The sequence below is a fragment of the Harmonia axyridis genome, chromosome 7 (assembly GCF_914767665.1).
Source record: "Harmonia axyridis chromosome 7, icHarAxyr1.1, whole genome shotgun sequence".
Taxonomy (NCBI): domain Eukaryota; kingdom Metazoa; phylum Arthropoda; class Insecta; order Coleoptera; family Coccinellidae; genus Harmonia; species Harmonia axyridis.
In genome coordinates, this window is record NC_059507.1 from 9304536 (window position 1) to 9592893 (window position 288358).

Below are 288358 nucleotides of genomic sequence, written 5' to 3' on the forward strand. Positions count from 1 at the left end.
GGCTGCATTTTCCATTACATTCGAAAAATATCGAATATAAACACGTATCATATGTATGACTAATCAATTAGGCGTGGAAGAAATTATACCTGGTGAATAAAAGTATCAGTGTTTATGGTTAACTTGAACTTTGTAAGAACGTTATTAATAGTGTTTATTCAAGCGAATAAGAAAGAATTCTTTCTTCTTCAATTGTACATTATTATTCTAATGTTCAGTTTCTCAACTTGGAAAACAGGAAACACAAATAAATGGTGTTAAGGATGTTCGGTAGTACTGTGCGTGTTAAAATGACACTGTATAAATTTCTCTCATGACAAAGAATTATCGTTATGACTAAATAGTTCTAGGTTCTGTTCTAGTGTCGGTGAGTTGAATCAAAAACGACTTAAAATGTTAGAAGTTCATGAAAATCTTATATTCATTGCAATTGGAAAAAATTGTTCGAATTGACGAATCGAAAAAATTAAAGGTTTCTGTCCTGATCACCTATTGGAGTCTCCGAATTAGACTTGAAATTTATGATATACAGGGTGTCCCAGGAAGAATGCGATAAACGAATACCATAAATTAGGGTCAACATGGAGGACCCGTATCAAGATGTTTCAATCGCCTGAGTGCCATCGTTGGGGATATACAGGGTGATGTTCATCTTATGAGTGAAATTTTACAGTTCAATAACGCTTTAACTAATCGACCGAATAATTTCAAATTTTGAAGTTTTGTCACCCTTTCCTATCGCCTTCCTTCAATATTTCTGAATTCGAGTAGATCAGATCCGGACTAGGAAAATTTCAGACTTTTCCTATTTTCGTGAATATTGGATCACCCTGTACGTGAACATTATGACTTTTTCCCATTTTCGGAACCACAAAGAATCAATTCATTATAAAAATTCTAAATCTCTGCTGGGCACGGTGATACAGAGTGATCAATAAACATTCCCTTATGAGTGAAACTTTGTTAGTTCAATAACTCTTCAACAAATCCACCGAATAATTTCAATTTTTGAAGTTTTGTCCCTTTACTATCGCCTTCTTTCAATATTTCTGAAATCGAATAAATCAGATCCGGACTAACAAAATTTTAGACTTTTTCTATTTTCTTGAATATCGGATCACTCTGTACGTCAACATCATAATTTTTTTCGTTTTCGTAACCACAACGAATCAATTCATAATCAACATTCTAAAACTCAGCTTGCCACCGTCATACAGGTTGAACAATAAACATTCCCTCATGAAAGAAGTACAACCGATTCAACCGAATAAGATAGCGAAATCTGTGAAACAACTATATCATATCAACGTGCTCAAAAATGCATTAAAATGGAGGAATATCATTTTGAAGAATATCTGCTGAACTGAAAATATTTTATTTTTGATTAATTGTTTTCAAGATCAAATATTTCAATTTATTTGCTGTTTTTGATCTATTCTTTATCCAGCTTGTTGATTGAAAGTTTTCCTAAATAATTTGAGGAAAATTTAGGTGAGACATTCGTGAAGGGTGAAACAACTTCAATTGTCGAGATAATTCTACCGATAAATTCAAGATATCTTGAACTATGAAATTTCTTTCATGAAGAAATTATTGATCACCCTGAATAATGATGTCAAGCAGGGATTTGAAATTTTTATTATGAATTATTTCTTTGTGATTACGAAAACGAAAAAAAAAACATGATATCAGCATACAGGGTGATTCAATATTCAAGAAAATAGAAAAGGTCTTGAATTTTCCTAGTCCGGATCTTTTACTCGATTTCAGAAATATTGAAGGAAGGCGATAGTAAAGGGCGACAAAACTTCAAAAATTGAAATTATTCGGTGGATTTCTTGAAGAGTTATTGAACTTAAAAAATTTCACTCATAAGGGAATGTTTATTGATCACCCTGTATGACCGTGCCAAGCCGAGATTTAGAATTTTCATGATGAATCAATTCTTTGTGGTTACGAAAACGGAAAAAAATCATAATGTTCACGTACAGGCTGATCCAATATTCATGAAAAAAAGGAAAAGTCTGAAATTTTCCTAGTCCGGATCTGATTTATTCGAATTCAGAAATATTGCAGAATGGCAATAGGAAAGGTTGACAAAATTTCAAAATTTGAAATTATTCGGTCGATTAGTTAAAGAGTTATTCAACAGTGAAATTTCACTCATAAGATGAACATCACCCTGTATATCCCAAACGAAGGCACTCAGGCGATTGAAACATCTTGATACGGGTCCTCCTTGATGACTTTAATTCATGGTATCCGTTTGTCGCATTCTTCCCGGGACACCCTGTATACGAAATATTGATTCATCAATATTGTTAATTCATTCCAGTGTAATAATTAAAAATGATTAATAAATTGATAAATCACGTAAGCACCGAATGCATTAAATTTCTAGAAAACTGGATCACAGGGTATTATAAATATATATTTCTATGCATTTTCGAAAATATTTCTTCATTCTATGTATATAACCAGTATTTTTCGGAATTTTCCTTCGTAGTATTATGGACTATTTATGTACTCCAAATATATCTACTGAAAAAACAGATGATAATATTACCAGGTACATTCAGACGAGTTATTCAATTGAATAATATCAATTCCAAAATAAAAAACTGCATGAATGAGTTCAATTCAATTGACCTCAATCTCTGTTGAGAATTAAAAAAAAATCATATTGGTAATCCTTGAATCATCTCCATACTTGTCTTTCGGTCAGATAATTTAATGGACATCATACAGAATCTTTCAAGCTGAAGAAGTAAAATACTTTATATTCGCACATAAGAAAATAGTTTTCTTAGGATGTTATGAACCGTTGTTTATAATCGCATCAGCTAGTCAACTTATACTGGCAGGAAGTGAATGTTCCAAAATCACTACAATCTGTATGATGGAGTCAAATGCAACTGCATAAATAATTACATGTTCTATAGCTTATCTGCCTTTCTCGATATGAAAATAGAAATCACGTTTTCTCTTCAACATTATATGGCTCTGTTCTTCCTAAAGATCAGGGAGAGGCCAATATCTGCAGTACCCACATTTGTCACACAAAAATCTATGAAATTTATCTTGTATTTCATAATCCATTAGGTAGAGAATATGTTTTACACAAATAATAACTGTACCTCAAAATTTCAACCACGTTATATATTGACTTTTTGTGCCCTCGTCATCCAAACCGATCGCTCTTTTATTTCGTAGAGCTGATCTGACGAGGGGTTCCGTAAAAATAGTCAATTTCAAAACTGCGTATTCGATTGAGATGGAAATTTGCATTTGGATTCATAATTATATTTCATATTGATTGTTCAATAGGAACCAAAGAAAAATCAAGTGTTTTCAGAAAATTCAAAAAGAATATAAAAAACATTCAGTCCGGATGCTATTGGAAAAGAAATACAAAAAATTGATATCGTTTTCCTTTACCTTGAACTCATGTGTCCTTCAAAACAAAAATAACGATATTGTAATAGTTTGCCTGTAAGGGTGGTTTGAATGAAGCCAAGTTAAAAATTTTCTAATAATAATTGCGTTTCTGCTAAGTGAAAGTCGAAGTTTTCTACGTTCAAGTAACCTTTTCACATTTTTTCGTCTAGTAGAAGTATTTTGCATTTCTAGAATAACTAGTTTGCACCTAATTACTCATTCTAATGGCAAGCGAAGAACGTTAATTGAAAATGGTAGATAAGTGGTCAATTTATAGCAATTCTTTTCATTTCTTTTTGACTGCAGATGTTTATTATAAGGCCAGTTTTCATTCATTTTCAAATAATGTATTCATCAAATAAATTCACCAAAACAACAAGAATATTTACAGCTTTTTATGTTGCATACAATCCGGTCTCTAGTGATGATATACAGAAAATACCTGTTAGTAGTCAGCATTTGCTGAAGCTGAATCATAAAATTCCATCAGAAAATGCATTGGTTTCGAGGTATTTCGACGTATTTCAATTGCAGATTTGTCATTGAATTTCAAATTTTTACATTCGGAAAATCAATAAGATGTTGTTGATCATGAAAATGAAAGTAGGTATGATTATCTCATAAAACCTACTGAACCAAATGAATTTTAAACACTGCTCCACATAAATATATTTATGGGTGAATTCTACTCTTGTGGAACTGAGCGAAAACCACAGTTGAACGTGTGAAGAGCATTTCTACACAAACCTACAGAATGTTTGGTGCAATACTTTTCAGGCCATTCAATGAATAAAGTAGTACAATCTCCAAATATACACATAGGAAGAATTATTATATTCATTTCAATATTTGGGGAATAAGTTGCAGAAATAACGATAAGCAAACAATATTCGAGTGAGAAAATGAAAATCTCAAAAACCATACAATACAATTTAGGGTGTTCCTAAATTGGAGGTACGAACAAAAACGACAGATCCATTTTAAGAACAAAAGACTCATAATCATGGGCCAGCAAACACTTCGTTTACAAGATACAGAGGTTGTTAAAGTTGGAATATTCTTCAAGTTTTTTCTCAAAGCATAGATATTCCATTTTGGTGATTTCATCATGTGATATGCTTATTTTGAAAGCAAATTCACAGGGTGATTCTGTTTTCTGGAAAAGTGCCCACTTATTTCCTCCAGAACTTTTTTTTAAGGGACCATTGGTAGTTTGAAAAAATGCAAAAAGAAACTTGGGTCCAATACTACACTTTTCAGTTCCTTGAAGTTTTGTCTTATCTGCTACAGATTTCGAGAAAAAAATCTCCAACAATTCTCTAGTAATCTTCAGTAAAATCCAAGATTAATTAAGATTCAATAAACTGGTATAATAATCACAAAAAATAAGAATTAAGAACACCCCGTATCTCAAAAATAAAGCGTTTGCGAGCCTATGTTTATAGGAGTTTCTCTCTTTAAAATCATCCAAGGAATTTCTTTATGTTAACTCTATGTTCCCAACACGCATGTTTTTACGCTTGGTACCAACAGAAAAAAAAGTGGATCTGGAGATGCCATGTCTGCGCCAGGTCAGAACTTATTAAGTAAAGTTATATTCTCAAGAAAAAATATGTGTGATAATCATTTCATAGCTTCAATATCGTTCATTCAATAAAAGTTTTCAAATTCATCAGCAAGTACGGAACAGTTTCAGGAAAATATTCAGTTTTAATTACTCGACCAAGTTATTCTCTAAGATTTTAACTGGCATCCCTATTTGAACGCCACTCAACTTGTTGAACTGTGTGCCCACCTGAATATATTTGCGAAGAGTTGGAACTGCTGAATAGAATGCAAATTAGGTCTTCTAGTCAGTTTTAACAGAAAAATTCAGATTCCAGATTTCATTTTCTTAGAAAATACCTACAGTTTTGCTGCAGTTAATCAAATTATAATATTGGAATGTGAAATCCCATTCATTTCTAGGTAAGTAGGAAATTGATTATTGTAGTTATTAATTTCTACAGATATGAAGCTCACGTACAGAATGTACTTCTATCAATTTCAAGGTAATACAAAAACTGTATATTGCTGAAAAAAAATTGAATTGAAAAACATCTAGCACCGACTGAAGTAAAAGTGAAATGAGTACATAATTTGAATGTGCAATCATAATAATGACAATTTTGAAACCAAAGTATGTATTGGTTCTTTAGAAATAGCACTTCTGAAAGACTCAGAACGTGTGATCTAATAAGCTGTCTTAAAAATAATAAATAGAAGTTTGTTATAACGAAATATCCAATTATACCAACCTAATGAAAATATATACCTACTTCGACAAATCGAGTTCTTATTAAAGCCAATATTTTACGATTAAACTCACATTGCACTTATGTAATGGATGCAAGAGCAATAAAGTCAATATAACGATGACAATTTCACAACGGATCAAATGTTAGCCGAAGAGAATAAATCAAAACCAATAAAAAATATATTATGGCTTCTCCGTCTTGGGCGTGTAAGGCACTAAAGATGACTTGTTTTGCAATTGCCGAAATCATGATGGGTGGTGCAACTATTTTCGGTTTTATTATTCATGACAGAAAGAATCGGGCAATATCAAAAGTTCAGAAAAACAATTGTCTCACTTTCCAATAATATGAATATTACCTAACGGACAAACGCGATATCAAAAGCAGATCACGCGCGTTTTCTCAAGAATTACACAATGAGTTTCTGTAATCAACCAACGTTGCTTTCCAGCTGAATATAAAACAATCGGATGAGTGAGAATTTTTGAGGCGGAAGAATCCATTGAACCGTTTCACTCGTATTGGTCAATTGCTGTCTACAATTATCACTGAATACAAGAGATTCGATTGAGGTAAGTTGAGCGTTACTCGTCTTTGAAATTATTGAAAAAGCTCGATCTCAAATATAACAGGCCAATTGAAAAGTCCCCGGTCTACCATAGTGAAAGAAATTTTTCTGGCAAAATTCGATTTTATTATTCAACATAGTTGCCTACGAGGACGATACAGCGATTATAGCGATCTTTCCACTTTTCGATACCATTTTTGTAGTAGGTTTTGTCTTTCGCTTCAAAATAAGCCTCAGTTTCGGCGATTACTTTTTCAAATAATTTGACAACTTTGTGTCTAATCCTTCACAATAATATATCTGTATGATATATTTAGTTTATTTTTGTATTTCAAAAGAATAACAAGAAAGAAATCTATGACTACCTTCAGTAATGGCTTGCTCTGTGAATCCTCACTAGAGTAACCGGTTTGTTTAGTTAGTTTGTAGTTTCTTGCTTGCAGTTTTGGTGAAGTGGATATACACGTGGTGAGTTTGTAAATTCAATAATTTCGTTGAACTATAAGGCACTGATGAGGAAAAATTGTATTATTAAATACAAAAATTCCGAAACGTACGTCTGTCTTTATGTTAATTTAGTTGTTCAATTTGTTAACCGTTTACTCAATTGGTACAGTTTTAGTCATTTTGAATTTTCTTTTGGTTGATTATTTAATTTGTCATTTTTAGAATTGTAATATATTCCAAGACAAAAATAAACTAAATATATCATTCAGATATATTATTGTGAAGGATTAGACAGAAAGTTGTCAAATTATTTGATTTATATTAAATATCCTTTATCAAGAAGACTCATTAAACTTTTATGATTACTTTTTCATTGGCGCTAAATTTCTTTCCAGCAAGCATTCTTTTGAGGTTCCGTCTGAGAACATGAATAAGTCGCTGGGGACCAGATCTGGCGAATACGGTGGATGCAGAAGCAATTCGAAGACCAACTCATGCAATTTTGCCATTGTTTTCATTGATTTGTGACACGGCGCACTGTCTTGATTAATCAGCTCCTTTTTTTTCAAATTGGGCCGTTTTCAACGATTTCATCCTCTAAACGATCCAATAACGCAATATAATAATCGCTGTTGATGATCTGGCCCTCTTGGAGGTAATCAATGAATATTATACCTTGCGCATCCCAGAATACTGATACCATAACCTTACCGTTGTGTTTTTCCTCGCTTTGGAATCGGTTCATAGTGAGCAGTCCACTCAGCTGAGTGTCGAATGGACTCCGGAGTGAAATGATGGAGCCATGTTCCATAAATTTTCACATATCGACACAAAAATTCAGGTTCATTGCACTTAAACAGCTTCAATCCCTGCTCAGAATCATTAACACGTTGTTGATTCTGATCGATTGTGCGCTCGCGCGGTACCCATTTCGCACACAGCTTTCTCATGTACAAATATTCGTGAATAATATGATGTACACGTTCAGCTGATATCTTCATAATGTCAGCTATCTCGATCAACTTCACTTTACGGTCATTCAAAATTATTTTGTAAACTTTTTGATTTTTTCGTCGGTGACAGCCTCTTTTGGGCGTCCACTGCGTTCGCCGTCTTCGGTGCTCATTTCACCACGTTCAAACTTAGCATACCAATCAATGATGGTTGATTTTCCTGGTGCAGACCCCGGAAACTCTTCATCAAGCGAAGATTTCGCTTCAACCGTATATTTTCCCTTCAAAAAGCAATATTTTATCAGCACACGAAATTCTTTTTTTCCATCTTTTTCAAATAACAAAAGTAGCTACACTCACAACGCAATATCTCACAAACCTATGGTCCTACTGCTGTCAAATTTTGACACGTATCGTTTGAAGGTTGGTACTACCTAAAAATCATATGGATTTAATACTAGCACCGCCATCTGTGCATCAGACCGGGTACTTTTCAATTGGCCTAATATATCAAAATGTCTGGAAACGAAAGCCAAACATTAATATCAAATGGGAGTATTGTTCAGGAGCATTGTTATTTATATCAAAACTTTCAAGACTTCCAGTTTATCTCCTAATTTTCATAAATTATAAATAAATGGCCTCTATTATCGAGATATAATCGCATAACCCTCATCCTGTAAAATCCGATCAGTTAAAATGGATCCCTTCAGTAGTGAACAACGACTTCTTATTGAATTAAAATATAATTTGATTCTTAATGGAGAATTCGGCAGAGAAAATTTCGTTTAAATTAGGTACGCTAGCAAAAGATTTTCGAGAAGCGGATTATTCTGGTGTTTCAGCACTGACGTGAAGTTAAGAAGTTTTGCGAATTTTTAAAACACTTAGTCATGTTATTTTTCAAGGAAATTTTGCGTCAACCTTCGAACCATTATTTCAGAACCAAATCCAGCCTTCTGAATATAAATCTTCTACCAAGCAGTAAATTTCAGCTTGAGTACGTCTCTAATTTTGGAGAAACCTACAGGAAAATGTAGTTGTTGAAACTCCCTGATCTCTTTTAGTTTTTAAAATATTCGCCACAAATATCTAGTCTTCCATAATAACGGGTGATTTTTTCGAGGTTTATAACTTCAAGATGGCGACGGATTTAACAGCTGTCAAGTGATTTATTCTCAGTTTGGTTTGGCAATTCATCATAAATAGACTCGCGCCTGAACAACGCTTGCAAATAGTGCAATTTCATTTCGAAAATAATGATTCTGTAAGGAATACGTATCGCGCACTACGTCCATTTTATTTTGTTTAGCGATGAAGCGCACTTCTGGTTGAATGGGTACGCCAATAAACAAAACTGCCGCATTAGGAGTGAAGCTAATCCTCAAGTGTATGTCGAAACACCGTTACATCCAGAAAAACTGACTGTTTGGTGAGCTTTATGGGCTGGTGGAATCATTGTTCCGCACTTCTTCAAAAACGATGATGGCCAGAACGTTACAGTCAATGGTGATCGGGATAGAGCCATGATTACTAACTTTTTCATTCCTGAATTGGACAACCATGATGTCCAGGAGCTGTGGTTCCAATAAGACGGCGCAACATGTCACACAGCTCGTGCCACAATCGATTTATTGAAAGACAGGTCTGGTGACCGCCTAATTTCACGTTTTGGACCTGTGAATTGGCCTCCAAGATATTGTGATTTAACACCGCTAGACTACTTTCTGTGGGACTATGTAAAGTCATTGGTCTATCTAGATAAGCCACAAACCCTTGACCATTCGGAAGACAACATTCGCCGTGTTATTGCCGATATACGGCCACAAATGTTGGAAAAAGTCATCGAAAATTAGACGTCCAGATTGGACTACATCCGAGTCAGCCGTGGCGGTCATATGCCAGAAATCATATTTAAAATGTAATGCCACAAGATTATCTTGCGGATAAATAAAATTCATGTCCATCGAATAATCCAACGTTGTTTTATTGCAATTTAAAATTCTATAGCTCTAAAAAAACACCCTTTAAATTGCGAAAAATTATTATTAACATAGAATGATACGAAATGTCATTTTAACGTTTTTGAGGAAACGAAAAAGCCTTTTAAAATTATAAATGCAAGCTTGGTCTTTTTATTGAAATTTTTAATAATACTGCGTATTATTGTCATGAACTCGACAGCCAACAAATATTCCATCTTTTTTGTTCGTTTCAATGTTCTTTCATGAACGCAAAATACTATTCCTTGAAACAAAATCATAATCCCAAAAATTTCCATATAATGACACTCTGCTTCCTGAACATTCACCAAAACTTCATAACCGACCTTGTAATCTGACCTAATCCTGCATGGTGTCCATTTCAAATTCGCTATTTTTTATTCACTTCTCCTCATAAGTTATAATCATCCTATCAAATTAGAAAAGAATATGATCTTAAAAAAAATCAAATCGGCGCTGCTAAAAAATATAGGTGTCAGCTAATTGAATTAAATTACACCGGAATGAAAACCCAGTTGCGATAATAAAGCTCTTAGGAACCAATAAAGACCAATATTCAGAAATAATAAGGCGATAATCACCGGGCTTATTCTTCGATGGTGTGAAAGTACCAGATTAATTATCGGGATAAGAATTTCGGAATTTATAGGAGTATTTCATTAGTTTATTTCGAAACGATTTAGTTTCATAATTGAAAATATAGTCCACGAAATCTGAATTGATTCATTGTTTTATCGTCTCAGTTTCAACACAAAATAAGAGCTCCAGTTTGGTTCTATTGCTATCGATTTTTACGAATTAGGTTAAGTGACGATTCTATCTATTTTTAATTACATAGGACGTAACTTCGATTTTCTTGTCACTTCAGATTTCAAATTATAATTTATTTCGTTTTCGATTGAATGATTTGGTGCGAATTATTTTGTATTTATGATCTCATTTGAGCTGGAAGGTGGATATGACATCGAGGACTCATTGAGTGGCCATCCTATTTCCCAGACTTGATCCCCTAATGCTTTGTTTTATGGAGTTATTTAAAAGGTATAACCACCACGTGGTTTTCCGTGCTCTTTTCTGGCACTCCTGCGATGACCAAACTTTGTACGGTGTACGAAGTTGTACATTTACTTTATCTCCCTTCACTTTACGAAGCAAATTTTAGGCCAATTGAAAAGTCCCCGGTCTGATGCACAGATGGCGGTGCAGGTATTAAATCCATATGATTTTTTTCATTAGTACCAACCTTCAAACGATACGTGTCAAAATTTGACAGCAGTCTGACCATTAGTTGGTGAGATATTACGTTGTGAGTGTGGCTACTTTTGTTATTTGAAAAAAGATGGAAAAAAAAAATTTCGTGAGCCGATACAATATTGCTTTTCAAAGGAAAAAAATACAGTTGAAGCAAAATCTTGGCTTGATGAAGAGTTTCCGGGGTCTGCACCAGGACAATCAGTCATCATTGATTGGTATATTAAGTTGAAACGTGGTGAAATGAGCACCTAAGACGGCGAACGCAGTGGACGCCCAAAAGAGGCTGTCACTGAAGAAAAAATAAAAAAAGTTCACAAAATAATTTTGAATGACCGTAAAGTAAAGTTGATCGAGATAGCAGACATTGTGAAGATATCTTCTGAACGTGTACATCATATCATTCACGAATATTTGTACATGAGAAAGCTGTGTGCGAAATGTGTGCCGCGCGAGCTTACAATTGATCGAAAGCAACAACGTGTTAATGATTCTGAGCAGTGTTTGAAGCTATTTAAGTGCAATAAACCTGAATTTTTGCGTCGATATGTGACAATGGATGAAACATGGCTCCATCATTTCACTCCGGAGTCCAATCGACAGTCAGCTGAGTGGACTTCACACGATGAACCCAATCTGAAGCGAGGAAAAACACAACAGTCAGCTGGCAAGGTTTTGGCATCAGTATTCTGGGATGCGCAAGGTATAATATTCATTGATTAACTCCAAAAGGGCCAGACCATCAACAGCGATTATTATATAGCCTTCTTGGATCGTTTAAAGGATTGAATCGTTAAAAAAAAACCTCATTTGAAGAAAACAAAGGTGCTGTTTCATCAAGACAATGCGCCGTCTCACAAATCAGTGAAAACAATGGCAATATTGCAAGAATTGGGCTTCGAATTGCTTCTGCATCCACCGTATTCCCAGAACTAGCCCCCAGCGACTTTTTCCTGTTCTCAGACCTCAAAAGAATGCTCGCTGGAAAGAAATTCAGCGCCTATTTTGAAGCGAAAGACAAATCGTACTAGACAAATGGTATGGAAGATCGCTATAATCGCTGTATCTCCTTCGAAGGCAACTATGTTGAATAATAAAATCGAATTTTGCCAAAAAAATGTGTTTTCCTATGGTAGACCGGGCACTTTTCAATTGGCCTGTTATCATTAATTTCTTCGCGAAAAACGAAAAATTACCAGCATTTTTTTTCATTCGCAAATTGAAAATATTGTCATTCTACAATATAGATTATTGTGTGAAAACCTCATAAGAATCGGTTATATGTATAAGGTGAGTTGTATGGATTTGGCTCGAAATCAGAGATCTTGGAATAGGAGGATATACCGAATAGCCCAAAATGAACTCACCCACGCCACACTGTATTTCACTGTCAATTTACCTAAAGACAGGCTATATATTATGTATATTTGAATATCATGCCGGAAGTTTTTTCAAATGGCATTCATTCGCTTTTAAATATTGTTAAAAAAAGTTCGTTCATTCTCTTCTGGAGCCGCTAATGAATCTCCCAAACAACTGAACCTTCCTCTGAGGCAAAATATATCTCGTCAACATAATAATGAGAACTTAATTGGCGCAATATGTACAAATATCAATCATAATGTGTATCAACATATATTTCGTTCACTATTCGAAAAAATTGATGGCAATTTAAGCTAGACCCCCGATACAAAGATAGACCTTGAAAAAAGTCGTGATTAGTAAGGAACAATAAAAAATTAAATTCGAGGTTTCAATTGTACCGATATTTCAAATCTTATTGTAGAGTTATGAGTCTGGATCAATCCCAAATGAAGTTCATTAGCAATAACTATAAATTAATTTTGATGTATGAGTGCTTTACAGGCTCAAATCTTTTGTTATGTTGATTTCTTCCGAGTAGAATGGATTTTTTTATTCGTAATCGGCTTATATCTTTCTTACATAATGGGTTTCGCTTATACCTTTATTCTCCCGGTTTTAACGTGATATTGCTTCTCAAGTATGACTTGAAGTCTTCAACAAGGCAATATACAACCCTCATTTTTACTCCCACGTAGTTCCGTTCTGTTGTTTATCTTCAGAACATGACTAAATTTGATTTGAATGAGGTCGAAGGTTATATTATAATTGAAATATTAATTATAATTACCTAATTGGCAGGGAATTAGTTATCAGTAGTAAAATCCTTAGGACATTGATAATTGACGAGATCATTTTATGACAATCGAAAGTTCGTTACTTGGTAACAGCCCGAAGCCAAAGGCTGAGGGCTTATGACTTCATAAAATTCTTCTGAACATTAGATTCGTTGCTGTTATCTACTAAAGGGTGTTTTTTTAGAGCTATAGAACTTTAAATTGCAATAAAACAACGATGGATTACTCGATTGACATGAATTTTATTTATCCGCAAGATAATCTTGTGGCATTACATTTCAAATATGATTTATGGCATATGACCGCCACGGCTGGCTCGGATGTAGTCCAATCTGGACGTCCAATTTTCGATGACTTTTTACCACATTTGTGGCCGTATATCGGCAATAACACGGCGAATGTTGTCTTCCAAATGGTCAAGGGTTTGTGGCTTATCTGCATAGACCAATGACTTTACATAGCCTCACAGAGAGTAGTCTAGCGGTGTTAAATCACAAGATCTTGGAGGCCAATTCACAGGTCCAAAACGTGAAATTAGGCGGTCACCGAACGTGTCTTTCAATAAATCGATTGTGGCACGAGCTGTGTGACATGTTGCGCCGTCTTGTTGGAACCACAGCTCCTGGACATCATGGTTGTTCAATTCAGGAATGAAAAAGTTAGTAATCATGGCTCTATACCGATCACCATTGACTGTAACGTTCTGGCCATCATCGTTTTCGAAGAAGTACGGACCAATGATTCCACCAGCCCATAAAGCGCACCAAATAGTCAATTTTTCTGGATATAACGGAGTTTCGACATACACTTGAGGATTAGCTTCACTCCAAATGCGGCAGTTTGTTTGTTGACGTAGCCATTCAACCAGAAGTGCGCTTCATCGCTAAACAAAATAAAATGGACGTAGTGCGTGATACGTATTCCGCACAGAACCATTATTTTCGAAATAAAATTGCACTATTAACAAGCGTTGTTCAGGCGTGAGTCTATTCACGATGAATTGCCAAACCAAACCGAGAATAAATCACTTGACAGCTGTTAAATCGGTTGCCATCTTGAACAGTAATACCAACTCAAAGTTATATACCTCGAAAAAAAACACCCTATATAAATGATCTATGCCCATTGCATCGCGGGCTGATTTAAATACTATATTATTAAACGGGTCAATCATAGTCATTATTCGTCTTTTTTGCGAGAGTTTGCACAGAACGTTCCACATTGTCTTCACCGTTGCTTTTGTATATTCAGTCCCGTTTTTCTTTTTCTCATATTGACCGCCCAATCTGTTAGTATCAATGTAAATTCTTCTTATATCATATATTCAATTCATATTCTCGTTCACAGCAAAAATCCATAAATATTCCCCAAATATATTTGTGACTATTTTGTATTTCTGGGAATTTTTCTTTTTTTTAATGTAAACGTCCAGTAAGCGGGTCGGGCCGTCCACTACAGGGCCACCCTGTAGTGTAGTTAACCACATAATGGCATAAAATTTTCCCTCATGACGTAGTTCATTTTTACATAGTTGCGACATTTTTCACATTTCTCCCCCCCTGGAAAAAATTCAAGTTCGGCTACTGAGTTCACACATCCAATTTGCAAAAACGGGCTTGTGCAAGTTATTTTGCGTAAATGGCTTGAACGTGTAGACCGGCCTTAACACTTGTGTTCTAATGTAACTGAGTTTATCATCTTTCTACCGCAAGATAATATTGCAATCTATAATTAAAATGTGAATCATTGAAAAATAATGAGGATACGTCTAGATTCAGAATTATACCCACAGTTGTAATTCGTAGGTCGTTAGTTTTATTACAGCGTTACCTTGTGAAGCTATTAGACTGCCTTAACTCAGTTATATCCTTATAATATCCACAACTCATTTTGCATAGTGAATAAACGATTTCGAGACCAATAAAAGTGCATATTGGTATAATATAAGTCGACTTTGATAAATAATTCAGATTAGGGCTCTTCAACATATTGCACTCCATACAGGAATAAAATTCAGAAAATTTATTTTGTAATCATGTCATCGTCTAGCGTTCATATCTGAATGGAAATCTCAATGTAATGACCAGCCATATATTTTGAGCTCTCGTTTCTGGAGCTTAGAGCTCACGATATACATACTCGAAAGTCGGTAGCTCAAGATGTAATATTTGGACACACATTGATGAATGTAGGTATTGGTTTCTTAGGAAATAATGTTGTAGAACCTTTTGTGACAACTTATGTATATGGAACTAAAATTTACAGATGCTACAAGATGTCTTTATACCAACAGTACAGAACATTTTTATACTCAGGGTATAATATTTTTGCACGCATATATTTCACCTATTATTACTATTATTATTTGAACTGGGGTCGTTTTGGTTCGGTAAGCCTTCCGGGAACTGCGACCATGCAGATCTTTTGTTCTCTACCCTACTCATTCATAGAAACCCAGAGAGGTCGTCAATGACGTTAATAAAACTTTAATAAAATAAAATATATTTCACCTAAAAATAAGGTATAATTTTGGTCAAAAGATTTTTATTGCTTGTCTCAAATTGATTCTGAAATTTCATTATCACTTGCAGCTTCCTCAAGACATGGCGGCTATATGGCACCCGTATGAGATCTAATCTTAATATGACCTTAACATACCTTCTAGGAGTCATAAATTTCAAAGAAACCTTGAACATATCGATACAGATACGGTAATATAGCGGGTGTAGAAATACCATCCGAACAATATTGATAGTGTTAGACTGTATATTCTTGTTATCTTTAATCAGTAAAACAATTTCCAATATTATTAGCAGCCACTGGACTATCCCTATTCTAATTTGCATATTATTGGATAATTAAACTTCGTTACATATCTGGGCCAACGGTTTTCAGTCTCGAATATGTCAGAGCTATCCTGTAAATTACATGCTGGATAAACAATAATCTAACTACTGGACGAAAATTATTTGGATAATTCTAAATTTTTTTTACTGTTCAATAAAAAAAAAATCGAAAAAAGCTGATTTGATGTCAGAAGCTTTTGAGCATCGATTCATTAATGCGCCAATTACGCCTTTGGAGACCACAGACGGGGAACAATTGGCGTATGAATGAAGGGGCGCTCATAAGCTGCTTCATGTCAGTGCTTTCTTCATTTTTTTTCGATATTCTGTTTGTTTTTTTTTATGATTCAAGATACTAACAGGATGTTTATAATAATTCGCATTTTCTTTAAATTTAAAATAACTAGAAAATGTATAGTATGTAGTAGATACAAAACTACAAGAAATCAAAAATTATTGTACTTGAACAAAGTTTCTTTAAGCATTTTACTGAACGATCAGTGGTCTACCAAAAAAAATGCTTGAGGAAAGAAGAATTCAAAATTAGCATATCACTTGATGAAAACTTCAAATTGGAATATCTGTAGGCTTGGTTAATCGATCGTCTAGAGGTATGATTCGATTACCTGGCCTTTCGTCTTTTCTCCGTGACTTTGTTGGATTTATAATAATTAAACTCTTTTCAATTATTTACATCTATTTACAAAGCCACAATTATACAGTACAAACTCGGTATTGGGAAGATCTTAATTACGTCTTAATTACAAGTTTCCCACTACGGTACTGAATTTCGTCTTTAACACGTTTAATTGTTTACTCGAAACGTCTTCGTCGTACTTCAAGATTTCGGTCGTCTCGTCTTTAACTTGTTCGCGACTCGTCTTAATCTAGTCCGCGAACCGTCTTTACGTCTTACGTCTTAAGTTGACCGACCGAACTTGTCTCGTCTTCGACTTAAGTTAAACTGTTCCCGTCTTCGGCTTAACTTGAACTGTCCCCGTTTTCGGCTTAATCTTCTGACTGTCCTCTCTGTCGATTCGAACTACCCTGTCTCGGTTTGACCACACCCTTGGGGGAAGGTACCATCCCCATAGTCCAATAAGATTTCCGCCGTACCGCCCCCAAAGATCTTCCGGTTCCTGGAATCGAACATTCTAGAAGAACCAGGGCCTGAGAAAAAGCATGAAACACATGTGGCATAATCGTCTTGTTCCGAAACCTTTCCCAACCCCATAAATCCCTTAAGTTTTACCATCGACATGTGACATTCCTCGACATCCCGAAGAATAGCACATCCTTTTTACATTATGTACAATACGTTCCCTGTAAATCTATTGAAACTGTCATGCCCTCGACATTAAAAGAAACTAATAGGTCTCCAACGCATCCGGTTGACCATCTCAATTATTTACAGGGAACAATAAACTGGATCCTACATATCTATGCCAATATTAAGTTGAATATGTTGTGAATGGAAGGTTCTATGAGAAAAAAAACTTAAAGAAATGAAACTTTAACACCCTTTATCTCGAAAACAAATCGTCTGCAAGCCCATATTCATAGGACTTTTTTCTCAAAATTATCCGAGGAATCTGTCATTTTTGTTTGTACCTTCAATTTAGGAGCACCCTGTGTACGGAACCTTTAATTGTATTTGATCCATTAACGAACGAACAGAATCGAATTTGATGACGGTTTTATCATCAGTGAGTTGAACCTCTTGTTTGTTTGACACCATTCTCTGCTCAAAATCCGAAAATTATAGATTCTGTAACGAATGGATAGAGCGATCAGTTTAGAGAACGAGCGCACAAAAAGTTTTAGATGGAAACTAGTCCAATAATTATGTTTGAAATACAAATTCGAAAACTGTGCTCAATGCTGAAAACTGAACATCGAATATCACGCATAACTCAGATAATGTATGAAAACGCTCAATCGATCGAACAAAATATCTGGCATACTCACGTAATAATTCAATCACAATATTACGATAATAGAGAAGTCATATTAATTCAATTATCTGAGCGTAGGCAAGCTCATTTATTTAGGGTGTGATTCAAAGTAAAAAAAAGATGAATTCCATTGAGCGAGGTTAGGTTATGTTTACATCTAACGGTTGTTTCGTGGCTCCGTTATTTTATGAATTATTGTGTTGAATTCTAGCGATTGATTCGAAATTCGGTATTGGCGTGTAGACTGAACGATGGCGAATTGATTGATGTACAAATTGACTATTCGTATCTTGAATTTGTTGTAATTAAATGAACAGACTAAAACCATATCGAGAACGCTGCAGCATGTGGATCTGAATTGTGTTATCGACAGGTGCATGGTCTGTAAACATTGTGAATCATGGAATGTGTCAAATGTAAAAAAGTGGGATCCTCCAGACAGCCGGTATTTCCTTGCGATGGATGCAAAATGTGTTATTGTAAAACATGTTCGAATTTAACGACTACAGAAGTCGCGGTCATTGAACTGAAGGGAGGCCGTACATTGAGATTTTATTGTAAGAATTGTCTGAGTGGAGAGTCTAATATGCTTTTTAACAAAATCATAGACGGTAAAGATAAACTGATCGAGAGTAAAGAAAAAATGATTGAACTTCTGGAAGATCAATTAATGAAAATGAAAAGCGAAATAGAAGGCGCTAAGAATACACAGAGATCTTACGCTGAGGTGCTCTCTTCTAAGGAGATTGAGTACAGTGTTGAGAAAAAAAAGCCTAACGTACCATATCTGATCTGTAAACCTAAGAAACCCCAAGATTGTTCCAAGACAAGAAAAGATATACAGACAAAGATCAAGGTCAGTAAATTAACAATAGGTATAAATTCTACTAAAGAAAAGAAAAATGGATGTCTATTGATTCGTTGTGACTCGAAGAAATCTTGTGATGAGATGAGGGAACAGCTGCAGACACATTTGGTCGACGGGTATGATATCACTGAGTCTAAACTCCGTTCTCCTAGTTTATTCATAGGAAATATTGATTTAGAATTCACGGAGCAGGATATAGTAGACGGAATAGGAAATCAAAATTATATGATCGACGAGGATGATCAGTTTAAGGTATCAATGTTGAGGAAGGCTAAAAATGGAAGATCTCAGTTCGCTATCATCGAGTGCAACGGTTCTTGTTTTGCCAAATTGATGGCTTCTGGATCAGTGTTTCTGGGAATGAGAAGATGTATTGTTCGTGAAAACCTAAGGGTAATAAGATGTTTCAGATGCTTTGGATTTAACCACAAATCGGGTGACTGTAGGTACGATGGCCCAGAAAAATGCTCAAGGTGTACACTCGAACACAACTACAGAGATTGTAGGTCTGCAGAGAGGGTATGTGTCAATTGTTCTGAGAGTAACCGATCATTCAGGACCAGGTACGATACTCACCATGAGACTATGGATGATGAATGTCCGCTGTACAGACTGCAAGTGGACAAGATGAAAGATCGCACGGACTACAGTATTACGAAACTCAATTAATGGTGGAAAGGTATGTACGTGAATACGAGAACAACTGCGTAAATGTAAGTACCATCTGTACATCTGATACTGAACGACTTAGTAATGTCCTTGATGCTTCTGGAATTAAGTTGCTCCATCATAACATTAGAAGCCTAAATAAGAATTTGGACAGTTTGCTTATATTGTTGAAACAATTGCGGTCTACTTTTGATTTTGTTGTCTTGTCTGAAACATGGAAACTGTATGATCCACTTTTATTTCGAATAGATCAATATGATATTTTGTACAATGAGGGCAGTATAAATCAAAATGATGGTGTTGTAGTTTATGTAAGATCAAATTCGAGTTACAATCATAGAATTCATAGTGTGAATGGACTTAACTTTCTGATTGTTGACAGTATTTCTAGGGGGGAAACTATAAAGTTGATTGCAGTTTATAGACCCCATACTATATCAAAAGATGTTTTCAATAAAAGTTTGACACTGCTGTTCAATGATGTTAAAATGACAAGCGATGTGAATTTGTTCGTGGGCGATATCAATATTGACTTGTTTTCTGATGAGAGTGGCACCCAGGAATATCAGAATATACTGAGCGAGCAGGGACTTCTTTCAGCGGTGAACGGGATAACTCGACCACAAAGTGGCACCTGTGTTGATCACATATTTTTTAAAACTGGAATAACAGTAGAAAACGTTATTTCGTTGACTTTGCAGGTTGACATCACTGACCATTACCCTGTGGCCCTTGTGCTGGCGAGGGATCAGTCTGTGAGCAAACGACAAATCCTGAAAACTAAAAAAATAATTAAATACGCGGATTTGAATGAGTCATTGAGGGAGGAATTGTGGACAGAAGCTTATGAAAGTCAGAACATAGATGTGGCTGCGGAGGCATTCATTGATAGATTGAAACTACTAATAGACAGAAGCACTTCTTCTATAAAACTCATTAGGAAGAGAAAAGATTGGATAACACCAGGAATTATGAAATCAATCGAAAAAAAAAAACCACATGTATAAGCAAATGAAACATGGAAGAAGTTCAGACCCAGACATGATTGGGAGATACAGGCAGTACAAAAACCACATAGAAAAACTAATAAGAATAACGAAAATGGATTATTACAAGAAACAAATATTGAAAAATTCTGCGAATCCAAGAAAATTGTGGCAGGTGATATCGAATAAAAAGGCTGAAAACCCAAAGATCATTATCAATGTGAATGACAGACATCAGTCTGTGAGCAAACGACAAATCCTGAAAACTAAAAAAATAATTAAATACGCGGATTTGAATGAGTCATTGAGGGAGGAATTGTGGACAGAAGCTTATGAAAGTCAGAACATAGATGTGGCTGCGGAGGCATTCATTGATAGATTGAAACTACTAATAGACAGAAGCACTTCTTCTATAAAACTCATTAGGAAGAGAAAAGATTGGATAACACCAGGAATTATGAAATCAATCGAAAAAAAAAACCACATGTATAAGCAAATGAAACATGGAAGAAGTTCAGACCCAGACATGATTGGGAGATACAGGCAGTACAAAAACCACATAGAAAAACTAATAAGAATAACGAAAATGGATTATTACAAGAAACAAATATTGAAAAATTCTGCGAATCCAAGAAAATTGTGGCAGGTGATATCGAATAAAAAGGCTGAAAACCCAAAGATCATTATCAATGTGAATGACTCGGAGCAGATAATTGAGGCGGCGCAGGTGGCGGAAGCTTTCAACAGTCATTTTGCTTCTATCGGACCTAAGCTGGTGGATGAAATAAGAAGAAGATCAACAAACACTGAAAAATTACCCAACCGAAAGAATAACTCAAAAATGGTATTGGAGTTGACTAATGAAGCAGAGATTTTGGAGATGATAGGTCAATTGAAATCACACAAAGCACCCGGATTGGATCAAATATCTTCAATAACCTTAAAGCATATTGGTCCAAATATAGTAAAGCCATTAGTACACCTTGTAAATCTCTCAATAAAAAGTGGACAATTTCCGATGGTATTTAAATCGGCCTTGATAAGACCTCTATTTAAGTCTGGAAGTAAACAGCTTATGAATAATTACCGACCTATATCTCTAACCTCGAACTTATCAAAAGTTTTCGAAAAAGTTGTTCACAAGAGAACAATGAAGTTTCTGGATGCCTGTAATGTCCTGAGTGATCGGCAGTATGGATTTCGGAGAGTAATTTCAACACAGGACGCGATAGCGCATTTGACATCTATGATATATGACTGTTTGGATAGATCTAAACCATGTTTATGTATATTTCTCGATATAGCGAAGGCATTCGATTCGGTCGATCATGAGGAGATGCTCAGAACTCTGGAGGACTATGGTTTTGTCGGGAATACACTGGATTGGTTCAGAAGTTTTTTGACCGGGAGAAGTCAATGCGTTCAGATTGAGGATTCGTTGAGCTCATTCACTGCCGTCACTGTTGGAGTACCCCAAGGTACCATTCTCGGCCCAATTCTGTTTCTATTGTACACGAACTCCTTATTTGGACTTGAGACAAGGTCAAGAATAATTTCTTTTGCGGACGATACCGCAATGTTTCTGGAGGCGGAGACATGGCAAGAATTGAAAATGTTTGCGGAAAGTGACTTCAACTTAATATCAAAATACCTGCGGTCTAAAATTTTGACTCTGAATATAGAAAAAACTGTTTTCGTTCCTTTCAGCAACTCTGTCGCATTTTGCCCCACTTTTACATCATTGGTGGTTGACGATCACTGCATGATACACTCAGCGGACACGGTAAAATACCTGGGTGTTGTGTTGGACAAACATCTTAGATGGAAACAACAAATTAACAAAATAGTCCATAAATTGAGAACTCTGATACAAAAATTTAAAAATCTCAGAAGGTTTTGCGATGTCCAATTGTTGAGAACATTATATCTGGTGTTGGTGCAGCCTCATTTGACTTATGGTTTGCTGGGCTGGGGAGGAATTGTTAAAACTCATTTAAACAAGCTCGAAATAACACAGAAGTGGATTTTGAAAATCATATTGAACAAGCCCTATCGATTCCCAACTGACGAGCTCTTCAGGATTGCCGCTGTAATGGATATGAGGCAGTTGTTTTTCCTGGCGCTTGCGGTTCACCAGAGGAAGAACATGATGTCTGCAAGTTTCAATGAGCATGGTCATGACACCAGAAATAGAGGACAGCTCATATTATTGCCTACCTCATGTGGGACGAAGGGTCAGAGATCACACCTGTTCCTTGCGCCTCGAGTTTATAATGGTATCCCTCAAGTTTCGAAGATTCCTAGTATAATGACTGCATTTAAGAAGAAAATAAAAAGTTGGATCCTGAGTCAGTCAAGACACTTCATAGCCAGTATAATCGACATAAAGAACACCTATAACATATCGAATCAATAGTCCTGGAGTCGTCAGTCTACTCGTGTAGCACCTTTAATCTGCCGTCTGTTGAGAATTCGTGGAAATTACGTCAAGACTTTTAAACTTGTACTTTTTCTTTTTTTGATTCTCACACAAGGTTTAATCCTCCGGGAGCTCACCTTCGAGAAAATTTGATTTCTGTTTGTTTCATGTCACGATTTTCTTTTTTTTCTTTCAATATTTTCTTACATTGTAAAATGACTGTATTTTGTTTTGAATGTAGACTAATCATGAAATAAACATTATTATTATTATTATTAGTTGGGTTTGGTGATTTATGATATCAATCAAAATGATATTCACTTCTGATGTTCTAATTGTCTTTTTATATCTTCTCCGAGAAAAAAATTCGTGGTAACCTTGAGTCTACACGAATAGATTAAAATCAGATAAAATAGCGGGTGTAGTATACAGATCCGTTATGATAATACTGTTAGAGGTAGCTAACAATCACTTCATCGATTGTTCGTGATAGAATTTGTGTTACATAAAACGAAAAACGGCCACATTGAAACCATGAAATTATATCAGATTGAAACCGTGTTTTATACTAAGGATTTGTATGGAATAAAAATGAATATTCATTGGTTTTGTTCACAGTTTGTTCACATTTCGTGTTTTCTTCATAGTGTTCTTATTATTTTAGATATGCCAATAATCCGGCTATAATTCGCACAAGAAACATTGTTATATGCACTCTATTTGATTGGGGACTGAGGTTTTTTTCAGACATTCAAACTACGATAACTAATTTTTTCCTACAATTGTAATTCAGTACTATATTTGATATACGTATTCAAATAATATGGAGATAAACTTCATTTGGTTTATCGTTTTCAAAAATGAACCTTAGAAATACGAATCTCTAAGGAGACAAGACTCTCGAAAAATCTTGTGGTTCAGTACCTTGCTCTTGTTCTCAATACATAATACTCTTCTCAAGATCCTACTCAGGACCTTTATGATTAAATAAGATGAATAAGGTAGCAGCAACATCCAATTCCTCAAAATTCTCCTTATTGACAAACTACGCGAAGGTAAGTCAATGACACTGAAATTTTCAAATTTCGAACGCATCTGTAGTATTATATTCTTCATATTTTACATTTCAATGTTCTTCATTTTTCATACTTCAATTATGGAAGATGATAATTAATATTGAATGGATATTTTTTAGGTTGTCACTCTCGATCTTTTGATCTAATACAATCGTTACATTATGAAGTAATATAACATAGGTACAGTTGTTCAAAACAAAGTGGCTTCATTGAATTCAGTTCGAAAAAGGCTTTTAGATATTTTGAATTTTATATTTTTCATCATGCATATTAAAGGCCAGCAATGAGCAGAGTGCAAGGCCCAATCAATTTCCTGTTTGTTGGTGATTCCTGTGCAATCTATAATTATCTGTATCAGAGGTTTTTTCCAAGAATTATTAATGTTTTATTCTCAGGTAGTTTCAAGCTGAGAAAACATCATTGTTGGACAAACACAGTTGTAACGATGAAACGATGCTTCTAAAGACGATAAAATAATAATGACTATCATGCCTTTTCGTGAGGTTCGGATATTTAATGTTTTAAATTATAAAATGATCGAGATTCTAAGATTTTGGGAATTATACTCTCATGGAAATAAATTTTGTTGAATATAAGTTGTTATTGCTATTAATATTGTCAACTGATCCCTGAAAAAATTTTAATATACAGTATTAGAATTATTTATAGGGCACTACAGGGATATCAAAACTATTAGAGATACAGGGTGCCATAATTTGCAAAAAATTTGCGTGATTTAGGGATTATTGTGTTGTGTTAACAGATCCAAAATATATTCAATGGTTCCCGAAAAATCCCCCCCTAAAAATTGAAATTTTCTTTTTTTCTGAATAACTCATTTGCTTCTGGAGGTAACTTCTCTGAATAGTTCTAACCCTGTTTATTGAATGACGAATTTCTCAGCTAAAAATAATTGGACTGATGAAATAGCCATAAATATCTTCATCCAAATGAGATCATTAATTATAGAACTGTAAATATTAATTTTATTGAGGCTCACTTAATAATTAGTTAATGGTAACCAGCGAAGAAGAAACAGAATGTTCATTATGAATTTCACGTTCAATAAAATATATTTCTTCTCTATTCATTCCTGCAAAGGGGTATTGAAGGTCGAGATACAGAAAAGGTGCAACTCCCTGTGTACATTCCTGCTCTAAAAATCTCCTTCCTTTCGCAGTTTAAATGATAAGTGATAACAATAAAACGCTGATTGAACGGCCAATTAATCGTAATCATTGGCCATTTCGAGCATGAAATTGGACTACAATTAAATCATAATACTGAAGGCTCCCAGAAAAGATCGAAAATAGGTATGCCATTAAAGTGAGAATTACATGGATATTGCGCCAATAGCAGGTAACACCTTGATTGATTGCTAAAGAAATAAAAGAAGGGTTGAATGATCACTAGTTCCATATGGAATACTGAACTAATTTATTGAAATTACTGGAATTGCTATTCGTGTGAACCCGCATTCAATTCAGATTCAGGAATTTCGGACCTCAACCGACGGTTCATTTATCAACATTGAGTTTTGAATACTAAAGGGTATTTTTTAGAGCTATAGAACTTTAAATTGCAATGAAACAACGATGGATTATTCGATTGACATGAATTTTATTTATCCGCAAGATAATCTTGTGGCATTACATTTTAAATATGATTTCTGGCATATGACCGCAACGGCTGGCTCGGATGTAGTCCAATCTGGACGTCCAATTTTCGATGACTTTTTCCAACATTTGTGGCCGTATATCGGCAATAACACGGCGAATGTTGTCTTCCAAATGGTCAAGGGTTTGTGGCTTATCCGCATAGACCAATGACTTTACATAATCCCACAGAAAGTAGTTTAGCGGTGTTAAATCACAAGATCTTGGAGGCCAGTTCACAGGTCCAAAACGTGAAATTAGGCGGTCACCGAACGTGTCTTTCAATAAATCGATTGTGGCACGAGCTGTGTGACATGTTGCGCCGTCTTGTTGGAACCACAGCTCCTGGACATCATAGTTGTTCAATTCAGGAATGAAAAAGTTAGTAATCATGGCTCTATACCGATCACCATTGACTGTAACGTTCTGGCCATCATCGTTTTTGAAGAAGTAGGGACCAATGATTCCACCAGCCCATAAAGCGCACCAAACAGTCAGTTTTTCTGGATGTAACGGTGGTTCGACATAGGATAAGGAGGATAAGCGTCACTCCAAATGCGGCAGTTTTGTTTGTTGACGTAGCCATTCAACCAGAAGTGCGCTTCATCGCTAAACAAAATGAAATGGACGTAGTGCGCGATACGTATTCCGCACAGAACCATTATTTTCGAAATAAAATTGCACTATTTGCAAGCGTTGTTCAGGCGTGAGTCTATTCATGATGAATTGGCAAACCAAACTGAGAATAAATCAGTTGATAGCTGTTAAATCGGTCGCCATCTTGAACAGTAATGCCAACTAAAAGTTATATACCTCGAAAAAAAACACCATATACATAGGCGTACAACTATGCTTCCGCCGTTTCGAAAAAACTGGTCATCTTTTGAAGCGATCCACAAATCGCCTTGTAACAGTGAATATTCGGTTTGCCGTTGACGTGGAAGCATAGACGGGATATCCCCATGATTTTCTGCGCTTGGGATTATCGTAATGAATCCATTTTTTGTCTCCAGTCACAATGCGATGCAGAAATTCCTTCCGTCTTTGCCTTGCAAGCAGATATTCAAAAGCAAAAAAACACCGTTCAACATCTCTCGGCTTCAACTCGTACGGCAACCAATTTTCTTGTTTCTGAATCATTCCCATGACTTTCAGGGATTTTGAAATGGCTTGTTGCGTGACTCCCGATGATCCTGCCAATTCTTGCTGCGTTTGACACGAGTCTTGATTAAGTAATGCATCCAATTCTGCGTCTTCGGAAACCTTCTCTCTTCCACCGCCATGCTAGACTTCGACGTCAAAATCATCGTTTTTGAAGCGCTTACACCACTCTTGGCACGTTTTTTCACTAATAGCGGCCTCACCATCGCTATTTGAGAGCATTCGATGAGCCTCAGTCGCAGATTGATTCAAATTAAAGCATAAAATTAAAAACCTCCTGCAAATGACGAGAATTTGGCTCGTAAGCTGACATGTTTAATACAACTTACCGCTGTATTGCAAAACGGTGAAAGCAAAGTTGTACATCTAATATAACCTATAAAAATTCGAGGAAATCACTGATTTTTGTTCAGGAACTTCTAAACACTTGTTTATTCAATATTTTATTACACTCCTGAGGAAGTGTATATAGGTAACTATGTGATTCATTATTATGTATTTGTTTACATTTTGTTAAATTGAATTTCCACAAAGTCTTTTGTTACTGAAATATTGTGTCATCTTTTTCGAAAATTTGCCGGAATTTTTTATGAGTCTGGTGCCACAATCAACAAGAAATTTCACAACGAGCTTCAAATTGCTCATACATATTTACTTTTCTCGTATTCTTCTTCTATTTTCTCTAATTCTGTGGCAAATTCGTTCATTCTTCAAAAACTTGTAGAAAGAAATCGCGCGAGAATATTTCAGATTCACACAAATTACATGCCACGGATTTATCTGTTATCTGTCACATTTTTTAAACAAAAAACACACATTTTACAATGCAAAAATCAATAAACGATATTGATGAAAATATTTCATGAATTTCTATAAAAATTCAGTGAATTAGAGAAGATAATGTATAATACTCATACAGAAGGCTAAATTTTTGACTATTAGTCAAAAATGTAGCCTGATGAAGCCACAGTGTGGCGAAACAAGTATTTCTAACAATCAGATAGTTCAGTAAAAATTACTTCATTTTATTTTACAAGTAAGGAATGAATCCATCAAATGCACAACAGAGAACGTGAAGAAAAAAAATGTTACTGAAAAATTTAGAGAAAATTGGAGTTACCTAGATAAGTGAATCACCATGTACTTCCAAGAAGTCAATGATCATTCCTGCAGAAAATTTTCAGCATCACGGTCAAGTTCAACTTCCTTGAGCATTGACAACAGAATTCCAAATCTCCACCATTTGATCAATCTTTGATATCGGCATCTCGATAAAACCTTCAAAGAATTCATGAATGGAAATTTCTCGTATCATTTACAGATAAAACAATAAGTCAATCCCATGCTCCATATTCAATGTGAACTTGAACATTTCACTGATTAAACGAAGTCTAGGCAACGTAGTTCAAGGTTGAATCGCACCTTCTACACTTTCTTGTTTTTTCGCGCGTTGGAAACACACCCAAGCGGTCAAGGAAATATCTAATGCTTGTATTGAGCAGCAAAGTATTCCACGATTGTTAATACCACACATTCCATTAATGCAGTCATCTATTGTTCGTCTCACCACGGTGTTCGTACACCTTCATCTCAATTGAAGTATGTCTAATCCAGCTTGAAAAGACCACTTGTTGAAATTGAATATTCACTCTGTTCTCTGATGATGGATTATATCGATCCGACCCGAAGCCTTGAACTTCACCATTCAATATAGACACAATTAACGTGAAGTAGAAGTTTCATGAGAAAACATTACAATCACCTGTAGGTCTTCAAAATAATGTATCATGAGATTCCAGTGATTATCCATAGGGATTTGAGATAATTTTAAACTGAAAATTTTATAACTGCATATCGATATAATGTCAAATTACTTCACAACTATTAGGAATAGAAATCTATTCCAAAAGCACGAACTGAGATTTATTCCTGAAATGAGATTTTATCAATTGGTAGTTCACAAATTATCGATATGGAACGAACCATGCAGGTACATTTTGTCATAAATTATCCTGAAAATTTCAAATATATATTAGGCCAATTGATACACAGATGGCGTGGCTAGTATTAAATCTATATGATTTTTCGTTAGTACCAACCTTCAAACGATACGTGTCAAAATTTGACAGCAGTCCGACCATTAGTTTGTGAGATATTGCGTTGTGAGTGTAGCTACTTTTGTTATTTGAAAAAAGGTGGAAAAAATAATTGAAACAGTTCACAAAAAAATTTTGAATTACCATAAAGTGAAGTTGATCGAGATAGCAGACATCATCGGAACGTGTACATCATATCATTCACGAATATTTGTACATGAGAAATGAGCTGTGTGCAAAATGGGTGCTGCGCGAGCTCACAATCGATCAAAAGTAACAACGTGTTAATGATTCTGTGCAGTGTTTGAAGCTGTTTAAGTGCAATAAACCTGAATTTTTGCGTCGATATGTGACAATAGATGAAACATGGCTCCATCATTTCACTCCGGAGTCCAATCGACAGTCAGCTGAATGGACTACACACGATGCATCTAATCCAAAGCGAGGAAAAACACAACAGTCAGCTGGCAATCGACAGCGATTATTATATAGCATTATTGGATGGTTTAAAGGTTGAAATCGTTAAAAGGTAAAAAGGTACTGTTTCATCAAAAAAATGCGCCGTGTACCAATTCAAAGAAAACAGTGACAAAATTGCAGAAATTGGGCTTAGAATTGCATCTGCATCCACCGTATTCGCCAGATCTGGCCCCCAGCGACTTTTTCCTGTTCTCAGACCTCAAGAGAATGCTCGCTGGAAAGAAATTTAGCTCCAATGAAGGCCTATTTTGAAGCGAAAGACAGATACAAAAATGGTATCGAAAAGTTGGAAGATCGCTATAATCGCTGTATAGCCCTCAAAGGCAACTACGATGAATAATAAAATCGAATTTGGACAAAAAAATGTGTTTTACCATGGTAGACCGGGGACTTTTCAATTGGCCTGTTAGATCTTACTTTTCATGTTTACGACCTATAGTAAGACCAAAATTGAATTTCTGATCAGAAAAATTACTATCAATTAAAAAAACATGTATTAACTCCTCTCCAAGTACAGGACAAAAACTTAGGAACGTAGAAATAGATAAAAGGTTGAATTTCACTTGATTCAAGATTTCCAAAATATTTCTTTGCTTCCGAAATGGACCTATCAAAATACAAATTTGTTCTTCTGACAATATTCGATTTGAACCATGTCTACTCATTGTACCATCAACTAGCATGACTAAATTACTGAGCGAATGAGAAATTCCCTAAGGCTGAATGTCAAGTTTTTTCATCGTCAGAAACTAAACTGAAATTGAAATAATATAATCGCCCACTATTCAACTGACTTTCATTATTCACTTCATACATTTTCCTTATTCCTTAGAGTGAAAGTATTTGTATGTCAAGTCAAAGGAAAAAGTTTGACATTGAACTACCTCACCTCTTGAATGCAATGTTATGGGTGCGTTGTCATTGTAATAAACGGCAAATATCACGAAAGTGTAGGTTCTGATCTATAAAGAGACATGCGAAAAGGGGACAAGGATATAGTTTTATCTTCAATAGTCCCATAGATCTTTAGGCTGAAAGCTGAACATGGCAGCAACTACTTTTTTCAGCTTGTCATGTGAAAAATATCCACGCGAAAGATTATAACCTATGATTCATAGCAATCAATTGTTTGAAATCCTTGTTTTCTTTATCTATTTCCGATTAAATGAATATAACATAATCTATAAATATACATGCATTTATACAGGGTGTCCCAACGGAAATTTAACCCTCCAGAATTCAGAAACGAAGACTTTTCGAAGATTTTGAAAAACATTTCTTCTCTTCTCTGTTTTGAGGGGAACGAATTTCCAACATGCATTTGAAAAATCACCCCCATGAAGGTGGCATCAACCCCTAGCATTTTTTGAACAGGGAAGAGTTGTCAAGTGTTAGTTGAAAGTAAGAAATTTCAAAATTAGTTCATCATTCAGGATTCTTTGAAAGTATGACCACAAAATATTTCTCGTGGAACGACAGGATATATTTTCTAAGGGAGGGTCGAAAAAATTCCAAAATGCAAAACCTGATAATTTGAAAATATTGATATCCGATAAAATTGTTGGTTCTTCATAATTTTAGTTAGAGCTTCCAAGTATTAAATTAAGATTCATATAAAATGTAATAATTATAGTTACCCTATATTTTTTATCGTGGAATAAAAAGTTTACATTTGACCTCTAAGTCTGGGATACCTTGTTTATTTTTATTATGTTGAAGGTTTTCAACATACAACATTTCAAATAAACTTTCGTGTATTTTAGAATAAAAAGGTCAAGAAGTGGTAATTTAAATTTGGAAAAATGAGCACTTTGATCAAATTAAATAATTATGCTTAAAATCTCATGTGTATGCAAAACAGTTATGCTTACTTAGCATCAAAAACAATTTTAACAATCCGTCCAAACGGGCATGTGCACCGATATCAGTTGATAATTGAATAACCCTGAATGTTTGGGTAAAAGATAAAAGAGATAACCTCGATTGTACTTGAAAAAGTTGATTGCCAATCAATTTGAAACGAGCAGTTTTTTATGCACCTCTGGAAAAGATAACCGAACAACGCGCTGACTCTCAAAAGTTAACGTATACAGTAAGTTTTTACAGCCCCCATCAAAAATCCCTTTCAGCATTCAACTATTCATTCTATTGGGCTAGAGCATTGATTCTCATATAAAACGTTTCAACTCAATTTCCCAGCTGAAAATTCAGCATCAATGAAAACCACTGATTAAACAGGAACTTGTAGTTCATACGCTATACTGTGAGTTTATTTTCGTTATTTTTGAGCGGTAGTCGCTGCACCGATCGATCGACAATTTCGTCTGAAAATTCGAATTTTCAGTGATAAATGACATTGTGTAATGGAGTATTTGTATTCCATAATGATTGAACTTTGGAGGCACATATTCTAAACATTAAAAAGTTGGTGAAATGAGCACCGAAGACAGCGAACACAATGGACGCCAATAGAGGCTGTCACCGACGAAAAAATCAAAAATGTTCACAAAATAATTTTGAATGGCCGTAAAGTAAAGTTGATCGAGATAGCAGACATTGTGAAGATATTCATCTGAACGTGTACATCATATCATTCACGAATATTTGTACATGATAAAGCTGTGTGCAAAATGGGTGCCGAGCGAGCTCACAATCGATCAAAAGCAACAACGTGTAAATGATTCTGAGCAGTGTTTGAAGCTGTTTAAGTGCAATAAACCTGAATTTTTGCGTCGATATGTGACAATGGATGAAACATGACTCCATCATTTCACTCCGGAGTTCAATCGACAGTCAGCTGAGTGGACTGCACACGATGACTCGAATCCAAAGCAGGAAAAACACAAGAGTCAGCTGCCAAGGTTATGACATCAGTATTCTGGGATGCGCAAGGTATAATATTCATTGATTATCTCCAAAAGTGCCAGACCATCAACACTGATTATTATATAGCGTTATTGGATCGTTTAAAGGATGAAATAGTTAAAAAAAGGAGCTGTTTCATCAAGACAATGCGCCGTGTCACAAATCAATGAAAACAATGACAAAATTGCATGAATTGGGCTTCGAATAGCTTCTGCATCCACCGCATTCGCCAGAACTAGCCCCCAGCGACTTTTTCCTGTTCTCAGACCTCAAAAGAATTCTCGCTGGAAAGAAATTTAGTGCCAATGAGAAAGTAATAGTCGAAACTGAGGCCTATTTTGAAGGGAAAGACAAATCGTACTACAAAAATCGAATCGAAATGTTGGAAGATCGCTATAATCGCTGTATCGCCCTAAAGGCAACTATGTTGAATAATAAAATCGAATTTTGCCAAAAAAATTTGTTTTACTATGGTAGACCGGGGACTTTCCAATTGGCCTGTTAATAGGATATTCTACTACAATAAAAATGTTGTAAACTCTAAAATAATGATGAAAAATTATGAACACAACCTGCAACATATCTTCAAGAACTGCAGCTCTATAATTAAACTTGAAACAATCGTTGAAAAATCGTTGCCATATATTTGTAAGAAATAAACTTATACTTGGTTTGGTCTATTTCTCAGCATGATAGTTCAAGTTTCCGACCTATCAACGCTTGAATTAAGCATGAAATTCAACCAAACATTTCCTCCAGAAATGGCAAACCCCATCCCAGATACCTGTCAAAAATCAGCCCAGAAATAGAACTGAAAATAGGCATGAAAATAGATACAAAAAGGGACTAGTGTGATACGAGGTTAAGAATATCACAGCTAAAGACAATAATTTATTAATTTCGTATTATATGCTTGCCAAAATTTCCAGACTATCTGTAGACTCATGGAATCAGGCCAAATGTTCCAAGGTACTTAAAAACAAAAATCTCTATCTCTTTACCCACAGAAACATAAACCTATTTCTTACGTCAGCCCATACGTAGAAAGTCAAAAATAAATATGGAAATTATGTCATCCACAATACAGAATAAAATTCTCGGGAAGCATTAAATCAAAACTTTTTTGCTTATGCCTGAGACTGGAACTCGCTGAGACTCATAAAAATAATTCCATCTCCACTTAATTGGAAATCAGAATTTTATCCCGGATTTCCTCTGATGGAACATCCCAAATATAGTATTATATAAATGAATTTAATGGCATTGAACTTCGGATATTTGGGCCCTTAATTTATTTCGACAATATTTTCTTTGAATATTCTGGCCGAACATTATGCAAATCATCAAAGTGACATTGATTAAGGGTTGAGATCCCCGTAATTATTTTTTGTAGCGAAAACATTTGTTATCAACAGGAGAGAGGTCGGCTGAAATTTGTCTCAGTGCACTAAAAACAGCTCTGTTGTTCAAGTGGGTTATTAAGGTTATAGTAGGACAAAAGGGGGAGGGTAATTTCTATGACAAACTGTGATGTCCTAATTACCAACAAAGGAAAATCATTAAAAATTTCGTTATTTATATGGAAATGGTCAAAGTCGTAAAACGTAAGATGAAAGGATTAATCAATATTTCAGTTCTTTCAGGATAAATCTTAAAAATATCTGTAAAAATACGATGAATTCTGTTTTCTTTTAAGGAATAATCAAGGAATTTTCTCTCAGATCTTCAATGAGTGAGTCTACCGAAGTTGGAGAAAGCTTTGTAATCACTTTTGGGACAAGCAAAATGAAAAGGCAGACCGTTAAAAAATTTTGTTTTCCGTTTAATTTCCAAACTGAAGATTCGATTGACTTAAATACGCTTCTGGGTGTAAAATGAAAGTTTTATTTATAATTTATTCAGATGCTATCTATTAATAATTATAACCCATCTAGTATTATATGGGGTTTCATAATTAATAGATGTGTAAACATATAAAGATGAATATGGACAATTGGTGATTTAAACAATATAGACAAACATTGTAAGTTGACAAATTTCCATTTCCAGAATTCTTCCATGCTGAAGTAAGCTTTTTGGACCAGAAAACTTTTGAGTTTCTTCTTCAGTTCCTTTTTCTGATATGCAGTTGAAAATCAGAAAAGCCTCGTGGTTGACACTTATTCAAAATGACAATACCCTATGATAAGGCATCATCAGATTGCTGGTGTTTCTAGTCTTTGAGTGGTATTTTTCGTTTTTCGTCATCTCATCAATCAGCTCATGGAAGTACACCACGCAGAAGACTAAATTGAGGTAAGTGTCAGAGGTTATTTTCCGCTGGGAAGTGATCTCTACAGATTTCCGTTCCCTTTAGGTTACAGATAATACGTAAAGCATTCCTCATAATTAATCAATTCCCTAATTAATGAGGCTGTGGAAAGAAGCAAAGTAGCCTTGGCTGCTCTTTTTCCTGCAAGCTGTTTAGTCTTCCTGATCGTTTATATTGCAATCAATAATCTTTTGATTAGGTGTTCAATATGTGGATGAAACTTTAGACTCGGCTGTAGTATGACACCCAGAAACACCAAAGTGGTTGGACTCTTGGACGATAAATGTGATGTATTTGCTTATGTCTTTGTTCAATTTGAAGTTATTCGCCCTAAACCAGTTCTCCTCTTGTTGACTTATCAAGGATTTCATCTCAAATTCCTTCTGTATGTATAATAAAAGTAGTATCGGTCCCAAAATAGATCCCTGAGGCACTCCGAACACTATCCCTTTCCATTCAGAAATCTATTCATTTCACATGTAAGGGTCTTTAACCTTTTTACAATGCTTGACAATTGTCAAGCATTGTTTCAAATAAAAAGTTGATCGATATTCTAAATGAAACCATATTTTAATTACTTTTACTCTCGGAACCACAACCTACCTTCACAACTTCGATTTCGAAGATTTAAGTGGAGTTAGAAGATTTCTTTCTGGAATATGTAATTCCAAAGGTTTCTGAATTGAAAATGATTGATTCAAATTTGTTTGTCAATCAAAACGATCATTTGTATATTGGATGTTTTCCTCGAACCACTCAAATATTGACTATTGTAAATAATAAACCAGTACAAATGGGGTTGAAAAGGTCATATCAATATTGGTGATCCATATCCGACTGAAAACTATATGATTTCAGGGCATATAATCAGTCGAATTATGGTCGTTTGTGAAATAACAGCTTGTTCTTGTTGCCTACAGAAACCATTGGTAATGATGAGTTGTCGGTCAACTCGCGATTGACATGATTGATTGCTACATGATTGATTCAAATGCAGCCATTCCAGAATAATTTATTTGTATTCGTAAATAAATGGAACGTTCGTGAAAATATCCGTTATTCCACTAAAGAGCGGAAGAGGGATTTTTTTTATTTTTCAGGATATTACCTCTTGGCTTGTTATGGCGATTAGTCAAGATTTAAGTATTCGAAACTTATCGTTTTCAAAATGAAATTAACTTGTAATTTGAGCTGGAAATTAATTGCGTTTCTAACTTCCTTTTCTCAACTCCATTGGATTTAGTAGACAGTGGCTCGCCATAAAGTTTTTAGGCTCAAAGACGTCCACAACTTGACATATCTTTGAAGTAAGATTGAGTAGTACCACAGATTACAGATACCTGTAATCTGTGAGTAGTACAATGCATCATTCCCTGAAGATTATCGAAAAATTCTATTTGGAGTATAAGCTATGGGCGCTTGTATCTGGTGGGAGATTCATTGTGGTCGAGGGATTCTCTGACTAATCGGTAAGGTTGTTTTTCTGCTTCCTCAAGAATTTTCAGAGCAATTTCGTGAAGAAATTTCATCAATTGTGGTAGGTTCGCCTCACGATGGAGCTGTGAAGGTTATGCTTTGTATTTAGTGGGACCAGGTAGGTGTTATTTATTATGAGCTGTTGAAACCAAGTGGAACCACTACTAGGAAATTCAATTGATGTGATTGAACCGAGCACAGCGCAAAAAACGTCTACAATACGAGCAGAGGAATGATAAAGTGGTTTTACACCATGTTAAATCATTTATTTGAAACCACCACAAAATTATGATTAACTTTCCATAAACGTCTAATAGGCCATCGCGCTGTATATTCACACACATAGATAAGAAGCCAACACACTTGCCAGAAAAGAAGCACAAACTCCTTTCACCGGCCTGGAACCTTTCTGTGGTGTAGACAAATGTACCTACAAGAAAGAGTTTCAGGAAAAGGAGGTAACCGAAAGAGAAAAACTCGGGCGGAATCTTCCTGGTTTGGATCACTCCAAAAAGTTTCTTCGAAACTTTGACTCTACAATATCCAAGAAATATCTGGATTTTAGTAAGAATATCCTCCACCTCCTCACTGGACTGCTCACAGGGCATTGCCGCCTTAGGAAACACCTTATGAGAATGGGTCTAACAGAAAAAGACGAGTGCAGATTCTGTGGAGAGGAGGAAGAAACTCCGAATCACCTGGTGACGGAATGCCTCGCCATCGCTAACCAACGCAAAACCTGCCTTGGACACGAAGCTTATAGTAGTGAGGAATTAGCCTCCTTGAAGCCATCTCAGATATTGGAGTTCTTCAGAACTCTGGAACTAGAAGGCGAGCTGTAGATCAAGTTATGGAGAGAATAGCTCTGATGGGGGGCACAATAGACCATTAGGTGGCAGTGAAACGAAACATCCTTAATCAAATCTATTTATCACACACATAGATATTATTGCAGAAAAATGACTCTTATAGATTTTCTCAACAAATACTCTTCTGGGTAATCCAGTTTCCTTTCCACGGCACTACTTGGGCTTCTCTCTTAATCCAGACGTTCTTGGAAACCCATTATTCTGATCATTCGCAAACTCGCTACAAAATGTCCCCGTATATAAAGCAAAGAAGACGTACGGCCTTCCTATCCAGCGGGGCCCCGGATGAAAATTAGCAAGCCCAAAACGCGATATACTGCGGAAGGAAAGCGAAGGCATTTACATTACAACAAGGAAATCTTGAAATACGACGATAACCCAAAATGCCAATCAATTTGAAACGTGGGCGCATTAAATTGGTTAGTTATTGTTTCCACTCCGTCCGCCTTATCTCAATAGCCCTTAAGGGAATTCGGAGCTAATATCGAATCTTGTTATTTGGGTACCGCACTTACCACTGAATTAGGCTATTTATCACTCCGAGAACGGGAATGGCTGAGGGTGAAAGTTACTGCATTATTCTTTTTTCCATTATTTTCCACAATGGTGATAAGTAGTTCCGACTGAGTGTTTCTTCGCCAAATGAGAATTGCATATTTCCTTCTTGCGGGCGCCGTATCCGAACCTAAATTGAATTTCCAGAGCTCGAATGGGATTCTTGTTCCAGTCAACATTAGGAAAATGCAAGATTCGTTCCGTTTCTCTTGGTCTGGCTTTGAATTGCTGGGAAGAATATTTGCCTTTGTGGAAATTATGAAATATGGTACATTATTTTGTTGCATGTCTGAGAAATCAACTATAAGGTGCGCAACTAAGTTCCTGCTATTTTTTTTTAAGAAAATAAAACTTTACTGTGACAAAATGATAACCAATGAGTAATTCAGCAATCTGTCCGCTAAATAACAAACCATTATAAACAAATTCCCTTCCTCTCCTATCTCAGAGTAATAATCATATATAGAGGGAGCATATGTCGTTTTCAGTGAGCAAATTTTCTCCCCAACATGAACTATCAAAGTTGATATGAAGCGCGCGGAAATAAAAACATATTAGTGATACCATATTTCACTCAAGTCGCGTGTTTCTCCACAAAAGATGCACTTCTCATATTCCATAGTGAATCAACGTTTCGTATTAACTCAAAATATATTGAAATAAATACCTAAATATATCAGAAATTCAATAAACTTCAAGCGCGCCAAACGACGTGAAACAGTCGATGACACTAGGAGAGCAAAAGTTGCCAAACCTTGGATATCAACAGGTAGATACAGAAAATAATAAATATTCTGCTTATTATAAATTCGACAATTAGGAAAAATATCGGATTCCAAATATTAAAATTTGAATATTTGATCGGGAATCACTCAAATAAGTACATTTCATTCAATTTAATATACATTCATAAAGATATAGTAAAATAGTGGATTTGAAAATATATCACAATCCGACAACGTAATCTAGCCATGTTGGGGACATGCAAAAATTGCGTATACTTACTCTATCTTTGTTTATTACTCTATGTTTCTTATGAATAGAATAGTATATTGTGCAACAAGTGGGGAAAGTCCAACTGTGGAACTTTCTCCACATGTTGCACACTACACTATACTTTTCCAAGAACTGCACAAATTTCCAAAATTCAAGTAATGGACTTGATTCAAATCAAAATGGCTTTCATTAACAGTATGTGCTAATTTATTACGTTTCCATAGAAACGACTCGAAAGCCCAATTTCATTGGTCTACCAAGCGAGGGTTTGGCAAAGTGCCGTGAGAAAAATATTTCCCACAGTATGAGCAATACATAGTTTTGAAATTGAGTAAGCTATGAAGAATACGCTTCTTTTCATGTCAGTTGTAGGAAATAGTATATTGTGCAACAAGTGGGAAAAGTCCAACTTTTCTCGCGAGTGTGGAAGTTTGTGACACGAGCCTGAAAGGCGACTGCCGCAAACACACGAGCGAGAAAAGGACTTTCTCCACATGTTGCACATTATACTTTTCCTACAACCGCACAAATTTCAATAATTCAAGTAATGTACTTGATTCAAATCAAAATGTCCTTCGTTGACAGTATGTGCTAATTAATTGCGTTTCCATAGAAACAACTCAAAAGACCAATTTCATTGGTCTACCAAGCGGATGTGAGCACAGTGCCGTGAGGAATAATATTTCTCACAGTGTGAGAAATACACAGTTTTGAAGTTGAGTATGCTATGAAGAATACGCTACTTTCCATAGCAGTTGTAGGAAAAATGATTCTATTGTACCTATTAAACGCACACGATTCTATTTCCCGATAAAACACAGCGTACTATTCCGAAATCGATAATATCATGGTGTCGGAATGAAAACATCAAACTCACAAATACCGCGTTTGTCTTCCCCAACGAGGCGTGACGCACCCTGGTTCTAATTGTTGGAAAGAACTGAATGTCTGGAAGTTATTCTGCTTTTGTCACGATTTCCGACGAAATGTTAACCATCCCATAACGCAACGAACACCGTGTTCCTTCTCGTTGAAGGAGCGTCTTTTATTCAGCTTTTTTGAAAGAAGGATTGGACTATCACGACCTCAACCTGGTTGGATTTTCTTGCCTACGGTATGAATAACAGAGTATAATTAAATGGCATAAAAATGATCGTAGGTGTGTTCGGTCGTGATTTCTTTGAACGATATAAAGACTTCTATAGGATTATTGTTCTAGGAATACAAAATGTTCTATCGTAAGTACAGTTTTATTAATCGAAGGAATTATTAACAGGCGACACTACAAGGAAGTTGTTATAGACGTCGAATTACATATGCTAATTCAAATCGTTTGAATTAGGAGTATAATCTCAATGTCATTCAATGAATATTGCTTATTTTCTGGAGATGCTCTCTCGTATACATTTAGTCAGGAAAGTACAGAGAATTAACAAAATATGTATCCCACTCAAAGAGATTGTAGAAATTCTTTCTGTCGAGATTTGAAGAGTTTTTCTTACAACTGCTATGAAAAGTAGCGTATTCTTCATAGTTTACTCAATTTCAAAATTATGTATTGCTCATACTGTGGGAAATATTATTTCTCACGGCACTTTGCCCACACCTCGCTTGCTAGACCAATGAAATTGGGTTTTTGAGTCGGTTCTATGGATATGCAATAAATAAGTCAACGAAGGTCATTTTGATTTGAATCAAGTCCATTACTTGAATCATTGAAATTTGTGCAGTTGTAGGAAATAGTATATTGTGCAACAAGTGGGGAAAGTCCAACTTTTCTCGCGAGTGTGGAAGTTTGTGACACGAGCCTGAAAGGCGAGTGCTGCAAACACACGAGCGAGAAAAGGACTTTCTCCACATGTTGTACACTATACTTTTCCTACAACTGCACAAATTTCAATGATTCAAGTAATGTACTTGATTCAAATCAAAATGACCTTCGTTGACAGTTTGTGCTAATTTATTGTGTTTCCATAGAAACGACTCAAAAGCCCAATTTCATTGGTCTACCAAGCGAGGTGGGGGTAAAGTGCCGTGAGAAATAATATTTCCCACAGTATGAGCAATACATAGTTTTGAAATTGAGAAAGCTATGAAGAATACGCTACTTTTCATAGCAGTTGTAAGAAAAAACAATTATACTTCAAGAGAAGCCCATGGCTGTTCATTTTATATTGAAAAGAAAGGTATTCCATCATTGATATCTGAAGAATGGTCGCTATGGCTACTGTTGTTTCACCATATCCTTGAAATTTTCCATGACCAATTCGTACATTTTCGTCTATATGTGCTCGTTAACTTCACAAATACCATCTTTAAGGTCTTGAATCGATTGCGGAGCAAGACCTCATCTTTAACTTTACCCCAAAGAACAAATTCTAAAAGTGTTAAATCGCAAGATTTCGAAAACCAATTGTGATCATCACAGAGTGTCCAACATTCATTCTTGGATTTTTCGAGTCCCAAATACGACAATTCTGCTTATTAAAGTAGCTGCCGATGTAAGAATGGACCTCATCACTAAAGATGATTTTCTGCAAATAATTCACCATTTTTAACAATTTCAATCCGTTATTGAAGCATGTATCGTTCCATTTTTAGTGATGGCCTAGTTTTTCACTTGTCAATAGTCGAAAGATGACAGCTTCAAAAGTAACAGATAGAGGGATATTCAAAATGAAACCCCTTTTTGAAAAACCTTTCATAAACAAACAATGAAGATTTCAGAAGATTGGATGAGGAATAGGAAATGGAGGAAACTGTAAACACCAACTAAAACAGTATACCTGTAAAAATATTTTTCATTAAATTTGGAAGAGAATTTGTTCATATTTTCAACAATCATTTTAATTTCTGTTGGGGTACGTAGATACCTCCTAGATTTCATTTTAATGATTGTTTTTCTATTTTAGATCTGACTTACTACCGACAGAAATTGGATTGACCTTTCAAATCGTTGCTGATGGTGATGTGGTAGACCCTAAATGCAAAAATTTAAAATGGAGCAAAATACGGGGTCTTCAAAAATGACTTACTAAGAGTATTGAGAAATAAAGATAAGTTGAGTTGCAAAATGGCGGAATACAATGATAATTCATAATGCAAAATCCAGAGTTCAGAACAATATCAAAAAGATTTCTTTGTTTGAACAGAGAAGTTTTAATTAGTTTTTCAATTCAATCCTGCAGGTATTTATTATTCATTTTGTCTGGCCACGTATTTCATTGTTCCTGATCTAGATGATTCTTCTCATTCCATGTGCTCAAATTCAAATAAGTAATTCCTTTGAATGTGTTTAATTCCTTTTTCCATTCTGCCTGGTCTGTGTCTTAAGAAACAGGTGATGTTTTAATCTTGTACAGATTGTACAGATTGAAAATCTATCTCTCAGAGATAGGCAAAACTGACTGCAACCCATTATACACCACATTCGTATCATCAGTTACGTTAGTAGTTTTGATTGGAGAAAATTCTGGATATTGATTTTGACTATTTGTTTACATACATTACATTTGTTTAGCATTTAATTGGGCATTTTAGAAAGAAAATTTAGTGTATTTCAGAAATGTTCAATTAAATGCCATCTGAAAGTGTTCTAGTACACTATGTCAATTTTTGTACTTTCATTAACCACTAATGGCAAAATTTGAAAAATTGATTTTTGCTTTTTACTCGATTACCTCGAAAATGGTACATTCGATAAAAATAATTGATGAGAGCTTTTTTAATGAAGCCCTATTGATTTCAGAAATGGAATTTTCTCGAGAAAAATACAGTGGCGTAGATTTTCAATAGAAAAAGGATCATCGCACCCATATATCTACTTCAAAGGATAATTTTGGCAGGAGATACATACCTCATTCGAAACATTACATTATCAAGACTTCAATACCTAAAAATTAAAACAACTAATGTAATAATACTAGAGTTATAAGTGAAAAACTGATTTTTTCAAACTTCAACATCCTATATTTCGAAAACGAAGCTTGTTAGGATATATGTTTATAATAGGAATTTTTTTCATGGAAAGAGTTGTTCTTTCCAATGCAAAAGTTATTGCTCTAAAATCTGAACCATCCTGTGTATACGATTCATAAAATTTGAATAAGTGTTTTTATGGAAAATAGCCCAAAATAACGAATCTTACAGCCTCTCACAGTCTGGAGCTTATTATCTACTTGAGAGTAACTGAATGTATTCCACGTTGAGTGGACCAAAGCAACGAAGACTAATGGGTAACCCACTCAAAAACTTCATTGTGAATCAAGGCTAATTTTTCATATATCTTGACGGAAGAAATTCCAGAGAATGGTTTATAATGTTGTCGAAACAGAATGTTTCATTAAGCCCATAATAAATGTAGCAAAACAGTTTTCATTAAAACGCCATTTCAGTGTATACTTGAACTGGGTAGTTTTAATGGTAATTGCATCGTTCCTAGTTAAGCATCGTATATTTTCAGGATTCGAGGATTTTCAGACTGCCTGATGCATTATTTTGTTTTCGTTCGCAAATTATAGCGCAGCCCATTTCAGGCAACGGATGGCTTTTCATTTTATTTTTTACTATACCACTCTTATATTACAGAGCAATGTACCTCATTTTATTCTCACCAAAGCTGGAGGCCCAATTAATTGAGTTCCCAAAATTGGTATTCCGTTGTAAATTTAGCAGTTATGTTCATTCACTAGCCTCTACCCGCAACTACGCAGCTACACTCGCGTTTTTCTCACTGAAATTCTTTTATTTATCCAATTAAAGGTTCCATTTTGAAAAGACCGCCATCTGGACAGCTGTCACTTTTGAAGCTGTCATCTTTTGACCCTTAACAATTAAAATCTACGCCAATACTAAAAATGGATCGATACACATTCCAACAATGCATTTAAGTTGTTAAAAGTTATTACAAAATGGTGAAAAGAGTCACATCTCGCAGAACTAAAGCAATTTTGAGCCGTCGTGAAGCACCTTCTTGGCCAGCAGTTGTGAAGGTGGTGAAAAAGTATGAGATGTTGAGGCAAGTTAGTGATGTGAAGGATCGAAACCGTGTGCGTCGCTCAAAATCAAGTCAGATAATTGCTGCTGTAGCCCGTAGTTCCCTGATTTGTCGACTCCTTGTCGATCTTGAGAATTATGTCATGAAAAATTCAAGTAGACAATGTTTATTTTCAACAAGACGGTGCTAAGTGCCACACAAGTAAAGAAACAATCTTAATTTTGCAAGAAAAGTCACCTAGCCGTGTTATTTCTCGGAGAGGTGACCACCGAGATCTTTTGATATAACTATTAGTCTTTTTTCTTGAGGCCACGTGAAAGATGAGGTCCTTGCCAATGCTACAAAATAGTTTTAAGACCCTGAAAATGCAATTCATGCAGTTTTCGCGAACATAAATCATGTAACGGGTATTTTTTTCGAGGTATATAACTTTAAGTTCAAGATGGCGACCGATTTAACAGCTGCCAAGTGATTTATTCTCAGTTAGGTTCGGCAATTCATTATGAATAGACTCACGCCTGAACAATGCTTGCAAATAGTGCAATTTTATTTCGAAAATAATCGTTCTGTGCGGAATACGTATCGCGCACTACGTCCATTTTATTTTGTTTAGCGATGAAGCGCACTTCTGGTTGAATGGCTACGTCAACAAACAAAACTGCCGCATTTGGAGTGAAGCTAATCCTCAAGTGTATGTCGAAACACCGTTACATCCAGAAAAACTGACTGTTTGGTGCGCTTTATGGGCGGGTGGAATCATTGGTCCGTACTTCTTCAAAAACGATGATGGCCAGAACGTTACAGTCAATGGTGATCGGTATAGAGCCATGATTACTAACTTTTTCATTCCTGAATTAAACAAATATGATGTCCAGGAGCTGTGGTTCCAACAAGACGGCGCAATATGTCACACAGCTCGTGCCACAATCGATTTGTTGAAAGACACGTTTGGTGACCGCCTAATTTCACGTTTTGGACCTGTGAATTGGCCTCCAAGATCTTGTGATTTAACACCGCTAGACTACTTTCTGTGGGGCTATGTAAAGTCATTGGTCTATGCGGATAAGCCACAAACCCTTGATCATTTGGAAGACAACATTCGCCGTGTTATTACCGATATACGGCCACAAATGTTGGAAAAAGTCATCGAAAATTGGACTTCCAGATTGGACTACATCCGAGCCAGCCGTGGCGGTCATATGCTAGAAATCATATTTAAAATGTAATGCCACAAGATTATCTTGCGGATAAATGAAATTCATGTCAATCGAATAATCCATCGTTGTTTTATTGCAATTTAAAGTGCTATAGCTCTAAAAAAAACACCCTTTAGAAGTGATAATGATATCGCTCTAGTGTGGTAAAGTGATACTTCACCGGACTTCCCTTAAGTTACACCAAATCTCAAATTTTTAATAACCTTTTTGAATCTGAATTTAGCGGGCGCTATAATTTTCATGGCCTTGTTTATTTCTGGTTCTACATCAAAATCATTAATTTTATGTTATATGTTATGTTAATATGTTAACAATTTCTTCTCAATTCAAAGGAAATCGTCAAAGTTGACACTTCACAGGATCAGTGATATTCGAAATGATATAAATCGAAATTGAAGAACTATTGAATAATTCTAAAACCTTATTATTATTTTTGGTAATAAAGCTGAAATATTGTACTAACTATTATTCGTATCGTAAATTCATATAACGATATCTTTAGTTTTCATGGGCGCCCGCAGGGGGGGGCCAGGGGGGGCCATGGCCCCCCCTGAGATTTTGATTGTCTCATTTTTCAGCCCAACACCCTCAATATATTTTTCTCAATCCAAGGGGCAAGGAAAAAAGGAAAGTTATGGATTCACAACAATTTTCGTGTTTTCAATGAAAATCATGGACGCCTTATCGTTTTTCAATAATTTTCATTTTGCCCCTCCTGAGAAAAATTTCTGCGGGCGCCCATGTTAGTTTTGTTTCAGTTGAAAACTGTAAATTTGTTAGTTTAACCTATTCACAATGTAATAATTATAATGAAATGTTATTCAAATTTCTACTGAGATTGCTTCAACGATAATATTCAACACAGTAATATAAATTAAATGAATAAAGATATCATTTAAGCATTTGAACATTCGTCAAATTACGGAATAATATAAAAACTTCGAAAATGCACTATTAATTTATCATTATCCTCAGAGTAATTTCGTTGAAAAAAAAACTCCCATTCCTAGAAATTTTGCCGCTCTGAACTTCTCGAACTGCTATCAGATGCAATAACGTTACTCATTTTTCACATTTTAATAACGACTGCTCTCAAGAAAATGCAAACTTTATAATAAGAATAAATCGAAAATACTTTCTTTCTGAGAGAAAAGTTTGCCGTTCGAGGTCCATTAAATAAAATGAGCAAGCATTCTGCAGATGTGTCGGGGTTTATTGCTGATATTAAAGTAAAAATTATTTTGGTGAGCAGTGAAAGTTCTTAATTTATAGCGCCGAATGTTGCTGCATTGGGAGTATCTATCATCCAGTCTGAATTGCTTACCAAGCTGTTCACGCGCGGGCTGCTCAGAACGGCCCCAGCAAATGTTTACGTGTAAACGAATCAATTATGCGACATGTTTTCGTTCTCGGTTAAGTTTCATCGAAAACGAACCTATTACGAGGAAAAAGTATGAGGAAAAAAAAAATTAGACTCTATCCAATATCTCAGGAAATGAGCGTTTCAGAACAGTAGTTTTATGAAGTGTAGTAAAAAGAAATTCATTATTTATTATATAGATTGCATGAGTAAATTTTTATCTCCCGTTGTGTAGTTTCAATCGGGTTCCACTAGATGGCTTTCGAAGATGATATTTCGTACTAAAGGGTGTTTTTTTTCGAGGTATATAACTTTAAGTTGGCATTACTGTTCAAGATGGCGACCGATTTAACAGCTGTCAAGTTATTTATTCTCAGTTTGGTTTGGCAATTCATCATGAATAGACTCACGCCTGAACATCGCTTGCAAATAGTGCAATGCAATTTCGAAAATAATGGTTCTGTGCGGAATACGTATCGCGCACTACGTCCATTTTATTTTGTTTAGCGATGATGCGCACTTCTGGTTAAATGGCTACGTAAACAAACAAAACTGCCGCATTTGGAGTGAAGCTAATCCTCAAGTGTATGTCGAAACACCGTTACATCCAGAAAAACTGACTGTTTGATGCGCTTTATGGGCTGGTGGAATCATTGGTCCGTACTTCTTCAAAAACAATGATGGCCAGAACGTTACAGTCAATGGTGATCGGTATACAGCCATGATTACTAACTTTTTCATTCCTGAATTGAACAACCATGATGTCCAGGAGCTGTGGTTCCAACAAGACGGCGCAACATGTCGCACAGCTCGTGCCACAATCGATTTATTGAAAGACACGTTTGGTGACCGTCTGTGAATTGGCCTCCAGGATCTTGTGATTTAACACCGCTGGACTACTTTCTGTGGGGCTATGTCAAGTCATCGGTCTATGCGGATAAGCCACAAACCCTTGACCATTTGGAAAACAACATTCGCGGTGTTATTGCCGATATACGGCCACAAATGTTGGAAAAAGTCATCGAAAATTGGACGTCCAGATTGGACTACATCCGAGGCAGCCGTGGCGGTCATATGCCAGAAATCATATTCAAAATGTAATGCCACAAGATTATCTTGCGGATAAATGAAATTCATGTCAATCGAATAATCCATCGTTGTTTTATTGCAATTTAAAATTCTATAGCTCTAAAAAAAACACCCTTTATAAACACATTTCTGACAGTTTTGTGATAAGTTGGTTCAGTCAAGTTTGAGCAATTGTCAAAGTTGGACACTAGCAACTAGCTATTTTCCACAGTTTTTTCTCGATAAATGCGAAAATACAAGCCAGACGGCTGAAGATGTAAATAGTGTTTATAGTTCTGATACTGTAACAGCCAATCACGCGCAATTTTGATTTTGTCGATTCCGTTACAGTAATTTCGATGTCAAAATGCTCCACGCACTGAAAGGCCAATTGTCGAAAATGTCGATGAAATCATTGGCACTGTTTCGATTACCCAAAAGCTAAATATTGCACAAAGAACCATTTGGAAGCATTTGCATAAGGCTGGTCTCAAGAAGAAGCTCGATGTATGGTTATACCACATGAGTTAACGCAAAAAACCTCATTGGCTGAATTTCCATCTGCGAATCGCTGCAAATCGCAACAAAATCGACTCATTTTTGAAGCGGTTGGTGACTGATAATGAAAAGTGAATCACTTACGACAACGTCAAGCGAAAACGGTAGTGGTCGAAACGAAGTGAGCAGGTGAAAACCTTGTTAAAATCGACTGTACCAATGTATGTTCAATTAAAGAAGGAGAAGCATTGGTGAAAGATAGGAAATTAGAAATTTTCATGCAAAAATCTCTATGTTCAACATTGGAATGAACCCCTATTTAAAAAAATTCTGAGATTTTTTTTATATTTCAGACAAAGCAATGTAGAATTTAGGTATCATTTCCTGTGAAACCAGAAGCCGAACGAATCTGAAGTTTTTCCCAATAATTCATCTCTCCCAACAAAACTCAACTATAAAATTTTCTAGTATTTATCTGAAGTTTTTCTTTGAAATATTCTAACCAACGCTCTTTGTGAATCACCCTGTATTCAGTACTGTGGCCTGCAAGGGCAAAATTCATTTCCTATATAGCTTTTATTGGAGTTCATTTTATGATTTCTCTTATAAGTAATACAATATTCAACTACAATAAAGAAAAAGAAAATAGAAATGCACTGGCGTGAAAACAGGAACTTTTTGGACGATTGTTTATTCATGCGCCTTTGGAGACCACATTATATTTTATATATACCTAGATATTGAAGTCTCCAATGGCGAAATTTAGCATCGTCATTGCTTTCCTAATTTTTTTAGTACCTAACTGTTTTATTGTGAAAGGAGATCAAACAATAACATCATTCAATAACTCGAATACTCATATTCCATTAACAAGACTGACAAGTAAATGAAACATTTCATTCGCATCGCTCATGTTACAAATGGGATGCATCTGTTTCCACCGCTGTAGATTAAAATTCAAACAACGATTTTCCAAACAATGCATCTCTTTCATCTGAAAAACTGTTAATTGAGTTTTTTTCTTCGGGCTGTCTGCATCATTCGAGTCGAGTCGAATAAGCTAAACAATAAGCTATTGCAAACGCATGATTGATAGGTACGTTTCATCTTCTAAACGCAAAAAGAGGACTTTGTTGTTTGAATAAAGTATGAAAATTTGAATAGCGATTTTGCAGTTTTGATGTGTTGCACATTTGTCAACGGTGAACGTCAATTTCATGCACGTTTGATAAATCAGCAAAAATGGAATGAGCCTAGAGGGAAATAATCGCAATAACCAATAACGATTGTTTTTGAATGAATAGTAGGTATTACGTTACTTACTCACTAAATATGTATCGGATCTGGCGTACAGATGGCACTGGCAGTGACTCCTTTTTTTCTCACTAATACCACTACCAAGCTCAGAGTAATAAACATAGATGTATATACAGTATGGTGCAAATTTATGGAATGAATTAATTTTCTCCCAAAAAAACAAATTTTGTGAAAAATGCTGAAACATGTCGATTCATATTTCTGATTATTCAATTTTTGACATTCATGCGAGAGAGATGACGTCATTGTTTTTTTTTAATGGGAAAGTATGTCATGTGACACCTCAATTTGAAGGTCCTTCAATTACCTACTCAATGGTATAGATCTTTGTAAGATCCATTCCTACAGGGTCGATAAAAACATGTTTATGTTGTAGTCTCATGGTTTCTTATTGCAGTAGCTACTTTCTTCCATTATTATTGAAATTGAAATGAATACTTGAACGCAGGATTTTCAACGACAATAAAATAAAAATAAAAAATTGGTCACATGCACAACAGCAACACAAATTTTTTGTTAATTTTCATTTGCAACATGCAGCGGTCAGAATAACAAACAGTCAAGATTCAAATAAAAATAAATTTAAAATAAGCAGCTCCTTCTCGGTGTTGCAGTTCCTTTGTCAGTTAGTTTATATTGTGAATTCTTGTTTCATAATTTATTAATTAATAATTTCATCAAATGTACATACAATTGTATGAAAACTTTCTGGAGAAGGGCCAAACAAAACTAAAGTAGGAGGTATATTTCAAGAGCAATATATTCAACATTTCATAAAATTATTCAAATATCTTTCTAATCTCATCTTCTTTTTTAGCCTCGATTGTGTCAGGAGATTAATGGCAGCCTCTGTACCCTCGTGATTGTGCTTAAAGGAGCAATTTCGTATTTTCTGAAAAAAATACAGTTATTTATTGCCCAACGTTATACATTATTTGAAGAAAATACCAGGAATTTTAACTTTTTGCACTGTGTACGTTAAAAAATTCCTTCAGTACGAAATTTTCGAATATATTACTAACTGACAAAGAAACTGCTACACCCAGAAGGAGGTGTTCAAATTTTTATTTTTTTTTTAGTAAAACATAGATAGTACAGCAAGGAGTAAATGATTGAAATGTTCTTTGTCAGTTAGTATATTTAGACATATGTTACTTCAGTATAACAAACCTGAAACTTCTGTAACTCCTTCGGCTTGTATATTTCGCATGTCTTCCTTTCCTCCCACCAACAAGGCATGCACAAAAATATGTTATAGTCCCTATGCCAATAATCACCCACGCATATTTTCTTACATTTAGTGCATTCATGCCTCGGGCGAGAAACGCATATCATCTCTATGATGTCTTCCTTCGTTGGTTTCCCGAAGTTATCCTGAGTCAGAGCTTTTCTACATTGCCATTTGTTCATGTCATACGACCCAGGACTGGAAGAAATATATGACAAATTAAAAAAGTATTCTCCTCTGTCTGTCGTTGTTTTCTGTAGAATATGTTTGATAAATGATGTGTGTTTATTTACGACTTATCTTCATTTGTGGGTTCGAAATAGGAGAAAAAAACACATTTATAAATTTCGAAAAATCCATTTCAATCAGGGAATGGTTAAATCTTAATATTGAATTGAAAAGTGTTTCATCGTATTTTTTCTGAAATTTCTTGTCGCAAACCTGGATAGTTACCTTCTGTATATCAAATAAGCTGAATTTCGATATAAACAGAGCCGTTAAACTTTGTATAGAAAGGTTGATTCAGTTATAATTTCAGGTTTATATTGGGCTGATTAGATTCTAATTTCGAGTAGGAAATTTATATTTGGACAGTTAAAGATAAATTTATTAGGTGTACAATTTTGCTTCCGCCGTTTTGCAATAGATGGCTGTAACGGTAAGTGGTAGTCGAAATAAATAGATCGTAGATGTCATACAATAAGTTTAGTTATTTGTAAACATAATGCCATCGAAATATTAGTCGATTTGTGTCTGCATCTCAGCTCACGAGCCAAATTCTCGTCTTTTGCAGAAGGCTTTAATTTTCTGCTTTAATTTGAATGAATTTGCGGCTGAGGCTCATCGGATGCTCTCAACGTGTCAAGTGTGGTGTTAGAGCTTCAAAAACGGTGATTTTGACGTCGAAGAGAGAAGGTTTTCGAAGATGCAGAATTGGAGGCATTACTTGATCAAGACACGTGTCAAACGCAACATGCAGGATCATTGGGAGTGACGCTACAAACCATTTCAAAACGCCTGAAAGTCATGGGAATGATTCATAAACAAGGAAATTGGGTGCCGTACGAGTTGAAGCCGAGAGATGTTGAACGGCGTTTTTTTGCTTGTGAGCAGATGCTTACAAGGCAAAGACGGAAGGGATTTCTGCATAGCATTGTGACTGGAGACGAAAAAAGGGTTCATTATGATAATCCCAAGGGCAGAAAATCATGGGGATATCCTGGACATGCTTCCACGTCGACGGCCAAACCGAATATTCACGGTTCCAAGATCATGCTCAGTATTTGGTGGGACCAGCTCGGCGTAGTGCATTATGAGTTGTTAAAACCGACTGAAACAATCACAGGCGATCGTATTCGAACGCAATTAATGCGTTTCAGCTGAGCATTGAAAGAAAAACGGCCGCAATACAACGATAGACATGATAAAGAGATTTTACAACATGACAATGTTGAATGTTGCGAAAGTGGTCAAGACAAATTGGATTGAATGGATTGCTTCAAAAGATGACCAGTTTTTTCAACGCGGGATTCGTACGCTGCCCGAAAGATGGAAGAAAGTAGTGGCCAGCGATGGGCAATACTTTGAATCATAAATGTATAACCAGTTTTTCACAATAAAGCCCCAAATTTCTGAAAAAAAAACGGCGGAAACAAAGTTGTACGCCTATGTACTATTCACCCTGGTGTTGTTGTCAATCTGTAAGTTCTTCTATCATCTTCTTTACTGTTGTTGAATGGATATTTGCATTCTTTCTCACAGTCCCACTTGAGTGTTACTTCATATCTAGTTGGCGATGGTGTCCTTATGATTGTATCGGTGAACCTTTCTGATCTACCTCCAGTTCTGAATTTTATTCTTTCTCCATTTTCTAAAGTTAACATCTGAAAGCAGAAGTTCATTTGAAAAATAATGTATGACTATTGAATTAACACCCTAAGAAAAGAATATGAATAAGATTTCTCTTATAGCTAATACGATACGATAATTGGTTGAAGAAAATAAAGTTTATTATTATATTATTATTATTATTATTATATTCTACTTCAATAAACATAAAGGCCAATTGAAAAGTCCCCGGTCTACCATAGTAAACACTTTTTTTGGCAAAATTCCATTTTATTATTCAACATAGTTGCCTTCGAGGGCGATACAGGGATTATAGCGATCTTCCAACTTTTCGATACCATTTCTGTAGTACGATTTGTCTTTCGCTCCGAAATAGGCCTCAGTTTCGGCGATTACTTCTTCATTGGCGCTAAGTTTCTTTCCAGCGAGCATTCCTTTCAGGTCTGAGAACAGGAAAAAGTTCAATTCATGCAATTTTGCCATTGTTTTCATCGATTTCTTGATGAAACAGCTTCTTTTTTTTCTTAAAATGGGGCCATTTTTTAACGATTTAATTCTTTGAACGATCCAATAACGCTATATAATAATCGCTGTTGATGGTCTGGCCCTTTTGGAGGTAATCAATGAAAATTATACCTTGCGCATCCCAGAATACTGATGCCATAATCTTGCCAGCTGACTGTTATGATTTATTCGCTTTGGATTCGGTTCATTGTGTGTAGTCCACTCAGCTGACTGCCGATTGGACTCCAGAGTGAAATGAGGGAGCTATGTTTCATCCATTGTCACATATCGACGCAAAAATTCAGGTTTATTGCACTTGAACAGCTTCAAACACTGCTCAGAATCATTAACACGTTGTTGTTTTTGATCGATTGTGAGCTCGCGTGGCATCCATTTTGCACACAGCTTTCTCATTCTCATTTTGAAGGTTGGTTCTAACTAAATATCATATTGATTCAATACTAGCACCGCCATCTGTGCATCAGACCGGGGACTTTTCAATAGGCCTAATAATAATGAACCAAATAAAATTAGGTCAACTCTGACGTGATTAGGAACCTTTGGGCTCTTGTTGATTCATGCGCCAATTGCACTCTCGGAGACCTCATAATATTAGTATCTCCAATTGACCATATTCACCGTCGCCATATTGTTGTGCGACAATACCAACTACCCAGTGTTCCCAACGGAGAAATATTGAGTTTACTAGAAAAATACCGCTAATATCAAAAATACTATCAGCCATAGAGATTATTCTTCCACTGACTATTTCCAAAAATGGAGCGAAGCCTTCATTTATACAATCGGCCACAGTTAATTTGTTCATAAACCAGCTTTCACTAATGTATTTATTTCCAAAAGGTAAAATTTTTGCGAAATATTGTCCCACACAAGCCTATCTGGCGTAGGAGCCAGAAAAGGTACACATAAACTTCACTTATAAACTTTATATTGTGGAATTTTTCTAGTAATAAAAAATTTTTTCTTCGTTGGGAACACTGGGTAGTTGGTATTATCGCACAACAATATAGCGACGGTGAATATGGTCAATTGGCGAATAATCAATGAGCGATCAAAAGATCATGACTTCACGCCAGTGGCTTCCTCTCGTTCAGTAACTATGAACTATGTAGGAACTATTGAATTCAGATTTATAGTTTCAATACCGAAGATTTCGAATAATTCTAATCGGATTATTCTATGAAGCTTACCGGTAAGGGGGCATTATTCATATTGGATGTGGCCCCATATTTTTCGGTTTCGTAGGAGAAAGGCGACAGACGGTTAGCCTCCATGGTGAACAATTTCTGAAATCCAGTTAAGTTTTTACCAATGGGACTGGTATCCCTTTCGAGGGCTGATCCGAAACAAACTCTGGCCGGGGCTGCTTTATAAACCACATACTGAAATTCTGAAAAGGAAACATTGATATATGAAACCGCATAACATTTTCCTCATTCATTTTTTCGTTTGATATCTCTTATTTTCAGATCAATAAATACTACATAGGGAATAACATTGCTTTCGCCGTTTTTTGCCAAAATTCGAGGCTTTATTGTAAAAACTGGTTATACACACATCGGAAAAGTCTAAGGATATTTCATTATATCTCGCATGGTAAATCGCATATTGCTTTTATCTCAAGTTTTTTGCAGACTATCAATTGAAATCATCATGCGGAATGAATTTTGGTTGTATACATATGCTAGCCAAGAAAATATGGGAGATATGATTAAAAAAAAAAATGAATGTCGCAGTTAAAATTTCTGTATTTGATTTTAATCATTTCATGCATTCGTTAGATCGATTTTGGGTTATAACATCGACAATATTTTTCTATCAACTTCTTTTTATTATGGAACGACATCATTTAACTTTGGAAGAGATGAATCGAGTGGTTGGTTTACTTGAAGGGGGCATGAGACAAGTCGATGCAGCTGAGCGAATGGGTGTTTCACAAAGTGTTATAAGTCGTTTGTGGAGGCGTTTCAGAACAACTGGAGATCCTGCCGAAAATCATCCAGGACGTGGACGTTGTACAACTGCTATTCAAGACAGATTTTTGGTTTTGACCGCCCGAAGGCAACCCACTATAACGGCTCCTGAGTTGGTTATGGAATTTCAACGGGCTTATAATTTGACCATTGGGCGAGATACTGTGAGGAATCGTCTTCATGAAGCCGATCTTCATTCCCGACGGCCCATTAGGTGTCCACCACTTTCCAGAGGAAATCGCGCTGCAAGATTGAATTAGTGTCGTGAGTTTCAAAATTGGGGTGTCAATGAGTGGTCCACAGTTTTATTCACAGATGAATCAAGATTCGGATATCATCCAGATTCTCGTCGAATAAGACTATGGAGACGATCTGGTAATTTAGAACGCTTGAGACACGTCCAGGAAGTACACCGTTATAGAGGTGGTACAATTATGGTGTGGGGAGGAATTTCCATTGGACGTAGAACAGAGCTCGTTTTTCCTGATGGTTTTCTAAGTGCTCAGCAATATTTGGAAAATATTCTGCAACCAATTGTACAACCTTATGCAGAAGCTGTTGGTGAAAACTTCCATTTGATGCATTACAATGCTCGTCCCCATACCGCTCGTATTGTGACACAATGGTTGGATAATGAGGGAATTGATGTTTTGCCATGGCCAGCACAATCTCCGGACCTGAATCCGATAGAACATGTATGGGACATGCTTCAAAGAAGGATTACGCCAAATATGGGAAACGTCCAAAATGTTTTAGAATTCAGGGAGCTTCTGACAGCTGAATGGACAAATTTAAATCAGGAAGACCTAAATAATCTGATTTTGTCTATGAATCGTAGGTGTAGAGCCGTAATTAATCAACGAGGAGGCCACACATTGTATTAAATGCCAAACTTGAATTGATTTTCGATAAAAAATTACTAAGAATAATTACTATGTTTTTCGCAATTTAGAGACTTCGATTTTTTTCAGTTTTTCACTTTTTCATTATAAAAATTTCGGTTTATTTGAAGTATATAAACAATTATTGAATACATCTATACATAATTTCCTCGAATTTTCTTTCATTTAACTCAAAACCAATCATTTCGAAGAATATCCTTAGACTTTTCCGATGTGTGTACATTTATGACTCAAAGTATTTTCCATCGCTGGCCACCACTTTTTCCCATCTTTAGGGCAGCGATGAAAAAACTGGTCATCTTTTGAAGTGATCCACAAATCGATTCAATTTTTTACTTCTTCATAAGACCGGAAGTGCTGGTCAACTAGGCCGTGTGCCATTGATGGAAACAAGTGATAGTCCGGGGGAGCAACGTCTGAAGAATACGGCGGGTGGGGTGGGACTTCCCATTTCAAAGTAAGTTTGTCTTGACCAATTTCGCAACATGGGGTCGATCATTGTCATGCTATAAAATCCTTTTATCATGTTGTATCACGCTGTATTGCGGCCGTTTGTCTTTCAATGCTCGGATCGCTAGTCCCACCATATACTGAGCATGACCTTGGAACCGTAAAAATTCAGTTTGGCCGTCGACGTGGAAGCATGGCCGGGATATCCCCATGATTTCCTGCGCTTGGGATTATCGTAATAAACCCATTTTTCGTCTCCAGTCACAATGCGATGCAGAAATCCCTTCCGTTTTTGTCTTGCAAGCAGATGTTCACAAGAAAACAAACGCCGTTCAACATCCCTCGGCTTCAACTCGTATGGCACCCAAATTTCTTGTTTCTGAATCATTCCCATGATTTTCAGGCGTTTTAGAATAGCTGTTGCGTCACTCCCAATGATCCTGCTAATTCTTGTTGCTTTCGACACGAGTCTTGATCAAGTAATGCCTTCAATTCTGCGTCTTCAATAACCTTCTCTCTTCTGGTCTTCCTCGTCAAAATCACCGTTTTTAAAGCGTTGAAAACACTCTCAGCAAGTTCTTTCGATAATAGTGGACTCACCATATGTATTTAAGAGCAATCGATGAGCCCAGTCGCAGATTTCTTCATAATAAAGGAGATAATTGAAACCTTCCGCAAATAACGAGAATTTGGCTCGTAAGCTGACATGTTTAATCGAGAATAACTTTATGATTCAGACACAAATCGACTAATATTTCGATGTCGTTATGTTTACAAAAACCTAAGCTTATTGTTTGAAATCTACGATCTATTCATTTCGACTAGCTCTTAACGCTACAGCCATCTATTGCAAAACGGCGAAAGCAACGTTGTACACTCATGACCAAATGTTCACGCAAAATGGCGCCCATCCCGGTACTTATTGAGTGATATGTTAATTTATACAACTTTATGTAGCAATTAGTTTAGAGAATTGAAGGAAACTCGGTTGAAATTCACAATGTATCGTTTTCATTGGAACTCCAATACAAAAGCTAATCGTTGCAAATTGGCGGATGCGTTGGGTTCAGATTTTGTGGTATTCTGATCGTCTAAGAATCCGAGGACGCAATATCCCCAAAAGGATTATTTAAATCATCGTGGCTTTGACAAGTAACAAGTGACCCAATCACGTCATAAATATAAAACTACAAAAATAGGCTTATGCCCATCAACATTTATAGATGTGGTAAAATTTAACACAATAAATTCGAGAGAAGACTTAAGCATACCAAACGCATGTCCTATATTCAAAATGAATTAAATTCCTTTGATAACTTCAGTGTCCAACCAGAATACTCAAAGCAAATTTAATCAAAATTGCACTAGTAGAACATGAAATATTGAGATTTCAGTTATTCCACGTTTTTGGTTGACCTTATCATACCGTATATCCGACCTAGAATTTTCATGGAGCCGCTTTCCACATAAATTGCTACGACAATACTAACGCAAAGTCCTTGAATTTATAGTACTGGAGATATGAATTTTTTGAATTTCAATTCGGATTTCGAAACTATTGAATCCGGGATCGAATCCCGACACTTACTATTCATTATTTTTTTTTTCACATATATAAATAATAATATCTTATTTTTCCGTCACGAGTCGAGATATTCTGCATTTAAAAAAAATTTAAGATTTGTTTTTTTTTTTCATCCCGGAAGTTATCATACCTTCCGTATACTCGAAAGCAATATAAAAATACATATTCCCATCGTACGAAGAGCAATTATCGAGTTCGTTAAAACCTGCACAATCGATCCTATACTGGAGTCGCAGTCAAAAAAAGAGTATTATATTGAAACGTTCTCGGAAATAAATAATGAGTTCTTGACACCATTCATCAATACCCTTCCTCGAAAATCGTTCGAGTTAGAAGTTTGGATCGTTTGAATGAGGCACTTTCCCTCAGCTCCGAACATAAATGACAATAACATTAAATAAGTTTCTGAAAACGCAGTGTCGATTTTGTACGATTTTCAATGAAATTCAATCAATTTTGATAACATTGCAAATTGGTTATTACGAAACTCTAAAAAAGCTCTCTCTTGGCGTCAGGATATCTTCAGCTCTCTTCATTAATGCCTACTGTACAGTGCATCCCATTTTGGGTGAGACTGCCAGGTTTCTCGCTTGTTATTTAAGATAGAGCCTTGCGGTTTTCACGTTCCTGTCCTACTTTTTCGTGAAACTCAAGTTGGTCTAATCAGAATTTGCATAACTGTTTCCGTTCAAGAGATACAGGGTGATTTTGGAAATTGATACTTTTCGGACCCCTCCTTTTTCTCCGAAGTTATTAGAAATAATGCTGAGGTAAAAACTACATCTGACTCAGAATTTTGCGTAGAATCCAGTGGCGTACTCAATTTTTTTTTTTGGGGTATGGTTTTGAAGATTCAACACAAACCTATATTTTTTTCAATGGAACACCCTATATATCATTACCTCGTTGAATTCGTTATTTTTTTCCCTTCAAAATGATATATGATACTATATAGGTAGAATGGTCAGAAATGTTAAAAAAACACTAAAATATCAAATAATGATGATTTTTTGTTAATGAGCAATGGATTTTCCATATGAAAAAAAGGATTAATTGGATAATTTTCATTTGTGATTTTTATTTATAGTAGAGTAAGCAAACAAATATAATACACTCATCACTAATATGAAAAACAAAACGTAGGTACCTATCTAATAGCAACAAATGAATAATAAAAAAATTCATAAACATTGCATAATATCTTACAGATTAAACTGTTCAAATTGCTGTCCATTTTCCCTAATACATATAATATACTACAGTAAAAGACATAACAGTCTCGAAGAACTTCGTGCATCAAGAGAGGCAGTTCTCCAGGATTTACAAAACCGCCCTTTTATAATATTAAATGCACTCAGGCGTATTGAAAAGTTTTGTCAATTATGTATTAGAGGAAAATGGACAGTAATTTGAACAGTTTAAGCTGTAAGATATCCTGCAATGTTTATGAATTTTTGTATTATTTATTTGTTGCTATTAGGTAGGTACCTACGTTTTGTTTTTCATGTTAGTGATGAGTGTATTATCTTTGTTTGCTTACTCTACTATAAATAAAAATCACAAATGAAAATTATCCAATTAATCCTTTTTTTCATATGGAAAATCCATTGCTCATTAACAAAAAATCCTCATTATTTGATGTTTTAGTGTTTTTTTAACATTTCTGACCATTCTACCTATATAGTATCATACATCATTTCGAAGGGAAAAAAATAACGAATTCAACGAAGTAATGATATATAGGGTGTTCCATTAAAAAAAATATAGGTTTGTGTTGAATCTTCAAAACCGTACCCCGAAAAAAAAAATTGAGTACGCCACTGGATTCTACGCAGAATTCTGATTCAGACGTAGTTTTTACCTCAGCATTATTTCTAATAACTTCGAAGATAAAGGAGGGGTCCGAAAAGTATCAATTTCCAAAATCGCCCCGTATCTCTTGAACGGAAACAGTTATGCAAAATCTGATTAGACCAACTTGAGTTTCACGAAAAAGTAGGACAGGAACGTGAAAACCGCAAGGCTCTATCTTAAATAACAAGCGAGAAACCTGGCAGTCTCACCCAAAATGGGATGCACTGTACATTTATACAGGTTTGGAAATACATTCGGGAAGATACTTGTTCTCTTCCAATGGCGAAGTGGGGAGGGTCACAATTGCGGCCTAATAGGCCAATATTAGTCCAATCTTGAGAATTCTCGAAATTTTTTTTGCGCGAATTTGGGAGGCCTTCGGTTTTTTGCAAGATAAACAGTTAATTTTGTCAGTTCATCTCAAGTAGATTTTGAGATTCTTGAAATGAATAGAAATATCTTAAATTGGTCCAGCGAGAGCAATTTAAATAATCATGATATTATACCTCATAATTCCAGCTAGAAGTATTGGTATTCAACATCATTTGAAGGAACTAATTCAAAGAAATAGACAAATTAATAGATTGTGCATCATGTTAAGCAGTAGATAGTGCTAGAGAGTTTATATAAAAATAATTTTAAACAGTATTTTATAAACATAATCTTTATTTCCATAATCAATAAAATGAAAATTAAAAAAAAAACCGTCAAAAATGTAACAAATTCATCAAGACCTGAAAGAATATTCCATAAATTCCTCAATAAAATATGGTTTAATACCCACAATAAGTTTTGACCGAAGTACATAAATATAAAGAGTTTCCTTCAACTGGATATGAAATAAAAATAATTTCCTCCAACTAGATATATAGGTCTCCATTTCTGACCACGTTCAATGGCCTCCACCACGCCTCCCTGATCGAAATTAGTTGGAAATAAATTCATATATTATTCACATGAAATATCAATCGATTTCATTTTATTTCTCTACCCTACTTGATATTTTATGATGCCTCAGAAGGAACTGACCCCTATGATATATGCCTTCATGTGAAATATTGATTATGTTTGTTGGGACCCTCATAAAATAAGAGACAACACCACGAGCTTTTGAGCGCTCGTGCATTCACATGCTTAATGCACCCATGGAGATGACATTTAGAACTGTATATAAGTATTTATGAGATGTGATTCAGTAAGATGTCATTGTTGTCGGTTAGTTTAGCTGGATAATGAGGTTTTGACGATGCGTTCCTCCTAAATTTCGGCATGAATATATTAAATAAATTAAATTTCAACTTAGTCGGATCCTGCTAATTGATTCTGCTTGAATTTTCTATGCTTCTGGTGAAATGATTAAGAAAGTTCTTGAATAGAAGTTGATTAATTACTTGATTATCTATAAAGTTCTACACAATTTCCAAGCCTCCTTTCTAGACTTAATGAATTCACAACGTTTGCGCAAAAAATTTCATTTTAACCGATACATTTTTACTGCTATTGATTTCACAATCCACTATGTGTTAAAGTTGATTTAAATCTTCATTAAAAGCGTAACAAAACAAATTCGCGGATCGATAGTCTCGGCCTACCTGATGTGAATTTCATAATCAGAAGAATTGCTATACTGTTTCTCTGAATATTAAAAGTTATTACTCATTATGAAGATTAGAAAAAAGTTAATGTAAATACGTTTTACTGCATATTGAAACGAAATAATTACTCAGATGTTCATAAGTTAATTAATGAATTTCTATAGAGTCTGTCCGTCTGTGTGATTTCACTTCCTTGTAAGCTTGTCTCAGCTTCAATAATTTCGATTAACTTGCTGTGAGTATTCAGTTTGCAACTCAGAGTAATAAACATAGATAGATGGAGCATATGTCATTTTCAGTGAGCTAATTTTGTCCCCAACAGTAACTATCAAATTTGACATGAAGCGCGCGGAAATGAAAACATATCAATGATGCGATATTTCACTCAATTCGCGAGTTTCTCCACAAAGAACGCACTTCGTATTTCACATAGTGAATCAACGTTTCATATTAACTCGAAATATATTGAAATAAATACCTAAATATATCAGAAATTCAGAAAACAAACTTCAAGCGCGCCAAACAACGTGAAACCACCAATGACACTAGGAGAGCAAAAGTTGCCAAACCTTGGATTTCAGCAGGTAGATATAGAAAATAATAAATATTCTGCTTTTTATAAGTTCTAAAATATCGGATACCAAGTTTTCAAATCTGCATATTTAATATATATTTCAATAAATACATTCATAACGATATAGTAAAATTGTGGATTTGAAAATAAATCACAATCCGACAACGTAATCTAACCATGTTGGGGAGATGTAAAAATTTCGTATACTCCCTCTATCGATGTTTATTACTCTTTGGCTTGCAATGATAGATGCACTCATTAGCGATATCATTACATTCAAATAAAATTACCAAAATGAAATGTGGCACAATCCATAGAAGCAGTGTGATGACTATGTGCACTTTATGGTTAGATTAGGTTAGGTTAGGCGCATTCGCCATTTGGCAACTTACATGTTATAATATGTTAAGTGCTATTCTATCATACTGATACCTTGTCTAGGGCATTTCCCGAATGCCATTAGGTATATTTTCACAACCACTGGCAGCTCCACTAGGATATCACATCCAACCGACAGCAGACACGTCGATAATGTGTTAGTTGCAATTTTGAGAACATTCCGATGAACGATATCCGGATTTCGTTTCAAACTTTGCGTGTTCGAAAAATCGCGATAGAGAGTTCGTGACTGTTTATGTTCAACGGATAGTGGATATATAGGTATTGATGGATCAACCCCAAATTTTCGTTCGAAGAAACGAAAATGGGTTAGATATTTGTCATTCTATAACATTCATTTCTAGAATCCATTCGGAATGAAATTGCAATCAAAACCGCAATCCCATATCTCGTTTTGGAAACCAAAAACACAGAAGTTTATTTCTTCCTATATCAAAACATATTCCAAATAATTGATTTATAAATTAAAAAAAAAAATCTGTGATGAATAAATCAATTATAAGTTTTGGTATTTATTTCCTAATCTATAGCGAAGATTTGTAAAGATTCGTTAAACTGCATCATACAGGATGATGACTACAATACACACCGTTCATCTCGAAATCAGAGTTTCCGGTACATGTTTATATCCCTAAGATATATTTTTTTATATTCTGCTTGATTTTTTCTATGGTTCTGACGATCGTAATTTTACATTAAGATTGAAATTGTTATTATAGGGCGCTGAATTATAGACAGTACTTAAGCCTCTTCTTTTATACATTATTAACGTGAAAAATATAACGTGTAGATTGTTATGAAATAAGAGATGAAGTGTACGTCAACCGATTACATTAACCTAAAGGGTGTTTTTTTTAGAGCTATAGAACTTTAAATTGCAATTAAACAACGATGGATTATTCGATTGAAATGAATTTCATTTATCCGCAAGATAATATTGTGGCATTACATTTTAAATATGATTTCTGGCATATGACCGCCACGGCTGGCTCGGATGTAGTCCAATCTGGACGTCCAATTTTCGATGACTTTTTCCAACATTTGTGGCCGTATATCGGCAATAACACGGCGAATGTTGTCTTCCAAATGGTCAAGGGTTTGTGGCTTATCCGCATAGACCAATGACTTTACATAGCCCCACAGAAAGTAGTCTAGCGGTGTTAAATCACAAGATCTTGGAGGCCAATTCACAGGTCCAAAACGTGAAATTAGGCGGTCACCAAACTTGTCTTTCAATAAATCGATTGTGGCACGAGCTGTGTGACATGTTGCGCCGTCTTGTTGGAACCACAGCTCCTAGACATCATGGTTGTTCAACTCAGGAATGAAAAAGTTAGTTATCATGGCTCTATACCGATCACCATTGACTGTAACGTTCTGGCCATCATCGTTTTTGAAGAAGTACGGACCAATGATTCCACCAGCCCATAAAGCGCACCAAACCAAGTCAGTTTTTCTGGATGTAACGGTGTTTCGACATACACTTGAGGATTAGCTTCACTCCAAATGCGGCAGTTTTGTTTGTTGACGTGGCCATTCAACCAGAAGTGCGCTTCATCGCTAAACAAAATAAAATGGACGTAGTGTGCGATACGTATTCCGTACAGAACCATTATTTTAGAAATAAAATTGCACTATTTGCAAGCGTTGTTCAGGCGTGGGTCTATTCATGATGAATTGCCAAACCAAACTGAGAATAAATCACTTAACAGCTGTTAAATCGGTCGCCATCTTGAGCAGAAATGCCAACTCAAAGTTATATACCTCGAAAAAAAACACCCGTTATATTCATCTCCTCATATATCAAATTTGTCTGCAATTGTATATTGTTTTCTTTGAATGAAACAGAATAATACCTCTATTGATTTCTTTGGAATACTACAGAAGGATTCTGCGATTAATATTAAATTTTGCATGAAGCTTGAAATTTTTATTTTATATCCCAATGCAAATTTTCATCTCGATCGAGCCTGAAGTTCGATACGTGTTTTTCATTGTTTCAAACTCATCTCAAACTCATGAAATATCTATCGCACTTTAGCCCACACAATTGCATTCACCAGAAATATTGAGTAGAGATAAATTTTACATACAGACAGCTCAATTCTCAGATTACATATAATCGTTTTTATGTTCATGGGTATTTCTGACGAATTTTCATAATGATTGAAATTTTCTACATACCTAACTAAGTTGACATATTATTTTGACGATGGGGTTAATGTTGGTAAATTATTCAGAAAGTTTCCATCTTCCTACTGAAATATGTGCAATGAAACACCACGGTTATATCACGAAGTCTTAAAAATGATTTTACCTCCCAATGGATTGTCGTTCGAAGACTGCATTTCCAAACAAAATATCACTCCGACACTGACATAAAATCGGTGTCATAAAAACTTGATAGGAATATTTTCGTTATAACGATATCATAGAATTTTTTCAATATTTCATCAAGATATAATATTTCTTAAAACTAAAGATGACCTTTAATATTATTTTCTGTTCAGAACTAATTTCCATTTCAGTTGAAAGCTTTTCAAATTAAGAAAATAAATTATTTTTAATCATTGTCTTCATTATGTAAGAACTCAAAGGAACATAACATTCATGGACTCCATCTATTGTGAAGCTTCAAGCTCGTATGATTTAGAAGAATCTGTGTTCTGTGTAGGCATTATTCCTAGCTCATTATGGTCATCAGAATGATGTTCAGACAAAAAGAGGAAAAAACAAATAATAATTAGTAATGGTAGCAATATCAAAAATTTACTATATAAAATATAATTAACAAAACACAACAATACTTAATTCGAAATTTTCAGCCTTGGTAACATTTAAACAACCTCGAACAATCCATATCCTTTTAATCATACCTTAGATGGCCAACCTCCTTCATCAGTATTCAACTTTTGTCCTGTTCTTCATCTTCCTGAAATTTTTTTTTCATGATCATTAATATTATATGGAGATAATCCTTTCATATTGAATGATTTTCACTTAATATTATAGAATAAGCATACTACTACCAGTTATCTGTGAATTATTACACAATTCTTCTAATCTGTCTTGTTTGTAATATTGTCGCATGAACATTATTGAATAATTATTTACTATTTTGACTATATAAGTGGGATAAAGGCCTTATTACTACAAGAGTAGGCAAGTTGCAAGCAAGTGCTTAGCACAAGTTATGTAAGCACACAAATTTAATGATGCTTTATTACACATGAATAGTTCAACATTTCATAATGAACAAAAGAATGAAACACAACATTGTTATTGAATTTTGTGAAACTAAACTGAAAATATCCTAGTTGATATCAAGATCATTGAAATATTTTTAGTTGGTTTGTAAACAATGTCTTTCAAGTGGAATTTTCAGCTGGTATTTGATGTGTTTGGTCGAAATTGAAGAAGTACCGGTTATTGGTTAAGTATAAGTTCTTGTAGTATAAGAATTCCACACCGAAAAAATGCGTTACATCATGAAATTTTTGGAATGAGTTTCCTTACGTAACACAAATGGACCAAATTCAATAGTCAAATAGCTTCAAAATGGAGCAGTCTTAGATACCTTGTTTTATACATTGAAAACTTTTGAGATTCATTTTCCTCCATATGATATTGATATATGAAAAATTCACACTCTTACAATAACTCACCTTTTTCACGTTAAATTCAGCAAACTTTTTAAACATATTCTGATATCGTTTCTTCTCTGTATCAGCGCTTTTCTGCATATTTGCCATACATTTAGATATTTGACTTTTAGCTTCAGAATTTTTTGGATCAATTGTCAAACATATTTCGAAATGTTCTTTTGCCTCTTCATATTCTGAAAGGGCAAGTAGCGCTTGTGCATATCTATAATGTGCTTTATCGTTGGTGGAAGATAAAGATATTGCTTTGAAAGCTGAATCTCTGGCTTGTTCATATTCCTCTATCCTCAGGAAGCACAACGATAAATTCAAATATGTGCTGAGTATTAGTTTGATACAATCTTCATCATTTTTTTTTATTGGATCACCATCTACAAATTTAATTCATTCAATGTTTACTTATTGTTTTTGAGAGATGTTCCCAGTAAATTATATTGGCAAATTTTCAACATTTTTATATTTTATAGTGCTATAATTGGAGACCTACCTTTTTCCAGTATATCCTTCAAAATTTTCTGATACAACTTTATAGCATTGTTATACTCGTTTCCCTTAAAATACTGATTTCCTTTTTCTTTGAACATTTCCGAAACCCGAATTTTATCATCCTCATCCATAGACCAAGACTTTTCTAATCTTTCAAAGCATTTCAATTGGATATCATACTCTACTATTCCTCCTTGAATAGGAAAATCTATATTACATACATGCCTTGGCGAGAGGAACAATGTGGATTTTTCTCCCATTTTGAATTTTTGTATAGCCCCTTTGACTCCTAGAGCGATTTTGTCGTGAAGTTCTAAATTTAAGCGAAATATTACATCTCTATCCTCAAAAACTTCCGAATTGTGTTTTCCAATGATGTGCACTAGAAATATATCAACAGACAAATTAATGAATCAATTAGGATTATGTAGTGATATTCAATACTTTGAACGTATGCTCCAATTGCAGGACTCAAGTATCCACTGCCTTTTTCTGATGTATGTCTCTTCTGTATAGTACCATCTTTATTTGGAGATAAATCCTCATATGCCCAATCCAAAATTTTCACCTACAAAGAGCTAAATTATTTTCATATCCAAACAATATTCTTTCAGACAAAGATGATAGATTTGAATCAATACATCATTACAGGGATGTGTGAATTTGAATGTAGATACATATACCCTAAAATTTTTGCTAATAAAATAAATAGATGCGAAAATCAAACGATAAAAAAAATCCTAAATTTAAATGTTGACATTTATTAAAAAATAGTTTTGGGTGTCTATAATATTGTTTGAACAAATTTAATTGAACAGATAATTGAAACCGATTTTTTTTATTTTAGTCAGAATTCATGAGGTTTGCTAAAAAATGCCTTTGAAAAAGTTGTCTCCATGATAAAAGCGATCAAATTAAAAAATAATCATAACGAATGATCATTATTATCAAGATAATAAATAAAAACAACATTCAATTTCGACTATTTTTTATTTCACTTCAATTACCATCACTGTTTCGGGTGTTAATGGATATAATACCTGAAGGCAAGACAACAATTGTTGTGAAATGACACTGTGGACGTAATATAATTGTTTTCATTCTTATTTCGCGGAAAATTTACGTCAAATAGAGTCCAAAAACGACACTTTCGGAATTTATAATATCATTTGATTACATATTATCATTGAATTCCAAAAAAAAAAATCGCATGACCCCGACGTGATTTGAACACGCAACCTTCTGATCTGGAGTCAGACGCGCTACCGTTGCGCCACGGAGTCTGTTGGAAATATACGAGCAGCACGGCTTGATCAAAGAAATTTTTGAAATAATTGGAAAATAAATACCTTTGAATTTAATCATCGTATTTCTTCAAATTGAATGTTTAGTAAATTTTTATACAAAATTTCATACAAACAGCTCGTATAGCTTCCGAAAAAAAACCGATGAACGGCGTACTAACGATTTTTGAATTCTATACCTTGCAAATAGTTAACCTGAAAATTTTAGGAGTGGAGTTTTGGTTTTTCCTCTAACGATTCCAAAGTTTTATTATTATAAATAATGAATAAATAATATTCAGTGTAGTACAGTAATAAATTCATAGATGTCACCGCGTCGTTTTGATAATATTACAAAAAATTTTAACTGACACTTAAAAATACTTGACAATTCTATTTTATATTTATATGACGGAATTATAAAAAAAAAATTATGAATTACTATTATTATTGGAATTTGAAATCTTAATAACTAGAAGATTTGAAGGTTTTAGATATAATTCACCAACAATAGCACTTGCACGAACCAATACCTATAGTAGGTAGTTATGAAATTTAAAATCAATAATAGAAATGGAGAAGTTCAGGATAGAAAGAAAGAAAATGTGAATTCCCATTGATTTGAATCAAATAAGAGCGCATCCGCCAAATTTATTATAACTTCTCAATGTAAAAAACTACATTCAACAAGCAAAGAGATACCTCTGAACATTTATAAAACAAACTAAAATAAATAACTAATCTGAAGTCTTATGTTCAGTTGGCTTTGATTCCATAACTACATTTTTGTTTTCACCATCGGCTCTTCACTTTATCTATTATTCACATTCAACTACAAAGCTTTTTAATTTTTCCATATCAATATACATTTTATCATTATTATATTCTTCAAATACTGCTGTAAGTTCTACTTATTTCAGTATAAAATTTGATGCTAGATGCTCTACAAGTTGAACGATGGAAGTGGTAGTAAGGTGGAAGGAACTATAAAGGCATTTTATATTTGCTATATGCAATCATATCTTGAGGCTATACTAATCTTTCTGAACTCAATGCTCCAGATTATGCAAATTACAACAAATATTCGTCTTTAATGATTGACTATTCCACTTACATTGAACTTTAATACTGCATTAGGTCTGATTGCGGGTGGATTTCCTTCAGCACCATAGGCATATTTAGAGTCGATAGTTAATATAGCATGCTCTCCTTTTCTCATTGAGCAAATACCAATATCCCATCCAGCAATAACTTCCCCTACGTAAAAATAAACAAATTAGTTATCAAATATGAAAACATCGAACCATTTACAGAATATTGTACGAGTATATAAATTACTGAATGAAAATTAACAGTATAGAAATACTGTCACTAAAATGAATTGGACTTACCTACACCTACATTACACTGAAAGGGTACATGTCTATCTTCACTTGAATCAAATTTCGTTCCATCCAGCAAATATCCGGTGTAATGTACTTTCACAGAGGCTCCAATTGCTATTAATTCCCCATCTCCAGTTTCAAGAATCTCTTTGAAAATTTTTCCACTATCTTCTTTATAAATGTCTATTTTTTCAGGCATTTTTGTTTAAAGAATGAACGCAGTGTTTAGCTTTTGAATGATAATATGGTTAATAAAATATGTTTGTGATTGACCATACCAATTCAAGTCATATTGAAATCACAGATAAGATATGAAATTGTTTATATTTTTTAGGTTCAGTGATATAACCAAAAAATTTGTAAAGAAAATTTTTCGCAGGCTGTATCTTCATTGCAGCATATTTTTTCTCAACTCAAAAAAGCCAAAACACAAGCATGAGATAAAAGATTTGTTATATATTCAAGTTTTTGAAGTTGAATGCACCTGCATAGTATTTTGTCTGAACTCCTGCTGCTTGAAATCCTGATTCCTGTTGAAATCTGATGCAGAATCGGCAGTGACCTTGAGCCCAAGAAATTGCTAAATGTCCGCATGTGCAAGCAGTGTCATTTAGGGGATTTTGTTGCTAGTGTTGCCAGATTGTTAGAATCACAGATTACTAAGCAAATTTCGTTTAAATTTTTAGCGAATTCGACTAAATTAGTTCGAATAAATTCGAACTAATTATGTCATTTAGCACTACAAAAATTCGAATTAATTCGCATTGGCGCAGCCAGTCGAATACGCTATTAGACTTCAACATGATTTTTCCATTCTATTCTTTTACCCATTAACAGTAGATAGAAATTAAATAACCATTATTTTCATTAAATATATACCAACTCAATTTTAAGTTCATCACTTAGATCATCATTATTATTCTTTATTTGCATCTGTTATAGAGTTTAACTTACGATTTTAATATTTACAAAGTTTAAGGCCCATCTGAAACTGCAAAGCACTTAAGTGGCCTTTTTCCATCTCTCAAAGAGTTTTTATACATATCTATAATTCGTGAACGCAGACAATAAACTAAAATGAAATTTGGGATAAAAATTTGCAGTCGAATCGTTGACAATATAACACTACAAATTTTACACAATGGTTTATTGTTTTCGTAGACTTTTTCTTTCTATCTCAGGAGTATCATTGTGGTATAACAACTGATTTTTGTAGCAAATTTCATGCGAAACTCATATTTTCTTTGGAAAGTGGACGGATGGAGTTTCTTATGAAATCAAAGGTTCTGATATAATTGGAACAAATTCAAATTATAATTTGAGGCATATAAAATTCAATCCAACAATAGTAATAATAATTTTATTTCAATTTTTTCAGAATATAATAAAGTTTGTACAAAAACTGTGATCACATATCTTTGAATTCCCCAGTTTTGTTTAGAAGTATGATATCAGGATTTTCTTTTTCAAATTCACTTGGTTCTCTTTCTCTATCTTCAGCGCCCCATTCACCAACAGATGACATAACATTTGTGATTTTCTTCAGTTCACTTTTTTCCCTCTGAAAATGAAAATAATAAAATATTGCATTATTAATTTAAATGCAATATGGATATGTTGAACAAGCTATCATAAAGCCTGTTCAAAGAGATAATGATATACATTAAAATGATATTTTGTACAAGTGGAACTGTTATGATGAAAGACTCGAACTAGTTGAATAAGGAGTTCAGAAAAACTGACTTATCAATTACCTGTGTATCTTCTTCTGCAAACCTATCAAACATTTGCCCATAAATTTTTCTCTCTTGTTTTGTATGTTCTTTAAGGGCATTTGAAGACAGTGTGATTTCAGTCTTAGCTGCGTTGTTATTTGGGTTTATTCTTAAACATTCCTTGAATTCATTAAGAGCTGAGAAGTATTCCCCTAGGGCAAAATAAACTTTACCTGCTCTAAAATGAGCTTTTTCATCATCAGGACGTAACTTCAATGCAACATTTGCAGAATGTTTGGCTTCGGAATACTTTTCACTTTTAAGATAACATAAACATAAGTTCATATGAGCACTGAAGAATGTAGATTCAGATTCAGGATCTCCTTCCATTATATATCTTCCATCCTCTGAAAAACATAAGTACTATAATCTACCCTAGAAACAAATTCATATCAAAATTGTTAATTTTACATAATCAATGAACTCACCAAATAACTTCAACATTTGTACCACCCTATTGTACATCTTAATAGCTACTGGTATCTTCCCTAACTGGAAATAAACATTGCCTCTTATCTTCAGTAATTTAGCTTCCTTAATTTTTTCATCATCATTCATCAACCAAATATCTTTGACTCTATTGAAACGTAGTAATGTAATTTCATATTGTATTTCAGAATCAGGTGGAATTTGGTGTTTCTCAGATCCTTCTTTACCAAATGCATATTGAGGTTTTATAAAGAGTTTTGATGTTTCTCCTTTCTTAAATTTTAATAATGCCAAATCAATTCCCTTTATAATATCATATTCCATTCCTTCTCCTATGCAGTAGGATACATTACTTCTTTGATCAAATACTTTATCTTGGAATTTACCAATTAAGCTTACTGAAAAAAAAATTTATTCACCAGCTGTATTGTGTTATGCTGAATATATAACCTATAGGAAATTTCTTTTCCTGTTAGATAGATGACCAATCTATTTGCATTGTATACAGGTAATATAATTGAAAAAATTATCTTTATTAAATGAGAATATACCGTCTTTATACATGGATTGTCACATTGTAGTTGCCTTTGCAATGTTCTTTACCATTATTTACTAATTATTCTTCACCTTTATTTACTATTTATAAAATGAAATATATAAATATAAAATTTTAGAACAGTAAATTCTGTATTGTCAATTCTAACTCAAATTTTGTGAGCTATCTGTTACCAAACCCGCGCCAAGTATATTAAAAATATTTCAAGGACCGCATATTCAAATTAATAGTTCATCAGCGCCATCTAGGAAGGAGTATCAATATTATCCGGAAATTCATCCATACAAAGTAATCTCTTTTGGAAATTTAATGAACTACGATTTTTAGTGAGGTACAATATTCGAAGTTGGATTATGAAATTAAATATTCCATAATGAGTGTGTATTATATTATCCAGGTTGAGAATCATTTTTGTGAACTCAGGTTGTCCTACTATACTTTCTATATACAATGCGGTGATGATGTACTGGTTACTTCGAGTGTTAGTTAAGATTGAATTCTTTGGTGATTTGTAGAGATTCAATTAAATTGTCTAATTTTTAATATTGTTCAAGTTACCACTAATATACTAAAAAACTCATGATTGAAAGTTTTCATTATAGAGACCATTTATGCTGATCATTTGAAAAGCTTTTCAAATACTTTTTATAGATCAAAGTTTAATATTTAAATAGTCTTACTTTCAACTTCTGCTCCATCGTTAGGTGTTTCACTACCTTCTCCTGGTGATAATATATTTCTTCTAATGCCACCATCTTTTTTGGGACTAATATCTTCATGCTGCCAATTGATCAGCTCCACCTGAAAGAGAAAATGAGATACACTTTATATATTTTGATAATCTTTATTTTCAAAATATCTTACCTGGAATTCTGATGATGTGGTTGTAGCTGAAGAATTATCATTTGTAGGTTGGTCTTCACATATCAATATAGCTTTTTCACCCTTCTTCATTGTTGAGATTCCAATTTCACATGCTTTAATTATTTTACCTTAAAAAATTATTCAGGTCTATAATTTGATGTGATATATTACATGTTCACTATATTCAAAAAAATATTTTCATGGAATTATACATGTAGTATAGCTTAAATTATTTGCATTTACTACACTATAGGGTGAATTGGAATTTGAAGTTTCTCTATCAAAACAACGCTAGTTGTGAACCACCTTGAATATTTTAAATGATGAAATTCAAAATAATTTCAAAATCTGGGTGGCAAAGCATAATTTGAATGAACAGAGCAGCTTCAAAACATAAGTAGTTTCAAAAAGTAAAGTTAATAACCTTTTCCTAAATTAAACTTAGTAACTTTTCCATCCTCATCAGAAGAGGTAGATGATACATTCCTAATGAATATTTCAACTTCACATCCCCATGTGGGTCTTCCATTTCCTTCGCCTTCTTTTATTATTTTCTTACAAATTTTTCCGTTTCGTTCAGGGCTGATATCGATTAAGTCTGGAAACAGCCTACTTTTTGGAAATTGATTGGTCTCCATTGAATGTCACCTATGCAAAAACATTCAATAATAGCACCAACCCAGATTGAAATTGATTGATTTTTTTAGTGAATCGTTTTGTTTACTTCATTTTACTTTTTATGGTTATGATTAGAGATAACCATTGACAATTATATATATATATCTATGAAATGGGATGAACTTGTTAGGAAGCATCATCTACCGGGTGCAAGTACAGGTTTCCGAATTGCAGTCGTTGTAGAATACTGTAATTTTCTAAAGGATCCTATATTTACAGGATTCTATAAAGGATTCTATATTTACAGGATTCTATAAAAGATGCTATATTTACAGAATTCTATAAAGGATCCTATATTTACAGAATTCTATAAAGGATCCTATTTTTACAGAATTCTATAAAGGATCCTATATATGAAGAATTCTATAAAGGATCTGATTTATAAAGGATTCTATAAAAGATCCTTTATATATACAGGATTCTAAATTCTTCTAAAGGTGCCATCTCCTTACGGAGGTTGGCTACCTATCATCATGGCATCAATTTCTTTCAAGGATTCTAAAAACGATCCACAGATAACAGAGTAGAAAAAGGATCCAATACTACAAACTACCCAGTACTACATCGTGAACCATAATATAGACGTTTCAACATTGTATAAAGATCTCTTTATGCAGTGGTGACAATATCGGCCCATCATTTTCAAAAAATCTAAACTTCTGTGGAGAATGGACGAAAAGGACTATATTCTCATATAATTATATCCTCTAAATTTGACTTGAAATTACCTTAAGGCGAGTCAGGATTGCTGTAAGTTTTTTCCTATGACACCTCACCTGCCTTCAAATGGTATTCCCATAATTCAATTAATTTTTTAAGTGATTGTATTGGAAAATAAGGTCAATTTTTGAGAAAAAATGAGTTTTTACTGGTTATTCCTGGGAAATATTGAGTGAAGTATTACAAATGGTTGAAGACACGCAGAGCGTCGTATAGACACGAAACCAAAGTTTTTCAGGATTTCTCGAGTGGAAATTTTGAGATCGGAGACCAACAATTTTTTTATTCCAAACCAAAGGTTAGAGCTTCCTCTAACACAGTAGATTCTGCACGAATATATCCTTGTTGTACAAGTTTGAAATAACTCACGTCTCTTGAAGACAAATAATCAATTCCTCAAATAAAAGACCCATGTAAACAATTTACATTCGAAAGGTAAAACGTGCTGAAAACAGATAAATGTGTAAGCTCATTTAGGTGTATGTTCTGAATTGTTTGTGTTTCACAAACAATTAGAGAAGTGCTGAATGGAGAATTTTATCAAGTCAGGGGTGCGTGATACATTGTTCACATAATTCTGAAAATAGAAGCAGATGTGAAGGAAAATGCTGTTTTTGTTTCGAACCACCCAATATCTGATATATTTCAGATTGATGAAGGAAATTCTCATAAATAGAACATTTAGATTTTCCTCGATTTTCCAAAACTTTTTTATGGTCATTTAAATAAAAAATTATCATTTTCCTTATTGAACGAATATTGCACAAAAAATTTTCACTTATATATTTCTTTTTGTTCTTTACAGAGGTTTCAATTTCATCGTTATTCTCATAATTACTTCCACAAATCTATGAAAAACAGATATTTTTTGGTTTTTGGTTAGAATGACCTCAGATGTTTCCTGAGACGCCAATGTCCTGTAAGGAATCCAGTGAGGAGATGTAGCATATTCTTGCTAAGATCCAGATAGGCAATTCTCTGATCTAGGTACCTACTAGTATCGAAGTTTCGAAAAAACTTTTTGGAACGATCTAATCCAGGAAGATTCTGCTAGATTGTTTCTTTTTTGGTTTTTCCCTATACTGAATTTTGAGGAAAAAGAATCCTATATTTTCGGGATATAAGGTGTTGAAGTTTGATTTTTCTTTTAAAGCATCTGCAGCACCTCACAAGATATTCAACTGAAATTTGGCATTTATATTATAATTTAGGTCTTACATAACGTGCTGTGCCAGTTTCAATTACAAATCTATAGGATGATATTTTTTTTGGAACAGTACCTACTTATTTCCTCCAGAATTTTTTTGTTGGATCACTGTTAATTAAGAAAAAGCAAAAAGAGACTTTGATCCAGTTCTAATCTTTTGGTTTCTTGTAGTTTTGTCGTATGTGCTACCTATTTCGAGAAAAAAAAATTCAAAGGATTCTTTCGAAATCCTCAGGAACACACAATTATTATAAAAATCCAGTAGGCAAGCTGTGATGAATAGATTAATCATTAGTTTTGGTCCTTATTTATCCGATCTGTAGCAATGATTCGTGATGAACTCATACTCAAAAAAGTAGGACTACAAGACACACCCTGTATCTCGAATGCAGAGGGTTTATAGGCCCATATTTAAAGGAGTTTTTTCTCTAATAATTATCCGAGGAATCTCTCGTTTTCATTTGTACTTCCTGTATATCAAAAACAATCGAGTAAATACAATTCTCAAATTAACCTGAAAGAAATTCAACTACAAACGAAAAGCATTCTGTCCTTGACATACATATCGGAAATCATTAAACTTGCGATAAACTGATTAAACATTACGATACTATTTCGGAATTCGGAACAAAGTTGCCATGCCAGAGTAAGCAGGCATCGTTAAGAAAGACGATAATTTGCAGTTTGTAGTAAGTGTCAGAATGGTGGTTTCATCAATCACTTTACATTGAGAGTTTCCCTATGTCATTCTCAAGTCCCTGCCGTCTAATAAGCGAGCTTGCGGAGATACTCAAACACATTTACACCATGAAGTTCCAATTGCTACTCGATAAGTCAATTTGTTGACAGCAGGGGATCTGCTTTTCGTTAACAGTAAATTGGAAGCAATTAAGCTGATAGTATGCCTGAAGATGAATTTTGTGATAGTATAAATTCATTCTAGCAGCAATTGGTGGATGTTTTGATTATCTGTACTCTAATTTAAAGGAAATAAATTGAATTGAATTGAATCTAATAAAAAGTCCACTTTATATTTGATGATTATAACATTTCATAGAATATTCTTTAATTTTCGCTACATATTGGGTGAATAAGTACCAAAAGTTAAATTAAATAATTTCTTTATCACTGGTTACTAACTGGATCTTCAAAATATTAGGTGTACAACTTTGCTTTCGCCGTTTTGCAATAAATGGCTGTAGCGGATATGGTTGTCAAAATAAATAGATCGTAGATGTCATACAATAAGCTTAGGTATTTGTTAACATAACGCCATCGAAATATTAGTCGATTTGTGTCTGCATTATAAAGTTAAGTTATTCTCGATTAAATATGTCAGCTTACGAGCCAAATTCTCGTCATTTGAGAAAGGCTTTAATTTTCTGCTTCAATATGAAGAAATCTGGGACTGAGGCTCATCGAATGCTCTCAAATACCTATGGTTAGAGCGCTATTCGTAAAAAATGTGTCGAGAGTCGTTTCAACGCTTCAAAAACGGTGATTTTGACGTCGAAGACTAGCATGACGGTGAAACAGAGAAGGTTTTTGAATATGCAGAATAAAGGGTGTTTTTTTAGAGCTATAGAACTTTAAATTGCAATAAAACAACGATGGATTATTCGATGTTCATGAATTTTATTTATCCGCAAGATAATCTTGTGGCATTACATTTTAAATATGATTTCTGGCATATGACCGCCACGATGGCTCGGATGTAGTCCAATCTGGACGTCCAATTTTCGATGACTTTTTCCAACATTTGTGGCCGTATATCGGCAATAACACGGCGAATGTTGTTTTCCAAATGGCCAAGGGTTTATGGCTTATCCGCATAGAGCAATGACTTTACATAGCCCCACAGAAAGTAGTCTAGCGGTTTTAAATCACAAGATCTTGGAGGCTAATTCACAGGTCCAAAACGTGTAATTAGGCGGTCACCAAACGTATCTTTCAATAAATCGATTGTGGCACGAGCTGTGTGACATGTTGCGCCGTCTTGTTGGAACCACAGCTCCTGGACATCATGGTTGTTCAATTCAGGAATGAAAAAGTTATTAATCATGGCTCTATACTGATCACCATTGACTGTAACGTTCTGGCCATTAACGTTTTTGAAGAAGTACGGACCAATGATTCCACCAGGCCATAAAGCGCACCAAACAGTCAGTTTTTCTGGATGTAACGGTGTTTCGACATACACTTGAGGATTAGCTCCACTCCAAACTGTTTGTTGACGTAGCTATTCAACCAGAAGTGCGCTTCATCGCTAAACAAAAAGAAAATCGGGAACAACGACAATCTTGCATTGCACTATTTGCAACCATTGTTTAAACGTGTTGAATTGCCAAACCAAACTGAGAATAAATCACTTGACAGCTGTTAAATCGATTGCCATCTTGAACAGAAATGCCAACTTAAAGTTATATACCTCGAAAAAAAACACCCGATACAACGAGAGACATGTTAAAGTGATTTTATAGCATGACAATGCTTGTCCCCATGTTGCGGAAGTGGTCAAGACATACTTGGAAACGTTCTCCAGACGTTGCTCCTTCGGACAATCACTTGTTTGAATCAATGGCACAACGCCTGGCTGACCAGCAATGAAGAAGTGAAAAAGTAGATCGATTCGTGGATCGCTTCAAAATATGTTTTTTCAACGCGGGATTTGTACGCTGCCCGAAAGATGGGAGGAAGTAGTGGCCAGCGATGGACAATATTTTGAATCATAAAAGTATAACCGGTTTTTTACACTAAAGCCTCGAATTTCTGAAAAAAATGATGGAAGCAGATGAAAGGCCACCTCTGCTCAAGAGATAGATATTGGATACAATAACCCAGCATCCCGCACCTTGCCTAAACGCCATCTCCGTTGATTGTACGTTATTAAACACACGCTGGCCCCAACAACACCTCACTTCCTCTTGGCGCCAACTTTGATCTAAGATTCGCCTTATGGAAAATCTGATGTCCGTTCTCATTTGCAGGAGCGTAACGCAACAACACTTAATTAGGAAATAAATTACTGCGGCCTGAACTTTGCCGCCTATCCTCTTATAGCGGTTTCAGCCGATTCAACGAGACAGCGGCTTCTCTACGTCGCATATTGATGTTGATTAGTTGCGAAGGGGGCGTAGGACTTGCCGAAACCTTTGTGTCATGTTGCCGAGTCCGGGCATACGAGCACTTTATTGGTTATTCAGGTCTCGGTTTGGAACCTCCTAAAGTCCTAATGAACTAACGGACACCGCGCAGCCACGGCCGGAAGAGCTAATCTTATGCTAACGCCAACTACCTAGCTTGCATTCGGAAACAGCGGTAGCTCAGTGCCTCTGCGAGGATATCTAATTTGCTCGACTTTTATTCATTATTGGGGATGATCATCGGGCCATTGACAGGAATATTGAAAAACTCATTTCTTGTCGGATGAACCGTCATTGTTGGGGAGCTTACAGATGCAGACGCGAGGGTCTGTTGAAAGGTAGCTGCGCCATGCGGATTGATATGCTGCTCATCGTTAGTTATGCAATATAGACGTAACTTTGGATGGAAGTTGGGAATCTTGCCAAAATGAGGCAGAAAAGAAGCTTTGAAATTCAGGCTATTTATTGATTACAGTTATTTTGAAGTGCGTGTGTTACTGTATATAGTTCACTTTCAGTCTATTTTAATGGCTTGTTAATTTCTGATTCTATAAATAAAATTGTTGAATCGTTTGGGTAATCTTCAATCATTGTTGACTTTCTGAGATTTTTCAGCAAATCTATAAAAAATTGTCATGCTCCATCATAATATCGCCGCCGAATATTCAGCTGGCTCTCTGCCTCCTAAATCTGTTTTTATACCTGGGTTACAAACATAAAATCATATTGTACACCGTGAATTTCTTCTTCCTATTCTTATTCTCTAAGTTGTATGCCTGCGCAATGGTATCATAGTACCTGCACACTAATTAGGGTAGGGGAAAGATATTCTCTATTGTATCTTTCTGAGAACCTTATGAATGAGAAATTTGTACGTAGAAGTACCAAGAAAAGCCATTGTTATACACTAATGCAGGTACATTTATATTAAGTATTGTGACACCAAATTTGACACAGACATTAGGTCCAATTGCTTTTTTCGCCACAATCATATGAACATGGGCCCTCAAACGTTTTGTTTACGAGATAAAGGACGTTGAAGTTTGTCTTATTCTCATAGCATCTGCCCTCCACAAGATATTCGACTGAAATTTGGCATATATATTCCAATATAGAGTTTACATAACCAATTTCAATAAAAAAATCTTCAAAGTGATATTATTTCTGAAAAAATACTTGCTTTTTCCTCCATATTTTTTTCTAATGGACCCATGATAGTTTGAAAAAATGTAAAAAGAAACTTTGATCCAGTACTAAACTTTTAGGTTTCCTGTAATTTTGGCCTATGCATAATTCTCTCGAAATTCTAAGAAAAGTCCAAATTATCATAAAATTCAGTGAGTAGGATTTATATCAAATTTGCTCGACTTTTATTCATTATTAGGCAATAATCATCATTGACAGGAATATTGAAAAACTCATTTCTTGTCGGATGAACCGTCATTCTTGGGAAGCTTACAGATGCAGGCTTGGGTCTTTTGAAAGGTAGCTGCGCCATGTGGATTGATATGCTGCTCATCGTTAGTTATGCAATATAGACGTAACTTTGGATGGAAGTTGGGAAACTTGCCAAACTTGCTCAACTTCGAAATTGACGCTAATTATTAAGTACAGTTAATTTGAAGTTTGAGTGCTACTTCACCTTCAGTCTTTTTTAACGACTTGTTAATTTCTGATTCTTCAAATAAAACTGATGAATCGTTTGGGCAATATTCATTCTTTGTTGACTTCCTGAGATTTTTCAGAAAATCCATAACAAATTTACATTCTCCATCATAATATCGCCGCCGAATATTCTGCTGATGTTTTAAAATAAAAATTGCCGTTTGAAGTATCGCGTTTTCCTAGGGATTATTAAAACACTGAAAGACGACAGCCGAGAACTTTATTGTGGTACATCCTTGAACCTCTACTAACTCAATTTGTCATAACCTCGTAACTTCCTCCAATCAATTCTCCTTTTCCCAGTTTTAAACCTGGGTAAAATCATATTGAATACCATGAATTTCTTCTTCCTTTTCTTATTCTCCAAGTTGTATGCCTGCGCAATGGTATCTTGGTACCTGCACACTAATTAGGGTAGGGGAAAGATATTCTCAGCTGTATCTTTCTGAGAACCTTATGAATGAGAAAGTTGTATGTACAAGTACCACGAAAGAACATTGTTATACTAATGCAGGTACATTTATAGTAAGTATTGTGATGAAAAATTCGGCTAGACACAGACATTATGTCTAATTGCTTTTTGTCGCTACAGTCATTTTTACATGGGCCCTCAAACGTTTTGTTTTCGAGATAAAGGGCGTTGAAGTTTGACTTATTCTCATAGCATCTGTCCTTCACAAGATATTCAACTGAAATTTGGCATGTTGTATATTCCAATTTAGAGTTTACATAACCAATTTCAATCACAAATCTACAAAGTGATATTATTTCTGGAAAAGTACTCGCTTTTTCCTCCAGAAGTTTTTTGGCGGACCCATAATAGTTTGAAAAAATGTACAAAGATACTTTGATCCCCACTAAATTTTTTAGTGTCTTGTAGTTTTGGCCTATGCGTAACCCTCTCGAAATCCTCATGAAACTCCAAATTATCATTGAAATTCAGTGAGTAAGAGTGATATATAATTTACTCGACTTTTATTCATTATTGGGGGATGATCATCGGGCCATTGACAGGAATATTGAAAAACTCATTTCTTGTCGGATGAGCCGTCATTGTTAGAGAGCTTACAGATGCAGACGCGAGGGTCTGTTGAAAGGTAGCTGCGCCATGCGGATTGATATGCTGCTCATCGTTAGTTATGCAATATAGACGTAACTTTGGATGGAAGTTGGGAAACTTGCCAAACTTGCTCAACTTCGAAATTGACGCTATTTATTAAGTACAGTTAATTTGAAGTGTTAGTGTTACTCTTTATAGTTCACTTTCAGTCTATTTTAACGGCTTGTTAATTTCTGATTCTTCAAATAAAACTGATGGATCGTTTGGGCGATATTCATTCATTGTTGAATTTCTCATATTTTTCAGAAAATCCATGAAAAATTTACATTCTCCATCATAATATCGCCGCCGAATATTCTGCTGGCTCTCTGCCTCCTAAATTCGTCCTTGGAGAGAGTAAAAATGTTAAAAAAAATGAAACAGTTATACATGGTCTTCCCGAATTGGAGGTACAAACAAAAATGATGTTTTTAAATAAAAATAGCCATTTGGAGTATCGCGTTTTCGTGGGGATTATTAAAACACTGAAAGACGACAGACGAGAACTTTATTGTGGTACATCCTTGAACCTCTACTAACTCAACTGGTCATCACCTCGTAACTTACTCCACTCAATTCTCCTTTTCCCAGTTTTTATACCTGGGTAAAATCATATTGTCTACCGTGAATTTCTTCTTCCTTTTCTTATTCTCTAAGTTGTATGCCTGCGCAATGGTATCTTGGTACCTGCACACTAATTAGGGTAGGGGAAAGATATTCTCTGTTGTATCTTTCTGAGAACCTTATGAATGAGAAAGTTGTATGTACAAGCATAGTATAAGGAAAGGATAGTAAGCCAGTGTAGTGCTTTTTTCGCTTTTGTTGATGTTGAGCGCCATCTAGTTGTACTCACGTTTAACTCGAAATTTACTGTCAAAAATTGGTCCGTAAAGTGGAGCCCTCTGAAAAAATTGGTGTTATTTTGAAGAAATAAAATATTTGAAATAGAGTGGTCAGAAGATTTCTATATTTGGATATTTTTTCTGCTCTGTAATAAACATTTACGCCAGTGGCGTGTATTTGTGATAAGTTAATAATAACATAAAAATTGTTGGCAATGTCATGCGACCCCTTTTCAACCACTACACTGAATGAATTATCGTATTATTTCTGCGCCATCTATAGCTCATGATTCAGTGCCATCTATTATCGAGTTACTTCTCCAAATCCAAATCCAACTACAGTAGCAACCCCTGGTGACTATTTCCTTGCCATCAAACGGCGGTTGGCTTACTATCCTTTCCTTATACCATGGTACAAGTACCACGAAAAATTCGGCTAGACACAGACATTATGTCTAATTGCTTTTTGTCGCAACAGTCATATTTACACGGGCCCTCAAACGTTTTGTTTTCGAGATAAAGGGCGTTGAAGTTTGACTTATTCTCATAGCATCTGTCCTTCACAAGATATTCAACTGAAATTTGGCATGTTGTATATTCCAATTTAGAGTTTACATAACCAATTTCAATCACAAATCTACAAAGTGATATTATTTCTGGAAAAGTACTCGCTTTTTCCTCCAGAATTTTTTTGGTTGACCCATGATAGTTTGAAAAAATGAAGAAACTTTGATCCAGTACTAAACTTTTTAGTGTCTTGTAGTTTTGGCCAATGCGTAACCCTCTCGAAATCCTCAGGAAAGTCCAAACCATGATAAAAATTTAGTGAGTAAAATTCAGTGAGTCTAATTTGCCAAACTTTTATTCATTATTGGGGGATGATTATCGGGCCATTGGCAGGAATATTGAAAATCTCATTTCTTGTCGGATGAACCGTCATTCTTGGGAAGCTTACAGATGCAGGCTTGGGTCTTTTGAAAGGTAGCTGCGCCATGTGGATTGATATGCTGCTCATCGTTAGTTATGCAATATAGACGTAACTTTGGATGGAAGTTGGGAAACTTGCCAAACTTGCTCAACTTCGAAATTGACGCTATTTATTAAGTACAGTTAATTTGAAGTGTGAGTTTTACTCTATATAGTTCACTTTCAGTCTATGTTAACGGCTTGTTAATTTCTGATTCTATGAATAAAATTGATGAATCGTATGGGTGATCTTCATTCATTGTTGACTTTCTGCAGTTTTTAGTGAATCTACAGGAATTGTTATTGTCTATCATAATGTCATCTCCCAATATTCTGCCGGCTGTCTGGCTCATAATAACGCCCTTGCAGTGTGTCTGAAAAAAAAATATGAAACAAATATACAGGGAGTTCTTAAATTGGAGAAAGGTACAAACAAAAATGAGAGATTTCACGGATCATTTTAGGAAAAAATAGTCATGGAAACATGGCCCCACAAACACTGTCAAACGATGGCAGTACGCCACTGGATTTCACGTTAGAATTGCTCTGAACACCAATTTCGTATATTTCAATATATTTATTTTACAATATCCCAGATATAGCTAATATCTGAAAATGGTAACCTTTTTGACAATGACCCTGTAGTACTGACCAATAACAATTAGAGCAAATTTGTTTGTAGTACTTGAAATAACTAATAAAAATCACCAAAATGTATCAGTTTATCTTTGCTCATTACTGAGAAACCCCAAAGACCTACGGGTTTGGTATGTTGTATGTATCTGGCGCATTCGCCATTTTGCAACCACACTAGGAGCAATACTTGCATGTTTCAGCTTAACAAAAGTTCATTTTCATCAATGATTTCAGATGAAAAAATCAGTTGTTCAATAGTATGTATAGATAATAATGATCGGCTTTTTTAAAACGATCGAATTTGCCAATGAGAAGAAAAATCTCAAATTAGTTCGAAAGTTGATTCAGGCTTAGATCAAACCACACCCTGTATCAATCATATCATATCATGATAATCAATTTTTTCCATGATTTTTTTTCGAATATGCTTCATTCTGCCTCATAATACTGAGTTCATAGAAGCGCTGAGTGTTGATTGTGTTTTATCTCTATCAGGAATTTTAAACAACAAGTTGATTTATTTTTATTGAAATGAAGCGAATGTAAAATATCTATTTTTGTTCATTTATTCCCAAAAATATGTATCACCTTCGGGCATATTGAAATTTCATCAATCATGAATTCAATTGATAAAATAATCCTCGTAACTCCCTTTCATAATGCCTCCGGAAAAATATGTTATTGAGAATTTTTCAATGAAAAATATAAAATTTGTTTTGTATTTATGAGGAAGGGATGAATAATACTTTATTAAATACGTTCTGTTATTAGGTTATTATCTGGTTACATATTCCAAAATCGACAAAGATATAAGAAATTATACCTCAAAATGATCAATTTCAACGGTTCATTCCACATCTATAAATTCGTCATAAAAATTTATGGCATCTTAGTCTGACTGTTATTTTATGGCTGAATAAAGAATAAAATATTTTATTGCCATTTTGTCGAATAATATTTCCAGGGAAATATCGTGTTTCTCTATGACAATAATCATTTTATGTGTAATAAAAGTAGTGAGATAAGTATTTCACTGAAAAATGTTTTTTCCTGTTATAGAGATACGTTGTTGCGAGGCTTATAAACAGAATTTTTGTATTAGATGAATTTCATCAGGTTTTTAGATGTCCTTACGGCTTGGTTTCTCCGTTACATAAATTTAAGATGAAGTAGTTGTTGAAATAATTCATTTTGAATTATTTGATTCAAGAATAATATTCCTATCTAGCCCAATTTAGAAACAACTAACAGAGTTTAATACAACTTCATTATTTTTCCAAAAGATGGCTTCAAGTTATCTGTATCTCACCTTGTATAAGTCTGATCGGGTTCCACTAGAAGCCGTTAGAAAGATTAGATTTCGTACTACAAAAACTTCTCCGACAGTTTTGTGATTAGTTGACTCAGTTAAGTTTGAGCGCGCGTCAAAGATGAAGACTAGCGAAGAGTAAATAAGCTATATTTTACAGTTTTTCTTCTATAAAGGCGAAAACGCAAGCCAGGTGGCTGAAAATGTAAATAATGTTTATGAACTTGATACTGTAAGGGCCAATCATGCACAATTTTGGTTTCGTCGATTCCATCATCCAGAAATAGGTACATGACATTTCAAAAATTATTGCAATGGACAAAGAAAGCAATTTATACGTAAATACACACAAATTTAAAATTTAATTTCAAATTTAGAATTTATATATGAACACTGAATTGTAAAAAACCAATCAACTATAAAATATACTACTATAGTCTATTATTGTATAAATAAAATTCTTCAATATCATAAACCGAATTTTCTTCACTTCTTCCTCAAATCTGGCTGCATTATATACCTTAGTTGCTTAGGGTAGCCTATTGTAGAGTTTCAAACACGTGAGGTTCAGTCCTTGTTGCCCTCAAGCTAATCGAACATGAGGGAGAATCCTTGTTGGCCAGTATCATAGGATTGAAAGTATTGCTTTAAAATTTATCTGTATCGTAAGGGCTGTACTTTAAGCATTTAAGTATAAACACTGATGTTTTAGTGATCATCCCTCTACAACAAATAGTCGATTTCATTTTAAACATAGTTCTCAACTCCTCTTTTTTGCTTTTATTTATTCAGTGATTAGCTTATTGAATAAATCCTTAAGACTTCGATATAAGGCTTCTCTCTCTTCATCCCTCCTCTCACATTATTGTTTTCGCAGCTTCCACCCTGTTCTGTGAAGTTAGATCTAAGTTGTCTGTATGTACTTATTTCCTCTCTCCTGCTGAACTGATTTACAGCGTTGTTCTAGTAAATCATTCTCTTTTGAGCAGCTAATTAACATCTTAGTTGTTTTTTGATTCATGCTTCTCTGAGTCAGGTGAATCGAAACTTTTCCATTACAAGCTACGTGTTAAACAACGTTTTAGAAAGTGTGTTCAAACATTCAACTTAATATGTTGACAAATTGAGTCGAATTTTGAAGAAATTGGTTAGGCTTCAGGACTTATTGAGCTTCTTCTGTTCTCAGGAATGTCACAGCTAAGAAATAACTCATAATGATCAAATTGAAGGAAAAATGTCCAAATTCGAAAATTTAAACAATTGAAGAAGGAAATTTAATAGAAAATGCCTGAATTTCACGTCCGACGAATGATGATCCGAATTTACGTAATGGACCCTAGACACGCGTAGGATGAACAAAAATGCGTTAGACGATGTAAGCCAGGATATCACAGCGTACATTTATCCCTTTATAGAGTTCGGTGTTGGGACACGTACGGAAGCTTGGTTTTGTTGGAAGAAACAGAAAAAAATATGGAACAAGTTGATATCGAGATTATTCTAATTACCCTTATATTCATTATGAATGCATTCGTTCATCTCAAATTTGTGAGGGGTTACTGATAGTCATGCAAAAAAGATCGTCAGGTTGAAAGGTATTTGAATTTATTTTTGAAAATAAAATTTGGGTTTAGGTATTTTCGAACAACAGCAATTGGGATTTTGAATTTATCGGTTTATTGAAATGACTATTTGATCTTTTCAATTCTAAGAAACTAGTATTTCAGCCGGATAAGAAAAGGAATATTTGTGGCAAAATAAAAGTATTCAATTGAGTTGAAAGTAACAAAATGGCGAAGGTGCCAGGGGCTTATTTGCATACTCTTGAAACACGTTGTTCTTATTATTATATATCTGAATAGAATTTTGGTGGTTGTATATCACTATCTTTTGCAGTATTCGAGTCTTTTATTTCGACAATTCGATTATCGATTATATAATTGTATCAAACTCGATCAATAGAATATCAATTCAGGTTGCAACGAAAATTGTAAGTTTGTGCTGAACGCTCGTTCTAAAAACAGAGCGCTCTATAATTTCATCACAATCTCTGTATTTTTCGAATTTCAAACCAGGAATTGTCTCAATCAAATTAACTATTAATGAACATAAAATCTTACATATCGTCATCCGGATCGTCAAAAGGTTGAAAGGAATTTGGATTTATTTATGAAAATAAAATTTTGGTTCAGATATTTTCTAACACTAATTGGGATTTTGAATTTGTCTGATTATTCGACTATCTGACTATTTGATCTATCCAATTCCGAAAAGCTGGTTTGTCAGCTAGTTAAGATAATGGAATATTTATGACGAAAAAGTATTCAATCGAGTTAGCATTAACAGAATGGCGAAGGTGCCAGGATCTTATTTGAATGCTCTCGAAACATGTTGTTTCTATATCTGAATAGAATTTTGCTGGATGTATATTTATCTTTTGTCTCCAGTATTTGAGCCTCACATTACGATAATTCTATTATCGATTATGTTATTGTATCAAACTTGATCAACAGAATTTCCCTACAATTCAAAGACAAGTTTGTGCTGAGCACTCTTTCCAAAAACAGAGCGCTCTATCATTTCATCATAATCTCCAGATTTTTCAAATTTTAAAACAGGAATTAACTCAAACAGAAAGATTGGACTTGGATGGGATGAAATTTCGAGTGTATACAACGATTTCAAGCTTGAAATTTCGGGTTGATAGCTTTATTAGAACCATATAAATTCCTAGCACAATTTCGAAGAAATTCTAATATATTTGAACGAGTTTAAAATTTGTGTGTCGATAAAAATAAAATTTCGAACTTTCTTGAAAATATTTTTGTTTGAAAGCTTCGTCAAAACCATAGAAAATAGCATAATATTCAAAAACAAAGAGGAAAGTCTGTTGAAGTATGGAACTTTGCACTATATAAGAGACCACATAAATACAGTATCCAAAAAATGCGATTAATGCCTGAATGAACAAGCGCTCAAAATCTCCTGACGTCAAATCAATGCTTTTCAAGGATTTTCAGTGAAAGAGTAAGTTTCGATTGAAGTGAATAGAGGATTGTGAGAATAAAATACTTGAAGTGAACTAAAGGGTGTTTTTTTAGAGCTATAGAACTTTAAATTGCAATAAAACACTGATGGATTATTCGATTGACATGAATTTTATTTATCCGCAAGATAATCTTGTGGCATTACATTTTAAATATGATTTCTGGCATATGACCGCCACGGCTGGCTCGGATGTAGTCCAATCTGGACGTCCAATTTTCGATGACTTTTTCCAACATTTGTGGCCGTATATCGGCAATAACACGGTGAATGTTGTCTTCTAAATGGTCAAAGGTTTGTGGCTTATCCGCATAGACCAATGACATTACATAGCACCACAGAAAGTAGTCTAGCGGTGTTAAATCACAAGATCTTGGAGGCCAATTCACAGGTCCAAAACGTGAAATTAGGCGTGTCTTTCAATAAATCGATTGTGGCACGAGCTGTATGACATGTTGCGCCGCCATGTTGTAACCACAGCTCCTGGACATCATGGTTGTTCAATTCAGGAATGAAAAAGTTAGTAATCATGGCTCTATACCGATCACCATTGACTGTAACGTTCTGCCTGTTCGGTGCGCTTTATGGGCTGGTGGAATACCAGCCCATAAAGCGCACCGAACAGGCAGTTTTTCTGGATGTAACGGTGTTTCGACATACACTTGAGGATTAGCTTCACTCCAAATGCGGCAGTTTTGTTTGTTGACGTAGTCATTCAACCAGAAGTGCGCTTCATCGCTAAAAAAAATAAAATGGACGTAGTGCGCGATACGTATTCCGCACAGAACCATTATTTTCGAAATAAAATTGCACTATTTGCAAGCGTTTTTCAGGCGTGAGTCTATTTATGATGAATTGCCAAACGAAACTGAGAATAAATCACTTGACAGCTGTTAAATCGGTCGCCATCTTGAACAGTATTGCCATCTTAAAGTTATATACCTCGAAAAAAAACACCCGTTATATAAAGTAACAATTCCACTTCGAAATAACTTTACTTAATAAATAGCGTGAATTTCAAAGTTGAGATTCTACTTTATTTTGGAGAAGTGTCACATCTTCTCCATTGGAAATGACAACTCAAATGCATAATAGCGATTCACATAGCGCAGCTAACTTTCACAGACTCGAGCCTGCAGCAGAATGTCAAAGAAAAAAATTAGAAAAGCACTGACAAGAAGTCTTGAGCGCTCGTTCATCCATATTCAATTTGCATCCTTGGAGACCACATCCTCTTGACTTTACATCAGTGTTGTCTTCATTTATATAAATAAAAAGTGTTTAGATTCGAAAGTTGAGACGCCCTTCTTGAAAGCGTCTGATTATTCCAAAAATATTCCGAATGCGCCACAGCACGAGCACATTTCTTACATCAATTCATGTTTACCAAAATCGAAAGAGTTATATGCAATAACAGCTAGGCCGATTGCCGTAAGAAACTTTGTGCTTTCACAACAGGGTTCGTCCTGGCGGGGTGTATGAATTTTATAAGTCGTTGGAGGTCGAAAAAAACACCCCAAGCAGCATAAATTTATTTGGCATTTCTTCCTTCAGGCTCTCCTTCGCCTGTCTGAGGCGAAACAAAACGCGGTTTCAATTTCATAATCATTCGAAAAATATCTGCAAGTTGCAAAACAGCATTTGTACGCGCAAGCGCCACCTAGCTTGGCAGAGAAGGCGGCTGATAAGCATTCAAGACTATCCAGTGGAAACCGGGCTTTCCAAAGGGGTGGTTGCTTGCGAGCGTGAAGAAAACTGTACATGGAAAAATACGTGAAGCGGTAAACAGATTTTCGAACAGTAAGTAATTATCATCAACACGAATCGATATTTTGTATTAAATGGAACTACAGCACATTTTTGACCTAGAAAATGCGTAGTTATACCTTTGTTTAGAATCTGTTGATGTTGATTATATTGACTTTCCTATTTCGTTCGTAAAATAGGTTTTGTTTCGACTTTTTATTTCGTTTTATGACGAAGGTACTCGAATTCTGATGAACCTATGCATTTGGAAATATTTGTTTGGAAACCAAACATTAATAAACATGTATTACAACAAATCACGTTCAGTATAAGAACTATATTTGTAGGTAATTAACGAATACGGAAGCGGTTGCTGTCGAAACTACAATGCCCCAATTTATTTCATTTATTCCCTCACAAATTCAACAAAATTATAGACCAACAATCTCGTATAATTAAATGCAGATTCTGCGTTGCAACGAATTATTATCTTATCGGATTTATTATCAAGATGGAGCAATTAGTATCATTCTCGGGAATTTCGTCCTCAATTAGGCATCCTTAAATTTTTATTACTTTTATAAACCAATCTCAGTTACTGGAACAATAGATTTATAGGAGGGGAATTGCGTATAATTATACTTTTTGTTCAGTTGCTCTTTATTCTTGCGAATGATTTTCATTAAATGTGATTGAGTATTCTTGTGTACAGGGTGTTCCAAATTCGATGCTCACTGAAAGGATCACGAATATATTATTTCGATATAATAAGATAATAGAGAACAGATTATGGCTATCTTCATGAGGTTCCTTGGTATTTTACGTTTTCGCAAGAGGAAGGCGTACAGAGTGTCCCATATTCGATGCTCACTATGAAAGCATTTCGAAAACTTTAAGACTTAGAGAAAAAATCTTCAAGGACCCCCAATCACTTTTTTCGCAATAATATAATAACAGAAAGCAGATCATAGATATCTTGATTCGTTCTCGAATTACAGGGCTTTTCTAAAAAATGACTCTTTCAAATATTCCGCTTTATCTTGATTTCTGTTCGGGATATTCAAAAAAATTCTATCAGTAATTTTTATGATTTATGTTACTCATGAGAGATCATAAAAATTAATCATCTGTTATGACATATAGAGGAGAGTTGGTGTCTCATAAATGGGACACTCTATATTTTTCAATGCAGTTTTTTTAGCCGCAGATTTGTCGGAAAACATCGCTTGATCGATGTTTCAAACATTTTCGGCTTCATAATTTTGATGGGACGCCTTATACATAAATATTCTTCATTTATTTAGAGATTTCATTCATTTCGTGTCCATTGTTATTGTAATCAAGCCATATATAGCGTGTCCCATTCAATTACAAATTAATTATCGTTTTAGATAGAGGGACACCCCATATATGACTTGATTACAGTTATACAATGTACAGTGCATCCCATTTTGGGTGAGACTGCCAGGTTTCTCGTTTGTTATTTAAGATAGAGCCTTGCGGTTTTCACGTTCCTGTCCTACTTTTTCGTGAAACTCAAGTTGGTCTAATCAGATTTTTCATAAATGTTTCCGTTCAAGAGATACAGGGTGATTTTGGAAATTGAGACTTTTCGGACACCTCATTTATCTCCGAAGTTATTAGAAACAATGCTGAGGTAAAAACTACTGAAAATTATCTGATTGATTCTTTTTTTATATTGCAAATCCATTGCCCATTAACAAAAAAAATCATCCTTATTTGATGTTTTAGTGTTTTTTTAACATTTCTGAACATCCTACCTATATAATATCATACATCATTTTGAAGGGAAAAAATAATGAATTCAAAGAAGTAATGATATATAGGGTGTTCCATTAAAAAAAATATAGGTTTGTGTTGAATCTTCAAAACCATACCCCGAAAAAAAATTTGAGTACGCTACTGGATTCTACGCAGAATTCTGATTCAGAGGTAGTTTTTACCTCAGCATTATTTTTAATAACTTCGGAGATAAATGAGGTGTCCGAAAAGTCTCAATTTCCAAAATCACCCTGTATCTCTTGAACGGAAACAGTTATGAAAAATCTGATTAGACCAACTTGAGTTTCACGAAAAAGTAGGACAGGAACGTGAAAACCGCAAGGTTCTATCTTAAATAACAAACGAGAAACCTGGCTGTCTCACCCAAAATGGGATGCACTGTACACAAAATGAATTATATCTCGAAATAAATGAAAAATATTTAGATATGAGGAGTTCTAATAAAAACCTTGGGACACCCTGTACTTCTGAGAGTTACGTCTACATATTTTATCACAACTCACATTTGCTAATCAGGAATTATTTCTAATTTGTTCATTCTCGAACCCTCCTTTTTTAGAGTGTCCATTAATTAGGAGTTTTATGAATAGAGCCATCTCAATTAGTTTTAATTAGCTATTTATTTGAGTGAGAAACACGTACTCGACGAGTGTGAAAAACTTTCGTAATTTATTATGGAGTTCGTTCCAAATAAAATTTCATATGGGTCTATGTATGTTCTTTTATACTCGTTTTTTAGGGGTAAAATACCTGTGATGTGTATGATGAATTTCTACATTTTTAACTGCCATTGAAGAAAAAGAATATCCATTATTTATGATCAGTCATGTAAAGTGTTTATTCGACAACAAGGCAATTTTGTGTTCTCAAAGTGACGGTAGTGAGAATTTTCAATACTACTGGCTTTATCAGACAGAATAATACATACACTATATACAGCATGCCAAAAAAGTAACGCAACAAGCCTATTTTTGTTGTACAAAGTATAATCAAGGAGATACCTTATCGATTGTTATTTTCAAAAGCAAGTTACGCTATGGATTTTTTTAATATAATAATTCTTACCCTTCCTAATTTCATTTTTTCTCATATGGGTATATATGGGTTGTTGTTATATCAAATGAAAGACCATTCAATTGCCCATTCAGTGATGCAACTAGAAAAAATTGATACGGACTTTTTTTATTGAAATAGTAAAAAAATAACAATTTATGATTGAGGATTACTGCAATCATATCATAATTCTTTAACGAATAATTATTGAACAAATCCTCTCACTTGTCGATTTCTACTTCCAAAATTAAGAAAATCTATAGTTTTTCATAATTGGAGGTTTACAACCCTAACTCCAACAAATTATGTTTCATTAAAAGAAATATTGATTTTGATATATCTCCTAAAAACCAACAATGAAGTGCAGCTACCAATTTATAGTAAACCCACCGAGTCTGATCACTTCATCCCATACAATTTGAATCACCCCTAGCGACATAGAATGTCTGTCTTCATTCCTTTCACTCACGGGCTTCTCAGCTTCCCGTTGAGCCCTGCTGAATTTAGTAGAGAGATGAACATAATTGAACAGGTTACGGTCATCAATGGCAACCAACCTTCAATTATCAATAAATTAGTTCACAGGTTCAAGCCCCATAGAGACGGATGACGTTCCTTTTGTTCTTCTTCATACGATTCTCCAATATACAAATACTTTGCATTGCAATTTGTAAATTTCGAAGGAAAGAGGTCCTTACTTGGGGGAAGTTCATTATAAATAAAATGAAACAAAATATTTTCCACTGGATTATTTAATTGTTAGCAACAATTGTTTCGCCACACTGTGGCTTCATCAGGCTACATTTCTGACTGATGAGAGTACAGAGTTTTTCGGAAACTTATATAGGAACAAAAATTGGACATTGGCAGAAAAATATGCGATGTAGGATATCATAAACTTCAACGTTATATTGGACAATTTGCGGCATGGGATTTCCAAACAATCGGAAGAAATTCAATAAAGGGGATGAGTTTACATCTGTTTGTTCGTTCAACAGAATATTTTGTGTAGTATACCTGTTTATTTCTATAAATTCTAAGAGTGTTAATTTTATGCTCTTACTTTCTGAATGGAGAATTTCAAAGTTGACAAATTTGATAGTTCATGCCTACTGAGAATGATATCGGGTGTTTTTTCGAGGTATATAACTTTAAGTTGGCATTACTGTTCAAGATGGCGACCAATTTAACAGCTGTCAAGTGATTTATTCTCAGTTTGGTTTGGCAATTCATCATGAATAGACTCACGCCTGAAAAACGCTTGTAAATAGTGCAATTTCATTTCGAAAATAATGGTTCTGTAAGGAATACATATCACGCACTACGTCCATTTTATTTTGATTAGCGATGAAGCGCACTTCTGGTTGAATGGCTACGTCAACAAATAAAACTGCCGCATTTGGAGTGAAGATAATCCTCAAGTGTATGTCGAAACACCGTTACATCCAGAAAAACTGACTGTTTGGTGCGCTTTATGGGCTGGTGGAATCATTGGTCCGTACTTCTTCAAAAACGATGATGGCCAGAACGTTACAGTCAATGGTGATCGGTATAGAGCCATGATTACTAACTTTTTCATTCCTGAATTGAACAACCATGATGTCCAGGAGCTGTGGTTCCAACAAGACGGCGCAACATGTCACACAGAGCGTGCCACAATCGATTTATTGAAATACACGTTTGGTGACCGCCTAATTTCACGTTTTGGACCTGTGAATTGGCCTCCAAGATCTTGTGATTTAACATCGCTAGACTACTTTCTGTGGGGCTATGTAAAGTCATTGTTCTCTGCGGATAAGCCACAAACCCTTGACCATTTGGACGACAACATTCGCCGTGTTATTGCCGATATACGGCCACAAATGTTGGAAAAAGTCATCGAAAATTGGACGTCCAGATTGGACTACATCCGAGCCAGCCGTGGCGATCATATGCCAGAAATCATATTTAAAATGTAATACCACAAGATTATCTTGCGGATAAATAAAATTCATGTCAATCGAATAATCCATCGTTGTTTTATTGCAATTTAAAGTTCTATAGCTCTAAAAAAAACACCCTTCATATGCTCCCTTCATTTATGTTTATTACTCTGAGGTAGTACATAACAATATTCCTCAAAACCTTTATTCTATTATACCTCTATCAAACTCGGTATCAATGAATAATTCATTCGTCATTTCGAACAAGTTTTACCTATTATATTTATTATATCGATTATTTAATTTGCCACTTGAAATATGTATATACTAAATCACAGCTTACTTCGTCTATCAGATTTATCCATCCGATTCGTCGAACGGGTTATTAAGTTTAAAATTGAATAAATTAATGCAGAAGAATGTTTCATTTCCATTCGTCAATAAGAGATATTCAACACCATTGTATTCGACCCCTTCGTTGGTCTGCTTTTCAGCGAGGCATGAACATAAAGAGGCCTAAAACCGACCCTCCTGCCTAAAGGCAGTTCATTTACATTTGTAAGTATTGAGAGTATCTCTGGTTGTTCAGCTGTTTACGTATCATCCTGCTGTATACTGTCAAATGATATAGGGATACCGAAATTTTGTTTTGATGTGCGTGGTGACTGGTAACGTGGAGCGAATTTATCAGAATTTCAGCGAGAATATCACGAAAAGTTCGTTGTTTAGTTCTGACTTCGAAATGTCGCTTACAGGTTTTGGGTGATCTGGCTGTCGATGTTTCGGACTATGCATATTCTAATGGATGTCTTTCAAGAACTTGAGATCTTTGAATAATACATAGGCGTACAACTTTGATTCCGCCGTTTTTTTCCAGAATTCCAGGCTTTATTAAAGTGTTGTCCATCGCTGACCACTACTTTCTCCCATTTTTCGGGCATCGTACGAATCCCACGTTGAAAAAACTGGTCATCTTTTGATGCGATCCACGAATTGATCCAATTTTTTACTTCTTCATAAGACTGGAAGTGCTGGTCAGCCAGGCCATGTGCCATTGATCGAAGCAAGTGATTGTCTGAGGGAGCAACGTCTGGAGAATACGGCAGGTAGGATAGGACTTCCCATTTCAACGTTTCCAAGTATGTCTTGACCATTTTTTCACCATAGGGTCGAGCATTGTCATGCTGTAAAATTAGTTGATCATGTCTCACGTTGTATTGTGGCCACTTGTCTTTCAATGCTGGGTTCAAACGTATTGATTGCCTTCGATAACGGTCACTTCTGATTGTTTCAATTAGTTATAACAATTCATAATACACTACACTGAGCTCGTCGCACAAAATATTGAGTATGACCTTAGGACCGAGAATATTCGGTTTGCCTTTGACGTGGAAGCATGGCCGGGATATCCCCATGATTTTCTGCGCTTGGGATTATCGTAATAAACCCATTTTTCGTCTCCAGTCACAATGCGATACAGAAATCTCTTCCGTCTTTGTTTTGCAAGCAGCTGTTCGCAAGCAAACAAACGCCGTTCAACATCTCTCGGCTTCAACTCGTACGGCACTCAATATCCTTGTTTTTGAATCAATCCCATGACTTTCAGGCGTTTTGAAATGGCTTGTTGTGTCACTCTCAATGATCCAGTTACTTCTTGTTGCGTTTGATACGAGTCTCGATCAAGTTATGCCTTCAACTCTGCATCTTCAAAAACCTTTTCTCTTCCACCGCCATGCTGATCTTCAACGTCAAAATCACCGCTCTTAAAGCGTTGAAACCACTCTCGGCTCGGTCTACCACTAATAGCGGCCTCACCATAGCTATTTTAGAGCATATGAGGTCATTCTATGTCACATGTCACAAACCAAAAAGTTCCTAACTAACTTTCTTTTGAAAAAAGTTGTTCTGTCCGACCATAAAGTTATTGAAATAAAACCCTTTATAATTTCATCATGGCGTCATTATTTTTCTTATTTTGTGCCCAGGATATCGACAAGGATTAACCTAGAAACATACAATCAAGACTTTGTTCATTCATTCATTCATTCAATTCAAAGTACCATACTTTGGGCAGTGTAAACCCCCACTGTGGACCAAAATATGAGTTGGGCTCAGCAGTTATGCTATGTACCCAAAATCAAGTAATGTAATATAAAATAATTCAATCGATAATAGTAATGTGGAATGATTCCTGGGGTCACGGAGTCTAGGATTAACCTATATCATCCCACAGTGGCAAACACAGTTTATAACAACCATCTTCCACATTTATGACGATTTGCTATGTTATAACATCGATTCAGCACTCAATCTCACAAACTACAACAATATTTTTAACAGTTACACAAAAATTTTTGAGCTCCAAAATGGGACGGAAGGAAAAGTAGTCATCTCCCTGTAACAACCATTTTGGAACTTAATCAAAGACTTTGTTAATGGTCGAAGTCCATCTAGTGGTTCAAAAAATATGGTCATTTGAAAATTTTTTTCTGATAATTTCAAAAGTACAGATTAGTTATCATTATATCTATATGTTTTCTCTAACTGGATAATTTTGAAACCCATTAGTTTTTCATCCAAACAAAAATAGATGAATAAATATCATTCGTCAAATGGTATATTTTGAAACAAAAACGTAAATCATATATTTTCGTGATGGTGGAATTATATTTCCAGGTTTGTGGAGGAGGTAATTAATATTGGACATATCAATAAATATATTCAATACTTGATCATGAACATTCATTATAATTATTTTGAACTGTACATCAATATTGAAAGTCACCTGTCTAGTGGGTTGGAATTTTTTAATTGAATAGTTATTATTCAATTGCGTTTTAAATTTCATTTCAATTTGATTCATAGGGAATTTGAAGATGTAATCAATAACCAGAAATCCATGCATTCATTCGTTATTCCATCGAAATCAGGATGAAATTTTTCAATCTCAATTTTAGGTGTTAATAGTTTTAATACGAGTATATTTCAGTACCATTTTGCGCGTTTTTTTCGGGAGTTATAGGTGTAGTAAAAAGAAATCGATTATTTTTTCATGTGAAACAAGGCTTCAATTACCATAGTTGAAATGATTCGATTCAGGTAAAATATACGCCATTTTGTTTGATAACTTGTTGCCCCTCTCATAGAAGCCCTTATCTCTTTTTGTAAAAAAATGAGACACTCGATTTTCACATGCCATTGTTGAAGCGAATTTTTCACAAAACTGTCAACAAATTTTTTGTAGTACGAAATCTAATCTTCCTAATGTAATCAAGGGGAACCCCATAGGATTTATACAATGCGAGATACAGATAACTAAAGCCATCTATTGGAAAAATAATGGATTTCTTTTTACTCCACCTAATAATTTTGGGGAATGTTGCAAATATGCTTGAGATTTGAAGTTTCCAGACCTGAATCGGAATAAAAGTTCGTTTAAGGGGAGGAATTTAAATTCGTGGAAGAATATCGTTGCCATCTGCAATTGTATTATGAAAAACTATAATTGTCAATAAAAAAGTTATAAGAACTCAAATTTATTATATTAATTTAGTTCATAGGACAAATTGACAGTTGGAAAAATTGCACACAAATCTCTAGCAATTCGGTTCGTGCATCTTCTACGAGTAAATGGACTGATAACATCGAAATCGCTATAAATTCCAATGAGAACCTAATAAGTCATATCTGAATATAACAATCCACAAACGTGAGGAACTAATGAAACTGCACAGTTGGATTAGCATTGTAAACACTTCAATCAATATTCAGCTTTCCCAACCCATTTCGATTGAATGCTCAAGAACGAATTCATGCAACAAACACTTCTCAATCAATATCAATAGAAGGGGTTCTCGTTTGGAATAAATTTAATTTTTCAGACGTATTGGTGGTCTACCTCATCAGACTGCAATATCATAAAATTATATAAAAATAAGTAAACATTTCGTGATAAAAAGTATAGGCATGGTCTTAATCTATAAGGGGCGTTTCACATCTATATGCACTCCAATTTAATGTGCAGAAATTACAAACAACAATGAATACATACCACCACGAATGAATTAACACAATTTGGTCATGTCTAAATCTCGCAATTGAGACTCAAAATTGAATGTTTTCTTAGGCCTGGACATTCTCTGTTGCCGAAACATTGAAGGAATAATAATAACAACCATTACAAAGCATTATGTATACAGCTTCATACCCTTCAGATGGATTATGAATAGAATTTAACTAAGCTAGGTCGTTTCATTACAGATTGAATAGATGTCCTTATGTTCGGTAGAGGGATACTTGTGAAGAGGAATTTGAAGCCGTAAAAAGAACTAAACTATTTAATTCTGACAAAATTTTCCATAAATATTCGTTCATTTAGATTGCAACACATCTCTTAATAACGGGTGTTTTTTTTCGAGGTATATAACTTTAAGTTGGCATTACTATTCAAGATGACGACCAATTTAACAGCTGTCAAGTGATTTATTCTCAGTTTGGTTTGGCAATTTATCATGAAAAGACTTACGTCTGAACAACGCTTGCAAATAGTGCAATTATATTTCGAAAATAATGTGCGGAATACGTATCGCGCATTACGTCTATTTTATTTTGTTTAACGATGAAGCGCACTTCTGGTTGAATGGCTACGTCAACAAAAAAACTGCCACATTTAGGGTGAAGCTAATCCTCAAGTGTATTTCGAAACACCGTTACATCCAGAAAAACTGACTGTTTGGTGGGTGTTATAGGCTGGTGGAATTATTGGTCCGTACTTCTTCAAAGAGATGATGGCCAGAACGTTACAGTCAATGGTGATCGGTATAGAGCCATGATTACTAAGTTTTTCATTCCTGAATTGAACAACCATGATGTCCAGGAGCTGTGGTTCCAACAAGAGGGCGCAAAATGCACACAGCTCGTGCCACAATCGGTTTATTGGAAGACACGTTTGGTGACCGCCTAATTTCACGCTTTGGACCTGTGAATTGGCCTCTAAGATCTTGTGATTTAACACCGCTAGACTACTTGCTGTGGGGCTATGTGAAGTCATTGGTCTATGCGGATAAGCCACAAACCCTCGACCAGTTGGAAGACAACATTCGTCGTGTTATTGCCGCTATACGGCCACAAATGTTGGAAAAAGTCATCGAAAATTGGACGTCCAGATTGGACTACATCCGAGCCAGCCGTGGTGGTCATAGGCCAGAAATCATATTTAAAATGTAATGCCACAAGATTATCTTGCGGATAAATAAAATTCATGTCAATTGAATAATTCATAGTTGTTTTATTGCAATTTAAAGTTCTATAACTCTAAAAAAACACCCTTTATATGTCACATGATATTATCCAAATGATAGATTCCAGGTACTATCTTAAGTTATTACTAATGAAATCGATATTGTTTCAAAAACTTTTTCCCCTTTTTCTTCCAATATTTCATGCATTCACGTGCTCACGTAAATCCAGTCCACTCATTGTTCAACTCTCGGTAATGCAGTTGTGCTAATCTTATTTTGTATCATGCGAAGTTGAATTCAAATTCAATTTTGTGATCTCGTTTTCTGCTCCCACAGTTTCACGCTACTAGTACAATTGAAATTGATATAAACTTGCAGCGAGGGACATCGTAAATTGGCAGTTGAGAAATGTGATTTCATTTTCCGCATTTTTATAGATTCTCCCTACCATTAAATATTCCGCTACATACAATCCGTGTGCATGTAATCTGTTTGAACGACCGTTTCTGCTTCGTGAAATTTGCAAAATTCAAACCATTCTTGTTACAGGGTGTTGAGTTTCGATATGTTTTGAGTTTTCGTCCAAATTACTAGCTACAGCAGCATTATTTTCGGTTGTTCTTTTGCGACGCACACGGTTTCGATTTTCCACATCATAAATGTAGGCTTGGTTAATCGATCGTCTAGAGGTATGATTCGATTACCTGCCTTTCGTCTTTTTCTCCGTGACTTTGTTCGGGTTTGTAATATTTGAACTCTTTTTAATTATATACATATATTTACAAAGCCACACTTCAGTACAATTTAATTATTGAGAAGATCCTAATTACGTCTCAATTACAATGACTTGACCTGTCCACCGGCTGGAACTTACTCTGTACTGACTGCAACTTACTGACCTCTCCTGAAAATCGACTTCCCTTCTTTCGGCTTGATCACACCGTTATAACACTCCAGAACAGGGGGAAAGTACCAAAAGTACCACCCCTAGTCCAATAATAGATACGGTACTGAATTTCGTCTTTAACTCGAGTGTTAATTACTCGAAACGTCTTCGAATATCACGTCTTCGTCTTTGATTCCAGTTTCGGTCGTCTTGTCTTTAACTCGTTCGCGACTCGTCTTAATCTAGTCCGCGAACCGTCTTTACGTCGTACGCCTTAAGTTGACCGACCGACTTAATCTTTACTCGTCTTAGACTTGACTTGAACTGTCCACCGGCTGGAACTTACTCTGTCTACTGACCGCAACTTACTGACCTCCCCTGAATATAGACTTCCCTTCTTCCGGCTGAACCACCCCCTTAGCATCACCCCGATATGTACCACCCCTAGTCCAATAAGAGTTTTGCCGTACCGCCCACAAAGCTCTTCGCGGATTCCTGGAAATCGAATATTCTTGAAGGACCAGCACTCGATACGCAGATGTGACATCCGGTACCAACCCACAGTAAATCTCGACACCCCGAAGAATTAACACTTCCTTTCTATGTTATATAAAGGGTGTTTTTTTTAGAGCTATAGAACTTTAAATTGCAATAAAACAACGATGGATTATTCGATTGACATGAATTTTATTTATCCGCAAGATATTTTTGTGGCATTACATTTTAAATATGATTTCTGGCATATGACCGCCACGGCTGGCTCGGATGTAGTCCAATCTGTACGTCCAATTTTCGATGACTTTTTCCAACATTTGTGGCCGTATATCGGCAATAACACGGCGAATGTTATCTTCCAAATGGTTAAGGGTTTGTGGATTATCCGCATAGACCAATGACTTTACATAGCCCCACAGAAAGTAGTCTAGCGGTGTTAAATCACAAGATCTTGGAGGCCAATTCACAGGTCCAAAACGTGAAATTAGGCGGTCACCAAACGTGTCTTTCAATAAATCGATTGTGGCACGAGCTGTGTGACATGTTGCGCCGTCTTGTTGGAACCACAGCTCCTGGACATCGTGGTTGTTCAATCCAGGAATGAAAAAGTTAGTAATTATGGCTCTATACCGATCACCATTGACTGTAACGTTCTGGCCATCATCGTTTTTGAAGAAGTATGGACCAATGATTCCACCAGCCCATAAAGCGCACCAAACAGTCAGTTTTTCTTGATGTAACGGTGTTTCAACATACACTTGAGGATTAATTCCACTCCAAATGCGGCAGTTTTGTTTGTTGACGTAGCCATTCAACCAGAAGTGCAAAGAGAAGAACAAAATAAAATGGACGTAGTGCGCGATACGTATTCCGCACAGACCCATTATTTTCGAAATGAAATTGCACTATTTGCAAGCGTCGTTCAAGCGTGAGTCTATTCATGATGATTGCCAAACCAAACTGACAATAAATTACTTGACAGCTGTTAAATCGGTCGCCATCTTGAACAGTTATGCCAACTTGAAGTTATATACCTCGAAAAAAAACACCCGTTATAATAGCCATTCGTTCCCTGTAAATTCATTGAAACCGTCATGCCCTCGACACTTGAAGAAACTAATAGGTCTACAAGCATCCTGTTGACCATGTCAATTATTCACTGGGAACAATGACTGGATCCTACATAAACTTGTTTCAACAGCTCAAATTTTTCAAACAATATCACTATTGTCAACTTAGAAAGTGTATTTTAACAATTCAAATGCGTTGTTGAAATGTAAATGTGGTAAAAGCGTAGTTTTACTTCTCATATGTCAAAATATAACGACTTCATAAGTGACAGCTGCCCAGATACCTCTAATTGCAGGTCCCGTTACATACGGAAGATAATATTTCAAAGAAAACATATTGAACCGGCGACTTCACCATTTTGTAACGTCATCCTCAAATGAAATACTCCTCACAAGTTCAAATTGATTCGTCTATGTTTTCTAACAGTCTAAGAGCCAATAGGAGCTAGGACGAAAGCTTAAAGTATCTGTATGCAATGTCTCCAAAAAAGGGTCAAGTAGAAATGGCCACTAAAAAATTTAGATCATCGTGGCTTTGGCAGGTATCAGGTGATAAAAGAGCATAAAATTGGGACTCAAATTACGTATAAAAGCTGAAATTTCTATGGATATTACTTGGACAACTATAAAAAGATGTTACCTACGTCTAATATCATGGAGATAGTCAATAGACAAAACATTAATCCTAAAGTTCTGGAATTATTGAATTATGAATATGTAACACAGAATTTGAGACAAATAACTAGTCAATAGATTATAAACTGATAATATTCTATACAGAATGTTTCCAAATTAGACGTGAAACTTGAAGGGGATGTTAGTATCGCTCATATGCTATCGGTTGAGCCATATTTATTGATAACCGAAAATAAACAAACAGATATTTGAGTTCTTGTGTTTTTAAGAACAATTCTCATCTTACGTCGTTTTTCGTCAATTTTTTCTACGTTAATCAAGTTGGATTTGAATTTTGGATTATTTTCAACAGAAAAGGATATGATATATGTAAAAAGCAAAATTATGGGGTTTAGATGTTGAATAAGAATTATTATGATTTGATAGTTGGTGTATGAAGAAAGGATTAGTTAATTTCTAATATAAATTTGCCTGCAACTTTCGAATCCCACAATTTATGTATGACGAAATTATTTTGAAAACTAGCCAAATTCCCTCTCTGTTTCCTAAAAAACTTTTCGTTAGTTTTGCTTCATCAGATTTGATCTGGTTTGAAATTATCTCCACCATTCTTTATCCAAGTACGTTTCTCATCTCTATATTATTTCTTCAGTTGTTACATTCGAACTGAAATTTACTAGCAATCCTCTCGCTGCTTCGTTTATTCTAAGAGTGTTTGATCCGGATTTCTCGGTGGCCACGAAAATAATATAAAATTATAATCAAATTCGGTCAACGATGACAAAATTGACGAAGGATGAAGTAAGCTTAGAAATCAAATACCACCTAATTGTTGATTTTTGGTTTTCACTAAATATGGCTCAAACGACAGCAAATGAGTCATACTAACACGTTCTTCAAGGTTCACGTCTAATTTGGAAACACCCTGTATATCATCTTCATTCTAATCCTACAATCTAAATTTAACATTCTAGATCATCAAAACTTAACAGAGCTCACTTATGATCTTGCATGAACGTTTATAATTATAATTTGCTCGGCTACTTAAACCATAACTTCGCCAGCTAGGCTCGTAATAGATATATGAGAGGTCAGTTGCTCTATGCCATTAATGTTCATCGAAGATAATTTCTGTCTCGCAGTTTTTAATGAGTTCCACGTGAGAGAGCAACCGAATTGGCCAATTTTCATAACTGCTAAAACATGATAAGATGCTAACATGCATATTAATGAAGACCCTTTTGATGACATACGTAGAAATAAGGATCGTCAGCACTCTCAACTTATTTCAAACTCTAATTTCGGATAAAGGGAATGGATATATTTGAATTTGAAATATCCTGAAGTGTCTCAGATTATATGTTTATGAGGTAAAATATTCTTCTTCTGAAATAGAATCAATCGAAAGTTCGGTATTGTTTATTGGATAATATTTATATTGTACTCTCTAGAGAGTCATTCAATTAGTATTGCTATGAATGATAGGATCATCGATTCAAAATCGATTAATCAAAAAGTTAATTAATTCAACATTAATTAATTGGCACCGAATTGAATGTATGCATCATGTTTTTGCACTTTATAAATTTCAGTCATATTCAATCACACAAAATTAACACAAACTTTATAAAAACAAGTTTTATAATTTATATGGATTGTATTGTGTAACAGCCCAGTTTAAAACTTTTGGTTGTCAATATCCAATTTTATTGGTAGTAAAAGTTTCAATCTGGACAAAATGGAATTTTTGATGAAGCTTCAAATGGCAAACCAAGCATCTTGCTAACCTTTCAAATGCTTCAAGTGATTAATTGATGTCGATGAATCTGATACGTGAATAAGTTTAATTTTTGTTAGGCATATTTCTGAATCTGAGTATTTATAACAATGTCACCTTCCTTGAATCGGAAAATATTCGTAACTTTTGCGCATTATCTTACGTATGTTCAAAACACTTCTCCAGCCAGTTTTATTTGATGAACCATTGGCTGAATCACGAATTGATATAGCTATAGGTAATTTGAGAAATACGCAGTACGCACACTGACTTGTGTTGTATAGATCGTTATTTGTTAGAGGTGAAGCGTTCACAGTTTCCCTCTTTTTCGATTCCAATATTTTTCATGGCTGTCGATATGTCGGAGTAGTCCTTCTAGGCCTGAATGTGATCATTTTGTTTTTCCATTTCCCCAAAATCTTCCTCCTTCTTGCCTAAATTGCTCGATTTCTCCAAAATTACAAAGGTTGCATCAATGGACAAAATGCAGAAAATCTTTTCATGTTAAATACTCTTATCTTGAAAAAATTGAGAGAATTATTGATGAATAAATTTATTTTGACTGGAAGTGAATTATTCACCTAACATGAAAAATTTCTTTTACCTTATTTTCTTCTAGAGTCATAAAACCATAGTCACAAAGTATTTTCAAATCAATTTTTGAAAGATAACATTTCATTCCGCCGTTTATCAGGAAACAAACGTGGGTTGAACTTAGTTTTAGCTTTCTCGCCACTTGTGTTTACTGCTTCAATCTTGATTCACTGAGGTGAAAGTCTAGAGAAACCGACGTAACTCAATTTTTCTCAGTATAGGTCAATATTATTCGAACAATTATTGACGTAATGTAGTGAAAAATGTGGAAGGCATCAATATGAAGGCAGGAATTTTTAAAATATCGTCTATTGGAAATAAAATTCTATGATTCTGATGACATAATCCGCCTGAAATGTGGTATGAACATTGAAGTGATTATTTAACATTGATAACCTAGTTGGATCTTGAATTCAAATGAAGAAACAATTGGTCGAATCTATTTCTATCGAAGCACTCAAATGGATAACAGCACTTAAGTTACGACCTTTAAGAAGGTCAGGTCTGTTCAGAGCAATAAATTGCTCAACCCAAATTCACAATTTTGTGAAGGAGTATTACCATATATGACTCTACAGCGTTGTCAAGTGGAAATTGCAATATAAGTTCAAATGAAGAAACAATTGGTCAAATCTATTTCTATCGAAGCACTTAAATGGATAACAGCACTCAGAATACGACCTTTAAGAAGGTCAGGTCTGTTCAGAGCAATAAATTGCTCAACTCAAATTCATAATTTTGTGAAGGAGTATTACCATATATGACTCTACAGCGTTGTCAAGTGAAAATTGCAATATAAATTTCTCTGTCAACTTATTATTATCACTGCTGGCTGATGTGATATTCGTTTTACTTGAGTTTTTTATGGACCTAATGACGCATCAACACTGAATTTGCACACTGCTTGAAATTTTATATCTACTCAACCGGGGAATCTGCCATTATGGAAATATTGGGTGATTGTTTCAGATATACAGGATCTTCCTAAATTGCAGATACAGAGAAAAAAAGAGAGATTCCTTGGATAATTTTAAGAAAAAGAAGTCCTATAGACATGGGCCCGCAAAACCTCTGATTTCGAGATACATAGGGTTTTTTGTAGTTTGGTAAATCAGTACTAAAACTTATAATTGAATTATTCATTACAGCTTACTAACTGGATATTTATAATAATTAATAATAATAAAGTTTATTGGTCCTTTTTGACATTTAATTTTAATTCTGATTTTCCTGAGGATTACTAGAGAATTGTTTGAAATTTTTTTCTCGAAATCGGTAGCAGTTAAAGCTACAAGGAACCAAAAAGTGTAGTATTGGAAAAAAGTTTCTTTTTAAATTTTTATAAAATACCAGTAGTCCACTAAAAAAAAGTTCTATAGGAAAGAAGCGAAAAAATATCACCCTGCAGATTCGCATTCGAAATTTATATCTCAAAACAAGGCATTTATGAAACATATTTATGGGACGTTTTTTCATAAGAAGATCAGAGAAATCTGTAATTTTCGGTTGTACCTCCAATTTAGGAACATCTTATATAAATAAAACTGATTACATGCCAAGCGGACAATTCAATATTTATAATAATGTGAAATCAATGATATTTCTCTACCTGAACAAGAGAAAAAATCTGTAAAAACAGGTTTATTCACAAATGAAAGGATCTTGGATTTTTTTCCAAGAACGTAGGTATACGAAAAAGAAATATTAGTTACCGAAAGTAATGCTTCTTAACAAACTTGGTAATAACTTCGGAGATTCGTGATTTTCACATTTATATTCTTCAGCACAATGGAAATGAATTTTTCAGCTACTCCATCTGCCTGCGTTCCTTTCACGATTCCCATTTCGATTGAAGAAGAATAAGTGGGAAAGAATAATTGAAATATTATATGCGAAAAACGAAACCACTCTGAAAAGAAATCGAAAAACTTTTCAACAGTTCTCAACGAACTCATAATTCACTGCGAAACAAACACTTTTAAGTGAGAGGAGGCATGTTTCACCGAGAACGGGAGTAGATTATAAATTAAATCCTTATTCAATTCGTCATTCCTCCTTATCTGGAAGGGATTCTCTCTTTCCCGATTCCGATGAACATGAAATTATACCTCAGAGATGTATATCCCAGATATTATGGAAGTAATTGGGTGTATTCTGAAGAAATTCATAATGAAAGTATTAAATATTCTTCATCCTTTTTAGGTTCTTGTTCTTGGGAATTTTTCTGCAGTAAATCGTTCCAAACGATCAGCTCAGATCGATTGATGAAGATATCCATTTTAATCGTCTAGCTGGCTGGAGATAATTTCCGAAGGGCATTAACTATAGTTTGATTATAATTTATTGTAACTCGAGAAATTCCACCTGAGAAATAGTAGTAATATTTATAAAATATGTATAGCGTTCCTTAGAAATAACGCTTCATTTCAATATTTATAAACGCCCGTTTATATATACAGGGTGTTCCTAAATTGGAGATACAAAAGAAAAGGACAGATTCGTCAGATCATTTTGAGAAAAAAGTCCTATTAACATGTTCCCGCAAATACCTTGTTTTCGAGATACAGAGTGTTAAGGTTCCATTTTTTAGAGTTATTTTCTCGTAGCACGTTCCCTACACAAGATATTCAACTTAAATTTGGCACAGATTTTCCAATTTGAAGATTTCATCATGTGATATGCTAATTCTGATTGCAAATATACAGGGTGGAATTTTTCTATCCTTCAGAACTTTTTTTTGGTGAACCACTGGTGATTCAGAAGAATGTACAAAGAAACTTTAGTGCAGTACTACACTTTTTGGATTCTTGTAGTTTTATCGTATCTGCTATCGATTTCGATGAAAAATTTCTAGTAATTCTCAGGAAAATCCAAATTATCATAAAGATCCAGTTAGTAAGCTGTGATGAATAAATTGAATATTAGTTTTGATACTTATTATCGCTATCTGTGGTAAAGATTATTGCAGATTCGATAAAATGGTATAATCAACACAAAAAAATAGGACTACAAGAAACACCCTGTATCTCAATAACAAAGTAATTGTGACCTCATCTTTATGGGATTCTTAAAATGATCCGAGGAATCTGTCATTTAGCAGAAGACGACATATTCATAGTTGATTTCTGAAAATGGTAAAACATAACCTTATAGCACCGAAACTATAAGCTAGACTAAATCTGTGTGTGACATCGTTGATACAATAAAAAAGTAGCTCAGTGTTGCAAAAACCGCAACATACTCAACTCCTAAATGAAAAACTCCATAAAACCCACGTATAGTTGGGACACACTGTAAAAATCATCAAAAATACCTCACTCAATGTTGCAGCAGCTTGCATCTAGCAATGCTATCATACATGCGACACTGTTAAACTGAAATTCCAATAAATTATCAGACTGCTATCTGAAACCGAGAGGTGAAACAGTGAAAAAATCACCCAACAATTTCATTCAACAGATATTTTATCTGCTGAATTGATATCCGGGACTTTATTACCAAGTGATGTAGCAGGCCCTAAATCTGAAAATCGAATAAGTCTTTTTGACTCATGATTGTAACAGATTTTCCGGACAGCGTTTCAAGTTCGAATTTCAACGTTCCAAAGTGTGTAGAATATAAAAAGAGTCTAGAAAAAATCCGTCCATCTGTCATCTCTCCCTATTCTACAAATCTATGAAAACAAGTTGAAATAAAATATAGTAAGAAAATAGATCTTTGATATTAAGGTAGAAGTACTTATTCATGTATTTGCATTGAATAGATGTTTAAGCACCGAGGCTTTGTCAAACGGGCATCAACATCTCTTAATACCTACTTATGGTGCATACCAGCTCTTATGTAAGAGCAGTTACTTACTATATCCACAAATTCAAAAAGTCAATTTATTCAAAGTGAAAGTATATTTAATTACTATGTAACGTTGAAACGTTATGGTGCTTGGAAAAATACATCTTTTGCTGAAGGATGAATAGAGGACAGTAGATCTTCAAAAACTGAAGTTTCAAGAAGACTTGCAGGGACACCTTCTGAGTCTGGTTCCTCTTCGCACAATGTATAGATTATGCACAAGAACTTAATATACTAAATAATGTAGGATCCAGTTATTGTTCCCTGTAAATAATTGAGATGGTCAAGAGGATGCTTGGAGACCTATTAGTTTCTTCAAGTGTCCAGGACATGACAGTTTCAATGAATTTACAGGGAACGAATTGCTTTTGTTTATAACTTAGAAAGGAAGTGTTAATTCTTCGAGGTGTCGAAGACATGTCGGGTCGATTACTCGATTGTAAATCTTAGGAGATTTACTGGGGTTAGAAAAGATCGAAAACAAGACGGTTGTACCAGATGTGTCACATCTGTGGATCAGGTTCTAGTCCTTCGAGAATATTCGATTTCCAGGAATCCTCGAAGAGCTTTCTGGGCGGTACGCAAAATTCTTATTGGACTAGGGGTGGTACTTTTGGTACTTTCCCCCTATATTGGGGTGTTATAAGTGTGTGGTCAAGCCGAAAGAAGGGAAGTCGATATTCAGGAGAGGTCAGTAAGTTGCAGTCAGTAGAGAGTAAGTTCCAGCCGGTGGACAGTTCAAGTCAAGTCTAAGACGAGTAAAGAGCAAGTTCGGTCGGTCAACTTAGGATGTACGACGTAAAGACGGTTCGCGTACTAGATTGTGACGAGTCGCGAACGAGTTAAAGACGAGACGACCGAAACTCGAGTTAAAGACGAAGAAGTGATATTCAAAGACGTTTTGAGTAATCAACATTGTAATTAAAGACGAAATTCAGTACCGTAGTGAGAAACTTGTAATTAAGACGTAATTAAGATCTTCTCAATACTGAGTTTGTACTGTATAAGTGTGGCTTTGTAAATAGATGTAAATAATTCAAAAGAGTTTAATTATTACAAATCCGACAAAGTCACGGAGAATAAGACGAAAGGCAGGTAATCGAATCATACCTCTAGACGATCGATAACCAAGCCTACAATAATTATATTGATAACTAAGCAATGAGATGAAACTTACAAAATGGTATGAAGTGAAAATAATTTCTGAGAAGCAAACCTAACGAAAACAACGATACTGAAATTGTGTAATATTACTCATGCAATGATACCCAAATAAAATATATCTCACCTTGCTCCCAATAAACGTATTCCTACGGAAAGAGAAGCTGAGTACCTTGGTCATATCTTTGCGCTAATGGGATTAAGGGCTGAGCTATTACATAATAAATTGTTTAAGGTTGGCCAGTCTGTTCCGGATCAGCCAACAAGAGACGAGCACGTCTCGTGGTTCAGACTGGAGTCCCTACCGATCTCCCTGTTTTAATCAATTCCAGAGGGAAACGCACATAAAAACTTCAATTTCATGGGAAGCAGATCATCTTAACGTCGTCCTTATTTCGCAAGACATCCTTTTGAACTCCATGTTTGTTGAATAAATTAACAAACTTGGAAATCGGATTCGATAAAAACACAAGGAAATCCGAGAGAGTTAATTTCGAAACAAACAATTCAGAAAATTACATATCTGTGAAATGTGATTAACTTTGACATCATTGTTCTCGGGATTAAATTTTTTTTTATAAGTCTTTTGATTACGTTGGATCTGTAGTTGATGAAATGTTAAGTTTTATTTGATTTAAAATGGTTCTGAATCTTATGGTGCGATGAACTGGTAAAAAGTAGTGCTACAAGAAACACCATGTTCCTTGAAAACAAAGCATTTGCATATAGGCCTTTTTTTTCTTTGAATTATCCAAGGAATCTCTAATTTTCCGTTGTACCTCCAACTTAGGAACACCTTGTATTGTTGAAATCTTTAATATCCATGTTCTCTATCTATCTATCTATCTATCAGGTCCCCAACATGGGGATAAGGGCTCAACCGAGGTTATGTACCCATCCTCGAACTTTATAAAACAAATCAAAGTTTTTCACAACAATCAAAAACTCATCTCAACAATTTGCACTATACAAATATAACCTTCCATCTTATTCTTCAAACTATACAAAAATTCCTGAAAAACACTCATATTTGGAGCACCAAAATGGGACCCAAGGAAATGTAGTCATCTTGGCGTAACGACCATTTTGGAACTCCACCCATGTTCTCTATATTATATACCATTTGAATTGACATTTATCTGATGCTTATACCATGACGCAATGTGTTAAAGAAGAAAACGCCAGCGAGTTTGTCATTTTTAATAGTTTTGGTCATTGATAAACAAACGCATAAAGGTGGATTATGGTTGTGGCCTGGTATAATAGTGGGATACATTCTCCATTTTCAGTCAAAGCGACCTATATTCTGAGGTTATATTTCAACGAAATATATCCCTTTATTGCTTGATTTTATCTCAAGCAGTTCTCTCCATGTAGTGGTGGATGGAGTTTCATCTGATTCTCTACCCATAAATGCTGGTATTCCGCAGGGGTTAGTTCTGGCTCCTACACTATTCAAACATCAACAATTTGCTGGAAAAAATTTCATGTTCACTTCACAGCTTTGCGGACAATAGTACCCTCCATACCACATTTTATTTTAGGGCTCCAATACCACCTCACCAAATCAGAAACGAACGAGGAAGAAATGTTAACCACATGAATATGGTCTTGGCAACAATTCTCGTATAGACGTTCAATAAAGGCAGGTTCAACGCAGGCAAAACACAAGTATGCCTCTCCACTAGAAAAGCTGATCTCACTGTACGCAACATAAGCTTGCCAGGAAAGACCAGGAGTAATTGAAGACGTCTATCTTGATGCTTGGTATTATTGTCAGCAATAATCTTTCTTGGGAAAAAACACGTGAGATCAATTGTTAAAAGTTCACCCCAAAAACTTGGTTTTTCTGTTTTGTGCCAGGAGCTATTTCACTCTTGGTCAGCTGCTCACGATCTAGAAGGCACATATTCGGCTTTTCTGGAGTACTGTTTCCATGTTTGGAGTGCTGCACATAAACATATCCTGAAACTATTAAATTCTGTTTATAAAAGGGCATTCCACCCTGCTTACAAACTCGCTCACTCCTCTGGAACACAGTAGAAAAGTGGGGGATCTAGCTTTATTTCATATATATTTTTATAGATGATATGCTCTTCTGAAATATCATCTGTCGTTCCTCCTCTGGTAGTCTCTTCGAGATCCAGTTCACACATCCCTCTTGGTCCCTTTGAGGACCTATAGAACATATCTTTTCAAGAACAGCTAGGTTTTGAAACACATTGCCTAGGGAGGTATTCCCCGAGGCTTGGTACCTCCAGAAATTCAAGAGGAACACCAGTTCCTACCTTCTTGCCCTTGTTTTTCACGATATTCTATGAAAATTACAGGATATTGTCTTTCGCGAAAATCACTGATTTAAAAAAATTATTGCTCGAATCGAAATGAAATATTTCCTTGAACGACTAGTGTTTCTGTAGTACACTCTCTCATAAATTGCCCTCCTAAAAACATCCAATTGCAGTTTTGGGAATCCACAAGAAAGACTCCCTATTTTGTTGCTTCATTGCAAAGTTTACTTCTGCATTTCTTCCACCTATTTTCTGAATCACTTATCTCTCAATTGCCTGAAGGCGATAAAGAGTAATAACCCATCCTATCTAATCTATTTACTCAAGCTTCTGCCCTTTTGTTGATTTCCGAGCCATTTGTAAAACAATTTATTATACTTTCTGTGGAATCTTGGATATACCCTCTTTTTTACGTATGATCGCATTAAACCAACTTTCACAGAAGGATCTCCTCATCTTTTATATAGATTTCCTTCGACTTTTCTATTACGTATGCCCTTTCTACAGATTCTGAGAGCAGTTTGAATAGAACTTCTGAATCCTGGTGAAAAAGATGGGATATTCATGAAAATTCGTTGTGTTCAAGTTTCTACTGTCTGCACGTTATGTACAAAAACATGTGCTATTATAGATACCTACTAAGTTGAAAGCCATGCAGAATCATTCCATGTGATAGAGGTAATCTAAATTCCAATTATGAAACAAATTCGAGTGAAAACCACTGGTAAATATGCTTTCATAGAATGAAAGTGAATTTCAATCATATATCCAAGCAAATGGGTTCAGCAAAATCACAAATAAGTAATCGATTGAGGAAACCAATATGCAATATCAGGATAACAAACTTTTGGCTAAAGTGCATCTGGAACATTGCAGACTCAGAGAGCTATTTCGATAATCATACAGGTATATCAAATAATATTGACTAAATGGATATTCTGGAACGTAGATTGAGCTGTAATTTGCAGTTTACATGTAGACCACACAGTAGAGATTGGATTTATTTTGTCGCGTGATCGGATTCAATCAAAATAATGACTTTGCTCATTAGATTATTGGAAGTAAATATTGATTCGAGGATCTTAGAACGACCCAGTATTATGTTAATTATAAGTTTCGAGGTGACAGCTCGAATGTTGCGTGAATATTTTCATTTTTCTTGAGGATAAGGCCAAAGTTTTTTCTCATCCAGGCATTCTTTTCAGTTCAGACAAAACTTGGTTCTATTATTATTATTACTGAAAGCATTTTGACTCTTGTTTGGTTGGTACCTGGTACAATATGAGAAACTAGCATTGTTCTTATTTTTTCACAACATTCTTCAGGTGCATCTTGGAGAGAGTTTATGGAAAGTATTTTTTTTGTAACGGAAACTAGCATCTAGAAAACCTTCCCTACAATGCTAAGTAGAACAGAAGATTGGAAAATAGAGTCTTCAGTTCCAACTTGCAGAAAGAATACCATCAATTACTATCGTTAGGGTGCTGTCCAAGTGTCTTTCAGGCAGAGATACTTGCAATCAAAAGAATGTATGGAAATGAACCTAGCGAGAAACTATCAGAAATGTGATATATTCTAACAGTCAGGCTGCAATCAAAGTTTGGGCTGACATATCATCCATTCTAGTATGATATTAAAGTGCCGAAGGAAATTCAATGAAATAGGCAAAAATAATAAGGTCTGTTCAGTCTGGGTTCCTAATCACTCGAGAATTAAAGAGAAGAAAGAGGCTAACATTTGCCAGGATAGGAGTATAAATTCCTTTTATTGACCCAGAACCTTTCTGAGGAATAGGTTGATGTACCTACAAGAAAGAGTTTCAATACGTAGAAAATTTCAGGACGAGATATAATAATGAAGCACATCTAAGATAATCCAGGAAAGACTTCCATGGTCAAAAATGAGCGCATGACTGAACGAGTGCCTAAAGCTCCTGATATTGAGCCATAAAAAGAAGGATTTGCTGAAAAGAAAAAAGTAAGAGTAAAATCTTCAATAGTGCTATACTGACCAGATGCATCATTATTGAAGGATTTGCTTCACTCCAGTTATGAGCATATTCTCTAATGTCTGTAGATTACCTTTTATATTTGACTGAAAAATTTTGCTTATTATTTTTTAAAGCAGATAGAAATATTTGCTTCTTTTTCGCATGTAAAAAGTTTTCCTTCTCTTCATTAATATGGCTCATTAGGTCAGTGCTTTTTTCAATTTTTTTTGCGAGTTGTATTCGGTATACACTTCATTCCTATTAATTTTGAACCTCGAACGATGCCAACAAAAAAATTCAACGAAAAATAATCCACTGTGATGAAACCACAGAATATCTCGAGTTCTTCCACTTGGTGGTAGATAGCCGGTTGAAAAATAATTTCCATATCCGTGGAATTATTGAAATTAATTTCTTTCAATTCTTCGCCCACGACGCAGCACTCTAGGTGGATGGGCACAGTTTGCAATCTGAACGTTTGAATGGGAACGAACAAAGGGCTACATCGCTCGGAAAATGATAGCAGTGTAGGAGACGCGCAGGCAACTCGCTGATGATTACACAAATTCAATAGGAGCAAACCGTTCATATCACACTTCACTCTGGCCCCTCGCTTCGACCCCATCAGAGCATAGTTTCGAGCTACGAGGATAATGAGTTCCATTTCAGATGCGGATCCATATTGTGATATTTAATAATTCCGACAGTGGCTTCCAATGGTCGGATTGCAGCAGTAAACGCTTGAGAATTCATTGAGATTGGAATCTACTTTTCTGCATTCACGAATATGAGCCTGCCATTCATAGTAATCCCAAGAATTTGAATCGGTTTTTTTTTAATTGTTCATTCACTTACCCAGAAACTTAGGTTGATGAAGTTTTCTCTTTGCTTGCTGCTGTTCGTTCATTTGCTAAGAGTTGTTTGAAATTTTCGTGAGGGAACTATACACTGTGCCCGTAAAGTATGGAACAAATTCATTTTTAGCTACAGACTATTTTAAGAAATAATCCTGAAACACGTCGATTTTTTATTTTAATTCACCATATTTTAAAATAATAATCTAATATACAGGGTGAATTACTTTCGAGTAATGACCGTCATTTTTTTAAATGGAACTCCCCCAGTTTGTCTCAATTTTCCGATTACTCTAGCTGAGCTGATTCCGAAAAAGTATCACATGTTGATTCCAATTGGTACAGAGTGGACAAAAATACAATAGTTTTGTGTGTGCTCATAAAGTAACGCGTAACATTCTTTATTAGTTAAATTAACAATATTATCAATAATACTTATTGTCTAGCGGCAATTGGTTTAAATGTAACACCCTGTAGTTTGTTATATTTTCAGATAGTATTTTCGATAATATTGTTAATTTAACTAATAAAGAATGTTACGCGTTACTTTATGAGCACACACAAAACTATTGTATTTTTGTCCACCCTGTACCAATTGGAATCAACATGTGATACATTTTTGGAATCTGCTCAGCTAGAGTAATCGGAAAATTGAGACAAGATGGAGGTGTTCCATTTAAAAAAAAATGACGGCGACGTCATTACTCGAAAGTAATTCACCCTGTATATTAGATTATTGTTTTAAAATACGGTAAATTGAAATAAAAAATCGATGTGTTTCAGGATTATTTCTCAAAATGGTCTCTTTAGCTGAAAATGAATTTGTTCCATACTTTACGGACACAGTGTATATTTTAGCACTTCTTTCACTAAATCCCACACCTCACAAGCAAAAACACTTTTTTCTCTTAAAATTCGACTTTATTCGTCAACATAGTCATTCATTGTAGTTCATTTATTTAGTTTTCAGATATTGTTTCCTCAATGTTGTTAGAGGCAAAGAATATTTTGAAACGTCGAAAATGCGATTTGATTACAATGAAATATAATGATGACATAATATTTTATAATTGTATGGCATGTTCGAGACAGTATTGCAGCAGAAAATACCGAATTTCTGAGTCAAATTCGATGTTTATTGTTGGGATTCCCGGAACTACATTGGAATTTTGAGTTGTTATTAAACCTACATAACTTCCATATTCCTAATGGTATCGTTGTGAAACAAAATATTAATGGATTAAAATTGAACATCTTATGGTTTTGCTAAAAAATTGAAGTTCTCGAGTCATAATACAAAGTCCAATTAGAGAGAACAAAACATTGTATAATAACTCAAAAACTCAATTTTTCCAGCATAACCATCTGATTCTATGGGAAATTCCTGAGAGCATCAATGATGAGGAAGTAATGATGATTGGATGAAAAAAGTATTGAATGGTGATTTTCAGTTTTTTGTTCCTCAAAAAAGTTATCGAAAATATGGTCTCAAATTTCATCTAACTGGTTAATCTAGATTCTAGATCCTATCATTAGCCATCTAATATAAACTACTCTGTACATTCTGTGGTTCTAGGAATTCAATGGAGGGTTTTTCATTTTTATTTCGTCGGGATAAACAAGTTTTCTCATCGGTTCATCGTGAGTCTTTTATTTATTGCGAGTTTTATGAAATTTTAATAACGAAATGAGATTTTTGTTTGGATTATATTAGGAGTTTTGTTTCGTAATTTTGTTTCAGAGGCAGGTAATATATTGAAAGTTCGTGTTTCTACGTAAATATAATGACAATAATGATTTTGGATGATCATACCATATTATGATATTCAATAATTGTCTCAGGGGCATTGAGAGACCATATTACTGCAGAAAATAAAGGATGTTTTTTTTTAGAGCTATTGAACTTTAAATTGCAATAAAACAACGATGGATTATTCGATTGACATGAATTTTATTTATCCGAAAGATAATCTTGTGGCATTACATTTTACATATGATTTCTGGCATATGACCGCCACGTCTGGCTCGGATGTAGTCCAATCTGGACGTCCAATTTTTGATGACTTTTTCCAACATTTGTGGCCGTATATCGGCAATAACACGGCAAATATTGTCTTCCTAATGGTCAAGGGTTTGTGGCTGATCCGCATATACCAATGACTTCACATAGCTCCACAGAAAGTAGTCTAGCGGTGTTAAATCACAAGATCTTGGAGGCCAATTCACAGGTCCAAAACGTGAAATTAGGTGGTCACCAAACGTGTCTTTCAATAAATCGATTGTGGCACGAGCTGTGTGACATGTTGCGCCGTCTTGTTGGAACCACAGCTCCTGAACATCAAGATTGTGCCATTCAGGAATGAAAAAGTTAGTAATCATGGCTCTTTACCGATCACCATTGACTGTAACGTTCTGGCCATCATCGTTTTTGAAGAAGTACGGACCAATGATTCCACCAGCCCATAAAGCGCACTAAACAGTCAGTTTTTCTGGATGTAACGGTGTTTCGACATATACTTGAGGATTAGCTTCACTTCAAATGCGGCAGTTTTGTTTGTTGACGTAGCCATTCAACCAGAAGTGCGCTTCATCGATAAACAAAATTCGCTTATGAAAATCGGGAACAACGGCAATCTCATTTTGGGCCCATTCGACGAATCTACGCCTTACTTGATGATCGTTTGGCTTCAATTCTTGCACGAGTTGGATTTTGTAAGCACGCAAACCAAGATCCTTCCGCAAAATCTCCCATAAAGTGGATGGACACAGATCCAATTCCTGTGCTCGATGGCGGATAGACTCATTCGGGTCTTCCTCAATGCTACGCTCTACATCAGCAATAGCTTCTTCTGTACGCACCATACGGCGTCTCTGGGGATGCGAGTTATAAATAAGAGTAAACGTGGTGCGAAAACGTTCCATGGTTAATCGAATTAACTGCTTTGATGGACGATTTTGTCGACGATAAAATGGATGTAGTGCGCGATACGTATTCCGCACAAAACCATTATTTTCGAAATAAAATTGCACTATTTGCAAGCGTTGTTCAGGCGTGAGTCTATTCATGATGAATTGCGAAACCAAACTGAGAAAAAATCATTTGACAGCTGTTGAATGGGTCGCCATCTTGAACAGTAATGCCAACTTAAAGTTATATACCTCGAAAAAAAAACACCCGTTACTTCAATTTGGTATAGGGGTTTTTACATAATTTCTAAACGAAAATTGTTCCACACTTGTTGAATGAAAGTGTACCCAATTGTAATAGCATAATATATGATGGCTGAAAAAAACAATTTTTGATTCCTCCTCGAGCGGGACTCGAACCCGCAACCTCCGAATCACTAGTCCAGTGCTCTCCACATACCAAAAAACTTGGTGAGAACACTATTAAGTAGTTTTTATGTATAAAAACTTTATATTTTATTATTTATACTGATTTTCTTTGTAATCTTTGAAGGATAATAAACTGCTATGACTATTGATGAAGTCAATCGATGTATTCGGGCCCTGAGCCTACCCTGAAAATACCCTAACGCGCAAAAACCTGTTGAAGGAACCTGGAGTCACCCCTGAAGAATATGTTGAATAATCTCCTCGAAGTTTACAAGCTCCGAAAGTGATCACAAACCATTTTATCCTCACAAAGAAGAAGTATAGCCGTTGACTAATTATTACACTCTCTCAAGTTGAACAATTATAATGCTTCCTTAGAAACATCCCCATTTCAGAGAAAATTCGTAATCTGTAGGGTTAGACATTCATTGTTTACGTGAATTCTCACACAGCGCATTTGAATAGGATTTTGTGTACTTTCCAAATATGTTCCTCATTTTGAAGTGAGGTAGGAAAGTTTGTTCCACCTGAAGTTTTAGAACGCGAAACTTTTGATGCCGATGAGGGACTTAATATCTCTGGAAATTCATCGTTTATGAACAGGAATGAATTCTGTTATTTTCATTTGCTGCAACAACAAAGATAATTGGAGTAATAATCGCAAAAATGCAGTAGGAAGCTTTTGAATTCCTACTCTAATTGCATCAGATACATGTGACATCAATTCCCTTGCTGTATTAATCTATACGGGAAATTCTCGTGAAAGATACGAATAACTCATCATTTTTTATTGACTGTAGGTTGTATGAGGAAATTGAATTGAAAAATTCATTCTTTAATTTGGAGATTGAACTGAAGGTCGAAGTAAATACTGAGGATAATTAAAATACATAATTTTAAATATTCAGTGTTCTTTCAGATGTTGCTAGGATATCTAACGCATTCTCAATATTGAATTCAAAATCATCATAAATATTCAACAGAGCGAGCCCAATCAATTTTCCAATTCCCATTGTACTTTTTAAATAAGTTTTCAGTTTCTTGACGGTAGAATAAGTTGTTTCTGGTGTGGCCGTCGATACTGCTAACATACAAAATATTTTGTGTAATATACATAGGCGTACAACTTCGCTTCCGCCGTTTTTTTTCCGAAATTCGGGGCTTCATTGTAAAAAACTAGTAATTTATGATATTCATGATTCAAAGTATTGTCTAAAGCGGAAGTACTGGTAAACCAGAACGTGTGCCATTGATCGAAACAAGTGATATTCCGAAGGAGCTACGTCTGGAGATTACGGTGGATGAGTAAGGACTTCTCATTTCAACGTTTCCAAGTATGTCTTGACTACTTCCGCAACATGGGGTCGAGCATTGTCATGTTTCAAAATCACTTTATCATGTCTCTCGTTGAATTGCGGCTATTTCTCTTTCAATACAATACTCAAATGCATTGATTGCGTTCGATAACGATCGTCTAAGGTTGGTTGTTTCAGTCGGTTTTAAATACTCATAAAACACTACGCCGAGCTGGTCCCACCAAATACAGAGCGTGAACTTGGAACTGTGAATCTTCGGTTTTGTCGTCGACGTGGAAAAATGGCCGGGATATCCCCATGATTTTCTGCGCTTGGGATTATCGTAATGAACCCATTTTTCGTCTCTGGTCACAATTCGATGCGGAAATTGCTTTCGTCTTTGCCTTGCAAGCAGCTGTTCACAAGCAAACAAACGCCGTTGAACATCTCTCGGCTTTAACTCGTACGGCACCCAATTTCCTTGTTTCTGAATCATTCCCATAACTTTCACGCCTTTTGAAATGGCTTGTTGCGTAATTTCCAATGATCCTGCCAATTCTTGTTTCGTTTGACACGAGTCTTGATCAAGTAATGCCTCCAATTCTGCATCTTCGAAAACCTTCTCTCTTCTACCGCCATGCTGGTTTTCAACGTCAAAATCACCGTTTAGAATCGTTGAAACCACTCTCAGCACATTCTGTCTAACCATAGGTATTTGAGAGCATTCGATGAGCCTTAGCCGCAGATTTTTTAATATTGAAGCAGAAAATTGAAAACTCCCGAAAATGACGAGAATTTGGCTCGTAAGCTGACATGTTTAACGAGAATAAATTTATAATGCAGACACAAATCGACTAATATTTCGATGGCGTTGAGTTTACAAATACCTAAGCTTATTGTATTACATCTACGATCTATTTATTTCGACTGCCACTTACCGATACAGCCATGTATTTCAAAACAGCCAGCGTAAGCAAAGTTGGACACCTAATAGATGTTTCAGAAAAAACTGCACATCATATTTAGAAATTACCGATATTGCACTAAGTTTTGAATCGGGAATTCTCGATAATCCTTTTTTTCCCATCTTGAATTCATATTCAAAGGTTATTCCGTTAGCTATTATTAAATCCATTCCATATAATTTTTTTAAATCAGTCAAAGAGTCATTACTCCGATCAATCAATGATAACATAGATTGAAGTTTGGGAAATCTGTTACTGATTCTGAATTTTTAACCCAGATGTTTCTATTGCTTCGAAATCTTTTTCGAGTATCATAATTGCATATTTTTTATGACCGAGCTATCCCGGCATCTATTGGCAACTCTTTCGTATTTTTGTAGGACGTTTTCAATCATGATACTTGATCCAAAGAAATTTTGTTTTATTTTCAAATTAAAAATATAAATTTACTTCCTTCCATGAAGATCATTGTTCAAGAAAATTATGTGAAAACCTTATAAAAATCAGTGATTTCTAAGAAGAAATATTTCTAATTTCTTTTCGAACTGAGCAACCACGATGGAGTGTTCCCTCTTAAATTCAGATAATAATAAGTTTATTCACCAAAAAAATGTTTTACATAGATAACAAAAGAATAGTTGAGATGTAAATAAACATTGAAATCCCACTAAAACTAAAGTTGCGCGTGGGTTTTGCACAGTTAAATTTACAGTATTTCTTATATATTATGTATATGATATCTACAATACTTGACATTGAACCTATTTTAGATACAACTACGAGAAAAAAAATCTAACAACAAACAAAATTCTTAAATAATTTGTGGATTTACATAATCGAGTTGACATTTTATATATTGATCCATACGATAGAACAACAACATAAACATCGAAAAAAGTCTGTTAGTCGATCAGAGATCGAACTAGATCTCTATTCAAGTTAAGCACGTAGTTTTTTAATTTTTTTTTCAACATGTAACTACAGTTTATATTTATTATATTTATTTTTTGTTCAGAGGGCAGAAAATTGAAAATTTTTGGAATGAGGTAAGATATATTTCGTTGTCCGATTTTTGTACTACTCAGAGATGTTTTTACGTGATGTTCTTTTTTTTGCCTAGTGAAATGTTCATGATCAATATTATTCAATAAATATTTGTTTTTGTGTATATGTGTAAGTATGTTATAAAGAAATGTTTGTCTTACATCGCATATTTTTGCTAGTGAAAAAAGTAAATTGCTAGGGAAGGTTGGTTCTTTTCCATACATAATTTTCAGAATTCGTTTCTGTATCGTTTCTAACTTTCTTAAGTGAGCAGCAGCAACCCCTCCCCAGCTCAATATGGCATATTGAATACGAGATTCCACCAGAGCAAAGTAAATGATTCTCAACTGGTGAATGTCAAGTAATTTACTAAAATATTTGAATTTAAACAGCATACTTCTTAAGGTTTTTGTAACGTTCTCAGTGTGAACGTCCCATCTCATATGACTATCTATTATTACACCCAAATATTTGATAGTATCCGTTCTGGAAACATTAATAATCAATTCGTTGTCCCGTATATCGAGGGTGTTGAAATTTGGTAAGTGATTTCTGTAAGCTGTAAAAGTCATAAATTTCGTTTTTTCATAGTTTATTGTCAATAGTTGATGATTAAACCACTCAATTATATGTGGCATATCAGACTCCACCTTTTCTTTCAGGTCATGCCAGTTGTTATCCTCATACACTATCACCGTATCATCTGCAAAGCTGATTATAGTTCCGGTAGTGTTCAAGTTCAGTAAATTATTGAGATATATCGAGAACAATAGTGGCCCAAGGACAGTACCCTGTGGCACACCAAACTGAACTAACTCTTCTGAACTCATTTCATTTTCAACTTGTACAAATTGCTTCCTCTGATATAGATAGCTTTCTAAAAGATTGTAAGTTGTTCCTCGAACTCCAATATCTTCCAAGGTCTCGAGTAGCTGCTTATGACTCACAGTATCAAAAGCCTTGGAGAGGTCTAGAAATACACACAGACTGGGTCTCCCGTTGTCTATCGCTTTATAAATTTGGGATGTTAAGTTTATAATGGCATCTTGCGTAGATTTGCCTTCTCTGAACCCAAACTGTTTTTTCGATAGCAAGTTGTTTTTATTTATATAACCATTCAGTCTATTCTTGAGAGCTTTTTCAAAAATTTTCGCGACATTGGATATCAGTGAAATAGGTCTATAGTTTTCAATTACACATTTTTTTCCTTTTTTATAGAGTGGCTTTATAACGGCAACTTTGAGTATAGAGGGATATACACCAGATTTCATCATTTCGTTGATAAGATATGTCATGGGTTTAGCGATTTCTTTTTGAATTTCTTTGAGAGTTTCAGATTTAATCTTATCAATTCCTGGTGATTTCTTTGATTTCAATGAATTTATAATCTGACATATTTCTTTCTCATCCACAGGTGAAAGAAACATCGACTTTGGTAGATATTTTCTAGATGGTGGGATAGTAATCGGTTTTTGAATTGATGAAGCCAATTTTTTTCCTACTTCTGCATAGTGTTTATTGAAGGCATTTGCAATTTTCAGGTTATCGGTCAATACATCGTTGTTTATGATAATTTCTTTGATGGTTGACTTTTTCTTCTTACATTCTATACTATTTATTGTGTTCCACAGTTGTTTCGAGCTTTTTTTGTTTTTTTCAATCTTTGATTTATAATAGTTCAATTTCGTAATTTCCATAACACGATTTAGACGATTGCGGTAATTCCTAAATTCCTCTCCGTAAGCTTCTGGGTTCTCACGATATTTTTTATATAGTTGATTTTTTGTAGTTATTGATTTCATAAGTGCTTTTGTAACCCATTCTTTCCTTTTTTTATCGTCTTTTTTCCTTTTGATTCTTTTTGTATATTTTTCTGTCAGTTTACATATACGCTCAATAAAGAATGGAGTAGCCATTTCTATATCTCTCATTTCGTAAAATGTACTCCAATCCAAGATATAATAATTATATACCTACTGGATTAATAGCAATACTTGCTTAATGTATCGCCGTTACAAAATAATCATTTTCACTTTTTCCGTTACTCGAGTCGATCGGAGCTGTCGAGGCGTTTTCTCCACCAAATGATTGATTTGAGCTCACCTCGCATCATCAGGATTAAATTGAAATTTTTCTCCTGAATAACCCTAACGATTTTTCTAGACTGGCGATTCATCCAATAGGATTTAATGTAACAGACAAAGCTATTCAGGGTTATTCCCAGAAAACGCTTGAAGATTGAACAATTTTCCTATTTATTGCCGAAGTGAATTGAATCGATTTTCCAACAATTTCTTTCGCGTTCGTTACGGCCACCCTGTCAAAAGGAATGTGGTAACTGTTCCAGATGGACGAATGGGAATAAATATTATGGATGGAAGGACACGATATAGTGTTGAACAAACGTCTTTTCAATTTGAATTATGGTCGAAATCTCTGGATGCAACTACTGAAAAAAAACGTTATTAGGTGTATGAAATAGTAGAATAATTTCGTTGAAATATAAAGCTCGATGTTCTATATTTTCTTCGGGAAAATTTCAGAAATCTCGTCATCCATTTTCGAACACTTATGTCAGTTGCTACGCCCTGTCATGACATTCCTAAACTTCACTAAATCATATTTTCTTATAGTATTATAGTATGAGTATGTAGTATTAGTCCAATTGAAAAGTCTCCGGTCTGATGCACAGATGGCGTTGCTAGTATTAAATCCATTTGATTTTTAGTTAGCACCACCTTCAAACGATATTTGTCAAAATTTGACAGCAGTCCGACCATTGGTTTGTGAGATATTGCGTTGTGAGTTTAGCTACTTTTGTTATTTGAAAATATGGAAATAAAAGAATTTCGTGTACTGATAAAATATTGCTTTCTGAAGGGCAAAATACAGTTGAAGCAAAATCTTGGCTTGATGAAGAGTTTCCGAGGTCTGCACCAGGAAAATCAACCATCATTGATTGGTATGCTAAGTTTAAACGTGATGAAATGAGATGGCGAACGCATTGGACGCCCAAAAGAGGCTGTCACAAACGAAAAAATCAAAAAAGTCCACAAAATAATTTTGAATGACCGTTAAGTGAAGTTGATCGTGACCATTGTGAAGATATCATCTGAATGTGTACATCATAATATTCACGAATATTTTTACATGAGAAAGCTTTGTGCAAAATGGGTGCCGCGCGAGCTCACAATCGAACAAAAGCAACAACGTGTTAATGATTCTGAGCACTGTTTGAAGCTGTTTGAATGCAATAAACCTGAATTTTTGAGTCGATATGTGACAATGGATGAAACATGGCTTCATCATTTCACTCCGGAGGTCAATCTATAGTCAGCTGAGTGAACTGCACACGATGAACCGAATCCAAATCGAGGAAAAACACTGGCAAGGTTATGGCATCATTATTCTGAAATCCGCAAGGTATAATATTTATTGATTACCTCCAAAAGGGCCAGACCGTCAACAGTGATTATTATATAGTGTTATTGGATCGTTTAAAGGATGAAATCGTTAAAAAACGTCCCCATTTGATGAAAAAAAGGTGCTGTTTCATCAAGACAATGCGCCGTGTCACAAATCAATGAAAAATATGGCAAAATTGCGATTTTTTCCTGTTCTCAGACCTCAAAAGAATGCTCGCTGGAATGAAATTTAGCGCCAATGAAGAAGTAATCGCCGAAACTGAGGCCTATTCTGAAGCGAAAAACAAATCGTACTAAAAACCTATCGAAAAGTTGGAAGATCGCTATAATCGCTGTATCGCCCTCGAAGTCAAATATGTTGAATAAGTAAATCGAATTTTTCCAAAAAAATGTGTTTTACTACGGTAGACCGGGGACTTTTCGGTTGGCCTGTTATATGTATGTAGTATAAGTATGTATAAAAGCTAAATTTTATATATGTCACTTGGGGACCTATAAATGGTTTTAAATATTTCATTCCTAAAGTAAATTTCATAAAATTTAGATTTTATATACTATAACGAAAGTATAATTATAATTTATTGATGTTTTGGGGTGTTTAGCAGGTTGAAGCAACTGACATAAGTGTTCGGCAATGGATAACGAGATTTCTGAAGTAATCCCGAAGAAAATATAAAAAATACTTTATCAACTTTAATTAATACTTCAACGAATTTAAAGGTACTATTTTATATACCTTAACTACCTGTTATCTGCCAAAGTTATAACAACTCACACACTATAGTTTCTGGTCTATTTTACCAGGAAACATGAAGAGAAAAACTTTTAGCTTTTATGAAATTTTCTTGAATTAACGGATTCAGACTCATCCAAGAATGAATGGACAACGTTGGCAGAACCATTCTGAAAATATCCGTTGTTGTAGAATATTCAAAGGAAGGATTTCTTCATCAAAACTGTATAACCATAAATATCCTTCCAGTTTTTTTTCGTCAAATTCCCAACATATGTGTCTCAAATGGAAATGGGGTCAGAATAAACCTTACATTTCATGCTGAACATGCTCTGGCTTTACTAATGAATTCTCGTGAGTTTCCACCACCGCACTGTTCCCCAAGTATATCCCGTTATAAGCAGAACTTTAATTAAGATGTTGTAAATACCATTGTTCATGTCAATTAATCTTATTCATTGTAATTAATTATCTTTGGGTGTAGAAATGTAATTTGGGACTTCACTAAGGATATCTTAACATTTTCGTCATGCATGATGTTTTATCTCCATCCTTTTTTAATTCGGTATAACTTCGCCAATTTGTTTGTTACTCGAATTTGACTCCAAATGAATTTTTTTGATTGTTCAAGAATGTCTGCTTTCTCGCATCAAATTCAGACAAGGAAATTCTCTAATCCAGTATTTCTTTTCGACACTTCCGCTGCAAATATTTTAAATGCTATATAGGGTGTTTTTTTTCGAGGTATATAACTTTAAGTTGGCATTACTGTTCAAGATGGCTACCGATTTAACAGCTGTCATGTGATTCATTCTCAGTTTGGTTTGGCAATTCATCATGAATAGACTCACGCCTGAACAACGCTTGCAAATAGTGCAATTTTATTTCGAAAATAATGGTTCTATGCGGAATACGTATCGCGCACTACGTCCATTTTATTTTGTTTAGCGATGAAGCGCACTTCTGGTTGAATGGCTACGTCAATAAACAAAACTGCCGCATTTGGGTGAAGCTAATCCTCTAGTGTATGTCGAAACACCGTTACATCCAGAAAAACTGACTGTTTGGTGCGCTTTATGGGCTGGTGGAATCATTGGTCCGTACTTCTTCAAAAACGATGATGGCCAGAACGTTACAGTCAATGGTGATCGGTATAGAACCATGATTACTAACTTGTTCATTCCTGAATTGAACAACCATGATGTCCAGGAGCTGTGGTTCCAACATGACGACGCAACATGTCACACAGCTCGTGCCACAATCGATTTATTGGAAGACACGTTTGGTGACCGCCCAATTTCACGTTTTGGACCTGTGAATTGGCCTCCAAGATCTTGTGATTTAAGACCGCTAGACTACTTTCTGTGGGGCTATGTAAAGTCATTGGTCTATGTGGATAAGCCACAAACCCTTGACCATTTGGAAGACAAGATTCGCCGTGTTATTGCCGATATACGGCCACAAATGTTGGAAAAAGTCATCAAAAATTGGACGTCCAGATTGGACTACATCCGAGCCAGACGTGGCGGTCATATGCCAGAAATCATATGTAAAATGTAATGCCACAAGATTATCTTGCGGATAAATAAAATTCATGTCAATCGAATAATCCATCGTTGTCTTAATTAAATTTAAAGTTCTAAAGCTCTAAAAGAAAACACCCGTTATTAGGCCAATTAAAAAGTCCCCGGACTGATGCACAGATGGCGATGCTAGTATCAAATCCATATGATTTTTAGTTAGTACGTAACATTAAACGATACGTGTCAAAATTTGACAGCAGTACGTCCATTAGTTTGTGAGATATTACGTTGTGAGTGTAGCTACTTTTGTTTGATGAAACCCATCGTGAAACTTTTATATGTTTTCGAATTGCAAATAATCAAATAATCTTTGCTCCAGCAACCATAAGTGGAAGGAAAACATTTGATTTCATTAAAAAACATTCTTCTATGGAAAGTGTCTGAGTTATAAATGTTCGAAATATTCTAAGAAATAAACCCACGAAGAAGGGCATGAATAAAGAATCATTCAACTCACTTGTTGTATAAAGAACTAAAGGGTGTTTTTTTTAGAGCTATAGAACTTTAAATTGCAATAAAACGACGATGGATTATTCGATTGACATGAATTTTATTTATCCGCAAGATAATCTTGTGACATTACATTTTAAATATGATTTCTGGCATATGACCGCCACGGCTGGCTCGGATGTAGTCCAATCTGGACGTCCAATTTTCGATGACATTTTCCAACATTTGTGGCCGTATATCGGGAATAACACGGCGAATGATGTCTTCCAAATGGTCAAGGGTTTGTGGCTTATCCGCATAGACCAATGACTTTACATAGCCCCACAGAAAGTAGTCTAGCGGTGTTAAATCACAAGATCTTGGAGGCCAATTCACAGGTCCAAAACGTGAAATTAGGCGGTCACCAAACGTTTCTTTCAATAAATCGATTGTGGCACGAGCTGTGTGACATGTTGCGCCGTCTTGTTGGAACCACAGCTCCTGGACATAATGGTTGTTCAATTCAGGAATGAAAAAGTTAGTAATTATGGCTCTATGCCGATCACCATTGACTGTAACGTTCTGGCCATCATCGTTTTTGAAGAAGTACGGACCAATGATTCCACCAGCCCATAAAGCGCACCAAACCAAGTCAGTTTTTCTGGATGTAACGGTGTTTCGACATACACTTGAGGATTAGCTTCACTCCAAATGCGGCAGTTTTGTTTGTTGACGTAGCCATTCAACCAGAAGTGCTCTTCATCGATAAACATAATTCGCTTATGAAAATCGGGAACAACGGCAATCTCATTTTGGGCCCATTTGCACTATTTGCAAGCGTTATTCAGGCGTGAATCTATTCATGATGAATTGCCAAACCAAACTGAGAATAAATCACTTGATAGCTGTTAAATCGGTCGCCATCTTGAACAGTAATGCCAACTTAAAGTTATATACCTCGAAAAAAAAACACCCGTTATTATTTGGAATTATCTCAACGGAGAGAAATAATTAAAATGATTCAGCGTACTTATAGTCATAAAAACAGAACTTAGCATAAACAATATTATCGAAGCAGTTTATGAAACTTTCCGAGGTATAATTCTGCGTCATGGGACAACATGTATCGGAAGATATAAACTTGAAGGCGAAAAAACCCTCCATCATCTTAAAGCGCAGATTATGTAGAGAAGTTTTGAACTGAAAGGTTCCGCTATACCCTTCTATCGCTCTTATTCTCATTGAATAGCCAAGATATCGTTGAAATCGCTCCCAGGCAATTTTCTATCCTCAATCGAATCATTATTTTGATTTTTATGGTACTTTGAACGTAAGATTGTTGTTCTGCGCCATTTCTCGCAGAAGCTGTAATGGTCCAATGAGTTTGGATGGTAAGATGATGTAGGTATCTTACAGATGTTGATATGTCGACATGAAGAGTTGGTAATTGCAGAAAGGTGTTTTGAAAATTTGAGTAATATTTCTGTCATCGAAACTATTGCCAATAGAATATTTTATTTTAACCCATATTCTAAACCAACCTCTGAAATCATTCATTTCCATTTGTCTCAAACGAAGTTGCCTGTTGTACGTAGAAATCCTTAGACACTTATTGAACCAATATTTGTTTTTCAAATTCATATACCATCAGTGAGATGAAAACATATCAATTATACTTCCAATCGATGAAGTATAATATGTACAAAAAACTCTAAGCTGTAACATTGTATGAAGAACACAATACACCATACATGTCTTGTATTCTTCTGGACAGATTATTTCTTTTTAAATAGGTGAATTGATGAAATATTTCTCTAAGCTAGTATTGTTCTCGTCAAGAATTCCTATTTATGAAATTTCAATAGCAAACGAAGGCTTAATGATTTCACACTGAAGGTCAATTCCAATTGAAGAATATCGCCAATAATACATAAATCATGACATTGAAGAAGTCAAAGAGGATTTTAATTCAGAAAAAAACTCTTTGAATGTCTGGCGAACATAAAAGTCAGGTACATGGAATCGGAGACAATTGAGAGAATGGAAAGATTGCTTTTTCCAAGTTCCAATTGCCTGTAAATTTTCTCAGGTGGTAGGAGCAAAATAGTTATTTATAATACAAGTGCAGAAGGCATTGATATTCTTCCACGAGTTCAAAATTCAAAAACGAGCCACGAAGTGGCGAGTTTTGGAATGAACGAGTGGTAGAATGAGCCTTCTGTACGAGTATTATACATTATTTTCTCTAATTCATTGCATTTTCATTGAAATTAATGAAATATTTCCATAAATATATGTTAGTGATTTTTGCATTGAAAAATGTTGGTTGGCAGAACTGATTTCCTTAAGGCAAATTGATGAATTGACAGATAAAGACGTGGCGGAAAGTTCGGAGTACCAACATAGAATAATAAAATATAACCATGAAAACTGTGCGTTTCTGATATATTCTCGCACGATTTTGTTCTACAAGATGTGGAAGAATGAACGGAATAACCACAGAATTAGAGAAAAGCTGTTTACATAATTAATTATAATATTCCCTAATGATCTTCAGTTTGAGCACAGAGATGATTATTTTGGGAATTTCGGGATATACATGTAAAAATTAAAACTGAGAATGTACAAAATGTTTTTGTCTTATTGAGTTGTCAATTGCACAGCCTTGGAAAGCGGGAAATTAGTTTCAATTTCAGCTATTCATTTGTTAATATTGCCGATTGTACAAATTTAAAGAATGCTGAGGGCCTAACACGAAATATTAGAGATCACATACTTATCTATTCAGAGTTATGTGTATTCCAAGGGCGAATGAAGAGGGTGTTCTCAAAGAAAAAAGGTCTACAAAAGAAAATTATTAATTTATCAGATCAATTCAAGAAGAAAGAGTCCTAAAAACATGGACCCGCAAACGTTTCGTTTTCGAGAAATATGGTGATGAAGTTTGTTTTTTTTTTCAAGTTTTTTCTCATACCACCTTCCCTTCACAAGGTATTTAACTTTAATTTGGCATGGATATTTCAATTTGAAGTTTTCATCATGTGATATGATAATTCAGAATGAAAATCTACAGGGTGAAATTTTTCTGGAACAGTGCCCTCTTTTTTCTGGTTGACCACTGATAGTTTGGAAAATTTTGAAAAAGAAACTTTGGTTCAGTAATGCATGTTTTGATTTCATGTAGCTTTGTCGTATTTGCTACCAATTCTGAAAGCAAACTTTGAACCATTCTCAGGTAATCTTGGGGAAAATTCAAATTATTTTTAAGATCCAGTTAGGTTATAATAATAATAATAATAATAATAATAATAAAGGGTAGCGGTAGGTGAATCTCTAGCGATTCACCTATCAGGAGAGTTGAATCGACTCCTGCCCACCGCAGATTCCAGGAGCTCTCTGACCCGGGAAGCTGAAACCTGTCGAAGGGTCCCTGTCCAGGGTAACGGACGAAGCCGTGTGGAAAGCAGCTCAAGAATTCTCCCACCGTAGCTCTGCGGATCGTAAAAAGCGATCAAAGGCCGTCTCCCCCACGACACGGAGGAACCCATGAATGATGGTGAATTTAAGGAATAGGAATATAGAGCCGCTGCCTGAGGTTCGTCAGGGCGTGTCTGGAGCCGGCGCTGGACATGACAGTATGCGGGACGTCGGTGACAGAGTGCTAAGGAGACGGGCGTCTGTCGAACAAAATGCTACGCCTCCACAATCTCAACATTCTAGGAGAAGAATAACACGAGTTTCTCCGACCGCTGAAGGTGCTGCGCAGGATCCCCAACCAGCACTCACCCAAGCAGGTCTACCAAGAAGACGCATGAAATGGACAAGTTCGATAAATGAAACGATCATGCGCATATATTATGAAGTGACTAATATGGAAGAGGATAAAATAGGCTACCGTCAAAAATTATTTGCAGAATTCCACAGAAACTATCCCGAACTTCAAGTTTCTGAGCAAAGAGTAGCCGACCAATACCGGGTCATATTGAGAAATAAACTTGTACCCGATGAGAGACTTAACACCATAAAAAATGAAGTCCAACTGAGGCTACAGAATAGGAACCTCACTAACAACGAAACGACAATTGAAGAAAACTACAATTGTGCTGAAAACCAACACAACATCAATGCACAAATGAACTCTGAGGAACAAAACAACGCAGATGTGTTAGCAATAAGTGATGCTCAACGACGGAATATATATGCTGCACTCGTCGTAAATCCAGAAGAAGACCAAAGAGAACTACTGGAGCGATTATTTGCCACAATGAATAGATGCGTTATAGATTTTGAGGGCACAGATCCATTGAGACGACCGATTCTGCCAAGATTGAGGACATCTAAGAAACTATCTCATCTTCTGGTCATGACCAACAAGGAGATTATACCCAAGTATCTTTCTGACTACCATGATCTCGAATCATTACACCTCATCATATACTGTGCAGCATTTTCAATAGCAACAGTGCTAGGTGTGAAGCCAAAACCTAAAAGTCAGCAACCAGCCAGAGAAAAACAACAAAATAAACCACATTGGCAAAAAAGGCTAGAAGACAAAGTTCATAGCATCCGCCAAGAAATTGGGAAGCTCACCCAATTTGCAAAAGGTTCGCCGTCTAGAAGATTACAAAAAATGGTGAATATAATAATGGATCGTCACCGGCAACATACAACGTATGATCCAAACAATGAAAATGCTCAACAAATTTTAGACACACTGAAACAAAAACTTAGTGTGTACTCCGAAAGACTCAGAAGATACAATGAGAGCTATAGAAGAAAACAGGATAATATGATTTTTGAAAATTCCGAAAGAAAATTCTATAGAATGTTAAACAATAATATGTCAGCAACAACAGGAAGTTCTCCAACCGTCGAGGATATTGAGAATTTTTGGACAGATCAACTGGCTACACCAACCCCCTACAACTCCCAGGCTGATTGGATAAGAAATGAAGAGAAATCCTGTGAGACAATGGAACAAATGCCGCATAACGCAGTTTCTATAGAAGAATTCCATGAAATATTGAAAAACACACACAATTGGAAATCACCCGGCCCAGATGGAATCCACAACTTTTGGTTGAAAAAATTTTGGTGTATACACGGCAGGCTAGTTGAAACCATAAATGATGTTATAAGTAATCCAACGGAAATGCCCAAATTTTTAACAACAGGGACCACTTACCTCTTACCGAAGGATATGCAACACATCTACAAACATTGCGAGACAAATAATATAATGACAGCACAGCAGAAAGGATGTTCCAAGAATGCACTAGGATCGAAGGAACTGCTGATAATAGATTCCATCATATGCAACCAAGCCTTCAAAAAACACAGAAATCTTTTTATGACATATTTTGACTATAAGAAGGCCTTCGACTCTATTCCACATGGGTGGCTGACAAAAATTTTGGAAATATACAAGATCGATCCAATTACAATAAACTTTCTGAAGTATGCAATGTGCAACTGGAGAACGAATATCGAACTCTCTACAGCGAACATAATTACTAAAGATATTCCAATAAAAAGGGGAATTTCCCAAGGAGATTCGTTGAGTCCCTTATGGTTCTGCTTGGCGCTGAACCCCCTTTCTAAACAACTGAATGCTACTGAAAAAGGTTTCAATGTGAAAGGAAACAGAAATAATATTGCACTCAATCATTTGCTATACATGGATGACCTCAAACTCATAACAGGCAACAAAAACCACTTGCAAATTATGGTCAAACTGGTGGAAAATTTTTCGGAAGACGTGGGGATGAAATTCGGATTGGACAAGTGTCGTACTATTAGCGTAGTGCGTGGAAAAATCCAAGATGAACCGATAGCTCTCTCCAATGGACAGGAGATAGAAGCGATGAAATCGGACGATCTTTATAAATACCTAGGAATGAAACAAAACCGACGAATAAACCATCAAAGAATGAAGGAAGACTTAACAACTGAGTTCATTAGGAGAATCAACAAAATTTTGAAAACAAACCTCAACAGCAAGAACATGACGAGAGCTATCAATACATATGCATGTTCAATTCTTACATACTCTTTCGGTATCCTTCCATGGACCAAAACAGATATGGAAAACCTGCAACGCAAAATGAGAACCTTGATGACGAAAGCACACAAGCACCATCCGAAAAGTAGCATTGAGAGGACGACACTGCCGAGGAATAAAGGAGGCAGAGGTCTGCTAGACATCATGGAACTTGCCCATGGTAAAATTGAATGCCTACGAACATACTTCAAAGACAAATCAGGCACGTCAGAGATCTACAAAGTACTGTGTGAAGCAGACGAATCAACACCTTTACAACTGCATAAGGAGCAATTGTCATACAACCACCAGACAATCCAAGAAAAACTGCAAAGATGGAGAGAAAAGCCCCTACATGGACGACATTTCAACGAGGTGAACCAGGATCATGTCGACATTGAAGCGTCGAACTATTGGCTCACATCAGGTGCGATGTATCCAGAAACGGAAGGATTTCTTTTAGCCATCCAAGATCAAGTGATCTCAACAAAAAATTACTGCAAACATATCATAAAGGATCGAACTATTACTGACGATCGATGCCGTTATGGTTGTCCAACGAACGAGACAATCCAACATATCACGGGAGGATGTCAAATGTTTGCAGGAAATGAATATAAAGAGAGACACGATGCAGTAGGAAAGATACTACACCAAGAAATGGCAACTAAATTAACACTAATTAATTCTGAAAAAGTGCCATACTACAAGTACCGACTGGAAACCATCCTGGAAAACGAACGCTATAAACTGTACTGGGATCGTACAGTTTTGACTGATAAAACAGTCCCTCACAACAGGCCAGATATATTGCTAGTTGATAAACAACAAAAGGCAGCAATACTCATCGACGTAGCAATACCTAATAACAACAACATGCGTCAAAAAGAGGTCGAAAAAATTTCAAAATATAGGGACCTCGAATTTCAGATGAAGCGCCAGTGGGGAATGATATCAACGAGAACTATTCCAATTATCATCTCAACAACAGGAATAGTACCCAAAAATCTCAAGAGAAATATCAAGCAACTAGGACTTAGTGAGTATATATGTAATATAATGCAAAAAGCTGTTCTTTTAGGTACTGCAAGGACGGTGAGAAAATTCCTAGGAAGCGAAGGACAGGTCCAAGGATCGCGTGTAAGAGGACCAGAAGTTCGACGAGAACCAGGGGGACCACAAGGACCGGACACGACCGAGCTCAGCCCTTCTGATATTTTAAATATCTGGGATTGAGTGAATGTTCCTCTTAGCGAGGAGTGAGAAGCCGACGGCGAGGAAAAATCCTACGCGTATAGGCAAAGGTCGATAATAATAATATTTATTTGCTCCATCAAGTATGTTACATGGAATGTCAGGATATATATAGACAATAATATATAACACGAGTTAAATGTACACAACAAACACTGTTACAAGTTTAACAAACAATGAAAATAAACATTTAAAAAGTACGATCAAGGAATTCTCGCACAGAATAAAAACAATTATCCTTCAAAAAAGTTTTCAATGAATGCAAGAACTCTCTCCCTCTCAGATCTTTCAGACAGTCTGGTAACCTATTGTATAGGTATATCTTGGCACACATATAATTTGTGCTTGATTGGGTTCTCGTGAGACGATGATGTTTAATCAGTAGATGGTCCCTGTGCCTCGTTTCATAACAATGAAAACTTCCGAGAGTTTTAAAGTCCGAATTATTCTCTACCACATATTTCATACATGCGAGGATGTAAGCAGACGGCAGAGTCAGTATTCGCTCCTGTTTAAACAAAATGTCTGCAACTTGTTCTGGTTGAGACTCCACACAAAGCGCGAAGAGCCTCTTTCTGTCTCAAAAAAATCCTATGTGCAGCAGAAGAACATCCCCACAGAAGTATACCGTAGGTGGCCACGGATTGAAAGTTGGCAAAATAAGTAATTCTACAGACATCAGCCAAGGAGACTGCTCTCATCCGCCTTATCGTATATATGGCCGTAGACAACCTTCTTGATAATTCAGACATATAGGGTTTCCATGAGAGATTTCTGTCGAATATTATACCTAGTAATTTAATCTGTTCTGCATCTAGATCCCCGTGGCCTCCGAATCTCAGAATCTGGGTTTTATTTATATTTAATTTCAAACCATTTGCAGAAAACCATCCCTGTGCAGCCAGCATAGACATTGAAGACGCATCTCTCAGTAACTCCACAGAATCGGCTCTGTTGAACAAATTCGTATCATCAGCATAGCGTACAGTCGCACTGACAGGGACATTCAGAGGGAGATCGTTCGTGTATATATTAAATAATACTGGTCCCAAAATTGAGCCCTGTGGAACCCCACGCTCTGTAGTATAGGTTGTTTTTTGACCCTTCCAGTCAACAATATTCATTCTTCCCTGAAGGAATGACTGGAAGATAGAGAGTGCCGTGCCACGAATTCCATAATACTTCATCTTGTTCAGTAGGGCTCTGATGAATAAATTGATAATGAAATTTGCTATTTATTACCCAATATGTAGCGAAAATCAAAGATTCGATAATAATGGTATAATCATCACAACAAAATAGGACTACCAGAAAAACCTTGTATCTCGAAGTTCATGTTTATCCCACTTTTTTTCCTAAAATTATCCAAAGAATCTCCCATTTTTCTTTGTACCTTCAATTCAGGAACATCCCATTGTGAAATCCAGCTAACAATATATCTTAGTTCATATGTCCCAATCTCCAAAACATCATATCACTCTGAAATCATTTTTTTATTAGATTCCACTCTTAGAACCAAACCATACAAAATTGTTCCATAATGAAATTTGGCCTTTGGCCGAAATGAAATTATTACAGCTTGTGTACCTTCCAGGAATGGAAGAAGCCGTCTTGTAGATTATTATCGAAGTCTAATTGGTGATGGCAGAAAAACACTGAAACGTGCTCAGGATCCAGTTTGATGTTTCATTCCGTCAGATAACGAGGACGTGAGGAATGAGCCAGATGCTTGGCAGATCCGCATCTCTTTTAATTGTTCCTTCAATATAATTTTCGGTAGCTTCTGGAGGGATTTCTGAGCGCTCTTCTCCTGGACAAGGGGAGAAAAATTGGCGTTTAGTTTCGATGATTGGGGAGTTATTCGGAGGAGAACCACAAGAAGTTTCAGTAAAATTCGATTAGATCTATTCGTGATAAAATCGAGAAGAATCGAGGTTGGCAGACACGTAGGGTGTGGGTAGACATCATCCTTTTTTTCACTTACTTGCTTTTGGTTCAATATTTCCACTATCAAACCTTTGGAATCGTTCGAGGAAGAAAATGTTTAACCCTATCAGGCATTTTCCATTTTACGAGAGAGAAAATGAGGAAATATAATATAGGGTGTGCCATTTGGAATGAGCCCAATGTTAGTATTTGCATAAGTAATAAATGAATCATCTTATTCTGAACACTCAGTAAAGTTCTCAATGATTATCGAAATGTCTGTACTTACTTATTCATTTTCAAAATATCATTCCAATAATTTATTCATCTTGAAGTTATTATTTTCAAAAACCTTCCAATTTATGAAAAATCTAAATATCTTAAAAACGGTATGTTTAAAGCATATGAAACTTCGAATGAATCATGAATCAAATGCAATCAGAAAATTCAATAGAAAGCAGGTGTCCAATAAAAAAATATACGGGTTTTTTGGTACAACAGGCCAATTGAAAAGTCCCGGTCTACCATTGTAGAACACATTTTTTTTTTTTGTAAAATTCGATTTTATTATTCAACATAGTTGTCTTCGAGGGGATGCAGTGATTATAGCGATCTTCCAACTTTTCGATACCATTTTTGTAGTACGATTTGTCTTTCGCTTCAAAATAGGCCTCAGTTTCAGCGATTACTTCTTCATTGGCTATACATTTTTTTTCCAGCGAGCATTCTTTTGAGGTACGAGAAAAAGAAAAAGTCGCTGAGGGCCAGATCTGGCGAATACGGTGGATGCAGAAGCAATTAGAAGCCCAATTCATGCAATTTCGCCATTGTTTATATTGATTTGTGACACAGTGCCTAATTTTTTGTTCAAATGAGCCGTTTTTTAACGATTTCATTCTTCAAACGATCCATTAATGCTATATAATAATCGCTGTTGATGGTCTGGTCTTTTTGGAGGTAATCAATGAATATCATACCATGTTCATTCCAGAATGCTGATGCCATAACCTAGCCAACTGACAAATGTTTTAATTTCAGAGCTCTATCATCAGTATTAGCGGAGATATAAATGTTTTTCGATATCGCCATTTTTCCAATTTTCGCTTATAACTCGAAAACAAAAGAATGTGGCCAAAAATGAATACTACCCTTATTAGTTTATCAGAAAAAGAGACCGAGAAGTGGGTATCAGATTTTGTCTTTCTCCTCTGGTTTAAAAGTTGTAGTGCTAAAACATCGAAATTTGCCCACCCTGTACACGTTCAGATGATATCTTCACAAATTTTTTGATATTTTTGTCGGTGACAGCCTCTTTTGGGCGTCCACTGCGTTCGCCGTCTTCGGTTCTCTTTTAACCACGTTTAAACACAGCATACCAATCAATGATGGTTGATTTTCCTGGTCCGGACCCCGGAAACTCCTCATCAAGCCAAAATTTTGCTTCAACTATATTCTTCCCTTCGAAAAGCAATATTTTATCAGCACCCGAAATCTCTTTTCAAATAACAGAAGTAGCTCAACTCACAACGCAATGTCTCACAAACTAATGGTCGGACTGCTGTCAAATTTTGACACGTATCGTTTGAAGGTTGGTACTGATTAAAAATCATATGGATTTAATACAAGCACTGCCATCTGTGAACCAGACCGGAGACTTTGCAATTTTCCTAAGATTTCCAAATTTTTTGAAAATGTAGTTCTGACGGAGCTAAATGATCGAAAAAAAATTCGAAAATCAAAAGTAGAACACCCTGTACATCCTATACACCCTGTACATCTAATAAATATGATAAGTGTATTGAATATTCACTCGAAAAAGGTAACCAAGAACAATATATTATATTCACGGAATAATCAGGGACAACTGGAAAGAAATTAGTTTCTCCGATAGGAGCACACTCAAATGGTTTTGGTGTAAGCTATCAGGCGACATAGGGAAAATTTATAACGCTGCGTTTTCTTTTGTTGAGTTTAGAACTTATCAGATAATTGACTTACTCCACGAAGTTTCCGAATATGAAGAAATATCCCTTTCTGTTTTCTGATTGCGTTTAGATAACATTTTTGGGGAATTCCTACTTTTCGTGTGCATTCGGCAATTTATATTGCATAGATTATGCTGCAGGAATATACAGGTTGTTACCAAATTACAGAAGTTTTAAGTGTATGAAATGTGAATACTTGTCGAGAATTAAACAAAACCATTTATTCAACTTCAAAAAGTGTGCAACTTTTCACTTTAAGAACTCCCTGGAATATTCGACAAGGATTCACTCCCTAAAAACTATAGAACTTATTTGGTAACACTCTAGTTAACGATAGTTGCAATGATTAAGAGATTTGGGTTCCAGAAACTGAGCAGAGATGTGATTCAGTGTGTTATGAGACATGGAATACAAGATTTGTGTTTGTTGCGGATAAAGATATATATATATATATAAATTTTTTTTTTTGCTTCACACTTTCGTGGGGTTATTTCCCAGTTAACCCAGTTTATATATATATATATATATATATATATATATATATATATATATATATATATATATATATATATATATATCTATCGGTTTAAAACGTGCGACGACGTTGTCCGATGCCTAGAATCCATAGTTTCGATCTCTCATTGCTTTTCGTATAAAGATACAGAACTTTTTTAAAAGTTTGAAGGACTAATACAGGTGACAACTCTTTCAGAAAGAAAATACATTTCAATCTTGATGTAATAAATAAGGTTTCATCATTTGTGAGTTACTTGACAATTCTGAAGAATATCATATGGTAGTATTCTCTTCCAAAAGTTGTAAATAAAATATCATTATCTGTGGAATAGTAATGAAGAATGTTATAATAGAATTGAAACATATTTAATGCTCACATCTTCATACTAACTGTAAGAGGAGAAGACGTAGATAACTATTCAGTGCCAAATCCCTAGGTGATCAATAAGAAAAGCTCTTGTTCATGCTCCAATTGCACCTTTGCTTGAATTTTCTATCTTTATTATCCTGATTTTTACATAGAGCTCCAAATTGTTCTATAGGTTCACTTTCAAAATCTCAACTAGGTCGAATCTGACTGAAACGGAGCTATTGGACAATTTTTCCAATAATCTTAATAATATTTCATGGTTCTTATAACGCTATCAACACGAAATTTTGCACGAAGTTTGAAATGATTATTCTATTCAGTCACGCAAAATCACAATCGCAATCAGATCGGCAATCACGGAAATATTGAGTATTTCTATTCCAAAATTTTTCTTGAGTTTCCTATTATTGTGATAGCGAGATGTTATTTTATATTTACTTGCGAAATCTCAACTCAGTCAGATCTGTTGTTCTGATGAAGCTTTCAACAGGAAGTTTTGCACAAAACTGTCAACCTTTCAAATTACCAATGAGGGAAATACTGAGTAACTGTTCCCTATCCAATAAGTTCCTTGATTTTTCTATAGTTCTTTTATAGATTCTGCACTCGGCTTGAAATTGCTATATATTATATATATTGCACCCCCGGGAATATTATTTCTATCGACACAATTTTAAACGTCTGAAGGTCTAATTCAGGTATAAGCTAGTTCAGGAAGACAATGAATTTCAATTTTGGGTGATGAATAAAGTTTTATTATTTATGTGTTAATTGACAACTCTGGAGAGAATCAAATGATAGTAATCATATATAAACAAGATTTCATTATCTATGAAATAGTAACAAAAAATATGGAAGTATACAATAAAAGTTCAAATCACAATCTGCATATTTGTTCATTGATGTTAAAAGTCTCCTGTTCTACAGGGAATACTGAAAGCCAAGTTTGATATAAACCAAGACTGCTAATTAATTCATTAGTGTTACATTGTATTCTTCAGAAGGAATGAATATTCATCAAATAATTCTGCGAGGAAGGCACAGGAATATATAACTATCCAAGTTGGCCATCACATTGCGGGTCTGTGGTTTGAAACTGCCAGACAGAATTATAGGTGTGGGTAGAAGGTTACGTTTGATTAACTAGAGGATGATGACTTTCGCTGATTCCAAAATCGAATCAATAAATCAAATACTTGAATAAAAAAAAAGAATTGTTCTAGGATCGCTGTGTACAGGGTGGGCAAATAAGCGAGGTAAGCGGCTATATCTCAGGATCCACTCATCGTAGAGACTTGCGGTAAAAAATTTTACCACTAAAGTAAACAAAAGAAAACACTGGAAATTGTTTTGAAGTTCATACATCCACCTCTAGGGGGCATAATAGCTATCGTCGAGTAGAAAAATGCATTTTACTCGAAAAATTTTCATATTAAGTTGGAAAAAAAAAATATCATCAATGTAAACCTTGGAAAATTCTCTATCTGTTTGAATTGTCACTTTCGATTTTGCGACATCAAATAAGGGTGGGGGAAAGATAGAAATCTGACTGATTGAAATGTCTGTAACTTCAGTTTGGCTCAACATTTTTGAGCAAATTAGATCTTATTGGAGAGACAACATCTTGTTGATTAAGGAAAAAATATACTCATGATGAATTTGATTCAGCTGCTTCCGATAAGGAGCGCTAAGTCATAAGTTCATTGTTTTGTTAATTTTTCTCTGAAATTTCAAATGTAATGATAGGATTTTCTTAACAGAAACAAAAATTTCATTGAATTTGCATGAAAAAACCTGAAGGTCGCAAAGCGATAATTTCAGGCGTTCTGAAGTTATGGCCGAAAGAAGATATTCTTCAACTGATGCACTGCGAAAAACCAAATTGAGTCTTCAAGTTCTAACAGAAACAGAAATCCCATCAAATTTCTATGAAAAAACCAAAAGGTCGCAAAGCGATAGCTTCAGGGGTTCTGTAGTTATGGACGAAAAAAGATATTCTTCAACTGATGCACTGAAAAACTAAATTGTGTCTTCTTTCGGCCATAACTACAGAACCCCTGAAGCTATCGCTTTGCGACCTTTTGGTTTTTTCATAGAAATTTGATGGGATTTCTGTTTCTGTTAGAACTAAATTGCAATAAAACAACGATGGATTATTCGATTGACATGAATTTTATTTATCCGCAAGATAATCTTGTGGCATTACATTTTAAATATGATTTCTGGCATATGACCGCCACGGCTGACTCGGATGTAGTCCAATCTGGACGTCCAATTTTCGATGACTTTTTCCAATATTTGTGGCCGTATATCGGCAATAACACGGCGAATGTTGTCTTCCAAATGGTCAAGGGTTTGTGACTTATCCTCATAGTCCAATGACTTTACATAGCCCCACAGAAAGTAGTCCAGCGGTGTTAAATCACAAGATCTTGGAAACCAATTCACAGGTCCAAAACGTGAAATTAGGCGGTCACCAAACGTGTCTTTCAATAAATCGATTGTGGCACGAGCTGTGTGACATGTTGCGCCGTCTTGTTGGAACCACAGCTCCTGGACATCATGGTTGTTCAATTCAGGAATGAAAAAGTTAGTAATCATGGCTCTATACCGATCACCATTGACTGTAACGTTCTGGCCATATCATCGTTTTTGAAGAAGTACGGACCAATGATTCCACCAGCCCATAAAGCGCACCAAACAGTCAGTTTTTCTGGATATAACGGTGTCTCGACATACACTTGAGGTTTAGCTTCACCCAAATGCGGCAGTTTTGTTTGTTGACGTAGCCATTCAACCAGAAGTGCGCTTCATCGCTAAACAAAATAAAATGGACGTAGTGCGCGATACGTATTCCGCACAGAACCATTATTTTCGAAATAAATTTGCACTATTTGCAAGCGTTGTTCAGGAGTGAGTCTTATATACCTCGAAAAAAAAACACCCTATATCGGGTGTCCCAAGGTGAGTGGCCTATTAGATTATTATGGGAACTATTGATGGTAAAGATTTCAAATTTTGTAGATAGATATTTGACCATGTAAGGTACATTTTTAAAATAATTTCACATTTCCAGTGTTGCCGGATGTACGACAATTTGGCAACAACTTTGTTATTTTAAATGGGACATCAGGTATTTCTATTTTTTTTATGATACTCCATAAAATATTAAATCTATTCACTCTTACTTTTTCATCCCTATCTTTAACGGTTTTTGAGTTATTAATTATTTTTCGAAATTTTAGATCAAATTGGCGTATTACAAAAATGACTCTAGTTCGCTCAATATTCGGGATTTGAGTCAGAAATTTTGCAAGTCGCTAGATATTGATCTGATCTGTGTCACTGCTTTTGAATTATGGTTGTCAATAATACAGGACGGACCAAAAAAAATCATCATTTGCCAAGTTACAAAATTGTTAAAAAGTCTATTTTTTCCAATTAGACACCTAGTATATTTTTCAATTTTTAGAATCAGTACAACACACTCTACAATTTTTCTCTTCACGTCTCTATACCTATCTCAACTGGATTCCGAGTTATATGCGTTTATTAGATTTCACATTCAATAAGCGTTAATTTCTTTTGTATTGTTATTTTCTTTATGTCGTTCATAGATGGATATATCAATGAATCAGTTCAATCCATAAGTGGCAAAATAAACAATTATTGCCTAACAGGTGTTTTGTTCCGAGGTTTTTCTATAAATAATGGCTCAAGAAAGATATACACATATAACGCATATAACTCGGACTCCAGTTGAGATAGGTATAGGGACGTGAATAGAAAAATTGTAGAGTGTGTTGTATTGATTCCAAAAATTGAAAAATATACTAGGTGTCTAATTTGAAAAAATAGACTTTTTTACAATTTTGTAACTTGGCAAATGATGATTTTTTTTGGTCCGTCCTGTATTATTGACAACCATAATTCAAAAGCAGTGACACAGATCAGATCAATATCTAGCGACTCGCAAAATTTCTGACTCAAATCTCGAATATTGAGCGAACTAGAGTCATTTTTGTAATACGCCAATTTGATCTAAAATTTCGAAAAATAATTAATAACTCAAAAACCGTTAAAGATAGGGATGAAAAAGTAAGAGTGAATAGATTTAATATTTTATGGAGTATCATAAAAAAAATAGAAATACCTGATGTCCCATTCAAAATAACAAAGTTGTTGCCAAATTGTCGTACATCCGGCAACACTGGAAATGTGGAATTATTTTAAAAATGTACCTTACATGGCCAAATATCTATCCACAAAATTTGAAATCTTTACCATCAATAGTTTCCATAATAATCTAATAGGCCACTCACCTTGGGACACCCGATATAACCACATAATCACAGGCTCACGCCTCTGTGATTATATGTTTATACCCTGTAGCTTACAGAATAAACCATTTTATTATTATTATTATTATTATTTATTGATTAATAAAAACCAATTTCAAGAATGTTATAATAATAGATAATAATAATAGTGAAAGCTTTCCACCCTTCGATAATATTTCGATAGCAAACATTGAACTCTCTTTACCTAAAAATGTTCTCATCGTATCAGAGTTTCAAAAATCAAACATGATGTAATGGGAAAAAAGCAATAGTATTCCGTTTCGTTTTCGAAGTCCCAAACAAATAGAAAAGGTCGAGCGTTACCCTGCGAATGAAATATGTGCCAGAGGAAAAAATCCATTTCATGTATGTAAACAGAGCAGGGACAGGAAATATAATATTTTCGTTCTTTCGAAACACGCTTTTTCGCCATTTTGTTATTAGCGAGCTTAGTTAGCAACGAAGTTCGGAAACGCGGAATGAATATGTAGTCTAATATAGGGTGCTATTCCTATTATATATTTTTAATAACCTACGCATGTTATGTCATCTGTCAGAATTATTCTTATGGTACTAAATAAATACCAACATTAAGCATACTACCACTTTCACCCAGTATTTTAGAAAATGATCTACAGCTCTCTCTGAAAAAATATCTAATCATGTACTCCAGAAATACACTGGCGAGCAGAAAAAGGGTCACTAAGGTTTTACACTGATTTCAAATTGAATCAATAATATGTAGGATTTCACATATGCCTACTTATGCGTTTCGTCCCTGGCACACACACCGGACTCATCAGTGTGACTTTGGTATAATTGTGTGTGCCGTGTCACAGACGCTTGGGGAATTTATTATTATCGGGAGCCGCCGGAACTCGAACCCGGGACCTTGTCGCATCTCGGTGCGTGAGTCTACCTCTTAACGTCTAGGCTACCGAATGCTGTGTATATTGTTGCTATGTGGAGCTTTATGAGAAGCCGCCACATGACTCCCTCCCCAGTGACGGAGGAACGAAACTTATGCGTGTTACGAGGTCATCGGTGTAGCCGGGTGATTGCCGCCTAATCAGAGCTGCACCTCGCGGCATCGTGCGGACGGTGAATGCCGCCTATTCAGGTCCACTATACCGCGGCAGACCAAGGAGCACGTATTGCACGTCATGGGAATGGGCGTCTAGAGTTTCGTTGCAAATTGCAGATATATGGGAGCTATGCATCAACCTTCTGCTTTTTGGGACACATAGCTAAGACGGCCATTCCCATCACGTCGGGCTTGCGTGCTGTGACGACGGAAACACGAGGCTCGGCGTGCCATTGGCTCCAGTGTCCGATGGACACCCTAGTAGCCATAACGTTGAGCGGAGCAGTGAGTCGCCTCTGCGCTCAGACGCCGCAGCTTTCCGCCATCACGTCGGGGTCACCAATGTAGGATTTCACATATGCCTACTTATGCGTTTCGTCCCTGGCACACACACCGGACTCATCAGTGTGACTTTGGTATAATTGTGTGTGCCGTGTCACAGACGCTTGGGGAATTTATTATTATCGGGAGCCGCCGGGACTCGAACCCGGGACCTTGTCGCATCTCGGTGCGTGAGTCCACCTCTTAACGTCTAGGCTACCGAATGCTGTGTATATTGTTGCTATGTGGAGCTTTATGAGAAGCCACCACAAATATTTTGTTCTGAATCTATCTTTCATTGAATATCAACTGAATATGCGTAAAATGTGAATTAAAAAACTTGATAAAAGAAACTCTCTTCGAATAATTCTTCACGATGAATTCTTCGTTCATCAGTTGCGTGCAACATTGCTCATTGGAAAGTATGTTCTCCACTCTCTACAAGAAACAATTTCATGAAATGAGTTCACCAATTGAAGATTAGGCGTGAATAGTGGCACTCATTGCAAATGGTTTGACCCAGGGATCAGTTGCTAGAAGAAAGAATGTTAGTCTATCTACACTCCAAAGAATAGTGACAAGGCATCAGAAGGCAGGCAGGCTGATCAGAAGACCTGGATCTGAAAGAATACTGTACATCTCGTTGAGAGATACCAGATTCATAGTTTTCACAAATCTTCCTTCTGTTGAAGTTCGAAATCGATTGATGGAGATACTTCAAGCAAACGTAAGTGAATAGATCCTGAGATGACGTCTCTCAGAATCGAATTTACGACCATACAGATCTACGAATGGTCCACAACTTCTCAGAGAGCATCGCATTGCGCGTCTTCAATTTGCATGAGATAACATGAACTGGTTAGAAGCTCAGTGTCAGTTTTTCTGATGAATCTAGATGCAGCATTCGAGAAGCTGAAGGTCGTAGACGCGTTTATAGACATCCAGAAAAAAGATTGGCTGATGTCTGTAGAGAGAAGCTACTTCCATTCGGTGAAGGCTCTGTTATGGTCTGGGGAGGTATGTCTTTAAGATACACAGAGGAAATTCTTATGGACCATGTTGTACCTTTTATACCATCTCTAGGAGAGCTGGGAATTTTTATGCATGACAATGCACGCCCACGTAATGCTTGAATAGTGACAGCGTACTTGAATGAGGTTAGAATTTCAAGGTTCAACTGGCCAACACGAAGTCCTGACTTGAATTCCATTGAACATCTATAGGAACAACTGGAAAGACGAATCAGAACTATGATTCCATGGCCCAATAACTTACATTAACTCCATATTCTAAGGGCCATCAAGAGCATGCGAAGACGTGTGGAAGCTGTAATCAGTACTAGGGGAGTTATATCGATACTTGGGCACATAATCAACTGTAAATGTGTTAAGAATTCATCTAGTTGGTCTGAATTTTTATTACTAAAGTTTCGATAGTTTTCATTTATGAATGAATAGAATAAATTTGTTTTAATGTGCCTTGAGATACGATTTTTTTCACAGATTTAATATTTTAATGTATTATTATTGCTCTATAACTTGACGACACTGAATGTGAATGTTGTCTATGTTTGTGTTCATTTCTTAATAAAGTACTAATATTTTCACAGTTATGATAATCTTTTCAATTTTGAAGTTTTTGATTTTTTTCAAAAAAAGCTTAATACTTTTATACAAATCGAATAAAAAGTTTCATTTTTCTTTGGGAAATTCCATTTCAGAAATTTCATGATTCTCGTAAATATTTCAAGTAAGAAAGGTAGGTACTTGAGCAGTAATGATTAAGTGACCCGTTTTTCTGCTCGTCAGTGTATTATTCACAATCTCAGAAGAAAACTGTCACAATTTTATGGTGGAGTGACTTCATTTTCACCAATTTCTTTCTGGTATGAACGTTATCTTGCCAATATATGAATAATTTCTATAAAAATTCACCTGAAATGCCAAAAAAATCCTTGATATTTTCGTAATAATAAATCCGACCAGATTAAAATTTATTTCATTCATGTAAAATATTCACCTTATTTTCACGCTGAATTTCAGGATTATTTCATCATCAGAACCCTTCATCTAGATAGAGAAACTTTATTTTCTCGCATATTTAAAAAAGAGAAAATGGGACATTCTGCTCTGCGATTCCCTAATAATTACGAAAATATAAAAAAGAAAGAATTTTCTGCATAAAAATTTCATGAGGTTTCTCCAAAACAAATCAACGAATATCTTTCTATTAGAATTGTATTGTTTCCATAAATCTCTGCACACACAAGCTAAATTGAAACTTTTTCGAAGGTAGGTTATGAAGATCGATTGTTGTGAAAGTCTCCTATTCTTTGTAGATGTCTTCTTGCTCCAATTTGGCCGGTAGTCGGTAAGGAAGGGCCATAAAAGAGAAATATCTGAAATAGTTAACAAGGTCGAGTTGGGGGAAAGTCAAGTTATTAGCCCGTAGGATCAATTACAAATTTTCAACTCCATTCAATGCAATATCTTCTCACGTTTGATTTTATTTGAGACATCGAAATTTCTTTGATTATGTTTCAATATTCAGGTGTGTTTAACATTTGAACCTTTTATCTAAATTGGGTTCTGTGATTGAATATTTTAATTGAAATGGAAACAGTAAATTTAATCAGTGCAAGTCAATATTTTGCTAATATTTCATACAATTAATTGAAAGTAAGTTAGATGTATATTGATCTCATTTTTTTTTCATTTCAGAATCAACGGCAGAATGAGGGTTATTGAAAATATGAAGCAGAATTTCCAATTAAGGTAGGTGAATATAAAAAACAGTTACCTCCACTACTGCTATATAATATAGAGGTTCCAAATTAGAATTTTATCACAAAATGTGAGCTTCCCATCACTTTATATAGTTAAATCATTTCGTAACACTTCGTTTCGAATACATTTCGACTGTATTGCAGTATATCACTCGTTATGGGCATATATTCATATCAGGCCAATTGAAAAGTCCCGGTCTGATACACAGATGGCGGTGCTAGTATTAAATCCATATGATTTTCTGTTAGTACCAACCTTTAAACGATAGGTGTCAAAATTTGACAGCAGTCCGATCATTAGTTTGTGAGATATTGCTTTGTGAGTGTAGCTACTTTTGTTATTTGAAGAAACGATAAAAAAAAAGAATTTCGTGTGCTAATAAAATATTGCTTTTTGAAGGGAAAAAATAGAGTTGAAGCAAAATCTTGGCTTGATGAAGAGTTTCCGAGGTCTGCACCTGGAAAATCAACCATCATTGATTGGTATGCTAAGTTTAAACGTAGTTAAATGAGCACCGAAGACGGCGAACGCAGTAGACGCCCTAAAGAGGCTGTCACCGACGAAAAAATCAAATAAGTTGACAAAATAATTTTGAATGACCGTAAAGTGAAGTTGATCGAGATAGCAGACATTGTGAAGATATCATCTGAACTTGTACATCATATCATTCACGAATATTTGTACATGAGAAAGCTGTGTGCAAAATAGGTTCCACGCGAGCTCTCAATCGATCAAATCAACAACATGTTAATGATTCTGAGTTTGAAGGTATTTAAATGCAATATCTGACTTTTTTTGATCGATAAGTGACAATGGATGAAACATGACTCCATCATTTCACTCCGGCGTTCAATCGACAGTCAGCTGAGTGGAATACACACGATTAACAGAATCCAAAGCCAGGAAAAACGCAACAGTCAGCTAGCAAGGTTATGGCATCAGTATTCTGGGATGAGCAAGGTATAATATTCATTGATTACCTCCAAATTGGCCAGACCAACAACAGCGATTATTATATAGCGTTATGGGATCGTTTAAAGGATTAAATTGTTGAAAAACGGCCCCATTTGAAAAAAAAAGTGCTATTTAATCAAGATAATGCACCGTCTCACAAATCAATGAAAACAATGGCAAAATTGCATGAATTGAGCTTCGAATTTCTTCTGCATCCACCGTATTCGCCAGATCTGGCCCCCAGCGACTTTTTCCTTTTCTAAGACCTTAAAAGAATGCTTGCTAGAAAGAAATTTGGCGCCAATGAAGAAGTAATCGCCGAAACTGAGGCCTATTTGGAAGCTAAAGACAAATCGTACTACAAAAATGTTATCGAAAAGTTGGAAGATCGCTATAATCTCTGTATCGCCATCGAAGGCAACTATGTTGAATAATAAAATCAAATTTTGCCAAAAAAATGTGTTTTACTATGGTAGACCGGGGACTTTTCAATTGGCCTGTTATTATACGTAATATAGTTATGTGATCTCCAAGGTTGCAATGGGCGTATGAATGACGAGTGATCAAAGACGCAAAGACAATATTCTCAATATTATCGTGTTCACGGTCGGACGTACAGAACTTTAACTATGGATTCATCATCAGTGAGTCGAACGTTATCAATTTTTAATCACTTCAAGCTCGAAATTCTGAAAACACAGACATCGTGACGAACTCATATAACACTCTGCTCTTGGAACGAGAGCTCAAATTGAATGGACATTAAAACTCAATCATTAATCATCCCGTGAATATTCTATTCATATTATTCCAATTCATTGCAGCATTGAAATATTTGTGGACGGTTAACCCAATAAATGCAAAACGGTCAATATTCCAAATATTCCAACATACATCAGCCATTTACCTGAAAAATTCAACTAGGCAGCAAATTGGTAGATAGATTCGATAAATATCGAAAATATGGAAAGCCCAATTGATTCGATTTTTTTAACAGCTTGCGAGTTGATATACACCACACCTAATTTAGCAAAGTGATCATAAATGGATTCAGTGACCTTATAGCCATTCTCATATAACAGAATTGTTGGAGTTCATGGATTAACCATGCACATTATATTTAGAAATTAATTGCACTAAGTTTTGAATCCTGAATTTTCGATAACCCCCAAAATATTCTCCCTATATTGAAGTTGTCGATTGATGCAATAAATATTGCTGGGTTATAAATAATAAATCCATTAGAGACATCTCTTGAAACTTAGGACTAACGGTAACCTAGTAGGTATAATATATGGTCTTCAAGGGTGTTATTGGCGCATGAATGAACGATTGCTCAAAAACTGTTGACTTCACGTCAGTGCTATCCTCGTTTTTTTGTTGATGATTCTTTTAGATACATGAATATACTTCAATATTCCATTATAGACCAAACAAAATTAGATGCAGTATATTGTTTCAGATATTCTCTGAAGTCATCCATATGGAAAATGATATTTTGAGCACTGAGCTTTTTGGCTTCACCAGGGGACTTGAGGGTAAGTGGCATATTTTCATCATATTATCAATATCTTTGAATTGATTCATTTTCTCTACTGCTACTTTCATACGTAGCAAATTGTTTATTTTAGACTTATTCATACATTATTTCCTTTTTCCTGTTCCACAGAAAATTTTAGACAAAAATAAAACGTTGTAGATATTTTATACGAACGTGAAAAATTAAAAGAAACGTTTACAATGAACTAAACATAACCACTCAATATCAGTTGCTATTGTATATTCTCCACATAACAATTTCAAATGTACAAAAATCTCTGATAGTTATCATCATTTGTTTCTGATTCGAACTTTCCACAGTGAAGAGCACTATCGTGAAGTCTAGTAAATAAATATCACTTTAATCACTAACGGCACTGACTACCTATTACTTATTGAGAAATAATTGAGCCAAATTACATCCAGAAAATTTTTATACAATGTACAGTTCCTTGAAGAATATTTAGATACGGCGATAATTTTCTTTGATTGATTCTCAAGAAAATATTATAATGTAGAAGTCCTGTAATCCTTCGAAATTCTGATGATTCTCTTCTTTATCTCATAATATTATAGGAGAATATGAATTGGCGTCTACAAAAATAGATATCAATGATACTATTACACTGATGATATCTAAAAATAGCGAAACCGGTCTATTGCTACCCACCTCCCATGGCAGCACGTTTCCCTGTAATTTAATCTTGATCTAGACTTTTACCAGTCGGATTAATTAATATTATATTATTCAACAAGCGGTAAAGTAGGTCATAACTCACGCAGATGAAGATTCATCATCATTCATCAAGTGAGTTATGACCATTACCGCAAGTTGAATACTATACTTTATCTACGAGTAGAACAATACATACTAAGAAACAAATACAGACTTAGAAGGAACGGAAATTAAACATTTTTGCTGGATCCTGGATTCCTGAATACAAGAGAGATAGAAATTTAGTGTCGCCAATCACAATCGAACTAGCTTCGGCTAGCTCGAATCGAGTACAGAGCATGGAGATAGAATTTTATTGAAAAACCTCAATAGTTACCTATAACAATGCTAAACAAATTTAAGATTGTAATTAGTCATTTTGTTTATTGATAAAATTAAGTGTAAATTTTGAACAATCAGTAAAAATTTTGCTTCTTTAGTTTCTGTGATTGACGTTTAAGAAATTACGTAATTTTAAATTCCCTATATTGATTCCATTATTCATGTTGAAAGTGCATCTGAGCATGGAGGGGAAAGTCCATAGAGATCAAAGACGATGCTTTATATTTAGTGCTAAGTTCACTAAAATATACCAAAAAGCATTCCCTACTCAATTTGAAAACGTCAAAATTATTAAAGTGACATTCCCTCGGACATACCCTCCCCTCAATAACAATAATGGAATGTTCCCTTTCGGCCAATCGAATAGAAGCATAGAAGTAAAGAAGTACAGATCCATCTTCTCCGATTCATTAGTGAGTTATAGTAGTGAGTTATTATAACTCACGCTGTTTGTTAATAGACACTATTAATTGCTCAAAAGCAGTTGAATAATGAATATATAATTCAATAGGAGTAGACAAACACAATTTATTCAGAAAAAAGCCTCAGAATTCTGATTGATCCATTCGACAATAAGGTAAATGATCATTTCTATAAAATTTCCATCGGCCAGAGTGATAGAGGAAAATGCGCCTTTTCATTCCTTCTTCGTATTCACATTCAGTGAGAGGAAACATGTGGCCAGAGCGAATTTGAGGGGTGGTAGCAACGAATGGTCCTTTTGGGGTCGAATAAATTCCTTTGGGAGAGTTAGGGAATTCCTGAAAGAATTAAAGCTATAGCGCCACTCGACAGATCGTAAAGTTTACTTCGTCGTTATTGAAGGCATTTATGGCCCAATGCGATCTTATAGAAGTCAGTTGATACAATACTATGAAATATTCCTCCCTTGATATGTTAAGGGATTCCCATATAGTAATGCACGATGGGGCAAGAGAACATCTGGAGATTCAGGGTAATATTTCTCTTTTTCTACTGCTCCGCATATTACAGTATGGAGACAATGTGTTATAAAACCCGCGAAGGGGATTTTCATTGCTTTTAAAAATACTTTAATCTTAACATTTCGTTTTGATGTTTTATATCTTTAGTGGAGCTCTATGAGAGCTTTTATCTGGTGGTTTATGAAAAGGATTAATTATACTGGCTTATCCATGTTGTGGTCCGGATTTCGCAGCTCTGTTTATCTGACATATGTCAAATAGAACTGTCATCCGAAGCGTCATAGTTGAAGGTTGGACATTTAACACTATGAATCGTTTATCTACTGCTGCACCTGTAAAATTGTTGAAACTCACTACAAAAATAATGATTAGGTATGTAGTAAGTACGTTTCATGCATTCCGTACTGATTATCATCGACACTCAGAGTCATAAACATAGATAGATGTCATTTTCAGTTTGCAAATTTTGTCCCCAATATGAACTATCAAATTTGACAGGAAGCGCGCAGAAATGAAAACGTATCAGTGATACGATGAATTCGCGAGTTTCTCCACAAAGAACGCACTTCTTATGTCCCATAGTGAACCAACGTTCCATATCAACTCAAAATATATTGATATAAATACCTAAATATATCAGAAATTCAGAAAACAAACTTCAACGCGACAAACGACGTGAAACAACGGATGACACTAGCAGAGCAATAGTTGCCAAACCTTGGATTTCACCAGGTAGATGAAGAAAATAATAAATATTCTAATCCGACAATTAGGAAAAATATCGGATTCCAAATATTTGAATTTGCATATTTATTTGAAATTCACTCAAATGAATACATATATTTCATTCAATATAATATACATTCATAATGATATAGTAAAATTTTGGATTTGAAAATATATTACAATCCGACAACGTAATCTAACCATTTTAGGGACATGTAAAAATTGCGTATACTTCCTCTATTTATGTTTATTACTCGACATAATCGTCTGGCTAAGAGTACAATCCATAAGATAGTGAAAAAAAAAAGTTACTAGATCTGTTTCTGACTTCTTAAGGCATATACATCATCGAAATGTATGCTCGACCAAAAATATTGCCGCTTTAAGTGAAATTGTTGAGGAAAATCCAAATGTATCCATTCCTCGGCGCGCACAACATTTGGGCCTCTCTTACGGCACGCTAGGGTATATTTTGCATCTGCATTCACATTACCAACCTCATAAGGTTCAGTTGACACAAGCTGACCATGAGATGCGTAGAACATATGCCGATTCGCTGCTTGAACAACAACGTTTGAATGATGATGTTTTGCATCGAATTTTCTACAGCGATGAAGCACATTTTTCACTCGGTGGTTATATGAAGCAACATTGACGCATATCGGGCAGTGAAAATCTTCATGTAATAACTTATATCCACAAGAAGTCACTGTATGGAGTGCAATTTTATTTAGTGTCCTTTGAAAATGAAGAGAGTGTCATTCAAACTGTCTATTTTCATCGCTATAGCTAAACCATTAGCGATTTATTTCAGCTTGAAATTGATGCTATGGTCAGTCAGGGGATATTTAGCTAAGTTTTCCATGTGCCAATTTCGCTCTTGGAGCTCACATATTCTCATACACAGTTTAGTGGCTTTCAAGGGTGCAATTGGTTCATAACTGAATGAGTGCTCGAAAGCTCTGGACTTCACAACAGTGCTTTCCTCATTTGTATTTCACAATTGAAAACATTTGGATTTTCAGATTTTGGATTGACTTTTCACTATTAGCTTTTTACGTCGCTTCAAAGTGTGAAATCTAAAATTCAATAATTGTCACTCCATTCAGAGAAATATTCCTCTCTAAAATCGTTAGATAAAGATTCGAAATATCTTCCTAGGCGAGATATGGAGTATCTGAATGCTCCATAAAAGCCGTGAAGGCATGGCTTGGAGCGAGAATGAATATAATGCAGGGCATATTCGAAAGCGAAAAATAACTCGAAAAAGGCAAACTGGCCGCAAAGTTCCTTTATAAGAGGTCTGAAATTATTGAAAAAGCTTATATTGCGTTCGATTTTCCCTGCGGGGCAAGTGGAACAAACAGTTACGTCAAACGAAAGACAACATTGTCGCTAGGGGTAGACCAGTGAGTTTACACTCCGCCAGGCTTTCGGAGTTGCCGTGAGCTCATCTTGAATGTGTGAGAGATAACAGTGGTGGAGGAAATTCGGTTACACTCCCTTAGAACTCCATGTAGCTGCGGGCAAACTCACAGTTCAAACACAAACTGATTTCTCTCAATTTACCGAGCCAGAATGAAAACAATGAATTATCTGGACATCGATATCGTTCGACTTTTTCATGTTACTTTAATTTTTAATTCTTCAATAAATGTCAAATATGAAGGATGGAAGAGGTCTTGAATTGTAAATGATTGACACATGGTCACCATAATGCTTGGAGATATATTGAGTTCCTCAATGCATCGACGGCATGACGTTTTCGATTGATTTTCAGGGAACCAATTTCTATTTTACCTAAATCGTAAAAATGTTTCATTTGCTCTTTAAAGTGTCGAAGGCATTTCGTTTATGTTGTAAATTTTATGAGATTCATCAAGAATTGAGAACTCACGAAAACGAGCCAGGAAGTACAACATGTACGTATCGCGTGTAAGAGGATAGAGAATATTCCATGGTAAAAACCACCTACATTTCTGGAAACCACCAAGTATTTTGTGGGCTGTAGAGCCAATACTTTTATTGAACAAGAGTTGTCCTTAGTACTTAGATGATAAGGGTGTGGCCCAGATGAAGGGGTAAAATAAGATAACCATGGTATCATGAGATGAGAAAGCAGTGATTTTTTTAGAACTTTAAATTGCAATAAAACAACGATGGATTATTCGATTGACATGAATTTTATTTATCCGCAAGATAATCTTGTGGCATTACATTTCAAATATGATTTCTGGCATATGACCGCCACGGCAGGCTCGGATGTAGTCCAATCTGGACGTCCAATTTTCGATGACTTTTTCCAACATTTGTGGCCGTATATCGGCTATAACACGGCGATTGTTGTCTTCCAAATGGTCAAGGGTTTGTGGCTTATCCGCATAGACCAATGACTTTACATAGCCCCACAGAAAGTAGTCTAGCGGTGTTAAATCACAAGATATTGGAGGCCAATTCACAGGTCCAAAACGTGAAATTAGGCGGTCACCAAACGTGTCTTTCAATAAATAGATTGTGGCACTAGCTGTGTGACATGTTGCGCCGTCTTGTTGGAACCACAGCTCCTGGACATCATGGTTGTTCAATTCAGAAATGAAAAAGTTAGTAATCATGGCTCTATACCGATCACCATTGACTGTAACGTTCTGGCCATCATCGTTTTTGAAGAAGTACGGACCAATGATTCCACCCGCCCATAAAGCGCACCAGTTAATTTTTCTGGATGTAACGGTGTTTCGACATACACTTGAGGATTAGCTTCACTTCAAATGCGGCAGTTTCGTTTGTTGACGTAGCCATTCAACCAGAAGTGCACTTCATCGCTAAACAAAATAAAATGGACGTAGTGCGCGATACGTATTCCGCACAGAACCATTATTTTCGAAATGAATAAAATTGCACTATTTGCAAGCGTTGTTCAGGCGTGAGTCTATTCATGATGAATTGCCAAACCAAACTGAGAATAAATCACTTGACAGCTGTTGAATCGGTCGCCATCTTGAACAGTAATGCCAACTTAAAGTTATATACCTCGAAAAAAAAACACCCGTTAGAAAGCAACAGTCGAGGGTTAAGACGTAAGACAGAATCAGGACTGAATAAAAAGTTAGACCAAGATGACGGTACTCTCTGAAGATCTAACATTCTATGTCGGTTTTGTTTTATTAGCAACCAAAATGTGAAGACAAAATTCAGTATCGTATTGAGATATTCTAATTAAGACGGGAATATCTTTTACATATTGTGTACAGTAATGTTTTAAACCTTTGAAATTGAATGTGCATATTCATAATTAGAAAGTGTATTAGCACAACCTCAAGCAAAGTCAACCAGAAGAAGACGATTGCCAGGTTATTGAATCATACCCCTAAGCGATCGATAAATCAAGCCTATATAAATATTGGCATTCAAGCATTAAGGTAGCAGGGCTCCCGCAACCGCGCGTGCAACGCGTGTACCGCACGCGGGCGCCACTCTAAAAGGGCGCCAAAACCTCTTATAGACCGCATGAAGAACCGATGGACCAAAGGTTTTCGAAAAAGATTCTTTCAAATTTTTCAACAAATTTTTTTTCCAAACTTCTTTCTTGCAATTTATACAAGTTTCCGAACGTCGCAATCGGCATGAAATAGCCAGATATTGGTTTACAAAAACGCATACTCGATGCTAATCCTAGGGCATTTTTTGCGCTATCTGCTGCACACAGCTTAAATTTAACTGAAAATGATGCTGCTCAGGTTTTAAATAAAACAGTGGACTCTTTTGAATTGTAAAAGAACTTTATATATATTTCTCTTCATCCACAAAAAGATTGCAATGTTATAAAAAAGCATGATCCTCAGTTACGTCTAAAACCCCTAAGTGATACTAGATGGTCAAGTAGAATTGATGCTAAAGTTTCATTTTATTCAAATATGTGATAGCCTTTTAGAAATAGCAGAAAATGATACTTTTAACATAAAAACTAGACATAAAGCAAGTTCTCTTTTATTAAATATTCATTCTTTTAAATTTATTTGAAGTATCATAATTTCTTATGATGTTTCATTCCAGATTAATATTGTAAGAAATATGATGCAAAGTGTAGCGATTGACATTAAAGTGTGCCAAAACCATTTGAAGAATTTAGTTGATCATTTCAAAAATTATAGGGATGATAATGTTCTCGAGGAAAAACTTGCGGGAGCTGGAAAACTAGCGGCTGTTCTTGAGATAGATCAAGGTTTTTCTCCATTATATACTGTAAGACGGAAGTATAAACCAAAATTGTTCGATTATGAACAGACGGAAGATCCAAAAATCGCTTTTAAAATAAATTTCTTTCAGAAAATAATTGATCAAACACTAAGTTCCTTAAATAGTAGATATCGTTAACGTTTTTTGTTTTATTTGTGATATTCTTAAATTAAATGACAAATATCTATTGAAATGCTGTCATGCTCTTCAACAAAAGCTAACTGATGACAGGAAAAAAAGAGACTGACCTGAAAGAAAATGATTTATTCAACGAGATAAAAGTCCTAAGATTGTTTTCATTATCTGAAGCGAAAATCCTCTTGAAATTCTACAATATATTTTTGAAAATAATCTAACTTCTTCTCTACCGAATCTTAGTATTGCCTCAAGAATCCTTCTCACTTTACCTGTGTCCTGTGTCTGTTGCTTCTGGTGAAAGATCATTCACTGAATTAAAAATTTTTAAAAACTATTTGAAGTCTAACATGTCTTAAGAAAAATTTTCTGGATTGGCAATCTTAGATATAGAGCAAGAGATACTCGATAAAATTGATTGATTGATAATATGAAAGAATATGCAGCAGCCAAATCTAGAAAAACATCCATTCAATTTCTGGATTGATCCTAATTAAATGTTTATGCCTTTATGAATAATTTATAGAAGAATACAGCTTAAGTTTTGAAACACATTTGAAATGTATTATGTTACAAATAACACCATAAAGTTCTTAAGGCAATGAAGGTTGCTGATAGATTTTCAACCATTCTACACTAAATTCTCAACAAAACTTAAAAAAAAAAAATTCCGATTATACAGTAGTACTTTTCTCCACCTCCCCCCTTTAAGGGGCGCCAAAATATGTTCCGCACGCGGGAGTTGATGTCCCTTGCGGGGGCCCTGGGTAGAAACATACTTATTCGACGCTGACCAGACCAAATTACACACAAAAATCTAGAGCGAAAATACTAGCACAACTTGACACTAGTTGACGGCGATCGTCTGTAAGAAATACCCAATATTTCCGTGACTACAGTTGATATTTTGTGTCTAGATAAAGACACATGCTTTGGGCGAAATTTTGTGTTGATAGCTATGTCAAAATCATATAGAATTCAAGAAGAATATCACAAAATTTTACTCAATATATTCGTGACCACAGAACCGATAAAATAATGATTTCATTATTATTGAATATCAAGTTCAAGCTGTTTACTATATGTGGAAATTCTCAGTGCTTGAATGACGAGCACTCAAAAGCTCCCGACTTCAAGTTAGCGATCAGTTTTTCAGCTACAACTGAGATAAGCATTTTCAGACGTTTCTCAGTCATAGGTTTCAACTCTACACTGGATCTATCCAAGCTTATTGGTAGAACTGGAAACAGTTCAGAGAAGTCCAACGTCCGTGAAACCTTTGAAGATGCTTTCTGCAATTGCCAGATGAAAACCCGATCAGACCACGGCCAGAAACATGGAAATTATCCAACTCTGTTATATACGCAGAAAATTCACCGATCATAAGCCGAAGTTGAGAATCCCACATAGAATTAGTAATTTCTTGCTGGGGAAATCCGTTTGCCATGAATAAATACCGCTCACGTTTGGTGAAACATATTATTCAACAACATATCTGTTGAATATAAATGCAAATATTCAGGAGGAAGACGTGGAATGGTTCAAGCTTTCGCTGGATTGATACGATTCAAACAAAGTGATAGTGAGCTTCTGAATTTCAGTTGGGAATTCGGGTATCTACAAGCTCATTAACCAGCAGATTTCGCCAAAAGAGGGATTCGACATCGTTAGATCGTATTCATACATCGTTTGATTTAAACTATAGTTCATGTTACTACTTTATTCGAACAATCTGTTAAGTAGATATTGAGTATATACATCGACGTTGTCCGTTGCATTGGCGTAACTAGAACTGACCCATGGGCAATGTTATCCCACTTTGAAAAAGCAAACTCTTCCAATTTCTTTATGAATTTTCGTTTTTTTAACGTTACTTTTTTTTTCTGATCAATGGGGAGGGGATTATGTCCCCAATAACCCCCATAGTTACACCTATGGTCTGTTGTGCCTGCTCTCTACCTTTTTTTTCTCTTTCCATTGGTCTTGTCTTAAATCTCTGGAGCTAATGACCTTATAATACCTTCATTCCAAGTCTTCTTTTATATACCGTCCACTATGTCGGCGTTATGTAGAAATGCACATCAAGACCTCTGATAGTTCATTTCTAGGCTTGGTCCTTCCTGAGAACTTCCATTTCATATGTTTTCTGTCTTTCTCATCTTTTCGAAATTTCAGTTGAAAAAAGAAGAAATCCCATCGAGCTCAAATTTTTCATGTAGATGTGTTTATAATTACAATTTCAAGCTCAACACAAAATGCCTAGATAATTCCAGCATCAGATTCATGGGAAATTCAAGCAAAATAGCGAGATAACACCCAATATTTCCATAAAAAGAGATCCGATTATTGGAATATTCATATCGTATTACAGGATTATTTCATCACTACCCTTCATCTAGATAAAATAACCGACTACAATGATATCAAAATAAATCTCATATAATCCCCTCATATACAGTTATGCGATTTCAAAGGATGCAATTGGCTTTTTTCGAATTTTTTCAACGAGAAGATAAGATAGATAGATTTAATTAAGGAGGTTCCGTTTCACTGCGACTTGATGGTCTATTGTGCCCTCCATCAGAGATATCTCTCCATAACGTGATCTACAGCTCGCCTTCCAGTTTCAGAGTTCTAATAAACTCCAGTATCTGGGATGGCTTCAAGAGGCTAGTTCCTCACTTCTACAAGTTTTTTATCCAAAGCGGATTTTGCGTTGGCTAGTGATGGCGAGGCATTCCGTCACCAGGTGATCCGGAGTTTCTTCCTCCTCCCCACAGAATCTGCACTCATCATTTTCTGCTAGACATATTCTCTTGAGGAGTTTCCTAAGGTGACAATGCCCTGTGAGGAATCCAGTGAGAAGGTGTAGTAATTCTTGCTAAGATCCAGATACTTCTTGGATCTCGCAGTGTCAGAGATCCGAAGAAACTTTTTGGAGTGACCAAACCAGGGAGATTCCGCCAGAGTGTTTCTCTTTCGGTTTTTTCCTTCCTCTGAAACCATTTGCCTCTGCCACAGAAAGGTTCCAGGCCGATGAAAGGAGTTTGTGCTCCTTTTCCTTTTAGATAATGTTAACGAACAATTTAACTGTTTCCACGATTTATTTATGCAACATTTAAATCAAGCTTGTCCTCTAAAAAAGTTTCCTATACAGAAGAAACATAAGTATAAGTGCCCAAGTGAATTACAGAGGAGTATGAAGAATAAATTGGATGTTCTATTAGTTTGCAGTAGATCAGATAGGAGATTTCAGGAGCAGTACAAAAACGCAAAATATGAATATGATAGAATGCTTATCCAAAACAAAAAAGAAGCATATCAAAAAATAATAGAAAGATCGGACAACAAAAGCAAAGCAACTTGGTCAGTTGTAAATTCCATCAAAAGTCAACCTGAAAATAATAATTTCCCAATTGAAGGCAATATTGAAGCAATCTCAAATAGAATGAACAAATACTTTGTGAACCATGCTCTGGATATGACAATGAACAACCCATATATAAATACAAGAAGAAACATCAATATACAAGCGAATGAATCAATTTATTTGAGGCCTATTAGTCTGCAAGAACTTGAAAATATTATAAAATCTTTGAAAAATAAACAGACAAGTGGAGTTGATGGTGTATCCAACAGCATCATTAAGCAGTGTATGAAAGAAATTCTGGAACCCCTAAGAATAATAATAAACAATTCAATAAAGAAGGGAACGTTTCCAGACAGATTGAAGAATGCAATAGTAAGACCTATATTCAAGAAGGGAGATGAAAATGATTTTGAAAATTACAGGCCCATCAGTATTTTACCATCCTTTTCTAAGATCTTTGAGCTGGCTTTTTGTGGACAAGTCATGACATTTCTCTTGAAAAACAGAATATTCACCAAAAATCAACACGGTTATTTGAAAGGAAGATCAATTCAAACTGCCATATTCAACTTTGTGAAAAAGATAACAAGTGCTTTTGAGAACAGAGATCTATCTATGGGACTGTTTCTGGATCTATCGAAAGCTTATGATTGCCTTGATATAGGAAATCTCATAGAAAAATTAGAAAGTTATGGAATTGCAGGACCAGCCCTGGATTGGATAAGATCGTACTTCACTAAACGGACTCAGTTAGTAGAGATATATATAGATGGATGTACAATAAGATCAGAAACAGAAGAACTGAAGCTTGGAGTGCCACAAGGAAGCATAGCAGGTCCCCTCCTCTTCATAGTTTATGTTAATGATTACCCATTGAACTTTAATTGGAGTGAGGATAGAGTGAACTTTGAGGACTATGTTGATGATAAAAATCTGCTGGTTATAGAGTCTCTGTGGCCAGATCTCAAGAAATTGGTTGAAGAGGTACTGAAATATACCGAAACTTGGTTTGCTCAAAACAACATGGTCATGAACAAGAACAAAACCAACATGATTGTATTCCATCCTCCAAATTCCAACTTAGAAGTTCCCCAACATGTAACTCTGAATTGCTGCAAATATAAGGTTTCAGAGGCCACTAGGTTCTTGGGCGTCCACATCGATGAGGAACTGAACTGGAAACAGCACATAGAACATCTTAGTAATAAAATAGGTCCATCCATTTATGCTTTGAGAGTAGTTGCCAAATATCTGAGTACAAAAATTATAAAGACAGTCTATCATGCTACTATAGAGTCAAAATTGAGATTTGGTGTTATTTTCTATGGTTCAGGAAACATTCAGCCTTTATTTATACTACAGAAAAAAGCTATAAGAATTATAGAAAAATTATCATTCAGAGAATCATGTAGAGGATATTTCAGAAAGAACCGCATTTTAACACTTTATGCATTGTATATTCAAGAATGTTTAATATTTTTTCATGAACATAAAGATCTGTTTTCTCCATATCTGAATCTCAAGAAAAATTATGATACAAGAACACTATCATACAATTTACCAAAACATAGCCTTTCAACAACTCAAAAGCAAGCAGAGTACCGCTGTTTAAAGTTTTTTAATAAATTACCAAAGGATATACAAAAGATTGATCTACTTAAACCTTTCAAAAAAAAAGTTTTTAATTTATTATTGAACATGGAACCATATACTATGGAAGAATTTTTTGGATGATTTAGAACCACATTTCTTTTTTGACACTGTTTCATTTCTCTTCTTGTTTGTAACTTGAATTGTTTTGAAATAAAGATTATTTATTATTATTATTTTCTGGCAAGAGTGTTGGCCTCTTCATTCCCTCTACTTCTTGCCCAGGAACCCAGACTAAAAAGACCTTATTATTCTTCCCTATTTCACTGAGTTTTCTTCGGTAAAAAAGGATAGATACCCCGCGATATATTTTGATCGTAGAAATTTAATGGCTCAATAATTTATTAATCAGTTCAATTATAGCAGCATGAGTATTACGTTACCAATCATCAGATTCTAAAGCACTCTAGACTGAGAATTAGGTGCTCATCGATCTCTGTTGCATTTCATTCAGCTTCAGTGCAAAAGTATCTTCGATAATTGGCATAGACTGATGAGCAAAACAATTCAAACTTTTCTGCATCTCTAATTGTTAGTGAAGCTTTCTTTACGATAACGAAAAAATTTAGAAAGCAGTTTCTCTGGACCAGGTGAAAGTCTGACTTGGAGAATGGAAATATTATTCATCAATTTCCAGCTCCAGTCTTCAGGATTCAATTTAATGCGCAGGCACACTTGCACTTAGTAGATCAAACGCAACAAGTGTTGATAAGCAGAATCAGATGTTGGAGGGAACAAGATAAATGCACTGTTTTATTGTTCCATCTGGAGAATGGAGAATTCGGCGAATTCTGTTGTTAAGGATGACGTACCGAAGAGTAAATGTTTGTGAATAATTCTGCGTCGTCAATCAAATTATTATTTATTTTATTGAATTATTAAAAAAAACCATATTCAAATATTTTTTTTTTAAATCAATGATCCTGATGATACTGACAACATATATGAGTGCATATTTGTATTTTTCTAAATTTGAAATCGTGATGACTTGAGAACAGGGCTTCTTGAGAAAATATTATTTTACCTTTCCTCTAAAACGTTAAATTCATAGGTTCTACAAGCTTTATTCCATCAATTAAAATATACCAATGTTATTTCAAAAACCTTAAATTAAAATTATCCGAACATTGTTTCTCGTAACCAAACTCAATAACAAACTCTTTCTTGTCGTGAAATCATCAAAAAGCATCTTGTACTGTGGTTGGTATTTAAATATATGCTTTTGAATATCTCCGCTCAGTGGTTAGCGTTCAAACTTGGGTTCGGATCCACCGAGGTCCGATATTTTTTATTTTGTTAACCACTTTTCTATATAGAAATAATTCATTCCTAGTGTAAAATGTGCAGTGTTTTATCACAGGTTTTTAATCACCATGAATATTTGCTGAATTAATTTCACATCAAATTTTGTTGATGAAGGAGATCGCTTAGATAAAAACTTATACCCATGGATATATCCGATTTATTTGCTTTGACATCTGAAGAAGAAGGTACTCCCTGAATGTGAGTGAATTTATACCCCTACCCTAGCAAATGCAAAAAGAACTCGTGGTCTCCGGTTTTCTCTTTCAACTATAAAAAGTAAGCTTCGAAGCAGAAAATTGAAATGGAATTACTTCAATCCAATTCTTTTTATTGGGAGTATCCTAAAGAATTGAGTTTTTTCAAGTATACCTACATTTCATTTTATTCGATGTTGGTGACATATGACTTCTAATATTTTACTCATTCTTCGTTTCTATCCTCTTATGCCAATTATTTTCTTTTTTCTCTCCTGTGATACAGAAAAAAACCATGTCAACTATACTTTCGACGATCTGTAAATTTTTCGTATACTAGGAAACAATAACTTTCAAATTCTGAATCTCTTGAGACAACCTGTATGAAAATACGTGAGGGTCATCAATATCGATAGCAAAAATGAAAAAACTTTTCTGATATCTGCACCCCACACACAAAGCTCAGCTGATAACATTCACAGTTCAGAAGTTATCCACTGTTAGGTCGATGTTCAATGTTCCTAAAAACTGTTATTCTGTTATGATTAATTGAATGTATCAAATCGCTATTCGTGAAATTTTTGAATCAATATTATTATGAATTAATACTTGGTCAGTAACATCTATTCGAATCCTTACGTGAATTAGAATTTTTTATTTTTATGAAATGCCTAGAATACTCGTATAGTTCAGTTGATCGAGTATTTGAAAATTGCGACCAAAAATTGAACAATACATTTCGTGAAACTAACTAGGTAGATTGTGTAGTATTTTATGGTTGTTAGAATTATCTAATAGTAAAAAAACTGCAGATTATTAACATTCAAGACTTGGAATAGATGCATTGATTGATTTGATCTTTTAAATTCACTTCAATCTCAATCAGTTATCATATATCAATCAAATTTGCGAAGATTCATAATTAAAAATTATAAATATGAATCGAAAAGCCCTTCCGAAAATAGTTATTTATTTTCATTGTAACGGGTGTTTTTTTTTCGAGGTATATAACTTTAAGTTGATATTACTGTTCAAGATGGCGACCGATTCAACAGCTGTCAAGTGATTTATTCTCAGTTTAGTTTGGCAATTCATCATGAATAGACTCATGCCTGAACGACGCTTGCAAATAGTGCAATTTTATTTCGAAAATAATGGTTCTGTGCGGAATACGCACTACGTCCATTTTATTTTGTTTAGCGATGAAGCGCACTTCTGATTGAATGGCTACGTTAACAAACAAAACTGCCGAATTTGGAGTGAAGCTAATCCTCAAGTGTATGTACAAACACCGTTACATCCATAAAAACTGACTGTTTGGTGCGCTTTATGGGCTGGTGGAATCATTGGTCCGTACTTCTTCAAAAACGATTATGGCCAGAACGTTACAGTCAATGGTGATCGGTATAGAGCCATGATTACTAACTTTTTCATTCCTGAATTGAACAACCATGATGTACAGGAGCTGTGGTTCCAACAAGACGGCGCAACATGTCACACAGTTCGTGCCACAATCGATTTATTGAAAGACACGTTTGGTGACCGCCTAATTTCACGTTTTGGACCTGTGAATTGGCCTCCAAGATCTTGTGATTTAACACCGCTAGACTACTTTCTGTGAGGCTATGTAAAGTCATTGGTCTATGCGGATAAGCCACAAACCCTTGACCATTTGGAAGACAACATTCGCGGTGTTATTGCCGATATACGGCCACAAAAGTTGGAAAAAGTCATCGAAAATTGGACGTCCAGATAGACTACATCCAAGCCAGCCGTGGCGGTCATATGCCAGAAATCATATTTAAAATGTAATGCCACAAGATTATCTTGCGGATAAATAAAATTCATGTCAATCGAATAATCCATCGTTGTCTTATTGCAATTTATAGTTCTATAGCTCTAAAAAAAACACCCTTTATTTTCAAGTAAAAGTGAACTTGTTCCTAAATGAAAAGTACTACATCAAATTGGCACTACTTTGGAGGTATTTCACTGAAATCCAATGGAGAGAAAAATATAGCGAAATTCTTAATATCAATAGAATGGTGTGCGCAAAACTCGCAGTTTACCTAAATATCGATTTATTTTATGCATTTCGGCGACTTTTTTCACACACAGTATTATTCAGCTTTTCACAAAAACGTGTTGAAGGTGTACTAAATAAACTTTTTCGTCCATTCATTCTTCAAGTTGACAACCTAAAGCTGTTGTTATAAATTCAGAAAAGGTCTCGCTTCTCCTTCATACAGAATCGAACAAAAAGCGAATTTTTTTTTCCAATATCAGTCAACCGTGGCACTTCCAGCCGTGTCATATGCTCGGAATCGAAAAGATAACTCTGAAATGTTAAAATTCGATTGTTGAGAAACATTGAATCAGCGGAATAGGTAAAAACGAAAAAATCTTGCAATAACTCAAGAGAAAGTGCGATGGTAGAGAAAAATGCGACCGGGATATGGTGTGGAAACACGCCAAATCTACTGGAAAAAATGGATAAGGAAGTGATAATAAAGTAATATGGGGAGAGCTTTCCATATTACTCTTTTCTGGAGCCAAAAGTTGAGTCGAACTTATTCTGAGGAGAGATTTACCTCTTATATTTTCATGATGCTGAACTCGGTTTTACCTGTTGAAATATGAGCGAATCTCGTCGTTGAAATGCAAGCTATTGAATTTCATATTGAAAAATAATTTGTGGTTTAGAGCGTATGGATGAAATTGATCTGAATGGATTGCATTGAATAAATTGGAAACTGAGTTTTAAAATACATGCAGAATGGTTTCAAATATTATGTTTTGGTAACAGCCCTCATGAATAGATGAATTGTATTAAAACTTTTGGTTCTACATAAAGGGTGTTTTTTTTTAGAGCTATAGAACTTTAAACTGCAATAAAACAACGATGGATTATTCGATTGACATGAATTTTATTTATCCGCAAGATAATCTTATGGCATTACATTTCAAATATGATTTCTGGCATATGACCGCCTGGCGGCTGGCTCGGATGTAGTCCAATCTAGACGGATTACTTTTTCCAACATATGTGGCCGTATATCGGCAATAACACGGCGAATGTTGTCTTCCAAATGGTCAAGGGTTTATGGCTTATCCGCATAGACCAATGACTTTACATAGCCCCACAGAAAGTAGTCTAGCGGTCTTAAATCACAAGATCTTGGAGGCCAAATCACAGGTCCAAAACGTGAAATTGGGCGGTCACCAAACGTGTCTTTCAATAAATCGATTGTGGCACGAGCTGTGTGACATGTTGCGCCGTCTTGTTGGAACCACAGCTCCTGGACATCGTGGTTGTTCAATCCAGGAATGAAAAAGTTAGTAATCATGGCTCTATACCGATCACCATTGACTGTAACGTTCTGGCCATAATCGTTTTTGAAGAAGTACGGACCAATGATTCCACCAGCCCATAAAGCGCACCAAATAGTCAGTTTTTCTGGATGTAACGGTGTTTCGACATACACTTGAGGATTAGCTTCACTCCAAATGCGGCAGTTTTGTTTGTTGACGTAGCCATTCAAATAGAAGTGCGCTTCATCGCTAAACAAAATTCGCTCATGAAAATCGGGAACAACGGCAATCTCATTTTGGGCCCATTCGACGAATCTACGCCTTACTTGATTCTCGTTTGGCTTCAATTCTTGCACGAGTTGGATTTTGTAAGCACGCAAACCAAGATCCTTCCGCAAAATCTTCCATAAAGTGGATGGACACAGATCCAATTCCTGTCCTCGATGGCGGATAGACTCATTCGGGTCTTCCTCAATGCTACGCTCTACAGCAGCAATAGCTTCTTCTGTAGGCACCGTACGGCGTCTCTGGGGATGCGAGTTATCAATAAGAGTAAACGTGGTGCGAAAACGTTCCATGGTTAATCGAATTAACTGCTCTGATGGACGATTATGTCGACGATAAAATGGACGTAGTGCGCGATACGTTTTCCGCACAGAACCATTATTTTCGAAACAAAATTGCACTATTTGCAAGCGTTGTTCAGGCGTGAGTCTATTCATGATGAATTGCCAAACCAAACTGAGAATAAATCACTTGACTGATGTTAAATCGGTCGCCATATTGAACAGTAATGCCAACTTAAAGTTATATACTTCGAAAAAAAACACCCTTTACAATTTGAAAATAATAAATAGTTGCATTCAATTTAATAGTAGTTAATCCAAAAATCTCTGTTAATTAATCTGATACTATAGATCATAAGTCAATATTTTACATGAATTCATTGTGTTGACACTATTTCATTTCATGTAGGAACATACTTATGTCATTATGTGAAAATTTAATTTGGAATGAACAATCTATATAGGTATCCATCTAACTCTGGACTTCCGAGAAGAATGGATTATTCGATTTGTAGGTCAATTATTTCGGGTAAATTATTTCTCGGAAACTATATGCGTTCATTCAATGAATTCCTGGAATACTTGAAATCATTGTTTTACAATGTTGAATCGTGAAAAGTTAACGAACATTGCGTTTGTTCATTAATGAATGTTCTGCATATACAAGGTGATTCACCGTGATAACCTTTTAGACGTTTATGGAAAACTAATCGTAATTTTGGGCTGAAAATTTGCATATTGGGGTTGGAGACAATGATCTTTTTCCTTAAAATTTTTTCAGATTCCTACAACTTCCGGTTATACCGGAAACAGACTACTACTTCCTTATTTCAAACGGCACACGCAGTATATTATTGCATCATCAAATAGCTTTTTTGATGACAATTTGGCAATATGCCACACCTTGGGTAAAAACCCAACAGTTCATGAGTTAATGGGATTCTTATTGAAAAAATGGTGGCGATGAGGATTCACTTTTTTAATTTTTTTAAAAAAGTGGTTTGGAACAAAAATGTACATTCATAAGAAGATCATGGACAACTTGGACAACTCAAATTCATCAAAACTCAAGATTTTCAAATTAGAACCTATATTTTTTATTATTTCAGTCGGTTCTAAGTACAAAAATAATGATGGTTAGGTACATAAGCAAACCTTATACCTAAAATGAATACTCCAAGAGTAATGGAGGAAGAACTTCAAATGAGGAAGTTTGTAGAAGTTGAGGACCGTCAGACAGAAACCAAAGTTTTTCAGGATAACCTGAAATGTGCTTTCGAACAATATTTTTCATTCCAAAAAAGATCACAATTCTTTCTCTACCTTTGGTAGAGTCGCAAAAGCAAAATAATGAAGAGGGGAAATCATTAATATGAATTTCTTCACTTCCGAAATGAAAATGTTTATTTTTTCAAATACGACGACGTAGGTACCAAAGCAAATAAAAACGGAACAATACCATTAGGAATGAAACTCGCTGAATTATTGATTCAAATGATGACAGCTGATAGCCCAGACATCGTTTTTTTGGAATAATTACATCTGATGCTCTCTCTATATCGATTCCAGAGAGCGATAGACAGCCAGAAGAGATAAAATAAACACTAATTTCAATTGATCTTCAACGTTTGAAAAATTCGAACATTGTAGTTTTGAAAAACTCACCTTTTTTTTCAATATTCTGCTTGAATCCTGTATGATTATGATTAGACGATTCACACAAACTTTGCCATGAATCTTGAAATTTTCATTTCACATCTGAATGTCGTTCGAATCTGTAGTTTTGAAAAAAGATCGAACAATGCAGATATTGCAATGAAATAATACCTACCTATTAAAGTAGAACAAGTACAACAAAAGTTATATATAAACTTTTGTTAATTCACAGTACTCAATTAATTCTGTAGTTTTGTTTCAGATGCCATCTAAAGAATGCTATGCAACGAGCATCTTCATTATTCTTTGTCTTCTTGTTGATATTGGTCTATCGGATGTGGAAATTTTGTGTCCTTCAGAATGCATTTGTTTATCTCAGACACAGGTAGGTAGGCTCAAATCAATTTTATACTTATTTTAAAATTTTTCTTGAACAGGCGCCTACTTTAAAACTTTCTTGGATTCAATGAAAAAATTTAACAGATTTCTAATAATCTTTTTTGTCTGTTTATCTATCTGTAGGTAACTACACGTAAATCTTCTAAACTTCTTCACTTATCGTGATTTCGAGTTCACAGTTCAACTCACGGGCCGTAACTAGTTGAACATATATCAAACTGAATATGAACTCCACTTTAATATCTACTGCGATAAGAAAGGATTTTCCAAGCTGTTAACGTTAGCGAAGACATTAGTTGAATTTTATAACTTTGAAAGTTACAAGATCTTTTTTGAAAGACTTACAAAACCACCTGAGTTTATTATTTCAAATATCTGAATGTGAAGAGAAAGATCAATTATATGAATGAAACCTTTCAAGTATAATAAATAAATGAAAATGTATATTTCTTCCAATAGAGATAGATTAACGGCAGAACTCAGTACAATCTTTCAATTCACAAATAAAATGATAGTCATTATTACAAGCTTTGTCATTCCAAATATAATGTTTATCTCCAATTTTCCAAATTTCCATACAATGTTCTCCTCCTGCGTTATCAGGGTTTGGAGGACTCCAATGTGTGTAGTTATAGGGTTTTCCTGTAGCTAACCATACAAAACGTCCTTCCTGTCCCAAGTCACCACCAGATGTCCAAAAATGTTCAATTTTGCTTACTGAAAAGTAAAAATTCTAATGGTTTTATATAACAAAACTCAAGAGATGAATAGGCGTAGTATTCGAGTTGAAAACTTACAATATTTGATGATATAGTTGATTATCCTAGTATTTTCCTCTTCAGATTCAATGCTTAAAAGAGTCATCCCATGATTCCTACAGATTTCCATTGCTACGAAGTAATTGGCCTACAACAATACAGGGTGTCCCATAAGTGGCACGTCACAGTGACACCGGAGGTAGGTCAGCTAAAGAGGGACCTAACCAGCCTAACATGACCCCAGTAAAAGTTGCATGGTTTTCGAGTTATTACCAAATTACGTTTTTTAGTGAATTTTCACCATTTTTAACATTGTCAGGGTCAGAATTCTGCTGGAAAGCTCTCGAAGCTTATTTTTGTTGTTGTAATGGAATCTTAAATAGTTATTTAAGATGACATGAGTATGATTCTGTCAAAAAGTTATGTGGATTTCCGTAAATTAATGGATAAATCTTGATTTCAATTGCTAGCAAAACGAGAACTTCGACTTTGGACACCTGCTGTGAAAAAAAAATCCTTGAAACAAAACGAGCAAGTAACATCAAAAAATTGGGCATTTTAGACAGATTTAGAAATGGTACAATACACGAATCTTATGCCCATAAAACTAGGTATTTTCATCATTTTACCGATGCCCTACTTAACTAAGTTGAAACTAGGAACCCCGCTATCAGGTAATTTTGCCGCTTGCTATGACATTACATTTGATACCGGGCTTTGTTATTATTTGTTAAAGTCACAATAGGGAAAAAGATGGATTAGGGGAAGCGAAAAGGGAATATTATTGAAAAAAAAGGTAAATTAATTAAAAACAGACTTAACTTTCGATTATTTATTTAATTCTTAAATCTAACTTACAGTAAATGTTCAAACTGTTTCCCTCGGACTCTAATGCATAAATGACACCGTTTTATAAAATTACGATTCAATTTTCTTAAACTAATTTCGGATATGGTCCGGGCTGCGTCGAATACGCGTTCACGCAATTCTTCCTCGCTTCTTATTGGTTTTGCATACACTTTGTCCTTTAAACATCCCCAATAAAAAAAATCCGGTGTCATTTATGCATTAGAGTCCGAGGGAAACAGTTTGAACATTTACTGTAAGTTAGATTTAAGAATTAAATAAATAATCGAAAGTTAAGTCTGTTTTTAATTAATTTACCTTTTTTTTCAATAATATTCCTTTTTCGCTTCCCCTAATCCATCTTTTTCCCTATTGTGACTTTAACAAATAATAACAAAGCCCGGTATCAAATGTAATGTCATAGCAAGCGGCAAAATTACCTGATAGCGGGGTTCCTAGTTTCAACTTAGTTAAGTAGGGCATCGGTAAAATGATGAAAATACCTAGTTTTATGGGCATAAGATTCGTGTATTGTACCATTTCTAAATCTGTCTAAAATGCCCAATTTTTTGATGTTACTTGCTCGTTTTGTTTCAAGGATTTTTTTTTCACAGCAGGTGTCCAAAGTCGAAGTTCTCGTTTTGCTAGCAATTGAAATCAAGATTTATCCATTAATTTACGGAAATCCACATAACTTTTTGACAGAATCATACTCATGTCATCTTAAATAACTATTTAAGATTCCATTATAACAAAAAAAATAAGCTTCGAGAGCTTTCCAGCAGAATTCTGACCCTGCCAATGTTAAAAAAGGTGAAAATTCACTAAAAAACGTAATTTGGTAATAACTCGAAAACCATGCAACTTTTACTGGGGTCATGTTAGGCTGGTTAGGTCCCTCTTTAGCTGACCTACCTCCGGTGTCACTGTGACGTGCCACTTATGGGACACCCTGTATTAAATAAAAATATTAAAAACAACAAATCCAATGAATAATTAAAATATCGAAAACAATATGAAAATAGACAATGATAGAAATAAAAAATTAAAATTACCTTAACATGTGTCACAAAGTAATAATAATGACCTCCAAGATCGACTAACGGAATCCCAGAATTTTTTATTATTCGGGAATGAATATTGTCCTCCTGTCCAGCTGTAAAAATAAAGGATATAACAAAAAATAATAAGAATATTTGTTATGTGAAAGAAGTCAATAAAAAATTGAACATCAGATTCAGAAGAATTTAATCTCGAACATTACCTGTTAGTTATAAAACTCTAAAACGGTATTAAAGTCGTAATTGACGGCTGATACTGCCTGATCAGATACAGATGGAAAAATTGCAAATACACATATTGTCTACGGAGAAATGAAATTAACAAGACATGAAACATCGGAAAAAACATATATAATATAAAAAAGAGGGCCGAGTATAGACCCCTGGGACACCCCCGAGTTCAAACGAGAATACTCATGAATACCGCCTGACTCCTTTCACCAGGAATAGTCTAGAAGTATTAAGGCAATTTTGCAGCTTGAAATACTTAACTGTGACATTCGAGATCCGAACCTATACCCTGTAAATTTTTAATTTTTAGAACTTTTCATTCAAGAGCTATTGTGTTTACGAGCATACGGATATAACTGAATTTGACCATTGATTCGTCATCAGTAAGTCAATCCTTTTCGTTTGAGATCATTTCTTGCTCAAAATACAGATTATATATATTCGGAGAACGAACAGTCAACAACATATTATATCAGTAATTGATATAATATTTATTAATTATGGTTATACCTACCTGATGATATAAGCATACTATTCAGCAAAGTGAATTCATTTCGTGGTGTACTCGTATTATTATAAAATTTGAAGGTCACATCCCTGGGATCCTCCCTCATCCCTAAATGTATAAGCCAATTTCTGAACGGTTTTTCAGAAGTGCCATTGGTGGGTGAAGCTAAAAAGCCATTTATATTTTTTAACGTATACAAGTTCCTGAAAGGCAATTATAGGCTTCATCTAGGGCTTCATACTCATATTTTGTAGGTATTGTAATGTAAATAACCAAACACTTTTGCTAATTTCAACAAATTACTACTGAATTATTATGTTGAAAAAGATCGATAAAGGTTATTCGCAAAAGTTTAAGTTTGAATTCGAGTTATTGATTCTTCTTATAATTTTTGAATAATTTTCAGATTGTCGATAGAAACGAATTTATAGTTCTTTCCATTTCCATGTTCTATAATAACAACAGACCAACACCAGATCAGTAGGTATCATTACCTACATTCCGTGCAGAAAAAATTCACCCAAAATCACAACTGCGTCAACATGAAAGTTTGCTCAAGGTTATAAATTATCATTCTACATCGAAATTATAATTTTCATCTAGATCAAACCTGCAGTTTTGAAATAAACAGGAACATAAAATTTATAATTTACGGAACCTCTAGTCAGATTTTGACCATTAATGAAACTTAACCTTTCGACATCCAAAACTACCCTAAATTTTAAGTTTCTGGTCCTTTGATTCGGATCTTATTGTATACGGATTGACTAACATATTTGTATTTTGTCAACTTTATCATTTGAAACCGTTCACTGTTCAAAATTCAAATTCAAAAAGGACGTTAATCAAGACAAATAAATTGCACATTACATATTATGTCACTAGAGAAAATCACAAAATGTTGAGATAACTGAAAAAGCTTACCAATTAAGTAAAGGAATAACAAATAAAAAATAATTCGCTTCAACATATTGCAACTGAAGTACATATCTTATTCTAGATGGATTATCAAAGGGTACGCTTATGTCCAGATATTTATAGGAAGTCGCTGTTATCTTTTTTTTCACACTATTATATATTTTTGAACTCAAGTTTTGTCGAAGGAGTATTGCCAAGGTCAATACCCATTATTGAAATTTGGTGCAGCTGGGAAAATCCGAGCAATATAATAGGCGTCTTTATCCCCGAATCTAATCTTGAAAGAGGATATTAACCTTGGCCATAGTCTATTTAACGCTTCTTCGAACTGGAGGTCAAAAAAAAAATAAATAAAGAGGATATAAGATGGGGAATCACCAGTTTTTTGAGAGAAGAAATCATTCAACTTACTCAACTGGATTAATTGGTTTGTTTTTCAATATTCTTCTTAGATTTCCAATGGTTCTGGAGAGATAAAATACAAATTGATTATAAATACCTACTTAACTTTGGATGAGCAGTTTATAATAAATGTTACAAATATTACTTCTAATCGATATGTGGAATACTTGCAATCTATATTTGAACACCTACACAAAAGTAAGCAGAGAATTTTCAATTCGAACATAATTTAAATTTGTGAGGATGCGGACTTGACCCACAATCCAAAAAGGCCAATTATAGATAGTCAACTTTTCGCAAATTGTAACAGATTGAACTGTTACGGGCATAAAAATGATTGAATTAGTGCTTTGAAGTGGGATAAAACACAAGCATGATGCAGAGCCCAAATACTTTCACTTTATTGGAAAGCTAAACCAATTACAATGATTATAAAAATTATATCGAGATGTGCTCCAATGCTCTCTGATGTTGGCATTGAACGAATGCGATCAATCTGTCCAATTTATCATGACGTTTTAGAATTACTTGTCCAACGTTGTTTTTGCGAGTTTATTCGAGGGGAACCACAAGCCCAAATGTTTGTTATCGCCATTACGTGTTCTACAGCTGACCTTCCAGTTCCCAGAGTGTTTTAATGAACTCCAGTATCTGGGATGGCTTCAAGGAGGATAACTCCTCACTTTTTGTTTGTTTGTCCAAAGAAGATTTTGCGTTTGCTAGTGATGGCGAGGCATTCCGTCACCAGAGGTGATACGGAGTTTCTTTTCCTCCTCCCTACAGAATCTGAACTCGTCATTTTCAGCTAGAGTGATTCTTATGAGGCACTTCCTGAGGCATAGTAGTAATCCAGAGAGGAGGTGTTGTATATATTCTTGCTAAGATCCAGATGCTTCTTGTATTTCGCAGTGTTAAAGTTTCGAAAAAACTTTTTGGAATTATCCAACCCCGGGTTTTTCTTCCTCCTGAAAATTTTTCTTGTATGTACATTTGCCTACCACAAGGTTCCAAGCCAATTGAAGGAGTTTGTGATCCTTTTCTAGCAAGTATATTGGGCCTCTTAAAGGCATACCTTATTACTTATTATTTCACTGAACTAGTGTCGTTACGGCTCTGTTAGCCTACCGGGAACTGAGACCAAGTTGATCTTTTCATACAATCCCTGGGAGGCCATTGATGATGTTAATGATACCGACTACATCCTTAGGAGCCTTGGCTATTACTTTGTGAGAGTATCCAGAACTGACTTTCCCATATGAGTGGTTCTTAGGCCAGTCAGTTCCAGGCATTTGCATACTATGTGTTCGGCTGTTTCTACCTCCTTTCCACAGAGTCTGCAGATCTCATCTGCTGACTTACCCATGCGGTATAAAAAGTAAAGGGTGTGTTTTTTAGAGCTATAGAACTTTAAATTGCAATAAAACAACGAAGGATTATTCGATTGAGATGAATTTTATTTATCCGCAAGATAATCTTGTGGCATTACATTTTAAATATGATTTCTGGCATATGACCGCCACGGCTGGCTCGGATGTAGTCCAATCTGGACGTCCAATTTTCGATGACTTTTTCCAACATTTGTGGCCGTATATCGGCGAATGTTGTCTTCCAAATGATCAAGGGTTTGTGGCTTATCCGCATAGACCAATGACTTTACATAGCCCCACAGAAAGTAGTCTAGCGGTGTTAAATCACAAGATCTTGGAGGCCAATAAACAGGTCCAAAACGTGAAATTAGGCGGTCACCAAACGTGTCTTTCAATAAATCGATTGTGGCACGAGCTGTGTGACATGTTGCGCCGTCTTGTTGGAACCACAGCTCCTGGACATCATGGTTGTTCAATTCAGGAATGAAAAAGTTAGTAATCATGGCTCTATACCGATCACCATTGACTGTAACGTTCTGGCCATCATCGTTTCGACATACACTTGAGGATTAGCTTCACTCCAAATGCGGCAGTTTTGTTTGTTGACGTAGCCATTCAACCAGAAGTGCGCTTCATCGCTACACATAATAAAATGAACGTAGTGCGCGATACGTATTCCGCATAGGACCATTATTTTCGAAACAAAATTGCACTATTTGCAAGCGTTGTTCAGGCGTGAGTCTATCCATGATGAATTGCCAAACCAAACTGAGAATAAATGACTTGACAGCTGTTAAATCGGTCGCCATCTTGAACAGTAATGCCAACTTAAAGTTATATACCTCGAAAAAAAAACACCCTATATTTGCACCGACAGTGTCCTGTCAGCAGTATCACTATTACCCGAAGCTCAGCTCATGATAGCTTCATGAGCTTTCTGGTATAGGTCTATGAAAGCACCACAAATTTCTTTGCCTGAGCAAGGACCCGGAGTATTTCTCCAGAGGATTTTCCTATTGTCCCTCTACCATTGTTGGACGTCGCTGACGTATTGGTATTTTTCATTCCTACAGTTAGGCTCAGGACCAACAGGTGTCAACCTTGATGCCCCTTTTCCAAGTTCATCGGCTTTTCCATTTCTTTCATTACCACAATGCTTACTGCTTACTACACTGACAAAACATTTCAAGCTTTTGAAATTGTATTGTATTCTTGAACTTTATTTTTTATTTCAGGTTCTTTGCAATTCAGGAGGTCTTCGTAGCATACCATTGACCTTGTTGCCAGTCACTGTTGAGCACCTATCACTGACCAGGAACAACTTCTCAGTCATCAAAAGCGATGCTTTCGCTGGTCTCAAGCACCTTAGGAAGCTGCACCTAGACGGCAACAACATATCTACCATCAAGCCTTTTGCCTTCCGCGGTCTACCTAGGCTGAAGGAACTGTCCATTCAACAAACTCCCTTGACAACAGTCCCTAGGTTTTCGTTCGCTGGACTGCAGAACATATCGTCAATTATTTTAAGTCACAACAAGATCGTCCAAGTGGAATCTTATGCGTTTGCGGGAACAACGAATCTCAAAACTATAGTGTTAACTAACAATCCCATCATCAAACTGGAAAGCAACGCATTTAGTGGTTTGATCAGTGTTGAGAGATTGTGTTTTCCTTCCGGTATAAGAATAATAGAACCCGATGCTTTTAGTGGTTTAGACACAGTTGAACATTTGAAATTATCCTTCATGGATCTACCAGGTGTGGACGCAAGTACTTTTAGGGGTTTAATAAATATTGGTGTGTTTTCGATACAAGAATCGGACTTGGGCATCATAGAAAGTGAAGCTTTCGAGGGTGTCACTAATATCAAAGTGTTGAACTTTATAAACAATAAGATTGACTCCATACTAGGCATGAACATTTCCCAAGATCACAATATAGGTACTTTAAAACTTTATGGGAACCATATATTGGAAATTCCTAGAAGTGAAACTCTGAATATTGTGGTCCATAAACTCATAATAAAGTCAAACCATTTTCCTTGTAACTGTCAAGTTAAAAATCTTTTAGAAGGACCGTTAGTCAACGGAAGTATTTCAGAATTCTTGTCTGAAAACTATTGCATATCTCCTTTAGATATGAATGGTAGATTAATGAGTTATTTGGATTTTGACAGCATCATCAAATGCCAGGAGGATGTTACTAAAGAGAGCTTAGAAACGGCAAGAGACACAGCAGGTGGACTATTGAGGGAATTGTCATGTTATATTTTATTTCTGTTATATTTTTACCTATAAGAAAATTGTGACTGATTGTTCAAAAATAAAAATCTATTTTATGAATATTAGAAGATTTTTTTTAGGTGTATTACTCATCTCATTCATTTTCATACTACAGAAAAAATGGACTTTATGTAACGCAGATAATTAAAAATTCAAAAGTGATATGAAATAAATTTGGGGCACTTAACACTTCAAAACATTATTTTCATATAGGGTGTCTCAAAGAAAGTTAATATGTAATGTTAAGCTAATTTAGATCATTCTGCAACTATAGTTCGAAGAAATTTCTCCGATATTCGAGATTATCGTCACTTAAATGATGCGTCAAGCATTCCTCTGCCGCGTTTATTGGCCCGTTCGTGAGGATCCCGACCTCTCCATTTGGAAGGGTGTAGATGCTTTGAATGTCCATAGATTATTGCTACGTCGCATTTTGCACAAATACTTAAAGCTGCACTCCTATAAAATTCAATTGGTACAAGAATTTAAACCCCAAGAGGATTGTTTCTTCAGTTTGATTCCATGATTATCATTCTTTACAATTCATGGACCGCATTCTTGAGTTAAGATGATATAGAGGGTATAGCAACTAACTCTTTGTGCTATTCAAGTCCCATTAGAGATTGATTCACCCTCCAACTATAAATATATAAGATATAAAATAAAAGAATTTCTAGAATTTTACAATTAATTTATTCATAAAATGAGTTTAACATTATGATATTGTATAAAAAAAAAATTAACAGAAAATTTATATCTTCACATTAAAATACTGAGGTAAAAAAAATTTAGGAGCATTCCTGAAACTTTGAAGATATTTTTTTCACAAGACAAAATCACAATTTTAACAATAACTAAATAACTGGGATTTTTGTGGAAAAGATTAAACAACTAATTGAATATATGATATATCAATGTATACTTTCATTTTTTGTTCATAATGGCATCATTACTTCTCATTTTCAATATTTTTTTATAATGAAAATCAAAATATTTCAAATCTTCACCGACTGTATGAATTTTTCAAACTAAACAAAAAAAAATGTTCATCATTTCATGTGCAAGCAATCAGTTGAAATATTGTATCTATATATATGATCTATATATATTCATAAAAATATAAAATCATATACCGATATAACAAAACATATCAACGCAAATATCAGTGAGTTACATTTCCAAATTTTGATTTACTCAAAAGAAAATGTAATGAATCATTATATGCCATATTGATATTCAAAAAAGTATATCGTATACCTTTACAACATCAAATCATATAATTTATATATATTCAAAAATATATTTCATAGGTGTATAATGACATTTATCAACATGAATAAAAGAACTACCTCTTCGAATTTTTGATCTTGAAACAAATTATTTTTTTGTGTTAAAATATTGAATCATCTGATCTACACATATATATTAAAAAAAATATATTATATACACTTATAAGGACGTTTATCTACATGATTCGATGAGCTGATTTTCTGTACTTTCAAATTTATGTATATTTAAATTTCGACATTTAAACAGGCAAGGCACATTATTATTGTAGCAAATTTTTCTACAAGATCGGACTTACAAACTAGTACAATTTCATAACTGAGATTAAATAATCGAAGTTAGACTTTTTTTTTTTTAACTGTACATTCTACGTATTAAAAATAAATATTCTGCCACAAAATCAAAATAAATTAAGTCAGTCTTAAGTGTGTCATTTATGACATTTTGATATTGCTTCCTATGTATGATAATGTCTTGGAGAGATAACTGGAGATGGTGGTGGGGGTAAGGGACTGAAATAGGTCGAGGACCTCGAGCTAGGAGAGGGAGGGCAACTTTCACTTTGACAATGAGATCTTGGTGTGGGAGGAGGAGGAAAAGGACCTGTATCGTATTTTCCACACCTAGAAGGATAGTTATAGTCACTCTCGTCACAAACGTCTGTTGAACAAGGAGTTGGAGGGGGAGGTTGATTAATAGATCGATAGTGACGATAGGGACGATACCTAGATGATGGACTGCTCCCACGAGTCGAAGCATGTGTCGTTGCTCGACTTGGAGGAGGGTTCAATGTTTCTCTGGGGTAACAAGAGCTAGAACCGATGATCGAGCTAGAAGCACCTGTTATGTGACTTCTATCACAACTAGAACTATTACTTCCATTGACCATTGACATTCTAACCACATCCGGTATACCTTTCCGTGCGTTCTGCATTTTTAACTGAGATCCAGATTGCAATGGATTCAAAGCATCATCGGAGTAATCTCCGATTTTATCCACAGTTGTAAATTTCTTTTTCAAACAATAAAATATCAAAGAACAGCTCATAACCACAACGAGGATTCCCAAGATAATTGTGACAACGGTAAGAGAATTCGTATGGTCACAATTCAATTCATCTGCTCCGTCTGGACAATTGTCAATACCATCGCAAACTGAGGAGTAAGCAATGCAGCTTTCTGTTTCGGGACACTGAAAGCTGTTGTGACAGCACTTTGCCTCGTCTGAATTGTCAGGACATTGGGCGATCCCGTCACAAAGTATGACATTATCTACACATTGACCATCATTGCACCTGTGCTGGTTCTGATTACAAGTTGTACAGTCCATTTCATCGGAACCATCTTTGCAGTCCTTTTGCATATCACATTTCCAAGCGATAGGAATACAGTCTCTTTTATTTGACTGAGAGAGGGAGCAAGTGAAGTAGTAGTCGTTACCACAATTCGGAAGCGAGATACAAGTTCTTCTATCATCTTGCAATACTTTATCTTGAGGGCAGGCACATTCGGCACTTGTACTGTTCATAATACAAAAATGGGAACATTTCTTCTGATTGTGCCAACAAGGATGGGTGCGATCAGGGTTTTTAACAGAAATGAGATCTGTTATACGAGAAGCCTGAATAGGTAGGGTTGATCTAGATTTTCCCGATATTAACTCTAACCTTTGCAATTGGTGCAATTCTTTGTCAATCCAGTACAGCCAACCCAAGTGTACGGTTAGTTGTGATATTTTGGCATTGCTTTCATTCAAAAGAACGTGCCTGAAAAGTGAAACTTCAAATTAGGCACTTTTAAGTTTTAGTGGAAACTAAAAATACAAATGCTGAGATTTATGTATTCGAAAAAATTAGAAAAGCAGAAAGGAGCATTTGCGAGTTTCTTGAAATTTTTCATGAGAACCACGATAATAGAATTTTTTCAAACTGCAAAGTGACATCTAACCTAACCTAACCTGCAAAGTGACATGCCATAAAAACATATAAATACGTGATGATTGATTCATTATGTTTCTGCTTTCACAATTGTAATTAGAGATGAGCGATACCGTGATTTCTAGATCACGTTGTGAAACGTTCCTGTTCCTTTATGATATCAGTGAAATTAAAGCGTGACGGTGATCACCGTTTAGGTATCGTATTCGGTTAGAGTCCGTTCCCCGTTCCGCAGCACTGGGAGTGGGGTCACCCCACTACCAGTGCTGTACGGAACGTTCGCTAACCGAATCCGATACCTAAACGGTGATCACGCTTTAATTTCACTGATATCATAAAGGAACAGGAACGTTCACGTTTCACAACGCTGAGCACGGACCGTGCTTGTTATTATTATTTGTATGAATCACCCAAACCTCAGCTCTTTTGTCTTTCTGTTAATTCTTTAGAGGTAACAGATTTGTGGAATATGGATATGAATAATTTTGGACATCGAAAAATAAAAAATACCTACAAATACAATAATTCACATGTGAATATATATTGATAATATTGAATGGCTGATACTGCATCAAATAAAATAAGAGAAAAACAGAAAAAGTAACAATCAGAAATGTACAAAATATAGTAAAACCAGTTATTGAATAATTAAATTTCCTAAATATATCTGATATTTTCTATTAATTTCTGAGCTAATCAGAGAATTGTGAAATCTCTAAATGAAAAGGTATGATTTTTAGGACATCGAATAATAAATAATTAGCCATATGCATATATTCAGACGTTTATTTATTTAATAATAATGATGAGTAATCAACCTCCAAACAAAATACACTCATTTTATAATTGTATATATCGAAATAGTTAAGGGGCTAATACTGTAACAAAAAATGAGAGAAAAATTAAAAATTTCACAACAAAAAACTCAGAAATGGGTAGTTAAAACAGTCCCTAAATAATCGAATTTCCCAACTATATTTGATGAATTTTTCGAGAGAAAAATACAATTATTCCTATTCATTCTCCACCAACGACAATTACAATTGAGGAAGAGAATCATTCGAGTTTTTTTATTAGTTAGCCTGCTAGGACGTTCTGTTAATTGTCCGGCTTTCGAAAACAATCGTTCGCACGGAACTTATGTGGCTAGAGTGCATCAGTAGTAACTGCCGACAAAGGTTCCGAAGCAATAACAACATCAGGCTGGCTTCATAATTTACGATTGCACGGACGTTGATAAACCCTGAAAATATCTGTGAAATGTTCAAACAGTGATCCCGTCACGCTCTGTATTCGTTTTTCGGAACCGTGACTACCTGTGACAGTCTGATATCAGTGATTAAATCACAGTTCGTGAAATATCGCTCATCTCTAATTGTAATGATACAGCCTTTAGGTTAGAATTAGACTACTTGCATAAATTATTCATGTTCTTATTATAAAAACGATTGATATACTTACTGATTTTCCCCATCAATGTTACTTATGTATATGCTGTGTCCTTGAGCCCAAACCAACAAATCATTATCCACATCGACAGCAATTGCCGTTACATCAGCAGCTTTAGCGATAACTAAATGATGACTTCCATCCAATCTTATTCTGACGATTTGAGGTGAAGCTCCAACATCGGTATAAAATAATAGCCTGAAATCAGAAATACAGTAGTAACAGTTTTGTAAATAAAAAAATTATGATCAATTACCGTTTCGAGTAATGAATAGCTAACAATCTTGGTTTTTCATTCTTCCTTTGAATGACACCAAATGAAATGTTGTTATCCAATCTAGTTACATTTATCAAATCTTGGGCGGAACATGTCCAAAACAGAATTCTGCCAATGGGATCCAATGCTAAATCAAATGGATGTACGTCCTCCGATTCTGAAACAACTATGGAGGTAAGGGTTCCAGTAACTTCTGCTCTTCTCAAGGCATGTGATTTTCCTTCAACCTAGAAACAGTTCAGTTAAATTCAAGTTAATTTCCAGTTTGCACCTATAAAAAACTAAGTTTGATCAGAACTGAAGTTCCACTCACCCAATATAAGAAATTATGAACAGGATCATATTCGATTGCCTTGACCATTTTCAATGAAGAGATTGGTAGTACTGCTTCAGGACAATCAGGGGTGTCTAACATCAACCGTACTGTCAAGTTCTTCTGGCTGTACACCATAAATTCTTTAGGAGCTGTGAGAATACATCTGTGAAAATTCAATTATTTTCCATTGATTTATACAACTTACGCAAGCATTTGTTCTCTTGTAACGTGTAATGATTGGGACAGGCACATGTGAAACTTGCCGAATCATCTGGATTTTTTCCTGGTAAAGGCAAACATAAATGCGAGCAACCACCGTTGCTTACAAAACATTGATTGCTGCCGTTGTGCTTTTCCGGATCATAAACTAATAGATTGTTAGTAACATCAGGTAGCTTGAATATTTCTTCTTGAAGAGTGTCATCTGATTTACTCGATCCGAAAACTTTACCAACAAAGCTGGTTTCTGCATCTTCTTTGCTTATTTTGAGGATTTTTTCTGGAAAAACATAACATATAAAGTAACCAGCAATTACATTTGTTCATTTCAAGTTTTTGCAGAGGCTAATGATCTCATTTCAAAATAAAGTGACTTCATACTTACTACTTGCGGAATCACTCCAAAAAAGATTATTTCCATCAAGTGCAACAGCAGAAGGTTTGTAAGAACCACCTCGTAATACAAACTTCTTATCGTTGCCATCCAAATCAGAAGACAATATTGCAGGTGACAAAATCCCTATTTCTACCCAATATAATCTCCTGGATTGATAGTCAAGGACTAAACTTGAAGCGGGGCCAGTGGTGGCAAGGAGTTTTCTTGGATTAGAACCATCCATTGCTGCTTTTTTTAAGAAATTGGATGTACCCCATTCGGACCAATACATATACCTTGAAAAATATAACCATCCAAAATGCAATAAATACTAAGACAATATGCAACAAAAAAAATGTTTAATTAGGATAATTCAATAGAATGGAAAGTAACCGAATGGAAAGTTTCTCTGATATTATTTTTTTTTATTTGTATTATATATTTTAATGTAATAATAATCAGTTGGAGTTGTATTTCTAGACAAAAAAGTATATATATCAAAAAGATATTTCGGATAGTGAAGGTTTTGGCACAATGACGTAATAAAATTTCCATACAATTTAAATAATTTTTGTTCAAACAGAAAACATAATGATAATAAAGGGTATGGTCTGCATATCGCCGAGAATTTCAGAGCGGTTACTAGTGGTTTTTAATGTTTCAGGTAACCTGCTTCGTGTTTACGGACCGCTTGACACCTGTCAATGGTCAACTAAATTTTTCATTGACAGAATTTTGGAGGTTATAAATAGTTGATCTCTTTCAATTTGTGAATAACTAATAGTTAATAATGGCTCTGAAGGATATTTGTTTCATAATTAAAATTATAAAGTTTTTGAGTGTTAGATGTCATGGAAAATATTCATAAACAAAAATCTGAAAATTAAAATCACAACTGCCAACCGGAGTGGGCGTGGTTACTGAACCTAACCAAAATAAAAGTACGGTTGCTCTGGTGACAGATAACTCACCAAAGTTTGAGGAAATAGGCATCGGTTTTTGATGAATTTGACATATACGGACCACGAACTTACTAACTGTAGTAACCAAGGTGATATACGGACCATACCCAAAGTAGACATTTATATTAAGACTAAACTTACCCAGCTAGCGGATCGAGCACAATGCTGTGTGGCTCATAGATTTCGCCACAAAGAAGCGTTCGTCTACTAGATCCCATCAGGCGCGAAACCTCGATTTTATGGGATTCAGAATCTGTCCAGTAAATGTTTAAACTCAGCCAATCAACAGCAATGCCATTTGGTGAACTCAAACCGGATTCTATAACTTTATGTGGATGGGATCCGTTTACGAATGCTCTCATTATGGTGCGTGATTTACTATCGCTCCAATAGATCCTCATCGCATTTCCATCGAAATCTAGCCCACTAAAAAAAGATTGAAATGTATTCAAAATCAAAATAAGGAAAACTTAGGGAAGAAATTTCATGGATAATGTGGAGTTTTGCTTCCAAATCTGCTGACATGAAAACAATTTTTGGTTTATTTCAAAATTTCATCAAATAAATCAACTAACATGTTTTGGTAGATAATAGTGTCACAAGACCGAAAATGAAGAATTGAGAAGTACTGACATTAAGAGTGAAAGACAATGAAGCAAAATGCCACATCCATAGGCACAGTATTTTGTTTACCTTGCATGCTTCTTTCCACTAATAGGCAAGCTCATCTCATTTCCACGATTTTCTATTCCAATCCTTCCGATTTTATTTCCAAGTGTATACAATAGGAATGTTTTGGGCTTTACACAATCTATTCCTCCTGCATCAAGTTCAAAATCAATTTGACAAGCGCATATCCTACCCCCCTTTTTAGGAAGGCATATTTGGGAGCAATTTCCGTTATTGATCTTACAAAAATTGAAACCTATCTCCGTTTTCAAATTGACAACCTTCAACCCCATTACGTTTGGCAACTGGTCAACTATAATTTCTCTATTACCTGAAATATTTAAACTCAATTTTCAATTCTGTCTAGAAATTATTATTCTGAAAGGTCATTACAGAAATAATAATTTGCATACAAAATTCATTCACACGTTGCAATTTTGAATAAACTGAAATAAATTTTTATGGATCATATCAAAAATATTGTGTGCAAATTGACGAAAAAATATATGTTCCAAATACTTTACCTAAGTTTTTATGAGCTCGGTCAATGGCTCTTCGTTCCCAATCAGTCCAATAGAGATATTCGCCTAACAAACTGAGCCCAAACACGTGTGGCACGTCAGTATTTATCAATACTCTTCTGTCTGTTCCATCCATGTTTGCAAATTCAATCTTATCTTCTTTTGCATCGCACCAATATATTTTTCTTGCTTCTATATCTAGAGTCACCCCATTTGGCCAAACAAGATCTTTGGAGACAATCATAATACGTTCAGTACCATCCAGATTTGCTCTCTCGATTTTGGGTTTTCTATCACTCCAATCTGACCAAAATAGCCAGCCTATTTCAGGAGCAACAGCAATTGCTCTAGGTTTTTCCAAATCATCGCTAATTAGGACTTTTCTAAAGCCTGAAAGTGAAACTTGATATGACGAAAAACAATATGTGAAGTTACAAGTTGATGATGACTAAGAGTATGGTCCGTATATCGCTGAACAATTCAGAGCGGTTACTAGTGGTTGGCAATGTTTCAGGTAACCTGCTTCTTATTTACGGACCGCTTGACACATGTCAATGGTCAACAAAATTTTTCATTGACAGAATTTTGGAGGTTATAAATGGTCAATCTCTTTCAATTTGTAAATAACTAATAGTTCTTAATGGCTCTGGGGGGTATTTGTTTCATAATTAAAATTATAAAGTTTTTGAGTGTTAGATGTCATGGAAAATATTCATAAACAATAATCTGAAAATTAAAATGAAAACTGCCAACCGGAGTGGGCGTGGTTACCGAACCTAACCAGAATAAAAGTACGGTTGCTTTGGTGACAGATATATCACCGAAGTTTGAGGAAATAGTAACCGGTTTTTGAGGAATTTGACATATACAGACTACCAACTTACTAAGATGCATAGAATCCCTAGTGTTTGTTCTGATTCGATATTGTTTCAGACTTTTTGAGATATCCACCTATTGTTTTGGTGTTCTGCTTCACCAGAATTCTAATTTTTGAATACCCGCTTTCTGCCTGGCGCCGTTTAAAAATGAAATACTGATTTTAGACTTTACAAACTTTCACTATAAATTACAATTCAGTTCCTATCGAATTTTTAATGAAATTAATGGAATATAATGACAGTATAGAAGATTGTTACGAGCATAGAATATAAAATATTATTGTTCTATACTCAAAGCTCACTAGAGCCGAGAATCAAGAGAAATGTCATATAAACGATGTATGCGCCATCTGAAACAGACACGAACCCTTGAAATCAAGTAGGCATAAATCTGAAAAATCTCCCGTTTTGTCTGAAAGTTTTACAGGTATAAGTAGACACAACAGGTTTTCTATGCATCTTATTACTAACCATACTAACCAAGGTGATATACGGAGCATAACCTAAATAAGAATGGAAGAGACAGTTCCAAAAGCAAAAATATTTCAAATTAACGTTTGGGGTTAGAGTTTAGAAGAGAAACAGATTTTTACCTTTTTCTATAGTTATAACTTCAATTCTGTCAGCTCCAGTATCAATCCAATAAATATTTCTTGATATCCAATCAATAGCTATGCCATCTGGCGAAACAACTTCCACATTAACAACATCTTGCTGTTCACTACCATCAAGCCTGGCTCTTTCAATTTTTTTCATTGAGTCATCTGTCCAATATATGAATCCTTCTTTAACGTCATAATCAATTCCAACTGCGAACCTAGAGTTTGTTAGAGGCACAGTCTGTAAAAAAAATTTGAAAACACTATTGATACCTATGGTCAAACGTCATATATATTATTTCCAAAAATTCAGGCCAGAATAGAAAACATTGAAGAAATTGATATAAACAAACTCAATAAATTTGTTCAACAGAAACCAATGAGTACAGTTCCATACCTTATAAGTATATTCTGGCGAATCTAAATAAACAACACAAATATCGGCCCTTCTGGCCAAAAGTAATATTTCTTCAGGACCATCTGCACATGTTAGGTTGTTGATATTCTTAATACCAATAGGACAAGAACATGTATATCCTGGTGGATAAGGAGCCAGAAGACAAAGATGAGAACATCCTCCATTGTTTTTATCACAGGGGTTTGGAAATTTTTCTTGAGTTTCAGGATTCCAAACATGTACATCAACTGGAACAACATTGTGAAAATGTTCTATTTCTTTAACAGAATGGCGAAAGTTTTTATCGAAACCATGTATAGACCTGAAATTTCACATAAATATTATTTAGAAGTTCATGCATATTTTTGTTTTACAAAAGAGAAAAAATGATCCTACCATGTTTTCCAATCTGTGTAGTAGAATCTGTTTTGGAAATATGTCAAAGAATGTGGATATTCAAATTTTGCTTTCAATATCCTTTGTCTATTCTTGCCATCATAGTCCATAACATCAATAAAAGACAGTCTCGCATCTATCCAATAGATCTTTTCAGCTTTATAGTCTATCGTCAATCCATTCGGCCAAAATATATCTTTGGTTATAATTTTCTTCCTTGTATTAGGATCTCCATTCATTCCAGCTTTTTCAATTTTGGGAGTTTCTCCCCAATCAGTCCAAACCATAATGCTGTAGCGAAAAAGTTAAGAAATAACAATATTACTTGATATCAATAGATCTATTACCCTTTTTGTGGAATCAATGCAATGGTACGTGGTTGATCCAAGTCTGTCCAAAATAATACTTTTCTGTAATCTCCCTCCATTGTTGCTACCTCTATTCGATTAGCTTCACTGTCTGTCCAATATAATTTGTTTGTCAACCAATCACAGGTTAATCCATCTACTGATAATACTCCAGTTATAATTGTTCTAGTATTATTCGAAATAACCTGGAAACATTCATTTATATATATGTTGCTCATCAACTAAAACTCTTACAAACATGGTTATGACATCCTAAAAATTATTCGTTCTAATATTATTATTCAGATTTATTGAAATTATGAACCTTATTCGATGGATCTGATCCTAGATATGTTGTGCACTGAATATTTTCAAGCGAATGGTCACTCCAACAAATTTTTCGTTCTTCATAATTATAAGCTACAGCTGCAGCTTGTGTCAGATTTCGGACAACATTGGTTGTTCTCATTCTTCCTCCTCCGACTCTGGATGTATTTAAAATATTTATTTCCTTATCTGTTGAATAGAGAAGAAGATCTTGTCCTTGCCACATGTATGCTAAAAATGAAAATAATATAGCTGACAATATTCAATATTTTGCACTTATATATCCTTACCATAACTAATCTGCAGAATCAAACAGCATATTAGAAGTGAAAATATTAGATAGCATTCTGAATAAACATACATTGTAATGTATATGTAAACAACAGAATTATTCTTAAATGATGTGATAGTAAATAACGAATATTTTTTAAATCATTGCTAAATTTTTATAACATTTACAAGTCACATTTCTGGTGGTGCTAATCACAACGGTATATTATGTTTTCATTAATTTTTTAATGAAATCTCATAAAATATACAATGTAAACTATTAATCAGCTATTAGACTATTAGAGTCAACATGAAAATTCCATAGAGCAAATTGTATCAAAAATATTATTATTCTATGGTGACATAGAGCACATGTTAGTCAAAATTTTATTTTTTTTATTTCTCATTAATACATAATTGAAATCGAATTCATTTCAAGCCGAATATTGGAAATGATGGTGCAAACAAGATGTTGAGTTCAATTTCGAAATTGAAATTTTTTTCTATCCTATAATTTGACAGTGACATATACAAATATTATTATTCTATGAGACATCAAGGACTGCTGTCAGTTTATCCTGACATAAATTCAATTCACTTATTCCAAAATTTCAAAACGATTACTACGTTAAGTAAATTATTCCAAATCTCAAATGATAATGTGTGAATGAGACTAAGTCGAAGTATTATGAAACTGTAGAGATAAATAAATTGACCCATTTGTATTTTATTCGTTCAATTATCTCATTACTTTGCGCTGAACTATTTAAGCCTTTTAGCTTCACTACTATTTCAGGAAAAACTCTTCAATTTTTCCTTTCATAATATTGTTCGTGAGAGTGATAAATAATGGCTTTTTAATATTCTATTATGATGGCAACAAGACTAGACCATGGTGCAGGGAAAAGTGTTACGGAAATTTTGGGTTATGAAAATGACTTCAAAGAAAAACACTACCCCTTCAAAGCAATGCCCAATAGGGCCAATGGGTTTAAGGTAATATATATTTTAATTTTGTGTGTTATTTTATAGGTCTTTTTTGTCTAATTCGCTTAAATATTTGCAGAAGTATTCTAATAATTTCAAAAATTCAAGTGGGTATGTTTTGGTGAGTTCAATTTGCTATATAAAATGAGCATAAGAAAAAACCGAAATGTACTTTTTACAGACTTCTTCAGAGGATGAAACTAACAGGAAACAAAAGGTGAGTAATCCATTATCTGATATATTTCAGATTTTCACTGGACTATGGAATTTCATTTATCAACCATACGAATTATTAATTACTTGCTTTTTGTTCCAATTGCTAATTACCTAAAACAATCATATTTAATGATTGTCCGAAAATTCCTGTGATTTCATTCACTTATTGTGAAGAATCAAATAAGGTAACAGTTCCTCTTTATCACAAATAATGTCACAACATAAAATATTTTTTGTTATTAAATTTAAATGTTATTACTTTCATGTTTTCTAGTAGGAAAGTAAGGAAAATTCTCTTCAATTGATATTAAATTTTTCAAAATGTTAAAATCCTGGACAGTTATCTAGATCTGTGAATTAAAACACACATTTCATGTTGAATTTAAATGCAATATTAAATATTTGAATAAACTTCAGAATGAAAAGTATTAAATTTGTTTATACAGCAAATATTATACTGATAAGGTAATAATAAAGGTAGGTGAGTTAGTACACTTATTTTTATAGGTGTAGATAAATTTCCTAGAAGATTAATATTTCTGCTATTGCAGGATTATGAAAATGCCTACATTTGCCTCAAATGATTCCACATGTCTCAGTTAAGTTAAGTGACAGGTTCTGTGTGGTTACACAATCGGAGTTCAATCTTAATGAAATATCAATAGAAATGCTCTTTAAGACTGCTGTAAGTGAAAACTGGAGCAAGTTGTAAATTCCATTAACAAATCAAATTAATTTGACATTGAACTCGCCATCCTCGTATATTTTTGGAAGAATGCTGCAAAATTGGCGAAAATATCTCCTTTTTTTTTACTTCAATACAACAATTAATATTTTTGTCAACTTCTTGACGTCAATTTTTTGCAATAACTGGATCAGAAAATTTTATTTGTTAAGTGTTATTGAAATTTTCAATTGAAATATAGCACCATTATGCTTTCATATTCGAATGCATTTAATTTTCTTTGGTCACTGGTTGTTATCCAGGAATACTTTCTAATACTATAAGTTTTTTGAGCGATCGTCTCCGAAGCTATCGCTCTATCATTTCGTCACAATGTCTATCTTTTTTGAATTTAGAACCGGGAACGATAAGGACTGATGAAAAATACGTCCTCAAATTCGATTCTGTCCGTCCGTAAACACGATAACTTTCGAAAAAAAGGACCTAGAAACTTGACATAGAATGACAATTTAAAGCCTTCTGCGGAATTTCCAGGCTTCTCCTTACGCAATCAATAGCGAAGAATATCGAAACAAAAATTAAAATTACCTAGTAATAGAAACAACTACAGGACTCTTTCGTGCCGCCGCAGATAAAGTGAAGATAGCCATGTTGGTCGCCAACATTCGTCGCGAATAGGCACTCCAAGAAGAAGAAGAAGTAATAGAAAAATATAAAAATAAAAAAAAAATAATTTCTCGCAAACTTAACAACAAATAATCATAAAATTGAAAACATTTATTACTACGATGATACCGGAAAATAATCAATATATATTTTTTAATTGATATTTTCCTTGCAAGAGAAAATTATGAGCCATATAAAATTTGCCGTGTTCCTTTTAAATCTATGTTTGGAAAGTAACCTATATGATGTTTGTGTTTATTGTAGAAATGCCGATACGTTGACGTTCTAAATTTAATCGTTTTTTCAAAGGCAATTCAGATTTAACCTTGCACTAAAACTGCGATTTTTCAATATATGCATGTTTGTTGATTTCATTTGAACTACACATTCTCGTGCTATACTATTCCTGTATTTATACTCAAGAGTAATTCGGTTGACCACATACATAAATTAGATATAAAAGATCGTTTCTTTACGATACTTCCAAAGCAACTGTTTAGTTGAATGCTTTAATGTGTTTATCCATATTATTGAATACTCATGGTTGTGCAACTTTCAAGAAATAAGTTTACATGATGTTTCAAATGTTGTGTCGAAAATTGTGAACTAAATTTGGCCATAGCTTTTGTTTTTCAATCCTATTTTTCAATGATTGCATTGAATTCTGTGAGAACAAAATTAATGTGCTCCTAAAATCAATAATTTCTGAAATATATGATATATTCTTGATTTATATTTTATGTTGAGTCAAATTCATCAAATCTGTTTCATAGTTGATGATGAAGAGAAGGATATCTCAGTGTATTGATTTATTTCGAAAGGAATTGAAAAAATTCATTAACAGGCCAATTGAAAAGTCCCCGGTCTACCATAGTAAAACACATTTTTTTTGGAAAAATTCAATTTTATTATTCAACATAGTTGCCTTCGAGGGCGATACAGCGATTATAGCGATCTTCCAACTTTTCGATACCATTTCCGTAGTACGATTTGTCTTTCGCTTTAAAAAAGGTCTCAGTTTTGGCGATTACTTCTTCATTGGCGCTAAATTTCTTTCCACCGAACATTCTTTTGAGGTCTGAAAACAGGAAAAAGTCGCTAGGGGCCAGATCTGGCGAATACGGTGGATGTGGAAGCAATTTGAAGCCAAATTCATGCAATTTTGCCATTGTTTTCATTGATTTGTGACACGGCGCATTGTCTTGATGAAATAGCATCTTTTTTTTTCTTCAAATGGGGCCGTTTTTTAACGATTTCATCCTTTAAATGATCCAATAACGCTAGATAATAATTGCTGTTGATGGTTGATGGTTGAATCAATGAATATTATACCTTGCGCATCCCAGAATACTGATGCCATAACATTGCCAGCTGACTGTTGTGTTTTTCCTCGCTTTGGATTCGGTTCATCGTGTGCTGTCCACTCAGCTGACTGTCGATTGGACTCAGGAGTGAAATGGTGGAGCCATGTTTCATCCATAGTCACATATCGACTCGAAAATTCAGGTTTATTGCACTTAAACAGCTTCAAACACTGCTCAGAATCATTAACACGTCTTGCTTTTGATCGATAGTGAGCTCGCGCGGTACCCATTTTGCACACAGCTTTCTCATGTACCAATATTCGTGAATGATATGATGTACACGTTCAGATAATATCTTCACAATGTATGATATCTCGATGAACTTCACTTTACGGTCATTCAAAATTATATTGTGAACTTTTTTAACGCCTTCTTTGGGCGTCCACTTCATTCGATGCTCATTTCACAACGTTTGAACTTAGCATACCAATTAATGATGGTTGATTTTCCTGGTGCAGACCCCGGAAACTCTTCATCAAGCCAAGATTTTACTTCAACTGTATTTTTTCCCTTCAAAAAGCAATATTTTATCAGCTCACGAAATTCTTCCATCTTTTTTCAAATAACAGAGGTAGCTACACCCACAACGCAATATCTCACAAACTAATGGTCGGACTGCTGTCAAATATTGACACGTATCGTTTGAAAATTGTTACTAACTAAAAATCAGACCGGGTACTTTTCAATGGGCCTAATATATGTAAAACATAATTCTTCCTGACTTCAAGTCATTCTTCTCTCATATTTATTAAAGTATAGTCTGAAAGCCTTTTTTTATTAGTTAATCAGTATTGTTTGCTGTGATCAGTAGTTTTAAGTCTGTATAAATCCGAGAGATCAACAAGCCTTCAATATCTTTTGATATACACAAAATAGTTCTTTTCTAACATTTTGGATTAAGTTTTATTGATCTCGATGTTAACATGAATTATTAAGTATTTTTTTCCTACTTAACTACATCTTTTCACGAATACCATGAAAATGTCCGAAAATATTCAATTAATGAGCTTATCGTGTCTAACCTTCATTGCCATATCGTTTAAGTAAATTTTAGGGTCTTAAGAGTCCTCAATTTAATAAAACTAGAACCGATATTCAATTTTCAGAAAACTTATTTATTTCACAATAGTTTGCTGTCGTGTTTGAATCAATGAGATTATATATTGTATAAATCTCTTCTCATCTAATCTAATTCTCTTCATTCAATTCTAAAATGAATCAGTCTATCTTGAATTGAATAATTGAGAAAATAATTACTAATGGCTCTTTGTGGTTTTTGATTGACTAATAGCAATATTTTTTCCACTTTGGTTTTATCACTCACTCAATTTTCAGATCTTATTTTATGAGCCAGTAACTAATATCTTTCTCAGTTGAAATTATTGACGAAATGTAATTAGATTATTGAGTGTACATAAAGCACTTTACTGTTAACTACATATGTGTAGAATATTAGCATTTTCTCGTGATATCCTGTTGTGCAGATTATTTGAAAGTTATACTTGAAGAGTGAAATAAGTCGAACCCTGATTATAATAATTCATTGTAATATCGACCAATATTTGAGGAACTGAAAAAAAAACAACTCTAATATTCCAAGAGATGGTAATACACTTTTAAATTAACAAAAAATAAGATAGTATTATACACTAACTCCTTTAAGGCTCAAAATGAATATCAATCAATTGTTTTCACTGGATAATTTCTGAAATCAATGAAGTCTGTAACCAAAAGATGCTTGCATTTTAATTTTGATTCCTCGTAATCTACGTAATCGAATCAATCAATAAAATGGTACAATGTTTCCATGAAGGAACATTTTATTTTTTTTTTAATTGTCTAAGGGTTAGGTATGGAATATTTTACGAAAATTTTTGGACAAAAAATTTATCAGGTGAGATCGCAATTCGGCTAATCAGAGATCGTCAATTATGGCACCGCTCACCGATTCTTCGTAGAGCACCCGATTTTGAGGAAATTTGAACTCGAAATTTGGGAAAAAAATGAATTTGCTTCTAACAATCGTTATATCTCCTGAATTATTCGTCACAGACCCCTCAAATGCAAACCTTTTTCAACTTCAAGTTCCGCTCTAAAACATAGTGAGGTTTCAAGTGCGTAGCTCACGTCCAGAAGAAGTGGCAGCTTCGGGAAAATTATCAATTTTTTCTTTGAAAATTTCAGATTTTTGTCTATAATTTATGAAATAATGTACTGATCGCCCAACTGCAAGTATTTTCGTAATCTACATAGTCGAATCAATCATTAAAATGAAACAATATTCCCATGAAGGAACTTTTATTATTTTTCAATTTTCTAAGGGTTAGGTATGGAAAATTTTACGAAAATTTTTGGACAAAAAATATATCAGGTGAGATCGAAATTCGGCTAATCAGATTTCGTCAATTATGGCACCGCTCACCGATTCTTCGTAGAGCTCCCGGTTTTGAGGAAATTTGAACTCGAAATTTGGGAAAAAATTGAATTTGCTTCTAAAAATCGTTATATCTCCTGAAATATTCGTCACAGACCCCTCAAATAAAAACGTTTTTTCAACTTCAAGTTCCGCTCTAAAACATAGTGAGGTTTCAAGTGCGTAGCTCACGTCCAGAAGAAGTGGCAGCTTCGGGAAAATTATCAATTTTTTCTTTGAAAATTTCAGATTTTTGTCTATAATTTATGAAATAATGTACTGATCGCCCAACTGCAAGTATTTTCGTAATCTACATAGTCGAATCAATCATTAAAATGAAACAATATTCCCATGAAGGAACTTTTATTATTTTTCAATTTTCTAAGGGTTAGGTATGGAAAATTTTACGAAAATTTTTGGACAAAAAATATATCAGGTGAGATCGAAATTCGGCTAATCAGAGATCGTCAATTATGGCACCGCTCACCGATTCTTCGTAGTGCTCCCGGTTTTGAAGAAATTTGAACTCGAAATTGGGGAAAAAATTGAATTTCCCTCTAAAAATCGTTATATCTCCTGAATTATTCGTCACAGACCACACAAATAAAAATGTTTTTTACGACTTCAAGTTCTGATCTAAAACAGTCAGGTTTCAAAGGCGTTTCTTAGGTCCAGGAGAAGTTGCAGTCTCGGGAATATTATCAAGGATTTTTTCGAAAATTTCAGATTATTACCTATTATTTATGAAATACTGGACTAATCGCCCAACTACAATCTAATAATAATCTACCTAATCGAATCAATCAATAAAATGGTACAATGTTCCCATGAAGGAACTTTTATTTTTTTCAATTTTCTAAGGTATGGAAAATTTTTCAACAAAAAATTTTTGGGTGAGTTTGAAATTCTGCTAATTAGATATAGTCAATTCTGACACCCTCACCGATTTTTCGTAGACCTCACTGTTTTGAGGAAATTTGAACTCGAAATTTTGGAAAAAACAGTAAAAATTCAAGTGCGTAACTTACGCCCAGAAGAATTGGCAGCTTCGGGAAGATTATCAATTTTTTCTTTGAAAATTTTAGATTATTACCTTTAATTAATTAAATGATTTTATTGATTTTCTTTGAAAATGATAAGTTGCGTTATTGACAGTTTAGTTTAGTATGCAATTCTGTTGACAAAAATTAGTTTGAAGGAATTTTTCGTTGGAGTGTATTATAGACTTCTTACAATAATCTAATAAAGTGTAGAGTGAGAGGAAATCGACTACAACAAAGGAGTGGGATGCATAGTTTTGATTGGTTCTATATATTGAACCAATAAATACTATTCTATTAGTGGTTGAAATTCAAACTTCGTTATCTCCTACTTTACGACCACGTGACAGGAGCTCAACCTTTCTCTCTTTAATCTTGGAGTTAATTCTTAATTCTCTTGAATGCACTATCACCCAAGGGCGCATCTACATATTATTAAATCATTGACTACTTATAAGTCTTACAACGATATCTGCTTGCGTAAGAACTAAATTTATTTATCCTTGAGCAAATCATGTCATGTTCAACGTACGCCTTTGGAGATGATATTTAAATTAAATTACTGGAGCGGATGGTCAATGTCTCTAAATTGATGGACTTTGATTTATAATCCATGATAGGAACTAAATAATCTTAAATTGAATACAACAAAATCAGAAATTTTGCTTCGAGACGAGCAGAGAAGCTATATGTGAAGATATTATTTCTATCAGTGGCGTAGCGCTACATTTGTGGTCTTCTCCCACAGAATTGTGGCCTCCTCCCTCCATCTGTATTATTTACCTATGATAAGATTATTTTGTAAAATTTTAATGGTGGATAGTGAAAAAATATGCTTGGCGATATAAAATAAAGAGCTAACTAAGATCCTAAGTGACTTTTTAACCGATCTATAATTCCTCTACTTGAACAGTTTGTCTACATACATTCATAATAAAAATGTTATTATTATTATTAGAAAAAAAATATATAGCCCAACTAGCAATTTCATATTTTGTAACTGTTGCCAAAACGTTTTGAATGGTAATGTTATAAAATATCCTTGGTCTCGGAAATGTTTTCAATGCTTGTATACAACAGCTACTAGCGTAAAATTGGCACCATTTTATAAAATACATTTGTCTCCGTAGGAATTTCATAAAGCCTTCTAGTAACGTTACGAAACAATTTTATAAACATTCTGGCTGCTGCTAAAAAATTCATTAACGACATTATAAAACAGTTTCAATGAATATTTGCATAATACAGTATAAAATGTAATGGTTATATACCTAATATTTGGGAATCAACTAAAAACTGTTTTATAAGAGCTGTATAACTGACTTCATTAAACGTTCTGAAGTGAAAAAACGACATGCATTGCCATCTATAAAATCAAAATATTTTGTAATTGATGCCTACAGTTTCAATAAGTATATATTAATATAATTCTTTAGGAATGAGAAGACATAATACTGGAATGTCGGTTGGGTTTTCTCACTAGAGATTATATTCGAATCATACTTAGTTATGAAGTTTGAGACATATTTCATGATGACCGAAATGAACTTATGATGCAAATGAAATTTTATCGTGAAATCGAGCATAAAAATAATAGATTATTAACGCGCCACCTATTCACAAATGTTTTCAGTAAAAAAATAATAAAAAAAATTATCAAAAAATTAGGTTAGTGAATCTGATGATCTTTTTTGTAAATGAAACATATCTATATTTGATCTACGCATCAATTTGAGTGAGTTTTCGTACTTGGGCGGTTGTAATCTTCACATATCAATGATTTTCATCATTTTAATTCCTCGCCATTTCCTACCACCACAAATGATGTAATTTTTCAATGGCGTCTTCTTATAAAATAATTCTGCATCATCGGCAAGCTTTTTAAGATAACTTAGCTATTATATAGTTACTATAAAACATTCTGATATTATTTACTTCAGCACTACCTCTATGGTGAGACAGGACCGAACTGCTTCCGAATCAGTTTTTCTACAACATACCTTATACGTATGAGTATTTTCGATTCCGAGAAAGGACTATACCTTCTATTTCATAACTCATTTCTGATTGTTTGCTAAAAACCGGTTGCTATCTCTAATTTTCGAATTTTTGGCTGAAAATAATGATCTTAAACGATATGGTTTGACTCACTGATCAAGAATCCGTGGTCGAAATTGATTCTGTCCGGCCGACCGTGTATCCGATAACTGTCGAACGGAATGAGCTAGACGGTTGAAATTTTCAGAGTATGTTCGGCATATAGATATCTCGGTTAAGTTCGTTAATGATGAAAATCGGCATACTGGTTTCGTAACAGTTTCATCATAAGAATCTATTAATATCATTTTCTAATCTAGCAAGCTAATACAGATATGATTTTTCGAATTTTCAATAATTCATCGTACTTCATATATGTTTTCACGTCGAAATTTAACGTATGTTCTGTGATACCATATAGACATTATAGACATGGTCTATGTGTGATACAGATAGAGACATGCCAAACTAAGTTCATAGATATTAATTGCTGGCACTATGAATCAGAGAGAGTAGAAATAAGTGGGAATATTAAATTATGATTCTATGGCATGTCCGCTTATTGAAGTATATGTCATTTTAGAATAGACTAAGGCCGGACTTATGCTGCCGGAATGTCTCTCTGAATTCATATTCTCAATTCATAATCTGAATTCTGGAAGCTTGCAAATTCTAGATATTAATACTCCGAAAAAATCAGAATTTGTGAGGTGAATAGTGGATTAGTATGGAATTATGTGTTTTCTTAACTAATATTATGAATTGAGAGTATGAATTCAGAGAGCCATTCCGGCTGTATAAGGCCGCCCTTACAATGATGCTCTGTCTGTTCTTTCAGTTTTGAATTCTTGGAATGTTAATCATTCTGTTTTCGAAATTTGAAATGATTCGAATATGCTTCAGTTTGAAACAAAGCTCTATAAACAATATGTTTGTTTTCGTTACTCCGAGAACACCGATTTTGGTCGATTTTGCCCAATATCGAACTTATCCGAGATATTTATCTTCCAAATCTACTCTGAAAATTTAAACTGTCATTCCGTTCGACAGTTATCCTGTTCAAGGACGATCGGCCGGACAGAATGGATTTTGACCACGGATTCCTGATAGCGAGTCGAACCAAAACGTTTTATACCATATTCAACCAAATATTCGAAAATTACAGACATTTAGGCAAATTGATAAGCACTCAGCTGTTCCGATGAACAATTGCGCCAAAAATACAAAATGTGGGAAAGCTTACTCCGAAGCTGCTCTTAACAACTTTTCATTAAAGCTTCGGAGTAATTCCTATTAAAACTGTCGAGTATGTCGATCAATAGAATACGGTCCTGTCCTAAGGATTTCAGATTTCAGCGAAACAGTTGTGAGTTCCAGTTGATCCAAATATTAAAATAATAAGGTTGCTTAGATCACTTATAGAGCATTATTGACTACTGTTTGGCTAATTGACGATCTTTTTACGGCCTTATAAAGCAAGTCCTCATGGAATAAGAAATATAATTATGATTATGTGATAGTTAAACTTCTTATTGTAGTGATAGTCTTAGAGAAATAGTCTATTGTCTCTCGTGATAGTGATTGGGTCGCAGCAATTTGGCGCTACTGAGGAGAGGAGGTGAAATCCATAGATTATTCTGGAATAAATATACCGCGTAAACTTAATTTAACATAACCTAAAATCAAATTTGTTCTGAACTGCTTGGCAAATCTGAGTGCCGACTGTGACGAGTGACCTGTTTAAGTTAGAAAAGAAAATGCAAGGTAAGTTGATTGAGAGATTTGCACCAGTGATTCAATCGATAACTAGGTAAAGCACAGACATGGAATGTCCTTAATTTAATTTACCGAATCTTCAATAATGATTCACTGTAAAATACACTATGGTAAATGAATGAGTGCATAACATATTTGTGCTTTTTGATATGAAAATGATATCTTAGAGTTTGTTACCTACATTCTTTCTATATTACTGAACTTCTTTTAGACATGTTCAAGATCGTCCAAACTATCGAAAGGGGCTTGAAACAGCTAACAATTGTTCCTTCGGGATGGGAGTATAATAATCAGCTTCATTGGCCAAAATTAGGGGCTGAGAAGCTGATCAGGACTGCTAATTCCTTACCAGAAGCAAACTGGTTCACAATGGCTTGCAAATTAAAAAGGAACCACTTATTTAACTATGAAATTGCTGAAGAGGAACTAAATCGAATGTTGGAAAATGACGATACTGAACAAGAGGATATTTTAGAGGTCCAGACTAAAAAGAGACCGAGCGTGAAGCTGCCAAAGTCCATATCTAGCGAACATAATTTTAATGAATTGGCCAATAAATGTATGGTGAGTTATTAATTCTTATTAGACAAATTCAAGCGAGTAACAGGAACATCAGAGGGGTTAAGACCGATCCCTTGCTATCAAAACCGATTGGTTATGTATAGCAATATATTGGTCTTAACCGATCTGTTCCGGTTATTTGCTTATATTCGACTATTGTGTATCAATGATTCTAATCATAATCCACTTCTATTCAATATTTATAGTTGAATTAACAAATGTCTTCTTGTATTGCAGTTGACTGCTTCTTTGGAAGATTCTAGGGTGAAATCTTCAAAAACAGAGTTGGATACTGAAGTACTCCTACCCCAAAAAACAATCCAGCAAATTATACCAGATGGATTAAGAACAGAAAAATCCTCTCTAGATGCAGAATTGATGGAAAAATTTGAGAGCTTGATAATTAATCAAGACATAATTATGAATAACCAGAAACTAATTCTGGAAAGAGAAGGTCATTTATCTTATCTAGAAAATATAATGCAACTCCTTGCCAAATTACAAACCAGTATAGATGTTATGGCTAGTCATTCAATTAACAATAACTGTACATGTAACACTGCAACTCAGAATAATAATAATATTGATGATATCTTTTTCGAGCCAATAGACTCTTTAGCGGTACTTGAGAAACTGGAGGCCAAATTGGCTAATAAGAAGGAAATGGAAGACTTAATACAAAAGTTTAGTTATGTATGTGGAAGAAAGGGATGTGGAAATGGAACCAATAACTGCTATATTTTGGTGGACAAAATATTCTCTAGAAAATTCATGACTCTATGTTCTTGGGCTGGAGGTGCTAAAGATCCTGGAAAAGAGAAAATTCCATTCAAATTTTTCAAAAATGTTATCGGATTATTTTTTCGTGTTGTGAGACTCTCCGATGAAGATTTTACCTTGAAAAATTGCGAAGAGTTTTTCAAGGCTGTCATCAGAAACTCAACGAAAAGGAATGAGAGTAGCATGACACGAACATCAAGGAGCAAAAGGAGGCCCAAAAGTCTTTCTTACAAGGTAATGAGAGAACTTTTTTCTTGGCTATATTTTTGTGGAGAACTGATTTATGAATGAATTCACATGTGAGTAGAGTACTGACATCAATATAGGGCTCATTCTTTGTCTGAACATAATGCAATCTGACATCATTCTATGCATATACAATACATTCTTCATTTCAGATTAAGAACCCAAAGATTGAAGAAAGTAATGTTATGGAACTAAATGAATTAATCATCAACGAGGAGAACTTTCTAAGTAGTTATGTGAGTTATATAATCAAACTTTGGGAGTTTCTTCAATTTTCTTTCTTTTCAACTTTGTAGGTTCTGGTTGGAAATGAGGATTCTACAGGAGTAACATTAGAAGAGATGGAACAGGTGAATGGAGAGGATAGTGAAAATGAATGAGTGCAGATTATAAATTATTAACTTATTTTATTTGAATATTTTGTTGATTTTTAGTTTACAAGATGAAAATTATTTATTTTCATGTAAAGTGTGCAATAAAGGAATAAAAAAAAATTCATCTCTATATTTAGTTGCTACCATTTTGCACTTAACATCCGTAGTTGAATAAAGTTTTAATGGCTTTTGATTATTATTATTAGTTTTGAAAATATTTAAGAATGATGATTTTATTGGAATTTCAAAAACTTCTTGTAAATTATCACCTACAGCATGTCCACAAATGAGAGGAGTGTTATTTATCAATATGGCATACTCCATTGCTACAATATCATCATTGTGAGTAAGAAACCATTTATTACGATTGTCTGCCGATAATGAGAACTGTTTCAATTCTATTTTTGAAAAAAATCCTGAGTCGTTCTTGCTTTTTAAAACAGGAAAAGATGTGCAATATTTTTTAGATTCATTTTCACATTGTATAATTTCACTCATCCTTTTTGCAACCTGAGCCAGTGGGGAATTTCCATTTCGTAATAAATTTTTTATTTGATAAAGTCGACTTTCGAAAGGGTATGCATTGAAAGTCGTCAAAGGTCCATACCTTCTTACTTCATCAACTAAATGAGTGAGATTATGAACATTACTGGTAATATAATCCTCTCCATAAAAATCTCGATAATATTCAACATAATTATTGAGTAATGCTTCAGCCAAATGGAGAAAATGCACATAATATTTAGTTGAGCATATAGTTATAGCACAAAAAAAATTAAGAAAATGTTGGTACACATCAAGAGGCAATACATCCTTAAGTATTACTATACTTAAATAATGTAAAAAAGTATGATATTCGGAACCTTTCCAATGGCATAAAACATTTAAGCCTCGTACAGCTCTATGAACTTCAGATGGTAGCTTACATTTCTCAAGAAAATGTGAAACGTCAGTAATATCTTTCGCACACCATTTAGTTTTATAAGTACCAAAACTTCCATCTCTCCATCCCAATAAACACCTTTTCATGACACCCAGATCGATCAGATGAAGAGAATCACTGACCGGAAAATCTTCAACCATATCGATGGGCAGTAAACTTAGAGGGGTATCTTGTTTATGATGGGAGCCATATAATTTTGCATGAAATCCAGCATTAGTTCTTTTTTCACAACCTATCGTAGGAAAGTAGACTGTATGGGAAATGTGTGAATATTCTCCAACTGTAGTACACTTGAGGCATCCATGTTTACTATTGAAGTTCGTTACTCCTGAAAGATAAAGAAAATAATCATTCACCCTTTAAGTTATATACCTATCTTGGCCATTGATGGTCAATTATAATAATTACCTTTGATGAATGCTCTAGCCGGTGAGTCACATACAAAGCATCTTATTTTAACAGTAGTGTTGTTTCCGTTGATTATCAATCCTTCCGAAAGTATTGGTTTGGCTTCTTCAACAAATGGTGTCAAATATTCTGCCAAATTTGAAGGTTTTCCCTTACCACAATATATACCTATTATCATGGGTTTAATTTCAGGAAGTTCATGAATGTTGAAAAGTATAGGCCAGAATTCACTTCTACTGCTTTTGTATATGGGAAGACCATCCATACTAATATTCAACGAAATTTTCTTTGGAAGATTTTGAATTGATGTCAACATTTTCTGTAAAGAAAATTGTAATCCATGGTGCCAATAATGGCCATTCTCTCCAATTTTAACCATAACAATAGTGTGATATGTTTTCAAAAGTGTTCTGGGATCATGAGGTAGAATGTTCGGCATCCTTCCATTCAGGTATCGAAAGAGCACTCTTAATGCTGAGTGTGAAATATTAAATGAAACTGCCCATTGCCTTAAACGATTCCTAAATTCTGCATTTTGCTCAAGTTCCAGTACAGAGTCGCAATCTTCATTTGACTCTAATTCTATCAACCAATTACCTCTTACTTCATCATCACTTGTGACTATGTCAGTATTATTATTCGACAGGTCCACCACTGTTTGTGGGTTCTCAGTTGCTGTGGCTTTGGTAATCGAGATAGCAGACGTATTTTCGCTCATTGAGATTTCAGCATCTGCAGATTGTGTACAGTCTATTGATTCAACATCTTTCTGTAGTGTCTCCTGATTCCCAGCACTATATGTACTTGTATTCTTCATCATATTTTCATAACACATTTTCATTCGTCTTCGAAATGCACCACTTTTTTTGATTTTTTTCCACTGACTTATATCGCACATAATGAAGAATTATTTTCAAAATAGGTAACCTAACTTAAAATTTATAGGTATATTGTTTTATTATTGTCGTAGAAATACGATACAACAAAATAGTTATCAAGTGGTTACCAAAACAACTATTTACTCATCGAAACGAAATCGTTGCTAAAGGTACAACAATATAACAATTTTTTAAGTGGACGAAAAGCAACTTAAAAGTATTTCTTTAAGATATTTGTAACACTATCTGCCTTATCACCATAATAAATTAAAAAACCACTAAGCAACAAATCAGTTTTATAGATTGTATTATTTTATAAGCTAGGTATCGACACACTTAAATGATAACTAGGCAACTGTTTCATAAGATATTTTATAATTTCGCTTTACTAACGTTGTCACGATAACTCTATAAAATTCTTCAGCTATTCGCAACAAAAAAGTATTTATGTAGGCTTAATATAATAAATTGCTATTATTGAAAGCATTTATAAGATACCTTTAAAATAAAATAGTCACCAAACATTCGATTTATAAGACAACTTTGCTCGTTGGGAGGCAGGCTTTCATATGATAATTTATTGATGCTCCTTTACAAAAATTCATTGTATTGCACACGTCACAGGATTTGATAAAAAGTACAACTTCGAAATGATATAAATCATTTCTCATCATTGTCAGAATATAAAAATAATAGAGATAACTTAATATAGTTATACAATTCTTAAATGATACGAAGTATCATTGTCAAAATATAAAGGCATTACTCAATAAAGTAATAACTTCGAAATTGTATAGAGCATTTCTCATCAATGTCAGAATATAAAAATAGTTGGAATAACACAATAAAGTTATACAATTCTTAAATGATACAGAGTATCATTGTCAAAATATAAAATATAAATGCATTACTCAATAAAGTAATACGACTATGAATGATATAGAATACCATTCCTCATTACAAACATTACAACAAAAAGAATAAATTAATTTAAAAGAGATTAAAATTGGAATAACTCAATAAAGTTATACAATTCTCAAATGATACATAGTATCATTGTCAAAATATAAAAGCATTACTCAATAAAGTAATACGACTATGAATGATATAAAATACCATTCCTCATTACAAACATTACAACACAAAGAATAAATTAATTTAAAAGAGATTAAAATTCAAACTACTGGACAGGAACTCTTGGACACTCCAGAACGCATGCTGCCGCAAAAATTCACCGACAGCTTGCTTATACTTTTTGAGACTGAGCCTTTTCACCTCTTCAGGTATCTTATTAAAAAGCTTATGTGACATATGAAAACTAAAGATGCCTTCCACGTGCCATCTTTTATTTTTATCGGAAATTTGAAGTCCTGAAATTTAATGACACTGAAAAATAGTCATAATATAACAAACAATGAGGAGTTAGCACTGACGTCAGTATTTTCTGAGAGTACGTTCATTCATGCGCCAATGCTTTCCTGCGTTTTTTATTCTTCCACACCTTTTCCAATTGTAGTTCAGAAAATCAATGTTCAATTTAAAAAAAGGGAACAAGTATTTCAGGATAGGAAAGTATAATTCAGAAAAAAAAATGGATTTCAGAATAATTAATTCAATTTCAGAAAAACGAAATTGAAATTCACATTAAGAAGTTCATTAGCATGAACAGTAAAATTTTTATCTCGCATTTGAATCTAATATTTCATTCAAATGAAATTTGGAACTAATCTTTGAAATTTTTCAGCGTTTAATGTAGAACACTCGAAATTTTCCAATGTAACAAAATAATCCATATTTTCAGGGCCTGAATGGAACCAAGACTTACAACCATCATGACACAAGGTCTAAAACCAAACCTGTGAATGAATCATTTGAATCACCCAGCTTGATAACAGCTTTTTTGGCACAACTCAGTTTTTACATTTTGATGCTATTGGGTTTTCTCAGTCAAACGCTGTTCCCCCTGAAAATTGTAAGGGAAAAGAATAGGGATGGATATCCACCGCTTTTCGACAAGTTTTCTGCATTTTACTCACGCTATGTCTACAGAAGAATTAGGGACTGCTGGAATTATCCTATTTGTAGTGTTCCTGGAAAGGAGGTTGTTTTGAAAGAGAGGTACACTCCTGATAATGGTTGGACCTTCAAGTGAGTACTCTTTAATATTTTCCGGTATTTATAGAATATGTATACAGGGTGATTGTACGCATACTTAAACAGCAGGTGCGGGAGATATAACTGAAAATTCTATTTTTTTATGGATTTTCAAAAACTTGTAACGGGTGTTTTTTTCGAGGTATATAACTTTAAGTTGGCATTACTGTTCAAGTGGCGACCGATTTAACAGCTGTCAAGTGATTTATTCTCAGTTTGGTTTGGCAATTCATCATGAATAGACTCACGCCTGAACAACGCTTGCAAATAGTGCAATTTTATTTCGAAAATAATGGTTCTGTGCGGAATACGTATCGCGCACTACGTCCATTTTATTTTGTTTAGCTATGAAGCGCACTTCTGGTTGAATGGCTACGTCAACAAACAAAACTGCCGCATTTGGAGTGAAGCTAATCTTCAAGTGTATGTCGAAACACCGTTACATCCAGAAAAACTGACTGTTTGGTGCGCTTTATGGGCTGGTGGAATCATTGGTCCGTACTTCTTCAAAAACGATGATGGCCAGAACGTTACAGTCAATGGTGATCGGTATAGAGCCATGATTACTAACTTCTTCATTCCTGAATTGAACAACCATGATGTCCAGGAGCTGTGGTTCCAACAAGACGGCGCAACATGTCACACAGCTCGTGCCACAATCGATTTATTGAAAGACACGTTTGGTGACCGCCTAATTTCACGTTTTGGACCTGTGAATAGTGTGAATTGGCCTCCAAGATCTTGTGATTTAACACCGCTAGACTACTTTCTGTGGGGCTATGTAAAGTCATTGGTCTATGCGGATAAGCCACAAACCCTTGACCATTTGGAAGACAACATTCGCCGTGTTATTGCCGATATACGGCCACAAATGTTGGAAAAAGTCATCGAAAATTGGACGTCCAGATTGGACTACATCCGAGCCAGCCGTGGCGGTCATATGCCAGAAATCATATTTAAAATGTAATGCGACAAGATTATCTTGCCGATAAATAAAATTCATGTCAATCGAATAATTCATCGTTGTTTTATTGCTCTAAAAAAAACACCCTTTAGTTTTCCAACATAATCGAATCATAAAAAATTGCAAAGGAAGTGTTTCTTTTGACCTCTGAAATTTTCTATTGAAATATATCTACAATTCAAAGACTCACCCTGTATATATGTACATACAATTCAAAAATCAACAGAACTATGAATGACTCGTTCACCTGAATAGCTATGGATATTTTCTCAAGAAATATAAATTGCCGCCTCAATACTTCCAAATAATATCTCGACAAAATCATTAAACCTAACTAGCTGAAAAATTGAAATATTGATTTACAGTTTTTGAGGAGAGACACTTCAATATTTTTTTTTTCAGATTTACTGGCCGTGAACTGAAGTGTTTAAATTTAGCGTCATATAATTATCTAGGTTTCGCTGAGTCTTCTGGTCCTTGTGCTGAATTAGCTATTAACTCAATTTATAAATATGGTGTCTCAACAGGTGGTACAAGACAAAAGTATGGCACCAGTGAAATACATGTGGAGCTTGAATCACTGCTTTCTCAGTTTTTGGGTACAGAAGATGCTATAACTTTTGGAATGGGGTATGCCACAAATGCTTTAAACATACCCAAGTTGATCGGACCTGGTTGCTTAGTTATAAGTGATGAAAAGAATCATGCTTCTCTGATTGTGGGCTTAAGACTTCCGGGTGCTACAGTGAAAGTCTTCAAACATAATGGTTTGTGAACATTTCTTTGGCATCTTGTGGCATTATATAAAATAATTCAGCAATTTCTTCCTTATAGGACTAGATATATTTTTCGAACATATCTAAATCAAAAAATTTTTAAGAAACTGATTATTTACAGATATGAGAAATAAAGGAGCTACTCGATTTGATTTTATGAGCAAAACTATTTGTTCTGATGAAAATTCAGGGTATGAAATTTTTGTTACCATAAATTGGCATAAAACTTCAAATATGGTTATTCTGGAGCTAGATGCATCTCATTTCGTTACTAAGATTTGGTTACAGTTGATCTCATATTTATTTGCCTTTTCATGGGTTTGTTCATTTAGTTTCTAGAAAATAATGTTGTAATGATGGGTTTTACGGATTTGAACTTTATTTCATTCATTTTCATTGCCTGTAGCTATAATTCTAAAAAGATTTAATTCTAGCCTTAATTTTATACCGTTTAAAATCCTCTAAATATGAAATGGCCTAGTTAGTGTATGTATAAATTAAAATAGTTGAAAGAGGAAATAATAAACCACAGTGTAAAATTTGCAGTGTTTTGGTTTTGAAACCATAAAAAAACAGGCCAATCTGTATATCAATAGAGCGTGAATTTTTAGCTTCAACATGTAAAAGAAAATTTTTTACCATTTCCAACTTATAGAATAGCTATAACAGTTTTAAAATACACATGTCTAAGTAAGTCAAAATTAAAACAAATTCACTGATTCTAATCTATGTTGTTGTGAATTTGTTGTTTTCTTGTTGAAAAATAACATTTCTGGGAGGTTTCTTCATTAAAAAAATGTATAACTCCTCATTATCATTGACATAGATTGTATATATTCAGAACTTTTGACATTTTCTACTATAATTGTTGAATATAGTAGAATATGTATTTGAAACATCACTGCATTTTTTCAATCATTCATTTTCATGAAATTTGGAAAGTGGTTCTTACAGTCTTGCAGTTTTCCAAAGGAATTGCTAACAGATACTGTTTCATGTTACTTATTTTGCAGTGTAATATCTTATTATTTTTTAGATGTTAAGCACCTTGAAGAAATCCTTCAAGAAAGCATTATCCAAGGGCAACCTAATCAACCAAAGGATCAGCACAGATCATGGAGCAAAATTCTCATTGTGGTAGAAGGTGTTTACAGTATGGAAGGAAGTATTGTGAGATTGCCAGAAATCATAGCTCTTAAAAAAAAGTACAAAGCTTATCTCTACCTGGATGAAGCTCACAGCATTGGTGCCATGGGACGTCATGGTAAAGGCGTCATCGATTACTTTGATTGTGATCCAAAAGATGTTGACATTCAAATGGGTACCTTTACCAAAAGTTTTGGCTCTGCTGGTGGTTACATAGCAGGTTCAAAGGTAGGGCTTGTTGCCGAAAATCAAAAGCGCATATTCACTTTTTCATGAAAGTTGGCGAAAAACTGTTTAATTCATATTGTAGGATTTAATAAGTTTCCTTAGGGAACACAGCTATGCTTCTTGCCATGCCTGGGCCATGCCACCACCCGTAGCAGCTCAAATAGTGGCAGTCTTGAAGATTTTGATGGGTAAAGATGGCTCGAATGAAGGCCATAAGAGAATCGAGGCACTTGCAAGAAATACACGCTATTTCAGAATGAGACTTGAGCAGATGGGCGTTATCATTCATGGTAATGATGACTCGCCAGTTGTTCCTATTTTGGTCTATTTGTACTCGAAAATTGTGTAAGTATTATTAGTCATATCGTCGGCCAAGAGTGTAAATCTGCTATGTCCATAATGAACAATTTTACAGGAGACCAAAAAAACCGTACAGTACAGTGTTATAATAATACTAATAAGAGAGTTTATTCATGAAAATACATTCAATAAACTCTATTGAATGTATTTTCATGAATAAACTCTCTTATTATTATTATTATAACACTGTACTGTACGGTTTTTTTGGTCTCCTGTAAAATTGTTCATTATGGACATAGCAGATTTACACTCTTAGCCGACGATATATTGAGTTATTTTTTGTAATTAATAGATATGATATTAACTTAACCGCGACATTCAAGATTCAAACCTATCCTGAAAATTTCAAGTTTCTATATTTTTCCGTTCGAGAGTTATTGTCTTTACGGACGGTCGGACTGTCTTATTAATAAGACCACGGAATAGTCAACAGTGAGTATATTCCCGGCTCAAAATACGAAAAATACAGAAGTGTTGACGGAATGTTATAGCGCTCTATTCTTTCCTTAATTGTCTCATGTGTTTTTTGTCAAATGTATATATTTTTCAGTATTATGGTGAGAACCCTTTACAAATATCAGATAGCCACTGTGGGAGTGGGTTATCCTGCAACTCCTCTCTATGAGGGGCGGATTCGTATATGTTTATCGGCAGCTCACACCAAAGAACAACTAGATTATGCTCTGGACATAATTGAAAAAGTTGCTGAAGAAGTAGGATTGAAACATTCAAGGAAACCAAGGAATCCGAATCCCGTTGAATATGATAAAATCAAAATTTATCAAAACTGATAAAAAAAAAATTTATTAACTCAGTAGAGTTGACTTTTTAATTTGGAATTATGCAAGGTAAACATTATACAGGGTGATTGATGGTTGCTTGCACCTCAGACGTTCATGGGAATGCATGGAAAACAGAATGTAACATTTGCCTAAAAATTTCGTCAGATACATTGGTCGCATCGATTTGAAATAATTTTTGAGATTCCTTGTTACCGCATCGTAATAATCTCTGATATTTCAATTGGAACAGCTTGTACTTTTTCGTATCCGTCGGTTCATAACGAAATTTCAACATAAAGGTCATCAATATTCTGAGATGAACATCGTGCATTATTCCTTCTGTAATCAATCACTCTGTATATAATTTTTTTTCCACAAGTGTTCAATATTGATATTTTTATAATGTTGAAAAACTGCACTTCAATTTTCAAAAAACTTTGTATTATATTTCCTTCATTCTTTCTCAGAATGATACTGTGGTTTTATATTTTTGGGACTTTAATTTTTGTTGATCTGAGACCAGTAAATTATTAGTATGGAAATTGAAGAAATGTTTCAATTCTACTGGGTTAACATGATTTTATTAACTAAAAAGGGTTCCAACAAACCAGTCTTTTAGAAATTCTATAGGTTTAGATAGTTTCTCAGCTTACCTGAACTCAAACAGTAGTATTATGGTAGTTTGTTGAATCTTACTCATTTTGAAATAATGAAGTCTTGATGATATTCCACCTGATGAAAAGGTATATAATATTGATTCGAATATAGTTTTAGTAAACCTTTTTAGAAAAAATATACCCCAAAGGATGTGATCTTGAGAAAGTGATCCTTTGGAATACATATCTCTTAAAAACAAATCTTATTGTATAGCTTTCGAAAGGGATATTCATCAAATCATCACTTAAAACCAGTAGGTATTTTAAATTATTATTCGGTATTCAAGAAGACTCAGAATTATACTTTTTATATTGGTTCTAGTAAAATCCTATAATTGTATTTTTACATTCCTCAAAGGTCACACTGAGTTTTTGCAGTTCCTTTTTTTTTAAATTGTCAAAAACTTATTGTTGTGATGATATTTTTCCAGTATTATAGTTACGTGTATGTAATTTAAGTGTTTTAGTAAGGTTTTTTTCAACCTTCAAATATTCATCTCAGTAACATTATTTATTTACTTATATTAATCTGTTTTTTGTTGTTATTATATTTTTTTAGTATTTCACTGAGAGAATCTCATTCTTATATCGAATAATTACATATGCTTAAGTAACAGATTAAAAGCACTTGCTATTTTAAGATATAACACTTGGAATTCAATGCTATAAAGTTCAGAAAAAGTCCCATATGAGGCAAATGTAAATATTTAGATGCGAACTGAACGATATATATGACTATATATTTATATAATCAACACAATTCTTCGTTTCTATAATATTGTGTTACAGAATCCTCACGCCAAGTATTTTGAAAACACCATATATTATCTTCGAGTTCTGCTTATCGATGACACTGAATATATAGTCATTATGCAATTCTGGAGCCTGATGTAGTGATTGAGAAAGTAGATCTACTGCTGAACATATCGTCAATTTTAATTTCTGGAATGAAGATCCCATTCTGATGTTTCCTATAATTTTTTATAATTCAGTATTCTCAACATTTTATTTTGTACTAGAAATTTTTAGTGAAAATATTCTTTAATGATTTTGACATATTTATGTTTGTGTGTATGGAGAAAATATTTTTATATGTGCTATTTTATTTGCCTTTCACAAATATGAGTGTCATTTCATGATTCGACTGATTTCATTGTATGTAGCTTTAAGTCAAAAAAATATTAGCATAAGCGGTGATTGAGTATATCTTTATTTGCATTGTCTTATATATTAGATTTGTTTTTACTATTCGACTGAAATTGTTTTGTTATGAGAAAATACCATTATTTATTGATAATCAAGCACAAATATTTCCCTTTTTTTAGGCCTCACACCATCCATTTGAAATGCTTTGTTTACTTCAGTGGAATGAATGTGATTAAATTTAAAATTAACATACTCCTTTTCAAGCAATGTTTTGGCAGGTTAAGGAATTGTTGAATTATTATTTTTATCAATACATTTTGAGATCTGGTTACTGAATAGTGTTTCTTTTTTCCCCAAAAATTAAATATAAGATGGGATAGGAAAAATATAAAATCGGGAACTTGAAAAAAATCAATAGACAAATCAAAGACTAATCTGTGGACAAATTATCTCCATCAATAGTGATTAATTAATAATTTATTTCCCTTAATTTCATGTTATGGGATGTTCAATAGCATTGAAAAATGGGCTTAATCAATTAAAGAACTTTGATATAACAGGTGAGTTCAATGGAAGAGATTCTGGCTTGAGTGGACTTCCCCCTCGAAGCCATCAACTTTTTATTCGAACCATTTTTCCGTAAGATGTTTCCTTTTCAAGATTTCTGACTCTACAGTGACTTTATAACTTTATTAATAAAGTCACACTGCCTTTATAACTTTATCAATAAAGTCATTGTATCTGACTATAATATTTGGTGACATCTAAAAGAAAAATTTGAAACTAAATCAAACCAGGTAGTGACATCTAGGAAAAAAAATGGAATCAAATATCTGTATGATCTACCATCCCTAAATGGCGCAATCGTATAAAGTATAGCGTTCTGTTTGTGGTTCGAAATATCAGAAATTCAATCAGTAAGGTCAACATAGATGACGCTGAGTGCAAATTTTAAATCAATTTAATGGAATGAATGCTTTTTTAAATATCGAGGTGAAGTGTAATTGCTTTAACACTGGCATGACGTCAAACCTAGTGAGATTGTGTTATCGAACAAAACTTGAACGTGAACAGAACTCCTGTTCACATCTGGGGATATTTGCTAGCCCTGCTTTTGCCATAAATTCGCTAATATTAATATGAAAACCACATCATAATTTAATGTAAACTAATCAAAAAACAGACTAAATAATCAGTAATAAACTGAAAAATACGTAATAACAATTGGCATTGAAAATAACTATAACATAGATGAAAAACAACAAATATAGGTGCTTAGATTCTACATTACACAATTTCACGAGGAGTTATAATAAAATTTCTGGAATGTTTTAAATTGAAGGACCTAAAAGAAGGTTTACAGACCCCCCAGAATTAAAATGACATAGGCATAGGTAAAACATTGTATTTGAGCTGGTCAAAAACAACAAAATTTAAATTTATACTTTTTCTGAATATTCAAAGAACAATACCTAACTAATTCGAATATTTCGTTGATGAAGAATGCTGAAGTTTTCTATTTCCTTCGAAATATGCATTTACATTTTCTCATCGATAATTCTAACGAATACAATAATTATGTTCTCTCTGTGAACCAAACTCAATACGTCGGGAAGTCTATCCAAAGTTTATTGCATATTCTGTTAGGAATCTGAGCAAACATTAAGTTCAGAAACTTGGGTTATTACTCAGTTCGTGTAACTATTTCAGCTTGAATTCAAACGTGGGGGTGTAGGGATACCCCAAATTTCGTACTTGAATCAAAATTCGAGTTGTGCTTTGTATATATACATATAATTCAATATTTAATGAACTGAGTTTATTGAACGGATGGCACATAACATTGAGATGTTGAATATGTATTTTTCCTTACAATCCCCTTCAAAAATTCGTCCGTTTTATTTGAAACTTTTTCAAGAGTTATACAGGGTGATTCACCGTGATGGCCTATTAGACGTTTATGGAAAACTAATCATAATTTTGTGCTGACAATTCGCATGTTGAGGTTTGAGACAATGATCTTCCTCCGTTTAATATTTTCAGATCTCTACAACTTCCGGTTATACCGGAAACATAATACTACTTCCTTATTTCAAATGGCACACCCAATATATTATTGCATCATTAGATTGCTTTTTTGATGACAATTTAATCGATATGCCATACCTTGGGTAAAACTCAACGGTTCATGAGTTAATGGGATTCTTATGAAGAAAAAAATGGTGGTGACGAGCATATTTTTGAATATTTTTGCAGAAAAAGTTTTTTTCGAAAAGGGTTACTTAAGCAAACTCTATACCTAAAATGAATACTTTGAATGTCATTTTAATGAATTAAAACTCATTTTTCGTTGGTATTGTTGAGAAATCCATGAACCAATACAATTTTCAATTACGAATAATTCATTTCAATTCTTGAAATGTCAAATTCAGTTATCGAAACATCGAATTTTAGTTTATTTTTGTGTTTTCCGGAAGTCACCGACTACTCTACACAGTTAGAAGTTGCTGTTTTTCCTCATTCAAAAACCTTCCTCGATAACTCTTGAAGAATTCATTTTAGGTATAGGGTTTGCTTAAGTAACCCTCACTTTTTCATACGTAGAATCGACTGAAATAATAAAAAATATAGCTTCTAATTTGAAAATATTGAGTTTTGATGAACTTGAGTTGTCCTAATTCATGATATTCTTATGAACTCCTGTATATTTTTGATCCAAACCGCAAACAGTCTTATAATAATACGTATTTGCAGAATCGAATGTGAAAAAGATTTTTTCGGAAATTTTCTGCCGAAATATTCAAAAAAATGTGAGTCCTCGTCGCCACCATTTTTTCATAAGAATCCCATTAACTCATGAACCGTTGAGTTTAACCCAAGGTATGGCATATAACTGAAATTGTCACCAAAAAAGCTATCTAATGATGAAATAATATACTGAGTGTGCCATTTGAAATAATAAATTAGTAGACTGTGTAACCGTAAGTTGTAGATATCTGAAAATATTTTAGGGACGAAGATTATTGTCTCAAACCTCAACATGCAAATTTTCAGCACAAAATAATGATTAGTTTTCCATAAACGTCTAATAGACCATCGCGGTGAATCACCGTGTTTGGTTTGGACTTCAGTAATTGCAGACATCTTCAGGGCCGGCCTTAGAGGTGAAACAGTGAAGCGACTGTTTCTTTTCGATAGGCGGCAATTTACCCCAGTTTGTGGCCGCCTTTTCATATTTCTGAAAAAATATAGTCTTGATTCTTAAAAACAACATGAGGTTGGACTGCTCTGCTGCGTTTATCAACATTCCCTGCAATAAAAATCTCCAAACCAACTTAACTAAGCCGCCTGTTCAATAAATAACACATGGCAACCCAACCAATATTAGCAGCATTGCCTATTTCCCCTAATTGAATGAGGGATGGAATGTATTTCACAAAGACGAAAAACAACACTTCGAATTACGTGGAAGTTGTTTACACATTCAACATATGGAAAATTCCTATGATTCTGAATTCGAAACTAGGTACTGATAAATGCTAAATGTTTTCAGCGGAACATATATGTTTTTAATCCCATTTAGTTTTCGAAGCTTTGCATGCCTTACCGCCCTTTATATTTTGTGGTGTGATGAGTAATCTTTCATCGATCGTATGTGATCGATTGTGAATGTGAGAATCAGATATATTACTTACGCATATTGTTCATCGGCGTCGAAGAAATCCAGGAATTTATTGTTAGTAAAAATGTCCGAAAAAAAAAAGAAACCCAGTGGAAACGACTTTAAAAAGAAACGATTAGCAAAATCGCTAGAGAAATCAAAAATGGCGAATTATCATCGAGGCAGGTGATGTTTTTTGTTGGGGGGGGGGGGGTGTTTGTTTATTGATACTCTTTCAGCAGAAGCGCCGAAAAATTCTTTGCTTCAGGCGCCAAAATTGCTCGCGCCAGCCCTGGACATTTTAAATTTAGTGTTAGATATTCTGCGGATTCTGTCAACGTGAATGACGAATTTATCCGTCAAGTTTGTTTATTACGGACACTAGGTAAATCTTGGAATTACCCCTCATCTAACTAAACCAGATAGGTAAATCATTGATTATAAGTTGACAATATTAGCCGATGTTGGAATAATGAGCTAACTAGATTCAATATTATCAAATCTCCATCCATGAACCCAGCTTGTTCAATTAATTTTGTCACTATAATCCCACCTGAAATTTCTGGGATTTGTTCGATAATCTGTACAGCTGTGTAAATCCCTATTTTCCCCTTACCTTGGAATAACGTGTGTTAAAATATTGATTTCTCAAATAACGAGAGAATAATATCCTCTGCATTTATCTTCAGAACGATTTCTGTATTGAATATGAACCTGATGTTTACCGAACGAATGGAAAATCTCAGTTGAAACAGTTTTTTTTTTCCGATATTTGATGTTTTATGTTTTAGCTGAGATTTTTCCGAAAAAAGTTGAGATATGTGAATATTCATTGGAAGGGGAACATTGTAAATTCATTGTGAAGGGTGTTTTTTTTTAGAGCTATAAAACTTTAAATTGCAATAAAACAACGATGGATTATTCGATTGACATGAATTTTATTTATCCGCAAGATAATCTTGTGGCATTACATTTTAAATATGATTTCTATAGGCATATGACCGCCACAGCTGGCTCGGATCCAATCTGGACGTCCAATTTTCGATAACTTTTTCCAACATTTGTGGCCGTATATCGGCAATAAGACGGCGAATGTCAAGGGTTTGTGGCTTATCCGCATAGATCAATGACTTTACATAGCACCACAGAAAGTAGTCTAGCGGTGTTAAATCACAAGATCTTGGAGGCCAATTCACAGGTCCAAAACGTGAAACTAGGCGATCACCAAACGTGTCTTTCAATAAATCGATTGTGGCACGAGCTGTGTGACATGTTGCGCCGTCTTGTTGGAACCACAGCTCCTGGACATCTTAGTTGTTCAATTCAGGAATGAAAAAGTTAGTAATCATGGCTCTAAACCGATCACCATTGACTGTAACGTTCTGGCCATCATCGTTTTTGAAGAAGTACGGACCAATGATTCCACCAGCCCATAAAGCGCACCAAACAGTCAGTTTTTCTGGATGTAACGGTGTTTCGACATACACTTGAGGATTAGCTTCACTCCAAATGCGGCAGTTTTGTTTGTTGATGTAGCCATTCAACCAGACGTGGGCTTCATCGCTAAACAAAATAAAAGGGACGTAGTGCGCGATACGTATTCTGCACAGAACCATTATTTTCGAAATAAAATTGCAAAAACTTTTTTATAATTCAAGCCACCCTGTATCTCTAACGGTTCTCGATATTCCTGTAGTGCCCTCTAAATAGTTCTCACCCTGTATATTCAAAAGTTTTAGGGTGGTTCAACATTTTTTTTTATTGTTCAAGAATACCTACTTTCTCGGTGCAAATTCAGACCACAAAATATGCTAATCCAGTGTTCTGATCCGTCGCTATGCAACGAACTTTTCCGGACAGTTTTCGATAAGGAAAAGTTACTTTTCCGAGCTAAGCTGTCAAAACTTATCCCTACTGGTTTTTTATATAGGAACACTTTGGATAGTAGGGACATTGTGAATTCACGCAAACTCAAATAAAAAACAAACAATATTCGATATTTTAAATCTATATCTACATATTATTTCTATATTCGGTTTATATTTATCATTCTACCGTATCAAGAAAGAACGTAATTCACAATATTCTGAAATATCAACATCTTCTTTCGTACTGAGTGTAGCTTTCATCATAGGGTAATTTTACTATAAATCTTTACGTTTTCAGATAGAGAGGGCATTTTTCTTAGCAATGCTTTATAAAACATAAAACTTTTCTTTCGTATTCAATTTTCCTTGAATTTCTCCGGAAATAGATTCAAGATGACATTTTCAGCAGCATTCAGGAACTCTGGTGGTGTCCCGCAAATCTCAATATAAACATCACTGTCTATTTCAAATATAATTTTGAGAGACATGTAAATATTGATCTAAGATAAAAAATAATTATCTGACATTTTTTCCAACGATGAAAGAATCGATTGTCAACCAAAAAATTTCTTTGGCAGAATTGAAAATCACTATAAATTCAAAAAGAATCTTCAGTTTATGACAACCTTATTTGGGATTTCAGAAAAAAATACTATATGTAACGGGTGTTGTTTTTCGAGGTATATAACTTTAAGTTGGCATTACTGTTCAAGATAGTGACCGATTTAACAGCTGTCAAGTGATTTATTTTCAGCTTGGTTTGGCAATTCATCATAAATAGACTCACGCCTGAACAACGCTTGCAAATAGTGCAATTTTATTTCGAAAATAATGGTTCTGTGCGGAATACGTATCGCGCACTAAGTCCATTTTATTTTGTTTAGCGATGAAGCGCACTTCTGGTTGAATGGCGACGTCAACAAACAAAACTGCCGCATTTGAAGTGAAGCTAATCCTCAAGTGTATGTCAAAACAACGTTACATCCTGAAAAACTGACTGTTTGGTGCGCTTTATGGGCTGGTGGAATCATTGGTCCGTACTTCTTCAAAAACGATGATGGCCAGAACGTTACAGTCAATGGTGATCGGTATAGAGCTATGATTACTAACTTTTTCATTCCTGAATTGAACAACCATGATGTCCAGGAGCTGTTGTTCCAACAAGACGGCGCAACATGTCACACAGCTCGTGCCACAATCGATTTATTGAAAGACACGTTTGGTGACCGCCTAATTTCACGTTTTGGACCTGTGAATTGGCCTCCAAAATCTTGTGATTCAACACCGCTAGACTACTTTCTGTGGGGCTATGTTAAGTCATTAGTCTATGCGGAAAATCCACAAACTCTTGACCATTTGGAAGACAACATTCGCCGTGTTATTGCCGATATACGGCCACAAATGTTGGAAAAAGTTATCGAAAATTGGACGTCCAGATTGGACTACATCCGAGCCAGCCGTGGCAGTCATATGCCAGAAATCATATTTAAAATGTAATGCCACAAGATTATCTTGCGGATAAATAAAATTCATGTCAATCGAATAATCCATCGTTGTTTTATTGCAATTTAAAGTTTTATAGCTCTAAAAAAACACCCTTTACCTTGCATTAAAAGCACATTCCTGAACTTGGCTTAACGCCTCGGTAAAATTTTGACTTCAAAGTCAGAAAGACTAATAACAGTGTCAATATATGTAAGTCATGAATATTAATAATGTTATTGATTAGAAAGGAGACATGCTTGTCTACCCTATTGTTAACTAAGTATTATACTGATCAATAAACATCAAGATCCTATGAGATTCACTGAAATCAAAATTGATTAAAGTTGCTACTGTTCGGTCAAAGCCAAGTTGGCAAACTATTCAGGGATATCAGAATATGTAGGCGTCAGTTGTTTGTCATTTCCTACCCAGTGTTTGCTTCTACAACAAATAACTGACTAACATGCAATATATACATAATTGATGTAGTGTAATTGTCTCTTTATAGGCTAGCTAACATGCCCTTAAGGAAGACTGTATACAATGATTCTGTGTTTTCATCTTCCTGAAATGGAACTGCAAATCTAATTCTATGATGAATTGTTCACCTATGATATTGTATTCATCTCATGAATGCTTTGAAAATTTCCATTGAAATCCGTCTTATTCTGATCCAATACAGAGATTTCAATCTTGATTAATTTTAATTTGGATTTTAATGGAAAATTATATACTTAGTATGAATAACATTTAATGTATTTTATGAATTAGATGCGATTGCGCGTTCTTCCGCAAAAATAATTCGACACATTCCTGAATTGCCAATTAACAGTATAGAAAAGTAAAAATGGAACTATATTGGTCATAGTTATTGTGTTTCGTCTGTACCCACAAAATTTGATTGAATTTTTTGTTGTAGGATGAGTCAGTAGTGATCGACCGGTGGATAACTCTTGTGAATTTTGGGCTAGGAGAATGATTCAAATACTGACGAATCTATAGCTCTCAACGCATACGATTAAATTATTATTTTTGACTCTATAGGCTGGTCCGACAGTGGTGAAACACGATACTAGCCTGTTTTTTTTTTAATATGGGAATGACCAATTTTTATAACATACTCATAATCTCTTTGAAATTCTTATTTCGAAATATCCCACTTTCCATAATTTATCTGTGGTACTTTTGAACATAAGCTCCTTTTTTCGGAAAATTTCGTGGTTTTAATGGTTTTAACTAAAAATTATATCGTTCGAGATAATTGTAAGATTTATTTTTTATTGAATTTCCGAAAAGTTCTCAAAACTTCTGCAAATCTACGTATTACTCTACAGGTGGTCTGAAAGACACTGCAAAATTTTAAAAAATCCATTTTTTCAAATGGCATGCTCTGATTTTTTTTGCCTGTCGGATAGCCTAGTGAGTAGCCTTCATTTTTTGTCTGAAATGAATTACTTTCGCAATGTTTCGCTTTTTAGCTTTTCGCAGCTTATACAATAACATCGAAATTGAGAAGCATATTCAAATTAGATGTCAGTTTGTCATTTCGCACATAAATGGAGTGAAATATGACAATATTGCATAGAGATGTCACGTTTTAGTATAGGTCCTTTCGATTGAAAATATTGTTATAATCTCCAAAATTCAGATTGATTAAACTTTTACTTGAATGCATGTTAGAATTTTCTTGGAATCTTTTCTATAAAATTCTCTCTTCTTTAATATTCATCGAAATCAAATAATGAAATATTCAGGGAATTCTTCATATTATTTTCTACGAAACTGCTTTGTCAATTAAAGCGAGTTTATATTGTAGTTCGAGTAACCAACTAGTATATTTTTGTTTTGAAGAAAAGGAATGAAAAGAATCCACATTGTAAGTATAAAACTTCATTCCATTTTTATAACAACGAGTTTGAAAACGCCCTCTTCATCTTTTCAGCGATAACAAGCTAATTAAAATCGTTTTTAAAATTTGTAATTCTTATTATTGCGAGTTTAACAAAACAGATTATTGTCACGATGAAATCCTTTCTGTGTTCAAATTCAGTTTGAATCCACCATAGATTTCAAATTATAATTAACGCGTTGATCAAACGATCAAAGTTTTATGAAAACGTTAGACTGAAAACGATTGAAGGATACCCAATGCGCCAATTGCACCTTTGGGGACCACACATACACCTTTATACAGTCATGAGTAGGGATTCATCAAGCCAAGTAGCTTGACATTTTAACCACTTACTTGACTTGAAAATCAAGATCGTGAAAAATTACATACTTGAGCTTGGCTTGACTTGATTCAAGATATTTATTGCTTGACTTGATATCAAACTACTTGATATTACTTGAGCTGGATATGCACGCGTCTCACGGCATATATTTCTGCCATCTCGTGCGCGCTTTGACTAAATAAAGGGATTCCTCGAGCGCCGAGAGACTGAAGCATTCGCCAGTGTGACTTTATTAGTAGTTTTCTTACATTTTTATGAAATCTATAGGTAGATTTTGAAATATCTTTCCAAACTTGGCCAGAATGATCAAGGATTTTTTAATAACGCCAGCATCTTCAGCCCCTGTTGAAAGACAATTTTCCAGAGCTGCTGTTACAGTTACAAAAACCCTCAATAGGTTAGGCGACTTGAAATCAAGTCAATTTCAAGCCAAGTAGCTTGAAAATCAAGCCAAGCCGTGAATCCTTAGTCATGAGGTATCCAAGGCAACGAGCACTCAAAAGCTGCAACTTCACGTCAGTGTTTTTGTCATTTTTCACCTCCAAATGCTACCTTAGCAACCGTACGACCAAAGAATAGTTTTTATTACTTCCATAAAGCTGATTCACTGGAAAAAGTAAGCTAATCTCTAATTTCTTTGCGAATCATAAGGATCATAACGAATTCACCCCCTCCCTTATTCACAAATCAAAACAAGGATAGACAACCTTTCAATAAATTGTATTTGGCTTCATAACAGTTTGTAGTAGGTATTTGTATTGTTATAGAGGCATTGCGTCGCTATGTTTTATTGGTCTGGGTGTGTATATGCCCTTCACCAGAAAACCCAATATCAAGTCGCTTTCAATCGCACCCCTTCTCTTTCTCGATGAAATTGTATTTCAGTCTGAAATGCAATATACACGATATCCGTAGAGGCCATTATTTTGTATACGAGGGCTACTATTTATGTATTGAGAATTGGCAACACTGATATTGCCATCGTAAACATTGAAATTTTTTGTTGTTGTAAGTACTCATAATGTTTTGAGGTACGAGCACAATTTTTTTTTGTTTACAGTAAAATGAAAATTTCATTTCTGCCATAATATGGATTTAACTCGTGAACATTTTCGAGCTATGAAAATTATAACTTCCACCGTAGTCTAACTTAAAAAAAATGCTTGTATAAACTAAATTCAACTTTTGACGATGAAGCACCATTTAAAGTCACTGTAAAGAGTGTTTTTTTTGGAGCTATAGAACTTTAAATTGCAATAAAACAACGATGGATTATTTGATTGACATGAATTTTATTTATCCGGAAGATAATCTTGTGGCATTACATTTTAAATATAATTTCTGGCATATGACCGCCACGGCTGGCTCGGATGTAGTCCAATCTGGACGTCCAATTTTCGATGACTTTTTCCAACATTTGTGGCCGTATATCGGCAATAACACGGCGAATGTTGTCTTCCAAATGGTCAAGGGTTTGTGGCTTATCCGCATAGACCAATGACTTCACATATCCCCACAGAAAGTAGTCTAGCGGTGTTAAATCACAAGATCTTGGAGGCCAATTCACAGGTCCAAAACGTGAAATTAGGCGGCCACCAAAGGTGTCTTTCAATAAATCGATTGTGGCACGAGCTGTGTGATATGTTGCGCCGTCTTGTTGGAACCACAGCTCCTGGACATCATGGTTGTTCAATTCAGGAATGAAAAAGTTAGTAATCATGCCTCTATACCGATCACCATTGACTGTAACATTCTGGCCATCATCGTTTTTAAAGAAGTACGGACCAATGATTCCACCAGCCCATAAAGCGCACCAAACAGTCAGTTTTTCTGGATGTAACGGTGTTTCGACATACACTTGAGGATTAGCTTCACTCCAAATGCGGCAGTTTTGTTTGTTGACGTAGCCATTCAACCAGAAGTGCGCTTCATCGCTAATGGACGTAGTGCGCGATACGTATTCTGCACAGAACCATTATTTTCGAAATAAAATTGCACTACTTGCAAGCGTTGTTCAGGCGTGAGTCTATCCATGATGAATTGCCAAACCAAACTGAGAATAAATCATTTGACAGTTGTCAAATCGGTCGCCATCTTGAACAGTAAGGCCAACTTAAAGTTATATACCTCGAAAAAAACACCCTATATATCGCTGGTACACTGTATTCAAACGTGGACGTAGTTCGCTCACGGAAGAAGTTAAAGAAGGTCGTTCAAAATACGTCGTTGTGCCAGAAAATATTGATGCTGTGCGAAAAATAATTAGAGAAGATCGTCATGTGACATATCAGGAAATCGAGAGATGTTTAGGCATTAGTATGACCAGCATACTTAAGATTTTGCACGAATATTTGTGTAATTGGTAGGTATCTGCAAGTTGGATTCCACATTTGTTGAAAAAATTTGCTGAAAAAATTGCTCCTGTCGATTGTTGCTGCAAAATGATTTTGAAATACGACTGAGGTGCATCCAAAGCGGTATACAACATCGTCACAGGTAACAAGTCGTGAATTTATGTATATCAGCCAGAAAGAAAAGGTCAGTCGACAGTTTGGGTGTTCCAATGTGAAGCAAAGCTAACAAAAGTTGTTCGTTCTCGAAGCGTTAAGAAGCAAATGTTTTCGTTTTTCTTCACGAGAACTGGTCCTGGTCATGTGGCAATTGTGGCTCTTGAAAATTAAAAGACCGTTAATTCAGAGTAGTATAAAACCACTGTCTGCCTGAAGTTTTCGGTAAATTGAGAGAAACAAGCCCAAAACGACGAATCATCTTGCATCATGACAATGCGAGTTCACACAAATCACCAAATGCAACGAATGAGTATTTGGACACACAAAAATCAAATTGATGGGTCAGCTGCCTTACAGCCCCAACTTGGCAACTAATGACTTCTTCTTCTTCCCAGAAACTAAAAATAAACTTCGTGGACAACGATTTTCATCACCCAAAGATGAGGTTGAGGCCTAAAAAACGCATGTTTTAGAACTACCATCTTCTGACTGGAAAAAATATTTCGAATGATGGTTCAATCCCAAGAAAAAGTGTATAGATCTTAGAGGCGATTATTTTGAAAAGCAATAAAATATTTAGCATCAATATCACTTGTTTATTTCTTGTATTCTCAATACATAAATAGTAACCCTCGTATCCGTGGGGGCGGTTATTTTGTGTATATTGAATATCTATACTGTGTAATACGATTCATCGTGGAAGCGTTATGCCAATATGCTCCCTAATGATGAACGTTTTCATTAATCGTAGAATATTAATTGAATTTCTATCGTTCTGATGACGAGATCCAGACGAAACATTGCGCGAAGCTTGAAAATGGCCATTTCACGTTTACACGCAAAATTTCAGCTCTATCGAATCTACGTAAATATTGGGTATTGTTATTTTCGATATTCTTCTTGAATTTGCTATGATTCTGGTGAAGAAATAAACGTAAAATTTTACAGTAAGTTTGAAATATTTATGTATTTAATTTATAATATTTAGAAATGCCAAAATATCATCTCTAGATTTAGATTTATTTAAGAAGGTTCCGTTTCACTGCGACTCAATGGTCTATAGTGCTCCCCATCAGAGCTATGCTCTTCATAACATCACTATATACAGCTTGCCTTCCAGTTCAAGAGTCTTAATTAACTCCAGTATCTGGGAAGGCTTCGAGGAGGCTAATTCCTTACCTCTACAAGTTTCTTGTCCAAAGCAGATTTTGAGTTGGCTAGTGATGGCGAGGCATTCCGTCACCAGGTGATCCGGAGTTTCTTACTCCGCTCCAGAGAATCTGCAGTCTGCACTCGTCATTTTCTGCTAGACCCATTCTCATGAGGTGTTTCCTAAGGCGACAATGCCCCGTGATGAATCAAGTGACGAGGTGTGGTATATTCTTTCTAAGATTCAGATACTTCTTGGATCTCGCAGCGTTAAACTTTCGAAGAAACCTTTTGCAATGATCCAAACCAGAAATATTCCGCCAGAGTGTGTCTCTTTCAGTTTTTTCCTTCTCCTGAAGCTCTTTCTTGTAGGTACATTTGCCTATGCCATAGAAAAGTCCCGGGCCGATGAAAGGAGTTTGTGTTTCTTTTCTGGTAAGGGTGTTGGCCTCTTCATTCCATCTAATTCTTGAGTGTCCGGGAACCCAGACTAAAAAGACTTTATTATTCTTGCTTATTTCATTGAGTTTTCTTCGGCACTTCATATCATCCATCTTAGTATGGATGATATGTGAGCAAACTGCATAGATTGCAACTTGACGGTCACATTATATGTCATCTCTATCTGTAGTTTGGGATGAAAAATTATAACTGCCATGTAAGTCACTTTTAAATATTGAAACTTTACACTTTAAATATATTAAACAAACATTGAAAGATTATTCAGGGGGAGTCTTTCAGAAAAAAAAGAGTATATTATTTCACAAGGAGGATAAGTGACTTCTCATGGCTCGCCTTCAATTACCCCCTCACTACGTTCATGCTTGCTATGAAAAGTGACACTTCTCCTCCTTATGAAATAAAATACTTTAGACTATATAAGTCTGAGTAAGAAACTATTCATTTCAGTAAGGCTCTCTCACGATGGACACAATATGATGAAAAACATTAAATGAAACAAAATAAGATACTATCTATAAGGAATAATTCTTTTCCATTCCTGTTCATGAATATAAAGCGACGTCCTAAGATTCTTAACTGTTAGGAATGTTACACCACTGCTTTCTTCTCCAACTAGGAACATCATTGAGTGGTACTTTCCTTGCATGTGTTAAGTAGTTCAAGTGCTTAGGAGGAATGCGTCAACAAAGACCTTCAAGAATCGACTGTCTACTTCTAGGGTTGTAAATAAAGTTATGTAAGTGAGTGTCCACTTATCATTGAGCAGTGCAGCCACATATTACTGTCCATAGGGTCTACACTTGTAGGCACTAAAACTTGAGGCAAGCACTCAACTTGGCGAAGGGTTTGAGAGGTTCTGATTCTCCTTGAACTAGGCATGAACATTCGAGTATGTTTATTTGAGATTCAAAAGATAAATGTTGAAGTTACCGAGATTAAGAAGAAGAAGAAGAAGAGTGGAAAGTTGTTCCCTCTCGAATCAGAAATTGACGGCTCCGAGCGATTTTTCATATTTTCATTCTGAAACCGGAAAATCGAAGTTTTCGTTGGATCACACTGTATATGGAATAGTCTGGTAGTATGGAACTTCAAATAATATTGAATCAGGTGGCTCTATCTTTTGATTATTGTGCAATCAGAGAAGTCGTTGCAGTTATTATAGAGTTCTGCTATAAACAAAAAGGAGGGGTAAACGACAAGAACGCTGGAAAATGTTTTCGACATTTTATTTCTATTCATCTAGAATTTTCTTCGGTTTTGGTGACGTTCTCAAAAAGAAATTTAGCATGAGCATTAAAATTATTATCTAACATCCCAATGCAATATTTCATTTCCATGAAATCTGGAGTTTTGTACTTATCAAGAGTACAACATCTCGAACGGTCATATTTGCGAAACCTCTGGACTAATTTTGCCCATCAACGAAGCTAACCGCTGCATTCCAGACAAGCTAATATTATCTTGATTAGCAACAATTTCCTCACTTCCAAAGTCTCTAACATGGTTATGATTTTAACTTCTTGGAAGTAGGGGAATTTTTATGCTACTCTGTATTAATCAGCTGTCATAAACTGACTTCTACACAAGGAAGTAAGTTACGAATTTTAAAGTAGGTACAGGGTGTCCCGAATTCGATGCTCACTGAAAGCATCTCGAGAACTATAAGACTTAGAGAAAAAGTCTTCAAGGACTCCATGATCTCTTTTTTTCGCAATAATATGATAACAGGAAGCAGATCATAGATTGATTCGTTCTCAAGTTACAGGGCGTTTCTGAAAAATGACTGTTTCGAATATTTCGCTATATCTTGGTTTTGGTTCAAGATATTCAAAATATTCAAAACGTTTTTTTCAGTAATTTTTATTGTTTATATGATATTCGTAACAGAAATTAAATACCGTTTTAGAGATATAGAGATATTGACCCTCAGACACCGACATCACTTTTCGTCTATCTAGTATATGTAGAAGTAGGTCTTCCTCTTCAAAAGTCTCCAATTTGGTCCATTCTGTATGACATTTTATGAAAACTTACTTTGGAATAAACAATCTGAATATCCATGTAACTCTGGATTTCCGAGAATAATTGATTATTTGAATTATGTTCATTGTTGGGGATTAATTATTTCTCGGAAACATGAAAACGATTTCAAAGTTTGGGACTATATAGTCCCAAACTTTGAACGCATATGCGTTCATTCAATGAATTCCTGGAACACTTGAAATCATTGTTCTACAATGTTAAATCGTGAAAAGTTAACGAAAATTGCGTTTTTTAATTATTAAATTTTCTGCATACATAAAACCCAATCTTACCTCACCATTGGTCCAATATAATCTTCTGGCAAGTTTGCATAGGTACTAATTGATAAGCGCCTAATAATTCAAATTTATAAGTTTTGGGTTTGGCTTTTTCAACTTCAAGTTTCAACTAAATAATTATGACTTCTGAAGGCAATATATGTTCATGTCTATGCAATTAAAGTTGCTGGTATGATTATTTCAAAATTGAAGAGTTTAGGAATAGTTTCATATGTAAGCAAAAACAATAATTTTATTCTGTATAAGTGGGTATTGATGCGAATATCAGTTGACTCAAAATTCTCTTCCGGTATGTGGCACCAGGCTTTCTCGTCTTCCGCTCCTAAAAGCTCAGCCCTACAAGTTATTTTTAGTCTTGTAACACTATTATATCTAATGTTTATATGGGATATTCAGTGTTCCACCCTGAATACTCATATTTCCTCAAATTCAAATAAAAATCGGAGAGTGAAGCGAGAAATATTGGATTCCTTGGTATATCACGTTTTTTCAAGAGTAAGGTGTACAGGGTGTCCCAAATTCGATGCTCACTGAAAGCATCTCGACAACTATAAGACTTAAAAAAAATCTTCAAGGATCTTTTTTTTCGCAATAATATGATAACAGAAAGCAGATCATAGATATCTTGATTCGTTCTCAAGTTACAGGGCGTTTCTGAAACATAAATATCCCGCTATATTTTGGTTTATGTTCGAGATATTCGAAAAATACGTCTTTTTCAGTAATTTTTATGGTGTTTATGAAACTCATAACAGATCACAAAAATTAATTACCGTTTCAGAGATTTAGAAGCACTATGGTGTTTCCTAAATGGGACATCCTATATTTTTCGACGCAATTTTTTAGCCTCAGATTTGTCGAAAAGCATCTCGTTATCGGTTTTTCAAAAATGTTTTTTTGTTTTTAAAGATATTGAGTTCTTCGACTTCATTGTTTTGATGCGACACCTTATACATATTTTTCATTTACTTTGAGATTTTATTCATTTTGTGTTTTTTCAATAATTGTTATGGTTTATATATTATGGATAAAACATAGGAATTAATAACCGTTTTAAAGATATAGCGAAGAGTAGGAGTTTATTGAAATTATACAATGGACTCCAAATGAATTAGATCTCGAAATAAATTAAACATATTTGTATATAAGGTATCCCATCAAAAAAATGAAGGCTGTTATCCGTTTCAAAGTTTTTTGACCTCATTTGATTGGGACAACTTTTATATAAATATTTTCCATTTATTTCGAAGTTCAATTCATTTTGTATCTATTTTATTATTGTAATCCAGTTACATATAGGGTGTTTCCATTTAATTCAGAAATTGATTATCTTTTATCTATCACGTACAGGCTCACGCCTCCGTGAAGATGCTTATCCTGTAGATTTCAGAATTGACTATTATTATTCAGAGATATAGAGAAGTTTGGGACACCCTATATGACTAGATTACAATTCTACAATGTACACAAAATGAATTTAATCTTCGAATAAATGAAAACTATTTATATATAGGGTATCCCATCAAAAAAATACTCAATATCTTCGAAACGGATGACACTTTTGGAAAAATATAGTGTGTCCCATTTAAGGAACACCAACTTTGCTATATCTCTGAAACGGTAATTAATTAATATGATCTGTTATGAGTATCATATAAACCACAAAAATTACTGAAAAAAAAAACGTTTTAGAATTTTCTGAATATCTTGAACAGAAACTAAGATATAGCGAAATATTTTAATCAGTTATTTTTCATAAACGCCCTGTAACTTGAGAACGAATCGAGATATCGATGATCTGCTTTCGGATATCTGATTGTTCAGAAAAAATAGTTCGAGGGTCCTTGAAGTTTTTTTCTCTAAGTGTTAAAGTTTTCGAGATGCTTTCAGTGAGCATTTTCCTCATGAAATCGACAGTTCTTCTGGATCACGTGATTTGCCCCCCAAAATAAGGGCGCAAAAACGCAAACTGTTGATTCGACGCCATTCAATATCTGGCAATGCAACACGACAGCGTAACAGGGCACACTTGCTTTTTCATGTGGGTGAAATTCACGTATCACACCATTAATATATCATTGTTCTCGTCCAAACGAAATGATGTGAGCACGGTTCGTATATTGAGCTGTCTATAGCAATCATTGGAAATCCGTTATGGTCCAGACGGAGTCTGTAGTACGCAGGTGAGAGCGCAGATCGATCCCACAGAACATGGGAGTTCTGTTGAACCTGTTGAGTACAACGATGAAAATTTTCCTGGAAGGGTTCGGATGTTGTTTCGATGAGCATCTCCTGTTAGCACGAGAAAATCTGATGCAGCAGCAGGATTTGCGGACGAAATTGATTATGGGAGCGTGAATTCTACAAAGGCTCCACAGGTAGCCATCGGATTCGACAGGGCCGGTTCAGTGAATTATTTCGGGAAACCCCACTTGATGCATAATTGGATTTTTCTTCTTCGGGGGGATTTTTCAAGGGATTTGGCATCTTATTCAGCGATGCGCGTTTCGAAATATATAGGCGTACATCTTTGCTCACGCTTTTTTGCGAAATTCGAGGCTTCATTGTTAAAAACTCTTCTTCTTCAAGTTTTGCTATTTTCAAAGCTATGCCTTTTCTCGATACTACAGATCTAAACAATTGGCAGTTGTTGCAATTGTACCATGCTCCCAAGTTCTTCAACCATGAGTTTCTTCTTCTTCCTTTTGATCTTTTGCGCATTATCTTTCCCTGGACAATAAGGTGCAGCAACTGGTATTTATCTCCCCTCATAATATGTCCCAGGTATTGCAGTTTGCGCTTTTTAATAGTCAGTACCAATTCTTTCTATTTCTGCATTTTCCGCAAGATCTGCATTTTCGTCACCCTCTCTGTTTGTGTAAAAAACAGGTTATACATTTATGATTCAAATTATTGTCCATCGCTGGCCACTACTTTCTCCCATCTTTCGAGCAGCGTACGAATCCAGCGTTGAAAAACTGGTCATCTTTTGAAGCGATCCACGAATCGATCCAATTTTTTACTTCTTCATAATACCGGAAGTGCTGGTCAGCCAGGCCGAGGCCATTGATCGAAACAAGTGATAGTCCAAATTGATTATAGGAGCGTGAATTCTACAAAGACTCCACAGGTTGCCATCGGATTCGACAGGGCCGGTTCAGTGAATTATTTCGGGAAACCCCACTCGATGCATAATTGAGATTTTTCTTCTTCGGGGAGGATTTCTGAACGGATTTGCCATCTTATTCAGCGATGCGCGTTTCGAGATATATAGGCGTACATCTTTGCTTACGCTTTTTTACGAAACTCGAGGCTTCATTGTTAAAAACTCTTTTTCTTCAAGTGCCGTCTTCGTTCCGAAGTTTGGCTACTATCAAAGCTATGCCTACTCTCGATACTACAGATCTAAACAATTGGCAGTTGTTGCAATTGTACCATTCTCCCAAGTTCTTCAACCATGAGTTTCTTCTTCTTCCTATTGATCTTTTGCGCATTATCTTTCCCTGGACAATAAGCTGTAGCAAATGGTATCTATGTCCCCTCATAATATGTCCCAGGTATTGCAGTTTCCGCTTTTTAATAGTAAGTACCAATTCTTTCTCTTTCTGCATTTACCGCAAGATCTCCATTTTCGTCACTCTCTCTGTCTGTGTAAAAACAGGTTATACATTTATGATTCAAATTATTGTCCATCGCTGGCCACTACTTCCTCTCATCTTTCGGGCAGCGTACGAATGAAAAAACTGGTCATCTTTTGAAGCAATCCACGAATCGATCCAATTTTTTGCTTCTTCATAAGACCAGAAGTGATGTTCAGACAGGCCGTGTGCCATTGATCGAAACAAGTGATAGTCCAAATTGAATATAGGAGCGTGAATTCTACAAAGGCTCCACAGGGCCGGTTCAGTGAATTATTTCGGGAAACCCCACTTGATGAATAATTGGATTTTTCTTCTTCGGGAGGATTTTTTAAGGGATTTGCCATCTTATTCAGCGATGCGCGTTTCGAGATATATAGGCGTACAATTTTTATCGATAAATTTGTTAATAATGTGTTTGTCCACCGCGATAATCTATACACTCCGCAACACGTCTCGGCATTGATGCAATAAGATGGTCTATTTCTTCTTGAGGGATACTATCCCAAGCTACCTGTACTTCATGTCTCAGAGCCGCCAAAGTCCGTGTGGGCAGGGATAAATGTCCAAGCCTTCTATCCATGCTGTCCCAAACATGCTCTGTGGACGAAAGATCGGGGAATCTGGGCGGCCATGACAAAAGATTCACATGGGTCGCTTCAAAAAGTTTAAATTAACTCTGGCAACATGAGGTCGGGCATGATCTTGCTGAAATATTGGATTCTCGTGCCGGTTAAGGTAAGGAAGAACATATGGCTACATTATTTCTTCAAAAGATCTTATCGGACGGTAAACCGTTCGGACAGTTACAGGATGGCCTTGTTCTCCTAACCACTCATCAGCCAAAGATCGAGTTGTCGCGAATCGGTCTCTAATGGCCATAAGTCTTAGACGTCGATCTTGAACTTCATTTGTGCCCCTTCGACGTCCGGTGCCTACTCTTCATCGATTTTGGCAATTATCAAACCACGCTAGGCAACATCTCATAACAATCTTCAGTGGAATTTGCCAATTCTTTGTCATCACTCTTAGGTCGAGTACACTATTCTAATGTCAAACAGTATTGGCTTTGCTATGACCAGTTTTTGAGATACACAGGGTAATATATTAAGAGGGGTGACCGTTATTACAAAACTTGTATAAGTACAATGAAATTTCATACAGAGTAACGGTAAGAGACACGTTGGCGTTCACTTATTGTTATTTTGTCATTGCACAATGAAAGACATTGTACCTACAGGGTGTCGTTAATATGAATCTTATTTAAAGGTTGATCTATAATTTTTTTGGATTCCAAAACAATTGGAACAAAATAACATATTTTATTCGGAAGCAAGTGCTAAATATTTTTAGATGCCTTACATATAAAGATGAAGGAAACTCCACCAGAATTTGCAAAACCATCTGTAGACCAATCCTAGAATATGGACATACACTATATTTAAATGTTGCAGACTCAGTATTGAGAAATATAGAAGTTGGAGAAAGAACAGCACTCAGAACCATAACTCGTATAAGACATCCACTTAATAAGCTTCAAAATTTACCAAATGAACTACTATATGAAAAAACGAACATTCAGCCAATAAAGGAAAGACTAGTCGCCCTGAATAGAAGATTTTCACTCAAAATTAAAGACTTAGAGGATGTAGAGAGCATGTTCCACAGGGATCCAGTAACTGCCCTTCCTAGAAACTTTCCAACAGGGTGATCGATGGACTGTCCAATCTTTTGTAGAATCACTTATATATGTAGAATACATTTTTTTTCCTTATGACATGTAATACACTAGGCTGAAGGACTTCGGTCTATGGCCAATAAAGAAGTTATTATTATTATTTATTCGGAATGAGAAGTGACTTTTCATGGTTTGGCTTCACCACATACAGGCTCGCCATTAAAAGTAACACTTCTCCTTATCGAATACCTAATACACAACTATTGAAAAACCCTTTATTAGTAAAGAATATTCAAATATTTTAATGAAGAATAGGATTTGACACCTACAACGTCATGGTAGATATTAAAAAATTGGAATATTTTTTGAGATATCGCAGGTTGCTGTGCTTTTATCAATGTTTCCTCCGTTTAAATAAGACTGATGCCCTCCAATGAAAAATGCAAATAGATTCGAATGAGAAAGCGAACTACTCCAATTTAGAGAAGTGGGTAGGTACTCCTCTTGCTCTGAATTCACGACGTATTCATTCAACTATTCCCTCTCATTATTTCAGCTTTCTGCCCTTTAATTTGTTTTAATTGCATTCAGTGTATTTGAAAACAACAGCCATTTAGAGAGATGCTACAAATTCAATCTATTTCCTGGATGTTCATTCATGGAAGGATTCATTTGGTGAATTGGATCAAGTCGTTTTGTCCTTCAAAGTTACTTTTTTCTTCATTCATCATCTACATCTACCTTTTCTTACTAAACCTTATATAATTGGTGGTTTCTGAGGCCATCATTCGCTTCAAGATGGTAGCGGAAGCATTTTGTGCAGATATATAAAGGTTCTTCAGGTTTGAAGAGGTGAACTTTGGGATTTGAATACTGACTCAGAGAATTACAAGAAATTTCGAAAAATACAGTTTATCCGTTGATATGAAAAATTATAGGAAAAGTATAGAATTAATTTCCTCATATTTCCTAGGATTTCCGTGGATTTGAAACGAGGCAAACTGGTGACTGGTAGCTTGTTATTATTTTGTAAACAGTGAATGGAATTTACTTTCAAAAACAATCCAATTCCAACTACAAATCCTTTTGAAAACAAACAGCTTTCCTCATTTATTGATTTGAACCAGATATTTCTTCTAATTTGAATCGATTCACAGGGGAACAGCTGTTTTGGTATGGAGGTTTTTTGAGCTGATTCTATATCAATTTGGTGTTCTGAATTCGAATAACGTATTCATTTCGACCTAGGAGTTCAAATGAAGATATACAATTTGAGAAAAATATAAGGTACATTATTTTAACTCACATCCGTTAAGTGTAGTAAACAAAAGTGGAAACGGAATTTTATTTTATTTATACAAAATACAATATTATGGCATACTTACAAACAAAAAAAAAAAACATTGAAGAAATCAAATAGTCACTCAACACTTCGAAAGCTTCTTTTCCGCTTCATTCTTGAAAGTTTTTTCAAACAGTCCCTTCTTGAACTCGAGTAGTACTAATCTGCCATCATATGCATGTCCCATCTTCCTTGGTAGTGGCCCTCCATAACTTTAATATCTTGGTAGAATCTTTCACCTTGTTCCTCACTCACGTCTCCTAAATTTTCTGGAAAACGGTCTGAGGGGTTGCGTAAAAAGGGTATTTTAATACTCATAGTGCACCCTAAGGATTCGAAACTATTAAGCATCTTGTTAAACATTTCAACATAGTTTTGAGCTTTATGTATGCCTAGAAGATTTTCTACAACTGCAACAAATGATGTCCAAGCTTCTCGTTCAACTTCATTCATTGAATTTATGAAGGCAGGATCCTTAATTAATTGTCTTTTTTGTGGGCCGTCAAATATCCCTGTTTTGAGTTTTTCTGTGTTGATGCATTTTTAACCCTATACAGGGTATCCCGGGAAGAATGCGACAAACGAATACCATGAATTAAAGTCATCCTGGAGGACACGTATCAAGAGGTTTCAATTGCCTGAGTTTGGGATATACAGGGTGATATTCATCTCATGAGTGGAATTTCACTGTTGAATAACTCTTTAACTAATCTGCCGAATAATTTTAAATTTTGAAGTTTTATCATCCTTTCCTATCGCCTTCCTTAAATATTTCTGAATTCGAGTAAATCAGATCCGGACTAGGAAAATTTCAGACTTTTCCTATTTTCGTGAATATTGGATCACCCTGTACGTGAAAATTATGATTTTTTTCCGTTTTCGGAACCACAAAGAATCAATTCATTATAAAAATTCTAAATCTCTGCTTGGCACGGTCATACAGGGTGATCAATAAACATTCCCTTATGAGTGAAATTTTTTAGTTCAATAACTCTTCAAGAAATCCAACGAATAATTTCAATTTTTCAAGTTCTGTCGCCCTTTACTATCGTCTTCCTTCAATATTTTTGAAATCGAGTAAATCAGATCCGGACTAGGAAAATTTAAGAACTTTTCTATTTTCTTGAATATTGAATCACCCTGTATGTTGATTTCATGATTCTTTTTCGTTTTCATAACTAAGAATTAATTCATAATAAAAATTTTAAATCTCTGCTTGGCGCCATCATTCAGGGTGATCAATAAATATTTTTTCATGAAAGAAATTTCATAGTTCAAGATATCTTGAATTTATCGGTAGAATTATTTCGAAAATTAAGGTTGTTTCACCCTTCACGAATGTCTCAACTTATTCAAGAAAACTTTTAATAAACAAACTGGATAAAGAATAGAACAAAAAGAGCAAATGAATTGAAAACATTTTATCTTGAAAACAATGAATCAAAAATAAAATATTTTCAGTTCACCAGATATTGTTCAAAATGATATTCCTCCATTTTAATACATTTTTGAGCAAGTTGATATGATATAGTTGTTTCAAAGATTTCGCTATCGTATTCGGTTGAGATGGTTGTATTTCTTTCATGAGGGGATGTTTATTGATCACCCTGTATGACGGTGCCAAACTGAGTTTTAGAATGTTGATTATGAATTAATTCGTTGTGGATACGAAAACGAAAAAAATTATGATATTGACGTACAGACTGATCCAATATTCACGAAAATAGAAAAAGTCTAAAATTTTGTTAGTCCGGCTCTGATTTATTCGATTTCAGAAATATTGAAGGAAGACGATAGTAAAGGGCGAAAACTTGAAAAATTGAAATTATTCGGTTGATATCTTGAAGAGTTATTGAACTAAAAAAATTTCACTCATAAGGGAATGTTTATTGATCACCCTGTATGACCGTGCCAAGCAGAGATTTCGAATTTTTATAATGAATTGATTCTTTGTGGTTTCGCAAACGGAAAAAAAATCATAATGTTCACGTACAGGGTGATCCAATATTCACGAAAAAAGGAAAAGTCTGAAATCGAAGAGTAATCGAACTGTAAAATTTCACTCATAAGATGAACATCACCCTGTATATCCCCAACGAATGCACTCAGGCGATTGAAACATCCTGATACGGGTACTCCATGATGACCTTAATTTATGGTATTCGTTTGTCGCATTCTTTCCGGGACACCCTGTATATGCAAAACATGACCCATTCTCAGCAAGAGCGTCTACAAATTGCTTCATTAAGCCCAACTTTATATGTAACGGAGGAAGTATGATTTTTTCTCTTATTTACCCGAGTAAGTGGATTAAAAGGGTCAGTTCAGGTACCTGATATGCAATGGTTCCACTATAGATTCACCTGAAATCTATTCAACTACAGATTGACAATAAAACCATTGTACCTACATTAATGTATATACAGGGTGGCCACTTTTTCAATGGGATTGTATTGGTAACTTTTAAACCATAAGAATTAGAAGGTCGGTCAAATGGAGAAAAATTTGCATGCATAGAAGCATTATCAAGCAGTTCAAACAAATCGAGATTATCAGGGCCGGTTATTGAGATATCATAAAAAAAGTAAATTCTGTCGTTTTGATTTTTCTTTTTTTCCCACTTCATTTCCAATATTATCAAAAAATGTTACAGGAATTTTTTATTCGACAATAAATTGTTCTCAATTTGACGTAATCAGATTTCGTATCCAACGTTTCGTGCTCTCTGGGCCACCCTCAACCTCATTTTTTTCAATATGGACCTGTATATTTTATGACACTTTTCGAAATAACTTTTAACGCTGAATTCAACGATATATCATACAATGTCATTCAAAGTTGATTTTCAGGTGATTTTGACCCTTATCCAATTTTCTTTGGGTCGGATCTGTAGTGAATGCAATTTATCAAAAACTGCTGTTAATAAAATAGTCAAGAGACGAGAATACAATGATTTCAAATTTAAATACCAAGCCTTGCAAAACTTATATCGTAATGATATCAAAATAAAGTTCGATTCTGGAACAAATGACAAATCCAACAATAGTGATTTCTCGCGAGAAGATTGAGAATGTATTGGAAGGTATTCAAGAAGACGAAATAAGCAAATGTATAAGAAGTATGGGTTCCAGAACCGTTAAGTGCATTTTACAAAATGGTGGACATTTCGAACACTTACTTCATTCATTTTCATTTACTTTCGAATAATCATTCGATTTTTCTTTCATTGAATGATAATTCGTTTAATTATTATGAATTGAAATATGTAAATAATTATTACTTGTTTCTTGATTTGATTCTGATATATTCCATTTAGTTCAAGATGAATAAGTTGATTTTCTCATCGAAATGTATTGCTTGTTGTTAATTAAACTAAAGGTACCGAAATGTAATACAGATCCGTCCCAAAGAAATTTGGATAAGGGTCAAAATCACCTGAAAATCAACTTTGAATGACATTGTATGGTATATCGTTGAATTCAGCGTTAAAAGTTATTTCGAAAAGTGTCATAAAATATACAGGTCCGTATTGAAAAAAATGAGGTTGAGGGTGGCCCAGAGAGCACGAAACGTTGGATACGAAATCTGATTACGTCAAATTGAGAACAATTTACTGTCGAATAAAAAATTCCTGTAACATTTTTTGATAATATTTGAAATAAAGTGGGAAAAAAAGAAAAATCTAAATGACAAAATTCACTTTTCTCATGATATCTCAAAAACCGGCCCTGATAATCTCGATTTTTTGAACTGCTTGATAATGCTTCTATGCATGCAACTTTTTCTCCATTTGACCGACCTTCTAACTTTTATGGTTTAAAAGTTACCAATACAATCCCATTGAAAAAGTGGCCACCCTGTATAATAATTTTAGAACTCTCATAAATGAATATACCGAATGAAACCTACATTGGTAGATACGTTGATATATCTAAAAACGTACAGCTGATAGAGAAAAACGGATTGCATGTACAGATTCAGCGTCCCAAATACAGAAAAAATCAGCTCTAAAATCCCAGACACCAAAAAAAAATTTTTTTTTTTTGTTGCCCTGTGTAATTATAGAGTTATCAAGCTCCGACAGCTACTTGACTATATTAGCTATACAATTTCGGAGATATCATGATTTAACTAAAGTATATTCTAAATTCTAACAACTTTCAACTGTATTATTTTCTGAATTTCAATTCAGAAAATATCACAGTTGAAAGATACCTTTTGTTGAGGTATTCATATCTCAACAAAAAAACCATATTTTGTGAAATAACTATTTTGACACAATTTCGCAGTTACAGTTCCGACCATTGTGCATTTACAGGCATTTCATTGCCCATAAAATGTCGTCCAATATGTGGAACACATTTATCTCGAATATAGAGGGTCAAGTGAGAAACTCGTAGCAGCACAGTGGAAATGATGCTACTCTAGGAGTTAAAATCGATTCGAAAAGTGGCTTTTCAATTTCGTGATATACATAGCAAATTTTCCCGACCGCAATATGAGAATGGATGAAAATTCTCGAAGCTTGCAAATTATTTCCCAACAGAAGTATATCGAATAAGGCTACGCTTTGGAAATTGGCAAAATACGCTGGTTTACAATTTTGTTTGTATCATATTTCTTCAATTTCTTTGAAAGGAACAGAGTGTTTGATAATTTGCCACAGACATAATCTACATGCGTCGCCCAGTTCAATCTTTTATCCAATATAGTTCCTAAGGCCCATTTTCATGCTTTAATCTTGACTTGGCTCTTAAGTGAGGCCTTAGATCACGATTAATGTAATGTAGCGTTTCACCACATTCCAAAGCGCCATTTAATCGACCAATCGCGATTTAGCACTAATCGGCCATTTTTGGAGGATTACAACCTTTCAAGTTGAGATTAATAATTATTTATCAGTATGGAACTCTTGTCTATGTAATTATTTTTCCGGAAATTTCTAATTTTTGGGTCAATTTTATCAAAATATGACTATATGTATAGGCTCAATATTTCCCATTTAAAATACACGTAAACTTTGTTTTTGTATTTTATGAAATTTATTGCAAAGAATAATTTATTGATATGTTTGATTGAAATATTATTTAAGAAGCAGTTAAACTTGTTAATAAAAATAAATATATCGTGATAGAATTCAATAAATAACAATTGTCGACGTCATTCAGGGCTATTTTTCCCTTCTCAATAAAATCCTTTCTGCAATTTGAATGTACATTAATTGGTTGACGTGTCTTGTCTTCACAGTATCAATATAGTCTATCACAGTTTGTTATGTTAGGGTCATTAACATACACAAAAAAAAATGGGTAACAGGAAAGATCCTTGAGCTACTGCTTGATCTATTTCAATTCTCTAAGTTCTTCCACTCAAATATGAAATTTCACATGAAATAGTATGAAACGCCTTACTTAAGTTAAAATTGAGAATCTCCACCAATTCAACACTGTCCATTGCCTCTAAGATCTCACTCAATATCTATATCGGTTTTGAGTAAAATATGTCCTTTCCATCCACTCCAATATTCAATAATACGCATGATAGAATTACAATTTATAGTGGTCACAGTAAGTTTTGTCCACTTTTCGTTCATATGGAAATTATTTTTCCTTTTTTAAGTTAATCCTGAAGATGACCCTGCAGATTAAGATTCAATTAAGGAGGTTCCGTTTCACTGCGACCTAATGGTCTATTGTGTCCCCCATCAGAGCTATTCTCTCCATAACGTGATTTACAGCTTGCCTTCCAGTTCAAGAGTTCTAATGAACTCCAATATCTGGGATGGCTTCAAGGAGGTTAATTCCTCACTTCTACAAGTTTCGTGTCCAAAGCAGGTGTTGCGTTGGCTAGCGATGGCGAGGCATTCTGTCACCAGGTGATCCGGAGTTTCTTCCTCCTCCCCACAGAATCTGCACTCGTCATTTTCTGTTAGACCCATTCTAATGAGGTGTTTCCTAAGGCGGCAATGCCCTGTGAGGAATCCAGTGAGGAGGTCTAGCATATTTTTACAAAGATCCAGACACTTCTTGGATCTTGTAGAGTCAAAGTTTCGAAGAAACTTTTTAGAGTGTTGAAGATGACCCTTACAAAAACAATTATTTTTAATCAAAGATATTGCTTGGGTGACTTCTTCTCTGATACTCTTCTGGATAATGGCAGACATTTCCAACGTTAGCGAAATGATCATTCACTTAATCAGTTAAAAGTTTTGTATTTGAATGTTTCTCTGTTTGATAGATACATCGAAAATTTCGTAAAAATAGTATATTATTCAACGAGCGGTAATGTCATAACTCACGCAGATGAAGTTTGCAGCACGAGCCGCAGGCGAGTGCTGTAATTCATCAAGTGAGTTATAACCATCACCGCAAGTTGAATACTATACTTTATCTACGACTATTACAATAAATACTAAAATACAAGAATAGAGAAAGAACTTTATTGACAAACTTCAAAACTTACATATAATCGTCAAAATTATCAAAGTGACATTGCTCCCCTCAATAACAATAATGGAATGTTCCTTTTCGGCCAATAGAATGGAAGCACAGAAGTATAGAAGCACAGATCCATCTTTTCCGGTTTATTATAGTCAGTTATAGGAGTGAGTTATTATAACTCACGCTGTTTGTTAATAGATACTATTAATTGCTCAAAAGCAGTTGAATAATGAATATATAATTTGATAGGAGTAGATAAATGTTCATTATTTTCTAATTAACTCACTCGTTTCAATTTTCGATTATCGTGAATGAAAAAATGTAATGAAGTCAAAGTGAAAATGGTTTTAAATCATTCCCCACTGGAAATAACGTCAATAAGTTTGATGCCTGATGCAGAACTGGGGTTCGCCATATTCTCTTGTGTTCAAACGTTGACAACAAGTTCAGCAGGGTGTAGAAAACAAATTCTATTAAAAGAACTGCTCATCCGTACATAGTCCCATTCGCAGCTTTGCTTGATTATTATCTATTGTGCATTCAACTCAACGTAATATCAAAAGAATAAGAGAGTTTTTTCTTCAAATTCAAGTCCTTTCATATTTTCGATGGAATTTTTCGAAAGCAATACGCAGTTTCATAAATGTGGATATGTACGTATATAACGTGATTACTTTTTTTTAGATAATCTGATGAGAACTTAGAATGGAAGTCTGTAAATTTTTTTTTCACCTCGATCATTTGGTAGTGTTACTGGTTCATTGAAATATGAAATTAGGACCTCTTATGATAATCGAAACTGAAGTCTAATGTTTTTAAATATGTTCATCCCATTTTTGCTATTCTTTATTATTTAACTCTTTGATTAAGCGTGTTGTTTAGAAATGTATTATACTCCCCACTACGTTGAAATTGTCTTGTTTTATTGTTTTGTAGATCAATCTTGCTCTGAAATATTAGGCAAATCGAAAAGTCCCCGATCTGATGCACAGATGGTGGTGCTAGTATTAAATCTATATGATTATCAGTTAGTACCAACCTTCAAACGATACGTGACAGCTGTCCGACCATTAGTTTGTGAGATATTGCGTTGTGAGTGTAGCTATTTTGGTTATTTGAAAAAAGATGGAAAAAAAAATTTGAAGAAAAAAATACAGATGAAAAAAATCTTGGCTTGATGAAGAGTTTCCGGGGTCTGCAACAGCAAAATCAACCATCATTGATTGGTATACTAATTTTAAACGTGGTGAAATGAGCAACGAAGACGGCGACCGCAGTGGACGCCCAAAAGAGGCTGTCACCGGCGAAAAAATCAAAAAAGTGCACAAGATAATTTTGAATGACCGTAAAGTGAAGTTGATCGAGATAGCAGACATTATGAAGATATCATCTGAAAGTGTGCATCATATGATTCAAGAATATTTGTACATGTGAAAGATGTGTGCAAATTGTGTGCCGCGCGAGTTCACAATCGATTAAAAGCAACAACGTGTTAATGATTCTGAGAAGTTTTTGAAGCTGTTTAAGTGCAATAAACCTGAATTTCTGCTTCGATATGTGACAATGGATGAAACATGGCTCAATCATTTCACTCCGGAGTCCAATTCACTGTCAGCTGAGTGGACTGCACACGATGAACCGAATCCAAAGCGAGGAAAAACACAAGTCAGTTGGCAAGATTATGGCATCAGTATTTTTGGATGCGCAAGGTATAATATTCATTGATTACCTTCAAAAGGGCCAGACCATCAACAGCGATTATTATATAGCGTTATTGGATCATTTAAAGGATGAAATCGTTGAAAAACGGCCCTATTTGACGGAAAAAATGCGATGTTTCATCAAGACAATGCGCCGTGTCACAAATCAATGAAATCAATGGCAAAATTGGGCTTCGAATTGCTTTTGCGGTCACCGTATTCGCCAGATCTGGCCCCCAGCGACTTTTTCGAGTTCTCAGACCTCAAAAAAATGCTCGCTGGAAAGAAATTCAGCGCCAATGAAGGAGTACTACAAAAATGGTATCGAAAAGTTGGAAGATCGCTATAATCGCTGTATAGCCCTCGAAGGCAACTATGTTGAATAATAAAATCGAATTTTGACAAAAAAAAATGTGTTTCACGATGGTAGACCGGGTTATGGTCGCAGTTCCCGGAAGGCTTACCGAAGCAAAACGACCCCAGTTCAAATAATAATAATAATGGTAGACCGGGGACTCTTCAATGCACTGTGCATATACACAGCTAAGCCGGTGGAAACAAACGATTAGAGTTAATAGCTTAGTACGCGCATTGATGGAGTGATGCACTAAATGTTCATGAATAATTGTGTTTTGCGGAATAGCACATTCAAGAGAATCGTAGAGAACCTTCATGGAATTCAAGACTATAATCCACCAGTCTTATCGAGCATTTCACATGTAATTTTAATAATAATAACCTTTATTGGAATTAATGTGTTTGTTAAAGGTCTAAATTCCTTCAGTTTCTTTATTATCGTGATATTAAATCACTTCGGTCAATAATCTCATGATTTGTGAAAGCTTTTAAATTTTTTTGTGACGCGAAAAATGAATTGGTTAGCATGGATCCCTAGATGTCAAATCATTTCGGTTCACATATTTGTGGATGTAGGTATTTTTCTGTACTTCAAGTAGTTGTTCGTAAACTCTTTACTATTTAGATTTAAATGAACATAAAAATGTTCCAATTTATCAATATTGAAGTGATTTCATCCAGAGCTGAGAATGTAGGCAAACTGAAAATTTCAAAGGGGTTGAATTTTCATATTCTCGAATGATTCCAAAAGTTTATCTTCAAAAATGATGAACGAAATTCCTTCAAAATCCTAAGTATAACAGTTTCATGTCGATCGATAAATCAAAGCATTCCATTAGGCTCTCCCAAACATACTCGCTTACTTTATAGAGTGAAGTTATAATGTGATGTACAAGCCTAATAATCTCTCGAACAAGAAGTTCGGCTAAGACGTAATTGCTTCAACATACAGGATTGTTTTACAACACCTGGTGCAAAAGGGAAATTTATAACTACTCCATCAAGTCGTCTATATGGGATTGCCTATACGAGAATGCAGAGTTTGACAAACTTGCTTCAATCTTGGCGACAAGCTCATTAATCTACGGTCAGCCATTTCGAGCTCATTTGCTTGAAACCCATCAGCGAAGAAATTACATTTACAGTTGATGCACCTGCACGATATCCAATTAGAAAATAATAACGCAATCAGGAGTTATCGAATCACCCTGTATCTCAGAAATGGTGGACTTCAAACCTAAAAAGTATACAGTTTTAAGTCCACGAGATATATGCTTTTCGTCAGTGAAGTATGCTACAACTTTGCTTCCACCCTTTTTTTTCCGAAATTCGAGGTTTTATTAAAAAAAAACTGGATATACATTTATGATTCAAAGTATTGTACAGGGTGGGCAAATAAGCGAGGTAAGCGGCTATATCTCAGGATCCACTCATCGTAGAGACTTGCGATAAAAATTTTTACCACAAAAGTATACAAGAAAACACACTGGAAATTGTTTTGAAGTTCATACCTCTACCGCTAGGGGGTGTAATAGCTACCGTCGAGTAGAAAAATGAATTTTACTCGAAAATGTTTCATATGAAGTTGAAGAAAAAATATCATCACTGTAATCTTTGGAAAATTCTCTATCTTTTTGAATTGTCTTTTTCGATTTTACGACATCAAATAGGGGTAGGTGAAAGGGAGAAATCTGACTGATTGAAATGCCTGTAACTTCAGTTTGGCTCAACATTTTTGAGCAAATTAGATCTTATGGTTTTTTCATGCATATTCGATGGAATTTCTATTTCTGTTGAGAAAATCCTATTATTACATTTGAAATTTCGGAGTGAAATGAACAAAACAATGAACTTCTGACTTAGCGCCCCCTATCGAAAGCAGCAAAAACAAATTTATCATGAGTATATTTTGTCCTCAATCAACAAGATATTATATTTCAGACGAGATCTAATTTGCTCAAAAATGTTGAGCCAAACTGAAGTTACAGGCATTTCAATCAGTCAGATTTCTTCCTTTCCCCTTCCCTTATTAGATGTCGTAAAATCGAAAGTGATAATTCAAAAAGATAGAGAATTTTCCAAGGATTACAGTGACGATATTTTTTCGTCAACTTCATATGAAACATTTTCTAGTAAAATTCATTTTTCTACTAGACGGTAGCTATTACGCCACCTAGCGGTAGAGGTATGAACTTCTAAACAATTTTCAGTGTGTTATCTTGTATACTTTAGTGGTAAAAATTTTTACCGCAAGTCTCTACGATGAGTGGATCCTAAGATATAGCCGCTTACCTTGCTTATTTGCCCACCCTGTACATCGCTGGCCACTACTTTCTCCCATCTTTCGGGCAGCGTACGAATCCCGCGTTGCAAAAACTGGTCATCTTTTGAAGTGATCCACGAATTGATCCAATCTTTTACTTCTTGATAAAACCGGAAATGCTGGTCAGCCAGGCCGTGTGCCATTGATCGAAACAAATGATAGTCCGAGGGAGCAACGTCTGGAGAATACGGCGGGTGGGGTAGGACTTCCCATTTCAAGTATGTCTTGACTACATTGGGGGTTCCTATTTACATTATTTACAGTTAACATAATCAATAACAATAATTTGGTGAAGACTCAATTCGTTCGTTTGATGGCTGGGAAAGGCTATATTATCTTTGTATCGTTTTTCGTTCCCATGAAAATCATAATGAATTATCACAGTTTTAAAAGTGTATTCTACTGGATTCTATGTGGGATTAAGATGACTGTATGCAATAAATCAAGGTATTGGACGCCGGTTAAATTTCCGTCAATGAATATCGCCTATAATCCCTGCCCACACCTTGATTTTCAGGAAACAGGGAATGCCTTTTCCGGTAATGATGAAGAGACGTAACTCTCCAATAGCTGACATTTTGCAGATTAACATGTCCATGCAGGAAAAAGGTACTTTCGTTAGGGAAAATGAGTTTCACCACGATTTATAAATAAAATATTCACAGAATTAAATTTGTCTGCCTGGATCATCTTCTTGAACATCATGGATGAGCTTTACCTTGTAGGATATAGATTTTTTTGACGTACCTACTTATAAAAGATGATCTTTTGATCAATCTTCTGATGATTGAGAAGATTTTCTCAAGGCCGGTTCACCTACTTTATAATAATTTTCGTTCAGTAGAGATACTCAACAGTAAATACATTCTGGTTTATTTACATTCACGATTAGGGCATTAATTCAACAAATAATTCAAGAAGAACTTTTAAGAGTGTTACGAGCTCCTCAAAGCACTCAAACCACAATCGATGTATCATCTGAAAATTCTTGTGAAGGTCATTAATGAATAAAATGAACATTATGACTTTTGCCTATACGCGTAGGATTTCTCCTCGCCGTCGGCTTCTCACTCCTCGCTAAGAGGAACATTCACTCAGTCCCAGATATTTAAAATATCAGAAGGGTAGAGCTCGGTCGTGTCCGGTCCTTGTGGTCCCCCTGGTTCTCGTCGAACTTCTGGTCCTCTTACACGCGATCCTTGGACCTGTCCTTCGCTTCCTAGGAATTTTCTCACCGTCCTTGCAGTACCTAAAAGAACAGCTTTTTGCATTATGTTACATATATACTCACTAAGTCCTAGTTGTTTGATATTTCTCTTGAGATTTTTGGGTACTATTCCTGTTGTTGAGATGATAATTGGAATAGTTCTCGTTGATATCATTCCCCACTGGCGCTTTATCTGAAATTCGAGGTCCCTATATTTTGAAATTTTTTCGACCTCTTTTTGACGCATGTTGTTGTTATTAGGTATTGCTACGTCGATGAGTATTGCTGCCTTTTGATGTTTATCAACTAGCAATATATCTGGCCTGTTGTGAGGGACTGTTTTATCAGTCAAAACTGTACGATCCCAGTACAGTTTATAGCTTTCGTTTTCCAGGATGGTTTCCGGTCGGTACTTGTAGTATGTCACTTTTTCAGAATGAATTAGTGTTAATTTAGTTGCCATTTCTTGGTGTAGTATCTTTCCTACTGCATAGTGTCTCTCTTTATATTCATTTCCTGCAAACATTTGACATCCTCCCGTGATATGTTGGATTGTCTCATTCGTTGGACACCCATAACGGCATCGATCGTCAGTAATAGTTCGATCCTTTATGATATGCTTGCAGTAATTTTTTGTTGAGATCACTTGATCTTGGATGGCTATCTTTCCGTTTCTGGATACATCGCACCTGACGTGAGCCAATAGTTCGAACATTATTATTATTATTATTATGAGATGCCCTAACACCGAGCCCTTAGGAACCCCGATATCAACTTCATACATTTCCGTACAATAAAGTTATTGAGTAAATAAGAAGTAGCTGTTTGAGTTGATGAGTTCTTATGAAAACTATATTGCCAACTAGAAACTAGGATTTTATATGTTTCCAAAAATGAAAGCACCTTTTCTATAATAATTTTTCAAATAATTTGGGAAACACACTGAGTAAATATAAAAAAAATATGGCCCAGTCCGAAAGTACGTACTTCCTAGACTAGTCCGGAAAAGAATCATAGAAACCATAGCAACCGAGATAACGGCTGACAGTTCATATGAGTTGTCAAAAATTTGCAAGTTTTTTCATCGCAATCGCAATAAAGGAAAGCAGCAGCGATAGTGTTATTTCACATGGTTGCCGAAAAAGTATTGTACGCAACACGCCCGAAAATGGTTTTTTTGGACTCACAGACTTCCAGGACGAGCTTAAGCGAGTCCTGGAAGTCTATTCGTCTATTCGTCCAAAAAAACCCTATTTTCCGGACTTGTTACGTAAATTACTATTTTCGATATTTTTAGGATCATCTTTCTTATAGATTGGTATAACTTTGGGGGTCAATTTAAGTGCGGAAGCTACCAGTGGTAAGGTTCCTACGTGAATTAGTTCATCTTAAGAAACACTAGGACGACCTGACGGTTTCTTGGGCTGAACTCTTCCAATTTGTGTGAACATAAAAACGTATTCTCTCCAATAATTCTTATCTATTGGGCTTTGGGAATGCTTTGTATTTGATAAATTTATTGCCAGATGGCAATTACGTTTGAGCTCATCTATATATCAAAATAGCTCTAAGGATGTACATAGAACTTTGCGACAGCAATATCTTTCAAATTTATCAAAATTCTATCCATTAATTTCATACAATTCCATAAACCTAATGACTAAATTGAATACATTGATTTTTCTATCCTTCAAAGTAGAAATAGTTCCGAAGTTTCACATATGAAAATTAAAAAATATATCCATTTCAATAGAGAGTTCCTCATTATTTAAATATTGATTTAATATCTCTCCTTCCATACAATCTCATGGGGAAGTCCTTCAAACTTTCTCGAGAAACAAATAAGGGATAAAAAAACTCCGAATAAGTTTTTAACGAAGAGTGTGCCAGACTGTCCAAAAAATAACTTTCCATTCGTTCACTTCTGTTATGGACAAATACAGATGTCAAGTTATCCCGAACTTCCTCTTTATTGTTCTCAAGTTCTTTCCTGTTCTATAACGAGGTAGCTATAATCATTCTTTTGGACTCGAGCACAAAGTCATCGAAAAACAAACTTTTCTGGCTCTATTATGAATAGAAAAAAAAAACGATTTTCAGATTTAAAAAAGCCTGAATATAATTCAATTGAATTATGTTCATATTTTACTTGATTGATTTATTTATATGTAAAGGGTGTTTTTTTAGAGCTATAGAACTTTAAATTGCAATAAAACAACGATGGATTTTTCGATTGACATGAGTTTTATTTATTGGCAAGATAATCTTGTGGCATTACATTTTAATAGTTATTTATAATACAAGTGCAGAAGGCATTGATATTCTTCCACGAGTTCAAAATTCAAAAACGAGCCACGAAGTGTCGAGTTTTGGAATGAACGAGTGGTAGAATGAGCCTTCTGTACGAGTATTATACATTATTTTCTCTAATTCATTGCATTTTCATTGAAATTAATGAAATATTTCCATAAGTATATTTTAGTGATTTTTGCATTGAAAAATGTTGGTTGGCAGAACTGATTTCTTTAAGGCAAATTGATGAATTGACAGATAAAGCCGTGGCGGAAAGTTCGGAGTACCAACATAGAATAATAAAATATAACCATGAAAACTGTGCGTTTCTGATATATTCTCGCACGATTTTGTTCTACAAGATGTGGAGGAATGAACGGAATAACCACAGAATTAGAGAAATATGATTTCTGCCATATAACCGCCACGGCTGGCTCGGATATAGTCCAATCTGGACGTCCAATACAATAACACGGCGAATGTTGTCTTCCAAATGGTTAAGGGTTTGTGGCTTATCCGCATAGACCAATGACTTTACATAGCCCCACAGAAAGTAGTCTAGCGGTGTTAAACCACAAGATCTTGGAGGCCAATTCACAGGTCCAAAACGTGAAATTAGGCGGTCACCAAACGTGTCTTTCAATAAATCAATTGTGGCACGAGCTGTGTGACATGTTGCGCCGTCTTGTTGGAACCACAACTCCTGGACATCATGGTTGTTCAATTCAGGATGAAAAAGTTAGTAATCATGGCTCTATACCGATCACCATTGACTGTAACGTTCTGGCCATCATCGTTTTTGAAGAAGTACGGACCAATGATTCCACCAGCTCATAAAGCGCACCAAAAAGTCAGTTTTTCTGGATATCACGATATTCAATTAGAAAATAATAACGCAATCAGAAGTTATCGAATCACCCTGTATCTCAAAAATGGTGGACTTCAACTCTAAAAAGTATACAGTTTAAGTCCACGGGATAGATGCTTTCCGTCAGTTTTTCTGGATGTAACGGTGTTTCGACAAACACTTGAGGATTAGCTCCACTCCAAATGCGGCAGTTTTGTTTGTTGACGTAGCCATTCAACCAGAAGTGCGCTTCATCGCTAAACAAAATAAAATGGACGTAGTGCGCGATACGTATTCCGCACAGAACCATTATTTTCGAAATAAAATTGCACTATTTACAAGCGTTATTCAGGCGTGAGTCTATTCATTATGAATTGCCAAACTAAAATGAGAATAAATCACTTGACAGCTGTTAAATCGGTCGCCATCTTGAACAGTAATGCCAACTTAAAGTTATATATTTCGAAAAAAAACACCCGTTAGATGTTACATCGCTGAAATGAAGCAGATATTAACGTGATTCGAATCTGGGTTAAGATAATGAATTAATGTAACAGAATGTTAAAATTAATTCACTACGGTTAAACCAACAAACTTTCTTCATCATATTATTTGCTCTGCTTTTCGATTCGACCCAACAGATGCATATTAATTCTAATTTCATTAAAGGAACCGTTGAAAATATCCCGATTACAAAATACCCTCATACCAACTAGAAGGCTTTTCGAATTCTCCCCTTTCGTTGAGTTAATCAAATTAGAATGTAACAAGCCAACTTCAGATATTTGAAAACAAACTCGGATCTATTTTCTCTCAGACTTGGGAATTCGCTGAAAAGTCGTGGGGAGTTGAATCATTCACAAATTTCTAATGCCGGTAAACATGATAATGTTGATTGATCGGTAAATATTGATGAAATGATGACGATGGATTTGAACCAAATGCTCAATTTGAAAAGCGATTTATTTTTGAAATATTAAATTCTATATATTCATTTTATGAAACTCTCCAAACTTTTCAATACCTACCTTTTCTGTAGAAAGATGAGTCTTTGTTTTCGAAAGCTTCAAGCTATGCAATCATTTCTTCATTTGAGCTAAATTTCTTTCCCTGGTGCATACTCTTGAGGACGGTGAAAATCCAGTAATTAGGGATTCATGGCTTGGCTTGATTTTCAAGCTACTTGGCTTGAGCTTGACTTGATTTCAACTCAAGCTCAAATCAAGTAGTATTTTTTAAATCTCAGTCAAGTGAAATAGATACTGATTTATCAAGTACTTGAATCATATCAAGCTACTTGTTTTTTTGCAATTGTGTAGTGTAGTGTAGTACATCAATAAAAAAATGATGAAATGAGAAGGAACCTTGCACAAAAACACTTTTATTTATCAAACTTATTGTATAATAGAATTGAAAATATCAACTTTCTTGAAATTGAAATATAAATCAAATCACTATAAATCATAACAAAATAAAAAATAATTAAAAAATAAAGTTTCTTAATATTGTATGATTTCATAATTTTCCATCCAGTATCTAAGACACATGAGGCATCTTATAGATTTGTCGCCTAACCTATTGTTTGTTTTGTAACTGTAAGAGGAGCTCTGGAAAATTGTCTTTCAACAGGAGCTGAAGATGCTGGCGTTGATAAAAAGTCGTTGTCCATTTTGGCCAAGTTTGCAAAGATATTTCAGAAACTACCAAAATCTACCAATAGATTTCATAGAAATGTGAGAAAACTACTTGCTCCAGGAATCCCCTTATTTAGTCTAAGCGCGCACGAGATTGCAGAAATATATACCGTGCGACGCGTGCATATATAGCTCAAGTAATATCAAGTAGCTTGATATCAAGACAAGCAATAAATATCTAAAATCAAGTCAAGCCAAGCTCAAGTATGTAATTTTTTACGAGCTTGATTTTCAGGTCAAGTAGTTGGTTAAAATATCAAGCTTGATGAATCCCTATTTCCAGCTGATGCTTGGGATTTTGGTCACTTTGAATAACTAACTAAAATGACTGAGAAGTGTAGTGATGAATCCATGTTTCACCCATTGTCAAATATCGACGAAAAAATCCCTTCCACTTAAACAACTTCCATGATTTCGTTCATAAAACAAAAATTTGAAAAGAAATGAACTTGGCGTTCATATTTTCTGACAGAATATCATCCATCTTCTTCACTTACAATTGATTATACGATATCAGAAACCTGTCATACTCGGAAGTAAAAGATCTATCAATGAGGCCATGATATTTAAGTATTCGCATTTCATTATTATTGATATGTTGCTATACCCTTACGGAACTCTAAGCCACCTGGGACATCAACGATACGATCAATCGAAAATACACAATATAGCAGCTATTCACACAACGATGATAATAATTCAGAATATGATGGAGAATTGAAAAATAACTGCTAAATTATGAAGAATCCATCGATGGTTAATTGAAGTTTCGACCTCGTATTATCTGATAAATTTTCTAATGAAGTATTTCAACAATTCTGGACTCTGCCAACATTCCAAATTTAAATGATTGCATTTTTTGATTTATCGTGAAATGAATGTTGTGGTTGAACACAATATATCTACCGGCTTTCGACTTTGATTGGAGAATTTTCCACCTTTTACAATGTTGATCATTTCTTAGCTACCTTCCAAATCATCTTATTCGACTTCGATGGAATTACCCTTCTTTTGGCGTATAACGGAGTTTTGGATGATAATGATTCAAAAGTGTTGTAATGAGAACACTGTGTAATATTTTTTACATTTCTCATATTATTTGTGTTGAGTAGGTTTTAGAAGGTGCTAGTATTAAATCCATATGATTTTTAGTTAGTACCAACTTTCAAACGATACGTGTCAAAATTTGTCAGCAGTCCGACTATTCGTTTGTGAGATATTGCGTTATGAGTGTAGCTACATTTGTTATTTGAAAAAAGATGAAGAAATAAAGGAATTTCGTGTGCTGATAAAATATTGCTTTTTGAAGGAAAAAATACAGAAGAAACAAAATCTTGGCTTGATGAAGAGTTTTCAGGGTCATCACCAGGAAAATCAACCATCATTGATTGGTATGCTATGTTTAAACGTAGTGAAATGAGCACCGAACACGGCGAACGCAGTGGACGCCCAAAAGAAGCTGTCACCGAAGAAAAAATCTAAAAAGTTCACAAAATAATTTTGAATGACCGTGAAGTGAAGTTGATCCAGATATTTGTGAAGATACCATCTGAACGTGTACATCATATCATTCACGAATATTTGTACATGAGAAAGCTGTGTGCACAAAATGGGTGCCGCGCGAGCTCACAATCGATCAAAAGCAACAACGTGTAAATGATTCTGAACAATGTTTGTAGCTGTTTAAGTGCAATAAACCTGAATTTTTGCGTCGATATGTGACAATGGATGAAACATGGCTCCATCATTTCACTTCGGAGTCCAATCGAAAGTCAGCTGAGGGGACTGCACACGATAAACCGAATCCAAAGCGAGGAAAAACACAACAGTCAGCTGGCATGGTTATGGCATCATTATTCTGGGATGCGCAAGGTATAATTCATAATATTCATTGATTACCTCCAAAACTGCCAGACCATCAACAGCGATTATAATATAGCGTTACTGAATCGTTAAAAAACGACCCAATTTGAAGAAAAAAAAGCGCCGTGTCACAAATCAATTAAAACAATGGCCAAATTGCATGAATTGGACTTCGAATTGCTTCTGCATCCACCGTATTCGCCAGATCTGGCCCGCAGAGACTTTTTCCTGTTCTCAGACCTCAAAAGAATGCTCGCTGGAAAGAAATTTAGCGCCAATGGAGAAGTTATCTCCGAAACTGAGGCCTATTTTGAAGCGAAAGACAAATCGTACTACAAAAATTGTATCGAAAAGTTGGAAGATCGCTATAATCGCTGTCGGAGGCAACTATGTTGAATCATAAAATCGAATTTTGCCAAATAAAAGTGTTTTACTATGGTAGACCGCGGACTTTTCAATTGGCCATCTCGATGAATCAACCTGTATATTTATTGTTCTTGGTAACGAGGAAGTCAAAAATTATAACTGAGAATATCTCACAAAGCTTTATTCAGGTAGGTAAATTCGACTAAGCCATTTCTTTCTATGAAACATCCCTTCATCAAATAGATGTACTATTACAGCATTAAAACTGAAAAAGTGCGAGTTTTCATTGCATTGTTCGAAACAGATAACATCAAATACACAGCACAGATTTCGGAGGGTTCCTGCTCTCTCTGGAAAAACAAATATTACAAAAACATTCCAGTGCACAATGAGAACAATGGATGGTGGCGTTCTATTCCATCACAGACACGAAGGAACTGATGATATATACCTACTCGAGACAATTGAATCCTCGTTTAATTCAATTAAAAGTCCCTTTTCGTTGTGTATCCACTCATTATTCAGCCTCTGTTGCTCCCAATTTTGGAGCTGCGGGCAGAAATACGAAAAGAAATGAAATTATTTTTTTTCGAAGAATTCATGATGAGGTGATACCTGAAAGAGTAAAGTTGACTTAATTTCAAGTCAAGCTAAAGTCAAGTAGAAGTTTTTCAATTGCAAGTCAAGTATTTATTTATCAAGTACTTGAATCATATCAAGCTACTTGTTTTTTAGCAGTTTTATTGTGTAGTGTCACATCAATAAAAAAATGATGAAGTGAGATGGAACCTTGCAAAAAACACTTTTGTTTATTGAACTGATTGTATGAAAAAACCGAAAATATCAACTCATTTGAAAAAGAAACATAAATTGAATCATAATAAATCATAACAAAATAAAAAATAATAAATAATATAAAAATGGCTGACACCTGCACTTGGTAATAAATGAGAAAAGACAAAAAGAAAAAGAAGAAGTACAATTTCAAGTGTGTAATATCATACGATATTAATTATCTATCTGGTTAATGCTATCAACATAACCATTGTCAAACAGAAGACTTCCACGCTATTACGTAGGAATCATACTCGAAAGTAACCCAAGGAGACTGCATGTCATCGAGGGTGAGTAGCGATATACCGGTTTCACCCTTGTTAGGGATCATCAGTACCGCATAACTCAATCCAAGATGACGAACAAACGAAATAGCAGGCACCTTAGTTAATAAAAAATAATAAAAAAACAAAGTTTCTTAATATTGAGAAACCTCCACGCTTTTTTCGATTTCATAATTTTCCATTAGAACTTAAGACACATGAGGCATCTTATAGATTTGTCGCCTAACCTATTTCGGGTGTTTGTAACTGTAAGAGCAGCTCTGGAAAATTGTCTTTCAACAGGAGCTAAGGATGCTGGTGTTGATAAAAAATCCTTTGGAATGTTTGGAAAGATATTTCTGAAACTACCGAAATTTAACAAATTATTTCATAGAAATGTGAGAAAACTACTAATAATAAAGTTACACTGGCGAATGCTTCTGTATCTCGGCGCTCGAGAAATCCTTATTTAGTCTAAGCACGCACGAAATTGCAGAAATATATGCCGTATGATGCGTGCATATCAAGCTCAAGTAATATCAAGTAGCTTGATATCAACTCAAGCAATAAATATCTAAAATCAAGTCAAGTCAAGCTCAAGTATGTAATTTTTCACGAGCTTGGTTTTCAAGTCAAGTAGTTGGTTGAAATATCAAGCTAGTTGGCTTGATGAATCCATGAATTTTTGAAATTTTATATCCCAATAGTATACTCAGAGCAAATGCATTCTGTAACGTACTAATGTTCAAAGTAGTAATATCAAGATTCGAACGAGGGTTCGAATCCTTGGGAGAAGCAATTCTGATTTTTAAAATTTGTTGAGCCCCTTCTTTTCGTTTATTTGAAAAGAAAAGAATTATTCACCATAGTTGAAAATTCGAATTTTTTATAAATAGATTGATTGAATGAGCAAGAATATTTCTGGTTGGAAGTTTCGAATCTATAGTTCCTGAAAATAACAATAACAGTTCATTCTGTTCAGTCCCTATACGATTCACACAGAGTTAAAATTACCTCAAAACCCCTCATTTGTAGATGTGTTAACGCTTATTCCAAATTCTCTTTCAGCTGTTTGAAGTTGATGGAACATTTTTCGACCAATTTCCATCAAAGAATGGGAAGTGAAGTGGTTGAGGCCTAACTCTAATGGAATAAGCCGATATGACTAATCCTACGGTTCAATAATTTTAACAGTATCGAGTTTTTTCATGCAGTATGCTTTTATCTGCTTTTTTCGTATTTCCGAACTAAATTACAAAGTCTTTGGTGATTCCCCTCGAACGCTCGAACTGTACGAGTTCTAGTGGTCTAACAAATTCCCTTCGTTTCATGTTTTATCATCATTCGTGATTCGTATTTCCGATTCGTATTTCCGATCCGTTATTTCCTGTTTGCACTCCGGTCAATGAGGTTTTGAATTCACCAATCCATTCCCAATGGAGCGAACTGTTTGGAGGATAGTCAATAAATCTACCATATTCCATTATCAACGTATTGTACTTTCCTGTTTTTCGTAGAGCTTAATGATGAGTAGGTATACATATTGTTCGATAGATTACTGCATACTATGATAATCAAATTTTTAATTTTAAATACTGATTGAACAACATATATGAACGATCAGATGGAATTTCAGATTCACCTGAATATTGCCTTTTCATTCATTCATTCACACTCAAAGTACTATACTTTGGGCAGTGGACGCTTTAGCATTGTTTAATAAAAAGCAGTGCTCATTTGTGAATCCTGACAGAAATTTAAGAAGAATTCATAGAGAATTCAGTTTGAAAGTGAATTTTTTCTATACTATACAAAAATACCATTCAAAGTTTGACTACAATACGACGAAGAGTGAGTAGAGTTACTGAATAATTTCGTCCACGAATTATTCTTGAATTTCTTTCAGCATTGACAAAAGAGCATAAAACAATTTAACAAATTATAAACCTGGTTGAAGCGCATCTTCCCCTGATTAAATGTCATAACCTACTGATCACAAATGACATAAGAAATGTCAAAAATAATACAGTGTTGCCAACATACCCGTTTCAAATTGTTTAATTCCCATTGGAAACCCCTTTATACGAGATTTAATTTTTAATCAGATTTCACAAGTATTGCCCAAAATTTGCTGGATTTCTTATTAGATCCTTTCAATCTTCATTTCCTAAAGTCCAATGAAAAATCCAGAAAGGATTACTTTTTTCCTCCTTTCCTTCGATTTCAAAGGATTAATATTGGAAACATTGACTGAAACCCTGTCGAATGAAACGATTAGTAATGGAGCTGGCATGAGATCAATTTGAAGCGACGTTTCCGATGAAATTAATACAAAAGGCTGCTCTGATGCTCTCAAAAGGAAAGTTAATTCTCCAAAAAAACTCCTATTACCTGAAATCCATTAGTTCGTTTCGGATTCTCATTACTGAATCTGAATACCGCTGCAACTGATTGGTGTCGTATTACTGCCAACGTTGCCTATTAAATATCCCCATATTCATGTTTTCCGTTTAAATCAATGAATGATATGTACGAATGAGAAACCGATAGCACAACTTTTCCAGTTCTAGTTATGGAACATTGATGAAAATACTAATTGGACATAGCTGAATGATTTCCAATAATTAAACGGAAGGTGAGCTCTATTCATTTGAAGGGTTTTGATGAATTGTGGAAGAATTGTGGTCAATATTAAATGTGTAATGCTTTGATGAAATAATTTTATGACAGAGATTTATCGTCTCGTATAGAAAACTATTCGAAGCAAGATCCCAGAACCGTAAGACATAACTCATTTTCTGAAGGATGAAATCTTAGGCTTTGAGTAAAGTCCCATGTACTTGTAATACCTTCGAGTTTGTGAAATTCGTACAGTGACACCTAGCCATATACCAGGTGAGAAAGATACCTAAAAAACATAAACATATACATATACATAGCCGTACAACTTTGCTTCTGACGTTTCTTCCGAAATTCGGACTTTATTGTAAAGAACTGGTTATACATTTATGATTCAAAGTTTGTTCATTGTTGGCCACTACTTCCTCCCATCTTTCGGGCAGCGTACAAATCCTGCATTGAAAAAACTGGTCATCTTTTGAAGCGACCATCGAATCGATACAAATTTTTACTTCTTCAGAAGACCAGAAGTGCTGGTCAGCCAGGCCGTGTGCCATTGATCGAAACAAGTGATAGTCTGAGGGAGCAACGTCTGGAGAATACGGCGGGTGGGGTAGAACTTCCCATTTTAACGTTTCCAAGTATGTCTTGACCGCTTTCGCAACATGGGGTTGAGCGTTGTCATACTGTTAAATCACTTTATCATGTTTCTTGTTGTATTACAGCCGTTTATCTTTCAATGCTCAGCTCAAATGCATTAATTATGTTCGATAACGATCGCCTGTGGTTGTTTAAATCGGTTTCAACAACTCATAATACACTACGCCGAGCTGGTCCCACCAAATACCATTCCATGACCTTGGAACTTTGAATATTTGGTTTGGCCGTCGACGTAGAAGCATGCCCGGGATATCCCCATGTTTTCCTGCGCTTGGAATTATCGTAATGGACCCATTTTTCGTTTCCAGTCACAATGCAGAAATGCAGAAATTCCTTCCGTCTTTGCCTTGCAAGCAGTTGTTCACAAGCAAACAAACGCCATTCAACATCTCTCGGCTTCAACCCGTACGGCACCCAATTTCCTTGTTTCTGAATTATTCTCATAACTTTCAGGTGTTTTGAAATGGCTTATGGCGTCACTACCAATGATCCTGCCAATTTTTGTTGCGTTTGCCACGAGTCTTGATCAAGTGATGCCTCCAATTCTGCATCTTCGAAATCCTTCTCTCTTCCACCGCCATGATGGTCTCGACGTCAAAATCACCGTTCTTGAATCGTTGAAACCACTCTCGGTACGTTCTCCACTAATATCGGCCTCATCATAGGTATTCGAGAGCATTCGATGAGCCTCAGCCCCAGATTTCTTCATATTGAAGCAGAAAATTAATACCTCCTGCAAATGACGAGAATTCGTCTTGCAAGCTGGCATATTTAATCGAGAATAACTTTATGATGCAGACGCAAATCTACTAATATTTCGATGGCGTTATGTTTTCAAATTCTCAAGCTTATTGTATTACATCAAAGATCTATTTATTTTGACAATCACCTACCACTACAACGATTGCAAAATGGCGGAAGCATAGTTGTACACCTAATATATATTTTGTAGAACTTTCCTCTGAAGTTATATCAAAAGGGTAAGCCACTTTCCATAAACCAAGTAAGACACTTTAAAGCATTACGAAAAAACTTCCTGTTGGGAACTATGTTCGTTTCGAACTTGTAGTATATGATTTGGAATCGCAGCTGCATATTTATGATTACATTTGTTAATCGCGTCTGTTTTGCTCTGGACCAATTGACGCTCTGCATTTTTGCTCAGCGAATAAATGTCTGCCACAGTCCATTCAGGAATTATTGACATCGAAGTAGGCCATGAACGTCTAGTCGCCGCTTTATTTCTGGTTACAAAAATATCACTAAAAATTGCTATGGTTCATCATAGAAATGACCAGTTTAAATTATTTTCATAATTTTTGTATCCGAAAGATCCTGAATTTTCGAAATTACGATTATTACGAAGGGACGCATACAGTCATGATTTCATAAATTGAAATTCAGATTATATAACGTAAAAATATAGTGAAATGCTATCTCATTTCAAGGAAATCCAATGAAGAGATATCTATTCATTTAAGAGTCGCTCTTGAAAGATCCCATTGAAGATAACTAAAATATGCATATTCCTTTTCACCAAAGGCTCTTCAAAAATTGTTGCATCACTGATGGACACTGGATACCAACCTGCTTGCAAAATTCTTATCAAATAACTCTTATGGATCATTTTAACTGTGGTGTCTAAACTAGTGAAGAAAACAGAAAAAACTGGTTGATAAATTTAAATAGTGTAGCTTAGTGAATGGAAGAGCCATATCATAATGAGACAGAAATAAAATTCAAAGAATCCATTTAGTATATGAAAAATTTTGACATCACAGTTGTACTCTAACTTTCAAAATTGGAACCAATTTATCAGCCGATGTGTGAATTACTTTCTAAAGTCACTATTTATTGAAACTGTTAATGACATGAATGATTGATTAAACTTGTATGAAAAATATAGGTATTATCTGTACTTGAGTTTTCTGTTTTTTATTGAAATGCTTTTATACTAGTTTTTATTGAATTACATAAATTATTATGCCAATAATAGCTTTAACTCACTCACTAAAAGCATTTTTGCATGAAATTATTTTTAATTTGTGAATTTTAAAATTTTATTGCATTCTATTATTATCTTCAAGGGGATAAGAGGTGAAGAAATTCTTGAAGTTACTCTTCTGAATATATTTTTCGATTAAATACTCAGTAAAAATTCTATAAAGCAATTGGAATTTATTAGATTTTTGGATTACTCATTGAAGAACAAAAAACAGGTATAACAATACTTAATTTCAATATAGAATATAAATAAACTATAGATGCAATGCTAAGACTTTGTTTAGCAATCCAATCATAAAATAATTCTCTCTTCATAGATTTATATAATCCTCATGATCACCACTGTCAAAACAAAACATCCAGGTAAAAATCCAAATATCCAGCATTCAAAATAGTGCTCCTTCTACTTTTACCCTTGAATATACTTGAAAAACATTTTGTTTTCTTTCTAGAGTCCACTGTTGAATAATGCTGGCATTTTCAAATAACCAAGTTTTCATCCAGATAACATTTTGTCGCAAATATTCTCTGTATTCACCATAAAATCGTACTCAACTTATTATATTTTTCTGTTTATCAATAAGAATTTTCCTTTTATTAAATGTTTTGAACTTGTAACCAATTAAGTTTATGTAAAGTTGTCTTTGATTGATTAAAATCCAGATGATTTTTGGTCAAATTTCATCCAGGCTGATATATTGGTTGCTTTTGGCTCGGCTTTTGGTAACAATCAAATCATTCAATGATTCTTTGAAGGTGACATCGTATTGCACAGGTTTTCTTCCACTAATAATCCAGGTTGTAATGACTTGCCTTCTTCTTTTTTCAAACAGTACTGTGAGAAATATTCAAATAAACTAATCAATGTGTGTTTGAAATTGAAACAACTTTTAAGTTTCAAAATTTCTTCGATCAAAACCAATAACACAAACAAACTGAAATCTAACCTCCAGTCAATGACATTTCCATTTTCCAATGCCAACCCGAAATCTGCAATTCAAAATGTTACTGAAAGAGCCAGTACCAACTTAATTTCGATTTTCCAAAGCCACCCGGGATGTCAATAATTCCTGAATGGACTGTATATTATTATGTCATAGCAGATTTCACAAAGCCTGGAGCACAGAATCAACTCGTTGACTTCTGTTTGAATTCAATATATTCGTATATATGAATTTTGTATGCTTTCATTTTATCATCGAACAAAGCATAACTGAATTCTATCTGAATGGGAATATTTCCTTTCTGCAAATTTTCCATATAGTTGAGAACTGAAATTCAATATTGTTAGTTCAATTAATTTTCCATATAATGAAGTTACAAGTGCAATTAAATCAGTTTGTGAACTTTAGCCATTTCAAAATCTGCGACCGATAAAAAGTTATTATATCCTTGAAATTGTATGTATGTTGTCCATATAAACATCGTTATTAAATGATTAAATATATAATTGTGCCTATGAAGCTGTTGTGTGCCTTGAAGAACTACTTTAACGATAATAATAATGTTCATTCACCAAGTATAATACTCTTGATTCATGAATAACCACCCCATTAACATTTTTATATCGACCTTCCGTAATAAATAAAGGTATGAACAATTGAAATAAAAAGTATTTCAATTTGAAAATCACAAATAATTATACACAGATACATATCCTCATATTTTTATAAAATAAGGTTTGAAAGTCAGGGGAGATTGCATCCTTGAAGCTGACCACATAAGTGTAAATAAGTTTATACAGCTTTGGAAAATACATTCGGAAAGATAAGATATTCAACGTTATTTGAGACAATACTCATGATCCAGTGGAACAGTGCAACAATCAAAACATCTGCGTCATTCGATATCGAAGAAAGGATTCTTCTCTTTCAATGGCGAAGTGGGGATGATCACACTGTAATCTCCAGAGACTGTTTTATTCCATTGTATGTGAGAAATTTATTTGCGAAAATGAACGACAGGATTAATTTTCTCTGTGAAAATGAGTACTTAGGTTCTTTTTTGCCATAACTGGTTAGAAAATGAAATAAATTCTACAAAAATAACAAACACAAAAACAAATTCTACAATTTTCACACATTACTCAATACAAGTTGTTTAGGAATAGTTGCGAAAAAATTTAGCGGGTGAACCCTGAAAAAAATAGGGATGGGTTTTTCAAATAAGCTTTTATTTTGAACCCTCCTGGTTAGTCACATCCCCCTGAAGATGACGCCGACCAAAAAGTACTTTTCAATTTTTTTCTCAAGAACCAAAAAACTGACAAGAATTAAATTGAGCAGACATTTTATGCGGGCGAGAAGGCATTCAAAAAAACTTTTGGTAATGTTATTTGATTGCAAAAGGTAGAAAAATCCATTCATAAACCTTGTTCTGCAAGAAATTTTTTCAAATAACGTTTAACAATAAAAAGCTTAATTTTGGATAGCTTGATCCATTCTTAACAAATAGGTTCTCTTGTAATGTATTAGCTTCTGAGAAAAATTTTATTTATCAATAGAAAATACGCCTGAGTCGTAGAGGCTTATTTCACATTAGTGCCTTACTCAATTTTTGGTATGCGGTTTGCCTCTCGGTTTTCGATAAACGTCTTACATGCCTTCAATCATCAATCACCTTCTATAATAAATAATTCAATACGGTAAGGAATCCGGAACGTGGAAACTTATTTCATCAAATTGTTAACAACTCTGTAAGGTTGACGTTATAGGTTGAACCTTTCCCACTTTTCGCATAGACTAATGATCATCAGAATGCAAACGCTCGACAGTCGGATACAAAAACTGTCTACCCTCGTCTGTCCCCATCTCAGTGAATGATAAAGGTTTCATAGAATTAGAATTCAGAGTCATATATTATCCTGGATAGATGAATAAATGATCAATGCTGGTCTAGATTGGCGTAGGTACATCAAAATGAATTAAATTCAAGGGGAATATCGAGTGTCCATATGAAATTTCACGAGTAGTTCGAAATTATTATTTCATTCAAACACCCAAATACTCAATTCTGGCGATTTTGTGTTCACAAAAATATTACATAAGTTTTTTCGATACTCTTTTCGAATTTCTGTGGTCCTGCTTAGCTATCCTGACCACGAAATTTTGCATGAATCTTATAATTAGGGATTCATTAAGTCAAGTACATTTGAACCAACAACTTGACTTGAAATTCATGCTCGTGCAAAATTACATACTTGAGCTTGACTTGACTCGATTTTAGATCTTTGTTGCTTGACTTGATATCAAGCTACTTGATATTACTTGAGCTTGATATGCACTCGTTGCACGGCATATATTTCTGCAATCTCGTGCGCGCTTAGACTAAATAAGGGGATTCCTCGAGCACCTAGAGACTGAAGAATTCGCCAGTGTGACTTTATCAGTTGTTTTCTCACATGTCTATGAAACCTTTTGGTAGATTTTGGTAGTTTCAGAAATATCTTTCCACACTTGGCCAAAAAAGCCAAGAATTTTTTGATCAACGGCAGCATCTTCAGCTCCTGTTGAAAGACTTTTTTCGAGTGCTGCTCTTACAGTTACAAAAAACCGCAATAGGTCAGGCGACAAATCTATAAGATGCCTCATGTGTCTTAGATCCTGGATGGAAAATTATGAAATCAAACAAAGCCTGGAGGTCTCTCGATATTAAGAAACTTTATTTTTTCATTATTTTTTATTTTGTTATGATTTATAGTGATATGGTTTATGTTTCTATTTCTAAAAAATTGTATATTTTCGAATAAAAGTGTTTTTTTCAAGGTTCCTCATTATTTCATAAGTTTTTTATTGATGTTACACTAAACGACAAAACTTCTTGAAATCAGGTAGCTTGATATTATTCAAGTGCATGATAAACGAATACTTGACTTGAGCTTGATTTGAAATCAAATCAAGCTCGAACCAAGTAGCTTGAAAATCAAGCCAAGCTATGAATCACTACATATAATTGTTATTGTGTTTATTCATGCAGTTCTGAAACTAATAGGAACAAAACAGCCATATTTACGGAACCTCTAATCGAATATCACTCATTAACAAACCTAACAGAATTATTGAAGATCTGAACCTAAACTGAAAAATTGAAGTATCTATGTCCTTTCGTTCGAATGTTATTGTGTATAGAAATGTACGGACGGACAGAATCAAATTTGTGGTCGTATTCGTCATCAGTGAGATGAACCTTATCGTTTGAAGATTTAAGAAAATTTCGTACAAATTTTAAAAAAATACACAATATTTCCGTAACAGCAGATCGAATTTGTTTGAAGTTCAGTTCGTTTATTATGTGAAATAATTAGTCGAAAGTTCATGGTGTATTGCAAGAGGATCTCATCTTCGGAGCGTCTCATCTAGATGAATTAATCGACTATAATGTCATCATAATTAATCACATCTCATACAACAGTTCTTTGATCTCCTATAGGCGCATTAATGAACTAGCGTTCAAAAGCTATCGATCCCAACTCAGAACTTTTCTTGTTTAATCTTCTGTATTAGTCTCTGACAGCTTATGCCTACATTCCATAAATATTGAAATCCTACGATCTCTTCAGAAAGTAACACTTTTGAAGGTTCTTCAGTTTTGTTAGCTCCTCTGCCTTTGAATCATACTAATGCTGGTCTTACGGTCTGTTTAGTAAGATATAGAATTCAGATTGGACCAAAATATCAGTTGAGCTAGCAGTAATGCTATGAACCCATAATCAAGTAATATAAGATAAAATAATTTATCTACTCCTATTGAATTATATATTCATTATCCAACTGCTTTTGAGCCATTAATAGTATCTATTAACAAACAGCGTGAGTTATAATAACTCACTACTATAACTTACTATAATAAATCGGAAAAGATGGATCTGTGCTTCTATACTTCTGTGCTTCCATTCGATTGGCCGAAAGGGAACATTCCATTATTTATATTGAAGAAAGGAATGTCAGTTTGATAATTTTGACGTTTATAGGTAAATTTTGGAGTTTGTCAATAAAATTCTTTCTCTATTTTTGTATTTTAGTTTTTATTGTAATAGTCGTAGATAAAGTATAGTATTCAACTTGCGGTAATGGTCATAACTCACTTGATGAATTACATCACTCGCCTGCGGCTCGTGCTGCAAACTTCATCTGCGTGAGTTATGACCTACATTACCGCTCGTTGAATAATATACTATTAATTGATAATAGTAAAGTGGAATGATTCCTGTGGTCACGGAGTCTAGGATTAACTTATTTCATCCCACAGTGGCAAACACAGTTAATAACAATCATCTTCAAAATAAATGACGATTTGCTATGTTGAAACATCAATTCAGCACTCAATTTCATAAACTGCAATAATATTTTCAACAGTTACATAAAATTTTTGAACTCCAAAATGGGACGCAAGGAAATGTAGTAATCTCGCTGTAACAACCATTTTGGAACTCCAATATTGCCTTTCAAACCAATAAATAATTACTGGTTATCCATGTCGTGTCACATGTCAAAGAGAACTGCCAGTTGAAGGTAAGATGTCTGAAACACTGGTGTGTTCACTTACTCTAGAAAACCCTTAAGATTGAAGTGGAGACTTTTGAAGGGACCAGCTCTCTTGGATTTTAATGGTATTGATCCCTTTTCCGCATCGTTCCTTATGGTGGCGCTGACGTCTTTCTATCGATGTCGTTTTGCGGTTAAATCAACAATAAACTACTTTTGATAAAACAAATGAAATTTTTGAAATGATTATAGGAAGAAAAGGAAAAAAGCACCCATGTCGAACTGAGTCGCCAGAATTTCCTTGAACAAAATCAGTGAACATACCAGTATTTCAGACATCTTCGGTCGATGAATGTATAGTGAATGCTCAACTGACGGTTGAAACATTTGAATATTTGAAAATTTTAGCTTTCCAGCATTCCGATCGGACGGAAATAATTGATTTTGACATCCAATTTTTCACCAATACGTAAAACCAAATCGTATGAGAACAAAATTCGAAAATTACAGACGTTTCATCATAATGATAGGACGCTGTTCCTTTTCAATAAGTAAATTGATTTTAAGGTTCTGGAACAAGATTGAAACTTACTAAATGGAGAGAAGAGAGGAACAGAAAACATTTCATAGATGTTAACTTTTCAGCAAAATTTTCTATTATTCAGCGACTCTAATCTAATGATCTGAAAATTAATAGTTGTCTCACTTTTCACCATGTATTCAACGGCGACTATTTAATTATCAACCTGGGATTAGAATTAAATGAGTCGTTTAAACTGAGAAATGAGCTGTGAGGTTGTATTTGGAATTCTGAATACATTATTCAAATAGAAAAGTGTCTTCCTTGATTCGTATTATTCCGTATTCATTCCCAGTCCTCCATCAGTTAGATACGAAATTATCTGAATTCTATATCTTACTAAACAGACCGTAAGACCAGCATTAGTATGATTCAAAGGCAGAGGAGCTAACAAAACTGAAGAACCTTCAAAAGTGTTACTTTCTGAAGAGATCGTAGGATTTCAATATTTATGGAATGTAGGCATAAGCTGTCAGAGACTAATACAGAAGATTAAACAAGAAAAGTTCTGAGTTGGGATCGATAGCTTTTGAACGCTAGTTCATTAATGCGCCTATAGGAGATCAAAGAACTGTTGTATGAGATGTGATTAATTATGATGACATTATAGTCGATTAATTCATCTAGATGAGACGCTCCGAAGATGAGATCCTCTTGCAATACACCATGAACTTTCGACTAATTATTTCACATAATAAACGAACTGAACTTCAAACAAATTCGATCTGCTGTTACGGAAATATTGTGTATTTTTTTAAAATTTGTACGAAATTTTCTTAAATCTTCAAACGATAAGGTTCATCTCACTGATGACGAATACGACCACAAATTTGATTCTGTCCGTCCGTACATTTCTATACACAATAACATTCGAACGAAAGGACATAGATACTTCAATTTTTCAGTTTAGGTTCAGATCTTCAATAATTCTGTTAGGTTTGTTAATGAGTGATATTCGATTAGAGGTTCCGTAAATATGGCTGTTTTGTTCCTATTAGTTTCAGAACTGCATGAATAAACACAATAACAATTATATGTAGTGATTCATAGCTTGGCTTGATTTTCAAGCTACTTGGTTCGAGCTTGATTTGATTTCAAATCAAGCTCAAGTCAAGTATTCGTTTATCATGCACTTGAATAATATCAAGCTACCTGATTTCAAGAAGTTTTGTCGTTTAGTGTAACATCAATAAAAAACTTATGAAATAATGAGGAACCTTGAAAAAAACACTTTTATTCGAAAATATACAATTTTTTAGAAATAGAAACATAAACCATATCACTATAAATCATAACAAAATAAAAAATAATGAAAAAATAAAGTTTCTTAATATCGAGAGACCTCCAGGCTTTGTTTGATTTCATAATTTTCCATCCAGGATCTAAGACACATGAGGCATCTTATAGATTTGTCGCCTGACCTATTGCGGTTTTTTGTAACTGTAAGAGCAGCACTCGAAAAAAGTCTTTCAACAGGAGCTGAAGATGCTGCCGTTGATCAAAAAATTCTTGGCTTTTTTGGCCAAGTGTGGAAAGATATTTCTGAAACTACCAAAATCTACCAAAAGGTTTCATAGACATGTGAGAAAACAACTGATAAAGTCACACTGGCGAATTCTTCAGTCTCTAGGTGCTCGAGGAATCCCCTTATTTAGTCTAAGCGCGCACGAGATTGCAGATATATATGCCGTGCAACGAGTGCATATCAAGCTCAAGTAATATCAAGTAGCTTGATATCAAGTCAAGCAACAAAGATCTAAAATCGAGTCAAGTCAAGCTCAAGTATGTAATTTTGCACGAGCATGAATTTCAAGTCAAGTTGTTGGTTCAAATGTACTTGACTTAATGAATCCCTAATTATAAGATTCATGCAAAATTTCGTGGTCAGGATAGCTAAGCAGGACCACAGAAATTCGAAAAGAGTATCGAAAAAACTTATGTAATATTTTTGTGAACACAAAATCGCCAGAATTGAGTATTTGGGTGTTTGAATGAAATAATAATTTCGAACTACTCGTGAAATTTCATATGGACACTCGATATTCCCCTTGAATTTAATTCATTTTGATGTACCTACGCCAATCTAGACCAGCATTGATCATTTATTCATCTATCCAGGATAATATATGACTCTGAATTCTAATTCTATGAAACCTTTATCATTCACTGAGATGGGGACAGACGAGGGTAGACAGTTTTTGTATCCGACTGTCGAGCGTTTGCATTCTGATGATCATTAGTCTATGCGAAAAGTGGGAAAGGTTCAACCTATAACGTCAACCTTACAGAGTTGTTAACAATTTGATGAAATAAGTTTCCACGTTCCGGATTCCTTACCGTATTGAATTATTTATTATAGAAGGCATGTAAGACGTTTATCGAAAACCGAGAGGCAAACCGCATACCAAAAATTGAGTAAGGCACTAATGTGAAATAAGCCTCCACGACTCAGGCGTATTTTCTATTGATAAATAAAATTTTTCTCAGAAACTAATAGATTACAAGAGAACCTATTTGTTAAGAATGGATCAAGCTATCCAAAATTAAGCTTTTTATTGTTAAACGTTATTTGAAAAAATTTCTTGCAGAACAAGGTTTATGAATGGATTTTTCTACCTCTTGCAATCAAATAACATTACCAAAAGTTTTTTTGAATGCCTTCTCGCCCGCATAAAATGTCTGCTCAATTTATTTCTTGTCAGTTTTTTGGTTCTTGAGAAAAAAATTGAAAAGTACTTTTTGGTCGGCGCCATCTTCAGGGGGATGTGACTAACCAGGAGGGTTCAAAATAAAAGCTTATTTGAAAAACCCATCCCTATTTTTTTCAGGGTTCACCCTCTAAATTTTTTCGCAACTATTCCTAAACAACTTGTATTGAGTAATGTGTGAAAATTGTAGAATTTGTTTTTGTGTTTGTTATTTTTGTAGAATTTATTTAATTTTCTAACCAGTTATGGCAAAAAAGAACCTAAGTACTCATTTTCACAGAGAAAATTAATCCTGTCGTTCATTTTCGCAAATAAATTTCTCACATACAATGGAATAAAACAGTCTCTGGAGATTACAGTGTGATCATCCCCACTTCGCCATTGAAAGAGAACAATCCTTTCTTCGATATCGAATGACGCAGATGTTTTGATTGTTGCACTGTTCCACTGGATCATGAGTATTGTCTCAAATAACGTTGAATATCTTATCTTTCCGAATGTATTTTCCAAAGCTGTATAAACTTATTTACACTTATGTGGTCAGCTTCAAGGATGCAATCTCCCCTGACTTTCAAACTTTATTTTATAAAAATATGAGGATATGTATCTGTGTATAATTATTTGTGATTTTCAAATTGAAATACTTTTTATTTCAATTGTATATACCTTTATTTATTACGGAAGGTCGATATAAAAATGTTAATGGGGTGGTTATTCATGAATCAAGAGTATTATACTTGGTGAATGAACATTATTATTATCGTTAAAGTAGTTCTTCAAGGCACACAACAGCTTCATAGGCACAATTATATATTTAATCATTTAATAACGATGTTTATATGGACAACATACATACAATTTCAAGGATATAATAACTTTTTATCGGTCGCAGATTTTGAAATGGCTAAAGTTCACAAACTGATTTAATTGCACTTGTAACTTCATTATATGGAAAATTAATTGAACTAACAATATTGAATTTCAGTTCTCAACTATATGGAAAATTTGCAGAAAGGAAATATTCCCATTCAGATAGAATTCAGTTATGCTTTGTTCGATGATAAAATGAAAGCATACAAAATTCATATATACGAATATATTGAATTCAAACAGAAGTCAACGAGTTGATTCTGTGCTCCAGGCTTTGTGAAATCTGCTATGACATAATAATATAGCAGACATTTATTCGCTGAGCAAAAATGCAGAGCGTCAATTGGTCCACAGCAAAACAGACGCGATTAACAAATGTAATCATAAATATGCAGCTGCGATTCCAAATCATATACTACAAGTTCGAAACGAACATAGTTCCCAACAGGAAGTTTTTTCGTAATGCTTTAAAGTGTCTTACTTGGTTTATGGAAAGTGGCTTACCCTTTTGATATAACTTCAGAGGAAAGTTCTACAAAATATATATTAGGTGTACAACTATGCTTCCGCCATTTTGCAATCGTTGTAGTGGTAGGTGATTGTCAAAATAAATAGATCTTTGATGTAATACAATAAGCTTGAGAATTTGAAAACATAACGCCATCGAAATATTAGTCGATTTGCGTCTGCATCATAAAGTTATTCTCGATTAAATATGCCAGCTTGCAAGACGAATTCTCGTCATTTGCAGGAGGTATTAATTTTCTGCTTCAATATGAAGAAATCTGGGGCTGAGGCTCATCGAATGCTCTCGAATACCTATGATGAGGCCGATATTAGTGGAGAACGTACCGAGAGTGGTTTCAACGATTCAAGAACGGTGATTTTGACGTCGAGACCATCATGGCGGTGGAAGAGAGAAGGATTTCGAAGATGCAGAATTGGAGGCATCACTTGATCAAGACTCGTGGCAAACGCAACAAAAATTGGCAGGATCATTGGTAGTGACGCCATAAGCCATTTCAAAACACCTGAAAGTTATGAGAATAATTCAGAAACGAGGAAATTAGGTGCCGTACGGGTTGAAGCCGAGAGATGTTAATGGCGTTTGTTTGCTTGTGAACAACTGCTTGCAAGGCAAAGACGGAAGGAATTTCTGCATTTCTGCATTGTGACTGGAAACGAAAAATGGGTCCATTACGATAATTCCAAGCGCAGGAAAACATGGGGATATCCCGGGCATGCTTCTACGTCGACGGCCAAACCAAATATTCAAAGTTCCAAGGTCATGGAATGGTATTTGGTGGGACCAGCTCGGCGTAGTGTATTATGAGTTGTTGAAACCGATTTAAACAACCACAGGCGATCGTTATCGAACATAATTAATGCATTTGAGCTGAGCATTTAAAGATAAACGGCTGCAATATAACAAGAAACATGATAAAGTGATTTAACAGTATGACAACGCTCAACCCCATGTTGCGAAAGCGGTCAAGACATACTTGGAAACGTTAAAATGGGAAGTTCTACCCCACCCGCCGTATTCTCCAGACGTTGCTCCCTCAGACTATCACTTGTTTCGATCAATGGCACACGGCCTGGCTGACCAGCACTTCTGGTCTTCTGAAGAAGTAAAAATTTGTATCGATTCGACGGTCGCTTCAAAAGATGACCAGTTTTTTCAACGCAGGATTTGTACGCTGCCGAAAGATGGGAGGAAGTAGTGGCCAACAATGAACAAACTTTGAATCATAAATGTATAACCAGTTCTTTACAATAAAGTCCGAATTTCGGAAGAAACGTCAGAAGCAAAGTTGTACGGCTATGTATATATGTTTATGTTTATGTGTTTTTAGGTATCTTTCTCACCTGGTATATGGCTAGGTGTCATTGAACGAATTTCACAAACTCGAAGGTATAAGTACATTGCACTCTACTCAAAGCCTTAGATTTCATCCTTCAGAAAATGAGTTATGTCTTACGGTTCTGGGATCTTGCTTCGAATAGTTTTCTATACGAGACGATAAATCTCTGTCATAAAATTATTTCATCAAAGCATTACACATTTAATATTGACCACAATTCATCAGAACCCTTCAAATGAATAGAGCTCACCTTCCGTTTAATTATTGGAAATCATTCAGCTATGTCCAATTAGTACTTTCATCAATGTTCCATAACTAGAACTGGAAAAGTTGTGCTATCGGTTTCTCATTCGTACATATCATTCATTGATTTAAACGGAAAACATGAATATGGGGGTATTTAATAGGCAACGTTGGCAGTAATACGACACCAATCAGTTGCAGCGGTATTCAGATTCAGTAATGAGAATCCGAAACGAACTAATGGATTTCAGGTAATAGGAGTTTTTTTGGAGAATTAACTTTCCTTTTGAGAGCATCAGAGCAGCCTTTTGTATTAATTTCATCGGAAACGTCGCTTCAAATTGATCTCATGCCAGCTCCATTACTAATCGTTTCATTCGACAGGGTTTTAGTCAATGTTTCCAATATTAATCCTTTGAAATCGAAGGAAAGGAGGAAAAAAGTAATCCTTTCTGGGTTTTTCATTGGACTTTAGGAAATGAAGATTGAAAGGATCTAATAAGAAATCCAGTAAATTTTGGGCAATACTTGTGAAATCTGATTAAAAATTAAATCTCGTATAAAGGGGTTTCTAATGGGAATTAAACAATTTGAAACGGGTATGTTGGCAACACTGTATTATTTTTGACATTTCTTATGTCATTTGTGATCAGTAGGTTATGGCATTTAATCAGGGGAAGATGCGCTTCAACCAGGTTTATAATTTGTTAAATTGTTTTATGCTCTTTTGTCAATGCTGAAAGAAATTTAAGAATAATTCATGGACGGAATTATTCAGTTACTCTACTCACTATTCGTCGTATTGTAGCCAAACTTTGAATGGTATTTTTGTATAGTATAAAAAAAATTCACTTTCAAACTGAATTCTCTATGAATTCTTCTTAAATTTCTGTCAGGATTCACAAATGAGCACTGATTTTTATTAAACAATGCTAAAGCGTGTATCTTTTTATGCTTAAATGGCACAACCTGCTGACCTAATGAATGTCAAAAAAAAACAAAGTGTTGCCATTATAACCACTTGTAAAATTACTATTGGAGAACCCTTCATATACCTATATTAAGTTCTTCGAGAGCTCTAAAGCTTTTTTTCGATATTCTTGAAAAATTTTCTATGATACTAATGAAGTTATAAAAACGAATTTTTGTGAGAGGCTTCACGTCAGTGCTTTCTTTATTTTTGAATAATATTCGACTACAGCCTATCAGTGTAGCCAAGATAACTCCCCTCACAGTCGACTTTCTCATCCATCTTTCTGTGGTGTTTGTGTAGTTGTTTTGAGAGAGAATTCACTAACGAGCAGGACCATAAAGGGCTCAATGAATATCCTTGAAAAATAGCTATCTTCATTGGAATCTGTTTTGTAGTATGTTCGCAAGAGATCAATGATTGTTTTACAATTTGACATCGAATACTTTAAAGAGTGTATTATTATTTGATCTGTCTTGAAATTTCCAATATCTTTGTGAGCTATCCATTATGGAAGTTTCTTACGCAGATGATGTAAATTCTATATCTGGACTTTCGATATTTCAATATTTCTGGGGAATTATTTTCATCATTATAACTCGCATAAGAATATTCCACAATTTTCGATATTCTGAATGAATTTCTATGGTTCTCATTTTGCCCTTAATATGAGGTTAGAAATTATTATTCTTATCAATTCAAAACCTCATCTCTATCTCTGTTGTCACAGAAATGTGTTCTCCAATATTCTTCTGGAATATCTATGAATCTGATAGTAAATAAGGTTCAAACTTTGCATGAAACTCGATTATTTTATTTTATTAACATCCAAAACCTCAATATGCACGTTTATTGGTTACAGAAATATTGAAATGTTTTTCTTTCGATAGTTAAAGTACACGGACTGAAAGAATCGAGAATGATTTGTCAGCAGTGGGTCGAACCTATTCGTTGGAGACCAATAACTGCCAAAATTTCTGAAATTACATGCATCATGATGAAATGATAAAACATTCAGAAAATTTTTCAATTCTGAAAAAAGTACCTCCCCGAGCGGGACTCGAACCCAGATCCTTCGAATAACTAGTCCGATGCTCAAACCACTAAGCCACCGAGGAAGCTGAAGATTCTCTATAGATATAATTGGCAAGGGTTGAGAGTTAGAAATGGTTGAAATTAGAAAGAACTGTTTAAAGGAACGAGCGCTCAATGAAAATCAGTGCCATATAATAATTTATTTTCCCCCATTTTTTAAACGTCACATATTTTGAAGTGCTTGTTCAAAAGTTGTCGAATAATATCAACATATTGCACGTTTCCAATTGCATCTTTTAATTTATTCGTAATCGAACTTTCGTTATTGACATATTTTATTGAATGAACAATAATCGCAATTTCTATTCGACAAATCGACGTTTTCAAATGCATTGAAACATTTGTGCCGCCATTTAGCTATCTTTCCAGAACTCGATTCTCGAGTTCATATGCAATGGAGCGTAAACAGCTGGTAGCATACTAGTTTTAACGCATGATTGCTATTTGGTGTCTCTTCCAGACAGTTGCAGTCGTATCCGTTATGGATTAGCAGTGACAATTTCGCAGAACGTTGCCTATGGCTCCTCCGTGGTTTCTCAGAATGATAAAATTCAAAGAGAAGATGCCTATTCGCTACTTTTCTGAAGCTGAGAACTTAAGCTTATTTTTATATACAGGGTGGCCATTTGAAAACGAAACAGACGAGATTACAGACGAAATAAAGTTTTTCGATAGAAATGCTCGGACAGGTCGATTTCTGTTTCGAGGGGGACAACTTGAGATGTAGGTTACGGACGCATAGCGCTTCAACCCTTGCTACTACAACCCTCACCCCCAAATTTTGAATAGGGAAGATGGGGTGAGTGATACCTCATTTGAAAGGTATTTTTATACTGATTTCAGCACAGTAATTGTTTTTTCATTTTATGCATTAGTTCTCGAAATATTCTTAACTAAGTATTTGAAAATGAAGTGGTGTTTTCATGGCACTTGTAGTGTTTTGTGAAAAATCGACATTTTGAGCTTCAAAACAACCATGACTGTGGCTTCCTTCCTAACTAACTAACGCATGAATATTTCGAGAACTAATGCATAAAATGAAAAAAGAATTACTGTGCTGAAATCAGTATAAAAATACCTTCAAATTGAGGTATCACTCACCCCATCTTCCCTATTCAAAAATTGGGGGTGGGGGTTGTAGCAGCAAGGGTTGAAGCGCTATGCGTCCGTACTTTATTTCGTCTGTAATCTCGTCTGTTTCGTTTTCAAATGGCCACCCTGTATATGTAGGCTTGGTTTATCGATCGTCTAGGGGTATGATTCGATAATCTGGACAATCGTAGTCTTCTGGTTGACTTTGCTCTAAGTTGTACCAATTAAACACTTTTTAATTATATACAAATCTATTGACAAAGTCTTAAAATATTTCAGTACACAATATTGAAAATATATTCCCGTCTGAATTACAATATCTCAATACGGTACTGGATAACTCTTAACTCTTGACTGCTGACTAACTGCTAACTACCATCTTGTCTTATTCTACTCTGGTTATTAAAATTTTTTCCTCAATCTGCGCCACAACCTAAGCATCTCCCCATTGTCAGGGGAAGTATTAAGTACCTCTCATAAAGTACTTCGTGGTTACCAGAAATTTAAGTGGTTTTCACCATGGAATATTCTCGATCGTCTTAAGGGCATCTTTGAACCTCTTAGAAGCTTGATTGTCAAGTATGAAGATATGTTGAAAAAGTCAGTTAAATCGGGATAATAATATTATACTCTATTGATTCTATAGCATGGTATTTATTATTGACACTAACTCTCACCTTCTTTCTGGATGTTGAATGCAATGAATGTAAATATTGAACTTCAAACGCCATATTTTCCACAACGGTTATATATCAGATACCAACACTGTATTTTAGCCACTGAAAAAGGATTGCAATAACCATTCATATCATTCCTCGAATTGAAAAATATTATTTACTCATGTCTATTCTGAATTATTGGATTGGAAACTCTGAAAATATTATCGAAGCTGATTTATGAAACATTCCAGTGATATTTTTCATCACCTTTCTTTTCATTTTTCATCGAATATCATGGAAAATTGAATTAAATTCTGAACGGCGTTGACATTCGTCTGAAGCTTTGTCAGGCCGATCTGCTTTGAACGAAAAGCGATCTAATAAGCACTAGGACCGAACGACTACACCCACAGAAATACACATAATTCAAGGTCTTCTCGGTATTCTTCCACGAATTCAAAATTCAAAAACAAATCACGTAATGGCTATTTAAACCATGGAAAACTCCAGCAGTATTTCTTAAAATATCCAATAATTCTATCACAATAGGGGAAAGCAGCTTGTTCATTCAATGCATCAATTGTCCCCTTGAAGACCACATAACTGTATAAAGGAAAATTTTGCGTCTAAAGTGAAAATAATAAAGTATTCTCTTGAGGTTTATCAGATGATGGGACTTTCAACATAGTGTTTAGTGTATTCGAATGATTAAACCTTTCAATTTTTGTGATTCATAGTGTAAAGTGTTTTTGATACATTGATGGGACACTTTTTTGCACCTTTATATTTCTTTCAGAATATCACAAAATTGAAAGGAAATAATTGAGATTTTTTAATCATTTTCTATGAACCCTAAACTTCTGTTTCGTTATATTCTCACCGAAGGCTTATGGAAAGGCTCAACAAGAGGATATAGAATGCATTATGTAACAAAGTAACAGACTTTATCAACTGAATAATGACAATCCCCCCTTTCTCAGAATCTACTGGAGCGTCAAATATTTTCAATTTTACAAACATAGACGATAATCTCTCAGTGGCTTTGGCCCTATTCATTCTACCTGTTATCTTATCCATTTTCCAATTCCATTTTCCTCGCGACACTGGGAAAACCGGAAAACTTATTTCTGATATGGACTGCTACGGTAGCGTGAACACAGCTGCGGATGAGGAAGAAATAGCTCCATAATTTCATTTCCTAATGGCAAACCAGAATTATCATCCATGATAGAGCTCCCTATTCTTCGGAGAGAAATGATTACGAAAAAAATTGTAACGCAAGAATTCAGGTGTATAATTGTGTTGAATAGGTGGTTTTTGATCTGAAGGTTTTTCTGGAGAGAAAACATACTTTTGAAAACACTTTTATCGGAAGTATCAAGGATTTGTTCCTTCGAAAAAAAAAATAATATGAATATACAGCAGGCGCTGATCCAGGCCCCACTTTTGGGGGGGGAACTTTTAGATACTAAAAATACTGAAAATGTGGACCCCAGATTCCTCAGATCTTAAAAAAAGTCCTATAAACGTTGGGCCGCAAATGTTTTTTTTTCAAGATACAGTTTGATTTTTTCGAATTTTTTCTCACCTAAATTTGGCATAGATGTTTCAACTTGAAGATTTCATCATGTGATATGCAAATTTAAAATGCAGATTTACAGGGTGATATTTTTTCTGGAATAATGGCCGCTTTTTTCCTCCAGAGGTTTTTTTTTGGTGGACCGCTGATATTTAAGAAAAATATAAAATGGATTCGGTTCTTACTTGGTATAAATTCATTATAAATAAAATAAAACAAAATAATCATCAGGCTACACTTTTTATTTCTCTAGCGATTTTGCTATTCGTTTTCTTTCTAAAGTCGTTTCCCCTGGGTTTCTTTTTTTTTCGGACATTTTACCTACAATAAATGTCTTGATTTCTTCGACGCTGATGAACAATGCGTAAGTAATATATCTGATTCTCATATTTACAATCGATCACATACGATCTATGATAGATTACCTAGCACAGCACAAGATACAAAGGGCGGTAAGGCGTGCAAAGCTTTGAAAACTAAATGGGATTAAAAATATATGCTTCGCTGAAAACATTTAGCATTTTTCAGTAACTAGTTTCGAATTCAGAATCATAGGAATTTTCCATATGTTGAATGTATAAACAACTTCCACGTAATTCAAAGTGTTGTTTTTCGTTTCTGTTTGATACATTCCATCCCTCATTCAATTAGGGTAATAGGCAATGCTGCTTATATTGGTTGGGTCATGTGTTATTTATTGAACAGGTGGCTTAGTAAAGACGGTTTGGAGATTTTTATTGTAGGGAATGTTGATAAACGCAGCAAAGCGGACCAATATCATGTTGTTTTTAAAAAACAAGACTATATTTTTTCAGAAATATGAAAAGGCGACCACAAACTGGGGTAAATTGCCGCCCAAGTTTCACCCCTAACGCTGGACTTGAACTTCTCGACCGACAATAGTAGAACTGATGAAAAATATTGAGCTAATGGGACAAGTTATGTGAAGAATCGAATCCGTGAGAGCCCTTTAAGATCAACTGAGAATATTGCTCCTATAGGCTGTAGTGTTGACGAAAACACAAGTTTGTTGATTCCCCGTGAAACTTGGGAATTAGGTATAAATAATGATTTTTCATGGCCGGAATTAGGAGATTATTTCTCGAAGAGATGGTCACAATTGGCCATCGAGATCTTATTTTATTCAACACTTCTAGACTTTTTTATTTGGGGCCTCGTTAGAGATAAGGTCTTTGCCAATGTTTCACAATGGAATCGAAACCTTACAGATGAAACTCTTGTCACCTTCGAAGGTATGATTTATTTCTCAAGAGATTAATAATAATAATAATAATAATTTATTGATCCTTCAGGACACTTAACAATGTGTATAGGATAGGTATAGGATAGGATGCGGTATTTAATCCCGAGACCGAGTCGAACCTTTTCGTTTGACGCAAAAACGGCTCAAGATACGAAAATTTCAGGTATCCCGATGAACGGATATACCCAGCGCTGCGTTTGGGAAACGAGCTCCCAAAAAGAAGAACCTAGACCTAGATATTACAACCTTCATTTTGCCTAACCATAAAAACTCTCAATCTCAAACTCAGCAATCTCGCACAAAGGCCTCGTTCAGAACCTCTTAAAAAAAAAACCAAACTCGAATGTTTCAGATTGAGATAAACATCTGCGAACGACCGGATATTGGAATCAAAGGAGCCGGAAAATACATTGCGTCTGAAGGTGATGGCATAAAGGTTGGGTGGCCTCGAGGCAGAAAATTTAATTCAATAATCGAAATTCATGTTGGCGCGCCCTCGAATATCAGATTTTAACAGCTAGAAAAATCCCGCTTTGGTTTAGACGTGAAAGCAAGTAAAATCGCAGCGAGCCTTCCACGAACGCTTGATTTATTCAGGGAACAGATCCAGTTTTGCATATGAAATATAGGTTAGGTTTTATTTACGTTTTACGTGACCGGCTTCACTTGGCCCCCGAGGCGAGATCCAGCTGTGTTGATGGCCTAGTTATGGCGATATGATGCTTTTCGTTATACAATTTCATGGATGATATTGATATTTCATCCGATATGTTTCGTTCCCATTCTATGAATGTATATGTTACCAGCAATGTGTAAAATCCATTATTCTGTACGATAAATAGACAGTATTCATTGAACTAAAGGATATCCTTGTGAGTATAAGGTTTTGAGTTGAGGAAAAACGTAGAAGTATAAGCATTTCCTTTTTTTTCAAAATGGTTACCTTATAAAGGGTATGTTTTTCACAGCTATAGAACTTTAAATTGCAATAAAACAACGATGGATTATTCGATTGACATGAATTTTATTTATCCGCAAGATAATCTTATGGCATTACATTTTAAATATGATTTCTGACATATGACCGCCACGGCTGGTTCGGATGTAGTCCAATCTGGACGTCCAATTTTCGATGACTTTTCCTACATTTGTGGCCGTATATCGGCAATAACACGACGAATGTTGTCTTCCAAATGGTCAAGGGTTTGTGGCTTATCCGCATAGACCAATGACTTTACATAGCCCTACAGAAAGTAGTCTAGCGGTGTTGAATCACAAGATCTTGGAGGCCAATTCACAGGTCCAAAACGTGAAATTAGGCGGTCACCAAACGTGTCTTTCAATAAATCGATTGTGGCACGAGCTGTGTGACATGTTGCGCCGTCTTGTTGGAACCACAGCTCCTGGACATCATACAGTCAGTTTTTCTGGATGTAACGGTGTTTCGACATACACTTGAGGATTAGCTTCACTCCAAATCGCTAAACAAAATAAAATGGAAGTAGTGCACGATACGTATTCCGCACAGAGCCATTATTTTCGAAATAACATTGCACTTTTTGCAAGCGTTGTTCAGGTGTGAGTCTATTCATGATGAATTGCCAAACCAAACTGAGAATAAATCACTTGACAGCTGTTAAATCGGTCGCCATCTTGAACAGTAATGCCAACTTAAAGTTATATACCTCGAAAAAAAACACCCGTTACTTGCAGGATATCCTCAAAATTTGAGTAAAGGGATGTTGGCTTGTGTGTGCCGTGGCAGGTTTCAACCTGTTTATGATGGGATGAAAAAAGTCTATTGGCGTCAAATCGCTCTATGAAGATTAGGTGCTATGCACGGTTGGCACGAAATCGTAGAGGAAAACAAATCAGATCAATTAATCAAGAATTAATTCAAACAAGAGACAGATATGCATATGACGCCATCCAGGTAGCAGAGAATGAAGATAACCTACAACGCCTCGTGTATGAGTGCAAAATGGGCGTAGAAGAATTGAACAGGAGTATGAGCTGTGAGAAATCTGAGAGCATGGTCATCGCCAAAGAGCCTATCCGATATAAAATAGTAATCAACAACAAGTGTCAAAATTCAAATATCTAGGAGTAACAGTATCCAGAGAACGCTGCGTTGTAGGAAAAGTGTGAGCATGAACTCACAAAGCCGCAAAGATCAGAAGCTGCCTGATAGACGTTACTGGACCAATAGTCATGGGCGCCCGCAGGGGGGGCCAGGGGGGGCCATGGCCCCCCCTGAGATTTTGGATGCCTCATTTTTCAGCACAACACCCTCAATATTACTTTCTCAATCCAAAGGTCAAGGAAAAAAGGAAAGTAATAGATTCACAACTATTTTCCGGTTTTCAATGGAATTACATACTATACATATAATCCATAATCGGCAGAGGTATTTTTTGAATTAAAAACTTTTTTAGGCGCGTTGAGCACTTCTTGGGTGAAGAAAAATCATGGAACCGAAAGCACTCCATGCGTGTCAATTTGTTTATAAATTCATCTTATACACTGCGTCCGTAACCGTTAAGTATGGAACAAAATTCATTTTCAGCTAAACAGACCATTTTAAGAAATAATCCTGAAACATGTCGATTCTTTATTTTAATTTACCGTATTTTAAAATAATAATCTAATATACAGGGTGAATTACTTTCGAGTAATGACGTCAGCGTTATTTTTTTTTATGGAATACCCCCATTTTGACTCAATTTTCCGATTACTCTGGCTGAGCAGATTCCAAAAATGTATCACATGTTGATTCCAATTGGTACAGGGTGGACAAAAATACAATAGTTTTGTGTGTGCTCATAAAGTGACGCGTAAAATTCTTTATTAGTTAAATTAACAATATTATCAAAAATACGGCAATTGGTTTGAATATAACACCCTGTAGTTTGTTACATTTTTAGATTGATAAAAATGTATAAAAATAAGAAATAATTTCTTTCATATTCTGTCTGCTAGACCAAAAGTACCAAACATGTTTGGAAACAGCTCATTTTTATTAATCTAAAAATGTAACAAACCACAGGGTGTTACATTCAAACCAATTAGCGCTAGACAATAAGTATTTTTGATAATATTGTTAATTCAACTAATAAAGAATATTATGCGTTATTTTATGAGCACACACGAAACTATTGTATTTTTGTCCACCCTGTACCACTTTTAGTGATCTTTTGAAATTCAGAGTAGACGCTGGTGATAAATATAAATACAGAAATAGAAAGAAACGGAATACTGATGTCGCCTACGACAATCATGGATGCCTTATTGTTTTTCAATTATTTTCATTTTGCCCCCCCTGAGAAAAATTTCTGCGGGCGCCCATGCCAATAGTATTATTAACCATAAAGCAAAACTTGCATATATTAATCGTGTGTGAGACCAGTGCTCACAATCTCACATACGCCTCCGAAACAAGGTCAGAAACAACTTCAACCAAGAGAAAAGCAAGAACAACAGAAATGAGAATTTTAAGATGCATCATAGGAGTAACATTCAGAAATCATGTGGGGATATAAGGGAGGAAGTCGAGACGCAGGATGTGGTCAGATGGATCAGAGCACGCAGGAGGTTCTGGACCCTGTAAAAAGGATGGCTACTGAAAGACTGGCCAAATGAGCGGAAACACAGATCCCAAATGGGACGTCCACCAAAGAGATAAAAAGAAAGCTGGAGCTGGATATCACAAAAGACAACGATAGGAAGAAGGCAGAAAAAAAACAGGACACAGTCCTATTGAAAAAAGGAAGAAGAAGATTGTTATAAGCTAAGAGGAGCAGCTTTTGTGAGAACGACTGTGATGAAATTGATCAAAATTCAGCGAACCAGCTTCTATTTCATCGAAATTAAATTAGAGTTATTCTATTCACACTTTTTAATTATATAAATAACAATTGTTTCGCTACACAATAGCTTTGCCAGATCTAAAGAATTCAAAGCTTAAACTTCAGCGAAATATACGGAGTACAGTTTGAGTTTTAATATTTTTGTACGAATGTCTCTATTTCGCAGACTTAAAACGATTTCCATCAGTCACGTGAAGTAGGTGTGACACATAAAGGCGAACAAAGCTTTATAATAATTGAAAATGCAGCCCTTCTCGCATAGAGTTAATGGAAATGAATAATGACGCCACGGGAATTTCTCAGTTTCGGAAATGAAAAATGACAGCCGAAAAGTCATTCTGTCACAGAAGCACACTTTTAGCAATTTGGCAATTCCATATCACGCAATCCCCCTGAGTAAATAATTTCCCGTGGGAAAGTATAAATATACTCACCAGGTTTCCTCTAGACATTTTCGTAAAGTTTCCATGATGAGGATGGATTGATTCAGCTTGTGATGAATATCTGAGTGAAATAAAAAACGGAATGACAAAAAGTAGCGAATATTGTATGAAATCGAATATTTTGGAGGACTATTTACACTGAAGACGACCAATGATTAGGTAAAATACAAAAATTGATGGAACATAATTACTGTTTCGGATGATAAACAGCTGATTTGAAGGAACCTGTTGAGAAGCGAAATACACTGCTCAACAATTGATAGGGATCACTTACTTGTTCTAAATTTATTTCTGAAATATTCGCTCCAAGATTATAAATTTAGTCAGATATCAGAGTATTTTCAGTTGATAATATGGTTCACTTGAGAAAAGAATGAAAAAATGAAAAGTTGGAGAGAAAAAAGGACTTTATTAGGAACACTCAAAATTCTGTGTTTGAATAACATAAAAATTTTATGATGAAACCACAAGAAGGCTGAAGTTTCGGTTAAGCTAGTACCTAGTTGATCCCCCACGAGCTCGTCTCAAGCATTTTACCCTACGAGGCATACTTTCGATCAAACGATTTATAAAATTTTGGGTCAAATTCGTCCAAATATCCCGTAAAGCGTTAGAAAGGTCCTCCAGGTTATTGATCGGTTGTTCTAAGGTTGACAATTGTCTAGACATCTCAGATCAGACATGTTCGATGCAATTCATGTCTGAAGAGCGAGCTGGCCAGTCCATCCTATCAATAGCATGAGTTTCTAGCGCTTCATTAACCAGACGACTACGGTGTGGACAGGCATTATCGTCAATTAAAATGAAATTCTCGCCCACGGCAGCCGCAAACGGAACAATTATAGGTTCAATAATCATATCGTGATATCTCTGGCTGGTCATGGTGGTGTTCTGCAGAATAACCAACTCTGTGCGTTGGTTCAAACAAATGCCTCCCCATACACATATAGAACCTCCGCCAAAAGCTGTTGTGGGTACCATAAACTGTTCTGCATACCTTCGACCTCTTTCCCTCCAAGCAAGAATACGTCCATCGGAGTTGACCTAACGAAATCTAGACTCATCCGTAAATAAACATCGGCTCCAATCTTCAAGTGTCCAATTGCGGTGCTCCTCAGCCCATTGCCGTCGATGAACCCGGTGTTCCCTATTCAAACGGGGATGTTGTACCCTCCTACGTGCTCTCAAACCACGAACATGTAGTCGTCGTATTACAGTCTGGTTCGAAATTAGAACTCCTGTTGCAACTCTCAGTGATCTATTGAGCCGCCACGCCGGGTAGGTGGGATTTCTCCTAGCATTGAGGATCAAAAGACGATCTTGGGCAGCTGTTGTACTGCGCTGCCGACCTCCCCCATGAACATAAGTTACTGAGTCGTTTTGGATGAACCTATTCCAAGCCCGACTCACGACACTTTGCGAAACATTCAACCGCCGGGACACTTCTCGCTGGGACAAACCTTCCTGTATCCACCGTATGATTTGGTCCAGTTGCACAGGAGCCAAACGTCTTCTCGGCATGACTGATAAGCTGATATTGTTCTCATTTCTTCAATTATTGTCACCTTATGCGTTTGAACGAGAGAAAAAAAATAGATTTAATAACAAATACCACATTGCTTTTCACTCCACCTGTAACAGCCTACAGATAATAATCGATTTTGTGAACAAGAGCCGATGAAGTGAGGAAGACTTTGATATAATCAACTCAAAACATCTTACTTTTTCCTTAGGGAACATATAATGTACAGATATTCACGAGATAACTTGAAAAAAATACAAATGAAGAGAAGTTCATAAGTGATCCCTAGCAATTATTGATCAGTGTATTTTCATTATTATTTTGTGCACCTGCTTGGTGAAGGTATTCTCAATAAATAAAATTATCTGCAAAAAAAAAACTATGAGATAATATTGTCTGATATAAAAAATTTTATCCTAATCAACATTAAATCAAGCTGAGTAAAAAATTAATAATTGAGCAATATGATATTCTCATTATTGAAAGAATTAATCTTGTATTCTTCATTGGAGGGCTCATTTTTCCTAAGATATTCTTCCTTGTGATAGGAATATAATTTTGGGAGCGGACGTAATTGTTCATCTTTTCTTCTGGAATATTATTATGGAATTCATTCATTCGTCATCTGATTATTTCCGTCTCTCTATTCGTATTATTATCTGTATTGTTGAAAGAATTCTCTGGAGTCTTTGTGTTGTGATTTATATGTTAGCTGGAAATTGAAAAGCAAGTACACGATTTCAAACCCAATTTTCCTGAATAAATCATAGCATTTTTCAGCAGTGGCGTGTATAGACCTTCAGAAGTAAGGAAGGTGCTATATTTTTTTCCGAATTTTATGAAGATCTTCTCATATTTTCTCACAGAATTAGTCATAATCATTTAATTTGAATTATTTGTTGAAATCTCAGATTATGAATGATTAGGAAAAGGTAGCTCATGCCTACTACACTACGTCTATATTTATTGAATCTGGAATCGAATTGTTAAGTGACGCTTTATCAGTTTTTGTTCGAAAACTGAATAAAAACGAGTTTCAAGTATTGATAAAGCTGTTCTATCGACAAGAATGCTTGAAAGGTGGTATGAAAACTTTGAACGTAGTCTATACCTGATCCTGATCTTAAACATGTGAAAAATATTTTAACTTCCTATATTTTCGACTGTAATGAAAATCTTAAGACATATTTCAAGGATAGGATTGTATTTGATTATTTATATATAAGTTTAACTTAAAAATACAGGTCTGTTCACTGATTCGATTTTGTTTAATGTAATTCAGGCGACGCGAACTCAGTATTGCCGAAACTTTCCTTTACTTCCGGTGATAAAGCTATTTAATGAAATGGTCATATTTTTCTGAGAGTAATAAAATATATAGAGATGCCTTTTCCAACTGTTTTATTAAGCCGAAAACCGGAGCTTGTTTTTCATTTACCTAGACTTGCTACCATAACAACGGCATAACCAAAGCTTAGTTTCGATATTTTCAGTAATTTCCGGACCCCGACACATTCAGTGATTTACTGGCAAAAGTTAGTTGCTATTTCATTACTTTCAGAAGTATAAGCATCATACAACATCCCCCACCTCTTCTTAGCTCCCCTTGTCCACAAATCAAAACAACAAAGATAGACAATACCTTTTTGAATTCGCAATATTCTGGAATATAATAAGTGCATTATAAGTTGCACAAATGAAATAAATCACCTATCGTCAATCTCTTGTGAATCAAAGGAGGCTACTTATCACTAAAAAAAGGTCGCGATTTTTTCTTTAACTATTTCAAAACAGTACTTTTTGCTAGATATCTAATCGAACTCATAAATCAGATATTCATGATGATAAAATACATCTTGCTGGTGGATGAGATAACTATAGAAATTTCAGTATTATGTTCTCCACCTACATCATATTAGGTAGAATATGCTGATGAGACTCAATTTGAACATTCCAGGAGGGAGTGGGAAGTAGATAATTTAGAGAATTCCTTCAGATGCAGTGAATTCATACGTTTAGTATTCATTCATGTTTGAATCGTTTTGATTCGACAATTTTCAATAGAAATAATTTCACGTTACTATTTAACCGATAAGATCTAGTATATACTGTTCATGACACTACTGAATCATCAATTTGCGCTAATTGCTATTTTCATATATCACTTAGTACAAGGTAATATTCTTATGAGAAGAAAATATTCGAGGAGAATAAATGAATCGAAAAATTGAAATAAAATGATCAAAATTGTTGTTGTGTGCTTATTGACATTTCAAGGTGCTAAACAAGCGAGAAAACATAACCTAATATGAATTTAATCATATCCAGGTACATCTCAAATAGAAGTACCATATAGGACACTTCTGTGTTGTCAAGTTGGCATTGAAATATTAGTTTTTTTGTGGTCTTATTATGATCAATGCTCTTCTGATGTAGGAATGGTGGAATATTTCATATTTTATCCCAAAGAAATACCAAAATGGGTATACGGAGACCTACCTAGATAATGATTGAAGTGCATTCCCATTCAAATGATATAAATCGTATATAATGCCACTGTCGTGTGAAATTCGAATTTTTAATGTCATGGTAAGGCTATTTTCTGATATGAATTCAACTCGAAATCTTAAATAACCAACAATTTGTTCAAAGCTCTCAGGAGATGTTCATCATTGTATAAGTTTTCAATTATCAGTGAAACGAAAAGTAAAAAAAAAAATAAATAAATAAAAGTAA

The 288358-nt window shown here is 34.8% G+C and overlaps 9 protein-coding genes and 1 non-coding gene across 14 annotated transcripts; 3 read left to right on the forward strand and 7 right to left on the reverse strand.

The window, feature by feature from the left end:
* Window positions 1–49585: 49585 nt before the first annotated feature.
* On the reverse strand, window positions 49586–64198 carry LOC123684157. Of its 2 annotated transcripts, XM_045623313.1 has the most exons (6): window positions 64106–64164; window positions 63973–64046; window positions 53647–53846; window positions 51764–51966; window positions 50026–50281; window positions 49586–49747 (listed from the first exon to the last, which is right to left on the reverse strand). In XM_045623313.1, the coding sequence occupies exons 3-6, from the start codon at window positions 53728–53730 to the stop codon at window positions 49619–49621; spliced, it is 672 nt and encodes a 223-aa protein (XP_045479269.1). In that variant the 5' UTR covers window positions 53731–53846; window positions 63973–64046; window positions 64106–64164; the 3' UTR covers window positions 49586–49618. The 2 variants fall into 2 exon arrangements, with proteins under 2 accessions (XP_045479269.1, XP_045479268.1); XM_045623312.1 differs by lacking the exon at window positions 63973–64046 and having other exon boundaries at window positions 64106–64198.
* A 333-nt stretch (window positions 64199–64531) lies between these two features.
* LOC123684540 (peptidyl-prolyl cis-trans isomerase FKBP5-like) lies at window positions 64532–69158 on the reverse strand. Its single transcript, XM_045623832.1, has 6 exons — window positions 68611–69158; window positions 68334–68476; window positions 66381–66504; window positions 65938–66318; window positions 65454–65821; window positions 64532–64720 (listed from the first exon to the last, which is right to left on the reverse strand). Exons 1-6 carry the CDS (start codon window positions 68801–68803, stop codon window positions 64694–64696), a joined length of 1236 nt encoding a protein of 411 aa, XP_045479788.1. The 5' UTR covers window positions 68804–69158; the 3' UTR covers window positions 64532–64693.
* On the reverse strand, window positions 67148–67219 carry Trnaw-cca. The gene has a single exon. It is a non-coding gene; the product is annotated as a tRNA-Trp (tRNA).
* Window positions 69159–69950: 792 nt separating the features above from the next.
* On the reverse strand, window positions 69951–72984 carry LOC123684628 (peptidyl-prolyl cis-trans isomerase FKBP4-like). Its single transcript, XM_045623949.1, has 6 exons — window positions 72653–72984; window positions 72229–72356; window positions 72045–72165; window positions 70808–71206; window positions 70359–70726; window positions 69951–70165 (listed from the first exon to the last, which is right to left on the reverse strand). Exons 1-6 carry the CDS (start codon window positions 72864–72866, stop codon window positions 70013–70015), a joined length of 1383 nt encoding a protein of 460 aa, XP_045479905.1. The 5' UTR covers window positions 72867–72984; the 3' UTR covers window positions 69951–70012.
* Window positions 72985–89252: 16268 nt separating this feature from the next.
* Window positions 89253–178813, forward strand: LOC123683938 (leucine-rich repeat-containing protein 70-like). Its single transcript, XM_045622948.1, has 5 exons — window positions 89253–89338; window positions 148272–148325; window positions 150754–150829; window positions 170244–170366; window positions 177707–178813. Exons 4-5 carry the CDS (start codon window positions 170244–170246, stop codon window positions 178766–178768), a joined length of 1185 nt encoding a protein of 394 aa, XP_045478904.1. The 5' UTR covers window positions 89253–89338; window positions 148272–148325; window positions 150754–150829; the 3' UTR covers window positions 178769–178813.
* On the reverse strand, window positions 170804–174863 carry LOC123683939 (pulmonary surfactant-associated protein A-like). Its single transcript, XM_045622949.1, has 5 exons — window positions 174709–174863; window positions 173791–173949; window positions 173040–173140; window positions 171178–171286; window positions 170804–171097 (listed from the first exon to the last, which is right to left on the reverse strand). The coding sequence occupies exons 1-5, from the start codon at window positions 174770–174772 to the stop codon at window positions 170847–170849; spliced, it is 684 nt and encodes a 227-aa protein (XP_045478905.1). The 5' UTR covers window positions 174773–174863; the 3' UTR covers window positions 170804–170846.
* A 621-nt stretch (window positions 178814–179434) lies between the features above and the next one.
* Window positions 179435–190276, reverse strand: LOC123683937 (low-density lipoprotein receptor-related protein 6). Its single transcript, XM_045622947.1, has 15 exons — window positions 190001–190276; window positions 189709–189941; window positions 189384–189589; window positions 189037–189327; window positions 188641–188962; window positions 188238–188484; window positions 186770–187156; window positions 186270–186576; window positions 185718–186002; window positions 184624–184910; window positions 184225–184518; window positions 184017–184168; window positions 183683–183930; window positions 183439–183624; window positions 179435–181806 (listed from the first exon to the last, which is right to left on the reverse strand). The coding sequence occupies exons 1-15, from the start codon at window positions 190071–190073 to the stop codon at window positions 180498–180500; spliced, it is 4827 nt and encodes a 1608-aa protein (XP_045478903.1). The 5' UTR covers window positions 190074–190276; the 3' UTR covers window positions 179435–180497.
* Window positions 190277–190556: 280 nt separating this feature from the next.
* LOC123685487 (serine palmitoyltransferase 2) lies at window positions 190557–213902 on the forward strand. Of its 3 annotated transcripts, XM_045625194.1 has the most exons (8): window positions 190557–190976; window positions 191047–191088; window positions 191149–191184; window positions 207156–207502; window positions 208875–209239; window positions 210285–210622; window positions 210705–210967; window positions 211533–213902. In XM_045625194.1, the coding sequence occupies exons 1-8, from the start codon at window positions 190851–190853 to the stop codon at window positions 211771–211773; spliced, it is 1758 nt and encodes a 585-aa protein (XP_045481150.1). In that variant the 5' UTR covers window positions 190557–190850; the 3' UTR covers window positions 211774–213902. The 3 variants fall into 3 exon arrangements, with proteins under 3 accessions (XP_045481150.1, XP_045481151.1, XP_045481152.1); XM_045625195.1 differs by lacking the exons at window positions 190557–190976; window positions 191047–191088; window positions 191149–191184 and adding an exon at window positions 191716–191868; XM_045625196.1 differs by lacking the exons at window positions 190557–190976; window positions 191047–191088; window positions 191149–191184 and adding an exon at window positions 195355–195503.
* Window positions 199835–203249, forward strand: LOC123685489. Of its 2 annotated transcripts, XM_045625197.1 has the most exons (5): window positions 199840–201152; window positions 201376–201728; window positions 201963–202739; window positions 202904–202987; window positions 203048–203249. In XM_045625197.1, the coding sequence occupies exons 1-5, from the start codon at window positions 201146–201148 to the stop codon at window positions 203129–203131; spliced, it is 1305 nt and encodes a 434-aa protein (XP_045481153.1). In that variant the 5' UTR covers window positions 199840–201145; the 3' UTR covers window positions 203132–203249. The 2 variants fall into 2 exon arrangements, with proteins under 2 accessions (XP_045481154.1, XP_045481153.1); XM_045625198.1 differs by lacking the exon at window positions 203048–203249 and having other exon boundaries at window positions 199835–201152; window positions 201963–202804; window positions 202904–203000.
* Window positions 203195–205904, reverse strand: LOC123685486. Its single transcript, XM_045625193.1, has 2 exons — window positions 204477–205904; window positions 203195–204396 (listed from the first exon to the last, which is right to left on the reverse strand). The coding sequence occupies exons 1-2, from the start codon at window positions 205372–205374 to the stop codon at window positions 203201–203203; spliced, it is 2094 nt and encodes a 697-aa protein (XP_045481149.1). The 5' UTR covers window positions 205375–205904; the 3' UTR covers window positions 203195–203200.
* Window positions 213903–288358: the final 74456 nt, after the last annotated feature.

Coding starts and splice junctions, on each gene's coding strand:
- LOC123684157 (XM_045623312.1), bottom strand. CDS start 64,136: ATGCAGTCTTCGAACGACAATCCATTGGGAG. Junction 53,847..64,105: donor GAACGACAATCCATTGGGAG/GTAAAATCATTT, acceptor TTTCCTTTTCAG/AATTTCAGTATGTGGTTTAT. Junction 51,967..53,646: donor TGAATAATGCCCCCTTACCG/GTAAGCTTCATA, acceptor TTCTGCTTTCAG/ATGTTAACTTTAGAAAATGG.
- LOC123684540 (XM_045623832.1), bottom strand. CDS start 68,803: ATGCCTGAAAAAATAGACATTTATAAAGAAGATAGTGGAAAAATTTTC. Junction 66,505..68,333: donor ATGCAGTATTAAAGTTCAAT/GTAAGTGGAATA, acceptor AGCTCTTTGTAG/GTGAAAATTTTGGATTGGGC. Junction 66,319..66,380: donor AATTGGAGCATACGTTCAAA/GTATTGAATATC, acceptor ATATATTTCTAG/TGCACATCATTGGAAAACAC.
- LOC123684628 (XM_045623949.1), bottom strand. CDS start 72,866: ATGGAGACCAATCAATTTCCAAAAAGTAGGCTGTTTCCAGACTTAATC. Junction 72,357..72,652: donor TAAGTTTAATTTAGGAAAAG/GTTATTAACTTT, acceptor TAATTTTTTAAG/GTAAAATAATTAAAGCATGT. Junction 70,166..70,358: donor TTGCAGAAGAAGATACACAG/GTAATTGATAAG, acceptor TTTCATTTTCAG/AGGGAAAAAAGTGAACTGAA.
- LOC123683938 (XM_045622948.1), top strand. CDS start 170,244: ATGCCATCTAAAGAATGCTATGCAACGAGCATCTTCATTATTCTTTGT. Junction 170,367..177,706: donor TTTGTTTATCTCAGACACAG/GTAGGTAGGCTC, acceptor TTTTTATTTCAG/GTTCTTTGCAATTCAGGAGG.
- LOC123683939 (XM_045622949.1), bottom strand. CDS start 174,772: ATGTACTTCAGTTGCAATATGTTGAAGCGAATTATTTTTTATTTGTTA. Junction 173,950..174,708: donor GTTATTCCTTTACTTAATTG/GTAAGCTTTTTC, acceptor ATGGCTTTTTAG/CTTCACCCACCAATGGCACT. Junction 171,287..173,039: donor ACTTTGTGACACATGTTAAG/GTAATTTTAATT, acceptor GTATTGTTGTAG/GCCAATTACTTCGTAGCAAT.
- LOC123683937 (XM_045622947.1), bottom strand. CDS start 190,073: ATGTATGTTTATTCAGAATGCTATCTAATATTTTCACTTCTAATATGC. Junction 189,590..189,708: donor GATCAGATCCATCGAATAAG/GTTCATAATTTC, acceptor GAATGTTTCCAG/GTTATTTCGAATAATACTAG. Junction 189,328..189,383: donor GCATTGATTCCACAAAAAGG/GTAATAGATCTA, acceptor TTTTCGCTACAG/CATTATGGTTTGGACTGATT.
- LOC123685487 (XM_045625194.1), top strand. CDS start 190,851: ATGATGGCAACAAGACTAGACCATGGTGCAGGGAAAAGTGTTACGGAA. Junction 209,240..210,284: donor GAAAGTCTTCAAACATAATG/GTTTGTGAACAT, acceptor ATTATTTTTTAG/ATGTTAAGCACCTTGAAGAA. Junction 210,623..210,704: donor GTTACATAGCAGGTTCAAAG/GTAGGGCTTGTT, acceptor TTCATATTGTAG/GATTTAATAAGTTTCCTTAG.
- LOC123685489 (XM_045625197.1), top strand. Junction 202,740..202,903: donor CCAAAAGTCTTTCTTACAAG/GTAATGAGAGAA, acceptor TCTTCATTTCAG/ATTAAGAACCCAAAGATTGA. Junction 202,988..203,047: donor AGAACTTTCTAAGTAGTTAT/GTGAGTTATATA, acceptor TCAACTTTGTAG/GTTCTGGTTGGAAATGAGGA.
- LOC123685486 (XM_045625193.1), bottom strand. CDS start 205,374: ATGTGCGATATAAGTCAGTGGAAAAAAATCAAAAAAAGTGGTGCATTT. Junction 204,397..204,476: donor GGCTAGAGCATTCATCAAAG/GTAATTATTATA, acceptor TTTATCTTTCAG/GAGTAACGAACTTCAATAGT.